At 39.4% G+C, this 288,358-nt stretch overlaps 1 long non-coding RNA gene across 1 annotated transcript; it reads right to left on the reverse strand.

Moving 5' to 3' along the window:
- Positions 1-20,850: 20,850 nt before the first annotated feature.
- Positions 20,851-234,525, reverse strand: LOC124153592. Its single transcript, XR_006863701.1, has 4 exons — positions 234,444-234,525; positions 172,798-172,886; positions 120,712-120,800; positions 20,851-20,910 (listed from the first exon to the last, which is right to left on the reverse strand). It is a non-coding gene; the product is annotated as an uncharacterized LOC124153592 (long non-coding RNA).
- Positions 234,526-288,358: the final 53,833 nt, after the last annotated feature.

The raw sequence follows: 288,358 nt of genomic DNA on the forward strand, positions 1-288,358 counted from the left end.
TGCGTTGTGATGTTTGCCAGGTGGAATTTGGGGGTCGTGCGAACGTCACCCTTGATCCCCTCCCAAGAATGCTTGCGCCCTTTTCTCTCAAACCTTTCGCAGGGCCACGAAGGGTCGCATAAAAATTTCAGGGCACGCGTGAACTTTGGGGGATTCATTCAGAGGATTTTGGGAAAATAAGGACCTGAGTCAGATTCGATGACTTGAGAATTTATCTTCTCTTCCTTGGAGAGACGTAGTGAAATCATAAAGAGCAGCAAAGAATCTGCATCCTAACAGGGCAAAGGTTTTCATGTTTTAACCTCAAGAGGTCTTCAGCGTTTGATCGAGGAGATAAATTAAATATTGATACATAAAGGAACTAATGACTTTGTACAAGGTTATATAACAGTTCCCAAACACCAGCCTAGACATCAGACTTAGCATTCATATGTAAGACTTAACTATAAGCAGGAAAATAATTAAAGAAGACATTAGCTATTTCATCTTCATTCCCTAATGGCAAAAAGCTCATTCACTGATAAAATAGATTCCCAAAGAAAGAAACCAAGTTGCCGTTTGTCTTGAGAATGACGCTATAGCCGTCAAAACTAGTCGACAGCAAATAAAGGTTTGTGGAACAGTACTGGGTTTTTTGATTCACCATGAAAATAAAATTTTAGTAACGATTACTAAAATAAAAAATAAAAACAAAGAAACATATAATCCCATTAAAAATAAATTAAAATATTCGCAATATTTCACACAACTTGATGTGCATTCATTGAGAGGGGAAATTTGGCATTAAACCGCTAAATGCCAATCTTAGAGAGAGAATAAAATGGGTATGGAATGTCCTAAATATGACGTTATCAATTGTAGTCACACAACAATTCAACTGCCCAAACTTATCGTCGATACAGTGATTCCTTCATCATTGCAACATACGTCAGAATTCAACAAAATAGCATTGCATAGTATTGCATTTCTAAACCACACTTACAATGTATTTTGCCAGCGTACAGATCATATATAGATTAAAACATCACGCCGAGGTACTTTCTGCATCAAAAATTACCATAGAGCGAACATCTGATGGAAATCCAATTTCCGGAAGTATAAAGTTCTTCCTTCACTAATATTATGGCTATCATTGCGAGATGACAAATGATAATCGTCTATAAGTGACAGAGGCTGTTTCCGGTCTGAGGTTATCACGGGAATAAAAAACCCCTGACCCACAACGGAAGCTAGGAGCAACGGCTACAAAAATATTCTATCTCTTGAATATTCACCGTCGCTTCGAGAGCCACATTTACATTACCCGAAAAGAAAGTTCTGAATGCCTTTGAGTGCATCTATAAAAATATCAAATAGAGTAGTTCTCACTGATTTGATCGCGATCGTGAAAATGCGGTCAATTTATAGCTCAGACTAGAATGGTACCATTAACATGTCCATTGAGATAATGGCTGGAATATCTCCACGCGATTAGACGGAGGACTAAAGACTGGTTCCTTCAGCGACCGGTTTTCTTCTTCGACATTAATTTCTAACGGCATTTAGTCATTAGAATAGAGATTTAGATAGAGGAAGAGAAAGTAGAAAAAGGGAAGGATCCATTGCGCCAGTTTATTAGGACAAGTACACTTCATTCATCGATAAAAAATTTCTATTCGCGAAAATTTTTTAATTTAACTTCATTACATTTTGACGAAAAGCAGCCCTCAGAATTCTATTAACCATCTGGGTTGGAGTCGATACTAAATTTAAAAAAACAAATATGGATGCACATTTAATAATATTTACGTGTCTGTAAACCTTGAAATTTGAGAAGATATTTCATTTTAAAAATTTAGGAAATCATAAGTAATTTTTAGAATGAAATTACCGTCTTCCATTTCACCGTAAACGTTCAACGCGTCAAGTTAGAATGAATTAGAATGTTAAAAGAAGAATTACTTTTTTGCTGCATCAACAGTTGCACTCGTGAAAGGGAAAGTTCACACAGAAAAGGGCACCACAAAGAGTTTTAACAGATGTTGAATATGAGCAGTAAAGACTGCAGTGGGTATGTGAAAGCCGGAAAGTGTATTATGATTGTTCAACGGTTATGGGTACAACTTGGAGCTAGATCCTGGCCAATTCTCCGTTAACTGATGCCATGGATTCCAAAAATCGGCACAGGTCTACTTGAAATGCATTATAGATGAATAGATTTTATGTATGATTACGGGGCTAATAGAGGCGTTTCCTTGATTTTTTCATGAAATGATATCATATTGAGTAGCTTTGTATTCATATCAATAGTCAAAGTTATGGCTTCGGAAGATGCACATAACAATAGTTTTTCTCAAAACTTTGCACTATTCCGAAAATTTACGGCATCGATTGTGCATCTCGCTTAGTACATATTATATATTTATTCTCACAAATGCACCTGATAACAGAAATTATTACAAGGGGAAAGATGTCTTGAAACTTTTACCAGAGCAAACGTAGGAAAATAGCTTAAGCTTCCAAATGGAAAAGAAACGACTTATTTTTTTATATTTTTCTTAAATATACGTAAAACATGACATGGGTATAACACTGGAGAATCAAATAAATTTAGTACAGACTGTCACGCATACAGAATGGAGGAACACAGAAAATACGGTAATATACTACACTTGGAAGGATTTACGACCATGTTTCCAAGAAGAGAATTATTCCAAGGGACTAGCATCTCTCCGCACATGAGAACTGATAAGATGCACGAGAAGATAGGCTAAAGATTGCCACGGCGGAGATGACTATCTGGAAAGGCGGACCGCTCGGACCATGGCGAAGGGAGGCCAAAGGGAAACGTCTCGGTAAAACTGTTTACAGCGCCAGGCGACGGCAGGATGGGAAAACCATCGTAATCAACTCGTGGAGACGACTTCGCGAACCACGAACGTCGAAGCTGAAGACAAACGACAACCGCAAAGAGAGTTATCGGCATGAATTCGGTTGCCAAGCTACCGATCTCCTTGGTAAGTACAGATGAATGGACGAATTTCCGGAGGCTCCAGTAAAAATCATATGTCCTCTCCATCATGACTCTCTTTGCCGAATGGTTTTTTGAGACAGCGGAATGAAATACATTACGAGATGACCCAAGCGAACGAAAAGGCCGCCTCGGGCAAAAGAAGTAATACAGCGGGAAAGGTGGTCGTTGGAAGTACGTGAAGACAGGTAGGGACAAGGGCACAGGCGGAAAAAATACAATATGTCATGATGACAACGACCGATTAATTATTTTTCGGCATCGGCAGGAGAGTATGGGAGTGAATCGACAGAGCGAGGAGCACGGTCCGAAAATAGAACTGGTTGAAAAAATAAACGGCCGATCAAAATTATCGATTCAAATAAATCCCTTTCCATTTCATTTTATCGCAACGACCCGCCCGAGGTTACGAACGTAGCACACGGAAACGACTGAATGAATAAGGACTGAAATTTGAATTTCAAAGCAAATATATCGAGAACTGATTTATATTTCTTCTTCTTTTAGATATCATTAATTTTTTCTTCCTCACGACATTGTCTATTTCTTCCCTTAATAATATAGTTAGGATACAACTCTCGAAGCAGAAAACTGGGAACACAGAGAAAAATCTCACTAAGCCATATAAATGCTTCATTCTGGCGCGCTATAAAATCAAAGAACTCTTCTCCTAATCCTCTTTCTTTGTCATCTAAATTCGCTTCATATACTATAGTAAAGGGAAAAACGACATGAAGATCAATCAACAAGTAAATAGAGTCATGGGAATTTACGCAACTCTTACGTAAGTGAAGTGAGGAGTAATATGATATGATCACGTTCTTCATCTTTTATGATGGCCAAGTCCTTTGCTACATGAAAGCTGGCAGATAAGGTAGGATGTGTGAGTTATAGAATCAACAGTAGGCTAAGAAGAGAGACCATTTATAAAAATAATTTAACGCAGACGACACATGAGACAATAACGCATGAGGGTGAAGATAATACCGACAAAGCAGCATATATATATTGCATCAGCACAAATGCGGAACATATAGGTGGATTTTGAGGAAGGAGAAAAAACGTGAACGGGCGCATAATCAAGGGAAAATTGAATTTTAAAACAGCAACGGGTGGCACGAGCCATTGCTTTCCATTGACACTTTGTCATCCAAGCATTTTTGTGACCAAAAGATAAATTATTTTGTCCCGTAACGCCCTATGAAAGGTTTTCAAGAGCATCAATTCTTCTCTTAATGCTAAAAAAAATATCAGGAAAGGACACCTGAAACCTTTATAGAACCTGACAATAATTACAGGCATTTTAAACAAGTGAACAAGTTCCTGCCTCAAAGGTAACATAAATTTCCGTTTATTAAACGTAAACTAAAGTTATGGTAAGGTATGCTTTTTTTCGGAGGTCACCATTTTTTAAGTTCACAGGTGGAAATTGAAGGATGAAGAGAAACCCGGAGTCGCCATTAGCCTGCTCTTGAAAAAAGACAAAAAGGGGACCACCTCTCTTAAACGGTACAAAGTACTTCTAAAAAAATGATAATAATGGGTTTGTTCAAATGGCATAAGTTCATCACAGGTTACGAAGAACATCTTAATCTAGACTTGACTCTCGCGGCCGTATTCATAGTTGCCTTAGTAAGCTACTAACGCCAAAGCAGCGTTATAAGTAGTAGCATACTAGTAAAACGGTATTAACAATAAGCTTAGTATGCTACTATCTTAGTAGCCGGCTCTTTGTTGCTCTCCGGCTTTGTCTAAGGGAGCTACTAAACATGACGGACCGTTGTGGATGATTGACTCCGGTTCTATTTGTATCCTCTTACAGATGTTTTACGCATTTGTGCTAAAATGGAACACGAAAAACCATTCTTCAAGTAAGGCGGTAAGTTTCAGCGGAAATCCATGAATACGGCCGTCGATGTTTAAGATTGGGCAACAAAGTGCAATTCGAAAATTTCCTCCACGCGAATCACGTATGAGCATACGGAAATATCTTTTTTGATACATCGACGCATGAACTTGGGCACGTGCATGACAAGCAGTGATCATTCTCGCCCATGTCTGCATCCGACCGAAAGACCTCGGACGCCGAATGAAAGATGACCACGGATGGCAGCGGGAGGGAAGAGGTGGCTTAGAGTGGGGGAGGGATTTATCTCCCATCCCCCTCCACAACTAGTCCCCATCGCATCTTCTAAGCCAGACGTTGCTAAATGAGCGAAGATTATTCACCACTGATGGGATAAGAAACACTCGACAATGGAGGATTTGACGAAAGAACATTTGGCGTGGCAGCATTTGACGAGGAGCCAACAGAGTTATTGCCGCACGTAAAGTTTAAGTGCATGATTATAACTCACGTCGACTAAGACAGAAATGGAAGCCGCATCAAACAGTATTGCGAAATACTCCGCTTTCTTCAATAAAACTCTACATAAAGATGAAGTAAGTTTCATCTTAATGAAAATCTCAAATATACGGACTTTATGGACTGAAAATAATTTTTTTTCTAATTTTTAACTTATGTTAGTATTATCTGGTAAACACCATGTAAACATCGACTTACCTTGGCGATTCTTACGTTGAAGCTTGTTGCTACTGATGGCAAATATAGAAACGGCTATTATACGAATCCCTTTTAAACGAAAACTTTACTACGACGATATTGATAAGGTGCGTCATCTTATAAAACCCTGAAAATGAAACTCGAGAAACCTCACCGCATAAATATCCTATTTATTAACACAAGAATATATCCTTTAATCAAAGTCAAAATACTTCAAAGGAGTGAGAATTGGAATGAAAAAAATTAAAAACAAATACATTTATAACTATTGAAAATTTTGCATAAAGAATATTTGCAAATCTGCGTACTAAATACCTGAATTTCAGTTTTTTTGACATAAACGGTCATCACGAATGAAATCAGTATATTTTACGAAAAGTACGAAACAAGTAAGCAAGTAAGTAACAAGTACAACTTGAAAAAAATTTGAAGTACTGAAGTCAAAATGCATCCGTGGAGTGAAAATCGAAATGAAAAATTACGTAAAAAACCTAGCCAATGAAAACTACTGGAAAACTTGCAAAAAAAGAAAATTTTTTACCGGAATACTATGAACACAAATTTCGATTTTGGTCGTCAGCGGACCTCACGCATAAAATCAATATATTTTAAAAACCTTGACGAAAAGTAAGAAACAAGCACTTGTTTTGAGTTCCACACTAATACCGGCACATATTTAAGTTCATGAGCATAACTCAAGATGACTGGGAAAAGGGATTGCCGTCTGACAGAGTGTTGCGAAAGCTTCATCTACCCTTCATAAAGAGGGAATCCGCAGAAGGAGCAGACACTTATTTGAAATGTGACGCCGATGCCTCGGAATTCCACCTTGGAGAAGGAGACGAACGCTATTCCTCATGTCCCTCGCGGTTCAATGCGGACTAATCAACTGATTGATAGTCGAGCACCACGGGAAAATTCTCAACGCGTGCCGTGCACAACGAGTGGAATCCCGGGATGAATACGAAAAAGAAGTCCCAATAATTAGGGGGAGAGGCTGGCAGCTGAAGTGATTCCTGTCGTTTCAGGGAAGGTCAATGGAGTAGCAAGAGGAGAATGGCTTGAGTGAAGAACGATGGACGGAGGAAAACGTGGCATTGGCTCTCTTTCTAGCCATTGCCTTATTTCAGAGATCGGTAACCCCTCCGAGTCGTGGGTTGCATGGGTTGCGGGTTAAAATTGGTACGGCCACTTATATTAGCGCATATGCGTGAATCGTTGCGATAAAAATATCAAATCTATGATTTATTCTCTAAATTCAAAGAACAAGCTTACTCCCGAAAAATATCATCCTCTTGAGTGCTAAAACCAGATAGTAAGAAGGTATACGGGCACTTAAAGCTTCAGCTGCCAGAAACCAGATGCGGTCCATGGGAGACTAATTTTTAACCGAATAGTCACGGCTCAGATGTACGGTGGAGCCTCCAGGGTATCAAAAGAAAAAATTTCGAAGTTCTCTAGAGAGGAGCTGTCCCTTCCCCCCAAACTGATTGTGCGTTATTCACAAGTTTATGACTATGTCTCTTATCTAACCGATACAAGCCTAACACTCAGTGATTGAATTATACGGCCCGAACTTGATCCAACTGATACTAATAAGAATGTATGAGTAAAATACAAAATTGATGCCAAAACATACTTTGACGAAATACTAATTACTTATATTAAAACAACGGAGCAGTAAATTCGAATGAATTTGGCTTGAAATTAAAGTAATAATTATCAAGTACACAGAAATTATGAGAGCCCAACACAACGCCGAAAAACATCGAAGAGAAAAGTAATGAGGTCACTACTTTAGAGCTCAGAAACAACTATGGGCATGTCGATAAGTGAAATGGTTTGCGATCAATAAATCTCCCACACGATTCTTGAATATTCATTCCCTCGACAGGCCAAGGAGAGACTTTCCGTCCAAGGCAAGCAAAAAAACAAGGAATCGTCTGCGAGGGCATTGAAGCGACGGCATGTAGACATCACACAACATTGAGACGGGAACCCAAGAGGGAGGGAATTGTCGATGAGGTGAAGTGTTCCATTCAGATTAATTAGGAAATCCCCTCACGTAGACACAAACAAATCTCAAATCCGTAGAACGCAATTTCAATAGTTTATAAAAAAATCCACAGAGGATCTCAGCTACCATCAGAATGCTGATTTAGAAGACAACGCGACGAAGCTGAGGGGAAAAGAAGAAAATGTATGCTTCTACTGAGCTGCCTGCTCTGAATGTGACACATTCTTTTTTTCTCTTCTTTTTATTGCCTTTGAATACCAATTTTATCAATTATTTTATATCTTTTGTTTTCAAATAAATTTTATCATTTTTGTATGTTAATTTTACAAAATTATCTCAGATGATTTAAATTTTCCAAATCATTGTTTTTTTTTATATCGTATCGAATTCAATAATTATTGTATCACATTTTAAGCAGATCGCTTTTAAATATAAATAAGCATTACCCATTCTATATTACATGTACTACCTATTGATTTAAAATTCCAATGCATAAGGTCTCTTTTCCATTTTCACCCAGTACCATAATTTTAAAGTTTTTAGTCATTTATTTATTTAGAAACTTATTAAATAACTTTGAGTTAAGGGGAAAAGGGGGCCGGATTGTGGCTTCACCTGGGCCTGGTTAAATAAAACCAAAGTAAGTAAGTGTTGAGGGATACTACCAGTAGTCCACGTATTTCACAGGAGGATTTAAAGCAATTTGGCCAGGAAGCGGAAGAATAGAAACTCATCGCAATCGTTATCGATTGGTCACTTCACTCTTGAACTTATCTGGAAGGTAACCGATGATCAACCGCACTTCAATGCGGGGCGGATAAAAGTCAGAACCCAAACACCCTTTGACGACACCGCGAACCATAGATACGGTTCTCTGAGGGTGGTGGCGTAAGAATAGAACTGCGAGAGGGAGGAAACTTGGCAAGCCAAATTCCTCGGCCCAAAAAATTAAACAAACACTGATCAACCAATTAAAGACATAAACTTGGATATTTTTTATTTGTAAGTTAATTACAGTAGGACTTCGGAGACACAATGTGACTCAGTAAAATTAAAAAAGTGAAAAGTATCAAAATAAGACAATATACGCAAGTTCACTGCAAAAAGAACTAGATAGATAGGTATAGGTACCATATTCATATCCTGTTCAGCTTGCTACTAATAAAATGAATCCAGAACATCAGTTTCGAATGTTTTTAGATTTCATCAATTCAAATGCTGAGGAAAGTCGCTTCATATTTTCAGCTGTACTTTTTTTACCTAATATTCATTGGATTTCGCGCATTTAAAAGAATATTAGCATAAAGCACATTCAATTACCTGCCACGATACAATCTCAATTAATGGAAAGTCATTTGCGGTGATCCCCAAAAAGTGAAAACGTGTACCTTTAGTAGATAGAATGTCAAGTCAAGATATCCTAGTCAGGCCAAAATAGAGCTTTCAAGTGAGTTTTCACGGAGCGTGGTGGCCTTGTAATTAGAGCGTTGAGCTTCGAATCGAAAAGCCCCGGGTTTAAAATTAAAACTCCAAATACGAGCTAAGTCTTAAAACTGCCACTACAAAAAACCTCGCGTTGCGAGGAGGTCCTACCAATGAATTGGTAGGAAAGGGGGCCTACCAATATGCCCTGAATAAGTTAAAATCACACGCCCACGTATTAGGACGGGGAGAACTCTACTCTTGTCTATTGTAACTAACGTTAAGGTAACAGCACTAAGTGATAGCGTGAAAGACATCACAATTTTCCGGGATAAGAAAGGATATTTTCCTCAATTTTTACTCAAACAATGGGTGTTTTGGCACTCAACCAAGTTCCCATAAAAGAGGCAAGACTGATACATGCTGAGGACAATTCAAACGCAGTCACCAGCATGTCAACGATAGAAGGAATCAATAATCATTTAGACTCAAATATAAATCAGTATTGTTTTATTTTGCGCGATATTGAAATAGGCTTTGATTCCGTATCAAAATGTGCTCGCAGCCGCATAACCTTCCATTCTACTTCTGATAACACTCTCAGGTCACACAAAGAGCACGAAGACGATTTATAAATGAGATTCATCAAGGACTTTTCAAGCTGAAGTTAACAGATTGCTTGAACTCCAAATATCTTTGCCTCCAAACAGGTTAATACCTCATTCGAATATTGTGCAAAGAATCGCAATGTTGAAACTACTTAGATATTTTGATCGCAAAGGGAGATTTCCTTGACTGAATGCACACTAAGGTAAACTTATTTTTCATTCACTTCTATCAGTATCACCTTCATCCAGACTTCAAGACGTAAAACCAGCCAGGCATTCTATATTTAAATTTATTACCTTATTTGATAATCAGCCATAAAGACGTAATATTTTGTTAAATGTAGAAAGCAACTGGGATTTTTCAATGGAAAAAGTACCACGGACGGTCTTTTAGGATTTTGTTCTAGATTACATGAAGGACTTAGTAATAATTTTAAAATAGCTAGTTAACTTATTGACACCACAAAACTTTTGTATAAAAATTGCACTTGTGAACTGCATAAAATATTTGGATTTATTTATTGTTGAAAATGTCAATTGGAAGCTTCACATTACTATGATAAAACAATATATGATTTCAATGTCAAAAAAATTCTTTCAATTAGGATATCTGCGTCTTTTATCCGTTGTTCGCTGAATTTATTTTGCCGCGGTACTCTCCAATCTGCAATATTGCTTCACTTTGTTGTAGCACACATTTTTCTAATATTCAGTCATCACATAATGTTCAAAAGAAAAGTGTTAGAATGGTTCTTCACAAAGGGAAATCAGAACTTAACTTTGCCCTTTTTAAAGTGCTTATTATATTAACCTTGATACATTTATTGTTCATAGGGTACTTAAGATTTTTTATAACATAGGGGAAGATGAAATTAAGCCAAATGAATATGCAAGTAAATCAAAAGATAAATTTGGCACTAGAATACCGAAGCCAAATGAACAAAACTTAAAACATTCATACAAATGCACGTCACGGTGAGGGCGCGAAAACTATTCATGCCCTCACCCTTTGATTCAATTGTTTCCTCTGAGAGCGCTTTCCTGCGAAGTGTAAAGATGAGGCTATTTTCTACTACCAGAGTTATTGAGTTACAAGGGCATTCTTTGATTTTACAGGCATTGGTTAAGTTTATTGTTATTGTTTTGTTTAAACTTTAGCACCAATTTTATTCATATACCTTATAAGCTTTTTTATAATTCTATAACTACTTGGACACATTCTTTTTTTTCTGTGAGAGTAATTTGAAGTGAAAATTTTACAAACTTATTACAAATGAAGGGATTCTTTCCCGGTTATTAATTGCGTGAAGCTTTCTCGGGATTTCCACCGATCTAATTCGATGTATATTATCAATCTCCACCCTGTGTATCGCTTATTACTTCACCCTGATGACAATGGGCGAATCGCTCATTGAAAGGGGGATACACAACGATTTACACCGGTGTAAAAACCGAAAACACTTCACGCTTTTAAGGTCGTTTTACACGGGGCACGGAATTTCGTAGGTTTGCAGCACTGCATTAATTTATAAAATGGTGTGGAATTGTAAGAATGCATGAACGAAATTAGAACAGGGACTATTTTGCCATCTCACGTCCACGCATTTTCGCATTGTGTTCTAGCAATTAACCGCTTTACACGACGAAATTTTGACTGCGCATTCGTACAAACATTAGATTGTGCAAGTACGTGCCCCGTGTAAAACGGCCTTTAATGAATTCTGCCTTCGCACTACAATGGATGGCCAACCGACAACATTATTCGGTGGACTAAATTCCTAATACAATACTGAGTAATATGTAGTATTATGTAAAACAGAGGAATGAAGTTTATATCACTGTAAAATAATAACTCATCTCAGAAGCAGACAAGGTGGAGGATTCCTTCGTGTCAGGGAAGTGCGTGCTATGGAGTGGCCTTGGGTGCGAAGAAGAGTTTAGTGGCGGTGGAGGCTGAAGGAGATGTGGGAAAAGGGGAGAGGGCACAGGAGATGCGACCACGGACGAAATGGAAGGAAATGAGGCGGAGATCTCCAGCGCATACAGATACGAGAAGCCCGGCTCAACATTAGCATTCTCGGAGGGGGATGTCGCCGAGCCGAGAAGACGACAAACTGCGCACTTCCGACGGGAAAACACGCAAAAACGCAAAAAAAAAGTCTCGTTCCTTTATGATTTCAGCCGTCAGAAAAACAAAGATAGGAAGTGGCAGCATTTCACACTACACATTTTATTTCTAATTGCACGCTACGCCGCCACTGTGTTGCTGTTGATGAGGCATATCTGTAACGAGGAGTGCTATTACAACAAGCGCGAGAACAATATGAGTGGATTTTAAAATGCTTAATATTAATGAGAGGGGGTTCGCTAACATGACCTATTGTGTTCCATCGTTGTTCTAGCATCATTTTCTTCTTCGAAAAATCACTAAATGAAGTAATTGATAAACTCTTGTACGAAAAAAATGAACATACCGGCAGCCTGAGAAATCATACTCAATTTTGTTTCCCATAGCGTTAATAGAACCGTATGAATGATAATCCCGAGCCAAAAATTAAAATTACGATGAAGACGTTCCGTTTATAATGCAAAATTACGTCTTAAAAAGCACACCGCTCATTCTAAGATTGAAACACACAATTTTTTAATTCGAAAAAGGTGACAAAGTCTTTCCTGCGGATGTTAAGCCAACAGAGCCTCAGATCCAAATTAACGAACTGGAATCTGAGTTCAATATTTTACACAGAAGAGAAATAGAAAATTTAATAGAAAAAAGAGGCACAGATAGAGAGACGGACATTGACTGGAGGTGTTAGCCAAACCCAACCTGGATTCATAGAGGAAAGGGGAATTAATTGATTCGTAAATAACTTAGGTCGCACCCGAAGTGCTCTTCCATTAAAAGAAGGTGAAGAAATCTTTAGTCTCCCACCTTATATATCGAAACCGATACTAAAATTTTATGAGACATTTTGTATCGATGCAATTTCTTGCTTTACTTCGTTTGTGTAAAGCTGTGCAAAATCATTTTGATCACTTTATATAACTAATAGCTTCATAGATGTTAAAATTGAATAAGCAAAAACACACGTATCCCTCTTATTCAAACTCGGCCTCGAAACTGAAAGGTTTCACCTCGGCCGCAACAAATACTCGTTTCCGCATTGAATGCTTTTTCACGCCAACAAACAATTGGATGGCGAGAAATCGTGGCTTCATATCGCACACCTTCAGGCCTTGGGTGGGAAGGAGAGTAGAAAATGCAGTTCCAATTCGTGAATGTGTTTGGCACCCCATACAAACGACGAAAGGTAAAATTAAATGAAGAATAAGATAGAAATTCATCCGGTAAATTAGGAAAATTCATTATTTTCCTCATATAAATTGATTGTTCTAGAATAACGGTATTTATCTATAAAAATCTGCGTCAGTACGATGAAAAATGAAAAGGGACACGCCGCATATGCTACAATATGGAACAGAAGTAACCAGGAAGAGAACTCGGGTATATTCACGTGAAATTTCATGAAATAATTTCAGGAGAATTTTCCTGCAAAAGCGATCACATTCTTTAAAAAGATACACAATAAAGAATAATAGGTTCATAAAACCTAAAGTAAAGACACAAATTTATGGCCGATTGATGTTTATAATTATTCATTCTTGAGCAATCTTTTCATTCTGGGGCAGGGATTCCACACACAAATTTGAAACAATAAAATAAAATCTTTTCCACCACGAGAGGAATAATTACATTGAGAATATTATATATATATTATTGAGGGGAGTATAGATAAATACCAAAATGGTTGAAATGAATTAATCAAATCCCAGAACTACAATCTCGCAATAACTAGGAAAATATCAGCAATGAATTAAGCCATGAGCGTTCGCTTGCTCAGTCCATACTAAAATCCTGCAGCTTTTGTCGACACTTTCTCAATCTCTCCACCACTTTTTGCAAAGAATGGTTGTCATTATTTGAAAAAAAAATTGCAACTTTTTAGCAAAGTGAAATGTTTTTTGATCAAATTCATCATCTGAATGTCCCCATTGGGGACAGTAACATTAAAAAATGGCAAAAATCACATTAAAAGGTGCATTTCAGACGTCTAAGGTGTTGGTTTACGCAATCAGTTTTCAGCCAAAATTAAATTGCATGGAAAGTTTTAAAAGCTTTGTTTTCAAATTTGACGGTGAGTGGACAAAACCTTACCCTAGCAACGCAAATTGCGTCCCTAATTTTATTTCGAAGGATTTATTGAAAAACTCGGAGCCAAAGAAATTAGCACACCCCGGACAATAATTTTCTCAACGCAATAAAAATGGTGATAAGGTTGAACGATCTTCACGGCTAACGCAGATTTTCGAACGCTATTTCTCGATGACAACTCGACTCAAGCGTGTCCAATTAGATGAATGTCACTGTCCAGCTCCGTCAGCGAATCGACTTCCCCGCCATGCCATTAGGATTCTTAAAGTGAGCTGAGCTTTAGCTTAGCAAAGCCCTTTCCAGGTCTCGCGATTTATATCGCGACGTCTGACCGAGTGCTCTGACGCTACGCCAAATGTAAGTTTTATTCAGCGATTCTTCACGGTGCTCGCATACGCTTCCCTCCGCATTTGTCCGCACCCCCTGCAGCTCGTCATTATTCTTCAACGGCGAAACATCGAGTCATTTGCAGAATGAAATTCCACTTCTGTACCCATTAGAATAGCGAGGGGCATTATTATAGCTAGAGAGCGGAGATCAAAGGAACACGACCTATACGCGACGCTTGCTGACGTACTCTCAAGAAATATTCGTACAGCTATGGAGAAAAACAAAGAGTATATTTATCTCCGGAATGCGGGTTGATTGCACAGCATAACACTGAGATCAGAGGAAACAATAAAAGTGGAAAAAAGTGCCTTCCTACTGGAATCACCTTCGAGGTGATACAGATGAGAAAATAGCTTATGTGATTCCCTTAATCGAAAGTTTAGGAGTGAAATCTCATTATAAAGTGGATATTGATTCCATTATGAAGTTTTCACATAATCTAGAATTATTAGGACGTCGTATAAACTTGCGCGGACTTCTAGGAACTAGCTCTTCTATCCCCGACCCTTTTATCTATGAGAGTGCTGCTAAGAAAAAATAATTGTTGTTGATATTCGTACAATCCTGGCGGATCATACATTTGATTACTAGAGTTAATAGGTATGTTCCATCATTACCTTTACCAGTTGGTTCCAAAATCAACAAGGGCCATTACAATTTTCACCAGAGGAGTTCATTAATGACATTGCTTTTAGCTGGTTTGTTCCGATTGCGCATACGCATCACGCCTCGTGAGGCGTGTTACCCTAGTGGACTAGAGCAAACTCCTAATGAACAGAATTTGATGCTGATATGAATATTTTTGCATATGATCGACCTAAATCCCAGATACAATCGATGGTCACGCCTAAATCCCAGATATTAAGAGAAAACCTCTAGTTTATCCCATGATGTGCCAAGGTGCTTTCCATAAATTATAGATGATTTTTCCCGCATTCAGTACTTTTTTCCGCACGTCCACTTTTTCAACGATCCAAAAGGTAGTCGCACCCGAAGAAAATCCTGAAGATGAAATGAACGATTCGATTGATCGAATTATCACTTCCAAAATGAGCTTGTTTCTATCGTGTGCATATTTTTCACGACTACAAATGCATCGATTTATGACGCTTCAGTATATAAATTGCTCAAAGAGCATACAGAAACTTTCATTCACAGCAAAACCCAAATGACTCTTGAATAAAACTCCAAGAAACACAAAATCGTGTTATTATATACACTATGACGTACGATTTTACAATAACTTGTTGAAAAAATATAAGCTGCGTCGTAAATATTAAATGGAATATGAATTAGAAAATGATCAACCAAAAGTTCTCCTACTCACTGAGTAACCGAGGGCAGAGGGACTGTAATATCTTCTCCTCATACCAACAAGTAGACATGACAAACACAGGGAAAGAAAAGGCATAAATTAGGAGAGAACAATGGTGGTTACAGAGCCTGTACCAAAAAAAACCTCTACTTCGCTAAGACTCCTGACGCAAGAATGTGAAGCACGGCGATTGAAAAAATAAAAAAAAAAATAGTCAAAGAAATCAGCGGGAAGTACGGCGTGATTGATTCTCTACCCATTCGCTGGGAAAGAATTTTTTTAACAATCCCTACCCTCCGATAAAGATTATTTTAAGGTATTACGGCTAGATATTGGAAAGTTGGAACTACGCAAAGACGCAGTAAAGATGACGATGTCTACCAAAGCAAGCGATGAGAGTGACAAGGAAAAAAACAATGAATGAACATAGGGGAAGAAATGTACATACTTCCTCATCCACCACAAAAATAATGTCGGAAAGATAAACACCCAATGACCAAGTAAGCTTCAAAAATAAAACAGCATTATCAGCTGTAATGAGGTAATGTGTTACGACACATAGAAAGGGCATAGCATAGGCTAAGCAGCTACGTACACAATCCAGAGTAAACATTAGGAAATGAGACAAATGACTTATCTCCTCACTCACTGCATATTGACGACAGAGAAGTAAACCACTCATAGCAGCAGCGAATGCATAAATCAATAGATAACGCAAGCTAAAGCAGCATAATGAATGAGTACAGAAATAAATAACAGTTGATATGGGGTATCGGAGAAGGAACCCGAACAGCTGCATCATTGAAGAGAGCAGTAAGGGATGGAGAGAAACCTGGCGCCCCGTTAGCATTAGCCTGTGTTCAAAAATGTCCTTAGGAGACTACCGTTTCAAGTCTCGTTGCGTCCGTTGAATGAAGTTGCAACAGAAAACAAGCAGAAATATAATTCCTCTAAAAAGTCTTTGCCGCTGCCAGGACTTCAACCCGAGCTCTAGAGTGAGTAAGCATAATATTAGCAGAAACGATTACACTGGCTATATAATTAGTAATTAAGGGCACACAAACAGGCGGAGACATATCTCAGGTTACATGTCATGCGTCTCAACGATAAGAGCCAAAGGTATTAAATGTAATCCACACAATTTTATTTTACCCTAAACAATAATAAAAAATGAAATACGCAAGACGTTCTTGAAAAGAAAAACAAATAACCCCGCAAATTCCTTGCTTTATACATATTATACACGCTAAATACATACTAAAATACCCTGGTTTACACTAGACACTGATGAATAGTTGATTCCACCTTCATAAGTCATGAGGAAAAGAAAGTTATAAACAAGCCAAGCTTAAAACGCCTCCTTAGTTTGATTTTACGCTCCGCTCATGTCCTCTTATATAACTTTTCATCAAATTTTTATACTTACAATTAACCCGAGTCCAGCTATACCTTTGTTTCATATGTTTTTAGCCTTTTACTACGAATAACAACATTAAAATTCCTCAACCAACAACAAAAGCCAAGGTAGCAAACCTGCTGCCTCTTCATCTAACGGCCAGCTGGGAGAAGGATGGCTGAACCCACAACACTCGCGATTGTTTGCACACCAGGAAAGTGAGAAAGAAGTAAATACAGATATATTCCCCACTCGTACGTCCCCCAACCCTTTCTTATCGCCATCTGGCCTCGTGAATGCGAACCCGCTGCGCAAGGTCACGGCCCTTGGCAAAACCGCACGCATATTCGCCCGACGCTCAGACTGACGGAATAATCCACCCCACTGACGGAGATGAAAAACTGCCCTTGATTTCCAGCGCACCGGGTCGGCGCTATCGGGTCTCCCGGGCCGAAAGCTCACTGTGCTGGTCCATGGGTCGATCTTTCCGCGATGGGAGATTGAGAGCATGCTTTTGGAGGAGGAGGCGGTTGGACGGAGGAAAGTGAGGACTGGACCGCGCACTGCCTAATTTATGACCCTCAGGAAAAGGCGCAATCTCTCCGCTTGGCCGAGTGGCTTGAGGTCAGTTATTATATTCAAGGTTGAGAGGCAAACTGCCAAGCTACGTATGCCTCCTGCACGATCGGTCTTTTGATTGGTGAATAATTACTCGCTAAACACTTGTGTTATCATTTTTTTATTTTCGGGGTGTATAAAGCAGACCGTTTTCAAAATTTGCATTTACCTCAAATTTTAAATTCTCACGTTTGAAGTACTACCTCAGATGATAAAAAAATTGAGACGCTCGTAACTGTTGAAAATATTTAATTGTATACTACCTGAAAATAAAAGATACCAAGTGTCCGGCGTGTACAAGATACAGCATAAAAAGTGTCCGGCGTGATACGGTGGAAATATTTGATATTCAGCTTAGTAAAACCTCTGGTCTCTTTCCAAACACTTTTATTTAAAACGACCATGCCATTATCAAGTCACGAGTTGCCGAAACCATGGTCGGTTTAAATAAAAGTGTGTGGAAACAGACAATTGGTTTTACTAAGCTGACTACCTGAAAATATTTAGATGATAGTAAAAGTCTTAGTAGACTAATCCTTCACCAAAAATGACCGATAGTACGGGAGCTATGCGTTCTGTTTAAGAAGTTGTGCCGCTCGTAAGTACATTTGATTAATAAATGGCCCTTTGCTTAGTTCTCCGCAGGCCCTGAGATCTTTCAAAATAGCCGAAAAACCTATCGTCTCATTTATTCCTATTTCAAATCCCTGGTGTTTCTTTCTTTCTCTTGAATCAGCATCTTCCAGGTACGCAATCAATCGGTACGGAATCAGTATCTTCCAGGTAAGGTATCAACGCAATGACGGCGCGAAATTCTGCCTCCCCAAACCTATCGAAACAATCCTCAACCTGAGGTATTTCTAGAGCTCATTACGTTGAGACCGCGCTTCCCTAATCACATCCCAAATTTCCAGCCCCTGCAGAAATGCAAGGTGAAATAGTCTGCATATCATGCTTCTGGAGAGTGATCCTAGGAGATCGAAGTTTATCGATCCTACCAATTAATTTATAACCCCCATGAAGACGCAATCCCTGCGTTTGAAGCCGGTTTTATATTCAAGGTTGAGGGGCAAAATACAAGGCTGGTAAATATTGCGTGTTCACTTCGCACACACTTCGTGGAGTTGCACATCACGAGCAAATTCCTGAGATACTGGCTGCCAAACAATAGACGCAACATAGAATTGGAGGTGATGCCAAAAATAATCGCGGAAACCCAATTGACCTGAGTGACATGTCCTATATATTTGGAAATTAAGGAACAAACGAGATACTAGCACAAATCTCTCCTGATGTACTTAAAATTTTATTTTTTACTCGGCACAGAAGGTCAATTGGTGGAAAAAATAGTTAAAATTAAATTATCGCACATTCCGTATTCAAACTACATTGAGTCGTTCCTTTGCAGCATAGATGTATTTTTTGGTGGCGTACTTCTTTATTATGTTGAAATTTATTAAAAATCCCGTCTTCTTTTTCTATGAATCTAATTGTAAGTTTAAGTATACAAAACGCGGAAGCAAAGCAAATGAAACAATGAATAAGATAAAGATAAAGAAATGCTTATTGTTCTTGGACCCTTGGTCCACAAATAACATATAAAAGTATACACTAGTATCAGAGTTCGAGTATTCAGAAAAATTGGATACATACAATAAATAATATAATAATGTTAACAGAAAATACAAGCATATTGGCAAAATTAATTTTTATCATGCAATAGAATTTTATTGGAAAGTATATTTTTGAAAGTCACGAGTGATTTGGATTTTTTAATTAGTTCTGGAGAACTATTCCAAAACCTTGTTCCAACAACAGAAAAGCATTTATGAAACGTAGTGGTTCGATGCTGTGGAACTATTAAAAAAATCTGTTGACATCGAGTTACAACATTTAGATTTTCCTCTTTAGACTGAAAAAATTGCATGATATGTTCAGGCTGTTTACAATTGAAGAGTTTATATATAAAGGAGACAAGCATGTATTCCCTCCCTGTTTTAGCTATAGGCTATTCTAACTTAGAAAAATAAGGTGATATATGTTCATCTTTTTTAAGGTCATAAATGAACCTGACACACATATTTAATGACGCTGCCAGCTACAAAAATTCATTCAAAATCGACCAACAATACGCTGCGCCACCTTTGGCAAAGGACATTGGAATGAAACGTCAAGCGCTCCCTACGGTTCATTTATAGCTTTTTTGTTAAGATCCAGCTTTAGAACCGATAAATACACGGCGGGGAATGAAAACTACATTTTCAAAGAGTACTGACACTTCCAAACAAATAGTTTCAGTTAATTATTGACTACCTAGATTTCGCGAGGGCTAATTTTGGAAGGGAAGCGGTCAGAGAAAGTCAGGAGGACAAAAAATTCTCAAAGCAATAAAAGAATTAATGATAAGCTTTGAACGAAGGAACACTGCACGCACCTGCTCAATTGCAGGACAAACAGCAAAGAAGTTAACTTATTGCAAGGGTTGACTCCACCGATGGGAGCCGAGGAAAGTAAACGCCTTGGTCAAACAACGCTAAAGGCTGATCAAATACACTGGAAGCACTCTAGAGGATCTCCTGACCCGAGATACGCCGCCCTCGGATGGCAAAAGCCTCGCAAAGAAACGACAGCATATATTGTGAATGAAATGGAAGACAAGGAACGGCCTTTGAACTATGCTTGAAGACAAGGAATAGAGCATATAAAATTCATGCAAGTGATTCTAAATTTTTGATTAGTTCAAAATGCTAATATAACCCTAAAAAAAAACAGAAAAATTGCATATTACTTTTAATATCCATAACACGTCACTTAAAAATACCCCAAAAGCCAGCCGAAAACTTAAGCATTTAAATTAGCAGTCAACTCAGAAAATAAGTTACTTTTAAAAGTGCTAACCATATCGACGGACCGGACGGAATTGAGATTTGAACATAAATCATGTTAAATCAAGGAAGAAGTTTTTGGTACGAAGAAATAATTGTCATATTGCAGCTTCTGTGACAAACCAATAGCGGAATGCAGATAAGGGAATGGCGCATCAGCACGTTATTTCTTACTGAATTTACCTAAGCAAAATTCCTGGGAACACGAGCTCTATGCGGCATAGGAAGTTTCTCGTCATAGAATTATTAAATTTTAAGCATTGCAGAAAAAGAATCAACTATCAGAAATATCAAAAATCAAAAATATCAACAAAATCAGAAATATCAACAAAACATGTGACTACGCCGTCAGTGCGAAGAGGGGCAGTAAAGTTTTCGAGCATGCATCGATGATCAAGGAACGGCGGAGGAAACTCACCCTATAGGGCGTTCCTCCGCGTTCTCCGCCGTCCTCAGGCGGATCGTAGCTGCACCTGTAAAGGAACAAAATCAATTATAATCAAAGAATAACGGAAGAAAACCAATGAAATAAACACAATAAAAATAAATATATTTTAACACATTTCAGGCATTATATGATGCACCAGCCTATTATTCAACGAAGGAGAGTCTTTATCAAAGATTAAAATATCAATCAGTGTAATACCACAGTGATATGGCTAGAATTAAATATTAGGGTGATATATGTATTCATCACTACGGCGAGAAAACATTTCATTAGAATCGACGAGTAACGAAAGGTTGAAATCGAAGCATTAAGTAATGAAATCACTCTTCGGTAACACAACGTAGAGAAATTGATTTCCCTCCCAATATAATTAATAACCGAAATTATTTCATTGTCATTTTATCCGAGTATTTTGTTATTTTCAGTTGAAAAGTATTTGATTCCTCGTAAAAGAAATCTCCACATAGTCGTGCCAACAAATAAAATAACTCCAGCTACAAATGTTTAGGCGTAGAATTTCTTGCGTACAAGTGCCTCTTCAAAGAATACTGTCTTTCTCTGGAAATGAAAAACAGAGTAACCATGGTAGGTCATATAAAAACTACGTCCCGTGAGTCATGAAACAGAAAAAATAGAAACCATACGAGCGTAGTAGATAGAAGAGTCGAAAGACCTCGATCAAGTCGAAGATGGTTGAGTTGCGAAGAGCAAAGAAGCGATGATGGCCTGGGGAATCGAATGAGGGGAGAAAGGAAATTCCCTAGAGGTGCAGAACGAGGGAGTGAGAACTTTCATCAGAATAGCCGGTGCAAAAGGAGGAGGGATGCGAGGGATGGAAGAAGAGAGGGGAGCAGTTTCGAGAGGCTATGATTAAATCATTCGCAGGCTCGCCGAGGAAAAGCGTGTTGATGGACGGTCTTCAAAGGCGGAGAGGGAGGGAGGGAAGAGGGTTTATTGACAGCCAATTGAGGAGGTGGCACTAAGGAGGACAAAGTGGAGGAGGAATGAGAATTGCAGAAATTACCGCGCTCATGCGCAAAGGATGACCCTCCACGATAGGAGCCGCTGGAAGAGTTGAGACAAGCTGAAAAACCAACAATGCTACGATTGATCCATGCTAATTTTCCCGATGCGATCAGAAAAGAAGTCCCGCTGTCTCTCATTTCCTTCTCATCAGAGGAGGAATCTAATAATCCATGAAAATATAATAATTTGATGCCCAAAATGTCATGAAGAAATATAGAAGAATTCATAACGTAGGTGATAGAAGTTGCCTTGAAGTAAATGGCCGGGATAGTAAACGGTTTCCTCAGCTCGATCATTTTTTCCTGTGCCTGGTTATAATTCTACACTGTCTTCACTATTGTATGCAATTTAAGTTAACGGAACCATGTCGTAACTGCTCAATCACCTTCATCCCTAAAAGAAAATAGGATAGCGACGGGTCCTTGCAGTGAATTATGAAATGATATACCTACATAGATTATACAACGAAAATGGAAACCGTATGCAATTACGTAATATATATGATGAATTGGATGGATGAGGCAGATACTTTGTGGAGATCCATTATGAGATATGAAGTGAAACACTTTGCACTTTCCACATAAAAAATTTATTACACTAGAGTCGACATGTTTCGCTGCACTGCAGCATTATCAAGACTCTAGACAAGACTGACAGAGAGTCTTGATAATGCTGCAGGGCAGCGAAACATGTCGACTCTAGTGCAATAATTTTTTTATGTGGAAAGTGCAAAGTGTTTCACTTCATATCTCTAATATAAATGAGCCTGATTTCAGCTCTCGAGGTTTTAAAGTCCTCAAAAGTTAAACCATAGAGTAAACTAAACTAAATTAATACATGAAACACACATCTAGCCATGAGTATTTCAATTTTTATTAATTAAAATAACGAGATAAGGCTGAGGCAGAAACATTGTAAACAACGAGGTTATCAAAGTTAAGTGGTATGACTCTATTGGACGAAAATGGAGTATATTTTGTTGGAAACCAGACCGTAAAAAAATATCTACCTCAAAAGAAAATTTCAAAATGAATATGCACCTATTGATAAAAATATTTTTTGAGGCAAATATTTAGTACGAGAGCTTTATTTATAGCTATTATCTAAGATGTGCTGTTAAGTTTCCTCCGATGCCAACGACAAGACTTGAGGTCCGGGAGCAATGCTGTTTTAGCGGTATCAGAGAAAAGGCGGAATTTCACTTAAACTATAACTATATAAGGAGAGTATCAACAGGGCGCAAACCACGGTAAAACCAAGGGATTAAGCTCTACCCTTTTCAGAACCCGGAAACGCCACAGAGTGGAATAGCCATAATGGGGCATCAACTCGCTGCAAGTGAACGCGACAGGCCACGCATTTCTCATCCTCAAGTCCACGCCTCGGCTATTAAGTTTTCCTTCTTTGAAAGCAGAAAGGGATGATGGCATATGCAACGGAACGCCAAAGTCGATGGCAGGAGATCTACGAAAGATCAGACATAATAAATATTGCCTAAAAAAACCAACGATCCATTGTTATGAGCAAATTTGAGGATCAGTTAGAAGGCAACGTTGCTTCTAAAGCGCTTCAATCACCATTACTTTAGCTTAAAATCTTTATCACTATTCGTGATTCACTTAAAATCCTGGATGACCCTTCGATTTAAAGGTGATTTAAGTTAGCCTGCATATGGGCACACAAGACGTACAGCGTCCATGTCCTCAATGCTGATTCCTTCCTTCCCCTTCAGTATAGTATCCCCATTGTAAGGTCGTTTAATTTTTCGAATTGATATATCATCGGAAGATTTCATCGCTAAAAGATAATTCTGATTTCATTTCACGTTTGCAAATTTTTGTGACTTTTTTCCTACACATAAGAAAGTGATGGATGAATTAATCCCTCAAAAAAACGGGGTACTCAGTAAAACAGTGAAGCACGCCGTTATGATAAGTAACTACCTAGTGAGTTTGACATATCGGAATGTAAAAATACATGGCGTATCCAGAATAGATCTCAACAGGATGTCCATCGATAATTATGAATTGAGATCACCACGAATGCCCTTCAAATGAAAATAATCTTTATTTTTTATGATTTTTTCTTTCGGATGAAATTACCTCTAAGTTCATTGGGACATTAATATACATTCTATTTTTGCGCAATGGAGACAGTATAGCGCGCAATACTTATGCTAAGCCTCTGATTGTAAATTAAGAATAGTTATAATAATTAGTTATCATCACTTTGAACCAAGACAAGTAAATGCTAAAATTTAATTAGGCGCTCTTGGGCTGGACACTTTGTCTTAGGAAACGAAAAATAATGAGGTAAATTACTGGCCAAGCACCACAAGTCAACAGTGTCTCACGAAATACGCTGTTCATTAGATTGTAAACTCATATCGATTACGATAAAATCATTCAATTTGAGAAAATATAAACGGTAGAGCAGGCCTTACTGTTGACCGGCATTAAGGTAAAGCTAACCTTTTTCCATTCAAGACTGTAAAATGCCGAGTTAAGGTCGCTTGAAGTTGCCTCAAAATAGAAAACTCTCAAAAACGTATCACCTCCAAAATACACTTAGGTAAACCGAGTGCACTGATTGTTAGTTAAAAAGCGATGATTGAGACTTCAGAGCATCATCAATCCGTACAATGTATGCACTTTAAAAAGTGAAGTCCAGGATAGAAAATACAAACTCTTATTTTGAGCAATGTATAGCTCATTGTTAGATTAGGAGAATAAATAAGCACCTCATAGCGGCCAATGAACTGTATTTGAGAACACAAAAAGCTACTATCCATGGGTCCACATGTTGGTAAATCACCTCCGGTAAAAGGCTTCCAGGTTTGAGATGGATCTTACGTGCAAACAGTAGCCTTGCAAACAACAGATATTTCATTGGAACGACTTCCGTTGAGGATGACATGTATACCTAGAGGCAATCACCTCCTCACCTGCCCCAGCAAATAAACCAAACGAGAAAAAGGTGCACTATTTCAACAGTGAGTGATAACTAGGTAAACCTAAAGATCAGTGATGAGGAAGAAAACGATGTGGGACCACCATATCAACGTCTCCACTAGAACTGCAACGCCCCACCGAAGCGTCAATCAATTATATCAACGAAAATTAGAGAAAAATTTATTTCGTCGGCATAAATACTCGGGTTTCAATTATTATTTTGTTATCTTCGTCTCATGCAATAGTCAAAATACAGGTTATTTTAAAATTTTTTGAAGAAAAAAGTTGTAACGGAGACCAAGGGTTCCACCTCAGCCCATCATGGAACCCAATCTGAAGACGCATCGACCAATCACATCAGAGTTTAGTCCCCGGGAAAACGTGTATATCTGAAAGCCTGGTTGTTTGATCCCTGCATCAGACTTCCCTGAAGACGATGAGCAACACACTCCTCAAAACTTTGGCGATGATTGAGTTTTTTTAACCCGAGAGAAAGCCCGAGAAACATTCAGTGCTGACGCTTATTGCCTTGGATGGACGGCGGTACCACACAAATGATGAAAGAGAGAAGATGAGTATACGTTTGCCGACCTCGGTGGCGGCGCGGCGGGGCAAAGTCCTCGCTTGCGAAACTGGAGGTCGCGGGTTCGAGCTCCTCCTGGATAGGTTGCCCTATTCAGGACATGGCTGTTTGCGATATTCCATCGTTCTTGATAGTATCCCTTGATATAAAGGTCTTAAACGTGCTGTTTTCAGGGAGGTGAATATAAATGAAATAAATAAATAAGCCAAAGCGTACAGACGAGAACTCAAAACCAATACAGAAGAGGAAAAAACAAATTAAATAACGACTACCTCCGGCGGCTGGCAATAAAAAAGGGCCTAAAAAGCCATTCGGTACTCTAGCGACCTGTAGATGACTGCTGAAATTTCCCTCGAAACTGTCATATACGCTTGTAGAACAACGAGATGAATACCCCGAAAATCGCCGTGAAATTTTCAACCATTTTCAGGCCGTAGTTTCATGACGAACATCCACGCAAAATTAGCTGGCTAAAATTATGAGTAGGCTTTACGGCCGTTGAATAAGAAGATAAAGCGACGCATGAAAAGGGGTAGTGAATTCATGAATTCTAAGGAAAATGGTAAACGCAAGATTTTGGACCCATGAAGCAATAGCTTTGATTTGATGCCACAACCATTCGGTCAGCGTAATATTCATGAAAGATAATGCTGAGCTAGAAGTCTAACCGCAAGGATAAAAATGGATGAGAAAATAGTTCGACATAGCAATACGATGAAGGAAACATAGTAGGAGGAGATTGACCCGCAATTTTGGATAAAATTCAATATGATATTAATAAATGGTCATAATTCATATTATCTAGCTTTTTGAAATACGATTAACTCTTACAAAGGCAGATAATTATTTCAGTTCAAATAAATCTCGAGTATAGAGCCCTCACAGGTGATTATCTTTTCGTTTAAACAGATAAAAAAATACTCATTTATTCCCTCCTCGACCTTTTTCAAGTCAGTAACGATCAAATAGAGAATACATTAGTCACTCATCTATATTGCTTTCACTAAATGGCAAGAAATGAATTGTTAATATTCAGGTCGTCAAAGGAGCTTGAAAAACAAAAAAAATAATATAGCCATTATATCGGCACAATGGTACAAGAATTGTAAGACCTTGTTTCTTTCTTCATACTCGACCTGATGCAATGAATCGTGATAGTTTAGCTGCGGCAAAAACTTTTTATACTGCTCACAGCAACCGTAATTCTACACTCTTTCCCCAATGCAAAGGCAAATTAAAACATGTCATTCGAAGGTCTTCAGTTAGTTACGTGGAGTTTCCTTTCACTTGCCCCGCTAACAGAATGACCTTTTTGGAATTCCAGGACAGCGATCATTTTCGTACGTGTACACATAATTGCTGTTGAATAGTGTAAAGTCATAACACTCATTTGCACAATAGATAGTTGCAGCCGCAGTGCACGACATTATTTCAAAATTTTAATAATCTGAATATACATATTCATTAAGACTAGATACGAATTTGAAAAAAAGCGGGATGCTTTCCTGTTCCAAGGCAATACTGGCATTTTAAGGCAAGTGGGATCCCCACCATTTTTTGGAATGCCCAATCACCACCAAGTTTCAGAATTAGGCAAAATTAACATGGGCAATTCATGTTACCGTGTTTACTATTCCACAACTTCTTTATCTGTGGACAACCGTAATTTTCACAGCAAAGAATATTTGGCATGTCTGTTGGCTCAGCTAATTAATAGAACAATGCTAATATGAGATAAATTATTCGTTGTTCACCTAAAAGTATTCCATGATATATGATACTGTTTGCCCCTCTGCAGTGAAAACCGTGGTGATACACAAATAAATATGAGCTACAGAACAAGAATCAGCATGATCATTTGTTATGAAGCATGACATTATAACGTGAAAATTCCACGAAATGATGCCTCTTGTGGTTGAGTATATCCTGTTGTTCTTAGTATGTGGCCTCAAAATTTTAGAAATTTCTTTAAAAAAATGTTTTACTGATGGTACTAATTACATTTTATCGGCAGGAAACCTTTCCTACCCACAAAATAAGAATAGATTCGAAATGTTTAACATCGGGTATTCCTCTCTATTACTGAATTCCACATATTCACACTCCTTTAATTGGTTAAATCAAGGCGTATCAAATGCGCTGGTAAGACATTCTCAGCTATCAACCCATTGTGTTCCAGGCCACAACACAAAAGTTCTTGACACGACGAAGGGGAGGAAGTACTCGTATTTTCCCCATTCCTCCCTTCCCCTCATCGGTGACACCACCAGGCTCTCTTGAAAGAAGCGAAAAAAACGGACAAGATCCATATTAGGTCGTCTCTCGAGGATCTGGGGTGGAAAAAATTGAATTCCCTCCATAAAACTAACTCCATTCTGTAACCGTTCCCCTAGATGGCCATGCAATAGTTGCAGTGAGTACACGCAATGCCCATTTTTCCCGCCAGATCCATCCGTCCCCCGCCTCCGCCGTAGAATGAGGACGAGTGTACGATACGTTTTTCTCACGGATCTATCGAAGGGCGGGACGAAGGACGACGGACGCATCATACGCCGACGGTGACCGCCGTCACTGACCACCCCGCTCTTTTAAAGCCTCCACCCGACATGTAGCTTGTCTGTCATACGCTCTCTCTCTCTCTCCTCCCCCTATCGCCCAACTCCTTTCCCACACTACGTCACCGACTATCCCATGAACCCCTTCTCAGACACTACCAGACGAGAAAACTACACCGTATAGGCCTGGTTACACGGTGCATTAATCCTTTAATGACCGAACTAAATTACCGACTGATTTTTATCATTTATTTGCATATACTATTTATTTTGCAACTAATTAAAATATACTATGAAAGAAAACCCGGACAAAATTTTTAAAATGCGTTTTCAACCAAGTTGCGAAATGAAAGCACAACACAAAATTTTGCAATTGCTATTAAATATAAATATGCACTTACCTAGAAACTAAGTTTATCTACGTAGTGTATACTGATCTCTTGAATAAATGAGCATTTATCACTTTAGAGTGAGTGTAGGGGAAAAATATCGAATAAACTGCATACTCGCCACAGGGGTGACGAAAATAACCAATTTTGAAAAGGCTTAATTAACTACCAATGTGCACACAAGTCATGCGATTCACTTTCAAAAAATACGTCTATACTTTGTTTACATAACAAAAGCTATAAAAGTAATCACAGATAAGAAATATGTATAATTTTCATGAATTTTTATAAATCTGTTCCCAAATGGGAATATTTGACTGTAAAAGGTTAACATGTACGAGTTAATGAGTGATTGCATGAATGATTTTTATTTCCCGGAACGGAGCATGTACAAATGCATGAAACAAATTAGATCAGGCTCTATTTTCTGTACATGCATTAGCACAAGTTGGGTGGTTACACAGTGCATTTTCGTGCTCATTCACGCGTTCATGCATTTAGACATCTTCGTACGTGTTAATTCATCGTGTGATCAGGGCTTCTAATGAAGATAAAATGGATTGACAGATGCTTCCAAAAACTTTAGGGAGAAGGTGGGACGACTGAGTTGGCCGCATTATGAGGCATGATGGCCTGATGAAAACAATCGTAGAAGAACAGGTGGAAGAGAAGAGGGGCTCGTGCGTCACCGACTATCCCATGAACCTATTCGCAGACACCAAGAGCCAGGTGAGAAAACTACTACGTAACATGAAGATGAAGATAAAATAGATCAAATGAGCGAGAAATGACGAAGTGCTAAGAAGATTGGGAGAAAAGTGAAGCCTTCTAAAACCCTGAAGGAGAAGACGGGACAACTTAGTTGGCTGGGTCACGAGGCATGATGGCCAGACAATCGTAGAAGGACAGGTGTAAGGGAAGGCCCCAAATTAGTTATATGGGACCAGGGGCGCAGCGAGTAATTCAGGCTAGGGGGGGCGCAACTAATACTTAGAGGGGTGAGGGGGTGGAATACCCACCAGAATAAGCGGGAGGCGCGGGAGCCCTCCCCCAGAACAAATTTAAGATGAATGGTTCATAATGGGAAGTTTTGCGGCTTTCTGACAGATATTTTATCAACCCTTGCACTACCTACTCTATAAGTTATATAAATCCAATTAAGTTAAAAGGATTAAACTTAAAAATTTCTCTGAGCTCTGGGGGGAGTTTTATCCCCCAAAAACCCCCTCGCTGCGTCAATTCATGAGACAGGTTATATAGGACGTAGAAGAGAAGAAATACGTCACCATGAAAAGGCTAGCGGATAGGAGAGCGGAATGGAGGGCTGCGTCACATCAATCTTAGGACTGTTGACTTAAGATGATGTAACTGTAAAAAGATGACTGTTGACTTAAAAGTAATGTGGTTAGCCTGTCTGTAGTGAAGATACCGAGACGTAACGACAATTTCCAACCAACAAGGTAGTCGCTGCATTTCGCTCGACAAAAATTTCGGTCACTCCCGACAGATTCATGAAGGTATCTCTAAAGTTTGTACAATAATAATAAAGTCACTGTATCATTTAAATTAGACCCACCCACGCGGTCTTGTGGACACACGAGCAGAATACTAACGACTATTTCTCGAGCTTACCGAGAGGCCCAGGATACCAGCAATTTTACCGATACGTCTTGGGAAAAATAACTTACAGAATAGTAATATTCGTTAAGCAGCCGGTAAGGGAGTAGGAAAAAAATAAGCCGAGGGGCAGAATTTGAGTAGATAATGTGCAGGATCGGAAGAAGTCTTCTAGAGTCTTCTTAAGTCACAGCCATTCAAACGAAACCCATTACTAACAGTATAATGCTCAATCCGGAGGTTGGTATAGATGTGAGAGGGAAGCTAATCAATCGAAACTAAACCACAAGCATGTGAACATCACATAATCAGGGAAAGGTACTATTCCAATGAAATGGAATCGGCCTGCTGCCGCTCTTCCATGAACCTAGTGATTCTCCAGTTACTCTCAGTACGAAATTTGTATCCCGCTATCCTCTTCTCTGCATTAAATTTCCCATAGCACTTAGCTATTCGGCTAATTACCCTTCCTTCTATACAGAAGAGCCCAATTATTATCCATCAACGAATAAATTTTAGCAGTGAAATGATAACAAACAATGAGTTACATTATCAACTCCAAAAGTAAACTGTACTTAGATTACCGCGGAGATAAAATTAACAGCAAAAGATAATTTCTTATCACTATCAGGAATGGGATGAAAATGGTTAACAAATAGTCCCTTCTCATTAACATTTCTGTCTACAAGACACCGCAGAGTCGAGCGATAAATTACCGTGCCTACAAAAAAAACGACAATTAGCCTCGCTTTATACCTCGCTTTCAAAGGTCATTGAGATTTCCAAAAATAGCTTCGTCATAAAAAAATCCCAAACCCAACTTAGGTTCGAAAGGTACTAATAGAGGTTGAGCATTAAAACTAAAGAGCCCGTGAAATAGAAATGACTGTCTCGCGTTAACGAAATCCAAACGTTCTAAAAATAACACACACTTAAGCTAAGGGTAGGCGAAGTGTTCTTGGGAAAAAGGGCATTACTTCGCGCGTAACTGCGTTGTGAGAACGAATAATTCACGCCATTCCGATCCCTTGGGATGCTTTGCGAGCCATGTGGTCGTCCGCAGGGACGCGGAACAAATTTTAAGTGCTCGCGCGCGGCAAAGACGCTCTCGTAAAATACAAAAAAGAAGGAAAACAGTTGAACTCGCTTTCGTTCATATCCTCCCGCGTCGACGGAAAGCGAAAGGAACGAGATTCTCGAAGCGACCTCGGCCTGGTCTTGTTTCCTCTCAAGGGGTCGTTTACACCCATGATTGATCACTATCCCACACCAGAGGGGGAGGGGAGCGGGGAAGGGAAACGACCCTTTGACCGTTGACGAAACGTCTTGTGGCAAAGAAAAAAAATGTCGCGTTGTTAAAAGAAAAAAAACTCGTTTTATTTACGTTGCGAGAGTTTTCCCCTCCATTCTCCACTAGTGAGCTTAGGGGTTGAGTTTATAGGTTGGCATGGGGACGAAACGAGCGGAACACACATGCGAAGAAGACGCCGGAAGGTTCTTGTCGCCACTGCTCAAGCAAGGGACGGGGGAAGTCGCGTCGTTCGGAACAGAATTGCAAGGCATTCAACGTAAAAGCTGCATGGAAAAATGAAGAGGGCGGAATGCCTTGGGAAATTGTGTTCTCGCATTCACCAGGTTTTAAAATCCGCTCTTTACGAGAATGAAGGCACTGAAAACTCAGGCACAGTTACGTATCCGCAATAAGCTCAAGATAAATTCCTTTTGCATATTGTTTTGCGTATTCAACGCTCTCCATACATTCAAGCCCCACCAATTGAATTTGTAACAAAAATTTAAGAATATTCTCCCACATGAAAAGGAAGTAATTTCTAAGGAAAAGGATAAGTGAAAAGTTTTCCGACATTATACGTAACACTAACTTGGTTTTTCAATGACGATTGCAACGAGAAACCATAGGATTCTATAAACGTATTCAATGTCTTAGATATTAAATTCTGCGGGCCCCTCACTCCACTAAATATAGCGAATTGGTATGTTGTGAGTCAAATATTTTGGTGCGGAACAACTCAGGGAAGGGAAAATAAGGCAAGAGGAAATGGAATGGAATTCATTATAAAGAAAAGGATATTCAAACGTCATCTCATCTCACAATATATTTAATATTACAACACAATTTTATCGGAAATATCTTCGGATGGAACCATGGTTAAATAAGAGGGCGGGTTTTCAAGTATGGTAAATCGTGCCTTTCGCATTTCCATTCGACATAAGAGAATCAGAAAGAAGATACTTATCTCAGTCTTCTTAAGAAAATTTTATCCATTAAAAAGTAAATATATGCAAGAAAAATATAAATAGAGCCAATTTAAATGTGGATAAAATAAGTATTTTTACGGAGGTTAAAGGACATGAATTTTGGACTGTGTAAGACAAAAAAATGTATAAAAATTTTTTATATACTATATTATGCCTGTACTGCGATCGTGATTCAAAATTGAGTGATCGTAATTTCAATGATAAACATTAAAAAACATCAACATGGTTTAAACATTTGAATGATAAATAATCATAAAGTCTACTTCCTGGATAGAGCAACCATCACCAATGCAGGTCGACAAGATGCTTGTAAGTGATTAAAAAAATTAAAAACGTAACAAGAAGCTCCACGTCAATCGTTAGAAAACCCTTGTAATTATTCTCTTGGCAATTAAAGTAATTATACATAGAAAGAGACTCCAAATATCATTTTATTATAAACAGAACAGAAGCGCCGTAGACATTGGATCTCCTACATGCAAATTACTAGTGTAGTAACATGCGTCTGACATGAGAGATCCGTCATCATTGAATTTATAGCAAATTCCACGAATACAAAATTATAGTGAATAGGAGCATGGGTTTAGACACCATTTTCAGCCCAATTTGTGGTGGAGATTCAAAATAGACATCCTTGCTCCCTGCGGGGCCTTCCTCAAAGAACACTGAAGCATCCTGTGGTTAGGGCAAAACATTTGAGACTCGCTTGATTTACGTCACGCTCGTAATCGCCCGAAATACGAAGCCACAGCGATAAAACCGTAAGTGCACGTGTCTCTCCACTGAATTGAAATCAAGGAAGTGGTCGAGTCACTCATTCCAAGTTCCGTCTCGTGTGAGGTCTGACAGACAGACACTGTCGCGAGCTGTGATAACCAGAGGGCACCACCTACCACAGCGGAGATCAACTGGAGAACCGTGAAACTCTTAAAATGCCACTGCGTTTATGGCCGAAAGTAATGGAACACGCTAAGGTTAAAGAAGTAATTCCAACGTGAGGGACACGATATATATGAGCGTCATACCGTTTGCAACCGAAGGTCATGAGGGTGGTCACGACCATTAAAAATACCATTCAAAGTAGTACCTAGAGGAAATTTATGACAGAGAATAAAGGCAGGGTCGACAAAGAAAATAAAGAAGGTTTCAAGAAGTTAAGGAAGCAACAGGGACTAGCAGAAGAAATAATGTATTGGGGCAAAAGGATAAACTGAATTTGATATTGAAATTTGATCTTAGCAAAGATTGCATGTTAATCATTTGGACAAAAGTGCATCTCAACCTCACAACACACTATTGAGTCTATTTCAACGTGAATAACGTAAGCCAAAATTAAGTATTAATAGCTTGAGTTGCGGATAAGAAAAATGATAATATCACGGATGCCGCTGATGGCACAGAATTTTTCCTTACCAATCTATTTGCCCGTCATCCCTTCACTTCACCAAGCACATGCCTATTTCTTCATCGAGTGAATTAAACTCATGTTTATGATAAATGCAATGATATTACTCGGCTTCGGATACCTATTAACCTGATAGAAGCTGATTGCGAAGGAAAGTCTCGTAAACGTTAACTTCTCCACAATAATAAAGTCGCAAAAGCCTCTTGGCAAATATTCCACTGTCTAAATGTTTGAGCGCAACGCAAATGAGTAATAAAACTGCCGCAAGTAAATATTCTGATGATATATTATTAATGAAAAAAATGAACATGTCTCGAACTCATCTAGCAATTATTTATGATGGTATAGTAAAATATCTAACTGAAACTTTCAGAAAAAGCTGAAGACACAAACATAAAATCGAAGCAACCAATCAGAAAAAGCATGGAGTACTCTAAAAATATGTTCGTTATTTACCATATAATGACATATTCTTGAAGACAAGAATGCGACAAGATCTTATTTATAGCATCTACGTCCAATTAATTCATGACTAAACGGCCACCAATGCACAAAAAGAGATTTAAGGATGCTGATTGCGACAAAATATTCTGAGACAACCGCAGATTAAGCAAACCATAATATTACAACGACGCAGACTTAAAAATCCAGAAAAAGTGGCCTAGCAAGAAGCTAAAATATTTCGTTTCTATCTTGGGACAAGCTTGAGCCATTCATCTTCACTAATTCGAAATAAGGAAGAAAGCACAGTCACAACACCTTTCAAGTGGATTGATCGATGATCTTGTGATTGCTAACAGACGACGCGCACAAACTCGGAGACACAAATATGCATACACACATTACGAAAGCCTACAGATAAGAACAAAAACTCCGGAAAGAAACAAGGGACACTGCATTTTTTTTTAGAAGAAAGGATGGTTTCGCTCGGTAACCCCGAAACTCGAATTTTAAATCAATCAGGTAAACGTGTGACCCAAGAAAGCGTGGTTTGCTGCTCGCCCCTTGAGAATGTGCAAGTCACTGGGGCGGCCGGGCCAATCTGAACAAGGGCTCTTCTTCTCTTTCCGCAAAGGACGACGGAGAGAAAGTGATCCCACGAGTCAGGGACTCTGAGGCTCGCGCGCCTCTCAAAGGGCGGAAAAAAGAAAAGGGAACGGAGTTCTGCGTCCGTCGCCCCGCAGATGCGCGACCGAGATAAAAGGGATGGAACAAGGACCACCACCGGCGTGATGTTTGCCCATCATCCCCATCCCAAAGGCGCCGAGAAGAGGAGAGGAGCGGGAGGACAGGAGGTGATGTAGATGACCACTTGAAAATGCGGAAAAACAGGCGGGAGGGTGGACATAGTTATGGGAATCGCCCGAAACCAAGGTAACGTCTAGAGCTCGGCTGCGGCACTGTTGCGGAAAGGGCGTTTATGTGACCGACCAAAAAGTAACAATCTTACAAGCCCACTCCACTAAAGACTAGATTACTAACTCATATAGTGAGCTGAAACCTAGTACAACTGCCTCTTGCCTCCGAAATCATCACACATTTCCATTACTCTGGAGAAAAAGCCGTGATTCTGCATTTGGAAATTCTGTATTTTTCCACAGAATTATAATGGAAAACTTGGAAATACTCTCTCTACTTTTACTGTAGGCTTCTTCATTAAATCTTCACCAGTTTTTAGCAATCCATTCACATGTGAAATGAAACAGAAAGCGAATATTTGCCAGCGGTTTTCTAGTACCTAAGTCCGTGATATTGGCTAACAGGTAAAATTATTCATACCCGAAACATATTTTTCTCCAATTCAACTCCAATGTTCAGGAATGCATATGGCCCACTTCTCTGTGTGCCAAATAAAAAAAGTTGTTTTCTAAATTTTCAAATTGTAACCAAACATACAACACCCTACCACGGATTTCGGCATCATATGCAGGTGATATGCTAACATGAAGCTTTTTTACCTACGTAATATTTACGCCGCTAGTATTCCACAATGGCAAACAGAGTAAATCTTTTATACTTTCATTCATAATTCAACAACAGATTACAGAAGAAACAAGAGTCTTACGCACAAATCAATGATTTATACTAAACAAACCACTTACATTCAAGCATAAAAATGCATCCACAGACTGTTATTGCAGTTAGGTTAATAAGACGAGTAGGTTCTTTGAGTTCTACACTAGGGATTTCAGTGATCCAATTGTACCATGCGATTAACCTTCATAATGCTGCGCAGCATTATTATGATCGCGTGAAGCGGTAGGTTAATTTATACAGAAAAGTTTCCACATATGGCACTAAAGCTACATTACTGGGGAAAAATATGGTTAGCTCGGATAAAAAGAAAAGGCTTGGATGGTAGATGGCAAAATTACCCTTGCCCTGATTTTTCCCAGGCATGCTGGGCTGTCCGAACTACTGCGACGTATCACTGAGTATATTTAAATCCTCAACGCAAAAAGACTTTCATTATAGGGTGCTTGGCTGTGTGATGGGAGCAATCCGTTGCGAGGCTGACCCTGTACCGATGTGAGAAGAGGCAAGGTCAGGAATGTAGAGGACGGGCACTTGAGATGTAGTGGGGAGCCGCCCAAAAGGGAAACTTATCTGTTTTTACTTGGAACGGACAGTGTTAAATGTTCAAGGGCACACAGACGGAAGGAACGAAGGCAAAGATGGACTGATGCATGCGGCACTAAAGGGAAAAAAGGCAAATCCACCGTGAGATATAAAATGAAAAGAACTAAAAGGTATGTGCCAGTACGGATGAGCTTACTTGCGCCAAGTTCCTCTTTTTAGGGTGGCTTAGTTAGGCACTGGAAAAATAACGAAAACCCACCATGAATGAGCACACATAGCCGTTCAAACGGATAAGCTCCGTGACCGATGAAAATTCCTTAAATTCAATAAATCGGAATTGAGAGGGTATTTGTAAAATTTCTGCATGCAATAAACTGGTGTGGGTGTATTGGAAAAACACGGACAAAGTTCAAAATTCGACTTGCAGACAAAATAAGCAAAACATTTTCAAAAGAATTCATAGAATACCTATACCTCATACCTCATATAGAATACCCCACCGAATACCTATGACTACAACAGCCAAAGAGGATGGTTGTAAGAATAATATGCCACATCCAAGACGCCCAATTAAGTTAGACATTCAAAGAATACGGAGAAAAATTTAGTTTTACAAGCGCGGTTTTATGGATAGCAATTTTTATGTCAAGAGACAATATAATAAGCTGTCTTAACGGGACACAATGAACGAGGACACTATTCGGTAACTTCACGAGGAATTTTCGCGACAGAACTGTTTTCACACAGTCACTCGCTTTGAAACATAGTGCCTGATATTTTCGCGCCTGTTGAAGACTTTGGTTAAATTTTAGACACGAAAATGACGGATGTAAAATCGATTGACCAATATAAAAAACTCTCTCAAATTTTCATACGATATTCTTCCTATTATCACACGAAAACAGTGGCTACAAGCTCAGAATCGTCAAAAATTGGCAAAAAACGAAAAAAGTGACAGAGTGCGTTCACTAGTAGAAAATGATAGTTGTCGGTGGCTAGCTCCTACGCTGGCATACTTTGGCCAGGACCATTTTCTGCGTTTCTCAATCACCGAATTTGACGGCAGAAAAAACCATCGGGGGAAGGCGATAAAGAAATACAGTTTACTTGATGCAATTATGGATAAAGGGTGCTTGCCGTACGGAGTATTCGCGAGCACATGACACGTTCAGTCGCTTAGGACCAACCGCTCTGGTTGACAGGGCAATCAAAACAACAGACTCGACCATGGCAAGAGAAGGGAAAAATGGCTCATGCCCACAGTCCTCTGGCCTGCACGAGCGGCACGAGGGAGTTCGAAAGAGTGGGCTGACGGTTAAGGCTGGACGCGTGGAGGAGAGGTGGACTCCAAGCACAAGGGGCGCCCTTGTTCCAAGGAAAAGGGACGAGAAGTTGAGTGAACACGAGAAAGATACGCTTTCGACGGAATGAAATGCGAGTAACACCGAAGAGAAGCAGCTGTTACGGTATGCAATATTTATTTCTCATTTTCCATCTCAAAATAAATATTTTTGACAAGGTTTAAGGAAGGGTTTGATTGCCGTCCTCAAACCATACATATTTAGTGTGATCTCTCACATTCATATGACACTATGAAAAGCAATATTGAGAAAATGATATTACTGCATTAGTATTAATTTCAATAAAAAATCAGTAGGTCAGAGAACCCTGGACACTTCGCTTCGATACGTTCAGGGTTATGTGTTACTTGACGGAAAACAAATAGTCTTAAAGACCGTGGCCAATGGTTCTTAAGGCATTATAGATCGCAGAGATGTATGTACATAATCAAAATTAAGGCATAAAAAGAGACCCTTTTCAAGCAATTGTTACAGGTCCTCTACATGCTTCTTAAGCATTATCCTTCCACTACTACGACAGTATGATCCCGGATTACGATAACAAAAAGAGTTTTCTTTACATTGACCAATGAATGGGCGGTTATGCCAGTAAGTTCTGATGATGCCGCAGTGCACATACAAATGTAGTCTGCATAAACCACAGTATACTGTGTAATGTGCGCTAACATTCATTACCAATGCACAATTTATTAAACTAGAGTTTCCAAAGCACTAAATAAACAGTTTACAACTTACGAATGAATCGAAGGAAAAAACTCGCATATGTGAAACAGTTATCTTAAGTGATTACTTGACCGAACTGCAAAAATATCGTTAAAACAATGATAGCCAAAATAAAAACTACTGAGTAAGCAAAAGCAAGGTTATTTATACATTACGCCTGTGTGTACATCACCTGAACAGCAAGAGCACATTCTTTAAGAATTATACTTCTGAAATGAACGAAGTCTCCTTTTCGTTTTCGTATATTAATTTCCACATAGTTGAGCCTAATACAATTGAACGAATTATACTTCTGATTTTAGTACAATTACTTATAAGCATTTTTCTATATTTTCAGAGGAAGCGTACGCTAAAAAACCCTGAGACTCCGTTAAAGGAAAATAAGATAGATATACCGACACAACTTCTCAAAATTCTTATTGAAATATGGAAAATTCTTTCCTCTTACGCCAGAATTAAAAATAATAACTGATAGAATCAATATGATTTTCCTCAACATACATCTCCCTACTCATTTCCCCTTGCAGTTCCTGAGCAATTGTTTAGTCAAAGTTTCTATATTGAAAGTCGCACTCTTGAAGTCCATTACATGCGTAACTTATAGACTTATAACTAGCTGAAAATGGAAATCAAAGCGTTCGTTCAGGTCTCCATCTTTCTGGGAATAATAATCTAGCGTCAGCCAACTTTGCCTCACAATCAGACTCGGAGGCGCGGGGTCTGCCATAAAATAGAGATAAAGAAGGAGAAAATTCCGGCGAGGAAAAGCAGAAATCGCCTGGAATTCACTTCTCGGACCGACTAAACCCTCCTAAAATGCTCAAAGTTATTTATAGAGGGGCACTCGGAATTGCAGGATGTGGAGATTGAAAAAGGAGCGGCTCACCATATTACCGAGTTGGAGTCGGGTATGAATGGGGCAGTATATATTTAGCTCGTGAGGATGAGAGAGTTGGCTAAATCGGACTCCTTTAGCGGAAAGATTAAGCGGGCCCATTTAATGATATGAGGGTGCCTTCCTCCTCTAGAGAGAGTCGTTTTTTTTTCTTTTTTTTAACCAACCACACTTTCCACCACGCAGCCGGCGTTAAAGATCTTTTCTCGCACGCGCATATGTATATTTAAGCCCGAAGCTTCGCATGAAGAAGGATGGCACGGAAGGGTGGCATGGAGGGAGGAAGAGGCGCACTTCATGGCTAATATCTCTCAAGACGACGAACGAGACGGCCCTTCAGAAGATTCTCATCCTCGCGACGCATTCTTGAATATAGGTTGGCGGAGGCGCCTCCCGCCGTAATCCCTTCCTCCGAACCATCATCTATCTCGCGGCGAGGGATTTTTTCTGAGAAAATATGTTAATGGTCGACGGACGATCAACGAAAACGAGAATGGTCGCTCGCCTCTCGCTCGGTCACTAAAAAAATACGAGAAATACCGTCGAGCGTCGTTGGAGTCCCAGTGAAAGTCGCGAGGACTACTACTGTTTTTCCTATTTCATTATTTTCGTCTCCCTAATTCAACAACATAGGAAGAAGGACTGAAATTCTGTTTTCAATAGTGTATTTTCACTACCGATCACAAATACTAGCGGAAGAAATCCCATTAACATCCAATTCCTCGAAATTAACTGAATGATAAAGAGATGCCACTTTGCCACGAATTTATTGACTAACGTACGGTGTGTTTCGACCGTTAGGTCATTCTCAAGTACATTGAGAAAATTTCAAATCCTGCATGGAGATGCATTTTTACCGTTTGGATGAGCGGGGAGGGAAGTTCCCACTATTATTTAAGCATTATAAATACAACTCCTGAATTTGAAATTTTTAAAAGTGCACTGGAGAATGACCTACCGGTCGAAATGCGTCGTACACTATTCAATGCATTCGTGGAACAGTGTCATATTTTCATTATTAGTTCAATATGCCCTTCCACTACATCATGCCAGCCTCAGATACTTCAATTCTTCGAAGAAGAAACAACGATATGTACAAGTATTACTTTCACTAGAGATAAGACCTTCCTCTTAAGTGAAATGCTGAAAGAAATGCATAAAATACTGGCAGAGTTTACCAACAAAACAATTCCATTTTCATTAGAAAAAATGGAATATTTTTAAAATATAGTTTTGATCGTTTTTATCTTATATCTTTGATTACTAACGTTTTTGAAAGCGCACGTTTAATTTAAAGAATTAGATGGTTAATAGACCAGAAACAAATTTCATGCGAAATTAATTTTTTTTACTAATAAAGGGTAATCAATCAGCAATATATTCCATTCATTTTCACTGGTACGTACATATTTGCTCATGATTCTGGGAGATACGAGTGTGAGGAAATTTGAAAAATTTTCAAAGAAAGGGTACTCAATCAATGCTAATTTCCACTTATTTAACTTGTACATACATATTTGCTTATGAGTCTGGGAGACATGAGTCTGGAGAAATTTGAGGTCGAAAATTTTATTTTCTCTAGATTATCGAATTTCGGCAAATGGAACCAGATATTATGACCCATAAAGAAGGCTAAACAAGTTTGCAAAAAATGGGCTGGTATTCTGGAATTCTGAGAATTCGGCTTATGTACTTTGGAAGAAAAAATTCCATCAAATAAGTCACCAACCACCAAGATCGCCAGCACGATATAGCGCCGAAAAAATTCGGATACAAATTATTTTCATTAAAGTCAGCATACTCCTGGTGGACATGTCCCAAAAATATACAGGAGATGAAGCAAAGAATACCGCCAATGAAGTGAAACCAAAATTAAAAACTGCGAAATAATCTCCAGCTAGAACCCAGGTCACAACAAAAGCTGGGTAACGCCATGTCATCTTAGAGACAAAAAATATTAACAGTGAATTCACAGAAAAAACCTATTTCATTTCCTATTGCAATACAAGAAAAACTTGAAAGGTGATTTCACCGCATCAAGTGATACTATTAATATTTAAGAGAAAATATTTAATACGGTACTTAAATTGATTGAAGAGGAAAATGCCGGCGAAATTTGTTTCGTCCACTAAATTGACAATCGACAAACATTAAGTAAATAATTCCAATGGATTGTAATCAATAAGATTGTCCTCTTTGGGAAAACTCCGTTTTACTTGACATAATAAATCGTCCTTTTTAACGAAAAACACTGTCTCTAAAGATGCTTAAAAGGTACCCAAGTAAAAAATATTTGCATAAAAGTACATACTCTGGAAGAGAGTAATTTTCTTCTTATCAATTATTTATTCATCTCCCTAAAGATGATAACCACTAAGAACTACGGAGGAAATCTAAATCGAATCGAGGCAATGACACAAAAATTAAGCATGAAAATAGAATTAATACTCAATGGCGATGAAAAAGTTGGTAACAATAGATGCACCTGAGATAGTGATTACATCAACAAAATCGGATCACCAAACAGGACAAAGATATATTTTACAAATGCAGAATGAAAACTCACTGAATACTCAACGAAATAACTGTTCTGGAGACGGATAAGGCCATAATTTAAACGACCATCATAAATAAGAACAGTGAGATAAGGAGACTATAGCCGGCAGGATTTGAAACGACGAGATCTTTTCTTCCTTAAGTAACCGGTTCCAAGAAAGTGTTGCCCGCTTTAACCAACCGTCCGCGGGGGTTATTGGGTCCGTAAAAGCTATGAAGGCATTGCTTCGCACCTGAACCGTTAACATGTAGTTTTACGCCTCACGGTATCGCAAATGAAGACAGCAAGGTTGCTCTGTTAAATTCCAGCCGATTTCACTGTTCTAAACACCACGATCCTCGTTATCCTTATGTTATAATCTTCAGATAATTTGAAATGGAGTTGTTTTTTATATAAGATAACCTTGGCAACAATTGTTCCATAGTTCAGATGCTAAATCAAAAAAAAATACAGAAAACAGACGGCGCATGACCTATTTAAGGATCACATCTCCCTCAGTAATGTATTATTTTATATATGATCTGATAAAACTATTATTTATGTCGCAGGCATTAAATCTGATTGTAACAGTTAAATATAGGGACACTATTTGCAACATCTTTTCTCTCTTTCCAAGAGACAATAAATTTTTAACTCAAGTCCAACCGGGTAAACAGGGTACTGAAAAAACGCATAAATTTTCCTCCCGACAATATTTTTATGCTTCAAAGCCATGAAATTCAAAAAACTGATCAACAATAACAAAACCTGTCAAAATTATCTGCTCTATAATAGAGGGGTTAACAAGAAGGGAAAATTCATTTTCTAGATTATTATATAGAGATGTTGCTTCATACAAGCGACATGAATCCTCAGGATACTACTCATTCACGTACTCATGCAAACATAATATAAAAAAATAAACGAATATAAGGCATAAAATTATTACTTAAATAGGGAGGAAATAAGGAAGAGGCTAATTATTTTGAGCGTTATATGGAACAAACATTTACGATATAACTTGGAATCGGCGAAATGTAGAGCAAAAATAATTGTTGACTTACGCGCAGGATGTTAAAATATTTCTCATACATTTTAAAGTTTGCTAAAGGCCAATGTTTTTCGACATAAACCAGGGAAAAGTTGAATTGAAATACTATTCTTTTGAGAGCATACATTATTTCAAAGTCTTTATTCAAAGGTCACATAACTTACTTTATGGATTATTGTTTCTCAACCATTTTTATTACCTCAAATCGAGCGAACTAATTATGATGCAAACATTATAAGGTAAATACCTTAATAATAACTTTTTGCTAAATAATGCACATACAATGTTCATTATTTAGGAAAACAATTAGGGCACTGAAATTTTTCTCTCACGCGTATCTAACTGTTATCAGCCAATCTGAAGAACCAGGAATGAACAGCCTCCTATCAAGAGGGCATGGGTTGAAATCACTGGAGTGGTGGAGATTTTTACTCCTATGTACGAGGCGGAATGGATAAAAAATGAAGTGAGCGGTGATGCATAGTTAATTTCCATGAGAAATTAAATAACTATAATCTAATACTCAAGAATATAATTATGCTTTACGTAATGACGATCAGACGACGCAAGTGCGAGGCATTCATAAGGTTAGGCTCTAAAGATACTTACTCAAGAGCAAGGAACATAATTTTACGGACTTAACTTATTATTTTGACTGTTGGAAAATTAAAAAAATATAGTCGGTAAGTACAAAAGTCATCATTTAATCACTGATTTATGCAAAACGTTGCTGCATGATGCCCATTACGGATAAATCGCCTAGGCGCCGTCTATCCCCAGTTTATCTGATAGTTCCTTCCCCCACGCAGAGCAAGAGGATGGCGCAATTTGATTAACGCGGTGAGATCATCGACTAATTTCGCGTCTTTACCCGACAGTAGGCAGTTGCGACCAAGGAGGAGAGGGGAGGAGGGAAATTTTTGGCACGCTCCCAGCAAGGACCAACAGCGCGACAACCTGTTTGCGACTATAATCGAAGTGGCACCGGGGATACGACCACTGACAGGCAAAGTACATCGCCGGTAGCGATGAAAAATTATTAGCAGAAATCTGTTCTCATGTATATTTGTATAAAAACACCATGAAAAATTGCATTGACAAAATATTGATAGAATATGATATTGAATTGCATGAAAATTGTCCGCTTTCCCGCAAGACGACACAATGATTTTGAGTGCTATTGGACGAGCGCTGAAAGAGCTTTACTGAGGTCATTGGAGTAATTTATTTCATAAAACTTCTTTCCACATGGGGGATTATTATTTCAAGTAGATAAATATCGAATCGAATACATATTTTTAGGAGCTTTAACACCAAGGGAACATACGGAAAAAATCCAAAAAATTCGTTCACATGTCCTGTACTGCAGCCCCATGTTCATAAATGAAGCACCTCATTTTCCTATCATATGAGGATGACTAATTTATATGCACCTACATGTTATACAAAATACTTTTGTTGGCAAAAAAAAACTCGATAGCACTCTGAAAATGGGAAGGAACGAAGATTGGAATTAGTGTGCTTCTCCTAAAAATCAACAACCCGTTGTGCAATAATTCGTCAAGACTATACAAAACACATCCATTCTTTTCTTATAATTCACTGAAAAATTAAAGTGCATTAGTACTAACGATACACAACCTAAAGCGACATAGTGTCATGGTTGGGTTCAAACTACACAAAATGCCAGATGAAGATTTACTTTATTGGAACCATAAACGCTTACAGCACATAAAATTGTCTTGGAATCAAGTTTTTTCACAATTTTTATGTGTAATTAATTTCGTTTTAATCTTCATATCCATAAATTTTCCTTTATTTTCAACAGTTTAAATTCTTTTGTCTTGAAACTGCGATTAATGTTCGCGAAAGTTCATCGGTTTTTAATGAATACATCACCTGCAATATTTTACACTTGTCTCACCTCCTTAAAGAATAAATATTACTTTTTACAATACCAATACATGTGCATTTGTCTCGTTTCCCAATTGTATAGTTTGTTTCTATTAATACATGTAAATCGAAAATTCACGAAATTGATGTTAAGGAATCCTATGCCGGCCATTTTCTCTTGATCGGAGAGTCCCATGGATGCAATGCTTGTTTAATTAATTTATTCCCACACCACCCGAAACAGCACATTGGCCTTTTTATCGAGGTTTTCCACATTTTAACAATTACACGTGCACGAAAAAACCGTGCCCTGTGTAGGGGCAACCTACCTAAGCGGGATTCGAACCCGCTACCTTTTTTTGGCAGGCGAGGACTTTATCCCGCCCCTATCGAGGCCGGCAACTAAACAAAAAGTTCCAGGAGGAAAACCGTTGGGGAAAAGCACTAGGTACAATTTTCAAGAAAGGTTCTGATGGGATAAAAATTTGTAATATTCGTGGATATCAGCGAAAACTACGTAGCTCACGCACGAGCTCCAAGGCCACTGACAAGCGTAAGCACGGATAACTGTGAGGACCTCTCTCCGCGTCAACGCAGTGAGTGGGTCACGACGGCCGACGAAAGGTAAAGAGAGGGAGACAGACCTGTCAAACACTAGCACCGAGCCATAAAAAAGCTCATTCGGTAAGAAAATATGACAAAGTGGACCGACAAAAAGAAACGGACTACCTGGAGGAAAAAGTAGGCAAAAGCTCTTAGCAGTCGTCGGAAACAGACGCGGTGTCTTGCCATTGATGTTAAAAATACCGGAAAATTTCGGGACCTCTTCGCAAAAGAGGACTTAATTGCCTTTCTTGGCCACGTTACCTTTTCTGCATCTTAGTGTCAATCGCCTGAGTGGAGTACTAAGTCGTGTTTCCATGCTGAGAATGAAAACGAGAGGCCAACCGTAAACACTGCTTTGTCAAGCGAAAACATTCTATGCCCCTTCAAATCAGAGGAGGATAATAACTGATACCTTAAAGGCCGATTTTTACTTAAAGATTTCGTAAAACTATTTAGCACTCGCCGAAGTAAAAGAGATAAAGTTATGTAAAGTATATATAAAAAAGTATAAAGAATATACATTCAAGTAGGGCTTTGGCAAACCGAACGGCATAGACCGGTGAGGACTGTCCAATCGGATATAAAATTATAAATAAAACTCTTTCGCGTCTTCATCGGTTTAGAGATTCCATTGTCATCCCTGTAGCCAACTTTGACAATAAGGTACAATAAAAACGACCTTAACACGTGGAACTACTGAAAATATTTTATTCGTAAAAAGCACAGCGAGAGCATAGGCCATATCTACGAATTTTAAACGGCTAAGTGCTGCACAGAGTTTTCGGCCAAAAGTCACAGAAAAATAATAGTATTCAATGAACAATGGTAACCAACAATTGAGGCCGCTGGTTAACGACGTATTGAAAACAAATTATCGATGGCTAAGTTCTAACAACACGTATCTCTAAATTTGGCCGGTTTGAGTTAATACCGCTTACATGTGCTAATAAAGAATACAGTTCAAGCAAAAAACAACTCTTTGTTAGCAAATCTATGCTTCTTTTTCAGTTTTATGTATTTTTGGTTTTTAATTTCAATTTAAATTATATACAATTAAAAAATAAATCCTTTTTCTGCTCTCCTGAAAAGTTGGTATTTTTGAGATACGTGTTGTTAGAACTTAGCCATCGCTATACGATTAAAGAACTGGAAAAGTGAGACTTTTGAGAAAAAAAAATTACAGCGATATCTGTATTCTTCAGGATTTGAAATCTCTCATTACATGAATCTGTCAGCTAATTTATAATTTTATTAATGGCGACTACTTCTTGGAAAGCAATTATACCAGTTCATAATTACAATTCTTCAGTCAGATTCCACAGTATTAGAGCCCAGAGGGTAAAGAAATTTACGTACAAAATACAAGTTACCATACAGTGCTGTAATGCATGTACATGATGGGCATTTTTTAGGCACCAAATACTAATGATTTTGTGATTCAGTAATCTCTGAACACTTTAAATTTCACACAGACAATCGAAGCGATCAATTTCCAGAAAATATTCAGGCTCCAATTTTAGTGGGTCTTTCAGAGTGCCCTCATGAAGCTCAAGAGACTAAATGATTGCTGTGTTAAACAGCTTCCTGAGTATGTGAACAAATTACCGACACAAGAGGTTAAGAGGTATATTTTCACTGCATATTAAGAAAAACCATTACCTAACTAATTAGTAAGGAAGCAGTAGACACACGTCAAGAAGACCTCTAATAGGTAAACAACGACTACTTCTCACCTTAAGTCTCAAATATTATCGGGATCATTGAGAAAACCATTAGAAGGACATAGACACGACATAATAACCGAGGTCAATGCATTACAGTAGAAAATTATCCCTGAACTTGGGATAAATTAACACTAGGATCCAAGTCTCAATTTCATTTTAAAATACCTAGCAAAGCAAAGATGGTTACGATCTTTGAGGGGGCCCTGATAAGGAGTTATAATAATTCAGGTTGGTTAGATAACAATGACGATAACTCGTAGCACTTCTAACACGCATCTTGTATTTAGAATGAAGAGCGGGGCACAGAGCATCTAAGTTACGGCACGAACGGCAGCAATCAATATATGAGACCAACCTAAATCCATAGAATTACACTTAAGCTCTACACAGTGGACCAACAACTCATTACAGAAATCAGATAATAGTACAGTAGACTCAAAACAAAATAATTACTATGCAGTCGAAACTCTCAGAAGGGTTTTCTTTTCTTTCCCCGAGCACCTCTGGGTACTTGACAACCCACTGCATCCTACTTATTTATTTTAGAATATTTTATAATAAAAAATCCATTCATATGAATTGAAACTTTTAACAGGCGCCATTATTACTCCAGCTGACCGAAAGCAAAGAAATATTTAGCGAAACAACCAATGAAAAACTAGGAACAGAAAAAATTGAGTTCGATCGCAAAATTAAATGGGAATCAATCTAATGTAATACAATACAATGTGCTTGACTCGATTAACGTAATTATTAGCAGCAAATAAAATTAAACCGAAAAATATAATAAATAGATTTGATTAAGAATTTTCAGTAGGATAGATAGAGTGTAGCGGAATTTTTGGAACCAAGATACTCGGCATATGACGTAAATTCCTTGCCTCATAGATATCAAAATTTGAGAATTGAAATTGAAACATGCAATATTCCACGAACCTTATAAAATTTGGGTATATGGCATGATGTATAATGAAATTATACTAATCTTTTGTAATGCAGCACTCTGAAATAATTTCGGGACAAAGAAGGGAACGGATAGCCCCACAGCTTCAGCAAAGGCTGATAAGGATTTCATTCTACTGTCACGAAGGCTAGCTGGTTCCCAAATTAGCCTACCAGTATGAAAAAAAAGAATCAAATTTGGCAGCGCAGAAAGCTGTTAAAAAACACATAAAAGATATTTCTCGCAGGAATAGAGGAAATCGCGTGATCCAGGTAAGCTTCCGAAAACTAAGCGTACAGATGTCTGCGAAACATAAAACCTAAAGAGCGATAAAAAAAAGACTCGCCGAACGAACCTTACAATCCGCTGAGAGGAACTCATCTATCGCTCGAAATAAGACTGTCACGGTGGAATTCATGCGCATTTCAATACTCCATAAATTACATTAAAACCGGCAGTAATATTTTATATAGATTTCCAGCATCCCAAACAGATGCGGAGGACGAATCGAGAATGTGGGCTAAACAAACATCAGCGCTAGCATTTTTCCTCTTCGCCCGTTCCACGGAAGCCCATCCACGGATTCCATATACCTTTTTCTCACACTCACTCGTTATAACACCCCAAAATCCATGAAATATGGCAACGCTTAATCGTCGACATAAATTTTCACCGTCGGAGAGATCTGTTCCATTGTAACGAGCGATGCGCATCGCAGTCGTAGAAAGGATGCCTTCGCCGTATTTTATTGCGAAAGGGAAGGTTCCATTCACACGCGAGCATTAAAAAATCAGGAGGTGCTAAAAATCCACCGTAGAAAGGAGCAGCTTAAACTGGTAGTGAGATCGAAGACGGGAAGTTTGAATAAAGTTTGACCCATGCCACTATTAGCATGTACGTACAACCAAGACCGAATACGGGTTATTACTCGTTCACAGAAACGCAAATACATCAAGTAACTTCATCACATGGCATCAACATTGCTCGTGAAAAGGTCATGATTTTGAGGACAAGAATTACCCAAACGTCCTGTCTCCACAGATAGAATTCACATTGTAGTGATTCCCAAACCACGAAATGCTAGTCATAGAAACACATGAACTGCACTCCTGCGGTAACACATGTACCTAGTTTCGAATTAACGGCGAAAATATTCTGCCATCTTAACTATTGGGAGCTACTAGAGTGACCTGAATTCTATTGAAAGGAGGGTAGGTATTACGAAGCCAAAAGGTACGATACGTTTGCGATGCTAGTAAAGGCAACGTTGAATTAGAGACGCAGGAATCGTTTACATCCAGGTAAATACCCCTCCAGCCGCCTGAAAAGGTTTGTGGCGCTAGGTGTTAGATCATCAGCCTGTTACATGAAGAAAGTAAAAAAGAGAAAAAATTAGGTGCGCTTTGTGATTTCATTGCCCGAGCTCAGCTTACTCTAGCACTAACAATAATCGTAATTTTCTCGGGAAAAAACAAATGTCTATATAAATATATAAATTCGTTAAAATATATCTCTTATAAAATTGCTTCTGTCGGATCAGGGAATATAGCCTGGCTCTGAGATAATATTCTTTAACTCACTCAGAAAGTTACCTGTGCCGTGTGTGAAAGAAATCTGAAGGATATCTACGCGCTAGCTAGCACGTAACCAAGGCTCTAGCGGTACCCAGTGCAATTCATATAATAGCTGGATAACGTCCGCAGTGGTTTGACGAACCGTACAGTTTTCATTTACTTTTTATTCAGTTCAAGGGTTAAAATTTTCTGCGCCTACTCCAGCACCATTCTAGTCAAGAATTATCAAGGGTTTGATGGAATGGCGTTTTTTTTTTAGCCCGAACAGGCCAGCTGGTACGCGACGGTAGAACCCTACATCACGAAAGCATGCTACAACTATAGTTTCCCCACCACTGGAGTCTCCGCTTCGAAAATATTTATAGCGATAGGAAATGCTGTGTGGTGTAATTAGCCCCGTTTTCCTCGCTAGGATCCGCCCATGCGACGACAGAAAGGGGGTCGAAGTGCCTTGGCACCCCCGAGGGGAACGAGATAGGATACACCACCACTCTCTCGACTATTAGTCAGTCAGTCGGCCAGGGACGGCCTAAGGTAGGAGCGGTTTCTCTCTTTCGGGACTAATTGAACTGTCATGCGAGGGAAGGAAACGGTCGATTCGCGCTAAGCACACCCCCTCCCTCACCTTCAACGCGGTTCGGCTTTGTTTTTAGTTCTCCCCTTGAGCTAAACGCGACGCCAAGGAATGTTCTTAATCGGCAAGTCTACCCTCACCTGCGCGCCGTGCCACTCCGTACTACTACGGCCCTCCCCTGCGTATTGTGAGGGAGAAATGTGCCAATTTTAAGCGTTCATTTTTATTCTTATACCTGAATACTCTCATGAATCCTGAATACTAATGAGTACTGAATACTGATGAATATTGAATACTCATGACTACTGAATCGGATGACTGCTGAATCAGGTGAATACTGAATAATCTGACGAATAAATAAATGCTTGAGTAAATTTTATCGTATAAAGATATAGCCCAACGCACAATGGACTCCTAAACGAATTAATTAAAAGTCGATAACGTTGTACACCACAAAGTGATCCGTAAATCAAAAACATGTATAGAATGATAATGGCTAAATGTTCATCTAAAAGTAGATGGTTGATTTAAAAGCCAAACCAAAAATTATAAAAACAAAAAATTATAGATAGGTAGTTGATTTCTGGGATATAATTGCATGGCCAGACTCGTTTAAGCGATTTAAACTTTGATACAGGCATGGCCTCTCCATAGACTATTGACAGAACAGTTTGTCCACGACAACTATGTACGCATAATATCTATGAGACTCTTTCATGCACTCACTTGAATAGCAAGAAAACTTAATGATTGCAAATTAGTTTTTCAAATAAAAGCACATAAATTTACTTAGACAGTGATTTTGCTGATTTTTAGAATTAATTGCAATTAAAAACAGTAAAAAAATGTATACTTGACCAAACGGTAAGTGATAATACACTTAAACAGCCTGAAGTTATTACAAGACGCAATGCTTTACATTAATCGTGGATCAAAAAGAGATATTTCATCCGATTTTCAGCAACAGGGACAACAATACGCATGCATAATAAAAACTTGACGAATACCTTACACCAACAAATACATAAGTAACATGAAAACAAAGACTTTTATCGATTCTTCATAACATGCACTCAACCTATGTCGCACGATAAAATGGGTTTCAAAACTTCTTTTACACTTCAAATACACGTACGTACTGCCAACACTATTTACGCTTACTAATACAAGTGCTTCCAGTCGAATCAACTGTTGGAAGGGAAGACGGATACAAAAAATTCCCCTCAGGGCGTTTACGAGAGGATTTCAAGGTCTAAAGAAACTTCAACAGGCGAACTACATAAATATACAGAAGAGGAGCGCCCCGTAATGACGCCGTTAAGCTCTTCGACGCAGACAGCGGAGATATCCCTCGTCGCCACGCGTCTCCTCACGGCTTGGGTGCCAAGAAGCGCCATGCACAGGGCGGAGGAAGACTTGACGGAAACATAACCCGCCTTCTTGCGTTGAGAGGATTGCACACTTGAAATTTACTCTGAATGGAGAAAATTCTAGATTTATCATCATCCACAGCAATATACTATTCACAGGTTATTCTCCTTGCCACTAGTAAGGCGTTTTGCAGACTTTGTTACATATATTCCTACTGAGGTATCACTAGTCCGCCGAGGCTAATTCTCCTAATATGAAGACGTTATCTAGCCAATTATTGTGCTTTATCATAAAGGACGATGATAGGATTGTCGCAATTTTCGGCCCTCGGTGGAAAAAAGCTATAAATATTGAGAAAATAGGACAACGAAAATGATTAACGACGGAAAGAGATGATCATGGGATTTATAAAATTATAGCTTGATCTCTCATTTCCCGGTGTCTGAAATGCTATCGAAGACAGAGTTTCCTCAATGAGTTATAAAGCTATGTATCGTAAGAATCTAAATATGAGGTGATTTTATAGGAATCATTAAAAAAATTTAATGAGAATGTTAACTCTTCTTTGATTGTACAAAATAAAACAGTCTGACTTTCTAAACTTCATGCTGAAATAAAGAAATATTGACAGTGGTATGTATTTGGTAGAGGCGACCGACAGCTGAGTTAATTTGCGATACGAGGGAAGGGTAGAGAAGGAAGGATGTAGGGAAACCCGGCGCAGGCTTTCAGCTCTCAACGATAGGTACCAAGGGGACCACGGGTTAACGTCCCATCCGACGGACGGAGTGTTGCAATTGAAATGTCTACCACATAACATTCAAGCAGGCATCGGGCAGTCTCTGAAAATTCTCTGCGCCCGCCGGGATTTGAAACCGATTCCATGGGATGGGAAGCCAACACTTCAGCAGCTAGGCCAACCCGATCCCTTGGTATTGGCAATGACATAAAATAAAGAATAATTGGCCACACGATGCATTGAAGAAAGGAATTCAACGTATAAAGAGCAATAAATCGGGATTAATCGTCAAATGCTCCATGCAAAGATGCCTTCACCGGTATATTATCAATAAAAATTTTAATGATGGTATAATGAGCCAATATCTTGGCCGGTTAACTCTGTAATATTTGTAATGAAAGAAGTCGTTTTACCAACGTAGAGAAAACTTTATGGCATGGTTGAGCCTTAAGATTTCTAGCGAAGAAGTTTGTGAGGAAGGCTAAGTTTTTCCCGCCAAGGCGAAGCGAGTAGATAGAGCGGTGAGGGTGTGGAGGGGCGGGCGAGGGTGAAGAGCATGGGTTTGGCCATACGGAGCCAACATCCCCCTCTCCCCACCCTCCCCCCGTTCCCAGCCGTCGCGACAACACGGGGCGGGGATGTTGGCAAGAGAGGATGGCTCGGAAGGGGGTGCGGAAGTCAGTCCCCAACGCCACCCTTTCCCATTGTTTGTAAATTACCTCACCCCCTCCTCCTGCTGCCGCACACCCTCCGCAATGGGACAAGGGCCTCCCTCGTCTGCATCCCTCCGGACCCGCCTCATTTAAAAGGAGTCAACCCCGCGACGAGGATACATGAAGCCTATTTAACCTCCGCAGCCTCTCACTACCCTCTCTCTACACATCCTAACCTCTTGGCTCAGGTCTCCAGCCGCACCCTCTCCTTTGTGCTGCACACCGACGGCAGGGGGCGGATACACGACTCGCGGACCATTCGAACACATCTCCGGAGCACGGAGACGATGAGGAGAATTTTGTTCAAGACGTTCCAACTACTTGGATCACATCGCACCGCACCTAATCTCAATTTTGTGAGCAACCCAACATCCACTACCAGGAGTGGAACACAAGACCTTTGAAGTTTCACAGAGGGCAAATGAAAGACCTGAATTATCTATACTTCTAGCAATAGCCCACTTCATAAATTAAATACTTTTCTGAAGATCTTTGTCACAATTACAAAAAGAAATTAGCTATCTTTAGGGAAAACGATGCAAGGTTTGAGCTCCTTCAACAGCTTGCTATATAATTGGTAATATTATCGCTAAGCAGTTGAGTACATTTTGACAATAGCCCTTAACATGCTACAAATCCCCTTTATCTCTGTAAATAGTCCACCCAGAATCTAAGTCATAGATTTGCGCGTTATTATAGAACACGCGAAAAAATGAATTATTAAATGTGAAAATTTTTAGTTCTCGATTCTCTAGCGACTAAACGCAACTTTGGCTAATATTAGACACTGCACACAAATAATTGATTTTTCCCACAAATGCCTGTTGGTAAAAATATAACCAAAACCCTCTTTTTAAATTAGAGGATACATATCTACAATGCAATGATTCTAACGCCGATGGAACGCCATAGATTACGTTACCTAATTTAGATTTTGTAAGAGATTTTATGTGAAGAAAATGAAAACGAAGTAAGTAGCTATTATGGGCTGATAGGCATATGCAGCAAATAGTGAAATTATTTTTAAGCTATATCATGACATATGGATTTTCGAAAATACAGATGGAGTGAATAACCTTTCCCATGCCACACTCCGTCTTACACGACAATCGAGATAGATCACGTGCCAGCATGATAATGGGGAGTTCATGAATTATTTAGTATGAGACGGATTAAAATCAGGTAATAACTAACCAACAAGCTGTAGGTACAAATGAAAATTCTTGAGACGCAAAAACATATTACCAGAACACTGAAAAAGAGTCACAATCGAAGGCGATGGATAAATCTTCCTCACATTAATGTTTGGGATAAACGGAAAAGATAACTTAACTCTAATTCCAATGGAAACTGGTATATTGGATCTCCACACATAATTAATTATCAGAAGAGAAGAAAAAAATTACTATAGCTCGAACTTATGTAGCAAAGGTATGCGAAATTTCCATAGATCTGTAAATTATTCTCATTCCAAAAAACGTAATACATGGCATTCATGATTCCATAATTACGTGCGTAAGTTGCGGGCAAAGGCTATCGGAACTTCACCGATAAAATCTCGATACACTGTTAGAATGAACGGTTTACAAAATATTCACTACAAGATCGAGTTAGGCCGTTTCCGAATACGACAAAGATTCACAACGTAGAAAGACACTTCCTTCCGAGATAATAACACGTATCTACAATGCAATGATTCCTACGCCGATGGAGCGCCATAGCTTACGTTACCTAATTTAGATTTTGTAATAATAATATAATCGCGTTATCAGTAGCCACTCCAGTGCTTAAGTTGGTAATGGTTACGTGATTTGGACGAAATTAAAGAGTTAGTTAGAGAAGATATAGTATCGTAGTCGTAGTCATTATAGCCACTATCGGAAGCTACCATAGACTTGAGCAAGTTAATGAGAGACTTCAACGGCCGAAACTTTGTTGCTCACAAGTTCCGCCTTGTCAATTGCGACACTTGGCCTCCTACGTGCGCCGGGACGCGACCCCTTCCCTGCCGCCCTTTGCCCTACCCTCCGTCAACCTCTCCCATCGCCCACCGTCCCACGCCCTACCCCACTATACCGCGTGCAACCATGTTGCCTCCAACAGCCCACGCTTCCGCCGTCCTGCCATTGTGCACGCTGCCGTGAGGCGCGGAAGGGGCGTGGCGGGCGGGAGGCTAAGGGAGCACGACCCCCGAGTCACGGGGGAATGCGGTCCCCTCTTTGCCCTACCCGAGATGTGCACAACCTTCGATCATGTAAATTCATGGCTTACGTCTACCCACGTATTGAATCTCCACACATCAATACTTATCAGAACAGAAGGAAAAATTACTATAATTCGAACTTATACAGCGATGATATGCGATGGGTCCATAAGTCTGTAGGTCATTCTCAGCCCAGAATACATGGCATGTATGACTCCATCATTAGCTGCGTAAAATATGGGCGAAGTCTAAATGATCGGAACTTCACCGACACTATCTCAAGACACTACTTGAATGCACGGCATCGAAGCGGCCTGTAATACTGCAAGACATCAAAAATTTTCATGACTTTGTTACCAAATAACTTATGAAGAGAATGCATCGTGAAAACTCCGTACGTTGATGATTAATGTGCATGTATTAGCAATTCATAATAAAAATTGCGTTTGAGCTACACGTGACGAGGCATGTCAATTTGCTGACCCCGAATATGGGTGATTCGTGTTTTCATGAACTAATACGTGAAAATATTTGCTCCAAAAATCACTCCGAAAGTTATATTTTTTATAAGAAGCAAGGTCCGGGTTAGCAAGGAACCCTAGTTGATACATACGTGTTGATACGTAAAGAATAGAAAAGGGTCAAAGGACACAATATACTACTTTACCACAGGTAATTTCTTCAAGTACTACAAAGAGGTTACAAATATACCTATTATTAAAAAAGCAGTGGAGAAATTCCCTTTTTATGATAATTTTAATCAAGAATTTAATATTTTCTGCACTAGGCTTTTTCTTTAGTTTCAGAGCGAGTAAACATCTACTCAAATGGCTTCTTATAGAGAGGTTATTAATGTGGGATACTTCGGAACTGAGATAAATGAGTAGACACAATAAAAAATTAATTTTTGAAGCAAAAAGTTATGATTCAAAAAGATGGCAACTGCCACACATAGGAGGCAATTGTGCATCTCAATTGGTCCTAAGTGCGATTATAGTGAAGGAGATATACATGATACAGGCTTCGTACATGATCAAAGGCCATAGCATTCAAATTTGCGATCGTTGCTGGTTTTGAAATTAATAAACCTGTTTTTCCGCATGTATTCTTTGAGCGAATGAGAAAATATAAATTAAAATCTGGATAGGAAAATTATAAGTATTATTTCAGAAGCATAAATGACTACCATAAGTATACCTGATTCTTTCCTGGCAGCTAATGATGTATTTCGTCTCAATACAAGGGTAGGACTATAACGGAAGATTGTTTCGTGATGATTTTAATTCCGGATTTGCCTGTTTACATTTCCATGAAAAATAAAGCGCACTGGTAGCCAGTATTGACAGCAGTAGTTAGTGTTTAGTAGCGTTATTGTGGGGAGCGTAAAAATATCACAATACTGGCTTACGAAGTACACCGTATTTTATTGGATTCTTTTCTAGAGACGTAAGAACCTAGAGAGACACTAGTTACCCAACGGCCTATTTAATAGCATATAATGCTCTCCTAAGCACAAAATATGTCATTTTGACACTAAATTTTTCATAAAATCCTGTGTATAACTACGTAAAAATCGAAAAAACTCTGAACAAACAAATTGAAAACTCTGTCAAATGATTACATCAGGCATCGCCTTTCCCGCGCTTCGCATTTGACATCTAATTGTAAGTAAAAGAGAGGCTAAATGAGTTATGGCCTGGACCCAATTCCGTCCCCCCACATGCACCACTTCCTACAGAACCGACACAATACTTTAGTCGAGTTTCTACGATTCATCCCTCATCCACCGAACTTCATGGTCACCCGAACAATGAGGACATCCTTAGGCGTGACTGGCTTCCAAATTTGAGGAGGAATTTGAGGAGTTCATTGGCGTGACAAAAATTTCAGAGACACCGACGGCCCTTTGAAATTGAGAACTTCACTAGAGCGAGGATGAGTTTGAGGTTTTCTCGTGTACGGGTTGAGCTGAAATCATTTCCCTTCATAAGGGTATGCCCCAATTTACGCAGTTAAGACAATTTTTCGACAGTTCAAATAATGAGGAAATGGAAAATTCGTAAGAAAGTGAATCAGTAGGAAAAGGCCCTAAGCGAAGTACGAATAAAATACGGATGTAGTTATTTTTTTTTTAATTTGATATAATTATACGCACAGTACAATTTACAGCAAGTTACCAATTATGATGGAAAATTTCTATTACTTTATAATATATATATATATACATATATCTAAAATCTTGATGAAAGCGCACTAAGCGATAATATAAATATGTGGCCGATCGAGGCGAACGAACAAAAATTGTACTACTAAAACATAGACACACGTAAAAAAAGGGGAAATCCGCTGAAACGTCTGAACGTTTATTTGTGAGTGTCCCCTTTTTTTACGTGTGTCTATGTTTTAGTAGTACAATTTTTGTTCGTTCGCCTCGATCGGCCACATATTTATATACATATATCCATATATACGCATAACGCAGTAGAGATTGATCGTAAACCAACCAAGAAGTACATGAAACAGCCAGTTATGAGGTAATCCTATAAATTCGCTTGAGCAAGCGAATTTATAGGATTTACAGCACTGTTATAATGGAAGTCACTGCGACACATACTTCAGATGTGGATTAGCGGTTATGCTAAAACTCATGCCATATTCACTCTGTAATCATTGTAATACTCAATAAAAATTGGGCTCGCTGAAAAAAAAATGAATTGCAAACACCTTTGTGTACCCAATGTTCTACGGGCATCGTCTCATTTACCTATTTCTATACCTTGAAAGTCATACTTTCGATTTTCAAGACTGTAGTCACCCTCAAAGTATCCAATCACTCAGTAATTCAACTCGAAAGTTGGTTTGGATAGGTGAGGGTAGACATTACCCAATACTTAGCTAAAGGCGTGTCAATATCACAAATTCAGGGTGCTCCTTTCTCTTGGCTTTCACGCACTTCGAGGGTTTTGTTTGAGCGCATCCGAAGGTTTCACTGGAGAGTTGAACCCGGGGACCATCGGTCAGCAACGAAGCGCTCTACCAACTAGGTTACCACGTTCTCCTCTTAAAATGTTAACCCTCTGCGGTCCAATGTCCAGGATGGCTTGACTGGCCCAGGCATCGGATCCAACGTCGAGTTAAGCTCGACATCACATGGCGCTGCGATTATACTTGGGCAAATATTTCCGCAGATTTTCCACACATTGAAAAATTACAAAGAATAATTTCTTTGATTGAACTTACACAATATTACAACCAGTGGATTTTTACTTTTAAAAATAAAATAAGAACATTTGAAAGGTCAAAAATTATTCTTTTCCATTATTCCTTATTTCTAAAAATTAATTTGGACCAGAATACTTAAATCCATAAAAATTGGACCGCAAAGGGTTGAGTGATATAAACCACAAAACATACTACTAATAGCATGGCAGCAAGGCACAATTTCACATTATCATCCCAAGGTCACCTTGGTATTCCACTGACATATGAAAGGGAATCTCAATCGACAAGACTGACATTCCTGAGCAGTTTCGCGATATTGAGTGAAAGGATATTCGCGTCCTACATGTGGGCGGGTGGTAATGGGCAGTAAGAGGAGAAAGTTGAATGTGCCACCCACGAAGCATAGAGAGACAAGCATTGAAGCATAAATATTTGCTATGTGCTACATCACCACAAACATGATGCAATTTTCATTCCTGCTTTTATTTCAACTTCGTTTAGATGCACAGGTATGATCGCTGCAAGATCAAGAACACGGAAAAATTGAGGATAGCTTCCCGAGTGTGACTTTCATAGCAGTTTGTATATACAAATAAAAAATAAAAAATAAGATAGAAAGTTACAAGATAAGAGAGTTCAATGAGATACAGGAGACTCGGATACAGGACAATAAGAAAATCAAACACAGAATCAATACCACAAAAACAGCGACTGATATAAATACATCGGTGTTAACGAAGGTAAAGGAAGGAAGGAAATAAAATTAAATCCAAGACATTAGCGATATTCCATGATACGAGGAATGAAAATTTGTCGATATCCTCAAATACTTACACTTAATACTTACATTTAGTATATTCGGAGATTACACGACGACGTTCCACAGTTTTATAAAATAATAAGACCAACTTTGGTTTACCGCATAGATCACATAGATTGTTTTCCCACAAAATATATGCGGAAAAAATCTAAGATATATATGGAAAAACAATCGAAGGTCATTATTATTATAACTTGATATTGATAATCAAATTCCACGAAGATACGCCCGAGACAACAGAATATCACATATTTAGGATTGATCGTTAGAAAAATTGCAATTTTGACCACAATCACTGTCGCTGACTGGATTGAAGGGTTTACTGGGATCTCGAAACACGAAACAGTGCTCGACGAGGGTAAAGCATACGCTTTGCTTGGCACTGTCTACCGAACATCTCGAATGCGTTCCGCCTTAACAATCAGCAGACCGTGAAGCAAAGGGGGGGAATATAACGACCGAACGCCGAAATTGCACCAATCTGGGAAAATTTTACGCGATGGTATCTCACATGATTGCTAGGTTACCTCTAGACGCTAAGTGAATTACTTAGTTACTACATTAACAGCACAGTGGTTCTCTGTGAAGCAAAGCGGAGGCTGAGTCAGGAAAATATGACAAACGTTTATTTTATTGTTATTCAATATTAATAATAAACATATACCTACTTTCGTGGACCCTTATGGTCCTTAAGACTTTACAAAAATAAATATTTAGCTAGTATTGACAATTGAAAACTAAAAAAAATTTAATTCCGAAGAACTTGAATAGACACATTACATTCAAGAAAAAATAAACAGTACATTCCATATTTCAATAACAACTTCCAATCAATGCCTAACTAGACATGAAAGAAGAAATGGTATTTATCTGGAGCAAAATGGAATTAGAGAAAAATATAGTGGGAAAGTTTACAAAATATAACGTGTGCTACCTACGCATGACAAAAACATACACAATGCAGGTAAAATATATGGGCATATGAACAAAATTTAAACATGAAAACGTCGGATGGCCATTCGTCAGCAATCATGCAGTTCAAATGCATACACCTGAAAACCTTTTGAGGATTTTTGTATTGGGTGTCCAAAGGCTTCAACCGTGAACCACGAGGCAAGAGGTAACCCAGAGAAATAAACCTAATCTGGGGCGAGCTCTATATAAATTATCCAAAACAACCTTTGGGTTTAAACGTTAAATTGAACAGGGTGAGTCCAACTGAAAAGGAGTAAATAGTTACAATGGTCCATCAGAAAAGATCACTGATAGTAATAGTGCCAAAAAAGGTCAGGAAAACCTAAAATTTGAAGCAAAATTACTAAATGGTACCTTACAACTGCGCGTCTTTCTACTTTCACTTTTATTTCGATTGAGATTTGAAATTCTGCATGGATATTTATCTCACGTCCAAACAACGGCCAGACCATCACATCAGAAGTAAGATAGACCACCGAAATTACAGCAATTAATGAAGACTGTGTAAACACCTGCTCGTAAACACACAAAAGCTACAGCTGCATAGTAATTAAAGTATCCTTTCAAATTTATCTCATTTCGTTCACCGCGCAGCGGAGGCAATGAAAAATACGGGGTCGAATTATTTTCTTCAAAGTGGAAGTTAGGAGATTACGCTTCCATATCACCTTCATTTTAAAACCTCTGGAGATCTGTTTTTAAAACCTTTCCATGGTTGAGAGACAAATTGTCCTTAACAATCATTACACATAATAACAGCCTCCACGTATATGAAACCTTCCGATTATCAGAGCGTGCGCAAACACGTCACCTGATCCCAACAGACCGATTAAATTGCCCCACTTAAGGTTCTTCCGATCCTGACGCCTCGTTAATAGGCGTTCTATGTGCATCGGAGCCAGGAAAATGCTCCAATGTAAAAACCGTCTATAATTTTGACGTCCCTCCTCGCTAGGAGGTACCATAATCGCACCGGAAACTTCCAAGTCGAAAGCTCGAAATTCCCATCGCACAGGGAGCAGGTTCAAGAGGCGTAAGACTTAAATTGGCCACAGAGAAAACGCCCCCCGTAAAGCCTTCATGAACAGGATAAGTGGCGTCGGATGTGCTGCGCTCCAAGGAATGTCGCGCCATTACGAAAGATGACATTTAAATCAGTGAGCACGCAAAAAAGGAATAAAAAAGAGAGGTGAAGTATAAACCAGTGACATAAAGATAATAGTAATTCTAATTTCTCAAATTGCGCCCAAGGGATAAAAATAACATTTGGCGAGCCGAATTCTGTTTAATATTGAACTGAAAAGTTACATTAATGCAATGTTTAGGTTATTTATGTTTGCATATGAAAACTTGAGGAAGTACACTTGACAATAAAGTTTTTTAAATCACCCGATCACTGAAAACACGATTAAAAGAGATCTTAGACACCCTATAGTTAGTTGGGTAAGGAAAAGACGATTTGGGAACGTTTTAAAGTTTTTCTGCTGCTCAAAAATAAATAAGTAATTTAAATCCATTAAATTGTAGAAATATTCACAGATACCGTTGCGGCCAATTCACATGATGTCTTCTCGCGCTAGGTTACTAAGCGGAAGGTTCCGGTTTCAAATCAAGTTAAAAAATTTTAAGACTACTACGCTTAAAGATTCCCTCAGAAAGAAACTAACCCATTCATCCTTAATATCTATTCATGCGCCTGTGGCTTAGGATGGGGGAGGTTCTACCCTCGCTTATTCAGTTTGACTTCGGATTGAAGCGTGAGTGAACCATATCAACGCTATTTTAAAGATTACTTTTCGTAAAATCCCCGACTCTTTGATGCGATAGAAATTAAGGATGCTTCGTCACAGCGGAAATCCAAACACGGGTTGAGTAAATTTCAGCATCTAGAAAAGGAGGGTTTAGAAAATTGACTAGCACTTCCACATTGTCACAGATGTGAAGAATGAAAATGAGAAACACATTTACTCACAGAAATCTATACTATATATCCCACACGAGAGCCAGAGAAGCCTTCACTGACAACAGGCACCAAGAATGAATCAGATCGTTTCTCACTCAAGCTTGCTCAGTGAACATCGACCTCGCAACCACTAGGTTAACCGGTAAGTGGTAATCCCAGTGAGTAGGATTATTCTTTTTTTTTAAAGAGATCGAACGGCTCGGAGCATAAACTATCGGGGTTTCGAATGAACGATCACGATAGGCAGTCTACCACGATGCTAAGACTCACACCTTGTCGTGCAACCACCGCAAAATACAAGTGGTGGATAACTCCGCGCATATTTATTACGAATTTGGTTTTCTTTTCGTGCAGCGGCGATCGGAGTAAACGCGGAACGTATCCTGTGACAGTCGAAGACTGCGAAGACCAAGCGGGACTCACCGCAGAGTTACCTCAAATGGAAAATCTGCCTAATATTAGAAGCCGTATTCATTAACCTATTCGATTGCGATAAATTTCTTTTCCTAAGGGGTGATATTCGCTATCTTCAAATTAAATTCTTATTTTGCTGATGAATGGTACCACCACTATCAAATTTCATAGCAAGTCCCGCAATATGCACGACACGTTGACTAAATTTTAGGCCACGATTCTATCACCTCTCATAAATACCTTTTTTATTGAAAACACAGTTTTTAGACACCGGATTTTAAAATTAATCAAAATAAATTGTATGTATTACTCATAAATGTTTTTTTTGCATAATCGTCTTTTTCAATCGAGTATTTGAATTAACCAGCAGGGGAATTACACAGGAAATGAGTATTGCCGGAGACGTAGACGATATCAAATATCAAACTCACTTCAAGACGTTTTACACGGTAAATTTTTCCTGATACATGCGTCCGCAAATGTAGAACTAAAAAAAATATCATAGTAAAATTGTTGACACCAGTGCAAAGCTAAAGTAAAAAAAAATTATAAGTTAAAGTCCAAATATTAAGGCGTAATTATCTTGAACTTAAGTAAATAAGACAAATGAACAACAGAATGCCCAAATATAACTTTGCACGATAGTGGCTGAATATACTGCGACATTAAAATAAAATTGTCATCAAGTGGTTTTAATAGAAATTATTCAAAATAACTTCAATCCCATAAAATGGATAAATTCCACTACATCTCTAAGAATGCATATTCTTATAGCTCTCTCTCCCCATCCCTCATATTTGAATCACCACTTCGCTCCTCCAAGTTATTGGCGTAATATAATAGGCAATCAACTATTAGGTTAAAAAATATTGCAAAATTATTCAAATAATAGACGTCGGCTGTTTCTCCGGGCTCAGTGGAAGGTGGTGGCGCCGAGGAGATTCCGACGATCGGGAGGTTGCTAGGAGATGTGTTTGTCGGGTGGAGACGGCCCAGCGTCACGGCATCTTCCACGCCCTCCGCACGACACCAGCTCCACTCCACTCGTCGCGGGATTGCCCTCGGTCACGCGAAGTCGATAATCCGATCGGGAACAAGTGCGGGGCGCTCTTGTCACACTCGAGAGCAGACCACAAACACAGACCGCATCGGACACAGATCGACTACTTAATACGTGAACGAGCACGCGGAGAGCGAGAGGAAGGGGAGGGGGATACGGATGTAAGATGAGAAAGCTACTCTCTTTGTAGGTATCTCACCGACTATCACGCCGAACTCACGTAATACAGAAGCGTAAATTCAAACAGTTACCATAATTACCTTAAAGAGTTCTCAAAGGGTAGAAAATGGGAACACTTGAGGTAAATCTTATTTGAGTATTATTTCAACGCTGTATGGTATTTTGCATCATAATCAGCAGTTACCATGGAAACTTTACGCTCTCCTATGCTCTACAAGTGATAAGTATTGTTTTCTACTCATGTTACCTCTGTATTACCATCTCCTACAAGTACGCATACATAATAGCTGTAAATTCAACGCATTTTTCAGATTTTATCAATTCAAAATGAAACATATAAGGTACAAAAGTATAAGCAGAGGAGGTTTTCATACTTAAAATTCAATAATAAATTTAAAAGTGCACATTATATACCGAAATTGCGACCATGCTCAGGCAAAATGAAGATGAAACCGCGCCCTTTTCATTACAAATCGCTCGAAAATAAAAGATATCTTTCTCACAATTTATTACATTCAAGATAAATTAAACAATAAAAAGTAAAAACAAGACTTGTTCAGAGAAAAATACGCTGAATTCAAAATCAGCCTTAAATAACCTTTTATTAATTAAATTTCACAGAATAAGTGAAAACAATGATAAAAGCAGCGATCATCTCTTATTCAGCACTCTACGGTCCACCACTGATACCGCTTTGTAATTTTACTGCGTATCAACAAGCAAGCCGTCGCAAATGCGACTCTATCAGCACGAAATCAGAGCGAGAGATTTTTCTGCAATCGTATCTATTTAAAAATCACACATTAAACTCGCCCCTTTTCAACCAAAATACCACTGCAGAGCCCACAATTCGAAAAGAAACACGATGAATTTCTCATACGCATCCATCAGCTTCCAGGTTGGCTGATACGAGAGAAAAATCACACCTATAACACTCAAGAAAAATGGCACTCGTTAATATGGCACACGTTCCAAAGGTCTTAGGAATGTAATTCACAAGCTTGATATCGGCCTCACTTCCGACATCCACTGCCAGCTTCCATGCCTTTCGATTTGTTAATTCAACGTTCCGATACAAACTGGATGAGCAGGGCGTGTCCTTTTGATATCATCATCATTCTCTCTCGATATCGCATACCAAGAAACGATTCGGTCTGACATTCCACTGGAATTCCAGGAAACACACCCTAGCCATTCAGGCGAGAAAACTACAAGTATGCCTAGTTCTCGACATTGAGGCATACGCTCCATTATAGCACACTCGGAATTTACTACGCATGCGATTTACTACACATCTTAACGAGCACAAATTCTCTCGAGGCCTGTCGGTAAGGAAGAGATAGGGAAGATGATAAATATTAGGGTTCACAAATCAGGACGATCGAGATAGAATGAACCGACTAAAATCAAATAAACGGGAGGATTAATTGATTTAGACCGAAAAACTTAAAAAAGATAGATACTATAAAGTAATTAATGGATGCATTTCCTAAGTCTCGTATACCGCATAAAAACATGGATAAATATCAGAATGCAACGCTTTCCGTCAGGTAGCTTTGTGACTATAGTAAGAGGTATAATCTGCGAGTGGAGTTGAAAATTCAAACGTGAGTCTGAAAAAGAGAAGACATTAATGGCTCAAAGGCAAGAACTCGCAGTGAGTACGAAGAAACTACAGCGTAAATTTGAAGAAAGGTAATGAGGGACGTTCAAAAAAATAAGGGACTTATTCAGTAAACTGACTTTTGCATTACATCTACATCTACATAATACCCTGCGAGCCACCTCTAGGTTTTTTGGCAGGGGATGATCAATCACCAGCATGCAGAATGCAATTGGACTCCCACATGCACACCACACGGTCCAAAAAACGTTACGCATACTAACACATTATACTACTACATGCTGTTAGAAATAATAATAAAATTCAGAAACATGCATTGAGGTATACATAAGTTACGTTTCACAAGGAATAAAACAAAATTTAAATAAATTCCACTACACGAAAATAAAGGTAATTTCGGCTTAAGTTAAACGTAAACCTGAACTCAAGTCTAGACTTTAAAAATATCATTTGATACCTGCATCTATCACTATAGCAATACTACTGAACCGCTTCGATGCAGGATAAGTATAAAGATATTAATATTTAAATATTCCCTCCCTCTCACCTCAATAAATTTCACACCTACACGGCTGATGTCCTAATGCTTCACTACCGATGGAAGATGATGAGAACACAAGTATTTTCCGACTGAGGCTCATAAAACTCAAGTACCTCAACAGCAGAAGACCGGTAGCGGGTGGCTTCTGCCTTTATTGCACCTTATTCAAGTTGTATAACTTGTTGAATAAAGGATCAAGGAAATGACCAAGCAGAATACAGCCTCGTGAAAAGAGTCTGGTACCAAAATAGGCTGAATTGTTGGTACCCAAAGGACAACAACCTTTGAAGAGTTCGAGTAAACGGGTAAGGTTGTGTTCCGAAAGAGTAAAAAGATATTTTCATATACCTACACTCTTTCTCAAATGCAATAAAATATTTAGCCTAAGGCCAAAAGCTGGGTCTACTCGAGTAGGTACCACATACAAGTTTTAAGCCGAATCATACAAGTGCCATAAACATATCGCACTAGTATCGTTTACATCATGCCACAGCTAAGTATAAACCGTTTTCAGTCAACTAGTATATTGATGATGGCAGCATTGCAGGACAGAGCAAAATTTAAAATAAAGACATCTCGAGATTTATCATACATGAGCAAGAGGAGTGTTTTTGTCAGAAAACATAAGCAATTGGCTTGCAATGTACTCCACAAGGCAGATGAGCTTGAGCCATTTAATACCCCACAAATGTTTAGATATAAGGAAGATTTTGACATTTTTCTTCGCGGAGATTTGCTAGGTTTTAATACGCAGGAGTTTCCCTGGATTGGAAGCCCGGACTCTCAACTTAGAAATCGAACGCTCTACCAACTACGTAACCGATCGGCCAAAGTTGTAACTGAAGTGGTCAGGCAAAGTAAAAATAAGACAGCTTTTACTACCGTGAGCCCCATATGTATCCAGAGAAAAGGGTAACCACGTGGAAAGGATGCAATACTGGCGTGAACAGCAGCGAAGCAATAAAACTGAAAAATAAAAAATAATAAAAAAACGAAGAAATGAGACGGGGAGAAGCGTGTAACAGAATGGTTCGAACGCACGAAAAAATGACTTCCTCCGTTTCACCCATTTTTTCAAACGTCCTCCACTCTCCGCTGGCAGAGGGTTGACAGGAAGCTAGCCCATCTTACGGAAGCAAGGGGGATAGAAAAATTCTTTTTCGGAGACCTAAAAAGCCATCGGCCCCCTCAGGGGCTAGGAAAACGGCCCCAGCTACGTGAGAGATCGTAAAAAAATGCTGAGAAGGGAGGTAAGTGGGCGGATGGATCCAAAAGGGTTGCAGTAGGCTCCTGAAAACCCTTTACCCTGCAGGGAGGATTGATGGGGGATGGGAGAAGAAAGAAAAACAAACTGATGGGAGAAAGAGGACGGGCCTTCCGCATTGGCTCGCATCTGCGTGATACTGAGCTGAACTAGCCTCACTCAAGGCTTAGGCGGGAATGAATTTTCCCATTCGTTAGGAAAAATATTCACAATATTTTACTTCGAAAATTACGAGAACGATGTTCCAAAATTGATGAATTCTGTTAACTGACCACAGTTTCGAAAATTTTAAGCTCGGAGGAAGTGACATTCAACGTGAACCATTGAAAAAGTTGATTTTAAACGAATAGAAGCAAGCACTCGATGTTGGAAAGAAGGCTTCCGCGGAGTGGTGTCGATGATTGGCTGCTTTCAGATTCTCTCCCGCGTCTGTTCATCTCGGGCGACAACACGTTTCGCAAACGTTGCAGTTTGCTTCTTCAGGTCCGAAGTGTGGGATGTAGTTGGTGACTTCCTTATACATATAACTTTCCTTCAGCCGGGGGTCGGTTCGTTTTGGTGCGCTCTCTTGTTTTTGCTGAAAACTCGTTTCCAACAGCTGGGCAGTTTGTAGCCATCTTGTCTATTGAAATTATCCGCCGGAGATGAAAAGACGCGGGAGAGAACCTGAAAGCAGCCAATCATCGCAAGCACTCGTCACCTGGTGCTGGCGGCTAGTGCAGAAGATCAAATAGCCGGATAGGGTGGGAAATGAGAATGTGGGTGGGCCGAATAATAGGAGAGGGAGCGGAACTGTGGAGTAAATTTCACGAGAGGAGGATGAGACGGATAAGCATAACAATTATTACTTAAGGAATATACTTGCCAAACAAATTTAAATGGGATCGGGTTGGTGTGGTGGCCAGAGTGTTGGCTTCCCATCCGGTGGGCCCGAGATCAAATCCCGGTAGCGGCAGAGAATAATCAGAGACTGCCCGATCCCTGCTTGAATGCTGTGTGGAGGACAATTCAAGCGCAACACTCCGTCCGTCGGATGGGACGTTAATCCGTGGCAACTCCGCGGTGCCTTTCGTTAAGAGCAGGCTAATGCCGACGCCGGGTTTCTCTCCACCCTTCCTTATCTACCCTTCCCTCATGGCGCAAATGATCTCAGCTGTCGGTCGCCTCCTCCAAATACCATACCATACCTACAAATTGAAGGACGTCCCCGAGGAATGTCATGTGTTAAGTAATTTTGGCAGTTTAAGGAGGACACTAAAAAGAAGAACATCAGGGAGCTTCAGGAAGGAGCTGGGGAGTGGGAGAGATGGAGGGCTGCTGAATATCAACCTTAGAATTTGATCGCTGTGAGTGAGGTGCGATTGCAATAACCACTTGAAATTTCTACATACATAATTGGTCAGATTACGATGAACGTCCTCTGCTGCTCATCATATCATCACATGCACCGTTACTAAGAAAAAAACATAATGTCCATAGTAGGTCCCGGCTACACCGAAGCATACAATGACAAACAAAAAACACAACTAATGATAAAATTTACAAATTAGAAAATTCGATACTTAAAATGTCATGCAGTTTAGATAGATAGCAAACATCAGAAATATGCAGAAATGATGGATTTACAGGGAACTCATTCCTGAAGCATCAACTTTGAGAAGATCCGGCAATGAGTCTAAGCGCAATTAGTCTGACATTTGCTAAATTTTAATTTAGGCGTTGTAAATTGTGTTGCGCCTACATATTTCGGAAGATGTCGTAATGGAACCTTCAAAGAATGTACTTGAAAGTGTTTTAGGGATTGGTAAGGGAAAAGAATACTGAAGAGATCGAAGCACTGAAAAACGTCCCATACATGGCATAAACTTTCGCAGAAAGCAAGTCTCTCGTTGAAAACGTATCACGTTAGAGAATCCTAAGCAAAGGAGGGAGAAAGAGGCGTGGTTAGAACACGTTCTGCTTACTCGACATTTCCTTCGCACGTAAGAGAAATAGTCACACGGCTAAACGATCGCCACGCACGCAAGCGAGGGTCGAACCCGGAAATCGAACGAAAGATGAAAGACAGAAATGGATCAATCGATCCACACTTGCCCGGATTACAGAGCAGAGGCAACCAGGGAAATGGGATGCACTACTTCCAGACCTTACAGGGGCATCTTTGGAGCAAGGACGGACGTGGTAACCGTCTCTTAAGTGTCATCCTATGCCCATGAAACAAAAACATCCCTTGTCACAAAAAACATTCATTTTTCCTTAATTTACAATTGATGGACGAAACAGACCCGCCAGTAATAACAACGCGAGGTCAGTGAGGAAGGAGATTCCGCATTCGATGTATTCACCACATGGGATGTGCATATGGGTTATTTCGCATCAACTCAGCCCATAACTGAAGTAAAAGTAGCATTTTCACATCCTACTACCATCATGCGAGAAAGTATTTAACACCGTGGTTTTCAGTGGTCATACAGAAGGCAATGGATTTGAATGGCAGAATACTCGCTTCCCAAGAAAATTCTTACAAAATTCCACGCCTTTCTCTTCGATGCTTTTTTCCATTATATGACTACATAGCAAGAGAAAATAATATATTTTATTTATCAAGCCAGGACAACCTTCAACTCGCTTAATGTTCCCAATTAAAATGATTATTCTGCTGTCTTATGGTCTAAGCCAACATTTTTAGTCTCCTACACCTGGAAATATTTTTTATATGTCCCAACTATTTTCTGACCCTTCTCTGCAATATTGCTCAAGCAAAATGAATATTTTTTCCGCTCAATCTCTAATTATTGTACTATTCATATCCATGAAAAACAATCACTACTGTCAAAGGGCAACAGTTTCAACTATTGTCAAAAAAAGAATCTTAGGCAGCGTCAAAAAATATGTGGAAGTGGATTAGTACATTGTTTCACGGACAACTGACTCGAAATTCAAAACATATTATCAGGAAACAGAATACTGAGAATGTTTTTTTGAAGATGTAACTGACCTGAGATAAATCGAAAACCTGAGTTCAATGATCCTCAGCAAGATACTTTTTCGGATACCATTAGCATGCGACTAAGTCGTTAGAGGGAGCAGATAAGGTAGTTTTGGAAACAGAGACACAAATTTTAAATGTTTTTCCTGAGCACGACGATAGACCAACAAAATGGGCACCAAAATGTTTCTAGGATAAGAAGTAATATCAAGTTTGTTTTTTTATAATTTAACATAGATTGAATTTAAGTTTACGCTCACATTCTTATAAATAATAGATAATAAAAGTACATACAGCTTTTACTCGTTATGAGATCATGCAAAATGAGCATTAAAACCAGGATTCTCATAATTTTTACCACCTTCGTGAATATTATTTTTCTCTACTTTAATTCTTTTACTGTTTCAATGAGAGGATTGAACAGAGAATAGAAGAATAAACTATCTATTAACGTGAAAATAAGCTTAAGGAAATATTGTTATAATTGTAAATCATTCAAGAGAAAGTGGACACTGCTAATGATGCACTGGAGGGATTGAGGACCACTGTTACGAAGGTAAAAACGAGTACAGAGGACCAGTTCCCACCATCATGAAGACAAATTTTATGCGTAGAAAAGTTAAACGCTACATTAATGAAGAATATAAGTTCCTTTTTCGTTTGAAGGCGTTCTTTGCTCTCTTCGATCATATAAAAAGTGCCTTTTTATAACAATCCTTTCCGGGCTGGTCTTTAAAACATGCCTTCAAAAGTCACACAGTAAGATTCTTTTGGAGTCCAAAAATGCCGAGCTTGAATTATAACAGAAATCCTAATGCAAGATGTAGCATTCAATTTTATGCCACCTTCACAAAAATATCACCAAAATAAATGTAATCCCCAATTGATATTGTCGCAGATTTAAGTCCAAGGCCCTGACGCATTTTCAAATACAGCCGCAAGAATGATGTCATGAAGCATCCATTAAAACTTCTGTCATTCAATTGACGACAATAACGCCGAGAATCAGGGGAAATCGACACAACGCCTTGAATCAATGGACGTTTTTTTTTCAGGAAAGAGAGACAAAGGCGCCGTTGGGAAGAGAGAAAAAATAACCGCTCCAATAACAAGAGGGCATCAAAGCTACGATCTCGTGGATCGCTAATAAAGGAAACCACAGCACATTTTCGTAAAGGCGGCACAACGCTTGCTTCGATTCGTCTCCATGGTCGCACATATTCGCATGCAGAAGCTTCCTTATTAGGTACGTAGGCCTCTCACCCCATAGCCACGGTAGGATACGCAAGAGAGAGAAAGAGAGATATTTAACGGCAGAGATGAAGCAAACACGAGGAGACATCGGCGTAAATAAACCTCGACGACAAACAACAGTCATTCAATCTCTACGGGCGAGCGTGAACAGCCACCGGCAATTCGTTGACTGAACTGAGGCACAGGAAGACGATGAAAAATAAAATAAGAGAATGAAAACGTACAAAGGGATATCTTATAATCAGCAAAATGACCGGAAAAGAAATCGAAATCATGTGGATAAATTTTGAGATTAAAAAAAGACATTTCATCAACCGCACGTTTTAGCGGTGAAGATGAAGATATCGTATTTCACACGTCTCCCGCAAACATGCGCTTGTGTGTGAACGCCACAAAAAAGGAGAATTTTTAAATAGAAAAATTTCTCCACTTTAAGTATATAAAATTGCAAGAAATAACAACATAATAAACAATCAGAGGCTCCATGAGAAATTCCAACCGACAAATATTTAAAATAGGTAAAGAAGGAAATGAGGTGTGGAGAAAGTAATAGAGAAATGAGTTCAATGGTGTCCGGCTCAACTTTGTGGAAGTTGAAGCTCACAAATGACAAAACGAATTCTTTTTCTTCCACGGTTTTATTTTTTATGGCACAACATGTTTCAACCTCAAGAGGCCATTTTCAAGTACTTTGTAAATGGTACTTGTAAAGGGTACTTGAAAACGACCTCTTGGGGTTGGAACATGTTGTACCAAAAAAATAAATCCGTGGAAGAAAACGAAGTCGTATTGTCATTTGAGAAATGAGTTTTTCAAACTAAATTTTTATTGGTGAATATAAATAAGCAAGGATAAATTAAATTCAGTGTTTTTAGCCCTTTCTGAAAATCAATGCACTTCTAGTCTGTCCAGCACAAAGCCATCTCCTATTGCTTGCTCACTGAGTGATTCCTCCCGGAGGTTGGCTTGAATATATGAGGGAAGAGTATATCCCGAGGAATAATACATGGGTACGTAATGCTCACAAATTCCAGGTAAAAGGAAAAATTCCTTTCGCTGTGCCGCCACGCACTTCACAGGAATTTTGTTCAGTCCTATAGTTTCATTTGGGATACCACCATCAACGTTTAAGATCCTAAGATTAGTTTAACGCAGCTCTCCATTCTGCTCTCTTATATGAGATAAGGAACGGGAAAATATCAATGCATGATGCAATTGCTTTTTCAACAAGTGCGACACCACCCCACGGGAAGCAGCATTCTTCTCCCAATTCTCTTTTACGTAATGAATCAACGAGGCCAACAGTACGGAGAACAAGAAGGGGAAAAGGGGTCACTCCGATACATGCATCAGGGCGATAGTGTCTGAGAAGTACTGAATGAAAGGGGCGATGCACAAAGGAGCGGTGGGCGATGCACACTTGTGTATGCATGAGAAGGGAGGAGAGGCAATTGTTTGGAGGAGGGAGATTGCAAGGATTTCGCCACGGTCGGCAGAGAAAAAAATGAGCGAGAGAGCATACGGGGTTGCCACATTAACTGCAACATTATAGGGTTTAACATGGTATTCGGTTTATTCATTCTTAATATTGCAATCCTAAGATTGGTGCACTGATGCACTCCAATGCTCCCCTTCCCCAGCTAGTAGTTCCTTCAGTTCTTCTTCTGCCTTATGCCCTTCCCTATCTGCTTCAAGTACTAATCTCTTGCCCTTCTTCGGTAGACTTTTCGCTAATTTTTTTTTGCAGGATATTTCTCACGCAATCACACTGATGATTAGGACTATCCACCGGGCCCTTCCCAGGAGTATGGTGCTCAGCAGTTCCTCTTTAATACGCCGCATATATGGACTGCAAAATCCATAACTGCAAGGTTTGCAAAGGTGATTTTTTCGCAGAGCTGCGATTTATATTTCATTCTTATTAGTGTCATGTTAATAAATTTCAGACATGCGATTATAATACAATGGACTCATTAGCCTACAGCATAGAATACCTCTGATAGACGAATATTTGAAATTGAGATGTAAAAAACACAATTAGCCCCGGAGAAATGACATTGAGATTAAACCTACTGATGCACAAATCTAGTCATAAGATACAAGCGTTCATTGATAATGAGAAAAAATGGAATTTTCAGCGAGAACCTCTGTTTTTCAGAGACATACTCGCCAAAGGATAGGTTGCATTTTTTTAGATTAACGGACAGAAAGACGAAATGATTCGTCCTAACGAATATCTGGTGTTTGTAATTAGCAGCCAAAGGCATTAAAGAGGCAGAAATGAGTGGGATTTCCATCGTATTAAGAGTTTTAGGGAAGGGCACAGGGGAGAAAGCTGCCTTTTATCTGACAGGCATCAGTAATTTGAACATAACCAGCCATTCCGAATTAAGACACCAAAGTAAAATCTTCAACGTTAAAAATCTAAGTAAAATAGATAATTAATCTAACTGCCACCAACTAGACCTTACGGGATATTACGACAAAATTATTCCTAAGAATAATTATACACTATTCGAGGAACAGAATTTTCCACACAATATCAAATGGCTGGGAAGCTTTAATAGAATTACACTTGTTTTCCGTTTACAAAAAATTTTTCCCAGGACTCAAAGAATTGAACTGCTAATAAGTACATAAAAATCTGTTAAAATATGATAGTAAATTACCTTAACCGCTATTCACAATTTCGATCATAAAATTCCTAAATACCACAAGAAAATGTTTACACCATGCCTTATTAAACTTTTCATTGCCATTGCTCAACTACCGGGTCACTAACTTTTCTTCTCTGATTTAGTAACTATGACACCCCATTTAAAATCAAATTTTAAATAAAATAAAATCGTACGCAAACCATTAAATATGCCTCAGTCAAATGATACTTGTAATAGCAATTACTTCTGTAATTCGGAAAGCATCCTCCATGAAGATGAGATAGTTCCATCTACTGCAGGTATTGTGGTATCATGAATGATACTGCAAAAACTACCCACAGTTCTATTTCTAAATTTTAAGAGGCGGCCGTCAGAGAGGTACGCAATAAAAGCATGGTACACCTACTCTCACAGAATACAAATTAGCCACGGGCTATACGCACAATGAACAGAAAATCTCCATTCCGGACTCAATTTCCTTTCGACAATCGGATACGGCTTTAACACCCAGCCGTCCCCTCTCAGCTCCGCGCTAATCCAGGTGGAAGAAGCACAAGGAAACTGATAAAATAAACAGTAGGGGTCAATGGAGATCGGTTTCCCGAGATAAATACTATCGATACGCTCGAGGCGAAACCAACTGACGTAATTGAACGATCCATGTTTTTGTGTCCGCAGTCGGACAGGAGGTTGTGCGAGGATGGACACGCCCCCTGGGGGGTGTGGATTTAAAGAGGGATGAATGAGAGGGTGGGGAGATGTTTGGCGCGGGGATGGCGGAGCACCTGGAGGTAATCCGAACCGCATGTATGCCTGTCTGGCGCGTGTCCGATGGGAAAGAGCACGTGGTTACAATTGTTGAGGGAGGGTGAGGAGGGGAAATAGCCGGAGCAGATGCACAAACGCCGCCGGGGTGGAATGGCAGCTTGGCTCCATGGCCCGATACTGCCGGCTGCGGAATGCAAAGACGCCCTCTGGAAAATATTTCTCGTCCTATTTTCCACCTCAAGACGGAATGAAGTTCAGATGCCAGAAAGATTACGTATGTGTACTGTACCGGTCCCGGCCTCCGGGATATTTACGTCCGAGATAGTGCTTACATTTAACCCAAGCTACCTTCGCACCTTCCCTTTTCTAATTTTTAATCACAGACATTATGCGTCAGTAACATATCAGTCGAAAGTATGCCGTAAACTTAGTTCGTCGCAGACAAAATGGCTTAGGGGCAGGATATGGAGAGTAGGTATGCGTCAGGGGTCGATATATTAAAGGGAGGATACTCCTTGAATGAGTTAATGAACAGGAAAGTACAAGCTATATGCTCCATGTTAGAGGGAGCACGTTTTAATTGCCATTTTTACTTCCGTTATTTATTGTACGATTACGACACCGATTCTTGACGAGTGGAGGCTAACTTTCCAGTTTATTTTATTTTAAACTTTTGATAGAAAGGCAAGGTATGGAATATTTTATCATTAAAAGCTATTGCAAAGTATGCATTTACTACTGTGCTCAGAGACCTGTTATGGTAGAAATTCATCTCCCTACACTTTCCACTTGAGATGCAAGGGTCCGCTAGGAATAGGCAACGGCTGTGAAAACGGTTATATATTTATACTTCTTATTATTTCAGAAAATCATATCTTTAAATATTAAGAAGCAGGAATATTTCTTTTTTTAAAGTGTGATATTTTTATGACATAACTTATCGCATTGGCAAAATGTACATATTAGATTTAAAACGGCTACCTTCACCATCAATAATAAAAATATGCCAGTCTTCATATGGAATAAGTGGGTAGAAAGATGAGACGGGGCAGGGGAATGCACCGAAGCAGATGCACAAGTGCTGGAATCGCATTGCAGGCTGGCTCCATCCGACGCCGCCGCTGCCGGCTGCAGAATACCGAGACACCCTTCGAAAATGAGTTTCATCTCAGTTTCCACATGGAGACGGTCGGAGTGTACAGCTGACTGAGAGATGATGCATAATAGTGATATTAACTAAAAAATAAACAAAGAAACCTCATTTCGCTAATTGAAAAATAACAAATCTAGAAGCTATGGAGTAGAAATATGTTCTACACCTAGAAAAATCGAAACGTGACGCTGCACATCGAGAATCACACCGATATTTATCGTAAAATGATGCACATGAATTGTGGTACCTATAGGTATAAAAGTTATTTTCCTTCATAAAAGTACGGCATTACAATGATAATTTGGCATAAATAAAAAAATACGCATGAATACCTAAATTCTTTGTTAATATTAAGAAACTTCCTCAGTAATTTGAAAAACAGATGGATAATAAAAAATATAAATTAAATTCCACTAGATTGCCTGTAATTAGAAGCGTTTCGAACAAAACGGCAGTTCTTTCTCCATTTACTTTGTCAATAAAAAGCTCAGTGTGTAATAATGTAAGAGTGACGTAATGCTTGATGCAATACGTGGACGAGTTTGAATATTTACCGCGTGAAAGTAGAATGTTTACGCGCCCTTTCACTTAGCCATCAATGGAGTGCCCGAGAGACACTGTAGGCAAATGAATTGAAGACAGCAAATAAAGAATGGGAAACCCGTAACTTGAACGCACATTTCAATCTGAACTAGCCACGTCATAAAAATGCATGATATTTCAAGCAATCACATAGAAATTAGTTCGTTAAAAGGTTACCACAGCATTAATAATTAGAAAAAAATATACCAAGGAATGGAAATACGGTGTCACGCGCCTGAAAAAAATTTAAATAAGATCGAAATTCATGGTTATCAAAAAAGTTAAAAAGAACCTTAAACGCCATCTAACTAATAATAATATTATGACATTGGTAAAATGTTTTGCATAAAAATATTCTGACATTGGTAAAATGTGTATTCTACACCAAGGAAGAAAGATAAGCCAGACATGCCAGTGAAATGGTTGATCAATTAAAATACCTAAACCCATCTTCTTCAATCAAAAAATGCAACGGAATAATATAATCTCCAATGACACATAGTTCATACATGGCATGTATAGTATTACCACTCAAACGTAGATTCTCTTTGAAATTATTCAGAAGTGTAGATTACGAGAAGGATTTGAAATTGATACGGATCAGAAAGTGTGATACTTCGATGCATAGGGAAAGTTCAAATTTACGCACTACTTTCCATGCTAGAGATAAGCAGGTTTTAATTGCCATTTTTACGTCTATTATTTACTGTACGAATCGCAGCTCGTGAGGATAAAATTTTCCCTGATTCGTGAAACCGAATCTATGCATGATCGAAGAAGCCAATCATGGATGGAAAAACGGAACACCGTCGTCAGCATCTGCGATATTTTATATAAAACATTAGGCACGAAAATATGCCGTCACATTGGCACTCCTACTAGTCTCAGCGGAGCCCAAAAACTAATGAATGCGACCAAGGTCAATAACCCCATCGCAATTCCATTCCAGTGAGACAGCTGTAAAGAAAGGAAACTAATGTTTAAAAGAAAAAAATCTCTCTATAGAAAAAAATATACGTAGCCGTGTCATAAAGAAATGCAGATATTAAACTCACTGGTCTATAAATAACAAAGCGGGCTGAAAATATCAATTCAGTATATTTTTGGTCAGGCTAACAGATATTTCACTTCCTCAAATAAAGAAATTGTCAAAGGAACGCTAAACTTGGCTCGTGCTAACGTACTGATTAATATTAGCTAACGCAAATATGGGACTATTTTTTTCTTAACTACAGTATCCCAGGTCAGCAATTCTGTGAGAAAAAATAACCCAATCCAAACTCTTTTTCGTGTTCTGCAGACAATACTTGTACAAAATTGTACAAGTAGTTTTACTTACTTCTAGATTTGCCATAATTACCTCTATAACTATGAAAGCGTGACAAAATAATTAGCTAGAAATCAAAAATATAGAATTATGAAATGAAAAAAATCACAATGATTACCAATCAATTATTTTTTTAATGACCAGTGATCATGATAGTGTAGTTGAATCTTTGTTACTCACTGCAACGACTTGCAAGCAAAGGGCACAAATTAAGAACTTTGAGTTAGTCTTATCTGCTTATATATGACGCTAAACAAAAAAGACGTTGGGGGTCAAATTGATCCCTCCACAAAAATATTGTGGTCTTAAGTGTCAGACCTTCTAGTGTTTAAAGGACAAAGTACAATCAATCGACGGTTCGTATTTAACCTATTTTCTTCTCGTATCACGCGTATGTAGCGTATCTTGAAATTTTCGTGGCACCAACATATGTATGTTACTTTACAGCATTGACTTATACAAATTATGAAAATTGTACCTTACAGAAACATCGAAGTGGAACTCCTTCGCTCTCGTGGGTCACTGTTGCTGATGTTTTTATTTGTGTGTGCTCCGCGTACTAATTCAGTTTGTTGACCAACACTTCGTGGCATTGCTAGTCACTTTTTCTCGTTTATTTAGACTTCTTAGGGAAATACATGCAAGAAAACATCACCAACATCGAGGTGGAATCTTCGTACTTGAGATATAGGTAAATGCTGACCAGGGTGTACTATAGACATCCAGATAAATCCAGGATAACGTCCTTAGTTGCAAACAAACAATACGTGGTGCGTACTCTTATCGCATGTATCTATAAATACCTAGGCGGGCTAGGAGTGAGAATGTCCTCGCGATACCGAGAGGAATTAATCAATATTTGAACGCAGATACGTTCCCACTCGACAAATATGAGTAACGAACGAGATAGAATATAGAAATAGAGACCGCATACGTCGTAATACTGAATAATGTTAACGTTATCTTAAATGCCCACTTCACAATCGCCTTTTCCCTTTTTTTTATGATTTATGTTAAACAATACATTAAATCTTCAGTTTACAACTTAGGAAGCCATAAAAATTGAAACACTATGGATTCGCATTCGCCGGCCTCGGTGGGAGCTGGGTTCAGTCCTCACCTGCCACACTGAAGGTCACGGGATCGAATCCCGCCTGGATGGTTAACCCCTACCCAGGGCATAGTTTTTTATGTTATTGCCCTATATTAATTGTTGAAAACCCTCCGATGTAAAGGCCAAATAGTGCTGTTTTCGGGGTGATGGAAATAAATAAATAAAAATTAGTGGACAGGGTGTCGTGACGCGAGCATTTAAGATAACTTTTTCTATATTCAGTGGTACGACTGGATTTCATGATGTAGGTACAAATATAGACGTCGAAAAAGCGTTGAATCTAATCTTTTAGGTTGTAGTTAATTTAATAAAAGTGGAAATCTAACATAACATTTATACTATTTCCTATAGTAATACGTCAGTACGTTCTACAAAACGCACATGTCGTTGGACGCTGTGGATTTTTAGACGCACGCATCCAGGAATAACGAAGGGAGCTCATGGTGGAGAAGCGGGAGAGACGGAAAGGAATGCGTTGAGAGTCGATTGAGTAAGAGGCCAAGGAGGAGGACGCGCTCTTCGGAGAGTTCGCGAGCGAGCGAACGTTTTCAGATTCCGTCCGCGCGCACATTGGGTGACACAACGTCCCATCAATTATTGACCCAATTCCACGGCAGAGAGAGAGAAAAAAATAAAATAAAAATACTATCGTCGAGGCGTCACTTCATTAGCATACCAACCAGTTCCTTTCCTCTCTCCGTTCGAGTGAGCATGGCAATCACCGACAGTCCAAAGGCAATAAAATAATTCAGCGCACCGCGGGGACACGCAATGACAGTGGCTCTAGCTAAATCGCCACACATTGAAAGCACACACGAATGACCGCAATTATCAAAGGAAAGAAAACGAACATGTTCCATTCTTGGTAATAGGGTAAGGTGTCTCTGTAATAATTGCTCGTAGATGTACATCGTCTACATCTGTTTTATTTGCCGCGCGACAGAAAATCATCAATAAGTATTTTCACATAATTCGTTGCCTCGGGCGTGAATTCATGGAATCGACTTAACATAGTGAAAAGTAAAACTTTGTAACCCCACATAAATTTATTGAAGGACGAGCTTGGCTTCGAAGTGGCACGCCATCGTCTGGGGAGGGTGGCACATCATCACATGAACACATGCATGCTAATGAAGTGACGCCACGTCGGGAGTAAGACGTCATGTGATGACGTGTCACGTCGAAACTAAGGTCGTCCTTTAATTAATTTATGTGCAATTACAAATTTTTACTTTTCATTATGTAAACTACTTTCACCCCGAGAAAAACACGAGAAAAAATTTTTCATTCACAATCGCCGCAAGTTAATTTTGAATTGGTTACGCGGAGCCTTATAGAGAGCGAACCTTGTATAACCTTTATAGCCTTGATATAGAGCGGCCAAAAATATCAATTTTTATATGCAATACATGAAGATAATGCTAGAATTTTATCAAGTAGGTATACATTATTTAGCAGGTATATTATGTCGATAAATTCAAATTGGCAACAGATCCGATGTCTTCAAAAAAGCTGTTACAGAAGAGAAATAAACGATTCACCAGCACAGAATATCTTGTAATGCGCAAAATCTACATTCACCTTTTGAATTTTCAGCACACCGACTTTATATTCCACATACGAAAGCTGAGAAATGTAATAAAGTGCAGTCAAACACTTCCCCGATAGAATGCTCAGAGGCATTTATGAAAATATTCTCATGAAATCCACACAACTAAGATACGATATCACCAATCTAAAGACCCCTACCCCTATTGTCTAAAACCTAAAAGAATTATTTTCGGCGACTGAAAAAAGATAAGAATCTTGGAGCGAGTCCCAAACCATAAAAACTTATGTAGCTGCTTTGAAAATTCACACGACTTCGATGGGATATATAAGACTAAAGGGGGAATAGCTTTCACAGGTGCTAATTTTCCTGAATCCTCTCATGAAAGAAAGATATGTCCAGATGACAGTTAGTCCCTCACTACGATTGCTCTTCACAACGGATAATGACCACTCCGGGATGTCAGGTACTTCCAACGTACCCCAATGAATATGAATCATAGATCGAGGGGAAGTTACAATTGCACCATTCACCATGGCAGTAACTTTTACTTGCCATTTTCATCTTATTTCGAACTGAATAAAATGAATTAGAAAACAAGGGAAGAAAAATACCATCGATACCATCATATATTTGCACATAAGGTACCATATAATACAAATATGGAGGTATTACCAAGCTTAAAGTCGGACCATCGTCGATAAAATGGTGATGATGACCTTATCTCCTCAACGCTGGCCCTTTGCATCCTATTAAAACCGTTACAACGTACACGTTAACCGAGGGGACTGAATGGCTTTAACACCTCACGTTTTAGGTGTTTCTTTCCCGTCGTATCTGGCTATAGCATAGAGGGAAGGAAACACACTTCCGTAGGCATAAATCTTTCGCTCATTACCTCGCCATTACTATCACTTTACACCGTTGCGGCGGGAAAATGAAAAAAAATAAATACCACGGGAATTCAAATTCCCTATCAATAAAAGGAGCCATAAAAAATATCAAACATAATTTCGCATCGATAAAATCAAGTAAAAAGGGGTGAATGAGCATAAACATGACCTACTTCGATTGACTCCGCAAACGTACTCGCGACCATCAACGCACGAATAGCCCGTAAAGTACCCACCCACATGGAGCAGAAAGAGTAATAACTCCTAGACAATGAAATGACTCACCACAGGAGGGCGTTGCTCCGTGCTGAGGAGATTCCCGGGAAAGGAAATTGAACGACTTATACTGGAGTTCTAGGCAAAATGCACGTTTAAATGTAGGGTTTACAAATCAAAAGATGTAATAGTACTCAAAAAAGAAACATAAAAAAGATTCCAAAATGTACACCCAGCTTCATTCGTAGATAATGAAACTGATGCTTAAATCATTGGTTTGAAAACCAAAAAAGAAGAAAAACAGTGAATTTATTTTTCTACATACAAGGCATTTTATATTTAATCTAAATACAACGAAACCGGATGCATTTTCCTAAGTGGCTCCAAAAACGAAAGCTAAAACCCATTCGTTGCACAGTGAAGATGCTATGAAAATCAGTTGCGGTTCATGAGGTGACTGAAAATAAGACAAAAAATTCCAATTTTAACAGACAAAAAACAATAAGTAATTTACGAGGAATATATTTACGGAATGAAACGGTTCATTAACACATGATACCAGAAGGCGGTGCCGTGTAACGCATTCTGACATACCATAGCATAACAACATTACCTTTCTACCGTAACATGCCATAAAATCATGAAGATGTACGCCGCAAATACTATAAATTTTAAATAAATACAATAAATTTCCTGTAAAGTCCAGCCTTAAACAAGGATGCACATATGAATGAAAATTGAGTGGTAAAATTATCCACCTTATATCACTCGGGTATGCATATATCACTATACATAAGGGCGTGGTCGAGGTTAAAGCTACTCAGATAACTTCCAGACCGAGAGAGCAATATCATTCACGCACACTGCACAACGTTCAACGACAACTGGTGTTCAATGGGCAGATAAGACGACGTGAGATCGACCAATCTCGAATGCCTTAAGGATGGTAGAGTGCCCGAAGGCAGGATGAAAGGGGTGGGAGATGAAGGAAATGAGACTGCTTGGCTCCAAAGGGAGGGATTCTCTTTAAAAAAAATCGCGGTGGATGAGATAGGGGGGATTAGGGGGAAGGAAATCGGGGTGTGGTTGAGGAGAGACATGAATGCGCGAGTACAACGGCGCCCCCTTCTGGCCTCAACCGCTCCCGTTCGGCTCCGGTGGAGCGGCAAATGAGATTTGAGCAAAACATCTGCGGAAAAAGCTCCTGGAAGTGGCGAGAAACGAACTGCAGCAAAACGAATGAGGCCGCGATATCGGCACGAGATTCGCGCGGAAAACCGCGGCGTGTTCGTTGGAATTCGTCGAGAAGTATCCCTTTCATGACCTTGCGAACACCAACGGATACACAAGCAAAAATAAGAACATCAAGCCAAAGTCGCGACCGAATAAATCCGCGGCTTATCGCAATTCATAGCTAAAACCAAGTAAGAACGAGGAGTGTAACACAGAATTTGTTATGGCGGGGACGAATCTGTGTAAAAAGCGATGAAAATATTATGAAGCAATGCGTCGTGGAATCTTATCGGGACAATTTATTAATTAAACGTAATGGTATTCCAAATAAAAAATGTCAGATAACACGACCAATATTTCGGCTGTTCCACAACCACTAAAGAAAAAGGTATCTTGAATAGCGAATGCTAAATAGTCGAAAATTAATTTGGCAGGTTTTATTCATTGAACTTAGTTAAAATCTTATTATTTTTTTCATTTTCTCATCCATAATGGCTTTAGATCAAATACAGGGTACATACCTCTCTTTCACATCAATAACATAATAGCGTATTTGACCGGGATCAGGAATAAGGACAAAGAATTTCGTTGAAAATAGAGAGCTGTTCTGCTTCGGAGAATTAATGACGGATACCTCTATAATAGATGCAAGAGGTAAATAATAATTCAGTGTTGGAAGTAGGTAAGATCATTAAGATCGAAACTGTGGGTAAGGAGGAAAATGCGGAAGAGCAGTACCTGTTCAAGAGTAGGCAACGAGATAGATAGTTGGGCACGCTAGATTGAAATTGGAGAGTACGAGAGGGAGAATAATCAAGAATAGCGACGGAAAAAGAAGAGTAGGTAAAACGGGATTACAGGAAGAGGTTGATATACGTATTGCATAAAGTTAGCGGTCGGCGGTATCGAGGGAAGTTTTTACGAAGTTTAATTCAGTATATCAGTGATGCAACATGTATTCCCTTATAAGTACATATACTCTGAGGGTAGCTTTGCGAATGTCTAGTAAAAGTATTATAACGCAAGAATTTGCGCACAATGCGCAAATAGTACGTTGCAGCAAAGAGGAAGTTTTTAACTATCACTATTTAAAATTACACCAATACTTAATAAAATTGGTTTCACCAGGTAACAGTAACCTACCATCGCAATATTTTTTTCCATAGAGTACATTAAATATGATTTTATGAATTTCTGAAGACGAATGAAAATCAGCTCAAGGAATTTGGTACATCCAAGCACTATTAATTTAAAATATGAGCCCATGTTTACATTAAAGCCTTTCCAATTACGTACTACTTACAAAGATTTATGGCCTAATTTCAACTAATACTGAAATATTAAGCAGCCATCAATTCTTCAAAGGAGATCTTAAAATTCATTTATAGCCCGAATGATATCCCCGCCGATGCAACGGCGAGAATAAAAGTAATTTAGAGCGACAGTATACGAGCATAAAATTTAAATCTTCGATGTAATGAAAGATGGTGGCGATGCTGGTCTGAAGTGCGAGGGAAAAGACAGCAGACCTGACCAACGGCATTCCATCAAACACGCTACTTGCCAGCCAGCTGCCAATAATGCAGAAAACGTGAAATAAATGAATGGAGGACTCTTAAAAATATGAAAGGCAGAAAAATAAAATATCTCAAAATAAATCATTATGCGATTTACCCACTTACCTCTGTTCTCTCCTGCCCATATTATTACGCAAATTTATAATCAGTAAATTGCAATACAGAGGTAAAATACTAAGTAATCATCCGGAGTATAACGCAATATGTTCAAGAAACATCCATCGTGGACTAAGGAAGTAACCGTTCCCGTCTGCTATTTCCTCAACATCTACGGCTATTTATATCCAGTTCGCCATCGTAATGCCAGAATACCTAAAATCCTAAGTATAGCACGCACTCATTCATAACATTTGGCTGTTATCCGCTTGTCTCCTCATTTTAGAGTACGACGCGGACTCATACTACGCGCAGTAGGTACATCCGCAGAGCCTTAACTACTGAAATTCATACTCTCGAAACTTTTGTAATACGCCAGCAATACCATCAATTCATTGATTTAAAATTTGAACATTTAAGATATTTTTCAGTAAGTTCTTACCTAGTCATTCCCCAGCATAATGAGAAAACGTGTGCCTTACGTATAACACGCATCAAATAACTTCGTTAATTTTACAAAAATTGAACATTTATGAAATATTTAACTTTCCCCCGGCGAAAAGCTGACGTAAACACTTCTCGGGTATCCATTCGGGTTAGATTCTCCATCTCCATTCTTGTAAACATTTCGTTGAGTGACTTATTTATCATCATCACAGCCGTCATCATCACCACTGCAGTCGACGCCCCTGATGATGATGAATAAGTCATTCATCGAAACGTCGCACAATGGGCTAGAATGGAAAAAAATCTGTCCAAAACCTTAAAAACGATTTGAGTGTCTCATTACCTATTTAAATACCAGCCGACAACGGTCATTTTATAGCACTGTTGAAGTGCGGTGCCCTTCGACCTTGTTTTTGGCATGGTCTCCCGCTAGCTGTAGAAGTTTCGGAAGACATATGACTTGCATCGGAAAAATTATATTTTCAAAGAAATACAATTCATTTTTAATTTATGCCTTACCCTAAATTTAAAGTAATGAGCTCCTGAGTAAATATCATAGTTATTACCTTAATAAACTGCGCCTCTGACAAAAGAACTATTTCTACGCGTCGGCAAGGCTGGAGATGGAGCATCTAACTTGAATGGAAACACGAGAACTGTTAACGTTAAGCATTCGTATCGCTAAAGTTATACTTAAGAATTTAATGTACGTATGGTACAAAATTGCGGAGATGGCGATGGCACTTCCCGCTGGCGCCACCGTCACCAATCGCGTCGCGAATCCGTGATACTTCTTCCTCCCCTCTCCCACGACGGTGTGCGGGAATCAGAGATGGAGTGAGAGGGAGAAAGATGAGCCGTAAATTAAAAAGACTCGCGCCCTTCGTCGCGAAACTTTCCAAACGCTTTTTTATTTGCGCTCTCCGGAGAGATGAATGCGTGATTTACGGCGCGGAGGAATATACTCGCCTTCCTCTCGTTCGCACGGAGGAAAAGTGCGTCGGAACTCGAATAAAACGCAGATCCGCTACGGCGATGGGACCCCGCTACAACACTACTTACTATCAAGGAAGTTGGCCCGGGAAACGGAGCACACGTCACGTTGATGAATATTTCAACATATGATTTTTTAAACTGTACCTCATTTACAGATAGCCACAAAATGGCTTTCAGAGCTACATTTTCTACAAATTTCTTATGAAAACCAGCATTTTTATGCGGAATCTTCTTGCGATACATGCATGAGCACCACAAAGCAGTTAATCAATGCTAAAATGTATGCGTAGTTAATATAAAAACTGATATTATGAGCGTATTACTTAAAAGTGTATTATAAATATAAAACTTCGCAGTCATAAAGAAATCGCTTGCGGAAATTTATTTCAGCTCCAATCAAAATAAACTCTGTGATTGGCGTCAAATCACATTATTTCTATATAAATGGTACTCTGGTTAGTTCAAATAGGTGGAAAAACGTGCCGACTTAAAAATAAAGAAATTGAATTACCCACATTCTGTGTAGCCGTACTTTGCAATTTAACCTCGATGAATGCTGTCTAAAGAAAGTAATTATTTCGCTAACATTTGAGATAGGTATTTTCTAATCAAACAGTTCTGAACTTACTTCCTATGATTGGAACTTTTTTCTTACTTTTCCACCTAAAAACATCTTTCCCTACTCATTCCTTTTATCTCTCATCTTAACTCACCACAACCAAGCAAACATGCTACCCAAGCAATGGTACATTTTGGTAGAGACAGTGACTCATATTTGCATCTTTACTCTTATCTCATAAAGTGCGTCACTGCCACTGAGATGAAGCAAAAAGAAAAATTTACCTCACCGTCTTGAGAACACCTAGGGCTATCGATTAAGATGGTGTCAATGAAGTGAGGTGAAATTTTTTTAGCCTTGCTGACAAGTTTCTCAATAATTGTCAAAGAAAGTGTAAACTTTCTTCTGAACACTGTATAATAATATACTATACGTCACACCTTCGTGGATATTAAGAGTTTGTTCGTTCAAGCCTTGAGCCAGTATATAACTCTTATCAAGAAGCAGTGATTGCCTGATGCTATGTTATAGAAAAAAATAGTTAAAAGCCCTAATCGTGGTGCAATTGAGTTTGAATGCCTTTTATGCCCATCTCTCATAAATATTAATAAGTACGCATCAAATCCTTCGTGGAAACAGTGAAACAATGAAACGAGCCCATACTCCAAGAAAAAAATTCTCAAGTAAACCTTGAAGAGTTTTGCAGCTGTTAAAATGAGAAATAGAGAATGAGAGTAGCTGTAGAAATCCAAAATGAGCAAGCATTTTGGGAGCAGTATAAATATGTAAATTACATCAAATCCTCAGAGAAAAGAGTAAAACTCTATAACAGTGACTCTAAGTACACTTTCTAGATTTAGATCTATCATCTCGACAGTGAGGATGTATTTTGGGACCAACAGATGTTGATGTACACACGTGGTAATGTACAGTTTCATTTGCATCTATATAATACTCCGCAAGCCGCCTAAAAGGCGTGTGCCAGGGGGTGTTAGAACACCAATCGTTTAAAGATTTAAAAAAAAAAATGAAGTGCTCTCACGAAGTTGGAACTAGCTTTTATTAAAGTCTTTTATGGTTCGGGGGGAAAACGAATTCCCATATCTATCCCTTCGGTAAAAAATCCTTCTTAATTTATCGCTTCTATCGGACCTGGAAATATAGTGTGGCTTTGATATTATGTTCTCCGTGTCGCTCTTAAAGATATCCATTCTCAATTTTTCAAGCAATCTAAGCCTAGCGCGCATCCTCCGAGTCTCCAGCGGCTGCCAGACTAATTTGCTTAACATCTGGGGAACGCTGTCTGTACGCCCGTAGCGGTTTTTGACGAACCGCGCAGCCTTCCTATACATTTTGTTCAGTTCGCGCATTAAGTTCCGGAAAGGCTCGAGTGAAAGGTTCAACGATACCCGACCAACTGCGACTACAAGTATGACCAAGAGGAGAGAATGAATTGAGGAGACGAAGAGGAGGTCGGGTGGGTGGGTGGAGATGTCTCGTGGATGAAAGAAAAAGCAAAAACACCTCTAGACCAGAGAGAAAAACGACAGACTGTGCGCCAATGCATGTGCCTGCACAAGATGTCCCGTTACAAGCCTCCCACTCCGCCCTCGCCCAGACACTACGAAGGACTGGTCACTCCGTGGAAGGTCGCGCGCTCATGCACTCACAACACACGGACAAAGAGAGGAAAAAATGACGCCGCCTCTCGCGAACACAATCGGTGCAGTCAGTTCACGAGTTGGCGCGTGTTTGGGGTCGCGAGGACCCCCACGGTGTCTCCTCCTCATCCTGGCTTACTCCAAAGGCTTCAGAGGAGGGAAAAAAAGGATTCAAGTCCATTGTCACACCTTTCCCTGCCATATCTCTCTCTCTAACATAACAAAAAATAAATCCCGGAAGGGCCGTTTGAGCGAGGGACAGGAGGAGATAATGTGGGCAGAGGGCGACGCCCTTTCTCCACCTCGCAGCGCGACGGTCCCTTACCTCGGGCAACACGTTCACAGTATGAGCGGAGGCCCAGAGCCAGGGATAGAGACAGTAGGAGCGTGATGAAGGGAACATTCACAAAACTTAGAACGCGAGGAATAGATAAATACGAGATATGACCTATCAGATCAAAAATAAGGAATCAATGGGATTGTTAATCACTTGAAATGTTAAGAACCTTAGCTTAAATACATAGATTTTATTCACGAAACCAATAGATACATAATCTATTGAAATGCTAATTGATCCAGTGAAGTAACATTAAACCGTCAAACATAACAAATGACTTTTTCATCGAGAAAATGAAATTTCACTCGATGCAATCGATTGAAAAAGTAAGTCTGCGAATTGGAAGTTTTTTCTCGCTTTTCATTCGGGTATCCCACAGAATAACTCTCTATTACTATCTTCATCTCCTAGAATATTGACTCAGTTTTTTACATCTTGAGAAGAAAAGATCTACAGACAAATAAAAGCATTGAAGGCCTACTATGCCTCGTATAATCCACAACAAATAATACAATGAAATATATCATTAAAAAGGGTAGAGGTATTTAAATTGTACATAAAAATTCACTGACACTAATGCTATTAGTAGGCATGGAGTTTACAAGGTAATTTGTATTTATGACAAGGATTTAGACTTCCAGGCCAACAAATAAAGACACTAAGAGTAAAGCAGAAATACTGCACGAATGAAATGCAATCAGAAGTGCGAAATGGAAGATAGATTACGGCAGAACACCGATAACTCTCTCAAATATGAGTGCGATTCTTACAAAATGAAATAGTAACATAGCAAGCAAAAATGTCCACAACTTACGGATGAAAAAGGCGCGAGAAGCATCGAAGAACGATAAAATGAAAAAGTGAGTTTGCATAAGCATGCTTCAGTAGATCAGAGGAGACCGTCAACAATAACTTCATGTTGATAACCAAATCAAATCTAAAACCTAGCAAAGAAAAGAGTTTGAACACGAAAAAGACCTCTAATATGCTTTCAGCGGTTCCATTAGAACGAAATCGATGTAAAAATGCTAATACTGTGATTCAAAGCCTATCCAGGATATGAATCAACCAAATCACAAAATGAACGTACCTTTATTCTTTTGCTTCATTACCTAAGTCTCAAAAGATAGTTGTGATACCAGTGAATCCACAGGGAACTTAAAAAACTCACTTTGTACACAGTCATAGCACTTCCTGACGGCATACACTTGAAAACTTTTGTCGATGGAGCGACGGAGAGCCGTCTTACATCCCATGAATATCCTATCTGCAAACGCCGGGAATGCTAATCCCCTAGTACCTTGATGCCAGTTAGTCCAAAGGGAAATGAACTAAACTCACATTTTACACATTCATAGCACTACGTAACAACTTACTCTTGAAAACTTATGTCGATGGAGTGACGGAGAACCATTTTATAACCCCTTGAATATCCTATCGGCAAACGCCGGGAACACTTATAGCCTGGTCCCCTGAGGAACAGCAGGAGCAGAAGCTAGACACAAGAGCACATGGCACACTATACACACACACTAGAAACCACTCCGGATGCCACGACCTCACTCCCAGAAATAGCGCCAAGGCGAGACGGACGAAAGGCCCTGACGGCATAAGGGCCCGGCTGCCAAGGAAACGACCACGCCCCCAATACCGAGAACCCCTAGAATTCTTCCCCACCTCACGTTGGTCTGCCCTTTGCCGTCACTTCGCAGCACATGTTCTCCTGCCTAAACTCCACGGCGGAGAGGCAGCGACTCAACTCAATGGTCACAAAAAATGTATGTACGAGCTTAGCGCCCAAAAGAGATACCCCTGTACATTTCAGGCTCGCCAGTCCATTCCCCTTTTCCTAACATCCTTTCAAACTATACTTTCAAATTCAATGACAAACTTGACGAAGGGGCAAAAAGCAGTTTTTGCTTGACCTATATTCCAACTCATTCCCGCTCATTCCAACTCATTCCCGCAAGACGACATAGTATACTCACAGGCTCACGAAGTACATACGTTAGTATCTTTATTTTTTGAGAGATTACACCTCAAAATAAATGGTGCAAGTAACTTATTGCAAATGAAATCAAGACTTAATTTACTCTTTAACGAATGGTTGCTGACGATGCGGAAGTTTAAGGTGCTTTTCAAAAGGAACTTAATTAGCAAAGTATGTCACAGTTAATTTTTATAAAGTAAAATCGAACTTCAACTACCAATACAACTTCAATATAAGTACGAGAAAAACGGCGAGTAGCTCAAAAATGAAATCAGAAACTTAACTAGAAAATCCATTTTGCCTTTACTTCAACGATTTCTAAGAGTTCCCGAGGGGAGATAATTCCGACGAGCTATGACAAGAAGTCTTTTCATTATTGAACAATGAAAAGAAACTTTCCGTGGAGTTCCCCGTAGTTCTGTCATTTATTCGTACATTATTTTCTCCATTTACTTCTCTGTACTTAAAAAATGTTGGAAACACAGCTGCTTTCGCCAGAAGCACAGATAATCTCATGACTCAGTAATGAAAACATTTAAATAAATTATAGTTATTTAAAAACATATAACTCACGTGGAAACCAACTCAGAAAATATTGGTACTAAGGGAGATTAAGGTAAAACTTCGTTTTCATTCTTCGAATATAGTCCATTGCGGTCTACTTGTTCCAAAAATTTAAAATCTGAAAAGAAAGAAACACATATTTTAAAAATTAAATTATAATAAATAAAAATCACTATGGGTTAAAAAGGAACAAAATCAACTATTTGGAAATGCAATTATTGTGAACTCACTCACAAATGGCTACATACGTAAGTACCTCGCAAACAGGACAACCATGAAGTATATGCGAAATAGTCATAGTTGACACGGGAAAAGGTTACTAAAGGCATGGAGTAAGAAGAAAGAATACGTCGCAAGAAGATATAGACTTCACCCGTAGTTTTCAGTTTTTTGAAGCACTATAACCCGTAAAGCGATTAAGTTACATATTTAATCTACATAGCATAACAACCGAGTTGAATCGCTCTAGTCAATCAATCTCAGTTACGTCACGCACTAGTGACATTTATTCGCAACAGAGTTTGATCAGAGATGATTTAATAATACGTAGGTTAAATCTTAAAGGAAAAACGGAGAGTGGGTCAAATTAAAATGGATTTATGAACATGAATTTGTGGAGATAGAACGATAGCTCTTAAAAGCTAGAAAAACTAATGACAGGAGTATCATATGAGAAAAAAACAAGAAAGGAAATGCTAAAAAGATAAAATAGATACGAGGCATTTTGAGGTAGGAGGCGATACAAGTTGCGAAATCAAGTAATTAGGTGCCAGAAAAGTCAACTGTTGCTGTTGTAGGGAATATCCGATAAGCAATTATCCCGGTAAAGGAAATTTCATATGCCAATCATCAGGCATGGACGTGACTATGTCGCTGTAAAATAAATGCTGGCATGTATCTGAAATCAGACGCAAATAAATCATGGAATAATTACAACAGGTATTTTTTTTCCAAAACCACGACGCAAATCATTCCAAAACTCCAAGCCTTCAAAAAATATTTGCTTAAGCTTAATCACGAAATCTTTGCCTAATGCGGACGAGATGATTGATGCTTCTTGCGTTGAATGCATCCAGTATTTCTTCCGCTTATCTCTCCTTGTGTGATTCACTTAAATGGACGCGCACTTTCCGCAGCAATTACCATTAGCTTCCTCCGAATACGGATTCCATAATCAATCAATTGAACCGCACGCATGAAGAGAAAAGACGCTGATGATTTCACTCGGAGAAAGTCGTCGCCGTTTCCATGCGCTCATGCACTGAGATCATTTGCATCGTCTGGGTGGGTGGAGAATTATTTGGGCAAGTCGGATGGCAAAGTGGGATGGCGATGAAATCGCGGAGGGATACATATTAGCTGTGCCCAAATCGTGAGAGGGCACGTAGGCCACATATTTCAGCAAATACAAAAAAAACTCATAGCAAATAACCGGAGAATGAGAACTTGATAGAAAAAAAGAAAATTAAGAGTTAGTCTTATGTTATTACAGATGACGTTAAACAAGAAAATCTTAAGGGTCAAATGGTGGTCTTAAGTGTCAGACCTTCTAGCAGGGATGGCAAGTGAAACGAAACGAAAATGTTTCGTCTCGACACGGACCAAAACGAAAATACGAGGCCTGGGTTTAGTTTCGTTCCCGCAAGAAATTAAAATCACCAAGGAGTTTAGTTTCGATCTGGGACGAAAATGTACTCCCGGGAACGACACTAAATTAATTGAAACTCCGCTGCTCATGGTTAAGTTTTGATCCCAGAAGTTGAGCGAAGGGTGATAAGAGGGAATAGTTTCGACCCATTACGTTTGACATGCGTGTAAAGAGGTTAAAACATCGAGCTTAAAAATCCAATCGCCAGTTTGCGTTCACCGTTCTCCCGTAACTGGTAAAAATATGAGTGCCCCATGCATCTAATGGCGTTAGGCCGAACCTCTACTTCATTCAACCATATTTCGTACTCGGTGTGTGGGTCGAAACTAAACTGTCTGAAGGTTAAGCACGTGGTCCCTCTGGTGCGAAACATTATCGAGTTTCGTTTCGTCCCAAAGTTTTACTTTAGTTTCGACCCGAAGTAGTGTTGATTCCGATTTCGTTTCGACCGTAAGTTTAGCTCCCCAGGTTTAAATCCATTTCGTTTCATTTCGCTCCCGGGAACGAAACTATAGAAATTTTATTGGTTTTGACTTTCGTATTATTTCACTTGCCATCCCTGTCTTCCAGTGCTTAAAGGACACAGATCAGCTCCTTGAAAAGACAAAAGCGAAGTCATATTCGAATATTGAAAGACAAAAAAAATGAGAGAGAAAATGTTTGAGAGGAATGGGTATGAAAACGAAACAATCATATATTTGAATGCATAATATTCATTGGTTTCACAGTCCGTAATGGCAAAGAAAGCTCCTCATGAGTTAGTTCTATTTCCACGTGTTGAACACAAAAATCATTCGTTCAAACCAATATTTTTAATGTCTGATGCACGCTTACGGTGGAAACGTTAGGCAACACATAATGAAGCGTCAAAACAAGTTGTCCCGCAAGACACACTTCCTCGGGAAACAAAAGTAGGAGGAGCTACGGAACGGGATAATAGACACCTAAATATCTAGGGCGCCAACACACCTATTAGACCAACCGTCCCAGTCCCTCTCTTCTCCTTCGTACGAAATCACAACGAGCAGTGTTCTGAGCTAGGAGTACTATACTTCGGGGAAGATCGGCACTGAAAACCATTCCAAAATGCCTCTTCTATATCTAAATCCACATAAGGCGTGTATATAAATCTACATAAGGCTAGATTGTCAATAGGAAATTCTAAGCATGTTTTCGACGTATTCTCGGTAAAGATGTGAATAAGTAGGTGGTGAAAAAAGTCAACACATAGATTTATATATTCAGTATTGCTGATTTAAATTCATGGCCTTTGTAAATTATACAGTTTTCGTTCTAAGATAGTCTAGTTTTCTTAGTTCTTCTAGTTCTTCTAGTTTTTTCTTAGTTCTAGATAGTTCTTCTAGTTTTCGTCCGGGTCGGGCAGGGGGTTTTGGGACACCAGCCATTTACACATAAAAGGAAATGCTCCAAAGAAATTACGACTAGCATTTATTAAAGTCCTTCATGGCTCGGGGAAAAACGAATTCCCATACCTATCTGTTCGGCAAAACATCTCTCTTAATTTATCGCTTCCGTCGGACATGGAAATCTAGTGGGGCTCAAATATTATGTTCTCCGTGTCGCTCTTAAAGATATCTATTCTCAATTGTTCAAGCAATCTATTCCTGGCGCGCAGCCTCCGAGTATCCAGCAGCTCAAAGCCTAATTCGCTTAACATCTGGGTAACGCTGTCTGTACGCCCGTAGGAGTTTTTGACGAACCGCGCACCCTTTCTTCGTATTTTATTCAGTTCGCGGATTAATTCTTTTTGAACCGGATACCATACGCCCATTTTATCTTCGTACATTTAAGTACGGGATACTTAATTGCTTCTTGAAAATTTCATATTGCACTACAAAATATATCAATCATTATATATTTTAGCGATGATGTAGAGGAAACCTATTTCAATATGTTTTAATACGGTCTTGTTTGCCCTGAAAAGACGGATTACTTAACAAAAAAATAAGTTCTTTATCTTAGAACGAAAACTGTATAATTTACAAAGGCCATGAATGTAAATCAGCAATGCTGAATATATAAATCTATATGTTGAGTTTTTTCACTACCTACTTATTCACATCTTTACCGAGAAAACGTCGAAATCATGCTTAGAATTTCCTATTGACAATCTAGCCTCTGTGTCTTTCGGAGAATGGGATTCATCATCATCATTGGTCAACAATCCTAGGATTGGTTTGACGCAGCTCTCCACTCTATTCTCCTTTCAGCTAATCTTTTCACACCTACGTATTTCTTCTCTTTCACATCTCTCTTCACTTGTTCCATATATTTTGTTCGAGGTCTTCCTTTTCCATTCTTACCTTCCAATTGTCCTTCGACGATTGTCTTCATCAGGCCATCATGTCTCAGGATGTGGCCTATAAGGTTGTTCCGTCTTCTTATTAAGGTTTTCATGAGGCTTCTCTTCTCTCCTACTCTTCATGGGATTGGGATTAACACGGAAATATAAGGGGAATATTATGAAGGGAATTTTTATGGGAATGCAAGATTTCCCAATTCCCAACAAGAGGGCCAGGAAGTAAAGCCCCTCGTTGGCGGTGATTTCTCAGAGGAAGCCAGATCCCAGATTGCGTGCTTCGCAGAGGGCACGCCCAGTGCACCTGATCTGCACCCACTCTTTATTTATATTTTATTTTTTTACTTTTTAATGGCCATTTTTTAGTGTTTATGGAAAAGCGCTTTTAAAAATATTTTTTATTTTATTCTTATTTTCGACTTTTTGGTGGTGAATCATGTAATCAATAAAACCAGAGCTGCTGAAGATATTTCTGCCAAAAAATGTATAACTTACGCCATCCTATTGATAAACTTTATAACTATTTTCCAGTTAATTGATTTGAGCACAATGGAACAAAATTTCAAATGTCGGATTATTGAATATGGTACTGCCATCAGAAGTGGGCAAGTTTGCATGATTTCAAGCCGACCTGACAGTGGGAAGTAGTTTAAAAATCAATAACAAAATTCCATCGATGAAGCACACGAATCAAGTTAAGAAAAAGCGTGTAAAAAATTGAGGACGTCGAACAGCAGGGAAGCAACCATTGCACGTCCTCCCAGTCTGGTTCTCTGGAAGGCATCCACCATCCCACGAGTATTTTTCCACGGGGTCTTCCCTTTGTTTCCTGCCCAACCAATTTGTTACCCCGGCCGGACAACGGCTTGACCTCTGCCTTCTTCTACCCTCACCCCACCCCACACGCTCATCTTCCGCACTCTATTTTCGAGGGAAAGCGATAAGGGCGGGAAGAGTCCCGTGGTCTGCCGCTGCCGAAGCAGGAATAGAGGAGGTGATGGTCGAAGACTCCGCTCCAAATGAGGAGGTGTTCCCGGCCATTACCAGAGACAACACACTCTGCGGCCACTCAAGAGGGCGGCGGTCTGCGCGTGAAATTTCCCGCTAATGGCACATCCCTCCGATGTTACGTTTTAATGGTGCTTCTGACAAAGCACCTTGTTGAAAATAACGCACCGCAAGAAGGGAAACACATCAGCCGACCGCCCATGACGAGATGATTGGACCACCTCTAAAACAGGCAAAATATTCGCTCCCTCAGAACACTTGTAAGTAAATGAATGATTTCCAAAGCCCAACGAATATATGGAGTCACATCAAAGAGAAAATTATCATATGTAAACGCAAAATAATTACAAAATCTTTTTTCATTTTTGATAATCCCTTATTTGAAACCCATGGGTAAAGATTTGGGACGAAAACCTGTACACCAGAAAAAAAGGCTGACTTCAGGTATCAATCTCAGTAAAAAAAAATACATCAAGGGATACTCAAAAGCATGTCAACATGGCCAAAATTAGATCTATTAGTAATGGAAGAGGAGGAACTATCTTGACAGGAGACATTGGCACGTCTCTTCGTCGCTTATAAAAGATCGGAAGAATCCCATCCCATAAAATATTGCTAATAAATGAAATGTGGAAAAGGAAAGGAAAATTGTAGGGTCATGTAATAAGGGAGAAAAGTAAAATACATGTGGCGCTGAAGGGACCAGTTGAAGGATAGAAAAATAGAGGAAGGAGAAGGTTAAACTGACGGATCAGCTAAAGATCATCAGCTAAGAGGAAACAGAGAAGAAAGCTCGCAACAAAATCGGATGGAGACAGAATTGATACACGGAATCTATTTATTTATTTAATCCAGTCCAAAAATCGCACGAGGCCAATTACAGAGGACTCACAAAACAGGAGAAACATATTAATGATATTAAGCGACGTAACCAATAATGAACAAAAAATATTCAACAGTATTTACATATAATAGTACACTTCAACGGGTGGTGCGAGGAATAGGGGGGAAATTACAATAGTGATGGTGCAAGATGGATGAGGGATGAAAAAAAGGATCAAAATTTGGAACACACTTGGCATAGGAGTTAATGTAAGAAGGAAGTCTAAATAGAAAAGAACGTATAGAGACAGAAAGGCGGGGGATGATACAATGAAATAGGTCACTCGACCCCGTCGTGCGCGAAGGAACACGGAGCGGAAAAAAAGAAAGAAGGTCAGATGATCTGTATTTGCCATTAACGATATTTAAGAAGAGTCTGCGGTCATTGAGGATACGGCGATCATCTAAAGTTGTAATGCCCAGAGAGGATCTAATCTTTTGAGGGAGAAGTTACGAAAAGGCAAGTGGCGGTAGCGGACAATAGAAAGGAAAAAATTCAACGGGCGTTCTTGGAGCAGTAATGAAGAAGGTGGGGTAATGTCAAGTCAAGTATACAGAGCATCAGCTGAGGTTGGACTAAGAAAATCTTTGACCACGGGTCCAGTCGTTAGTAAGCCTAGGGGATAATGCGCTTTTTCTATTCTCCCTATAAGACAGCCGTTCAAACAGAAAAGCTGAAAATTATGAGAGGACAAAGAGCAGATGCACTCGAGGGGACGACCGCAGTGCAATGAAGCGATTCGCAGTTGACCCTGACCGTTTATCCTGGAATCTCAAGAAGACCTTTCACCCTCATCATTCACAGATGAGCAGAGGTGGGAAGAAAAATCTTTTCGGCGTCGGCGGCACCCACGACGAATTGAAAGAGAAAGGGAGGAAAAGAAAACAAGGGGCGGAGGAGAGGTGTGAGACAAGAGAGAAAGGAAAGGATGGGTCAAGTAAGGGCGGCTCACGGGAGAGAGAGGGAGGGACGAAAGGAGGACCCTTTGGGAGAGGGCACAGCGACGTCGGTCACATTCCACGAATTCCGAGGTGTCGAAGACCCTGCGGGCGAAAAACCGCACGGGAGAGGAGAAGCAGGAGAAGGAGAGGGTAGAAGCAGGAAGGAACAGGAAGTGTTCTATATATATATATATATACACAATGTTTTGCAGAAATGCGATGCACCGTAGCACATAATATGAATGTTCAAAAACACAGTCACTAAACATAGACACACAAAAAAAAAAAAAAGGAAAACACTCACACGAAAAATAAAACTGAAAGACTTTCGCGGTTGTAGCCGCTTCATCAGTCAAGGAGAGAATGAGTCAATGAGTCTCACTCATTCTCTCCTTGACTTCTCATCACACTGGGTAAGGTACTTACTCAATATCTCCTTCAGACGTTTCGATGTGCAACTCGCCCATCGTCCTCAGGGATTCTTGAATCCCAACTTTGCATTGAATTCATAAATCCCTGAGGACGATGGACGAGTTGCATATCGAAACGTCTGAAGGAGATGTTGAGGACCTTACCCAGTGTGAGACCTGAGAAGTCTTCACTGTCATTGTTCGCCGGGAAAAAATCAGACATTACATCATTGCACTCTCTAATAAAACTAAATTTGATAACTTCCACCGCATTCGTACCACATATCATGTAAGAAGATAAACCTGAATCACAAGATCATTTTTCACGCAGGAGTTCAGGGACGGCGGCAATGACAGCTCAAATGATGACTCTCGGATGCCATCATTATTTACCACATAATGCTAGAAAAAATAAACGCCGCATGGCAGAGATTTGCAAACCATACTATCGTACATCTGTCTACGCTAGGTCTTTCCATGCCATCGCTTGCAAAGTATAGACTTGTAAGACGACATAACAAAATCTGAGAATGCAAGTAATTTCAAAAAGACATACCATGAAATATTACTACAAGAGAACTAAATATTGCGCCACAATATATAAAATCAGATGTTATTATGAGCAGTCATACATTTTCCTGCCTTTTAAAATTTTTTTAAACATTATGTCGGATTCGATGATGTTGATGCATCAGATATATCTTTCTATTGTATTACTTACTGCTTGTTGACTTTATTGTAAGATATTAAAAATTATATCCGTTTCTGAGGAACACACTCGTCCGGAATAATAAATTTAATTTTCTATTTCTAGCATTTACAGGGACGGAAGTAATGATAGCTATTTCCATGATTTGTGGCCGTAGCGTTTTCAATCACTGAAGACGCACGTGAAATACAGCAACAGCCAATAAGCGCACAAAACAAATGCATATTGTGGCACACCATTGGACTTTATGAAAAAGAGTATAGTAAACACGGCAACCAACGAACGATGACATCAACGACGCGTCGCCTCAAATAACCGTGTGACATTGAAAATAATTTCTTATGCCACCATATTCCCAGTCATTGAAAAGTAAGTAGCTAATATGATCACTGTACTTGTACATACATGAAATACGATCTTGTGATTTTACGAAGGTTTAATGCAGTAATTTAAATGAGAAATGCAATTTCCTCAACAATTCTTCGACACCATCAAGCCATCTAGAGATGGCGACTGTGAATAAGAATCTAATAAACGCCCAATGCGTTTATTCCAGTAGTTTGCTCGCTAGGAGTGTGCTATATCTAACAGTTATTCAGCGCTGAGAAGAGAGAATAACAGTCACAGCATAACTGTGCGAATATCTCCAATATCTTGAGTTAAACACTGTAATCGCCCTCCCCCCCCCCCCCCCGCGTCTCACTCTTCCCTCATACCTACAAAGCTCTCCAGCTTTTTACATTAGGAATATGATGCGAGAATTGAAGCATACTCACGATATGTAGGTACATTGACATTTCAAATAATGCTCTTCTCATTGTATTTCCTCGAGTGATGGCTACAAATGTTACTATTTTCGTGTATACTTTCTAGAAATTGATTTTTTTTAAATCTGCATTGTCTAACTGGTTCCTATGGCTATAATTGTCAAAATGTATGAATAAAATTGATCGATGTCAGAATATAGTTGACCTTTCGAGAAAAAAAGCGATGAAATGTTCGTAAGACAGAAATTATACAGACTCCTCACGATCGTTTTTAGGCATTGATACTTTTCATAAAGGCGATTATCAACTTCACGACATTCACGGAAACTTATCCTTTCCACCGACGAGTTCCTTACTCCTTTATGCCAATTGAGCTAAATTTGCATGACGAATGGTACGTAGCGCCTTGAGCCTCGGAGTAAATGGGCGAAACTCGGAGACATCTGCAACAGGTTGAAAGGGATGGAGAATCAGCCTCTCACTTGCATCGTCCACTTCCGACATAGATCGAGTACATATTTTCATTTGTGAATGAAACACACTCGGCTGCAGGAGATCTTGAAAATACATGCATGAATTCCAAAACCGTAACGAATGCTTGAATGAGAAAAACATTCGGAGCAGATTCAGCGTCATCAATCAAACTCCACTGAATAAATCGCAAGCTTCGGGTCATGGGGACTACTTTCTCAGCTCAGAAAATGCTAAGCGTGGAAACGGAGTTAATTAATTGGCCGTCCTCGGCAGTCACTTCCATCCAACACCACGCGCAGGAGTTTATTTGTCACCTAGAGAGATGCTACAGTCATCATTTTAATTTTCCGGTTCTCCAGCGAGACGAGACTCGCTTCGTTTTAGAGAGAAACTAGAATTGTCGCTCAACACCAGAATAACGGAATATTCACCGGTGGCATCAGTTTACAGACCACCACCACGGGTATCTCCAGCGAATTTGGTTAGGTGCAAGACAAACATACAGATGAGGATTTAAAATATTCCAAAGCACCTAGTTCCCGGCCCGGAAGTCAACGTATAAATATTAGAGTTGTAATTTCTGTATTTTTAGCGTTTTTTCACATTCACCGAGTGATTAATTTTTATTCAATTCTCGCGCCTTAAACAGGTCGTTTTTGCCATTCACTTTAAATTAAGCCGATATTTATACATAAATCTGGTGATATGTTACACAATAAAATGTAAGCCCTCCCATCAGACGCTAAGGATGATGTATTTACATGCTTAAAAAAGAATATACCAACGGAATACACGCTCACACGTCGTACGCTCAACTCAGCGTAAAAGAAAATACTCACAGCAGGTACTATTAATTAAGGATTAAGAAAGGGTGATATTGTAAAAATGTCAAGGCATCAAATTCAAGGTCAATGTTTAATCCGCAATTTCATTTAATTTATCGATCAAATAAGAACATGGTTGAACTAGGAGTCGTCACACAGCACAAATGCCCTCCAAACGGAATAAAAGTGAGTTCGAAGATTTATTGACCGGCACCGGACCAACCAGCCGGCCATTATGTGCATGCATTTAGAGGGAAGCCTAATTCAAAAGTCATAAATTCAACGGTACTGCCCTTTTCTGGCAATAGAGAGTATAGATACACAAAAGAAAATATCCAGAGACCTAAGGAGTAGGATAAACACAGACGAATCCTTCAAATCGATAAATTAAAATTAAAATTCACTTTACCAATTTAGTGCCCACATTTCTGAAATAGGAATTAATCGGAATGACAATAAAAATGGTTGTGATATACATTTTTGTGGATGACAGAATACTACACAGAATATAATTTTCAACATTATCGTTACAAAGCATAAATTGGAAAAGTGGGGCGTTGATATAAATATGCAAGAATACGTCAATTTACTCGAGAAAGACCCAATCAAATAGGATTGATTAAAAAAAAACGCTATCGTAAATATGCTTGCTGCTCATGCTTGACTGGAACGACAGAAAAGATTCACCAACATATCTTCTCAAGCCCTTACCACAAAAAAATTAAATATTTAAGAAAAGGTTGCGGAAGTTGACGGGTATTCAGTTTTTGAATTGAATGGTTTGCGGCGTAACTTCGTGAAATTACCTCATATTAGAATGAAGAAACTTTGTAAATTTCACATTAATTTTATTAACACGACCAGTTTCATCGCTGCGCGACATCATTTAAGACTGTAATTTCCTGTATATGCACCTGATGATGTCGCGCAGCGATGAAACTGGTCGTGTTAATAAAAGTAATGTGAAATTTACAAAGTTTTTTCATTTTTATATTCAGTTTTTCTTTTGTTTTGACGTCATTGTTTTCTGCCAAAACCGGAATGTGTTCTCAATTGAAACCATCTCCTTAAAAATGGCAGTAAGATTATCTGGGACAATAAATTCAAGATGAAGCTATTAAATTTCTTACATTATATATTTTACTCAAGCCAGGCTATTCGTTTTTTCTAGGTGAGGTTGAAATAAAAATTAAGCAATGGAGAAATCCAATGCCAAATCTTTATACAGCATAGAATAAATTTTTAATGAAAATCTAACATGTAGAGAATTCCTCATGACACCATAAGAAGAATCTCCTTTACCTCTAGCCAAAAATAGTAATTCTATTTTGTGAAGAACGTTGTGTTTGTAACGGATGTAGCGTGGTCAGGGAAGCCGAACTACCGTACAATTAAATATTTGAAATAGAAAAATAAGGTCATATAAAACCGATAATGACGAAAAAAATCGAATATACTGGAAAAAAAACTCAATGAAAAAACTGAATAAACTACAAGGCATTATAATTTTTACTGGGTGACACATACTAGCAGCACAATGATATAAAAAGAAGCGACAATATTCATGGTGAATGGAAATACGAAATGCTCTGAAGAAATTACTAACAGAAACTACAATAACACTGGAAATTGAGTAATAAAAAAAAACGACAGGGCTGAAACACCATTGGCACGAATTTGATTTTAATGCAGATCAATGATGATTCGCAATTCTATTTAGTAGCATGCCAATCAACGGTATTAAATGAAGTAACCCGATCGACGGATATACAGGGTGTAAATAGTGTTACATTAGATCCTTTTCAACCGCCGCTATATCATAAATATTAACGTGAGCTATATTTACACGACAGAAAATTTATAACGGCTCCTGATAAAAAAATAAAATAAAATGAAAAACACACTTCCTCCACACTAATAATTTTCATGTGTCAAATCAGAAACTGGAATGAGTAACCACTGACGCTATCAGGTTGACACCACAAACTTGAAAACCGATACGCGCTTTTAACGACGGCAAAACGTTCAGCCTCAGAATAAATTGAAGCCCTGATATAAGAAAAAATAAGAAAATCGGTTTCTCAAAAAGCTTCATATCCGCGATCAAATCGAATATTCTATTTCAGCATAAAACTATCACGAGAATCATAAGAACTTTTTTTTCGTGTTCCAGAAACAGCAGGCTGCAGTAATAAATGTGTCATTCGAAGCTATCTGCTTTTGCGCCCACAAAAAAATAGAATAATAAGGCCTGGAATATAAATCAAAGGAAATAACGACGTGACCGAAAGGTTTTCCACGGAGATCAGCTTACAATGCTTTCTCCTCCGAGAATCGCCAGTGCCAAGTGGGGAAGATGGCCATCTCATACTTTTTTTGCGAAGTGATTCCCGAAAAAGAAATAAATTCTGCAGACGAATGCCCACGGAGCGCCATAGGGCGGGAAATCTAATTAACAACCTCGCCATTGCCGTTTACTATTACGATCCAGTCTCCCGCGAGGAAAACCCTTTGCATTAAACCGCCCGTCCATCTGGGCAAGACAGCTCCAGAAAGCACGTGTTTACCAGGAAGGCCGCAATAATCGCCAACACCCTGAGGCCGGCAATAATTCGGACGGCCAAGAGATGAGAGGGAGTCTGGCCTCTCATGAAAATTTCACCACTCCATATGCGTGGTGATGGTCATTCATATAAACTCAAGTAGATCTGACTATTCAGTAATTGATTTACCGATTTCCCTTGACGGTATTTCAAAGTAAGGTAACCTATTCTACAACTACATCGAAAAATATTATTTCAATTTCACTTAAAACTTGCATGAAATGTAATCACTGAAATAAACGCATTAAAGCCATCAGTACTCGTAAATCCCGATAAAAAGATACGCTAATGAATTAGATCTTCATTAATAAAATCATAATTGTATTTATGGATATAAAAGCATAAACTACCCTATCCCTATTAATACATATAAAATGACAGGAAAATAAAAAGCAGCAATTAGTTTTTCCTCATAAATTTACTTGAATTTTTGATAAATTAAAAAAAAATTCCTCATGATATGGCTTATGATTCCATTATTGCGGGATCGGATGGAAGTCGGCCAAAAGGTATTAGTTGCACAGTCCATGTTTTACATTACTTTCCTTGCTGTGGTTCAGCAGTATCCTGGCCGATGTTTTTACCCGATTCACAGCAATACCATAGATGCATAATATTCTAACCAATTTTGCCATCAGCACTATCCTATTGAAAAATGTCTCCTCCGCGAATTCCTCTCTTTATGGTGCCTTTATGTTTACCATTTACCTCTCACGTACTTCCCAACCCGTTTTTGCTCGTAATTGATATCTTGCCAAGATATTTAGCCTAATTTATTTTAAATGGCGAAATTCAAGTTAACCATGCATCTAAAACCATTAAATAAAGGAAAAATAAATTAATAATGAGCGGGCTAGTCGGTAATACTTTCTTGGCGTAGCTTAGAAGGACTCGAGTATTAGCCCCAGTTCTACTGAGCCACTTTTACTCTTCGAATTTCGCACTTAAAATTCCACCATATAATGGTTACTTAGCTCATTGGATTGAAAAAATATAGTAAACATTGCAGGAATATTTCTCGGGTTTCCCACCGGGTGTCGTATCGGGTTGTAGTTGAAACGTTTCCATGACTAAGTCCGTCATCGTCATCAGGGGTTAAAGGGGTCATCGTCATCAGGGGTCATTAACACCTGATGACGATGACGGACTTAGTCATGGAAACGTTGGGAACTACAACCCGATACGACACCCGGTGGGAAACCCGAGAAATATTCCTGCAGAGCATACGCCGGGAAAAACTCAGATCTACATGGTAAACATTCATTGAATATTATAATGATTTTGGCGAAATTTGAAATCCATTCTATCGAGGCTTAAAAAAATTGAGCCCCTTCACATTACTACACGTAAATACACCACTGTAGGGTTGAAGTCAGGTCAAAAAGCAAATTACAACAATGAGTGCAGGGATCAACCAACGGAGGGCACTGCAGAGAAGGTAGAAACCAAATCGCTCTCAAGAAATACAATTTACTATTTAGAGAGTTATTATTCGTTCTTCTTGTAATATATAGGCACTCAACAGACTCGTTTCATCATTTCAATGCATAAGCTACGGACCTAAATCAATATTTGATGACGAGGGTGGTCATCTTTCACGGATGACCCAAATGGAGCCTGAATGAGCAGAAGAAAAGCTCGCCATAAGAATTGAATGAGATTTACTTAAGGAGAGGTACGAAAAATATCCCTCTATGATTATGCCAAGAACCGGTCAAGAGCCTTTCTGCTTACTTGCCATTGGCCAGTTCGCATAAATAAATATATTTGAGTTCCTTCCCCGGACAGATATGGACATCGTATTTAATGACTTGCAGCTCGTTTTCTTCCACCGAAATGACACGAGATAACGATCAATTGGAAATAAAAATAGACGAGAGGAAAAGGAATAAAAAAGAGTTTATGTTACGATTGCCAAACGAAAATTCAACGCGCACACCTTTGGTTACGAAGAAATTGACTTATGGCAATCATTTGCTAAAGCGTGATGAAATTTTCACACATAGGCAGACACTGCTTTCACCGTAAACGCTATGAGTCCTGGAGACAGAAAAAAACCAGTTAAGAGAAATAGACGATATACCGACAAGGCTCTAGGGCATCCCATAAGTATTATTGTAAATATTTAAATTGACAGCCATGGCAAAGGATTTAAAAAAATCTAAATAGTAACAATCCCATACTCACAAAACGGCCAGCTTAATAACACCCGAAGAAATCCCCATAAAAACCCGCGACGGCATCTCAAAATGTTTCCACTTTCTATTTGCGGCGGTTCACATATTCGGCCTTTGCAGCATGTAGCGCAAAAGGTCCTGTTACCACCATAACGCACTTCACTTGATTTTGGGCCATCCCCATAAATTGCAATTCCTCGCAGTTTATTTCCATTACTTCCAATTTTTCGATGATATTTTCTAGGGATCATCTCAGTGCATGGTTCACCGTTGGGCCGTATTTCACACTACATAGCAGACATTTCATGCATTTCATTCATGATTATGGATATAAATAGCTGTGAATGATGGAAAACCTTTTTAATTACCACTAAGAAATATAAGCGAAACCATGTATGCACGGGTCTCATAAATGCATTCATATATGTGTTAATAGTTAATACATAATTATGCTTATTCATTGGTTGAAATGCAGTTGATATTTCGAATTTACTTGTCTAACTTGGGGTTTACATCCTTCGAAAGCCTTGATGAAGCAACAAGATACGGCGTAACATGGTTAAAATAAAATCCATGATATAATGGAAATGATAAAATTTGCGCATTTAACTTTTAAATTTAAGACATCATTTCCCTAAATGGAATGTAAAAAAATTGTAACTCCCCATAAATTTCAATTTTTTTAACATTTAATTACATTTAGTCGATTAGATGAAGCCAAGCCCGAAACAACGAATCATAACATTTATCAGTTACAATATGGATACATTTCACAACATTAGCCCTGAAACAGGACGTATTGCCAAAAGAGGTTGGTTGAATTTATTAAATATCAATGCCCAATTTAAAAAAAACTTATCGAAACATTTATATTTTTCAATTACCTGGTAGTAAATTTCAATTACCAAAAACCTTGAAACGAACGGGTAAGGCGGAGAAGAGGGCGCAAGGAAAAGAATGAAACAAAAAATTTCAAGAGGGAATAAAAATTCGAGGGACGTGAGGGTCCGCCTACTTTGAACTAATCCAAGGCCGGAGCATCATCCCCTCCCACGCAGCGACCGACAGCCCTCTCGCCCTGGGCTTCGTTCGGCTCCACCCCCACACGACCTCCCCGGCGGCAGCCGCTCGCTTCCTCGGCCGGCATCCTCCGCCGCCGCCGCCCAGAGGCTGGATCTCGGGCGAGGCTCCCGACCCGAATTTTATTCAGATTCCAGAGGGTCACGAGGAGCGATAGCAAAGGGAAAATAGGGAAGGAGAGGAGGAAAAGATGCGAGAAAAAGATAAGCAGAGTGATGGAAAGAGAACGCCCTCCTCACTCGGTGGTAGAATTTCGGAAAGCGCTCTATAAATTACCGCTTAAAATCACTTTCCGCCCACACAAAAGAGCATCCGTTTGACACTAATGGGTAACCTTTTGAAGAGCATAATTATTTTTGGGTATTTCGATTTGTAATAGACTCATTACTATCTTTTATAATAATTTCGAATTCGTCATTTAATCATGCCTCGCGCGATAAATACTATGATTTTAAAAATTCCAAGCATTCTAAAAATAATTCCAATTTCCGTAATAATTCCGAATGCATAATATATCTTGGAAACTCATAATCCAACGACCTGTAAGCAGTGGCGCCGACTCCATGGGGCATGAGGGGGCCCAAGCCCCCTCAAAAATTCGTTATGGGTGTGAGGAAAAAATGTGTCAGGCTTGTCGATTTTCCCCGGAGTGTCCTGATATCCAGATTCGAGTTATCGGGGTTCTAATGTTGATCATATAGTTCTTCTAAAATGCTTAAAAAACTTAAAACTCACTACTTATAAAATTTATCTGGGCAATATCCCCGGTTTGGGCCCCCCCAATAGTTTTTGTAAGTCGGCATCCCTACTTGTTAGTCAATTATTCACTGACAATACCTTTTTATTTTCTTTCCAAAATGACCTACCGAATCGCCCAACGACCGCTTTAAGGGAATAAATGGTATTTTTACTACGTTATCATATGCAATGTATTTGTTTCAACACGTTCGGCCAATTTATTTCCGGAATTTTCATTTCCACAAAAATTACGTGGGCCCTCATCATCCAGAAAACTTTCAATCATTCAGCTCTAAAGAAGAATGCAGAATATTTCTGCAGTCTAATCAAAAGTGTAGATTGAAAGACGGGAAACGTATTTGAGCTGCTCGTGGAATGCAGAGCGACTGTCGAGATTATATTATATATATTTTTGCTTTCTACACCTAACTTAAGAGAGGGCTCTCTTTTACGGTGGTTTTCCTGCTTTTAAATGTTATGTTTGCCTAAACCAATTTACTTTCAAGGGAAAAATAGTGAATACCGACACGGGATGGATTATTACTTCAAGATTGTAACGATCACGATGAGATATAGCATATGATCCCGAGTTTTAATCACTAGAACATTGGAAATAGTAAACTAACCACGAAATTATGTATATCTAATATTATATTAACTCTGAAAAATAATACGACTCCAGTGACACAAGAATCAAATTTTCTAAATATTCCCTTTCAAGTCAGTCTGATAGAAATGCTAATAACACGAAATGTACACAACATTTTGGCATAGCATTTTATTTCTAGGTACAACGGTTTCTTCGTTCAGATACATCGATAAAACCTACAGGAAGATCCTTATGGTCTATTAAATATACAAATAATACCGTTACGTTTCGGAAAGTCGAGCTATTTCTTTACTTATGCGTTGTGTTAACAAATTCATATAATTCTAAAAATACATTAAGAGAAAGATTAGCATAAGTGGAGAAGGGCTAAGAGGGCATAATTAAATCTACAAGGATATCTTCGCGTCACGAAGACACGTCAGTTAAATGAGATAAATGACTTAGAGAGGTGAAGGGAGCCTCAGGAGAACGCACCGGATCTTAATCCTTCTGGCTCTTGAGCTCGAAGGCCAGTGAGGTTACAGAATGTTACAGGCACACTGCACAGGTGCCACTGCCAAGTCCAATTCTTTGGAAGGCACACTTCAGCTCGTGCGCGTGACACAACGTCCGTGATTATGAGCCCATCTGCGAGAGCAAACATATTTATTGTGTACTGAGCGCGCACAGCTACCAGCTCATGATCCGTAGGCTATCCATTTTCATTCATTCCGAATCTTGAGTAAACACGGGGAGAAATAAGGACCGAGGGATACTAATCCAACAAGGAAAAAAGGCAATACGGGGAAACATTGATTAGATAACCTATGAATGATATTAAAAAAGTTATGACTAATGAAGGCATGGCAATGATATCAGAATACGCATTAGCGTAAGAAAAGACTAAGATACTTGGGTACTTGGTAAGAAAAATTACTTGGGTACATTTCAATCACTTGATAATCTTTAACTTACATATTGACTCCCTCAAGAGAGCATCGGTCAGACTAAGAAGAGACCGCCCATCAAGCAATGTTTCCAGCCATTTTTGGTGCTAGAGATTCCGTTTTTGCTTAATTAATGACACATTCAAGAGTCAAAATGTTTTCTGAAAACCTAAAACTGAAATTATAAATATAGTAAGCCATAAACGTAGTGAGAGACCGGTATACTTCAATAAAATTAAGGATATGGTAGGAATTGTCATATGCCTTCATTTTCACATGAAATTCCACAGTAAATAACTTCTTCGGATCCATTTTTAAGGTTTCATAATTAACCATTCTTATGAAAATCATCTTCCTATCATAATAATACTGAAGAAAGGATTTCATATTTATTTCATCAAATATAGTTTCCATTATTTGTATTCTGAAACAAATATATCCACAATCCTACCCAATTACCACAAGTAGCAGACTGCAATATCAGGCTCAAATATAATTAATGAATCACATAAAATAATTTTCTGTAATTTATAAAAAATATGACATCTATCCCGCTTTCAAAATATTCAGTAAAAATTCTATCCGCACTTAGAATGAACAGCAATATCTTCATTCATTGATCAGAAGCTGAAAAACGACAGAAGAATAACTAAAACTCCTTCGCAAAATGAATACATATCGTTAGCTTCTGCAATAGAACTAAGCTTGAAAGTGAAATAAATACCATTTTAAACAAAAGGAATTAAAAGATAAGCTACCCCAGAGCCTGAGAGAGCATGCATTTTCACACCAACAATAAATCCAAAACGTAAAACACGAACAAATCAAGACGAATTATTCAGGGCTCGTGCGTAGCTAAACATTTTATCACACTTCCACACATTGACTTCAGCTGCATTCAAATGAGAGTCAAACCTTTTGTGCTTCTTCGCAGACATTAAGACGACGGCCACTGGGTAAGTTGTACAGCTGCTTTTTTAACATAACAACGACCGAATCGAATGACGTTTCATGCCCATGATTCCAACGTACTCGATATGGAAGGGGGAGACTGCCAGGACATGGGGACTCGGAGCGCCTTTTATCAGCTATGCAAAATTATTCAAAATCATATTCGAAGCGGCCGCTTTGGAAGGAATGCATGCATCGTAAGTCAACTAACGATCTCAATGGAGGGAGTAAAGAATGCGTAGTGGATAATAAATATATGTTCAAGAGATAATCACAAGTCATGCAGGCAGGGAGTCAAGGCTACAGCTATCTGTATCCCGCCTTATTCTGCCTCGATGCGATAAACGACGCAGTCGTCAACGAGTTGCCTTATTGAAGACGCAATTAAACAGGATAACAGAGCTCTGAAAAAATGCCGGTAGGATCGACGGGTGATTCTAAATCAAACGAAGGAGTAATAAAAGTTAACAGAAAAACTGCTCAAATCCATTTATTTTTCTAACCGAGATTGGTATTTACATTTTTGAATTTCAGCCCTGGGAAATCAGTTTTTAGACTTGATATTCACGAAGGAATATGATTCAATTTTAAAATTTAAAATATAGCCCACTCCTCACAAATTTTATAAAACTTCTCCTTGAGAGATTATTCGCATCGATAGGCCGATTCGAAATAAATTTTCTACAAGAATAATCATCGAATAAAATACCGACATATACCATTTAAAATATCAAATGGTTAAAAAAAATAACAAGTCAAGTACACACAACTACGATGAATCATGAAAAATCAGAGCAAAATTTAATCAAGTACCTAAAGAGTCATGACCTTTGCGTTTCAAATAAAAGCGTTCATTCCTACAGTTACAAACAATTATTCTGAACAGCTAAATGGTTTTTATCATTGGCGAAGCGGAACGATGACCAGACTACCTGTGGGTCATAGTCATACCTTATTGGAATGCTTAACCAAAATACTAGTAATACTAAAAAGAATGGAAATCGATACTTCAAATTCAATTAAAGATGGCTGGCCATTAGGAAAAGCACATATTTTGGAGAGGTCCACCATTATTCCAAATTTATTGACGATTCATTAGAAGAAAGGGGCGAATGTCCATGAATGGGTAAAAGAAATATGATCCGGTAACCATCAGCTCTAGCAAAGAATCTTCATTGTAAGTCTCACTCAAACTAATTAACCCGTTACGCAAAATTATTCTCCTGGCAAAAAAATAGAATATTTTGGGGTCAAATTGGAAAAGGTCAAATTTTACTATGCATTAATTTTTATCAACGATCCAATGTGTACGGTCGCTAACTTTCCTTCATTCAAATGCGGACACTACTGAAATCGACCATTTATTCGATAGACCGTTTACACTTCACACGTTGTAGGCAGAGGATCGTAAAGCTGTTATGTGATCAACTTTTCTCTCCGAGATGTCACTCACGCTTCACACTTCGAACGAAGTTTATTTGAACGGCATTGAAATTCGAAAGGGTGAGTTTTATACGGTGCGATAGATCTGAAAAAAAGTGTGAAATGTCTCCGAAGAAAACCTTCCCGAGAGCCAGGAAAAGAAACAGGTAGACGAAATTTTGTGGTCCATGAAACGAAGTGTGTCTTCCAGATGCGATTGCATTCAAAGCCCTCGACATAGGGTTGTAAAGCAGACCTCTGAGAAATTAAGGGACTTTCTCAGTCATCAAAACAGAGAGAAGAGTTCTGTCATTTGAGGGAAGCTGATATTCGAGAAAGGAATGAACGCAAGCCAAAAGCAAACACTGGTCATTGTAAATCTGATATGGAAGAATAATGAGAGGAGTTTTGCTAGAAAGAAATAATTAAGAAGTTTTAAGAGATACGCAGTTCATACTCGCAGTACACAAAGACATAACAAAGACATTTACACAGACAAGACACACAGTGTCGGTGGAGGGATAATAGCAAAAAAAATTATTCGTGCAAATAAAATTTTGAAAGGCACACCGTTTTCGATGCCTTAAACTCCTGGAGGAGACCTATAACTAGAACTATCCTGGATAAAAATATACATTTCTTGAAATTTATTTTTCAAGTATGATCCCCGGCCGAGGTTTTCACAGCCAAAATGAGACGTTGAAGAAGCGAAATGACTTGTGAAAATAAACTGAGTAATTTTTGTTCCCATAATACCTTATAATCAAGTAAATTTTTGGTTTTAGGCCTCGCTAAATTGAATTGAACATATTTGAAAGAATGGAGTGATTTCCCCAATAAAATACAACGGCATACCGAGTTACGTCACTTAAAGATATTATTATGTTATGAACTAGTCGAGGGATTAATTTAGCTATTAGCAATGAAGTCATGCCAAGTTACGTCAAGTGAAAGTTTGGAATAAGCATGTAAATTTGTTTTCAGTGCCGCGCACGGATGCAAAGAGAAATGAGTCTTGAAAACATTCTTGTCATCTCGTGGACTTGAGATTAAAGCAACTTGTTCATTTGACCTTCTCAAAAAGTGTCCACCAAGACGGCTTTAAGGCGTCATTGGCAGAATACATGCCAGAAAATCGGAAGATTTGAGTCCAACTACCATGTCAAAGTCAAATGATTTTATTCGTGACGAATTTCTTCTTTTGGTGTTTATATAAAAAGATAGCAACATTTTTTTTCCAACAGTTTCAAGATCCAACGGATTATGGAAATATTTTGCCGAACGAATGGATATTCGATTTCCCCGCACGGTAATGGGCTATAGGAAATGCTAGACGATATTTCGTTGGAACATTTCGTTTTCGTATGTAGACGGCTGAGGTCCTGACACCCCCTTCCACACGCTCATTGAGAAGGCGTGCGAGGTAGCAAGCAGATGTAGATAGATATATTTTATTTTTTAGTAAACGAGGCTCAAAGCACCGATAAAATCCGCCACTCTCTCTGTTATGTCTCCAATAAGAGTAAAATAAACATATAGGTGGCATTTCAAAAATATTGATGACTCAATCCCCAATTCAAAACCGTCGTTATGCATGACGTATCGAAAATGCCACTATCGTGTTTTTACCACAAAAAACAGCAAAATCCGAGAGTCCACTCCTGGATATCTAGCGTTTCGTCATCAATAAAGCGAGTCTCTCTGGTGGAAGAGGGCAGAGAGAGATCTTCGAAAGGTGAGGATAGAGGCTTAAGGGGCAGGCGATTAGCGCTGAACCTCTTCAGACTCTCCGGCTATAAAACATCGGCAAGAAGCGCTAATCATAGTAGCGCAGCTCGTTCATATTTTGTCTTCTACTCTCGGCTCGCGCATTCCGATCCAATGACGACGTCGTTGGAGTTCGCAACCGACGGAATAAAGTTCCCCCAGTAAGTTGCAAGGCGAGAGGAGGCTCAAAAGGCAACTCCATCCCATGATAGAGAAGAGGAATAGATAGTGTTGAAGCAAAAATGCCTTTAGTGATAGATTTATAATATAGGGTGGGGAGTGGCGTAATTAAAATTCCAATTCGAATAATATATCATAACACATCTCGTAAGCGTCAGTCATAGATAATTATAATCGGAACCTGAAGGACAAATATTTAAATGAATGAGGTTTTCAATAAAAATTTCCAATTTTTTTTTTAATATTTCCATACAATTGGCTCACTGACATCATGTCATCAACTGGTTCACCCTTGTAAGTAGTAAATGGAAGAGCTTCGAGGTATTTAAAGAAATATGTAAGGTTGATTGATTTAAATCACAATGTTATCTATATGGTTAATTTAAAAAAAGAAACCATGAGCGAATAATTTTGAAATTTAATTCTTTGCCAATAAATGGAACGCCATTTTCCATAATGGTGACTCTCAACTAACAAAGATGCTGAAGGTGAATAAATACAGCATGAAGTTAAAAATAATCTTAGTTCTGTTTTTTCATTGAAAATACAGTCATCATCAATAAAATCATTATAAAAATAGGTAGCTATTATGTTAGACCACATATTTTTATTCATGATTACAATGCATGAGTCACTACGAACAAGCTATTGAAATAAATTATTAGAAACATTCTATGAGCCAAGTCAATTTTTACTGCTGGAAGTGAGTAGCCAGTCTGTAAGCTCAAAATATATGTCTTAGCACTATGCACAGAACTATCCCACGCCAACATGATGTGTAATATTTACAATTCAAAACACATAATCAACAGAACACACCTGCGATGCTAGCTGCCCCACGCAACCCCTTTATCTCATCACCTTCTCACGTGTTCTACGCATTATTCACTTCCCGAGAGAAATCTTTTCGACAAAAGTGGGGAAGGAATGCAGTTCTCCAGATAGCTCCGAGACGAAATAAGGCATTAAATGTATCTCCGCCTTAAAGCAGAGGAAAGGGATGGACTGTATAGCGGCAAACATCACATCATCAACCTGAATTACTCAAAGAAATGCACAGAAGCCGCCGTAGACTAACGTTTACACGATATAAAAGAGTCAATGATTCGTAAATTGATAATACTTACACAGGCTGACTTTAGACCCTGAGAGTTTCGGAAGCCAGGGGACATTATATAAATTCAAAAATTGTAAATTATAGTTATAAATATTTCATTTTGGACAAAGAAAATCATCTTCTCGGTCGAAATTTTGGTTATGCTGGGATTGAAAATAATTTGTTCACCTAGTTGTATTCCTTTATGCTACGCTATTAAAATATATTTCTTTAATATGTCATCCTGAAATATTTCTCACAATTTTTCTCTTTTCCATGAAAATCCCTTCTTGTTATTATCTTCGATCGCTCCACAAAAATCAATATTTTTTTCACACGAACGCATACTTAAGGGCCAAAAAAAATTCCCTCCTCTTCTCTTCAATCTCTCTTTCACCGTGCCAACAACTATTTCAAACAGTACAACGCCTAATATTATCTATTCAAAACACACAATCGACAGAACAAGACCGCAATGCAAGATGTGGCTACACACCCTCTCACGTCGCCTTCGCATTCTTCATTTCCTGCACTGGGCTGGGATACTATCCATTCTTTAATCGCCGAGTCATCGCGCTCCTTTGATGAAGAAGATAAGTGGAAGAGAGGGTAAAGAGAGGGAGAGGGAAGGACGAGGCAGGGGAAACTCCGACGAAGGGGAAAATGAAAACAAACACGTCCACTGACTCTTCTCCCCTTTTCTCACAAATAATACCCTCTCCCTTGGCGCGGCGAATGCCTCCAGAGAGGAGAGCCTAACAGCTAGGATAAAACAAAAGGGCGTGTTTTTTTCTCCCCCATCCAAGTCACGTCCGATCACTGGCGGCGATGATGACGTTCCGTCTTCTTAAGACACCAAAGTGACTTATTATTATTACCATTGTGGTCTTCGAAGCCGATGCACAGACATACACACAATCTTGCTTGCAGCCACGCCCCATTTCGAAGGACCTTAGAGGAGGCGTCAGAGTCCCACTTTCCCACCACCCAACCCGACGAAAGCGTTATTCCCTTTGTTTCAGGACGACGAAGCCGACAGCCAGTCTTCGATCCATCACTGAGTGTCCCAAGCCTCTTCCCGCGATAAAGCTACCTATCAATGATCAAAAATGCATCAAAACGGTCTTCAATCTTCCAAGCAGCCGCCAACTCAAAGATCACCCCATTAGAGACAAAACATACAGTAGGAAGTACCATTTATTAACCTAACGTGTAGGTCTTTCCCAGCGTATGCTATCAGGACTTTTCCACCACGTCAAATTGTCCATTTCGGCCATAATTTCATCTGTGGCGATAATATAACCATTGAAACGTCAGCAGAAATGAACCTATTAACTACGTGAAGACCCCGAATATAATAATCTGAGACCATTTGATAAAATTTCCTTTGGATGTAAAACGGTGTATAGTAGCATCAAAAATGCTTTTTGGAAGCATTTAAAATATTTCCATCAATTTTATAAAAATCATCATCTCTTGAACAGCAGGAAAGAACGAAAACAGTTCTACAAATATCACTGAAACAGTGAAAAATGAAGCAGTGGCAGAGATGGTGGCCAAGCACATGGGAAATACATCCAAAGGTAACGATTGCTTTGAAAACTTCTGAGCAATATATAAGAGTTGATATTGACAGCCACAAGGCGGCATCAGATATGCAAAATACATAAACTAGAAGGACAAAATATTAATTATTGCCTTTAATAATCTCATCCCCAGAAGACGGTGCGCCGTTACCCACTCCAACTAAGCGGCAGCAAGACTAAATATAACACTCAAAATGAGCAACCAATATGAAAAGGTTGAACTTATATTCATACAAAAATAATTCCATTCATGCAGAGCAGGAAAACACAAATATCTATAAAATAACTTCATTATTTATGAAAAGAAAAAATAAAATAGTAAAATAACGATAGATTTCAGATATTACTTTTTACCTATTTTATTCACTTCACTTTTCCTAAATAATGCGACTGAAGAAAAAATGAATTAAAACAAGCTATTTAAGAGCAAAATCCTCAATCAATGTGCACAACACGAGAGTAAAAGACTTGGTAAACAAACAGATACCTGTATTCATATGAAGAGCACAAAGGTATCCTTTTGAATCAGTAGGCCTTCACCTGCTGGTTACAAGGGTTAACGCCCATCCAGGACTCAGAATATTTTAAGTTCGTGCTTTAGCTATGAATATAGGAATTATGAAGCATAAAATCACAATTTGAAATTGAAACGGAATAACTAAAAGATATAAGGCTCGAAGAAATACGACCGCGATAAGAAAACATCATCAAAATCTCAGTGTATTAAAGCTGTAAATTGAATAAAAAACGTGACTTTTCCTTGGCCCTCGCGCGCCTTGACGCAGACGGCTTGATGCCCCCAAGTCGTATGCAGACGATGTAGAGCGATGAAAGGGGAGGGCCACAGACTTAAGTGATAACGAGTTCAAGTTCACGCGTCAACGAAAATAATCGGAAACCGACGGCCCGTGGAGGTTAAAAGAAATTCCCTCTTTCCCCGCTTGCGTAGGCGGGCGGTTCATAGGACCCACCCCATGCCAGGCTTCCCATAACTTCCATCACCTCCCTAGTGAAACATCTGAGAGGAGCCTCACCGACATTTGAGGATGGTCTATCAGAACCCTGCCCACCAGGTACTACCTCTTTTATCTTGAGATTTCAATCGAAAGGGTCGGAGGTGTTTTCCTTTCTCGAGGAGGAAATAGGAAATTGGATGGGTAGTGCTGCTCTTTGAATGTCTATGGAATGGGTTTTACTGGACAGCCCTTCCAAAATCGTTTGTCACGACGCGCTACGCACCCCTTCAGTCTCTAAGAAGCATATTCTTCCTCCCTATACTACTCTCTCACAGTTCCATATCCCTCTTAATTGAAGAAAACTAAATATGAAATAACTTGGGCAGGCACGTATGCATTGGATGTTCTTCAAGAGCTTCAGAATGCTATGTAATGTTTCTAGGTTCTCTTGACAGAGAAATACGAATAAACTTTAACCTAAATTGAAAAAATATATCTATACATTATGATTAAATTTTAAATTTAAACGCATTTTCGAATCTATACATCACAAAACTTGTATAGATGTATGATACAGGGGAGGCCCATGATTAACCGGTTTCATGTTGATTTTATATGATGCTTCTTCTCAGTGCTACATCTCCTGCATTGAGTTTGTGTACCAGTTCAAGTCTATCAGGGATTTCTCGCGGGTAATATTGATCCGGCAATCTTCTGAATAGTATGAGCTCTTCATTCTAGGTAAAGCCAACATTCAGAGGTACTAGTTCCAACTTGAATTCTTGCTTTCATCAATGAGTGAAAACTCTAAAAGTGCGTTTAAAGAGCCCTTCACATAGACTTTTGATAAATTTTTCGGTTGAAAACTTGAGATTCATCGTGAAAGAAGAGAAACTAAAGAAGTTTATGAATACTACCAATGATGGTTTTGCGAGATATAAAATATGAAATCGAAGAAAGGAGCCCGACGTTATGCAGACAAGATGATCGAGGTACTTCGGTGTTAGCAAAGTGACTTTCACCTAATTGGACACATCAAATCACATCCTAATATTCAAGTAAAATATGGAGGAAAACCTTCAAAAGTAATAAATAATATTGATAAAATATGTGATCCAAAGATAGAAAAATTCCTCGCAATGGCTAATGTATACTTATAACGACAAAAAACACACTAATTTGTAGGTAAGTCCCAAGAGAAGCGAAAAAAAGCCTTCTAAAGCCCTAAAGAAGAGGTATTTTAAAATATTCGGTCACATCACTAAACGTCGTGTGACAGTCTAATGAAGATATTCGTTGAAGAACAATCAGAAGAGAAAAAGAATGTCACGTGAGCGTTGATTGTAACAGGGGATAATATACATAAAAAGAGTAAGGTAGTAGGTAGGTATGAAAAGATCGGCTGACAGGAAAATCGAGCGTAGAGCTACCATACAACAATCCCATGACCGTAGACTAATGATAATGATAAAGACAAGACAAGAAACATGAAAAGAAAGCAGCCGCGAGAATTATCCATCGGTTTGTACAGCAGTAGCACACATAGCCAATTGATCAATTTCCAAGGCAGAGAAGAAATAAAATAACTGGAATGTAGACTCATTGAAAGTTGGAAAGGCAGTTTCCACGGATGGCAATGAAAAATTTAGCTTGGCGCTCACAATTTTAAGCGCCTAACTTTATCGAAAAAAGTTTATTCTCACAAAGTTCAGCAAATTTACAAATATTACTCTCGCGTTCGGAAACAGGTAATCAAACGTAATGAAACGTATTATTCACGAACGGTATGTACTTAAATTAAAAATATTTCAGTTAAGCATTTTAATATTTAGCAATGTACCCAAATCGCTGTATTTTAGCGTAAATCTCGGCTTGGAATTGGAAAATCGATTCTACATACAATCTATGAGTTCTTGGAGAACATATTTCGAAATTTTGTATTACCTTGTCAATTCTCGTAATAAAAATCGACCGATTCAGGACTGAAATTGATCAATACCAAACATAAATAGAGATTAATATTGACTGATGAGAAGACCAGTATTCATAATCCAACTAAATCGTTCAGAAGTTGTGTCGATATGGTGCTAGCATTCCTATAGGAGATATAACAGTCACTCAAGTCTCCACACGATAAGATGAATTATGAGGACATCTGTCACACGGATTTATAGGGGTCGGCTAGGATGGTGAAAATATTTAACCTTATCATTTATATAATCGAGTAGTTAAAAAAAATTAATCGGATGAGTTACCGCCACTATATTTTTGTGTCACAGAAATAGCACCTCAACCTCGGCGCTGAAGAACGCCACCCGCCTCAGCAAGGGGCATCATTTGACTTGACATTCTGGCGCGGAATTGAGAGGGTGGTCATAAAACCTTTGACCCCCCCCCGGATGGCCAGCATCAAAATGAAACCAAAACATTGACACGCGCATTAAAGGAATAGATTTCACATCCATATAACCGACGCTCATGCCTCCAGCGAATGAAAACGTTCAAAAGTCGGGAATATTAAAATAAAATGCATCCGAGGAAAGAACATGATTTTGTACGAACAATGGTCATTAGTAAAGATTAACAGCGACCAAATAACTCTAAGCGAATATTTTTCGACTCAAATTCAAAGATGCGGAAAATTTTAAGTAATGAAAATATGAATGAAAAATAGCTGTTTACAAATACCCAGACTTCACGAAAAAGTTTTCATACGACCATATATATGCACCACCACCTCTCACCAATTAAAGGGTTGATAATGGTGTCCTGTCCTAAAGTTAATATCTTGAAGCGATTAAAGAAGAATGAAGCTGAATTTCTTTAAGCAATTTCGAAATTCAAAGCACGAGTGCCTGCAGAACATGAGAGTCACATTTGAAATCAATTGATGAAGGGGTGGTATTATTTTAGAAATATTACTGATAATACTATTTATATATTATTGCTCATGCCAATCATGAAATGTAAAGTTGTCGGACGAGATAATTCAATCCGTATTGCAAAATTTTATTATCGCCATCAAGCACCTAATTGTCAGCGTATTTTTTATTCATTTCACACAAGCAAGTGCCTGCGATTAGAAGCATGGGGAAAAGATGTGAAAAATAGATTAACGCCTCATTCCGAAATTCTATTATCAATGACGAAGACCAACAGGATCAATTAAAAAAAAGTTGTTTCTTGAGGTAATGCAACATGCCTTAAACTAGAGGAATGCAATAGCGTCGAATTCAATGGATTTTTATAGCTTGATTTCATAATTATAACCGAATAGAAATCGTAAAACTGATTTTAGGAATCTAGCCACCAAAGATTTCAGTTCACCAGGATATTCTTTTCCAAGTGAAATCATGTTTGCATCCATTCTATACTGGAGAAAAGTGCACATATTCCTCAATCAAAAGATAAATATATAAATTTAAACATACCTTACCGTCCTCGCCCGCGTTGTCTAGCGATGGTTAATATCCAAGGATCAGAATACGTCATGCGTCACGTAATCATACTCATGCACTGGAGCCCCTGAAGGAAGAGTGAAAATGCTAACGTTAGATACAACATATTATAGCGATCGCACAAAACTATTTAGCAGAAATCTGACCAATTTTATAATAAAAACACACCGCGATGGAAACACGGGCTTCCCGTCAGTTCTGAAGTCAAAAAGTAAATTGCTCGCCCAGTATCGAGTAAAAAAAATGTTTAATTTATGGGCCGAGTGCCATTTGCTCTGACAGAACTATTCACGTAGAATACTATAAATCACCACAACCAAATGAGTGTAGGATCTAGAAAAGACCTATAATATTCATAGGAATATTATATAGTATACTCTATACTAGCCTATGAATGAATTTGAAGTAGGCAGTCTAGCTATTTATAATGGTAATTATTGGTGAGCGGACAGTACACCCGGTTACGACCGCCCACCAATGACAGGATAAAAATAATTCACCTGCATATTCGGAAATGCAATTGGGACATGAAAACGAAAAGTATTCAGTGAGACTAACGTCGAGCGATACGCGTGAAAGTTCTACCGCAGTGCAAACGTCATTTCGTTGGCGTTAGGGTTCCTACATCCACAACACCCGTAAAACTACGTATATTCAGAGGTGACTAGCTGAGGTTATCTTAACATGCGCTATCCTACACAACGTGACAACATTACCAAGGTCGTTATTTTACCCTTCTCATTCCGCGATTATTTAAAAACCATTAAATCGCAAAGCTGACAATATATTTGGTAGTAGGAAAGCCAGCCATTTTCCCATCACGTCACGGGATGTAAAGCGCTAATATTGACCGTTATCTCGTGCTATGGAAGGAGGAGAGCTAGATATAAACATCAGCCTTGGATAATAATTCAACGTTAGGAATTTTTTGCCCACTTCATGACAGAAATGTATCTTGTCGGACAAGCCTTGATACCACTACGGTACCCTGTAGCATAGGTGGAATGCCTATGCTACAGGGTACCGTAGTGCAGCCTTATTTAAGTGATATAAATATCCATCAATACTAAATTAGCCTTTCGCTTTATCTTTTATCACCATGGAAAAATTAATAACTTAACTTTCAACGGCAACAAAGAAATTCCGGAACGCTCTGCTTTCGATAAAAGTTACTTCAGATAATTTCAAAAATAAACTTTCGGAGAATAAATTTATAAAATCTATGGCATACGCAGAAAACAAACCGGTGTACTATGAAATAAAATTTGGCTTCAATCAGCGAGATTATAAGGAAACTAATTTCAAACTTGAACGTTTTAATAGCATTCCAAAAAAGGTGGCACGTTTTCCGGTCTTTCATTGCCCAAAAAACATCAATAAGTATCATTTTTTTAAGAATATTTGCACACAAGATAAACTAAATAAAATTTTTAAGTCATTACGTTTCATGAAAAACGTGTGTTACAATGTTACAAAGCATTTAACTAGAATGCACATAGTGTTCTGCCTCACTGTATGTGTGGGAGGAATATAATAAAGAGCGCCAACGCTTTATAACGGCAATAACGCTAATGGATTTTTAGTTCTGCAGCACAGCGCGGCATGAAAAGAGAGAGAGATGCAGGCGGAGGCCACACCCGTGACCCCTGACGCCCCCAATACCTCAACTCCACCACTGCCGATCACGGAAGACAGAAGAAACGACGAAATTCCTTCACGCGCCCAACTAGAAGGAACGGCCTCGAGAGAAGACAGAGGCGGACCGGCCAGCGGCGGACTCTTCAAGGAGAGGAGTAGCACAGGGGGTAGTGGGGTCGAAATAAAGGGTTGGTCACCTGCCAACGAGGAAGACGCAAAATCCCAAGCTACAAGCGCCAACAATGGCCCACCCGACTTAACATCTGCATGCCACACACATTGACGGCGTAGACCAATCAATGATTCCAATGGCAATTCACAACGGCACAGAAAACTACTCCGTGACCTGAATAGCAAGGATTGAGTAAAATATTCGGGGATCCGAATAGTTCATGGACATCTACACATTACCACGCAAGCCGCCTCAGTCGGCGAACGGATGGTGGTGCCAGAACACCAGACATAATAATAATAATAATAAATTCGTCTTCATTTAAAAACAGAATTTAAGTCTATAGTTCCATAAAGTTGATTGACACGCACGTACATACATGCCCTGGATGAGAGAAAATCCACCTAGGCGGGATTCGAACCCGCGACCCCTTGATTAGCAGGCGAGCCGCGCCGCCACCACGAGAACACTAAATTTTTAGCCGTTTGTTTTGAAAGAAATGACTGGTAAATTTCGACCCAGCATTTATTACGTCCTTCACTGCTCGAAAGAAAAACGAATTCAGACACCTATCCTATATGGGCAAAACACCTCACTGCTTCATTGTCCGTGCTGAATCTGGAAATAAAGCGCGGTTATGAAATGCTGGGATTCCGATCCTTCTCCTCTCCCTCCACTTCACCTTCTCCATTCTTCTCCACGCCCACATTTCGAATACTTCCAGTCCTCTATCGTCCTTCTTTATAAGTTTTCATGTTTCCGCACTGGAAAGTACTGCACTCCATATCAGACTCTTCTGTAACCTTTCATTTAAACTCTTACATAACAATCCCCTCATGACCATGAGTGATTAAAGTGGCATTGTGGGTGAGGAGAGACAGCTTTTAGATGACATACGAAGGAGACAGAAGGAATGGATGGAGCGAGTACTTAGCGGGGTTAGGATGTTGAAAACAGCGCTGGAGGGTAGAATATTAGGTAAAGGAGGGAGAGGAAGAAAGAGAATAGGATTTTTCAATCAAAGGAAGTAGGCCTTGCTTTGAATTGAAGAGGGAAGTCCATGAAGAAAGGGGATGTTGCCAGAATACTTCTTGAATAATTCATGGAAACCTACGGTAATCGGTAGAATAATTTGATAAGATGATGCTAACGCTACGCCAGGTTTCTCTCCATTCGTTATTGGCCCATTAAATGGCGCAGTTGCTCGGGTGCCTTCACCGATAACAAATAACAATGGTTATTTATTTCTGTGCTCATTCATTATTCTGTTTTAGCTTGCGTTATCTATTGATTTATGCATCCGCTACGGCAATGAGTGGTGTACTTCTTAGCCGTCAATATGAAGTGAGTGGGGAGATAATTCATTTGTCTCATTTCCTAATGTTTACTCTGGATTTTGTGCTTAGCTACTTAGCCTATGCTGTGCGTTATTTACATGCTATAATATACTACCTTATTACAGCTTTCAATGCTGTTTTATTTAGACGCTCAATTGGTTATTGTGCGTTTATCTTCCCGATACTATTCTTTTGATAGATGAGGAAATATGTGCATTTTTCTCCCTAAGTTCACTTATTGATTTTCTTATTGTTCCAATACTTTAATAACGTTGCAAATGGGAGATTACGAAATTCATTGAAAAAACATGGGAACGGTATTTCTGTGCGGCAGGATGTGATCTTCGGGACGTGGAGCGGCTCCCAACGATAGGACGTACTTCGCAGCGCCTAACACGACTAACTGCCGCTCCAGTGCCCCACATAAGTAATCAGAGGTCTGCACGACCGCTCCCTCGCGTGCAGAGAAAGACAAAGGGAGCGAATCAAGTTCGGAGAAGAGCCACTAACGACTTCCCTAATGGAGACCTCCTCTTCAAGAAGCGGCGACTTAAAACGCTGGGAACTTACCCTCCCCCGATCACCTGCTTCCCACGAAGAGAGTCAGCAGCATCGAATAATTGCAGTGGCTTTGAGTCACGGAAGTCATTTTATAATTATTTAGCAGAGGTAAGGATAGGTCCATATATCACGCGGGTAACACGGAGTGGGTAGGCGATCGATGAAAAGTCAGAAACAGAGGCATAACGACAGGCTATTAACCACTATTTCAGCATTCACTCCTATTCTACATTTCCTTGTACATATTTCCCATATGAATGGTAAATTATCCACCAGGACATATACGTTCAATTACCTAGCGAGTTAACTACACTATATTGTATGATCTTAGGTTTTCCCGGCGTATCAGTTGCAGAAAAGTTTCTCGGGTTTTCCACCGGTTGATGTCGTCCATGTCTCCCTCGGAATGCATTCGGAAGATCCCCTGAGGATGATCAGCAAGTCGCGGATCGAAACGTCGGGAGACATGGACGACATCAACCGGTGGAAAACCCGAGAAACTTTTCTACTCTATATTGCTTAACACTCACTCAGTTTTTTAACCTGAAGGATGGTTGGATAGGTTAGGGTAAACTTCAGCCCATGATAGGTCACAGGCGTATGAATACCAAATATTTAGGGTGAGGAGGTCAGTTCCTTTCCCTGGGCCATCTTGCACTTACAGGTTTTTTTGCTTCGGGTGGTCTTCGTTTGATTTGATGATTTAAACGAAAGATTCAATAATCAGAGGTCAAGCGCTCTACTCCGAAAGCTAGACGCACGCTGAACATACACAAGCAACATTTTTGTATATTAATTACCTTCTACAAGCGATTTCTGAAGTCAACGACAGAAAATACCGCTATTGGTAACTATGTCAAAGGCATTATATAGATTGCTGCTTTGCTGGTATTAAACAGCAACCAATCATTATTTAACTTCCGATATATTTGGCCAATATGAATTCTTCATTTAAATCTTTATAAATTAATGCGTTCAAAAATGTCGTATGTGATTGTAGTGACCCGGAAATGGAAGATTTCCATTTCCAAAATATGTATAAATATGTTATTGTGTGACGTCTCAGAATAGCCAGCTATGACAAACTATGCCTCGGGATTTGCACCTTTTCACTTTCTAGAACGCCTAACCTTCCTCTTCCCCTTCCTTTCCCCTTCCTCTTGGACGAAAACTTCCTGGTTCCACTTCCCTATATAATGGCACGGTGTAGATGCAATTGGCACTCAGGACTCAGGCACTCCGGGACTCAGGAACACACAGGGCAGTCAGTAATGTAGCCGTCAGTTGGAGTCGAAGCACGGGCCTTATGGCCCGTGCGACCGAAGCGCCTCGCTATCCACCCGTGCCATCACCAGCAGCTCTTCTCCTTCCCGAAACATTGGTAAAATCTTCACTGTTGGTTATTCGGGACACACAAATTCATTATTTCTTCATGCATTGAATTGATTAAGTAATTGGGATTTTCAATGGGAAATAAACTTTGGGTTAAAACTTCAAATACTTGTGTGTGATTATTCGCTTCCCGACACCAAGGGCAAGAACCCGAACGCATTACATGATCAAGATTTTAATTACGCATCTATTAACAGCTTATTAATATTCATGAACGCGTCTTGCATACCTGAATATTCCGCTAACGGATGCGAACGGAAAAACATGAAGACAGGGATTTATTTTCGGTGGACTCGTAATTTTCGCCGTGGACACGAGAAAATTAAAGGCACTTTTCCACCAATAATTAACTCATATTTCCTGACTGATTTTATTACATTCTGAATTATAATCAGGTGGAACTATGTGATATTATAAAATGCATCGAAACAGCTCGCGAAAATAATAAAATATAATAAAAAAAACTCCAAGCCAATACCTATAGCATTCTGCCCGTTTTTTGAAGGCCTGGTCTGAAGGGTAAACAGCTGCTCAATTTTACCATCACATACGGTGATTTTAAATAAATTATATATAAATAATAAAATTTTTAAGCACATATGTTTTAGCATTATCAGTCACTTTTACCAAATGTATAGCTCAAACTATCAGTCAAGCCAGTGCACCCGCAGTTCAGCTAATCTACATGGGCAGGAGTGGTGGTACGGGAGCGTCTTTTACGATTTTACAAAACCTCAGTTGTGTCCCAGAGTAAAAGTTACACAAGACGGCTCAGCAGTAACAAAAAGCCTAGGCACACACTGAAGTTCCGATCACGGTATTAAGAAAAATGGTAAAAGTTAGCGAGTGAAATGGGTATGAAAAGATTTATCAAAATCCAGATACTTCTCCCTCCTTGTGAGAACTAGGTTTAGGTATTCATAAGTAGGTAGAATTCATTCAGGGTGAATATGTTGCAATTATAAAATTTTAGCAAATTAAAAGAAAGTGGAAAATTTCCACAAATACTTTAATTTTAATTTACGACCGGCTTTAATTAATTTTGCATTATCTTCAGGTGCCACCTTAACGCATCACAAAATGTATTGAAATCGGTGACAAAATAGAAATTATATTTCATGTGGAATTTTTCCAGTTGCTCTTATTGTTTGTACTCTTATGTTTTATACTCTTATATTATTGCATTAATTAAATAATATTATAATAATTGCAAAATGTTAAATGGAGCACTAAAATGGAAACAAAGCGGTGTAAAAACGCTGTTGCGGTATTCAGCCTACAAGACCCACCACATGATTTCGGATTATGCAATTTCAATCTTGGCCGCAGCCACAAAAGCCAAAAATTCCTCTTGTTTATGCGTAGCTCCTTTGAGAGGCGTCCAGAAAAATGTTGCTACCGTCAAAATATGAAGGGATCACCCCGCTCCCCTTATTACGATCAATCTCTTCACGGGACCACGAGACAAGGGGGCATATCCGGCAGCCGCAATTTCACCCCCTTCAACTAATTTCCCAAGTGGCCACTTGCACTTAACAAGGCATTAGTCTCGCTCTTCACGTGAGAGAGATTGCGAGCAAGTCAGGAGCAATTCTTGCCGGGCCCTCCCACGTCAAACAGATTCGCAACATCAGTCTCATTAAAACGAGCACCGAGTTGGCTTTGGGACGGATGCAAGCGGAAAAGCATGAAGACAGGGCTTTACAGTCGACGGACTCTCGTATCCCTCGCCGCGAACACGAGCGTTCGTGACTCACGGTTCCCATCGGAAGGAAGAAGGGTGCATATACACCACCACGGACCAAAGAGACCGATGGGAAAACATAGAAGGGATCCGTCCGAGAGCGTGACCTCGCAATGCTGAATGCAGTTCAGGAAAGTGCTGAATATATTTTCACCAAAGGGCGTCTGACAGTCCGAATAAAAGGATTAAGAAACTGAATAAATTTCACGGATAACAATTTGCCACGAACACTAGAATCCAATTCCACCATAAAACTACGAATTAATCCAATAAATGCTACCGTATTGGCTCGTTTTCTCTTTTGTTAATAAAAGCTGGTAGCACTTTTCCACAATATTTTAATGCGTACGACACGTTTCGACTCACAGAGCCATACTCTGGTAGAAAATCGGTACAAGTCTTGTACCGGAGGATGGCTCTGTGAGCCGAAACGCGTCGTACGCATAAACCTTCCGTCAGTCGCGACACATTTTGGAACGACATATTTGTCGCGCGACGTCTCACAGACACCATTTTAGAATGGTGAAACAAAATGCATGCAAGTAGAAATAACTGTTTTCACTAAATTAAATCATTCATGAATACTTAATTTCATAAATGGAGAACATTAATGGATAATAATGATGGAGATATTGGTATTAATAAAAGACTAAATACCACTCATTTTGACGTTTCTTACAGTTTTTCTTTCTTGGAAATTATATCAACATATTAAATTTGGTCAGTAAATGAAAACATATTTTTCACAGCTTCACAGTACGAATTGGGGGAATTATGGAGACATTTTATGTTGCCTGTTCAGTTGAACTTGAACCATAAATATCCTGTTGGAAAGTTATTATTCGATGCAACAACAACATTGTTAAGTGTATGTTTACGGCTCATGTTATGCATCTACATCAATGTGATAAACCACCATGAACGTATGTAACAAGGGGAAAACGGTGTAATATACGCCAAAGTTCACTAAAATTATATGAGAACCATAGTAAATTCTATGTAATAATAGTTTTTTTCCGGTGTTAAATTCGTCAAATAAAAAATGTGTAGCAATAAGACACATATCTAAAATTTAGGGCTTTAAATAGTTGTTAGTTTGAATTATAAGCGTATTTTAAAAAAATTGCGATGAATATCACGAAGCTATTAGCATGTAACGCATTGTAACCCAAGTTGTCGTCGGCCGTCTGCCAGACTCCAAAAACAAGAAAATATCAAAATTTGTTCCATAAATGTGACAAAACACGTAACCATATTGGTGTCTATTTCAGAATCATAAAATCATAAGATACAAGGAATATGGGTTTCCAAACTATAAAAATACGATGTGGGCAAAGGAAAGAAAATGGCCCGGCGTCTGATAGACGCCAAGTGACCACCGGAGGGTTAAAATATTGCCGAGACGTGCAACCAGCTTTTATTTAAATAGGTATGTCGAACTTCCACCACATAACGCCTGAATCTATTAAACGTATTAGCTCGTAGTCTTCCGTGGCGTTCTATATTCGTGGATCCCTCCATCTTCCGTGTTTTTGCCGCGTTGTTTGCCATACGTTGACGACAGTTTCGCCGGAATTCCACCAGGCATCTGCAAGTCGAAGTACTGGTATCGCAGTTATAAACGCGATAACGGTAATATCAATGCAAATGGCCGTAATATAAAGGTCTCGATAATCCACAAAAACCGATATCGGTACCTACTTCGACCAGAAGACGACTGGTAGAATCCCAGCAAAACTGTCGTAACCACATGACAAAAAACGCGGCGAAAACCCGAAAAATGGAAATATCCACGTAATGTCACCGTACACTATAAAAGGTCTATTTTGATAACCAATCGCTGCAATTTTTGCATGTGTGTGAGACACCGAGCTCATTTCAACTGTGGAAACACAATTACATTGAAGTCTTAAAAAAAACTTGTCCATGAGAGTTTCTGTAGCTGATACAAACCCTGAAGGAGGGAACTTGAGTGAGAAATTTTCTCCAACTACACTCCTCACAACTACAACTGAAGACTTGGAATGTTCTCCACAACAATTAATAATAAATACCACGCCCAAACTCAGAGTTGATGTTGATGTTCTTGAAGTCAACCATTGCAGGAGCACATCAAATTTATTAAATACGCTCAGATTTCCATTCGCCATCCCAAAAAAATTGCTGAATAAGCTCCTCGTTTCATTTAACACTACCGAGTGAATAATGAACAGGTTGAACTGGCATGATTACTGAGTTCCTATAAGTTTTAAGTAAAAATATCCTTTCATATGGTTGTTAAAAACTTCAGGTGAATTTTTATGGAATGAAAGGAAGATGGAAAAATAAATACCTTATCGGGTGGCCTTCGAATTTATTGAAAAGGCAAATGACAGATATATGTGCCAAGAAATATTGAATTGTGCGCTCTAAGGGAAGAAATGATTTTTGATCTCAATCAAAGCCATTCTCCAAGAAAAATTTCAAAAATGGTGATATAAAGGCTAATGTATGCTATTAGAATTGAACTGAGTAATAGCATGCTTTTGACAGAATAAAAACCTAGTACTTTGAGCAAGCAAAGGCGTGAATAGGTGGTATCATACCTTTGAATGACACAAAAGAACATTGTAATGAATTAAAGGCGGGGAGAAATCTACAGCTGGAAAACCATAGTAAAACTGACAATGGACAGAGGGAAAATTTTATCGTTCGATTTGGCAGACAAAATTTTTCATTATTTCACAACTTCCACGGACCTCTTATGTTATTTATTTTTAAGGACCAGATTTCTCATAAAATCAAGTTCATTTCTGAGATTTGAAGTCAAATCTTTCATATAAGAAAATATATTTAGACGTAATGGTAAATGCATCACCTATCTCTGAGAATTAATGTCTTTTCTACAAATAATCCTCATGGAAAATTCATTAAAGGTATTCTATTTTAAACAATTTCTGGTTTTTGTATTCCATTTTGAACAATTTTTCGAATTGTATTTAGATAAATGCATATGATTAATCGCTAATAATAACGGATACAACAATAAGCTTATAAACTGATAGATCTTGCTCTATAAATTTGAACTGATGCAGTAATCGCTAAAAATGGTGTCTACTAAACGGGTTTATCACCCGAATACTACACCCTCATTCCAAAATTTAAAAAAGTTTTCCAAGTTGACCAAAATAATTCAACTACTAGTATATGACTTGGAGAAGGGGATAGGATCACTAGCAATATATTTCGTCAACTATTATTGAGAACTTTTTATGCTCACGTGAACCTCAGAGTATCCTGACCTCGGGGAGCAATAAAACGATGCGACAGAGAACATTACCTTGCCAACCAGAAGACGATGAGAGTAAGAAGGCATCCTCACATGATTAAGACAGCAACAGCTAGCAAAATGAAGACATTAATGAATCCCGAGATAATAACCGCCCTCTCGTAATTACCCCGCAGTTATTCAATCAGGCGGCTGAAATTAATTCCCAACAAGGCACAACCAGCTCGCAATTAGCCACCAGCAGTACTTTAAATCGGAGGAACTTAATAGATTTTGCACCGTGCGCTTCACAGGTCCATTAGGGAGGATGAGTGCTGAACAACGAGAGAAAGCAAAGAGTCCCTTATAAGGGAACGTTCGGTACGGCTATCTTTGAAACAAATGACTCCTTTGAGTCTCTTTCGGCGCTGCGATGCCGACGAGCATCGTTACGGTGCGTTTTTGGGGTCGGTAAAACCCACGAGACTCGAAGATGGAAGGGCGATTTGCGGATTAAGCATGTTCACTCAAACTATTGTAAACTGTGCGACTACGTCCGGCATTCGATAACTATAACCATATTCTATGCGGCGTTGCAGCAAGAAACAGCAATATGCGTACATTTTAATCAGCTGATAGGATTAAGAAAACGCCAAAGAGAAGCTGTCAGTGCTCCACGCAATGAACTGAGGAAGATTAGGCAAACAGTGAGAAGATACTGTCCGCGCAATAACCCCGACTCTCAACTAGTGGATGAACATAGATACGAGAGGAAGAGTAGTTGCAAAGCCGCATTTTCAAAGAAAATTGTAATTGTTTTTTTGTGAAATACTAGTTAGAATATAAAAAAGATGGCTCATCTCCAATAAAATAGTGTAAAATAGACTTTTGCAGGCAGTTTTAAGAATAATTTTCAGGGAGTAGAGATATGTAACAGCTAGTACAGCATCCAATGACGAAGAAAAAATAAAATGCTCGAAGGAAATAAGGAAATATTTGAATTTTAAATGAAGGATAGGACAAAAAGTTTCCGATTAATCAAATTCAATCTGATAAAATGCGTATGCTATCTTAAGTATGGGGAAAGTTTAACAGGAACCCCATCAATTTATATTCAAATGATGCATGATTCTTCTCTTGACTCTTCAATAAAATATGTAATTTAGCTAAATAATTTTCCAATGTTTATAAAACTTTCTATAAAATATCGTAAAAATCACATATTTATCATTTAAAGTATAATTTGAGATAAAATAGTATAAAATTTGAGATATATAAAGATCACAGCAAAGAAATTAAAATTTGAAGGGCACATTCGTAAACGCGAGCCCACAAGAAAAAAGGCATAATCTCCACTAAAATGACACAGAATTTACATGAAAAGACACTTTTTAGAATGAAGTTAATCCAGGATCCCACCACAATCGGGAGAATTTCACACTTTCAAGGAAGTCGGGTCAATTATTTGTACTTGGACACATACACAACACATTTTAACTTTGAATACGCGCACGATAAATGGAATACAAAGGGGTCCAATTTTCGACACATTTTACAAGATGAACTGGAACGAAAAAGATATAAAATCCCGTTAAAATGTTTGTAACTTTATGACAAAAAAGATATCATTAAAAGGTCTTTGATTCACCTGGTTTCCGGATTCGTAAACGCGAGCCCACAAGAAAAAAGGCATAATCTCCACTGAAATGACACAGAATTTACATGAAAAGACACTTTTTAGAATGAAGTTAATCCAGGATCCCACCACAATCGGGAGAATTTCACACTTTCAAGGAAGTCGGGTCAATTATTTGTACTTGGACACTACACAACACATTTTAACTTTGAATACGCGCACGATAAATGGAATACAAAGGGGTCCAATTTTCGACACATTTTACAAGATGAATTGGAACGAAAAAGATATAAAATCCCGTTAAAATGTTTGTAACTTTATGACAAAAAAGATATCATTAAAAGGTCTTTGATTCACCTGGTTTCCGGATGCCACAGATGGAGACCTGCGGTCAATGTGGACAATCCGACGCGATTGACCTAAACCCATAATCAGCGCGCAAAAAAGAAGGATCTATGGAGTGCTAGAGATGCCCTTCGCCTAAAGGAACGGAACGTGAAAGAGTTCTGCTCTTTAGTACGGAGGGAAGCAATGCGTCTTCATTAACCACCGACCGACATAGCTCACGACGCGTCATTAACGGACGCCTCCGGCGGCGCCTCCTTCTCTCCCGCGCCGAGTCCATGAGAATGGGATCCCAGGTGTGCGAGTTCCGGTCTGCCGCCGCCGCCACCGCGAAGGAGTCCAAAGCAAGCGGGATTCGCACCCACAGTTCGCTCCCCACGACCCCCACTGTCAGCGCCAAAGGAAGCAAGGGATATTTAAAATTATGAACTACGCATCATTCCACATCATATATTAGACGCATAATTGGTCATTTTAGCCTATAAAATAATAAAAAAGTGTATAAACCGGTCCAGTTTCCTTCTAACAGCGTAAAAATGACGATGTACAGTCCGTGAATTCAAAAGATTATCAGTATTTCATTATTGACGGAAACATCATCGAGCACAAAAATAAGATATTGTGCACGCAAGGGAGGCGTACAAGCAAATGGAAAATCCATTAAGAGGATGGCAACAAAAGAGTTTGAACAAAAAGTTAATAAAGAGTCGGAGTGACACACACTATGCGACTATTTGCGGTGCGGAAAGGTACACCTTGAGGAAGAACGACGAGGAAAGACTGGAAGCGTCTGAGATATGAGTATAGAGGAGAATGGATAAAATGAAGTAGACAGAGAGGAAGAGCAACGACCAAGTCCCACACATGTGGGCGAGAATTGAAAATTTCTATATGAAATACAGAGTTTATGGATGGAGCGAATACTGAGCGAGTAGGGCATGTTCAAAATTGTGTTGGACGGAAGAATGCTAGGCATGCGGGTGAGGAGGAGGAAGAGAATTGGATTCATACCTCAAATAAAAGGGAGGAGGCCATGAAATGAATTCAAAACGGAAGGAAGAACGGAGGGGAAAAAGGGCGACGTAATTAGCAAAATTCTCCATGTAAACTTGCTTTTACCGTAGATTACTTCAAAAAACTTTAACGATTCTTTAAATAAAAAATATAGCACTAATTGTTTCACACTGTGGCCTAGCGAACGTTACAGGTCAGTGTACGCTAAAATATGTCAAGAAGTTGCCACAAACGGTGGGGTTACCAATCAACAGAGTGTTATAATGCATACTTTTTTAATGCGATACGTCATCGTAATTCGTATGCTTACTGCCGCACTCTAATTAAGTTGTAAGCAAGGAACAAGCAAAGGTTCTTTAAGGTGTCTCTCCGAACAAGGGATGTTATTTCCCACCGTCATGACGCGTCACCTCTAGGACATCGGCCTTCCCGTAAAATGATAGTCTAAACTAATAACAGCAGGGTAATGTCATTGTAATAATGAAATTCTCAATATTTTGACGATGGAGTGCCTCCAAGATACTGCCCTGCCGCTTGAATAACAACCTGATCTAATGATTTCAGTGAATTAACATTGGATCTGGAAAGTCTAGCATTTGGCTATGGAGCGCCAAAACGTCAGACGTAATAGAATGGACTCTTGATTTCTTTCTACAAAGCCAGTGACTAAGGCATAGCTAATTTTATTAAATCACCAAAGGGATTGGTTTGCTTTATGCTGTAAAAGCAAAGTATACTACTATAACGCCATTATAATGGCAATATCATAATTAGTCACTCCCGAACGCAGAGCTTTAATCAGATGATTGGTTTGCATAAAACGTACAATGGAATGAACCACAGAAATCTTAATTCCGCGTGTTCACGGTAGGGGGTGAGGACATCACATTTCCTTATCGTGAGGTCATTTCGCGCTGTGAAGATTTTTACTGAATAAGCCACTGATTTCATACACATGTGAACCCGGAGCAATACAGTGGACGGACCAACGCTCTACCCAATACCAGAATCACAACGCTCCATCCAGTGTAAAACTATGCCAGGATTTCCGACTCTAAAATTGATAGGCACAAAAACTTAAACCAACAATCGCTCTGGCAAAAAAGAGTCGTGTATTTTTTACAACTTGAACCCCGAAACTCGGAAAATCTTGAAACTTCAAAGATGAGTTCCACACACAGGTGTTCACATGAATAATGCATTCCGTATTTTACTTTATAATTAGAGTTAACCGCATCGTCTTGGGATTATTTTCATTTCGGAAATTTAGCGACGGGACCCTATATCAAACTGGAACACGTGCACTAGCCGTGTAAAAATAATAAGACGAAAATAAGAATAAAAAATAAGACCTCAGGATAATAAGACGAAATACTAATTATCCCTACAGAGGATATTTTTTACGTCCCCACGAGAGGAAAACACCCCGCATCAAGCCCTGAATATGACCATGAAATCATTTTGCTAGGAAACTGAAGCTTAGAGCATCGCAACTTCAATGTGAACGAAATTTTAGACTTAAAATGACTGAGCACTGTTCTGCGGCATCATCACAAAGTAAATGCAATAGAAATAATTTTTTTCCCGATACATGCCGACGGTAAATTTGTTTTTTTTTTCTGGAACACTCACACCATACATTACACATCATATCATAAAAAGAGGAATATTGGTTAAACCTTAAATATACAGCTATATTTAGTATGCTAAATAAGCCTAACACGGTCGTGAATATGAAATAAGTTGGCTAATAGCATTTGTTTTCACTTTTAAACCAGGATGTCGCAGTTTAAAACACTTTCGCGAAGCTATGAGATATTAGACAAACTTTCCAGTCTTCTTAAACCTAAACACCAAATCATAGCTATTACCATAGATTCAATGCTAACTCCACTCCTAGCTTGGTTAAACCTGTGCCTCACGGCCAAGCTTCTCCATTAATAATGACATAAACAGTGACTGCCTTGCGGCAATCTTATTCCAGCTCTTGGCATGGCAACGTCTCTGCTGCAAAATGGATGGCCATTACTGCATTGAGACGACGATGGAACGTAATAGTAGTGACCTTGATTTGTCAATCAGAACCCTAGCGCGATTGCTTTGAGAATGCTACAAGGGCAAGACCCCTCGTTCAGAGTGGATTAACGATTTTGGCAAGTTCGCACGGAACACAATCGATCGCTAAGAAGCTTGTGGGAGGGCCTTCAGCCACGCAGCGGGGCCCGAAATTCCGAGTAGGGGATTAGGTGGGAGGAAAAGAGGCCGGACGGAGGTAGGAGTGAATGAACTGGTGTGAAGGCCTCTTCGCTTCACGATAAGAAGCTGCTTTGCATGGCGTGCGATGGAGATTCCGGCAAACATGCGCGTTCGGCATGGCATCTTTGGCGATGAAAATTGTTAGTACGATCACAACTTAAAGTATATACTCTGGGTGTTTACTGCGGTAAATGGAAAATTTTATAAATACCTACTCGCGAATCTATTTTTTAATCGCATTACCTATAATGGACTAAATCTTCATGGACTGATGGAATGTAAAGGCAAGAAGGAAAGCAATGAGTGTGGTATAAGCGAGATAATTTACAATTGTGAATGATTTTTACGATTGTGATTTGTGAGTGGCATGTTTTTACTCCAATCGAGCATGAAAAGAGCCTTTTAAAGAATCTGCTTTATTTGAAGATTTTTTGAAAACAGAGAACACCAAAACATAATTAAATATCATTTAGGGCTATCATAAACTCATGAATACCAAAATTTTGGTTTTCTAAGATCATTGGTCAAAACCAGAATTAATACACATTCATTACATCCATAAATATCATATCAGGTACAAAACAAGTCTACATCACAAGGCGTATCATGGGAATAAAATCTAACGACTCTCCAACCGAAGACCGACAAATTTTTCCCTAACAGTTTAATTACGATTTTTAGGCGAAAAAAATTATTGATAACAGCGCACTCTATTTTCGGCAGGCTCTGACAGAAAATCAATAATATGAGATAGGAATCTTTATTAAATTATGATTCTTCCTCAGGTGAACTTAAAATAATTTTCATTTATCTATACTTTGTAATAGTAAATAGTGGGCCAAGGAATCGCTGGAATCTCCCACAAAAATTTACGTGTCCACGCTGAAATTAAAATAACTAGTTACTTTTTCACACAAAATAATTATTAACTTATAACATTACCATGGTTATAGCACTTTGCGCCCCTTTCTATTACACCCTTCCAGAAGACGCTTCCAGAGAGACTTCCAGAAAGTATCTTCGGCAAAGAAGCAACTACAGCCGGCGATATATAGTGGAAAGACTTCATAATGCCAATGAAAAGAAGTTTGCATTTTTCCACAGATTTGTTTAGAACGACGTATATTACAACAGTGACAATGACTTAAGTTGAATCCCCTTGAATGCAAGTCAGAATTCGTGAAAAGGTGTTATCTTGTTTGAATTAAAAAGTTTTCTAAAGCACAATAACAAATGAAGTTTTCTGTGTTTTGTTTCAAATGTGGCAACATAAAGTAGTACCGAGTGACATCCACACAGTAGGGTATCGTAATTAGTCGATGCCGTAAATAGTGCTCTTCTGCTCAATGAACTCCCCCTATGCAATACATAACTAAGGAGTAGATAGAGAGAGAGGGAATAATCGTCGAGCCAGTTGGACTGAGAGACCGAGAGGAAGGAAGAGAAGGGACCTTGACGGCCCCAACAGATTCGCACGGAACCAGCTTCGCCCACGTGCGTGCTCGGGAGGGAGAGGGGGAGGAGAAGCTATGCTCAGTCTTCAAGACCGCTGGCTAGCTCACCACAATCGGCTCTTCCACCCCACGAACAATATTCAGGTTGACTTTTCTCAATGGCTCGCCTAAGCTTGCTAAAAAATAGAAATTCAATGAAGTAGAGCCGCATGGATCCGCACCAAGAAGTTAAATGTAATTTACGTGGAAACTTCAAAATGTACCTACTTTTTTCTAACTCGACCGACAAAAATCCTTGGAAAAAAATATTCACTCAGTTACTACGAAATTATTACCACAAGTGGTATTAAAATGGCACCTTAATATCCTATAAAAAACGTATTCAAAATATGCATTCAGGAAAGTAACTGCACCTTTTGCATCATAATTAGGCAATATAAAATCAAAGGGTGCCATCTGCGCATCATTCATCATTCCAATGCATAGTTTTTGTATAATGAATCGATGCGAATCATTTTGAATGATGATAACTCTATCGGCAAGAGAAATACCAAAGGTGCGAGTCTGAGCATAATGCCTTGAAATTTCTAAGGATCCTATGGTTACTTAGCTGGAGGTTCCAGTGTTGGATCAATACATTTTCAAAGGGTAAGTAAGAGCATTCATCAACTCTAGTAATTCCATGTGGTCTTTTCATTGTATTTATATTGCGTATATAATAATTATTGGTTACATTTTCCTCCATTCATGTTTTTTTTGAGATATCAACGGTGAAGAATCCCGAAAACATGCCCATTATGAAAGCAAGCCTTATCCTCCATCCACACATCGAATATCAAACGGCTCTCTCCGCTGTTTCCACCAACCATCCATCTCGCCTCTTTTTTCTCTGTCTCTCCATCTTTCTTCTTTCATAACCATCCCCTAAAATGAACGATTCTTTTGTGAGCGATTAAGCCTGTCCGTCCGTAATTTCGCATCCGAGAGAGGTGGTCTTTCGCCTTTGAAGTCGGGGCCGACGAAAAATTGTGAAAACAAAGAGTTCTTTCTCGCACGAAGAGCTACAGAAATTTTTAACAGCATGTTCCGAGGCGAGGAAAAGAGGTGCTTTTTGAGACACCACGCGGGAAGACCTGGGCCTTTTCTTCGCTGAAAGAGAGGCGAGGATCGGAGTTAGAAGGTAACAATACATCGTTGCGGTACCAAAAGACCGTGATGGTAAATATTTTTAACGACAAGGCATTCGTCAAAAAGCAAAAAGACACATTTTTACAGAAAGGAATATTAATATTTCAGCTATGCGGTTGATTATTGTTCAGTAATTATCTAACAATACTGAATATTCATACTGTGATTTTGGATACACTATGATCACAAATTCGTTCAAATAAAATGTCTGCAAACAGTCTCTAGTTGTTCGAGATGCAGCGGAGAGTAGACAAGGTTGAGTAATTAGCGAGGAAAGGGATCGGGGAAATGTAGGATATGCTGACAGAGAGGCGGATGAGGAATAGAGGACGGTGAGAGAGTGCTTGAAAAAAGGATTTACAGCTAGAAAAAATAAAAATCTGCTGTACTTAGATTTTAACAAGAGCGGTAGAGATCTGATCATGGGTGTGATATCAAAAATTAGCATGAACCGAAGATGAAAAGAAAACCGGATAATAGACGCCAGCAGCTACGAACGTGCTGACTTTACCTACTTGCAAACTCAGCTGAAAAAACACGATTTACCTCACTTAACGGGTAGCTTAAGCTTCCTAGTACCTACACCTACCCTGCGGGATTAATTACCTATTTCAAATGAGGACCATAGAAGCTCAGGGGCGCAAGAGAAATTCTTATAATTTTGGAGATTAATGCAGATGATGGTTGGTGGGGTACACACTATTGCTTTGGCAAAGGGATGAAAGTGAATCATTGAATCTATATACACAAACTCAGCGATTCATTTGAATCCCTTTACCAAAACAATATTCTGTATCCCACAAACCATTAACTATACCTATCCGCAAAATTATAAAAATTGGACTTCGCATCTAGTGTCTTCAAATAACGTCTCCAAGGTCCAAAACACTTTACTGAAAGTATAATGTCTTTTTTTCGGCTGATTTTGCAGGTTACTTTCTTCATCTACTTGTCATCTGATTGGGAACGTTCAGAATCATTGATGGACTGGAGTCAAAAAACCGGAGTCAAGGCTCTTCTATTGAAGAGGTTCACGCCCTCATCTCAAAAAAAAAAACCCAGCAAGTGGAAAAAAAGACGGTGCGGTCGGCGCAAGGAATGTCCACAACGCACAGGTGGCACTCTTCGAGAGGGCGAGTTTGATCCCCGCAAAGGAATTTTTGCAGAAGTCTCGGGTCGGAAAAAAGCAGCGGCCGCCCAGTCTCATACGAAGTAGGGGAACGAGACACAAAAAAGATGCTTTTGGGTGGGTCCACGGAGTGAACACTTGTGTGTGCTCCTGATCATCATTAGGACGATGCTGGCGAGAAGGGAAGGAGAAGTTGCGGTCGGTTTCCGTTTTTTTTTCAACTCGTTCCTTTCCTACCACGTGCAGAGGAGGCAGTACAAGATGCCCATTTCTCGGAAAGAGACGATAGATTATGGATTTAAATTCGAATAACAAAATAGTTCAAATCAAGAATAGGAAGTCAGAATTTTTAAGGACGTTACTCAAGGAAATGGTGGACAAAGTTTTTTTTAAAGTATCTAATCGTTGAAGGAAGAGATGAATACAGTTGGAGAAAACGGCTCTGCAGGTATCGAACACTAAGCACTTAAGATTTCCTATCTCCAATGTGAGCCTCCATTCACAAATGAATATATGTTAGCTTATTTATAGTTCACTTTAGCGATACCTGTTCAATGGAAGATTCTGATTGTCCATATTTGATAGTTTTATAAATTAAGGAATTCATTTTCGATAGTGGACTGTAAAAATTGTCAACTTTTGACGGATCTCAGTGCAATTCGATATTCAATGATGGACTACATTTCGACAGTATACCCTTTTCTATTGGCATTCACAAAACCAGAAAACCTCACATAAGCAGGAGAGGAAGAGTGCTAATTAAGTAGACTGAAATCGGGACTTAAACGAGGGAAATATCTAAAGGGCATGCAGGCAAAAAATTACAGCACAACAAAAATCGATATGTTATGCAACCTATGTAAAAATAAATAAAGAACTTTGCATAAAAATAAGTGAGAGAAAAGTACTAGATTTATTCTCATACGGTTTTTAGCATCTCTTCCCCTATCATGCCGGCCTCGGTGGCGCCGGGGTAAAGTCCCCGACTACTAACCTAGAGGTCGCGGGTTCGAATCCCGCCTGGGTGGTTTGACCACCATCCAGAGCATGGATGTATGTGATTGTCAAACAAGTCAATTGTAAGAGAGGACTATCTAGTCCTAAATTCTCTTGTGAAATAAAGACGACATTATTATTATTATTTATATTATTATTATCATTACCGGCTCCATCCAAACCTTATTTATCCTTTGCTTAACCATGAGTTTGCATCTGCTCCCCCAGATGCCTCCCTCCCTAAGACTTTGTTATTCCTCTGAATGTCACTCCACTTCACTTCCACACCCATATCTTGAACAACTATTTCTACACCAGGCTTCTACTGTACTACTACATCTTACACGCTACCACATTGTAAAGCGGGTTATACTTTAAATCAGATTCTTCACCAGTCATTTCCGAACAATCGTACGTAAATATCATCTCATTTCTCCGCTCTAATAAATGTATTCCTCCGTTTATTGCAAAATTCCCTTCCTGATATCCTTTAATTCGATAAAAATATGATCCTTAAATAAAACCACAGCAAGCTTTATCGTTCCCGAGAGCAACACGGAAAGTTAAATATAGTTGCACTTAAGAGGCTTGAACCAGTTTTTCCCATCCGCCTCATTTTCCACCCTCATTGCCAAGGAGGGTCCGATGGCGCAGGCAGACACTTCCATTGCTTCAGCTTACATGCCTCGACATGAAGGCCTGTCCAATCCATGAATACAAGTATTTCCTGATTAGTGACTCTGACCTGTTTGCTTTAAAGAAGAATGCAGGCGCCATCGCATCCCACGATAACTCCTGGACCCAAACCTTTTTTGCCAAATCTTAAGTGAATATTTGTCCCCTCGAATTAAGAGATGATGAATAGGTTGGATTCGCAGCATACATCTCTGGAATTCCACTCCAGCAGTAGGTACCTACCCAGCACTTGCGAAAAGCTGCACCTTTCGATAAACGTCAATATTTATGCTAAAAAAAATAAAAATAACATTTTTCCCTAAATCTTCCACTTCTTTCCACACTCGAAACCGTTCTAAGACACGATCTCTCGGATGCTCTTAACGGGATTTTTTTAAATGTCTTCTTCGCTCGTAAAACGAACACCCTGTAAGGTTATTTACTTTTGTTAATAGGAAAAAATCACATGGAGGCAATTCCGGCAAATATGTAACCTTGGGAATCGTTACAGCATTGTTTTTGGTTAAACATTCACGAACAAGCGATGAAATGTGAGCCGGAAAAACCGAGGTCACAAAAAAACGACTGACCTTAGCGGCTGCGATAGACAAAGTAAACAATAAATACGACTGGAAAGTATACGATACTTCAGGGGGATGTAAACCATCACAATAAGATAAATTGAAAATCGGACTCTTCCAACCCACGAGATATTAAAAAATAAAATCCCCAATATTTTCTGAACACACCTCGTGTACTTATTGGGCCGTGAAAACAGCAAAATTGATATAGACTGAAATTTACCTTGCTTCAAACTCAAAGGGATCTTTCCAAGAGAGTGCATGCAAATTATCAGGATTTGGAGATGCTATATTGTGCATAAACAGCATAACAGAATAACGACGTTTTCACTGATCATTTTGACCAAGCATAAGAAATTTAATTCACAAAATTAACTAAATTAACTCCTATTTAAGTTAAAGTCTACCAAGGGAACTTAAAGGATCTTCACCATACATTGGGAAATATCCACATGATTCCACCGCCTGGAATACATATTTTTTCGTCCGCTGCCACCTGTATCGCACTATTTTCATTCTCCTCGATGTCGACGTTTATAACGCCTGCAGTGCACATCAATTCTTTTAAATAACGCGTCGTACGAGAAGAGTTCCCACGATATCTCATCTCAAATGAGCATCCAACGCCTGTACCACATCGTTTAAAATGGCTTGACTACCCCTCACGAGATATAAACAAATGACTTGATGACAAGTAAAAATGGGCACTACATTACCTGCTAGTATATCCCTCGGGGATGCATAATTGATTGAGCCAGAGGGGCTTTGAGTACAGGAGAATCCAAATCCTTTGCCATCAACGAGGTATATATGTATCTCTAAACACATTTTACAGTCTGCCTTAAGAGAGAAAGCTAGTAGCCATTGTTTAATGCAGAGATTTATGGAAATGGAGAGAGTAAAAACTTAACGAGCTCGCCACGTCAAACCAATGGAAAGCGCCACAACCAGTTTCTCACGAAGCTCAAAGGACCCATAAATTTGACGTAAATAGGCGGTATCTCACGAGTTGGACCGAAGAACTGTTTCCGTAACTGGTCAAGTCGATTGATGCTGTTCTCCTCCATATTTTTTGCTCGAACGGGAGGCAAAAAATAAAAATAAAAATTCGAGTTCTGAACACGCAACGGAAAAAAATCAACATCGTTATGGCATCGCGAAATTTTATCCTTCATCGAAGCCTCCGCTATAACCTTTATAGTCACAAAAACCAGCCGAAAATGAAGTGATACATGCCCACTTATTCCACGCCGTTTTTCCCAACCGACGAGAGAGAGTGGGAGGATGGGAAGAGATACGAGATCTGGATTCGTATCCGTGAGTCGGTCGAGTGGGTTGGTCTCCTCCTACTCCTCACCAACACTCCCGGAGTACACCTCTTTTCCTCATATTGGAGAGTGCCAAATGTATGCTAGCATGCGCATTTGAGTACCTTTAATGCACCCGGTTAGTCGGATAGGTATACGACGAATACCAAGGTGGGTGGTAGGGTACATCTGATAAGTATTCAGCAATACAAAGCGCCTGCTGGGGTAACAGATTAAGCAACGCACTTGTTTATATTTTCATAGAAAAGAAATTAAAAATTTAGGTAATTTAATTTAATTATTTTAAAAATAAATAGGTAATGAAATTTTTTTAAAACCCTCATATATTAGTATATTTTTTAATTTATTTCTAACACACATGTTTAGCTTCAACCGCCTCTAAAATGTGTTTTTCAATAAAATATATTGATTTCCTCTTGAATCCAAGCCTTTCTTTGGTCATAGCTAATCTAAAAATGATTTTAAGCGGGTAAAATTACCCTGGCCCAAATTAACCGAATCTCAAGGATAACATTAGCCCAAATAAAAATATTTTCTTTTAATAAAATTTAAAAAAGGAGTTTAAACTATTCAGAATCTGTGCTAACGACAGTTCATAGGGGTTTTAATTTTTTAAAGGCCTGAGAATTAAAATATAAAAAATGAGAAATGAATCTAAAAAAAGGTTTGTAAGTGGGCTAAAGTAGCCCGTGTTTACGGTATCTATAACGGCATTTGCAACAGGGGTGGATTAAGGTCGTTTTTTGTGGGGTAAGTGGGGGGTAGTGGTAGCACGGAAAAAGTACAATGCAGATGGCAGCGGATGAGCAAATAAGTGTTCCGTACGGTGGAAATAATGAGGATATTCCCCGATTTATAGTGAAGATCCATTAAGCTCCTTTGGTGGGCTTGCAAGAGCAGCGAGACTAAGTAACGACAGTTAATTTTGTGAATGAAATCTCGAATGTTTGGTGAAAATTCAAAACTTGCATCGTCGCTTTGGCGGTATGCAACACATTTCAGCAATAATGCTTCTGAGGTGTGATATACGTAGACGAGCTGTTTTTATTTGTAAATATTGCTTTTTAAGGTGGTGAAGTAATAATAACCGTTGGAGAACCACCTTCAAGATTGCCATATTTTCAATATTTCCACAAATTACGGGGGGGCCGGAGGCCCCCTCCCACCCTTCTCTTTTAATCTACTTGTGATTCGTTTCGGGAAGGTATTTAAGCCCCCAGATAGGTATTCGAGTACTCAGCTAAGTGTTCGAGTATCCATATAATAGCTATCTTTGAGCATACAGGAGAGCAGTATAGTATCCAGGTAGGATTTGAGTACCCATACAGGTATTAAGGCCGTTTTACACGGGGCACGGAATGGCGCAGGTTAGAACTGTATTAATTTCTAAAATGGCGTGGAATTGCGCGAATGCATGAACGAAATGAAAACAGGGGCCATCTCACGTCCACGCATTCTCGCATGTGTTCTAGCAATTCACCGCTTTACACGACGTAATTTTGACTGCGCCTCCGTACACACGTCATATTGTGCAAGTACGTGCCCCGTGTAAAACGGCTATTAGGGCTCCCATACAGGAGTTAGTTCAATGTTTCACATGAAGTTCCTATTCAACCACCATGCTTGTATCGAGAATTTCTTCTTTCGCCTCATTATGGGATGACGGCGGATAAAATCGACAGAGAATTGGTTGAAACAAAGCGGCTATGAAGGGCGAACTGACAGACAGTAATGGTTCAAGAGAATATACGAGTATAATAAACGGTACCCAAAAGTTTGAGAGCAGACTAAAATATGGGCAAAATATGACGCCTTTACGTGAAATTTTCCTCTTTTGCCAACACGATTTCACAATTTAAAACTTAATAATTGGAAATGATTTTGATTCCATCGCGTGGTGAAAAGCTAGGGGAAATGGTGTTATTAATTGCCATGACACACCGCTTATAATCAATATTCCTCACCCAAGTATTGATAAATTTCTTTGAAATTCCTGGCAGAAGCATAGATAAGGTAACATTTAAATTTTAACGTGATCCGTGGGTTTCATTCTTCAGAGATTCACAATCATAAGGTACTGTAGCAACTTAGAACACCTTGGTTAGTAAAACCGGTTGGACCATTACGAATTTTATAATTCTTTGCATGAAAAAAAATCCGTATTTGTTTCATGACATACCCTTACCCTAAGAATCAAAGCTTTTTACCTAATTATAACATGATGAGATGGGTCCAATCTCCATAAATTATGCAGAAACAAAGCGAAAATTATTCTCCCCGGCAACTGGCCAGCATCCAGGGATTGACCTTAGCCGTGGATGCTGGATACAGATTCAAGGCACCTCAGCTGGTCTCCCACTACATTAACTCCTCTTACCCCGAGATACTCACCTTTTTTGTTTCCTCTTTTGTTTGCGTTCGCACGCAGTTCTTCCCCCTCCCCTATTCGCTATTCCCACACGTTCCCTCCCCTCCACACCTGGACCGCCCCGCCCACACCCTTGTCCACCCGCTCTCCCTCCTACCATCCCCCCGAAGACTGCCTCAACTCCAAACGGATCTCTCGCTCTGAAGCCGAAGTCACACAATCCACTTTTTCGTTCCTATTGAAGAATAGCTCAAATTATTGTTCAATTATCATGACTTCTGATTGAAGATATAAATTGAGTGTAGAAATAAGATGCGTAATGATTTATGGGTTTTCAAGATAGATCCATTTAAAAATTGCTAGATGAGTTACGTTGAGAGTCCTAATTTCAGACAAAAATAATGCATAGATTCAACTAACTTTGGGAGAGAGTTTCCAAGACACGTGAACAGTACTCCACGCTAACCGTCCTAATATGTACAGTAGACAGATTCACGAGAGAGAGAGAGAGGAAATAGATACGAAAAGACTAGATGATAGGGATGGGTCCAGTGGCAGGGAATCGTGTAGCTTTTACTATCACCGAGAAGGCTATAGATCGCAAGGCCACAGAGAAATTAATGATAATTGCAATTTTTGAAAAATAAAGACGGCACAGATAACATTGTGGAAAAACAACGATGAAAAAGACAATTTGATTCAAGCATCAGAGGCATTGATACTCTCCAAAAACTACCATTACCACCCATTTCTCTTTTATTTTACAATTAACTCTCCCACCACGTCAACCTCGGTAAATCTACATGATAAAAAAATAACAGAAGATGTGCGTATTATCGAATAGTATACTCCCTGTGAAGTAAAACATTTCACCAAATTATCTTATAAATTTTTTTCGCCAACGAAGATAATAGGAAGGGGAGAGATATTCCAGCCAATAAACAAATCTATTTTTTGGGGAACTGACAGAGATACAATTGCGAGCTACAAACATCGAAACATGCAATATGTAGGATTTTTTCTTCTATTAAACAAAATTATTTTTCGGTTTCTTTTTTTTTCAATTATTTTTCTAATAATTGATCTCTTTTGAAATTTTCAGCCAAATAAAATAATGTGTCGTCAGTAAGAGAAATGTTCTCCATTCACCCATCTCTCTCTGTATTAAGTTCAAAACAGCATTATTGTTGCAAAACGGATCATCGATTCTAAAAACTCAAATATTTGCGTTTCCATTTCGGAGATTACATTTATTCCTAATTCACAAGGTGGCCGCGAATAAAAGATGAGAACTAGTAGACTATTCAAGAATGGCGTGATAGGAAAACAGGTCTATGGGCGTTGTTCCTAACGGGAGGCTTTGCGAAGGTCGAAGACCCAATTTGGGCAGAATTGAATGTCTCTAGCTGTCACGACTTCTTCCTCTGAACTTTCGGAAATGAACATGACAGCGCTATGCATATTTTCTCTCCGGGGCTGAGCGGAAACGAAGTGGGTCACGTTCTTGGTAATCGGAAGGTTATGAAAAAAGAATGTCAAGACTCGCTAGACAGTCATTGGGATGTATGTCAATTAACTGTGGACATTAATTAATAAAGTTTTGCGAAGGAGAGGAAAATTAGATTTAAGACTGATACATTAAATTTTATCACATCTACCATTTACCATAGGAAAGGTCGAGGAACAATTGCAACTACTTATATTAGCCTAAAGCAAATGCCGAAAAAAGCGAAGAGGTATAAGTTATTTTTTATGCTCCCGCATTAATTTAACGCTAAAATTACTCTAATTTATGGGAATATTTAGATTAGAATCTATCTTACTAGTAAAGGTATTCTTCCGGCTTAGGTCCATGGAACAGTTAATGAATCAGCCGTGCCTGTTCTGTGTCCTCTCCACCACATAGAAATCCCTTTATAAGCCGACGCAGGGATTGTTTCCCTTTTTTCTCCATAAATAAACACTATACCCAACCTTCTCTTCCCTCGCTAACCTAACATTCTTCCCTACAGCATTTTAGAAAGAACCCTTCACTTGCTCCATGAATACTCTCCTGTTCTAGATAAGGGAAATAATTATGCACAAAATGTACATAGGAAATAATAATGAAATGGCGTAGTAAGTTAAGAGTAATAGGAGTTTATGCCTCCATGGGTCATTATGGGTGAAAATTAGATAAAGCACATACTTAAAACTCTCATAGTAACAAACGTAAAATTATGCTCCACCTTATTCAAATGTGTACAAAGTTTTCACAAAAATAATTATAATGCACCGAGCAGAACATATTTTCAAGTATTCGCGGACGCCTGTTTTCAAAGTTTTAAGCAAAAAATGAAAAAAAGCCGTTATCTGCTGTTTTTTCGATGCGTTGGAAAAAGCGCAGGGGTGAGGATGACGGAAACCCAGGCTTATCATTCTCAAACCATCCTAAATACCGTATAAAAAATCAGGACTACCTGATAGAGAGTAGGGCTCTCTGGCGACTGGACAAATTACGCTATTTAATGCAGCTTAATTTATTGGGGGAACTTTGGTATCTATTGTCCTTATGGGAGGCTCTGCTGTACAACCCATTTCAAGAATAATTTTCGCGCATATTGATATTAACTAAGAGTAGCTTTCCAAGATAACATCCTTCCATACAAATAAAGTAGGATCAGGGTTGGTCTATGAAGAAAATATTTCCTGAATTATTTCTCTAGATTTTTATCAAATCAAAATATAAAAAATCATCACAACCGCCTTTAGAAATTTTCCAAGTTCCAAATTTAAATAGTTTACAGAAAATATAACGAGCAGAGGCCAATAAGTTTTTAAAGTAAAAAGCAGAGCATTGTAAAAAAGGTAAAATTAAAAATTCACCTCCAGAGTCAATCATTATGTTTCACGGTTGAAACTTCATGGGAGATTGATGCTGCATTAAAGGCAGCACAGAGATTCCATTGGGTAAGGGGGGGATGGGTCAGGCTCTGCCTCGAAGGATCGCGACGCCTCAGCTGACGCGGTTGAAGAATGCAGGTGGGAGGGGGGATTCCATTCACCCAAGAGGAAGGGGGAGGTAAACGAACCCAGGAGGACTTCATATGCGCGCGACGATAACAAGGGTGGATTCTCGCGGCAGAGCGCCAACTGGAGATGTTGTCATGACGACGACGAATGTACTCCACTGCAATACGCAAGTGGAATGATTCCTTCGACTATTAGTACGGGACAGAAATCATAATATTCACCCAGATCGGGAATTAAATAATTTTACAGACTTTATTCGACCAATATGTTCACATACCTGCATTGTCGACGTGAAACATTTACTCACTAGATTAAAAGTGGGAAAACCTATATACCTAGGAATCCTCAGGTGGTTCGTGGACTTAATGTTGATTTGGATAAAAGGGATTGAATGCGAAGGTATTTCTTTATTTTGTTTTCAGGGTTCCTCCAATTTATTTTTTTACTTCAACGGTCAACGTAGGTCTACATGGAGCATTTTACGAATCAACCTGACTTATCCCCTTCGCTTATTGGACTTCCTTCGTCAATTCATTATGAAACCTATCATCTTTCATTCTATATATATCCTGTTATCTTCCATCCTCTGTCCCACTTGTTACCCGCTCATCCTTAGCCTCTGTCTTCAACATATCTTTTATAGAAGTTTTCTCTCCTTGCCCCTTATGTACAATAATTCAACATTCCTTTTCCGTACTCCCCGTAATCTTCAATGCGTGACATTCACAATTCCGAGCAGCAGAGAGTATCTTAATGTGGTTTGAGCTTTACCCTGACCATTACGACTTATCCAACCTAACCTTTGAGCGGATCGAGCGAGTGCTTGACATAATAAAACATAACTGATTCAGCAGCACTACGCCAAGCTGTTATCACGAGACCAGTTACATGTAAATACAGTATGGCTGTGGTTGTGAAAATTCTAGGTAGTTGTGAGATTTCTATTGGTTCAACGATAATAGGCATAATGTAACAGGTGAAGCTCTTGGTGAAATCAGCCATACATATGAACTTGTAGCAAGTATTATTTATATATCAGCTACATGATCTTCAGCGTTCCTATGCTTTAGAATATAAGGTTTTCAATATCATAGGCAAATGAAAACTGTTTTAGCTCCGCCCACGTGAATTTCAAAACTATCCCCGCTTTAAACGTAATTTCCCGAAGGATTTCCGCTGAAATCTAATTATAAAATGCAACAACGTCTTCAGCATGCAGAATTCCTAGAGGAGATGGGTATGAACTGCGCGTTAAATTGCTGTAACAGAAACACCAAACAAGATTTTTTCAAAAGTTGCAAAGGACTTTGATACGATCAAGACTGGCAAATCCATCAATGCCAAAAAAGGCAGTGGGAAATGCACAAAAACGATTTAGAACAGTAAGTGTAGCCATTACCAGCATATATCACTCACTCACCTAATCCAACTTCCAGCATAGGGGCAGAGCCTTTTATTGCGAATTCAATCTTAATCGCACAATCTAGGCGAGGGCGAATACAGATCTGCGATAACCAAACACCTGCAACCATACGGCAATGACTCACAATTCCCAGAGATATATTCCGTTTCGGAGAACGGCAACCGAAGAACAATTTTTGAAAGGTGCGCGGAAGAATTTTAATAGAAAATATTCCGGAGATAAGTAGTTCAAGCAACGTGGGATGGATATAAAATTTCTCGCAGGGCATAAACAAGTCGAGAAATGACTGCTTTGCGCTATTTAAACTCGCCTTCTGGCAAGTGAATGCCTCCAGGCCGGAAATGAATAGAATATTAATGTCACAAGCATACCTATCTAGAGTAAAATGTAATCCTGACAACATCACATCAGTGGGAAAAGATAATAACACCAAAGAGCAAAAAGTTAAACACACTGATACAAAGACCAAGAATATAAACGCGAATAAATAGTCTAAAAGCACAGCTGTCAGTAGTGAAAATTGAATTTTTTATTGTCACTAATTATATCTTACTTTAATGTTGCAGCAATCCACACAATCACGGGGCTATAAATTTCAGCGGCATTTGAAAAAACAAACGAAAGCAAAAGTTGTAAAAAATAACTGACGTACCCTGAGATGGGTGTCCACATAAATAAATCGGTCTGAATCATTACCACATATTAAGGAATTGTACACATTAAAGAGAGAAAGTTAATGCTAAATAAAACATTGAATACCATCTAATCACTTAAGAAAAAATTATATTGGCTAAAGTGATTGCCACGCAATAAATCAAAAGCATGACAAAAGATTGCTCTGTTTTTGAAACCTTGAGTGTTAACACATCGATAATCGCTTCGTAAATAAAAATACTCGGAAATTTTGTTTCTTCAATTAGATATCTAAGCATATCACTAAAAAAATGTTATGTGAAAAAAATCTTCTGATTGAAAATCGCACTAATGTTTTAGTTATCTGCGCAGCATTACGGAAATCCTAAGACCTAATGTTAAACTTGCGGCCCTAAGGCGAATTCCTTGCCAATATCTGTTATTTTCGTTAACATTGACTTGACAGAAGTCAATGTTACATCGATCACAAAGAAAATATAGAAGTGTTGTGATGTTGATAAGGAAAATTATAGCCAACGATATGGTTAAAACCTCTTTACCCGACTTTTATAACTACGCACGCTTGTGGCTGAGTGAAGGGAAATTGGAATATGAGAGAGAATGATCGAAGAGCATTGTAGAATTTAACTGAATTCTGATAAAAACAAATGAAAATAATTTTAAAAAATTGTCACGGTGAAAAGGGGCAAATTCACAATACTTAAGACTTTCGAATGATCACAAATGCGTGCGAGCTTCCTCTGGAGACGTCAGGGATTTTTTCTATATGAATATCAGACGCATTTTTCAAAATTCCGAAAACCGCCGCCAGGGTCAACCACCTTGCTGGCTAATAGGGGTCCAGCAGACATGTTCATGACGCTTTCCATTCATCTCCTCCTATCCGCCTGCTGAATGTCCCACAAAGCCCCCCACGTATCCTTCCAAACTTCCACCCTACGCGTTGGCGACAAAAAAAATGAAAAGCCACTTACCCAAACCCACCAACACCCGAAGCGAACCTGAATCTTCGCATCAAAAGAGGTAAGACTGCGCAATGCGCATGGAGACAGCTACGCCGTGAACATGCCACTTAAAACCGATGGAATTATGAAGAACCATCGCTACTCCTCAAAATGTAGTCTTTCAGGGATGTATTAATGGTTTCAGGCGGGCTACATTGAAAAATTCTAAGGGCATTGAGAGTACAGATTACTTGTGAATTACATATGAAATGTTACACCTGAGAGAATACTGAGGTTAAATTTCCGAATTTGAGATTCAACTGGGATTGAAATCTCAGGTTCTTATTCAGTGCCACAAAAAAAACTCCCGAAGCGGAAGATATAAAAACAACTTCCAAACTTTTCAGGCAAAAACGCATAGTGAATGGACTATCTACTCAACTGAGTTATGCTACTGTCGGCGTCGGTGCCGCAGTACTTTGCAAATTTATATTTGGACTTCAGTGCGTGTCATAATAATGCGTAATACGTCATTTTTAAGGAAATTTTATTTTTAATTCCGATTTATTTTTTGTTTTATGAAAACTCAAAAATGTAGACAGGCCAGTGCAATAAATGACCACGCGCACCGCAAAATTAACCACTTTGTCAACATCATGAATTTTGTAACTCAACCTAGGGAAAACTACAACGTCTACAATATTAATCTTCCACAATAAGTTGCAAACATTAATTCATATGAATACAATGGCTTTTGCGTATTTGCGTATTTTTATAATGCATATTTTGTTGTTAAATAACGAAAATGTTTAAACAAAAAATAAATCAGAATTGAGAATAAACTTTCCTTTTAAATGACGTATTTTTCATAATTATGGCATGCACTGAAACCCAGATATAAATTTGCAAATTACATCGGAAAATGATTCTGACGCCGACAGTAGTAACTTAGAGTCAGGGTGGAAATCGTTAATAAGCGCACGAAGCGTTTCCACTAAGCAGTTTCTAAATATGGTTTCATTATTTTCGATTTGCTTTTCGAAAAGGATTCTTTATCACGGTTTCGTGTGGCATCATCACTCGGCCATGTATGGGTATTATAATACCGCAATTATGCGGAGACAGCCAGATTGGATTAAATTCAAACGCTAAACATTCTATTAACGAAAGAATTTTAACAAATGGGGTACGTTTTCGATGGGGAGTAGCTGGTATAGAGTCGTCTCCATGAGGTGGAAGTTAATGCGTCATCCACTGACATGCAGCCGTATATCTTAACAAGAAGCCCAAGTATTAAATATGAGCCTACACCAAACTACCCGCGGAGATAGATAACCAACATAATTAACTAATAATGACTAAAAGTCTTGTGGAAAAAATCGACAGGTATTCTAAGGCTTCCGGATTATTCCAATTATTGATTAGGTCTTTAATGATTTAATTTAAAACCAGGTATGGATTTTCAAGTCACTTTCGACTTCCAGAATTAATTTTTTGCGATGAATTTTTATGAAATTAATGAAAAAACTGCCTTCATTTAACCGTTCATTAAAGAGTTAGAGAAAAAAGTTGAACATTTGCTGCGCATACCCTACAGTGCACGAAGATGACCATGTAGATGCCGGTAAAATCGATGAAATTTCTCTAGAAATGTGGCCACTTGAAGACCAAAACCCAAATGACAATATCGACATTTTCGTCAAAATTTCGAAAGTAGGAAGTCGATTAATTTTAGAAGACACTATGAAGTTATTCGGAAAAATATTACGTCTATCGTATGGATTAAGAGATAGATTCAGACTAATTTTACCGGAATTCGCAATCTATTCCGCAGAGGAAGTGGAAAAGTTGACACTCTGACCACAAAGCTGACGAAGGAACGTCTCTAAAACTTTGACCAGCTGGTAACCAACCGTCTTTGACCACGTTTGGAGATGCTCAATCTTTACTCAGACACCCACACTGATGCCCACTCGCCAGATGTACCGCCCCCGACGGAGAACACCCGAAGCAATCACACAGACGGCAGAGTACCGGCTGACGTTCATTGCCAGGCGTCTCGGAAGTCGATGGGGGTTGTCTTCATTTTTGGAAGAGGTGTCGTGTGAAGGTGGCAGCAGTCACGGTCGGTCGTGAAATACCCGAGAATGGGGCATTATGGAAGAAGGAAGACCCACGCAACACATGGCCCGCTCGCGTCCCACGCCATCTGTGAGTGGTCAAAGAACTCACACTTTTCGCGAGGGGCCTTTGAACGAATCATAAGCACATTCATTTCTCCTCCCGATTCGGATTTTGTATTGAGGCCTGATGCTACACACCACGACTACTAGAAACTAGCTGGCCACCCGGCGTTGGTCGGGAAGGATAGTACCCAAAGAATTGGGAAACTTAAAACTTGGAATTCAGGGTCACACGGCAGGATTTTTAGGTGAATAAACAAATCAGGTATGATGATGGTGTACATATGTAACAGCAAAGAATACAAAAACCGTACACCGCGCACGGGATCAGCTTATACCCCGCTCCCCAACAATGATCACATTATGTATGTCCGTACGTGCGTGGACCATAACGTCGTGTGAACGCGTACCCCAGCAAAAAGGTTTGCACCAAGAGAATTATTGGCTAAGTGAAGAATCCTTCGAGTTATAATTTCGCGTTGGGCGTGCCAAGAGGTGTGCTTACCCGAAAGGATGTCCCACCACACAAATTGTATGACGTAACGTTACAGACGGTAATGAGACAACGACGCAAACGCCGCGTCGGACACAACCAGAAGTAATAATACTAATAATGTCGTTTATTTTCGTAGGCACTGGGGCCCATGAGAAAATAAAAGTACAGCTTTCTACATTTCCATCTTGGTAGATAAATAGAAGTAAAAAAGTTATTAAATATAATTACAGACAAATGCAATCAGTGCAGATCGCTAAGAGCATGAAAAAACAATACAATATTTTCTACAAAAAAATAAATAATCGCACTTAGATATAACATACTAAATACAAGAATTTAAGGTGACTATACATTATGACAATTATGACAAACAAACATTTTTTAAAGAAGCCATAACATTAGGATAACACTGTGATTTAGCACAATTCTAATTTTAGTTGACCATTTATTCACATATGTATAAAAAAATAACAATTACAATAATAATATGAATTAGGCTCAACATGAATATAAACAAAAGATATTCAACTTGAGGTTAAGGAGGCATTCTTCAGAAACCCATATGTGCTATGTTTAAACCTATTGATATTTGTACTGCTTCTTATTTGGGCTGGGAGAGAGTTCCATATTCGTGAGACGGTTACTATGAATGATTTGTTCATATGAGGCGTGTGATGTTTTGGAATATGGAGGTCAATGGTATGACTACGGGTAGGTATATTATGTACTTCAGATTTTCTAACGAATTTCTCGTACATGTATGGCGGGTAACCGGTCGTTAAGACACTAAGGCTAGAGTTATTATCAGAAGGGTGCGACGCTCTTTATACTTAAGCCTGTTAAGGCGGTTGTAAGAGTTACTAATATGGTCCCATTTTTTTAAATCGTAAATAAATCTTACAGCTGAATTCATGGCCTCTTGGAGTCTATTATTGTTTTCATCGTCTAGACTAATGAATAAGGCTTCACAATAATCCAGGTGAGGGAAGACTAATGTTTTTACTGAAGAAATTCGCATGTCGGGTGTAAGTATTTCTCTGGCTCTGAAAAGTTGATGCAGTGATCCCAAAAATTTACGCCGCGCATAATGGGTTTGAGGCTTCCAGCTAAGGGTTCGATCAAATAAAACTCCGAGGTTTTTTACCGTTTCCTCATAAGGTATATTGTGGCTGCCGATCCTAATTTTTGGTAGATTTTCATGGTCTAATCGGGAGAAGAGGTATTTGCTCCCGATAATTATTGCTTTTGTTTTCTTGTCATTAAGAAGTAGCAGTAAAGGCTTTGATTGCATAAGGTGCACCTAAACATTAAATTTGGTTGCAATGCGTGCAGTTGTATGGAAATGCATAGAGGACAGACAAACAGACATCTTCTTTTCTATATATACAGAAGACGATCCCCAAAACGGCCTCTAGATATGTTGCCGACTGCGGAGAGTTAACCATTCATAACCCAGAGATACTTCTGGGAGAAATCAAATTTCCATATTTTTCATTTTGAAAACTTGAAAATTTTGCACTCAATTATAATTATCGTGGGAGCTAAATATTTCGTCATTACAATTTGCACTGCAAGATAATGCATAGTTAACACATTTCCTAAATAGAAAAGGAAATTTATACATTTTTGATGTTGTTTAGAAGCAACATTGGGTTATAATGGGTTAAATGGGTTTATAGGAATCGCCACTCGCGTCGCTGACGTGAAAAGCGATCCGAATTTCCCGGGGAAATAAACTACAGTTTGGGTCGTCAACCGATATTTATATATATTCGCGTTGATGTGGTCCATCAAATTCCTAATTTTTCAATGCTACTCCTCGTGATTGAAAATGCTATATTGCAAAATACTGTGGAAAAAAAGGTGGATTGCTCAGTACTAATCGCCCCGCGGCGGACATTTTTGAAAATGGATTTAAAGGCGACCGAAGTGGCAAGAGAAATAAACTTACTATAGAATGCAATGGGGCCTCCTCTATGCAGTCCCCTTGCTACACACTTGCGTCATTCCATAGTGCCAAAAATTACTTATTAGATGATTGAAATTCGTTAACCCGGTTTACAACAACTAGGTGATGCTTGAATTATTAGGAATCAGACCAATCAATCAGATATTTCTTCAATCATATCATAAAACGGTCGAGGAAAGTAAAGTTTAAAGAAACATCCACAGATTAAAAAAAAGCATTCGCCTTGACCGGGATTCGAACCCGGATACCCCGATTTCCGGTCGAGTGCTTTAGCAGGCGTCATTTCTCCCTGTGGATATTTGTGCTCACTACTAAACAAGTTGGTAAAGACTGTTGAGCATATGATGCCACAAGCAGTCTAAATCGTGCGCACAGCGCCACAGCCGGAGAGCAAGGCCTGGACTTAAAACACACAGAGGTGCTCGCACTTCATTAGTTTTAAGTAAACCGGGACGCTGAGGAGCTGCAAGCACGATTTGGACTGCTTGTGGCATCATACGCTCAGCAGTCTTTACCAGGTTTGTCAGGTATAGTCCTCAAATATACACAGGGAAGAATGACGCCTCAGTATCCTCACAAAGCACTTGACCGGAAATCGGGGGATCCGGGTTCGCTTCCCGGTCAAGGCGAATGATTTTTTCTCTGCGGATTTTTCGCACCTTTTGTGCACTACAGATGACTCCCGTAATAGTTATCGCCGTGGATAGTTCTGGTGTACGTAAAACCCGTAAAAATTTCACTTGAAACGAACCAGTACCACGGACAAGTGTTTCCAAACCAGAGGCCTTAGAACTATGCTAAGTTTTCTAAATCACCATCACAATTTTTATAATCGAGGGTTAAACGACATAGATTAAAACCTCAGTCAAGACACTACCATATGGAATCCGACGCAATGTGATTGCATTCTTACGGGAAGTCTACAAAGCACCTATTTGAAACGCACAAAATACTAGAGATAGCTGAATTATTAATAAATCAATCAAAGTAAGACGTCAAAATTCGGGCAATTTTGATATTTGTTAGTACTTACGATAGATAAGACAAGATAACAAATTTTGATAATTTCCCATCTTACGAGAAACCGAAAGACATTGAACTAGCTGGGGTGCACTGATAAAAAAACATCACCAGCCAAGCCTAAATCATTCCTGGCTCAGGTATTCATTATTTGCATATGATTAGAGTGTTGGCATGTGATTGTGTGAAGTTAAAAATGGCTAAAAAGAGAGTAGATATCTTAGGACAAGCGATGCAGTTATGAAAAAGTGTCTTCTAGGACGATAATACACAAGAGGGAAGGACGAAGATAGTAAGAGGCACGGCGGATATTGACCAATGTGACAAGGGGCCATATATCAAAAAAAGGTAAAGGAAGAAGCTTTGAACTAAGGATTTTCAAGTCTTAAAAGAGCAAACTGATAGGAGTAGGATATTTACGGTTATCGTTACCAAAATTAAAAAAAAAACGGGCGAGAACTCCGGCACAAAAATCAAAGCCTAAAAATAATTAGAAAACCTAACTCCCATATACTTGAGGGTAAAGTAATGCAAATAATACGATAAGGTTAAATGAGCATCTGGTCAATTTGGTACTTAATGATGTAGAGTTTAACTTTGCACCAGAACTGAAGATGTCAGCTTAAATCTAATCGAGACATTAAAAAATGTAGCATGGGCCACTTAAACGAAAATATAACTTAATGAGATAAATGCCTGCAAAAGGAAATTCGTGCATTGAATCAATTATAGAAATGCAAAAAAAATGGTTAGGCACCAATGTCGGAATTAACTTCCATGATAGGTAGCTCTGCTCCCTTAGCAGCCGACAATTGATGCGATAATCACCATTATCATTTTCCCCAAACGATGCGTTTATTACACCATTAAATTTCTTATACCCCAAATAAATGCAGTTTAAGTGACATGCGGTACAGCTTGCGGTGCGGACTTGGAGAAAATTTAATGCCGTAAACACCTATGAACAAGGACGTACAAGTTCAGGGTTCTCGGGTAAAATGATAAACCGCAAGCAAAATAAATCCTTAAAGGATTCAATATTTATAAGGAATTCCTATAACTCCGACAGGAATTTACACAAGTTTCTCTTGGCCTTAGAAAGTTTCGTAAACTGTGTGTGAAAGAGGGAACTGCTTCTACAAAAGTTCGGAAGAATACCATCGACTTAGATCATTCGACTTAACTTATTCAGAAAGAGTACGCTTTATCTGCATTCCACAGAGAAAACATTACACATACACATATTTATTTAAATTCTTCATTCAATCTTCACGACGCTAAGGAATTACAAGAGTAAAACATTGCAATGCTTTTTGAATTAATGAATTTTTGGGTGAGTAGGGCTCATATTTAGAGCCCTATCCTGAAATGCAGAGGAAACCTGTATCCACGAACACAGTTTCCGTCACCAACGTCCAAATCGCGCCCAAGGCCACAGACGTTGAAATATACCAAACAACCCCAGGTGGTGAAATCGGAAAACAAGCAAGCTCTGCTATGTTCCATTAAATACGTTTAGCTTCGGTAAAACGATTTAAAAAAATACCCTGTAGTCAGTACTAACATTTCTGAAAATATTAAAATTCTGCTTTCGAAAGTGAAAATATTGACGCTACGCTGAAAAGCACAATTAGGCTTAAAACTTGAAAACACGAATTGGCCTTTGGTAATGCTATTCAATCAATACTTTTTATTAAGGCCTGAATCAAGTGGTGATCCAGTTTCATTACACTGACGCATATTGCGTCCAATTATAACATTCATTTGTCAACCCTGAAATTAGAAGGATGATGCGCCAGCGTTTCGAATAAATTATGAACCTCATGTCATAATATATCATATACAGTTTAGTCTTCTGCCAAAGCTGCTTCACTGGGTAATCTCACTATGCTTTTTTAAGAGTACATGCAATTGTATGTAGTTGTCATAATTCCCACAGAAATACGTAGAGGAGCTTTTGTTGATATTCCAATTCGAGCATCATAATTTCCCACAAGAATATTTTACCACAAATAGTATAGAAAATTGAAATAAAATGTAAATACACTTTTTCACAACAATTTCCAAAATAATTTCGCAAAAATGCAATGACATTTTATTCCACACTTGCACAGTTACAATTTCACTTTTCCACAATCATTTTGGAAATAAATTAGAACATCGTTGTAATATTAAAGAGAAATGCAGTAAATATTTTCTTCGATTGCAAATATTAAGCCAAATTGGCCACTTTTAAGTAAGCTATGAAAATACAAATATAATAAAGTAAAAAAATGTAGCGCAGAGAGCCAAATCTTTCGAGCGACACGTAACGACGCGCAGTTTTAAAATCACGCATATTACAAAAGAGGATCCTCAAGTCGGCCTCACAATGTGTTGCCACCCACCGCTCATTTAAGAGGGTTTACACAAGTTTGACGGACAAATTGATACAATTTTCACGGGATAATAAGGTATAATTAGGGGTATTAACCGAAATTTGTCCGCATGGTGACGTGATCGATGAAATTGATTACTTTTTATTGCTATTCCTATTAACATTATATTGCAAATTATCGGAAAAAAGTGGATCGCACTGCACTCATCACAGCGCCGCGGACATTTTTGAAAACCGATTAAAATGCGACCGAAAAAGGCAACAGAAATCAGCCTTAAATGGGATGGAATTGGGCCTCCTCTACGCAGTCCCCTTGCTTAAAACGTTGGGTTCGCAAATGTCTCTACAGCAAGCGGAGGAGGAGGAGGATAGTGCGCACGTTTTGAAATATCCACGAAAACGACATTTTCTTCGTTTTGCCGTGGAAACTCGCAGTGAGCGGCACGTTTTCCACTCCCTTGGAAGATGTGAAGGTCAGGACGGAGCGGAGATAAGAGCGTCAAAGCGATAAAAACGGGCGAAGGCGAGTGTTTGCAAATGCTGCGACGGTAGGGCAAACTCGCTTCTTCTCTCGTGAAGATCCTAAGAAGAGTGCTCCAAAAGAGCCCCCGGGGATAAATACGGATCCCTTTCACCCACTCTCCAAATGCGCCAGAGGGAAAACAACAAAACGCTAGTGCCACTCAACGGAGAAAGAACAACATCCAATCGTCGGTTGAAAGGTAGGCTATTTGAGGGAGACGATTAAGAAATGGGAAGATCAACGAAAAACAGTAGGTACACTACGCACTAAAATGCCAATTCATTTCACATTGTTTTCTCCAATAATTTTTGAAATGACGTAAAGAAATTTCACATATTTTAATACAATTACTGATACCTATCAGTATTTATTTTTCATAAAATTTATTCAAATATGTAACCAAAAAAATTCAACACTCTCGCATCAATACCACTTCTTTCCTCAAGAGCGTATAGAAGATTCTTTCAAACGTATAACTTAAATAAACAACCACACACATTGACGTCTTCAATGGTGAATATATCCTCCAGTCCGGTATCTAACCACACACTCGGGGTTGGCACGAAATTAGCAGGAATTTTAATAGTAATTCATTTTCAGTAAGAGTAATAGTTATTTTCATACGTTGGGTAAAGTTAGCACTATACGAATAATATCTGCTAAAAGCTTCCATAGCGAAAATTCTTTTTATGGCACCTCTAATCTACTGGACAAATACTGATGTTTTCCAAATATTTCGTTTTTATCACCAGCAACTTGGGCTGTGCTCCGGATGAATCACGGTTATAAGTACTAATAGTTCTGCGGTTTTTTTACGTACCCTGAACTCCATTTTTCGTCATTCATAAACAACTAGGCTGCTTGAAAAAGTTTTAGTTGCAAACATTTACGACGTGAGAGGGGCAGGATAGTTCTTCGTAAAGCTTCTAAGTGAAAGCTCCGGATGTATCTTTAAAGGCCGTTTTACACGGTACACGGAATTGCGCAATCTGACGTACGTTCGAAGGCGCAATCAAAATTGCTCGTGTAAAGCGGTGAATTGATAGAACACATGCGAGAATGCGTGGATGCGAGACGGCAAAATAGCCCCTGTTCTAATTTCGTTCATGCATTCGCGTAATTCCACGCCATTTTAGAAATAAATGCAGCTCTAACCTGCGCAATTCCATGCCCCGTGTGAAACGGCCTTAAGGCCAATACGGTAAAAGGAAAATAGATGCGGTCAAAGCCGAAAATATAAACCAAGTTAAAGAAAGTTGTTTTCCATAAAAAAATCGATTGTAAATACTTTATGAACGTCATATTAACATCAAATGCATCCGAGACTAACGTTCAAATGTCGACCCCTACCCCACTGCGAGCTTGCGAATGTTTTTGAGAATTTAAGACGCCTTTAAATTTTTCTTCGATTCGAGGAATTTTTCGTGCTCACATGAAGAATGATTATTTCTACGAAAATTCTATTGCTTAGCTATTTGCAAAGTGTTGTGCAGGTAATTATGATAAGTAAAGATTGTGTGTGACGAAAAATAATTGAATTACCGCGATGATTAGTATATCAATGGATGCATTTGAATTAGGAATATTTACATACTAAACGGTAGAGCACTGATCCTTGGCACTAAGACACATAATGGTACGTACATAAAACATCTATACAGGATGAGCCTGTGAAAAGTTTATAAAAATTCTGGTTCGTTAAGTAAAAATGAAATTCGCGCAAAGCTATATAGATGTTTTATGTACGTATCATTATGTGTCTTAGTGCCATGGATATTTCTCATAAGGAACATCAGCCCTGGGCGAACGAAAATTACTACCACATGTGGTCTCCGTGATGAAGAAATAGATTCAAGAAGCATTTATCAGAAACTAGCTGAGTAACACATTGGAAACGAAACGGGATCATAAAAATAAGCAAATATGACCCCGCAGAATATAGCGACATGACAGCCGTCAAATCACATCATGTCACGAGGCAATAAATTACACATTACAGCAACATTTCTTTGATTTCTAAAAGAAATAAAATAAAAACAGCGAGACGGCATGAAAGGAAACCGATGAATGAAAATAAGCAAGGGAGTTTGTTAAAGATAGAGAGCGAGCTGGTTGCCATGACTAACGATAAAATAGAATCGATGAATGAATTATGAGGCCGGATAAATATGCTCCAATGTATGTACCAACACGGGCAGATAGATGCGTTTATGAGTGGTCCATAAGGCTATGAGATAGCTCGTGGCTGCAATAAACGAGGCGATAATCGCTACTTAAAAGCCCCTTAAGGAATTCCGTCGAGTCACGCCCAAAGGCCAATGCCACGTCATGCCCGGTGATCGGCTCACTGCAACTGTGAGAAGTCCGGCGACGAATAGCCAGTGCTTATTTTAATACTAATGATAATAATTGTACTTCTTCCTTAAGCAACAAAAACACAATTTTAATATTCGAAAAAAAACGTAAGAAGCTATATTACCCCAAAGGTCATTACTTCGGAGGGGGTAGGAAGAGGTGTTTGGGATGTGGGAGTAAAGATAAATAACGTTAATAAGTTACTAAATTGAACACCACGGAATTAAAATTTTTAAGAATATGTGAAACCAATATTTACGTTTGAAAAACTTTCCATATCCTGGCAGGAGGATATACTTCTTAAATTGTCTTCCTCAGGCATAATTTCATGGAAATACGTGAAAAATGCCACCAAATATACTTTAAAGAAGCCTTACTTTTCATATACTGACCAAAAATATATTCAAATCAAAAATAAACAAATTAACCAAAACCAAAACTACATAATTCATTATACACGCAATCTTACATAATTTCATGGATATTAAAAAAAATATCTAATGTTATCATACTTCTGCAGCGAATTTGTACTACATTAAAATGTATAAATTTTAATCGCTTACGGATAGTATTTCAATTGGAAACATATTTTTAAGTTAAAAATAAACGAAACTTCTCCGAGTAAATCAAAGCTTCGCCTCGGAAGTAGAAAATGAATTGAATGCGAGGGCTTCGCTTTCGATTCCTCGAAAATTTTCCCTTCGAGTGCCCACAACGAAAGAAAATTTTTTTAAACACTTTATAAACATAAAATCACCTAAAATGGAGAATTTTACGGCACGAAAAAGTGGTTGTGTGCGATTATTTCTATTTGTTGGGAAAATCGTTTACATTCTACGCATACGGAATAGTCCAGTGAGCGTCTTAAAATTGCGTCATCAGTATAGAAGTGTCACTCGTGATGCGACCCGAAGTTAATTCTGACTACAAATTCCTTTATCTGTAAAAGGGGGTTACGAAAACTCGAACGAATATGATCGGCGACCAGCTGACATTGACCGTCGCCTCCAGAGCCATAAAACGGACCGCGAGTAAAAAAAATTTCACTCAATAAAAAGGTCGCCCTATCGCGTGGGGTCTTCGTATGAGTGAATCAAAGGGAATTTATCGCCAAGCGGAGCTACACGCAATCATTCACAAGAGCTAATCAACTCAGCACGACTGAAGCTTAAGGCGAAATGAATCCGACAGAACTATTAACAGTTTAAAATACAGGGCGATGACCCAACACGTTGTGTGATTCTACACCAAGGGTGCTGTGCATATCCCAATTAATATTCCTATCTAAATGATTCATCAAAATGTTAAATTGGACGAATGTATTGATATGACAAGGCCGCAAGCCAGATGATGGCAATGAAGCCGAGCAATTTTTTTGGAACTATCAAAAATGCTTCTCAAACACTGTGACAATATTTTAAGAAAATAATCCGGAACACTGGTTCAAAGCGACTATCCTCAGAAATGGCAAAGGTGATCAATGATGTTAAGTGATTCAATAAAAAACACTTGAAAGAAAATAAATTCCCTACGCGGAAATTTTTTCCTTAGAGCAAATCCGCAAGGTGCGTGAGAGTGAGCGTGATTTTCCGAGTTGTATATTTTTTGTCTATTTTTTTGGTGTGAGTAGGTCACTGGCGTAAGAGGAAGCTTCGCAAACCTGAGTGTGCGTGTGATTGAGACCTACGCGGAAATTTGTTCCTTAGAGCAAATCTGTTTGGTGATTAGTGAGCTTGCGCGATTGTTTGTTGTTTCAGTGTTTCAGCTTAATTCTGTGTATCATCCCACTGTCATCCTTCTAACTTCCCACCCCACCACCTCTTTGCTCAGCAAAGAGTAAGGCCTTGGGGAGTTTATTTTCCTTCAACTCTTAAACGGCCATACATCATTCAATAACCTAAACAATATAAACAGTTTTACCAGCAAAAAAAGGAGCTTCCTCTGAGAAAAGACTGAAGCCAACAGCTTATCATTATTTACAACACATTCGAGAAAGTAAACGCTCAAGTAACTACACAATATATCACAGAGCATATTGCACCTTTTTCAAATAAATTAATGCTCTGCTTCTAAAAAATGCACCATGATCCTCACATTAAAAACAAAATAAGTTAACTTACAAAAACTTTACTGTGAGGGTATCTAGTGGGTACTACCCACCAAATGAGAGGTCAAAAGTAATGCCTCGAGAATTCACAGCTAAATGGTGTAAACAATAAAAATCTAGGTAGTTAATAACAAATAGCACATCGAAAAAGCTCTATCAAAATAGTGAAGAAGACCAAATAGTCAACCAAATGACAAAGAAAACAAAAGAGAAAAGAAATAATAAGAAAAAAATCGATTTTTTGGCGCGTAAATATTTTATGTTTGCTTTAGCATAAGCCGGAGCAAGACGAAAGCCCGTCGGACACTTAAAAAAACTGAAACCGGTCGTCTGAATTCCCTCATGAATTCAATTCCCAACTCAAGGGGGATAATGCGCAAAGGATTTTGATGCATGAATTAATATCGGAAAAGAGGGAAAAAAATAAGGGAAGGGAAGGTCATCGGAATCGCATTTCGTCGACGGAACTAATTTTGGCTTCAAGTAACAACTGGTCGTTAAAAACAATAGACCACCCAAGGACAGGATTTCGAAGGGAAAGGAGGAAGGAGTGGGAGGGGATAGAGGGAGAGGAGTCTGAGAGGAAGGAGAAGTAGAGGTAAGGAAAATTGAGGGGATTTTTTTCGGAAAGATAAAGATGGAAGAATGAATTATAGAGTAAATAGAAATCGTGATCGTACAAATAAGGATATTACACATCGATAACTTGATGGAAGGAACTTCAATATGCTCTAGATTTAAAGCAACATTAATAACGACTGCAAGTAGAATTTTTTAAAGAATCAATATAAACATTGGAATACTTTCGAATCACCTGAATATTTGGCTACTTTTTATGGATTACGTTCATCTCTTTCTATTTTGCTCATGGTGCTGCGTCAAGCTCATGCTGTCGTCTTCCAGACCTCTTCGAAACCAATCCTATACTGTATAATTTTATAACGTTTCCGGCGCTATACATGATGCAGCAACACGATATAGGGAAATGAAATTCATCTTTCACGTACCGTACAGAATATTTATTAACACGGACCATAGTTTCGTTACTGCCATATCACTATCACCTTGATTATTGATTACTGTAATATCATCAACAACTTAACTATGATACAGCATTATAGAAACAATTGTTTAGTTTATTTTAGCATGAAAATGAATTAATAAAATCTATATGTGTACTATAAAAACGAGGCAAAGTAACTGGACGAATTCTGGAAAAAGCTTACGCAGGTTCTAGAATTCTATATAAATTAGCGGGTTTCAGAGGCAAAGGCACCCACCCACTTGCGGGGAAGTATGTTTGTACAAATACGCGAGAGAAACAGCAAGCAGAGCAACATGCAGACGTATAGATATTCAAGCGCTATGCGTTGGCACAAAATACGCAAGAGGAAGTTGAAAATGAATAGACGATGATGAGGAAGAGGAACAGGGCGCTGACATGACAGGAGGGGGCAGGCGGTTAGCAACTTCCCTCCCATTGAGTCTCCCCACACTTGGAAGGTGTTATGACCTTGAAGGTTTGGGGAGAATCATAAACAAACGTATTCATTAGCCACACACGACGTCGCTGGCGGAGGAGAGTGAGGCCGCGAGGAGATTCGGACGGAAAGAGAAGGGATGCGAAGCTTCTTGGGAAGCGCGATCTCGCAGACGGGAGCACTGATCCATGCCAGGAAAGAAGATGCAGGAGCACAGATAATTACATGAACATCCAGATGAGAGTACTAATACCTTCCCGAACGGAGACTTCCCTGAACATTAGATTATTCCCAGCGCTCTTTCTATTTACGTATATGAAAGAGAATGCCTGTTTGTCTGTCCGCAATGCATTTCCGTAAGGCGGCAACCAAACCAAACCGTGGCAACCAAAGTTAGCACGTAGGAGCATCTAATTCTCCCAAAGCCCGTAGTGTTACTTCTGGCTAAGTCAGACGCGTCCTTTTTGTCGTTTTCTCACTACGCTTTGTTACGTAACGTCGGACATCCTGCCGAGTAGGCGAACCGCTTAGCATTCTAGAAGGGTACAACACTAAGGATTCTACACTTAACTATTAATCCTCTTGGTGCAAACCTTTTCGTTGGAGCATGCGTTCACACGAGGTTTTTGGTCTACGCACGTACGAACACAATTTATAGGCGATATTGAGGAGGGGGGTATAAGTTGATACTGTGCGCGGTATACGGAAATCGTTTTCTTCCATTGTTTGATGTTATATATGTATGCAATCATCATCATACCTTTTTTGTTTCTTTACCTAATAATCCTGCCATATGACATTGGATTCCAAGTTTCTCACTTCTCTGGGTACTATCTTTTCCGAGCAACGGCGAGTGGCTAGCTTGTTTAGTGATAAATACACAGTATTGTAATCCTCAGACTGGTGTACTACTGCTCTCCATTTCTCCAGCTATTTCTTTTTACCTCCCTGGGCTTCTCCTTCCCTGTATCCTTCCTGATTTGTCCAAGTAACTCGACCCTTTGGGCCGTATTCTAGAAATAAGCTCAAGTATTGATTCTGACCTAAACTAGACTCGGTTGCCACGTTGATATTACGATATCTCACTCGATTCCTATCTCAAATTATCATTTCCATTATGCCAGCCGCCATCGTCTCACCTTTTTGAAATGAAATATATCTCTCGTGAAAAAACTTCCACGTGCGATGTTGCACTCCATTGATGCTAGTTGTTGATGAGCACGAAATCAGGAATCAAATATATTATTTTGTATACTTTACCACAACCACTCTGGGTGAAGAGAGTCGAGTTGAGGTTAGTTTCCAAAATACGAACTCCAACTCAAACTCATCTACAATTTGAGAGCGAGTATAGTGAGCCAGTGAGTCAGGTTCTGAAATACGGCCCTTGGTCTTGCTCTGGGGGCTTTGGCATCAATTATTCCTTCCATTACGTTTCCCATTACTGATACTACCGATTAAAAGAAAGAAGTGTACTATTTGCAGTGCGCCAAATTTACTCAAAAACAGATATCCGAGTGCCCAGATGTTACTCAAGTAACCAGATCAGTACCCCGGAACCCAAATAGATACTCGATTACCCTGACTGGTTTTCGAGTACCAAGACTACCCTGACGAGTAGCATGACTACCCTGATGAGAATGCAAATAACTTCTGACCTACAGCGGATACCTGAATGTCTCTTTGAGTAATGGATAAGTACCTCAGCGAATGCAACACCCGTATCTGGGTAAATGTCGCTGCTTACTCACCAATTCGTTTGAGTGACCAATTTGCCAACCAAATATTTTGCCACTAGAGAATCTATCTGGGTAGGATATTAGGTTGCGATAGATACTCGAGTAGATATGGGCATTGGAGAATAACCTGGTTACAATAGTAATATTTAAGGAGTGGAAACTATTTAATCGAGTACCACTGGCACACTGCCAGCACAGACACTCACTTATGAAGACGGAAGCAGAGATCCTGCCAGGAAAAACACGGACTTCCCAGCAAAGCAAGCTCAGTGCACTCGCATGGACCCGCCAGATCTGATATTGTGACGCTGATCCACCACGGAGAGAATAAGGAAGAAGGCCCAATGCCAGGATAGAAAACGACCGGGAATTTACAGAGTACTGACCGCTCAAGAAACTAGCGACTGGAGCCGGTGAAATCTCCTCTCGTCGAAATCAGGAAGGAGCAGCTTCCCTCTGGCTCCCACAACGGCGTTAACTGGAACGTACAAAGCTGGTGTCTGAACAGGAGTGTCCCAAGTTCAGATCTGAGTGTAACCTTAAAACCTATACCTAAACTAAAATCCTCGCAGTGTTTTACAGTAAGGAAAATCTTTGAAGGAAGTTATAGGAGGTTTTGATAAAAAGCAAGCCAATCCCTAACACTTACAATGCTTTTGAAACGATCAAACTGATAAGGTCTATTTACACGATACATTAACACGTACGAGTTAATGTCTGTTTGCATGAATGATTTTTGTGGACCGGAACGGAACATGTGCGAATGCATGAACCAAATTAGAACACGTTCTATTTCCTGTGCATACATTTGCACAAGTTAGGTAGTTACACGGTGCATTTTGGCGTTCATTTTCGCATTTATACATTTAGACATTAACCCGTACGCGTTAATGTACCGTATAAAAAGGCCTATAGACAATATAATACTACAACGACTCAATAATGATGAGGATACTCCCAATGGTTCTGAGAGTAATGCTCCAACTACAAGTACTGCAGCTAAGCAGCTAACTGCAAAATATTTTCGTAAATATTATTTACGGAATGAAAAGCAATTTACAAATAATCTCCCATGGCTATAAGAAGGTATTTCCGTGGGAATTTGGTACTAAAGTGAGTAGGAAGTTTCGTGCACGTATTGGTATTCGTAATTCTGGTAATATTCACCAATTCTCACCGAAAGGGGAGAGAAGGAGGGAAGGTAATGAAAAAAATACAAAAAGGGGGAGGATAAAAGAGTAGCTTGTTCTCATGAAGCAGCATACTAATACGTCATTATTATTTTTATAATGATTAATTGCAGCCATGAAGAAAATAGACGCCCAGGGAAAAGAGCCGCTCCGTGAAAACTGCGAATCAAATTCTGAATACAGATTGGAATGAAGTTAATAGGCTTCACTTACAAGAACGCACCTCTTACGTTTTTTTTCGCGACGAATTACTACCTCAAAACTTACCTACGCCATAACATTGAAATGCTCATGATTCACCGACGAAATTTTTCAGCATTTGCCTGTATCTCAAATGCGCACATTTTGCCTCAGTATTTCCCTCCGATCTTAAATTTTGAATCTTAGATACATGTAAATGTTGACGAAGTTCTACTATAGAACCTCAGAATATTTCAAGATCATAACGAAATGCGAATAATCCACAGAGAAAAAAATCATTAGCCTTGACCGGGAGTCGAACCCGGATCCGGTGTAGTCCACAAATTTCCACAGGGAAGAATGACGCCTTGGTAGCTTAACTGGCTATAGCACTCAGCCGGAAATCGAGGTATCCAGGTTCGAATCCCGGTCAAGGGGAATGATTTCTTTCTCTGTGGATTTTTCGAACAATTAATGCATTGCGGGTGACTCCGTAAAAGTTATCACCGTGGCTGGTCCCGGTATACTTAAATTCATCACAACGAAGGTTATTCATAACTAATTCGCAGCGGAAAAAACAAAATGCGACCGATTGAGAGTGATTTATCCCTCTTGAAACAGAAATGATCACGGATAAATACAGCACTGAGCAGGGGGTCTACCAGCGTAGTGCGGGAGTGGCGACACGGGAGGAGGTACTCTCTCTCCCTTCAGTTGTGACCTTATCTCGTGGCCTCTCTCCCTCCCCCCTTTCACAGCTTGTGAGTAAGGGGGGAAGGGGTCAGTGCGCCTCGCTTCCATTAACGTTTGCGCAATGCCCCCCGAGAGAGTCTTGAAGACGACGGTGGTTTGTTTCCATATGGAGCAGGCAAGAGCGGTCATAAGAGCGAGAGTGGACGGGGGATGAGGTGGACGGCTGGAGTGGACACGGCGACCGACAGACAGGTAATGCCCCATGCGCCCCATGAAGTGTTTCCCAACCGCCTTCGCTCTCTCGGATACAGCGAGGGAGTGAGGATCGCGAAAAATGCAAAACAAACACAGATGACATCGAAAATACGCAGCGAGGTCGATGTAAATGGCCCCACAGCAGTTTCAAACTCTGTTAAATGAAGTACCAGTTTTCAGTTATCTCCATTATCTCCGAAAACAACACGTGTGGGCCTTTCGCGTCCGGGGTTATCAACAAACAAAAATGGACGGTCAAAAGCAACACCCATGCCTTGGGTTGGGGCCACCTACTCAGGCGGGACTCGAAACTCTTGACTATAGCTCTGACTTTACCCCACCGCCAACGAGGTCGGCAATATTTCTGATATATATTACTTTCAGAATCCAAGTGCATGCAAGCAGAATGGGGCACGTCCTAAATAGCAATCAGATAACAGTAATTTAATATTAAATTCACCGGGAAAAGACGTGAATGTATAAGAATTGGAATTTCAATACTGTTACTCAGCAAATTACATTTTAAAATCTAAATAATATGATGCAACCAAAAGCTATATTATGCTACGCGTGGCATTAATGCGGTCTATCTACAAATATATTATAAATTTCTACAAAAAATTATACAGGTTACATCAAAACGTAAAATTTTTAATTAAAATATAACGATTGTGCTAAAAGATTAGTGCACTTTCAGGCATATTGGAGTAGCACTGCTGTAGCTGAATTCAAAACACGCTAGTCAAATTAAAATAGCGTCACACTAATCTTAAAAAAATGGGAATATGGTTGATACAAATCAGATGGACTTTCATCAGAAACAGCTGAATAAATGGGGAGTCATAAAAAGTAACCGCAGTGTTAACATATACCAGTATTTTCGGCAATCTCCCTCGTTTCATCCTCTTAGTATGGCGTTCACTTACAGTGTAGCATCACAATTCTTCCCTCCGTCACTTTCCCGTCATTACAATGAAAAAAGGTGGTTTGTAGAGAGAGAATTTCATTGCTACACGGCTACATTGTCCGATTCAATTACTTGCTTCGGTTGAGTAGATGTCCAAGCTCTCGCCGTTCCATTCATAAAGGCTATTCATTCCCTCTGCCGTACTCTCAACAATCCTACACTGCTATCACTGACTTCATCTGCTCCTGCCACCAGCCCCGCCCTGCTCCACACATGCTCCCCCTTTCATTATCTTTCCCAACAGTCTCCACCACTCACCATCCAGAACACCTCCTCACCACCATCCATAGTTGCTACACTCTACAGCCTAAGGCCGTTTTCCTATCCACGTAATATGCACTCATTCCCTCGTTCCCTTCCTCCCTTGCACCCTGCTCCCTTACTGATGCTCTACTGACGCCATAAAGTGTGAACGGAAATAATGCGAACTATTGACAGTAACGAAATGTGAAGCGCAGGGCACTGTTAGGACATCTGGTGGTGATATAAGAATCAATTTCATCTTTATACTTATATTTTTGCAGGTGAAGAGCAAGAGTTCACAATGCCGATATAATATTACGTAAAAGAGCTTACATGATAAGCACAAAATTACTTAAAACTCCAGTTCAAGAATTCTGAGTTTTCCATTGCCGCAATTTTCACGTCCACTTCCTACGAGGGAGCATCCGCGTTCCCTTGATCACTTACCCTTCGTTCCTCTGCGCTCTCGCCGATTGAATCCACCCTTGCTGTCGTCACATCCGTAAGTTGATGATTGAAAAGTTCATGAAGGGTGAATAATTGCGAATTGGAAAACAGCCTAAGTTCTTCATACCCTCAGTTCATTAATCCAATTTCACCCTATTTACCTTCCTAATGGTTCTACCTTTGAAATCACCCTTCGAGCTAGATTATTTACGGAGACTTTTTTTTTACAATTTTGCTTTTAAAAATTGTAGAAAACTATCAACAATTACGGAAAAACTCATCAATATTCTGAAAACGATATAACCACTACGTCTCTTTCTTACCGCAAAATCGAAAAAACATATTTTATCCTCAAATTGGTTTGCGGTGTTACGTTTTGAAATTGTACCTTGGTGTAAATGAAAATATTATGGATTAAGCAAAAGAAAAATTTTCTATGACATAATTGGACTTCTCATAGATGAAGCATCTCTGTCGGATATAACGCTAAAGACTGCGACTTACAGAAAAATTGGTAGTATTCAAATACAATATAGGGAAAATTAAAATTACTGGCAGGCAGTGATTTAGAATTTCTTAATAGATATTATTTGACTAGTGGAGCAAAATCTTTAGACCTATTAAATATTTTAATAAATTAATAGCATCAAGAACCGAAAGAAAATCATGCATTATTTAACGAAGCGAATTCATTGTTTCAAAATTAAATGAAAATGAAAAAATAGCCTATCCCTCTGCTACTCACCAACATTTGTAAAGATGGAAAACATATTCAGGGGGCATCGCCAACTGTTTCTATTTCATGGAGTTGAGCATTTCCCAGGACAGCGGCAACTGGAAAGAGGGAATAAAGTTAAACTCCTCTCACCTTCATAAAGAGCATTCATTAGTCTCATTGACCTTCAAATTAAAGAAAACAGCCACATAAATAAATTTCCCTTACGTTAACAAAGTCTAGAAATAAAACAGCTGTGAAAAACAATGTCAGAGACACGTATGAAATAAAGATAAGAAGGATCGCACTTAAGGAGGATAAAAAATCTGACGCAAGTACCGACGCGTCGGTACGTTTGCATTTGATAAGGCGAAAAAATCTAACCTTGATGTACTGCCGTTTAAAAAGGTCGCAGAAGGTGTTTTTTAATGCCATTTTAACCAATGGGTTTGACGGCATTATTCTCTTTGATAACAATCCTCTGGACTTAATTGCTTTTAAAAGATTTTTTCTAAAATTTGAATTCTTTTTTTTCACCGTATTCTTACAGGACGAAAATGTATTTGTCAGCGATCATTTTCATGCAACGCACAAACACCAGTGGAAAAACCATGTACTGATTCATATCACTATTGAAAAATAATTAGTCGCTCTTGCAAGCCCACGTCGAAATTTCATAAATTTCCTCCAATTTACAATTATTTGAATACAAGAATAACAAAAGTTATTGCGGAAATAATTTTCCGCCAGAATGGAAATTAGCGATGCAAATACATCTGTCTGAAATACCTCAGCTGAGTTAAAATTCCCTCTGACAGCAAAACAAAGAATGCATCTTACAAATTCCAAGGAAATTAGAAATCAACAAATTCCTTTCTCAAGGCTACGATGGAATATATGATGTAATAATTTTAAGTTCAGTTCCTCTTTATACATCAGGATTATTTGACGGATCGATGAAATGTGAAGACTTAAGGGTGAGAGAAGCTCATAATTAAACGGAGGCCTGTCGAAAAAAATTCCATTTGACTTACAAAAATAGAAATCGCATGAAACTAGTGAAAATAAGAAATGATAAATAAAATGTGAAACAGGACATTATGTCGTGGGAGAATCGGAATGAACTTTTAATGACCTTTTTATAATTATTTTTAAGCAGAGAAGTCATTTGCCAATGTAACATTTTGCGCCCGTACACTTATTTTTATGTGGACCATTATATGTTTCCAGAAAATTTTACTGAGGCGCATGAATTTCATTTGAATTTTATTTTTTTCTCTCAAATGCAGTCGTGAATCAGATCTACCTGTCAAATCTTCGCCTCAAATTCGAATAAACAAAAAAAATTAGAATATGAGCCTCACTTTTTCCAACTGAGGATTCCTTGTAGGATTGATCTAGAATACAAACAAATTGATAATCCGATTTCCTTAAAAGAAGAATTGACAAATGTATCCTCAATAGGAAGCACAAGTAGCAGTCATAGTTAGTAGTAGCATTCCTAGCAACATTCATAGTTAAGTCTACAAATAAGAAGGTATAGGTCCGCAGATTTGTAGAAGGCACGGGTTAAAAAACCGTTTGGAGGCGAAATGGAGGAAGGAAATATTTGGGAACGGCACCAAACTCGGGATAACTCAAAAGCAGAAGCAATAGGAAGAGGGGTGAGTAGGCCTAAAAAAAACAGCTGAAGAGTGTGAGACGGGAGAGCCCACTTCATCCCTTAATGCATCCGCCTTTTTTCGACTCGGATGCGAAGATCAAGAGGGAGTGGAAGGAAACGGAAGAGATCGCCCCGTGAAGATGTCTCCGAGACATGCAAATCACAAAAAAAAGAAATTCCCTCTCTCCAACAACACTGTCCCGGAGAATGAACTCACGCATGCAATCAAGTTGGGAGGAGAGTAGAGGTCCATTGTCGGTGCCACACTTTCACATTTCCCACAGAGGAAAAAGCGAGAGAGAAAGATAAACGGTGTAGTCTTCAAATCTCTTCGCATGTGACCGCTCGGGAGTCAGCTTCGTGACCAAAGGTTCAGTTTTCAATCACTTTATTACATGGGACTCGCGCGGCGGAGAAATTTAATTTAATCAAGAGAACCGTGAAAGTGCCTCGCCATAAACGGCACCGATTCATTACTTGTGCTAACTTAAAGTCAGCAGAAAACATCTCTCGATTCCGCCGTATTTCATGTCGGTCGCTTTGGCTACGCTTATAGATGACTGTCCCTCATGATTTTCCTCAATTATTCATCGAGTTGCCCAGTTAGACTACATTTTAACGTAAGGAAAGTGGTTAAACTAAATAGTGAAGCTACATAGACAGCTTTTTTGGTCTTGATGCCATATCGCAGATAAGATTCGATGAGAAATTAATGTCTTTCACTGCCATCAGTTTCACTGAATTGACAAGTCTAGGGAAGCAATAATAAATTTCGTACAGTTAATTTATAGCATTTAAAAGTAGCGGACATTGTAAGCTCCGGGAAATATCTCGGTAGGGAGAAATATCACAAGAAATCTATATTCAAAGTAGCCAAACGATTATGAAATCTGAACGGCAAAATATAGCCGTTAACGAAAAACCGAGCCTGAATATGATTTAAGTTTGATAAAAAATATTTAAAGAAAACAGTTATTTTTTCACTAATTAAATCACTCGTTAAAGCCTTTTCTCCGGTATTTATAGGGTAGTCACTATTCAAATTTCACAAACACTATGCTTGGACTGAAATTAATACATTATCTGCCAGCACATGAGCTTCGGACAACACGGTAGTATTCTAAGGGCCGTATTCTTAGTCGACCCTACATATCCGTCCCTACATAACAAAAGGCCCCTACATGCGTTTCTCAGTCGACCCTACATAAGTGGTGGGGGGTGATTCCGTCGTCAACTTCTCTGAGATGACGTAGATGATGGCGCAGCGCCAATTTTCCATACTGGTGGCGTAATGGGAACTAACTATGAAAGTAAGAAAAGACGTCCTATAATTTTTCGGGCGCATTGTTAGGGCGGTTAGGGCAACAGCTCAAGGTAAATAAACAATCGGTGTCGTCCGTCAGGTCGTGTCGGTACCTTAATTATCGCTACAAATACACTCATATCGAACCAAAAGTAGAACCTTATTGTCTTCAAATTACTTCAAAAGCGGTCTGTACAAGATAGTAATAAGTACGGAGCAAATATGATCATTGTCGTGGGAACTTACGTTGCATCATTAAGGTTCGTCGTTCGCTTTTACCTTCCGTAGTTAAGTTTATTATGTGGCAAATAGTGGCATGAAAATACGTTTTCTATGGTTGTACGTAAACGAAGTATTGGCTTCCCAAAAGTATACCAAGTGCCAAACGTGAAAAATATTATATATTCGTAGAAACCAGACGCTTGTATACCGCTATATTCTTCTTATTAGTTTGTAGCAGGCGTAGGAATTGTCTGCTAGCAATGATAAGGCACTGTAATGGTTTGGACGATGTTTATTAATCCGTTCCATATTTCAGACTGATTTGCCGGCCAATTCAAATTCAAAATTCAACGGCCGAAAGGCCGCAGTATTAATTCTATTGGTGCGCTTCCAGAATGTTCTATGTTACTGTTCTTGAACTTTAAAGTAATTTCTAGAAAGGAATTCTAGAAGGCAAGAAAAAATAAAATAATTACAATTTCCGACACGGGGAATCGAATCCGGGACGTCCGCTTGGGAGGCGGCCGCTGTACCGCTGGGCTAGCCGGCCTATTGAGGAGAATCGATGATGGAGCGCCATTTATGTTGCCTCCGGGCAAGCGGTGTGGCGGCGAGGCAGGACGTGCGGCCGCCACAAGTTCAGTTAATTTTATAATTAATTTAACTTGGTGGCTATAAAGTGGTAGTATTATTACTTTTCCGCTGTGTTACTGTACATTTTAAAATGGTTTGTGCGAGCTCGTCAACCCTAAATATGCATTACAACGTAAATTATTTAATCGAGGTGATCAGCAGACGATATTTGGCCGCCATGTTTTTGTAGGGTGTAGGGTTGGTTCGGGTACCCTACATCAAGTAGGGCCCGTTTAGTTCCAAAAACGGCCATATGTAGGGCTTGATGTGGCGTATGTAGGGTGAGATCGGTTTATGTAGGGGCTGATGACGTATCCAGGGTCGGTTGGCCCTACAGGGTCGACTAAGAATACAGCCCTAAGAGAGCAAGGACCCGTAAGTCCCTGAAAATTAGTTCGCCAGCCAGTTTGTCGGTTAGTTAAGGGACTAATTTCATGAGATTACCAGAGGAAACAATGAGGGAGGTAATGAAGGGCAAAGTGATGATAATCAGGTTAGTGCTGAATATTAGAGGAAATTGATTAAGATGTTTAAACTAAGGGCAAAGGAAATGAAAATTTAAAAGCCCGGACCCAATGCAAAAATCTTTTAAAAACAATAAAGTAAAATACACTGAACAGTGGAAAAATCAGGACCCTTAATTCTCCAAGATGATTAATATAGCATTATTTTTCATCGAGCGGCTGATCGATGGAAGGACATTCGGGCATTCCAACCGAGAGGACACAGGCTCTGTCCTGACACCATTTGTCAGAAGCTAATAATCAGGTACGACGTCGCAGGGAATATTCCACTCGACAAAAATAAGTAGTGAATATTTTAATCAATTTGCCTACAAAAGGCTTCCTACTTACTGCCTTAAAATTGTGAATCACTTGTCATTAAGATTATACATAGGAATAATTATTTTCTGCGAATTAATATCTTTTCGCCGTGGATATCGATAAAGAGCATTTTATTGTCAGCGGATTCACATTTGAATGATAATCAACCCAAATACAGCCAAGAAACAAAAAGATTAAAAAAAAACAATTTCCATGCGTTGTAAAATTATTATTTTTTACATATTAGAGGACTTTCAAACCAACTGTTCCGTAGATGTTAGTAAGGTTGATATTTAAAGGAAAATGCAATTTATGGAAGGTTGAATCTAGACCTCCACAAATATTTTTGTTAAATAAATACATGCACAAAATTTAGCAGTGTAGCTATCATATGACTAGATAAAATGTGATAAGCAATTTCTATGCCGTGAAATAAGTGACAAATAGTACCACAATTTTTCCAAAAAAGGTACCAAGATGCCAAAAAATGTAGCAAGAAACTTAATAACCGCAGTAAAATTTCCACAATTTCCGCAGAATTAATCGAAAAAAGAATTTTGCCCATATGAATTTTAAAAAAATCACGCAGGTAGCCTCGCATGGCTAAAAGAATTTAGATTATACTAAAGCATGCTGTAATTGCGTCCCTCCTCATCCTCATCATATTGAAATATATAATGCCTACAAAATTAACTAGAAATATTCCATATTTTTTTCAACCAGGTAATACTCTTAATTAATGAGTTCAATTGATTCAGGAGTGATATAGTGGATGTTCAACATATTGAAATGAAAGGTAGTTGCACTTTTCCACAGTAATTTAATCCGTAAGACGCGTGTCGGCTCACAGGGCAATCCATCATCTGGTACAAGAGTCTTGCTACACGGAGCCATCACCTGGTACAATACAAGGCCTCTGAAAAAGCAAATACTTTTCATTTCAACTCCTAATTAAAGTCCTGGACAGATAATTTTAGGGAGATTCCCTCTTTAAGCCACTCTTTTGGGCCAATCTATGGGATGGCCAAGGAAATTTACGACATAATGAGAATCGATGTGCATCAATATTGAATTTTTATCATTTTTTTTACTTCAACCATGATCGAGGCACCCATCTCCTAAACCCGACTGGCCCGAATTCTTCTCCAGACCGGTCGACTACCTCCATCACTAGCGAACTGGGTTGAAGCATTAGAAGGGAACCACAGGCGGAATTTCAGGCTGACACGGCAGGGATCCCATTTTTCTCAAACCTAACACCAGCGACCTAATACCCGCTCTATAAGACTCCGATCCGAAGCCAGCTGAGCCGACGGGCAACCAACCAACTCCTCCTCGTGTCTATCTCTATAAGACGTGGACCCCCCGCCCGGGGTCGGCCGAATAGCCACCCCGGGAGCCAACGGCTGCGGGTGCCGATAGTCATTCTCCAGCCTCACACGAGAGATACGAATCGCTCACATATATATACAGCCTCTTTTTCCCACTCCCTCATCTAGCATTCCCACCTGTCCATCACACGAGAGCCCAGAACTCGCTCAGCTCCTAGATACAAGCGGACCACGTACACATAATACATAATATCTTCCTGCATCGCTGAGATGGTCTCAGACAGCTTTCCTCGGCACTTTTCGTGTTACCGGATCCCCTGCCCCCCACCCAAGGATAATCCATGGTGGCATAATCGCGTTTTGCTTTAGAAAGAGCCTAAAGAAAATAGATATTCATGAGCAAAACGATGACTTTTTTAGCGATTATGATAGGCATTTAGTTGTGTCTTGAAGTGTTTGGGACGAAATTTGAACGTGCTAACAATAAGCCTGCCAAGCCCTCCCAAGAAGATTAAGTTTAGTCATAGCCAGCTAAATGATAGGTCGCGGGTTCGAATCTCATATGGAAGGGTATATTTCATCACTTAGGATATGGGTCTTTTCATTTTCTACCTATTTAAATGGTACACAGGCAATATTTTGTTTCGCGAGGCTAAAGAAGTCAAAAATTAAAAAATAATACTTTGCAGGCATTGATTGACGAAAGAGCCAAGTGGTTAACTTGACATCAAACTGAGTTAATGTCTGTGCCCATAGGATCGAACGAAAGTTTAATTAAATAGCTATCCGAATTGCTATATAAATCCGAAATGCTAGGAAAACGAAATCCATTCATTAAAAAGAGATTCACTTGACAACGGCTAGTGCAAAGGGATTGCAAAGGCAGAATTTCACGCGCGTTTTCAATTATTAAATTCCTCATCACATATTAGCATGAAGAGGATGGAAGACGGTGAAGGGGAAGAAAGGAAATATATTTTCCCATGGCTGAAACGAGCTTGGACATATGGCACAGTGATAAATGATAACCGCTGATAATGTAGGGATACATACGTCATAACTTACCGTTGAGAAACTAATAAGACCCGGCTCGAATATCATGATGTTCTCCACGATTACACGGTTGATATTTCGCCATTTCAGCACGAAAATTCACGAGTAAAGTGAAGAAATAAGAACGAAACCCAAGCGAAACTGTTAGAGCCTTCGCGGAGGACACCTCGAAAATCGAACTGAGCCCCTTGCATTACCCTACGTAGGCCTATCTACCTAGTTTAACTATTATTTAAGCTTGGATCCATTGATACACATTTACTCAATTCGTTTAAAACTCACATGTAATCAATTAGCTGTAAGTGTTTCTCCAACACTCAAATACCCCCTAGAGCAGACAAATATTTCGGTTCGGGCGAAGGAAAGACAAATGAAAAACAACTGAAAGTAAACCATTAGTTCTCACTTCACAAAAATGAAAAACATTACCCATGCCACTGTCTTCTGTTTTCTTTGGTCGCAAAGGCATTTTGTACACATTTGAGCGCTCGCCGAGGGTAATTAAGATCATAAATCAACTGGTAGCCTTCAGATTTCCAAACGCGATCGCTTAAGCTAGATTTGCCAATTCGCTAGCTGTGCGCGAAAAGTTACCTCAGCCAAAGCAATTACCGAGGCACGATTCAATGAATCGCGCTCCACAAAAGAAAAGCAGTATCCTACAGTGCCAATCGCTTTGTCAAAGCTAGAAAAAATCTCAATCCCTCATTTTCCATCGCATCAACTAGCATGAAACTAAACATTACCACCACGAAAGAAACGTTTTCGTACTTAAATACTGAGTTTTTTATTATATGAAATGTACGCAACTAACTTATTAGGTTAACATGAATTTCAGTCGAACGATCAAATTGATATTCGTATTCACCGAGGCAATTAACGAGACAAAGGAATTGACCGCCTTCGACGATTACATTGATAGTTACATCGGTGAAAAGCTAAGTCTCGTTATTACAACTCAGAGGAGTTAGTAAGTGAACTCTTCTCCACAATACTACTATGAAGGCAAAAAATGAACATATTCAAGTTTATCAAGCATTCTCGCTATTTCATACAATGTTATACTACAGTCATGATTACTGCTATAAAATGTTGAGTGGACGTAAACAACCATAGTATGTCATAAGGTCACCTTGAAACATTTTCTGTTGACTTCGGCTCGACAATGAGGCAGGGGAGAGAGAAAGAAGTCAATCAATCTCAAAAATAACTCTAAAACATTTTGCAACACAGCAGCAGATTTAGCAGAAAAATTCAGAGACTACATATTATAAAAGCATAAAAACGAAGCTCTTTTTCCACCACACTTATGATCATAGGCGTTTCCATATTGAAATATTTCCACCGTAGATTTGGATTTCTTTAAGGTTTCTGGATAGGGAATAAAAACAGCGGCAATCAAAACGGAAAGACTTCAACGATGAAAGAGGCAACAGGAAGAAGAGAAAGGCGGAGCAGCATCTCCAATGGATCAATTCCATCCCTTGGGATTCAATGACAAGAAAACAGGGGATATAACAATACTCATACGAAATTTCACTTGAATAACTAGATTTGATAAAATAATAATACTACGTAATTCTTGAATAAAACCCAGTAGGCTCCTTTAAAGCGACAGCCTCAGAATATTTTTCTCTGCCGACGGTCACCTCCATTCTAATCCCAGCTTTAAGATGAAGAAATCTCATCAATTAGAGCTGAGATTATTTCCTACAGGAAGTCTCAGCAATGAGGCTTATTTTAAAACTTTGAGACTTTCCAATATTATCATACAGAAGTACTGAATGCAACTACTATTCCCCGGGCTGCTGTTATATAAACGCAAGCAATGTTTTGTATACTAGTTTCAAATATTGAAAAAAAGGGGATTATGAAGCACTTACTCCTTACAATGGTAACATAAGAAAAAAGAAACATTATTCGATATGATCGGTAAAGTATGAAAAAACGCAATTAAACCCGGTTTACTGAGTTCAGGAGGCTAGAAAATTTGATTTTTTTTAAAGGGTCAGAAGAGCCTATTAGCTTCGTGCAAACGAGACATCATGATTTTAAAAATTTAGCACTGGCACACAAGAAATATGTAAAAATTATCACCTTCAGAAATATTTTTTGTTCGGGCAAAGAATTATTCAGGCAAGCACACGTACGTAATTCCCGAATACAAATCTACTCAATGATGAGAGCCACTCTTATCATAAATATCAACACCATTTCCGACAGTTATTTGATGAAATTGATATAAAATGTTTCTCTAATTTTCCTGGGCGAGCAGAGGGTTTTTCACACATTATAATGTCTTCAGATTAACTTTTTCATTAGGTCATTACTTAAAAAAATTGAATTGCTTATGCAGAGGGAATTTTAACGCAACAACCGAATAATTAAACGAAGAGTTTGTGCCAAAACAAATATTCTTTTTATTTTATTCATCAAGCAAGCATTACGAAAAAGTTTGTTAATATTTAATTTTTACATTGCTTATGGTAACTTATATTTTATTTTTATAGTTCTTGCTAATATTTTTGGGTCGATAAAAAATGATTGGTCCCTTTTTTGAGCGAATTTGCCACGTTTTATTCTCATATCCTATAATAATCTCCCATCCATCACGACATTTAATCACTTAAGGCATGATTTTCGGAAAAGATGAAATGCTTCGAATCATGTTTTTATCAGGCACGAATCTAGGCCTATATAAATGTACGATCCAATTCTCAAGCCTCGATTCAAACCCCATCTTCATAAGAACCTCATTATTTGAGACTGGGGGAGCTAAACGAGGGAATAACCTGGGTGAAATCAGAGCACGATTTAAAAAACATCATGTCCTGGAGTTGTGGCCAAATATGTGCATACAATCAGATATAAGCTTGGAGCTTTGGCCTAAAAGAAAATACTTAAATAGCATGTAAACTGCAGGGATTGAAGGTAGTACGTACTTTCGATGTAAAAACCTAAATTACCCTTATATTGGGAGAACGTGATGATGCCGCACCGTTTCTGATGGACGGAGTTCATAATTTTACTTTTGTTTACATTCACTGTAGGTCTCACATATGTTAAGAATGAAAAATTAACGGGGCAAAGAAAGTTTCCAGTGAAATTATTAAATGAAATTTTTGGTTCTTCTATTAAGTCAGTCGTAACAATATGAGCGGAGTGACTCCACTTACTCTTCTACGTACAAAAGGTAGCGGAAATCTATGGGAATAAAATTTCCCCTTTAGAGCACTTGTTTGGAATGACTAATTATCCTTAGTGTCAACGCAATTCTTTCGTAATAAGGATACTACCGAAAGAGAGTTGCATGCACAGTGGATAATTAATTATTATGCGAATGAGCTGACGCGGAGAAGTTAATTTTCTATTTTGCCCACGTTCCATGGATTACCGCAATTGCTAGTGATGATCTAAGCCCTCGTGCATGCGAAAGATATCAACAGATTACGTTTTTTGCGCAGCGCAATGCCATACGCAAATTTCCGTAAACCATAAGAATTTACACTTACAACTTTAATTTCAATAAAGAATAATTTTAACCAAGTGATAAATAAATCCCAGGTGTGATGCTGCATGGAATGAACATTTAATACTTTATGCATCACCTGCTGGGAGCGCTGTCATGAGATCAATAGGGTTTACCTGTTTTAATCTGGACGAACCTTTGGAATGTCGAGCAATATTGTCTTGTAAACGCTGGGCATTAAAATTTGTTTCTACGTAGCAGTACAGGGAAAATTTCTTTACACCAGTGCATTGAATTAAAGCAAAAATCTTGAAATAAAATAATTTTAGCTTAGAATAATCCCATAGAAATATTACTCATTAATTATAAAAACAGGTATGGTATTTGGAGGAGGCGACCGACAGCTGAGGTCATTTGCGCGATGAAGGAAGGGTATGGCCGCAAGGGTGGAGAGAAACCCGGCGTCTGCGTTAGCCTGCTCTTAACGAAAGGCGCCAAGGAGACCACGGCTTAACGTCCCATCCTATGGACGGAGTGTTGCGCTTGAAATGTCCTCCACACAACATTGAAGCAGGGATCGGGCAGTCTCTGAAAATTCTCTGCCACTGCCGGGATTTGAACCCGAGCCCGCCGGGTGGAAAGCCAACACTCCAGCCACGACACCAACCCGATCCCCCAATTATAAAAACAGCTATGTAAAATAATTGGAAGGGTGGCACTGCATAACCTAACGCCGGATATTGGCGAAAAATATTTGAGCCGGTGGAATGGGAGGAGAAATAGTGTCAGGTGTGAGTGTAGCAGATGTCCCCAACTTTATTAACTATTTTGTGATAATATGGTTTATTTTCCTTTCACTTCCACGATATGAGTTTTAAAAATTGGAGCATAATCATTATTTTCCGAATGAATGAAAGACGATTAATGAAGAACTAAGCATTCCACTAAAATTGGTATTCTTTGCACTTGGTAATAGGCAATATTAGTAGTCCTTGCATTTTTACAAAAGAACAGTGAATAAATTGGTTAAAGTGCGTTTGGTGGGGACATGAAGCAGGTAGTCCCAGGTTGGGCGTGGCCACCCTCGGAAGGGTCGCTAATCCTCGACCCTTTCCTCGACGAACTCACCTTCGCTGGCCCACGTCTTCCACCCTACCAGCGGGGGGCCTCCCTCCCTAAAAGTGACCGTTCCCACTGCAATTTGAAAATCAATCAATCGATCCAATAATCAAAAAATAAATGTTTTCATCGTACTCCTGTCAAGCGTGCGATCAAGTACGTCTTTGAGCCGTGTTTCTGCGATGAAAAATAACGATTTTGTTAACTTTGCTGAAAACGTGGTTTCGGACCACCAGAAAATGGCAACAGCGGTTTGAAATGGGCAAGGTAGCGGGCTGTTTGAATGAGTTACGAGCGTGAGTTTGGCCATGTGGTACCGTTCAGTAGCACGCCAAGGCTTCAGTTAATTTACCAGAGTATTTTCTTACTCACCAGCTACTGATACTAAGTTCGCAGGCTTTCAAAATGTCAATCTTCCATCGTACTGCAAATGATAGCAACGGTATCTCAATAAGCAGATCATTACGTTACTCGCTATGATGACTACCCTAGAGGTGCCTAAGCTGTGTGAGTTTTAGACGGTGACTGCGAATATTTCGGAGTGCGTACATACCTCACGGTTCGTCTACGTCTACATAAAATCCCGCAAGCCGCCTAAAAGGCGTGTGGCAGGGGGCGTTAGGACACCCCCTTAAAGATATCCATTCTTAATTCTTTACGTTAGTCTTGTTAGTGCTAATACCTCATTGATGAACTCGAATGGAAATCTCTATCAGACCGCAGGCTGAAAAATAAACTGAACCTATTAGATAAATTCAAGAGGAGTGTATTTTCAGACGAAGGTAGACATATGTTACCAACCAACGCCATTATACCACGGTAGATCAAATCATATAAATAATATCAGAGAGATAGACTGTAGAACAGACAGATTCATTGTCTTTTTTCCCACGATTTATGAGACTGTACCGACAGCATTTCCACGATAGATCATTATTGAGGTTTCGCATGATCTACTTTTCCTGAATACATATTGTGCTCTCATTAACAAGTTTTGCGCGTCTAGGTGTTCTACATCTACATTTTAACAATACCCCGCGAGCAACCTCTAGGGACCTAGGGTGTTTGGCAGGGGGTGACAAATCACCAACATGCAGCATGCAAGAGGACCGCACGGTCCAACCAACATGCACACCGCACGGTCATATAAATATTACGCATACTAGTAAAATATACATGCTTGTTCATAAAAAAAACTTGCTAATGGTTATTTATTCGTAGAGAAAATACATACAAGGTTAGAACTATGAACAAAACATGCAATGAGTGATCCTAGCGAGCGACGCTATTAATCCTATCAATTGAGACGACGTTGCTATCCTTAATAGAACGAGGGAAGAATGACATTTTAAATCTCTCTGTTCTGCAGTTTATTTATTTTATTTTATTCTCATGATCACGTCTACTATAGTACGATGGTAAACGAAGGATATGATTCTCGTCGTCTGAGAAAATATCTTTTTTTTCCTATCCCTTTTCTAAATCCGTGCTGTTCTTTTACTGAAAGATTTTGGCAATCTAAGTAGAGGTTCGAGGTTATCGTAACTCCCAGGTAGTTCACTTAGTATGTTGCCTTTATGTTAATACCATCCACAAATTAAATATGGCTATAATTGGACGAATTTTGCAAGAAATGTACCGACATGCATTTGCTCAGATAAGATCGAGTCCCCACTCTTGGCTCCACAAATGAACGTTGTTTAACGCCGATGATAGAATTTCATAGTCAGAGTGGTCCATAATTTCGCGATAGATGACAGCGTTGTGACCAAATAAACGAATTTTACTGGTATGCGGGAGCAGAGATCATTAATGTATACAATGAACAACAGGGGGCCGATTACCGAATTCAATGAATCAAACAAGAATTTGGCTTCTACTTTCCCCTCAAGTCCCGTTTCATTACTGACCACACGCTTTCGATGTTTTGCGTGTGGGTGCTTCTATCTCCGGGACGAACAAAATTCTGAGAGTGGTTGACGGTATCATGGATGTACCCCAAACTCTCCAGACCGGCGTACCCTCGCCACATATCTGTTTTAATCGTCGTTCCCATTCTTACGTATTTTGTTATTGCCTCGTTGAGAGTGGCGGCATCCCTTTTCTCCACGACGCAGAGAAAGGTCTCCCTGGTCTCTCGGTCAACACCACCAAGGACCCACTTCGTTTGGCAGAGACGACCGCGGTTATATTTTCGACCCCCGAATGCGCTCTCGTCGATCTCGACCACGTGCCCCGGACCGCCGATTTCTACACTCGTTTCCTGGAGCCAGGTGAAGACCATCTCTTGGAAGGCCCCGATGATGCTGGATACCGTCCTCCGCTGGATGCCTATCTCCTTAGAAATTACACAGACTGGATAGCGATTAATCCAGCCTATGGCTACGGCAAGGACGTCCTCCGGTCTAGTGGCAAACCATTGAAAAATGGTTCCCACTGTGATGGAGGAACATCTCCGGCATGTAGCCAACGGGCATCTAAATACAGGCAGCCTCCCCTTCCCCTTCGAGAGGGTAGTTCTCATGCTCCCACAGACGCAGCTAATGGTGTCCGGAATGAAGCCCCAAAGCACCAAGAATTGCACTATACCCACCACCCTAATATGGGCCTTAAACGCAGATATGCTCTTACAGAACTCCATGTCACTGGTTTGGCAGTTCAGTAGAGAGTAAAACTTTGCACGCAAAACCCTCTTTTTATAAGGGGCCATGCGAGTGTGGGAAAGTGAACGCGAGCACCTTAACGTATTTTCGCAGTATTTTGTCAGTGCCATAGTTAACGTATTCTTAAAAAAAATTTCTTTCCTTTCTCTGGGGAGAATATATAAAGGGCCTCGCAATCACCGTCTAAAACTCACGCAGCCTAACCACCTCTAGGGTGTTTGGCAGGTGGTTTTCAACAATTATTTGCTATAGCGTTATTATTACAGCGCTATTTACCTGTACCACGAATACTCTTACGAATTCGTGGTACAGGTACCTCTTACCTCTTATTTCTTACCTCTTACGAATAATCAGAAAGCCTTAGGGCTAAAATAATGGCCATATTTACCCATTATTTTTCGTTTGAATTCATTCGATGCCCCCAGAAGAGTTTCCTTTGTATCATTTTTCGATTTTAATAACTGTCCCGCATTTATTTTATTTTCATACAAGAAAGATCTACACGTGTCTTTTTCATTTTTGCGAGAGAAATTAGCTACTTCTCCCTCATTATAATCCATTTAGAATACGCTGCCAGTGTTTGGGATCCTCGTGAAATAGGCTTAAAAAAACAGAGTTAGAACGCGTGCAAGGGGAGCTACCAGGTACGTAAAAAATCATTACGATAGTCTTGTGTGACTGTTGCATACTTCACATAGGATGTGGATATGGAAAAGAATGGAGAAGGTAAGATGGACGGAGAGTAAAAGGAACAACGAAGTGCTGGATATGGTTGGCGAGGAGAGACAGCTTTTAGATGAGGTACGGAGGAGTCAGAATGTATGGATGGAGCGAATACTTAGCGGGGATGTTGAAAATGGTGTTAGAAGGTAGAATGCTAGGGAAAGGAAAGGGGAAGGAAAAGAAAAGGATTTTTAGCTAGATTAAACGGGAGTAAGCCATACAGTGAATTGAAGAAGGTAGTGCTCGACGGAAAGTGAGGCTTCCAAATCACTTCTTTAGTACTCCATGGAAACCTACCTTAATCGGTAGAATACTATAATAATTTATGATAAATTAAAGAGCAGTGTATTTTCCGACGAAGTTAGCCATATATTACGAGCGCCAATATACTACAGGAAATCAGATTATATAAATAAATTAAGTGAGATAGGCTGTAGACCAGTCTGATTCAGAATATCTTCTTTTCCACGATCAAATAGAGACTATAACGGCAGTGTAAAAACTCACAAAATGATTAGATGACTTGTATTGTTGCTTATGCATATTTGAGCACTGTAGGTCTTTTTTAGAGTAGAGAGTAGGGCAGAGTGTAGATATATTAGTGGGTTGAAATATAAAGGGGTAAGTTCAAAACTTTTCACAGACAAAGATTCTTCCAGAAATGAGAATAGAGAAGTAGAGAGAAAAATCAGCGTTTCAGGTATTACATTTAAGCACGAGAAGCGTCAGTCGAGCAACACGTTCAAAGGCAGTCAAGGCTCAAGTCATTTTGATAGTGTGTCAATAAGCCATGCATTTCCATTTATCAGCGGTATAGAGCCTGTGAATAGTCTATTCGACAAAAGCAAATCAGAATTATTCCCGAATCGCAATAATACTAGTTCCGAAGTTTTAATCGTGGCTGTGGTTAATTGCCGTAGTTTAAGAAATAAGATTCCCGAATTCCACCATTTAATTCATAGTACGAAGTGTAACGTCATTTTTGGAACAGAAAGTTGGCTAACAGATGATGATTCAGACAATGAGATCTTCCCAAAATCGTTCACTGTTTATCGGAAAGATAGAATTAATCGAGTTGGGGGCGGAGTTTTTATAGCTGTAAAGAATTCAATCGTCAGCCAAGCGATAACCGTAACTGAGACCAGCGTTGAATCTGTGTGGTGTTTAATTAAATGTCCAAAATTCAAAACTATTTTATTATGTTCGTATTACAGACCACCTAACTCAGATATAACCAAATAAACAGCGTAGCATCCAAGTATCCTGAAAGAAACTTGATTGTGGGTGGAGATTTCAACGTACCTTCTATAGATTGGGAGACTTATAGCTTCATTCCTGGTGGGAGGGATAAAGTGATCTGCGAGGCTTTATTACACACCTTCACATCTAATTCATTGTTTCAAATAGCATCCGCACCGAACAGAGGAGAAAATATTCTTGATTTATTAGCGACAAATATACCACATCAGGTAATAAACGTTGGCACTGTCGAAGGAATAAGTGACCATAGGGTAGTAACTGCAAAGTTTTCTCTAAATACCGCTGTAAACTTTAAAAAAGAGCGTAAAGTTTTCATTTTTAAAAGAGCTAATTTTGATGGGTTTAAGAGTCATATGAAAAATGCTTTCCCCGAGTTTCAAGAATCAGTATTAAAGTTAAATGTAGAGAATACTTGGAAAGCTTTTCTTTCGCTCGTAACTTCGGGAATAAATAGCTACATCCCTAGTAAAATAGTAAAAGAAGGCAGCGAACCGAGATGGTACGACGCGGAAGTGAGAAAATCATTGAGGCGACAGAGAGCGTGTCATGCTAAAATGAAAAAAGTCAGCACGGATTTATCCGCTAATGAACGCGAGCTAATAATTAAAAAATATAGGATGACTAAAGCCGCCACGAAGGAAGCGTTCAGGAATGCGTTCACGAATTTTAAAAGAAAAACACTAGTAGAGCAGTTACAGGATAACCCAAAAGCATTTTGGTCATATGTTAGGGAAGTTCAAGGTAAACGATCTACCGTATGTTCGCTGAGAAACGACAATGGAGATGTGTTGACAAGCAGTTACGATAAAGCCAATTTATTAAATTCATACTTTAAGAGCGTGTTCACGGAGCCTTCCGAAAACTCACCCGGGACCGATGACAATCCCTGTATTCATAAGATGCCAGCTATTGACATTAGTACGCTCGGAATAGAAAATATATTGAAATCGCTTAGTCCAAATAAATCACCTGGTCCAGACGAAATCCCTTCTCGTGTATATAAAGAACTAGCCTCAGAACTTGCCCCCTACTTGCAGTTAATATTCAGTAAATCCATCAAGCAACACGAAGTACCTAATGACTGGAAAATCGCTAATGTAACGCCTATATTTAAAAGTGGAGACAAGGAACAGCCATCTAATTACAGGCCGATATCTTTAACGTCCATCTCTTGCAAAGTCATTGAACACATCGTAGTCAGCTCGGTAATGAAACACCTAGACGCGCAAAACTTATTAATGGGAACTCAACATGGATTCAGGAAAAGCAGATCGTGCGAAACTCAGTTAGCGCTTTTCGACCACGATATTTTAGTCTCCGGGGAAGACAACATTCCAGTAGACGCGATTTTTCTTGATTTCAAAAAGGCATTTGATAAAGTACCCCACGGAAAGTTAATAATAAAACTGAAATCTTATGGTCTAGACGAAGATGTCATTTCCTGGATTAGAGAATTTCTGAGCGACCGCGTCCAAAGAGTAGTATTAGACGGTGCAGTCTCCAATGAGGTTAGAGTCACTTCTGGCGTTCCTCAGGGTAGTGCCATTGGCCCACTCCTATTCCTTCTTTATATAAACGACATTGGCGAAGTAGTACACAGTAAGTTACGATTATTTGCAGACGACGCTGTAGTTTACAGAGAAATCCGTTCCAGCAAAGATATGGATGAACTAACGAATGACCTTGCTGCTATCCAAGCTTGGTGCGATGCTTGGCAGTTGGAATTAAATTTGGAAAAATGCGTCGTAATGAATTTCTGGAAGAAGAATAACTCCCTACAGCGTAACTATATCATTCGAGGCACCCAATTAAATGCAGTTGAATCCGTGAAATATCTAGGCGTTAGACTCAATAATGATCTATCGTGGAATAAACATATTCGAGAAATAACCGGTCAAGCTAATCGTAAAATGGGTTTTGTCAAAAGAATATTAGGAAAGTGCGACGACAAAGTGAGAGAAATTAGCTACTTTTCCCTCGTTAGACCACATTTGGAATACGCTGCCAGTGTTTGGGACCCTCATGAAAAAGGCTTAATAACAGAGTTAGAACGCGTGCAAAGAAGAGCTGCCAGGTATGTGAAAGGTCGTTACGATAGTCTTGTTAGTGTAACTGACCTCTTAGATAAACTCGGATGGGAATCTCTGTCGGACCGTAGATTGAAAAATAGACTAAACCTTTTAGATAAATTCAAGAGCAGTGTCTTTTCTGACGAAGTTAACCATATCTTGCGGACGCCAACGTACTACGGAAGATCAGATCATATAAATAAAATAAGAGAGATAGATTGCAGAACAGACAGATTCCGAATGTCATTTTTTCCACGATCAATAAGAGATTATAACGGCAGCAATAGAACGCGTAAATAGATTGCATGACTTGTAGTGTAGCCTACTAACCTATGTAAAACTTACTGCATGTTTCTGAATTTCTATTCTATATTCTATTTCTAACAGCATATAGTAGTATAGTTTGTTATTATACGGGACGTTTCTTGGACGGTGTGGTGTGCATGTGGGAGTCCAAATGCATGCTGCATGCTGGTGATTGATCACCCCCCTGCCAAACACCCTAGAGGTGGCTCGCAGGGTAATTTGTAGATGTAGATGTTATGTAGAGCGATGGCTAGGTTCTAAAAACAATTATCTCAAAAATTGCAACCTTTCAGGAGAGCAAAAGAAAGTATTCATATTTTTAATTGTACACTGAAATTCAATATCAAAAATACATTTATTAAATAATAAATTCAACAACGATTTCAGAAGGGAACTTAGGAAGCAGAGCAATTTATAGAACATGTACAGAAAGTCCATTACGTCATGTAATAAATTGAAGGAACTTGAAGCTAAAGAAAATTACGCTCCATAACGCTCAATAACTAAGGAGTTAGCACCACAAATCACTCCTTACAAAGAGATAATATCAAGAAGTCACTATCAGAAGGAAAGTTATCGCTAGACTGGAACATTGCAAGCGTTACACCCATATTTAAAAAGGGAAACAGACATGACCCAGGCAACTACCGTCCAATTTCAATAACATCGATCATAGGCAAGATACTTGAGCATATCGTCGTTAGCAATATCATGACTTTCTCGGACAGACGTAACTTCCTCCATGACTGTCAGCACGGATTCAGAAAAGGTAGATCATGCGAAACACAGCTCGCGCTATTTCATAACGATATTCTAAAATCTGGTGAATCGAAAAGATAAGTTGACGCATTTTTTCTAGATTTTAACTTAATCTGAACAAATGCATGTCGGTACATTTCTTGCGGAATTTGACCAACTATAACCATTTTTATTCTGTGCATGGTATTAACCTAGAGACAACAGACGAATTGAAGTACCTGCGTGTTACTATAACCTTGAACCTCTCGTGGGGAACACGTTTAAGGAATATCTGAGGCATGGCCCGGAAGACATTAGGATTCGTCAAGCGTATTGTGGGAATATTTTCGGATGAGCAAGTGAAAGAAAGGTGCTATTTCGCAATTGTACGTCCGCATCTTGAATATGCAGCGAGTGTATGGAATTCGGTACCGAAAGACTCAATGCGCGAACTGAATAAAATACAAAGGAAGGCTGCGCATTTCGTCAAAAACTGCTACGGGCGTACAGACAGCGTTTCGCAGATGTTAAGCGAATTAGGCTGGGAGCCGCTGGAGACTCGTGCGCTGCGCACTAAGCTTAGATTGCTTGAACAATTGAGAATAGATGTCTTTAAGGGCGACACGTAGAAAAAAATATCAAAGACAAACTATGTTTCCAGGCCCGATAGAAGCGATAAATTAAGAGAGATGTTTTGCCGAACGGATAGATATAGGAATTCGATTTTCTCCCGGACCATAAAAGACTTAAATAAATGCTAGTCACAACTTTGTAGAGCACTTCATTTTTTATACGTAGACGGCTGGTATCCTGACACCCCATTCCACACGCCTTTTAGGCAGCTTGCGGGGTATTATGTAGATGTAGATGAACCATGAGGTATGAAATATGTGCCTTGTGGTCAATAATAACAGCCTCAGTTCTAATTTCGAACTCGCTGCCAAGAGGTCAAGGTTGTTGTTACCCCTGGTAGGTGTATTTTGCATACTAATATAATACGTAAAGCGACTCGCAGTCACCGTCTAAAATTCACACAACCTATCCACCTTTCGGGTATTTTTCGACTTTTTGAAGTAGTTCGACTGCTCTAACCCTTCAATATGCGACTTAGGGAATAATTGACCCTTTATCTCGACGCAGGTTATCTAATCGGTAAATTAACTGAAGCCTTGGCGTGCTAATGAGCGGTACCAGATGGCCAAATCATGCTCGTAACTCATTCAAACAGCCCGCTACTTTGCCCATTCCAAAGCGCTGTTGCCATTTTCCGGTGGTCCACAGCCACGTGTTTAGCAAAGTTAACAAAATCGTTATTTTTCATCGCAGAATCACGCTTCAAAGACGTACTTGATCGCACGATTGACAGGAGTACTATGCAAACAGTCATTTTTTGATTATTGGATTGATTTATTGATTTCCAAATTGCAGTCATAGCGGTCACTTTTCGGGAGGGAGGCCCCCCGCTGGGAGGGTCCAAGACACGGGCCAGCGAGGGCGAACGCGTCGAGGAAAGGGTTGAGGATTAAGGACCTTAAGGAGGGTGTACCACGCCCATCTTCGGACTACCTGCTCCATGTCCCCACCAAACGCACCTTAACCAATAAATTATTGCTAAAGAATAATTTTTAATCAATAATTTTGCTCCATGATACAATAATTGCTCTTCAGATTCAGCTAGCGTAAGGAATGATGCATATATTTTGAGTCTCACATAAATGTCGATGAAAATTTTGATTCCTTTAGCATAAATGAATAGATATCTTTAAAAGTGACAAGGAGAACACCATCTTACCTCCAGGTCCGACAGAAGCGATGAATTAAGAGAGATATTTTGCAGAACGGATGAATATGAGAATTCTTTTTTCCACCTAACCATAAATGACTTTAATCAGTGCTAGTCGCAATTTTGCCTAAGCATTTGCTTTCTCTACGTAAACGGTCGGTGCCCTAACACGCCCCGCAAAACGCCTCTTCAGGGTAGTATGTAGAAGTAGATGTAGAAATGCATTCCATAATTTATTCCGTAATGACGTTAAAGAATTTTTCGAGTCAATTTTCCTTGCGTAAAATATTCCATTTTACAATTCAGCTCATCATACAGTCTTATCTTCCGCCATCTTTCTCACCGGCGTTGAATATTTAGGGTTGAGTCTCAAAGGCGGGGCAGGAATCTCTCTCTTTATCATATTTCGCTCCGCTTTCGTCCACTTCACAACCACTCCCGTCACAGGTGTTTTCCTCGCTCTCCTCCCCTCTTTTACCCCGTTAATTTCAACTCCACCACATCAATCGCATCAATCAACAATCGCATTCCCACTCATCTGTATTCAGTTTATTTCTTTCGTCTTCACCACACTTTTGCATTCTCCATACATAAAAAAAACATTCACCAATTTGCTTTTTTGGCCCAACCGACATTGTCGTGGATCCTCTCTTTTTTTTAATCTACACATCCAACGAGGGATTTGAGTCAATCAAAAGAAAGGTTTTGATATTCTTCATGAAAAACTGCTGCGCATAAGGTAGCGGATTTTTTATCGCCCTCAATACGTCGGTAAAGTTCAAAGAGATGTGGTTATATACAGCTCTTTTATGGCGGCCGTTTGGGTCTCGGAAAATATGGGAGCAAGTTCTTTCGTTTCATTCGCTTTTCTTTTTTCGAATTAACACATTTGGAATACGCTTTCATTCACTTCTCGAGGACCATCCGTTGTCCGCTCCCGGCAATGTGTATTCTTCTGTAGATGTGTTCAGATTTTTAACAAGAATGAATCCGTTTGGTTACTCCAGATAGTCATATTTCTTAGAAACTCTCTACGGAAGTAATATGTGATTCATTTCAAATAAAGACAAGTCATAGTAATTTAATTTTCTTCGATAATAATTTTCTTTTCATATTGAATAGAAAAGACTTGACCCACATTTTTAAGAATATTTTCGTACTGATTCAAAGATTCATAAGATTCAAAGATATGTCATAGAGGTATGAATAACATTAGAAGAGAATTGATATGAAAATATCGTTTAATAGAATATAAGATAATTACACGCCTATCTTTTATTTCATATTCGTCCATAAACAAGCAAGGAGTCAATGAATACTTGAAAATCAGACACTTTTCTTTAAACATACGGTTTGAAAACAATCTGAAACTGCATTTAGGAATATAAATTTGCAGAAATAGTTTAGGAGGACAATAAACTTCTGAATATTCAAAAATTATTTCTATGCTAAAATAAGTAAAAACATTCAAAATCGATCGCAGCATGGGTTTTGGTAAAAATTGTGACACTAAATTAAATTTATCGCTAAATATATATTTTTTCGTCGAATGATCATTCGATGATTTTTTTCAGGTAATTGTACATCGATACTCAAAACTAGGTTAGAATATGATAACCTTTGAGAACGTCCTTTGCTGAATTGAGGTGCAATGACCCAGATGGCTGTCTCAACAAACATCACACCGATACGCGAGCTCACTTAATCACCTCGCACGATCCTCATCCCCGTATCAGGCGACGGAAACATTCTTTTTTACAGAGGTGGGGTTTATCATTGATCATGAGGCGGAAATCTCGGAATTTTGCCTACTCCTCGGATGCTTCGATTGCCCACTTAGCCTTTTGAGGCGATCCATGAAATGCGCGGACCCCCCCACCCCCACAAAGATCGAGCGAGCCCTATTACGACCGACGCGGAAGGCATTGGTTACCTCCCTCAACCGACCTCGGCGAATACCTACACCTGTTTGCACCCAAGGGATTAGCGCCCGAAGAATAAAGATCGTCTACCCGCCCGGTATTCCGAGGTCTCTAGATCGGCGATAAACTCGATTCGGAGGCGCGTGAGGGGTTGAAACTGAGTTAAAGGAAAGAGAACTGGAACTCTATAGCTATGTCGGCTCCGCCCCAAGCGGGGATGGAATTCCAAAGCTTTATTTGGATGGTCCAGCGGTAGAGGTTTGCGTGGAAACGCATTTTTTTTAGGCCACGAGGTCAAGCAACTCTTCCAAATACGTGCATTCAGCACGGATCACACGTTTTCACGGTAATTTCCGTGCCTTTCACTCGAAAATGCCGCGTTTTTCTCGTCAAGTAATTATAAAATGGAAGCAGAACACGCGCTCATCTCACAGACTCCTTTTATGCAAGTAAGAAAACGTTCACTTATTTCAACAATGCAGCGTTTTCGATGTCTATCACCGGCCAGAGTAGACTGAGCCAGATGGCTGTTGAAATGCAAGCCGCCAAAATTGGAGCTGGCGTCCATATATTCTCATTTTAAATCAGAAACATGTATCGACCAACTCCACAGGTTAGACGAGTTAGTTTCATTCCGGGAATACACTTAAGCCTAGGGTAAGAATTTTCAAGCCTAATGATTTTCTTTTATCTTATGAAATTTTAAAAAGACTTATTAAAGAAAATATACTGCCGCCATTAAGTATATACCCATCGAAAGTAGGCAAGGACACGGTCATTACTAAGTTCTTCGCCTGATCATCACCTAAAACTTACAGCAACAGTATTTAACGATAAACAAAATCATTCTCGCAATGAGAGAATTCTATTATTTAGCGTTGGTTCGTGCCCTTTAAATGTGATATTTACACGCCAGCAGCTAATTTTGGTGTGAACTCTACTCTCACTTATCCAAACAAATTGCAAGCTTAAGCGCTGAGTGAAAAATAAGCATCATCATATTCACAACACCAGCTCTCTTAATTTGGGTATTTGCCCAGGTTAAGGAAGAACACTTTGAGTAATAACCTCACTCTTTAATACGCCATCGAACCAGTGTTTGACTACACTACATAGCTATAGTGCTATAGTGCCTCATCCGAAGAATTCCTTTCGCACAGCGCGGTTTTGCAGGCGCCGCGTCGTGCCAAAGGGAGAGGAGTTTAGGGTATATATCACACTATTCCGCAAAAGGCAAAAGTATTTTTCCTCCGCATACGGCGGTGGATTTACCAGCTTGTAATGACGACGAGGCTCCTCGTGGCAGCGTGCCTTCAACGGGGGCGGAGTATTGAGGCGCAGGGGAGTAGCGCTATGGGTGGGACGCGAGGGCTTGTTAAGAACACCATGTGGGCACATAAGCTCACTATGCGGGAGAGTTGCCAAACGACTTTCCGGGACCGATAATTAAGAGGATGAGGCAGCGATAAGTCAAAACGATGGATGCCTTGGCGATAAGCGAGCGAATTCGATAACTTTTTTTTAAATCCAGTACTATTTAGCCGGGAGAGGAATGCATGACGTGATCCAGCAAATTAATATCTTTATAAGCATAATTATATAGTTAAGTACCACGAAAAACGAAGACATTAAGCGGCTTATTGAGCACGAAACCGCTCAATAAAGGAATGATAAATGCAGTGGGATATCTCCCCGGGCCCATTCCTCGATGAACAAAAATATATGGCAGAAGGCCGCTGACCCGAGGAGGGAATCCGTTCCGACATTCCGATGGAAAAAGAGATCGATCAAAGATGTTGGATGAATCCATACGCCACGACGCAACAGATGGAAAAGAAAAGGCTTCACCAAATACATAGTCGGCCATTATGGCGTCATGAGAGTGGTTTACTCATAAAACTCTTGTTTAAAAATTTGGAGTTAAAATATTTAAGCACGTCAATGGAATTTATCCTGTGATAGCCCACTTGGGGTGACTTAATAATCCCCGTCGAAGAAAGAATCAACGATTGCAGTAGCTATACGAATCACTACGAAGCGGATACCAGACTCATTCAATCTATCAGACTTTTATCTATCGAGAAGCCAAGTATTACTTTTTACTTCTACAAATACTACTTAATTAAAAATTTAACAATGATTGCAACTATACGATCGTAAGAAAAGCAGTCATTTATGGAATTAGCTCTGGTGTATTTAAAAGCGACATGTGCCGTAAAGTCCGATGTGCCACAAAGCAGTGTAGTGGCCCCCCTTGTGTTCATCATTCATACAAAATAAATGACCTCAGATCTCGAGTTAGTAAAAATACGTTTACTTTAAGACAATGATGCCATCTAACGCAACAACGGTGAAAATTTTGTATTAGAAATCCTCTCACCAGGACTAAACAACGTTCAGTTAAAAATAAATACTTGGTGCCAAAAGTGGGGGCTAGAACCTCTAAGAGGTAAAGATAATATTCGTGAGTATAATAAAATTAAAAAACAATAACCGGTAACTTGTGCGTAGAGGCGTTAAATACGGGCATATCCTTTCATCCTTTGATTTAATACAATGAAATGGCATAATCCGTTCAACACACTAATCCAAAAGATACGGAAACGGACAGATGTCACATGGGCAACCATAAACGACGCGTGTAGATTTGTCTTTTATCTGGTAACCGTCATAAACACATGGAGCGAAACTCCGCAGCGTCCATCAATCGGTCTCGTGGCGCGAGGTACACAGAAGAAACAAGAGGGTGGGGGATGCGTTCGCTGGATACGAAGGAAACCGCTGCCATTAGCGTCGACTCACTGAGTTGTGCAAACCACCTTGGACCCGAGCGAGTCAACCTCCTTTTCTCAATTAGGAGATAAGGAGAGCGCCCATTACAATGAGCAAATGTACGAGCATACGAAAGCACTTCCCGCCTTTTCCCGCACAACACCATCATTCAAGCGGAAAGGCTTTGAGGCCAATGCGAGAATACGGTTCCATAAAGTAGATTTCACACGGCATGAGAATAGACCACCTAAAATAAGAGACCTCTGAGTTAGCATTAGTTAAGTAGGATATTATATAGCCCTTGATACTAAAGACGAGTAACATGAGAGGATTTTCAAATTATCAAAGCAAAACCACCGGCCTCAGTAGCGGTGGGGTAAAATCCTCGCCTGGCAAGCAAGATGTCCCGGGTTCGAGACTCGCGTACGTTGAATTGCTAGCTTGTTGAAAAACCCCTATGTCAAAGATCAATAGAGTGCTTTTCTCGGTGGCGTGGGGGGGAAAAACAAAAAAAATAATCGTGTATTACAACTCTAATTAAATGCGAAAACGCAAATTTCAACCTTAGGTTACTATAATAACGGAAGTACACTCCAAAAAGGAGACACAGCCTAAAACAGCATTTTTTTCATATTCGACAACGGTGGGGAATAGATACAGGCATTAATTAAACTTTTCTTAATGATGCTACTTACTAACTCTGTTCAAACTTCAACCCGAAGGTCGGTATGGATAGATTGAGGCGAAAAGTCCACAAATTTCCACAGACGGGATTGACGCCTCGTAAGCTTAATTGGCTTAACTATTCGGCGGGAAATCGAGGGATCCGAGTTAGAATGCCGGCCAAGGCGAATGATTTTTCCTCTGTGGAATTTCGCACATTTGTGCATTGCGGGTGATTCCGTAAGGTTAACACCGTGGCTAGTCCCGGTAAACTAGAATCCCAATCAATTACACTCCCGCGTTCCCAAATATTTTCCTGCAGAATACTAAAAAGTAAAGTCAGTTTGTTCAAGGCAAATATTTGATAGTAGAAATATTGAAAACTGTAATTTCATTTCGGTAACTTTTACCAACAAACAGACGTTACTTTCAGAGAGAGCATATGTTTTAGTTTTTCTCGCTTACTTCTCCCTATTTCATTAAACTAACGCCCCTAAAAAGTATTCCTTACCCTAAAAATCTATATTCTTCGGTCGAACATAGGTAAGCAAAATGGTGTTTTTTCAATTCCTCGTGGGAAAAAACAAAGGGCTTACATAAGGTTGTTGATGCGGTAAATTATAATGATGTGTCACTACGCCCTGTAAACTACGGTAAACTTTTCTGCAAAGCGATGAATAAAATCAAATAATTTTATATTAATTCTTTTTTTATAATAAATACGATACATAATTTTAAACCGTTTAATAAAACAGCCATTAATAGTAAACGCTCACCACTGCGAGGGTGCTAATTAGTTTTAATACAAATTAGTGTAGAAGAGCTTGACAGGTAATGGTAGCCTCGAATACGGAGAAAGCCCAGCAACGAAAAGTACTTCTGCATGGTTGAAATCCTATGCAATGTTGATAATCTTTTCTACTTTTCGGATAACAATTATAAAGTGAATAAATCACCAATTAACTAACCAACGCCAAAACTATAAGGATTAGAGCGCTTTTATCACATAAGGAGGAGGCAAAATTTCCTATAACAGCAGATAATATAAGTTCGGCATCTAAAATGGGTAGTAACTTATACCGTGAGCCGGCACGCATGTTTTACTCACGATAATATTTTCAAAATACAATTTCTTGACATAAATATTAGCGTTAACTGCTGACATAAGAATCCCAAGACTTAAATTCACTTTAAAAAATCGAGCAAGGTCCATGTCTGGCTTATGTGTGTGGGAGCCGGTGAATCATATGATCGGATCGGATGGGAGCATGTGAAAAAAAAAGGATCGCCTTCCTTACAAGGGCCGATACGCTTTCCCATGTTGGTGGAGGAGACCTAGGTATGTGGGGGGGAAGTGCTGGGGGGAATGTAACGAAAGCGGAAGCTGGGAACTCTGGATTGTGGGGAGGGAGGGGGATGGGTCAGTTGTGAAGGAAACGTCAGCCGACGTCACTCTAACACGTAAAAGCAACGACTTTATTGGCAGGCGATTGTCACGCGGAGTTCTTCCGACTAAGAAAACCTAAATTTTTGTATGTTACATTACGATACCTCCACTGCATAAGCGCTCAACAATCGCCCACCGAATCAAATCCGCTCATCTAGTGCTACTACGGCTATCTAGATGAGCGGATTTGATTATGTGGGTCATTGCTGAGCGTTTATGAAGTGGAGGTATCGATTGTTTTATACGGAAAATCCTTCACTAATACTTATCTCTAGCAAGAAAATCAGACGCAGGTGCATTTGTTCCAGTACTGAAATAATGGAAAATAACGCGTCTCTTTGATTTTCAAACTCATTATAATCGACAGCAAAAGAAAATAGATGAACCAGCCCAATATTCAAATAGGTTAGCTTACTTACAATAAAGCAAACATTCAAAACCATTAGGCGTCACTTAGCGGAAGAAACTTATATTGATGATAAAAGCTTGCATCTACTTTGCGGCAAATTCCTTTGAAAAACGTTCAACTGGAATAATAGATTTAAAAATATGACAGGACAAAAATAAATTGATTATTTATTGAGCGTTACTGATGAAATATTTTTTTTTTTTTTTTTTTTTAAGATGCCAGTCACAGTATAAATCCACGTCAGGGTTTCCCAGGATATTTTTATCCATTTTTCCCACAGTGTGTAATTTAAAACTTTGTTAGACTTTTTCGCAGCCCAATTCGTTTAACTATTCATTAACTATACTTTTAGAGAAAAAAACTGCGTATTTTGGGAGCTGGGTAAGAAAAATCACGTCGCGTCCGTATAAGAGAAAAATATCACGGAAATGGTACAAAGGTTCGTTAGTGGGAGTGGCTTATAGGTACGCTTCTTAAGCAAAAATTATATTCCTCTGCGGGGGAATAAAAATCTATACCTAAATCAGAGGTGTCCTTTAGTAAGAGTTGTTTATAACCAAAGGTTTCTCTGCAGATGTTATTGTTTATAGAACGTATGACTTCCGGTGTTGTGACTATATTTTGTCTTGATTTTCTGACGCATTGCTTGTTCGAAACTTACGTAATTCCCTTAAAGTTTTCAGAGTGAACAGAGTAGATTAATATAAAATTAAATTTAAATTTAAATATAGTGTCTCTTTTATGAAAATATAATCTATGAACCTTTAATACGGTAAAATTTTCATTTTTTGCGAGCGTCAGAATTTCCTGTTCAGAAGTGACCTGTGCTGTGGAAAATAACTCATATTTGATGCATAAGTAATTATTTTAAACACAGGCTCGACTTCAATGCCCGGAAAATTTCAAGATGATTGCTCAAGTTTGAAGATAGTAATATGTTAAGAAACTAAGGCCAATTACGATCAGTCGAAATGGAGGGATGCCTCATCTTCGCGTCGCATGCAACGGCTTCTTTTCCATCACTATCTAATTTCTGCATCTATACAAATAGGCCTAAATTCAACCGGTCAAATACGCGAAGTGCACGGGGAACGTTCCATTGGGAGCGGATGCTAATAAGTGGCAAGCACTGGGAGCTGCATTCGCGGGTGGGTGGAAAGAGGTCGAGGTTCCAGGGATGGCGCGCGTAGAGTCTAGCAACGCAAGAGAGGAAGGCTCAGGAGAAAAATATTATCACGCACCAGTTCAGAGTCCGCAATCGAAGACGAGACACGCTCCTACTCGGGTTACCGACATAGGCCCGGCGCAGATTCCCCGGCGACAAAATCCCCGCCGACAAAACCCCCCTGAGGACATAAGGCCCGGCTACAAAACCCCCTGAAGACATAAGGGCCGGCGACAAAATCCCCTCAACAAAATCGCCGCAAAATCGGCGAAAAAATCGCAGTGAGGTTTCGGGCGTTTTGTCTCGGGCCTTTTGTCGCCAGGGATTTTAGGAGCGGGCCATTTGACTGCGACCCCTCCTACTAGAGTAGTCAGCATCATGGCAGGCGCACAAACAGACGCAAGACTTGGAGGAGTCACCTTGCATTGGTCATTTGTTCATTTCTCCTCCCAAAAGCAGAAGAATCTATCGATGTATTTCTAGCAAGCTAGACCATTTTGCACGAATAGAGGTTTCAGTTTCCTTTCACCAATGCTTAGGGTTCCCTCCTTCCTGTCGCTTAATTGAAACGAATAAAACTGCATCTCTTCCAAATCTTTAGGGTATCTTGTTTCTAGTCTCTTTGGTGGGAGGGTCATTATTCCAGTGATCCCTCTGATTTTGAGATTCCACATAACTACCACAGCTTTAAAAACATTACAGGCAGTCAATACACTCCAGTATAAGCAAAAGTTGTCAATTTGCTCCAATGACTACCTCAATTTGCACGTCAAATTTTTAAATATTATTTATTTTTCTAATGGAAGAAAGGACCTTGGAAGCAATGATTAGCATATATTTTATTTCACGAATCGCCCAGCCTGTCCCCCACATCACAAAATTACTCACAAAAACATGCAATAAGACCAAATCGTTTTCTTACTATCCACAAGATCAGCTCTCTTCCTCCCAGTTCCTCGCTTGCCTCTATCACGATTTTTAACATTTTCTCCTCGCTTAGTGCCAGCTCCACCCACACTTTTCTCCTCCACTTCTCTCCTGGAGGTATTCCCTCCTTAAGTCCAACACTTCCACGTCCTTTTTCCTTTGCGTCCACCATTCACTAATTTAAATATAATTCACCTTACACACACAAACAATATACGCCAAGAAAAATCGCGCAAACATTGTTTAACAACATTTCCAGTTAAAATATGAATTCACACAAAATGGAAGCCACACACATAAACATAACTCACGACAAAATACATGTCCAGGTTTAACAACGCCGTCTATGAGAGGGGCACCCCGCGGTAAAAAGCATTTTGTGTGCAATCACTCTCACGCTTAACTAAACGGGCACGGAGAGAACGGGACGCGAAACAAAGATAAATACTTGCGTGCTTGATTTGTAGCATTACGAATACGAGGAGACGGCCTTCACCCTCTCACTTGAAGCATGAACTATGACCAAACACCAATTACGCTCGAGCATAAATAAATCTCCTAAGTTTCCCCAGGGGCACAATGCAGACGAATGCTTTAAGTGATTACGGCCTGCATTTTTTCTCCTGACCACCCGCTCGCCCGCTCTGACGGACTTTCACCCCTGGCGCAAATGGGACGCAAATGAATAATGTAATGCGGCATGTTTAAGGATGACCAACACGCAGATGGAGGAGGGAGAGAAAAAACTCTAGGGACTCCTAGGGGGACCGACCGAATCGAATTCGTTCTACGAGCATGATAATGAGTAACGGTCCTTCGAGGGGTGTAGGTACCCTAACGACTCCATAAGTGGACGGAGAGAGAAAGGGCTTGAAGATGAAGGAGGTACAGGGCATAGAAAAGGCGAGAAAGGTCAATCAAAACATGACCGATAGGCGAAATAACACATCACTCACACCAGCAAGAGTGCAATGAGCCGGCACCCTTTGAGGGTCAGCCATTAACCGAGAAGAAAAATGAATAATTCCTCGATTCACTAATCCCTGAATAAAAAATACGGTAGCGTCTCAACCAACTCAATGAGGAAGGAGTAGCTGTAACATACAGGCACTTTTCCGAACTACAATGACTAAGAAAACACCTTTTCACAATAGGATAACGTATTTTTCGTTATAAATAAAAAATAAATGGATTTTACCACTGATATTAAATTTCATAGAACTGTTCTGGATACTTTTGAGCAAATGGCGGACTTTTAATTAAATAAAACCTCTCTTTGGACACATTTTAAACTTAAATTAGGTTGTATTCGTGAGAATACAAATCCTAGAAAGTAAATAAATTCGTAGATGTGTTCAGACTAGGAAAAAAATAAATCGATAAATGAAGTGAAAAAATAGCCCCTAAATTCACTGAATGAGATAAGTCAAAGAAAACGTCAAAAAGACGACGGCAAGTAGAAAGAAAAATTCCTTGAAAAAATTTTTCCATCTGGCTCTCTTCCTAAAATCTTTGAAATATAAGACAATTTGGGTCGTAACTCGTAACCAATATTTTGCCGTAGTCTTGCGTCGACGTTTCACCTATTCAGCTGAGGCTCTTAATAGAGGGTAGAAAGAGGAATTTCACCGTCTTAAAAAATTACCGCAGGGCAATATTTAAAAAATCAATAATATTCACACGCCTATAAATGAACTAAGCACAAAAATCCAGAGAAAAGCTAGTAGTATATTTGAATATTTTTAATTCTCCATATTCTGTAACCGAGGATTAGAGAAATATTTTGAAAAAAAAAGGCTCTAAAAGCATCATAATTTATTTAAATATTCCACCTTCAGTAGACTCACGCTATTTACAAAGCCTACAGAGAGAAACAAAAGTAATTAATATTAAAAAAAACAGATATTTCCCACTCGGTCTAGTGGCAAAACAAATTCCTAGAAAAATAGCTTGAAAATTAACGGGAACTCATAAACGTCTCCATTTCCAATAGCTCTGAAAAATCGAAGAGAAAGTTATGTCCCCAGGATACCCATCGATGTGGAAAGATAGCGGCAGACAGAATGGAGATTTACACTCTCAAGAACGAATATAATATGGTCGCTAGAGACCGCCGCTCATTCCAATGAGTTAACGCGCAGAGCGTAAAAACGAAACGTTAGCTGACAATCGGTATTCAAGCGAAACGCTTTTCGAGAGAAAACTTTCAAATAGACCACCCACTCGTATAGCCTCAACAAGTTGCATGATGGATTAACTCTGGCGGCCTAGAACCGAAGTGACACAAGGTGGTCATTGCATCCAACTCACCAATAACCAGGAATATCATGGACCAAATCATGAGGAAAAAAATGTAATGACAATGGTCACTGCTATTTTCACGCGGATCGCGAAGTGAGAGAAATGAAATTCGTTCGAGAAAATATTTCCACCGAATAAAAGTGAAATTTTCCTAATTGACATGACTTCACCCACGAAAGGTTATTATGAAAAGGAATACCCAATGTGAATATCTAGCCTGAAAGCATTAATATTCTCAAGTGGCAGCTAAAAAGTATGTATTCAATAACTTGTTTGAATGTAAAGTTTGAATAAATAACAATACACTTTCTTTAACATTTTTTGTGATACGCATCCATACAGGTAGGATTCTGTGCCTTTCCTTAGTAAAAGCCCCATTGCCTAGCTTCTTTGCCATCAATTTATCCTCTGTTTATACCTCCAGTTTGCAATTGACCTGTTTCGTTGGATACGAAAGAGTACACTGAAGAAATTGATTATTTTAGGTGAACAATAAAACGGTATGTAATAATGGCAGGACATATTAGCAGATGTTTTACCCAACTAAAATTCTGCTATCAATATATTCCAATAGATTTAAAATTTTTCTTACCCAAACATTACCCATTCACCAGGATTAATAAAGATTGCCGAAAACAACAAACAATATTCCATGAAAGGCTCGTATATAAAGGTAGTACTTAGGGGTTACGATAGCTAAGATAAATCATACAATCGTTATTTGTATCATCATTAACACGGAACTTACGTATGTTGAAACCAAGATTCTATGGTAAGCAGCGATTTTTCTCCATTCAATTCACGCTGCTTATTCACAGAGAAATTAATATGCAACTAAATATACTGCTACATATAGCTCAGAGGGCAAACGGAAGAAGCAATGTTCCAATTTACCATTTGAAGTAACAATTGGTACGAAGAAATTCTATTGGAATTGTGAAATGCAATCGTGAAATCACCTCATATCGAAAAATTTAATTCAATGGAACTAGGCAGAGGTTTTCCCTTGCATCATATTAAGAATGCAAACAGAAGATGATTCTCAATAGCTCTATTTCTTATAAGCACTACACAAACATATACTTCGATTTTTCTCGAATTTTCAGATTTGATTGCATTCAATACACATATTATACCGCTGCATGAGTCCCACAAAACATTACTTGAAGAGTGCGATACCACAATAACTCCATTACTCTCCTTTACCCCTTCAGAAGAGTAAAACTGAGAAAATGGCGAAAAAAACAGTAAGTCTTATTTGTTTCGGCAAATGAAATTAATCACCACCCAACCGTTCAGTTATGCGATGGCAGTACGAGTAAAAAAAATGCGGTTACGCCACAAATAAACATGGACGGGAAAATTGGTGAAAATCACCTCCGCATGACATTAAAAGATTTTGAAAATAAATCCTCACCGAACTTTCCCATAAGAGTATGATTGCGAGGAAATTTCATATTTGTATCTGGGACATGGATATCGAGCAAAGTTGCAGCACCGAAGTTTTCGTAACCCACCACAATTCGCGTTGATACATCGCGTATAAAAACTGGACAGAAACGAATAGGCGAAATCTCCATAAACACGATATCGTGATGATGCTTAACTGAGAGAGATTTATTTTTTTAACCCCTGACTAACCCTGTCTAACTTACAACAATATAAAAATTTGTCCCTTTGTAAAGTTTTACAGAGAAACCATTTTCTACTACAGAAAAACCACAGATGTCACGATATTCATTTCATAAGCGCATTTGCCGCAATAGAACTTCAATTGGCTGCAAATTCCCGTTCATTCGCTTTAATTCATTGTAATGATTTTATCCTGTTTTTTTCCCAGTATTTTTTTATCCACACATGACTGAATTAATTCTTTTCTTCATAATGTTAGTTTTTTTTAGGTTTTCTTACTTTGGTATCATTAGGTTAAATTTTATTGCTATTCATTTTTTATGATGACTTGAACAAAATTAGACCATTTCAGGAATTTTCTCCTGGGAGATCAAGAGCATTAACAAAGAAAAAAATTAAATACTTATTTGGGCAGGTCTGCGGAGAGGGGTATTTGTTATTGGGGGAGCTTGAGGTATTTCTTCAATCATGACAACTGTAATCCCAGGAATTATTACTCATAAAAACTATATAATGAGATTTAGATAACTAATACCATATAGTACATGTTACTCTACGCTAATATTTAGTAAAGAGTCATGAACATATTTTTCATCATGTTTTTTTTTCGACAAGAGGTTCGGCATTTTCCCCCAGTGAACCTCAATTTAATAAAAACTATATCTACTTCTAAATACTACGCTGCAAGCCACCTACAGAGGTGTTTGGCAGGGGGTTAACCATCACCAAGATACACCACAGGATTAAAATTTACCTCCACGAATGTGCACTACGCAACATGTACGCTACATATGACACATAAGCACAAACTAACACAGTTGGAATCCCATTTCAGCTCCTGAGCTGAAATCTGCTCAGGAGCTTTTCAGCTCCTGAGCTGAGGGTGTCTGAAGCTTAAACACCCCTATCACTAGTGTATTACTGGCAGGGCGTAGAGGAAATAAAATAAAGCGAATTCTACCCGGATACAAAAAATTATGAAACTCGATCGAGAGGGAAAGTTCGTCACACTCTCTCCCACGAGAAGCAAAGAGATGCGAATGGTCATTACCAAACGGGCGATGGGATACTAGTCGAACCAGCCAGCTGGTCGGTCGGATATGGGCGTAGGTTATGGACGTGGGCGAAGGATAAGTGGAGTGGGAGGCAAGTATCTCTGTAAAGGCAGGCAAGGGGGTGGGAGGGGCACGGGCGGCGCGCCGCGGCGTGGGCAGGCATGAGCCTCGCGAGGGCGATCCCCGCTCCATCTGTCGTCACAACAAACGGGACGAGGAGGTGAGCGACGGATGACGCAACGCATCGGAAAGAGAAGAGTCGAGGATGGATGGACAGGCGCACCACCGCATTCCTTCCCGGAACAAATCGTCCATGCGAAAGTAAAACTTCCAGACGAGAGGAAAAGTAAAAGAAACACTGCAAGAGGGGAAGAAAGCAACTGAGAAACTAATGCCTCCCGAAAGAATTTATAAAAAAAACGATCCATGTGCCATCCATCCATCGCTCCAAACTAGATACAGTACATAGAGAGCTGTTAAAATCTGGGTCAATTTTTCATAAGAACATACATTGAGTGGGTTGTTATTAATTTCAGCTAATGCAATTCCACTGAGTAAAGCAGGAGCTAATAACTTGTATGACTATTAGACCCTTAATGCGGCAATTTGCTATTAATTCTAAGCTAATAGAATTCTAGACTATTATAAAGTTCATGAGAAAAAATTATTTTCGCGAATACGTCAGTAAGTTGATTACGATTTATTAGACGAGGTTAAAAATTAATGTATATACATAGTAGAATATAATATTACGTATAATAGTATAGTATTAATAGTAGAATGGATAAAATATAATGGTAGAAATAGTACAATAAGAGATAAATAACCGATAAAAGGTTAAAAATTTCAATTGCATATCATCAAGATAACAGAGAAGGCCAGCCTTTTATAAAAAAAGCTAGAATACCTTTTACTACCACACCACAATGTAAAAGAAAATTAAAGGTAAATGTATTGGAAGCAACATATTACTTCTTCTTGCAGGGCAACTTCGAGTTTTAGAGAAGTTTTCAGCAATCGATACAGGCATACTATATTATACAGCAAAGGAATACTTCAAAAGCCTGAGGTGGATGATATTTATGTTAAGACAAAAGCAATCAGTATGGTAATGAAGTCTATTTGGGGGAGTAGTGATACAAAAGGGTGTAATCTCTTCCGTATTCATCAAACACGCATATCAGGAGTGAGAATAAAGCCATTGTTTTGGGATTCGCCTAAGTTTCCGATCTAAATATGTTTGCGCGCTCGTGTTTTCCTCGAGTCGTAGCGCAACAGACCGCGAGTCGCATGTGAACCTTAAAACACAGCAAACAACTCCTCCAAGTTTAGATCACTCTTTCAAGCGCCTGCCAAAATGCTGCTTCACTCTTGCCCTCCCCCAAGATCAAACTGCCGCCCGCCCGCATGATTCAAGCCCGGTGACTAACCACCCTCCCTCCGTTGCATCACCCCTCAGTTTCCTAACGACCGCGATGACGTCCGAAGTTCAGACGATGGTGGGGGTGCGAAAATTGCGGATTCACCTAGGAGTACACGAAAATACAGGTCCCCGGTCGACTCCTTTGGAAGATATCCCAAGTAAATGATTACCAAGCCAAAGCGTTAAGTACATCAAGGCGCTCTTCAAGGCCTAGCGCAGTTATAATATTATCTTGAAGTAAGTCAAAGAAAATGTATAATTTGTATTTGTAATTTATTACCTAATTAGGTTAGGTTTATATTTAAGAGACAAAATTTTTCTAAGCCAAGGTTTCAGGAACTAACAATTTCTATATTGCGATTTTCCAATAAATAATCACTTTTTAAGGGTCACTCGGGAGATAGCATGCCATGCCGGGTTTCACTGATGGAAAAATCAACCTTTTTGCAATAACACCACAATTTATGAGAAACAGCATGGTATACTATAATGTCACCAGTGAAGAGGCAGATAATTTAAAAAAAATACTGAATGTAGAATCCTAATGCGGGATTCAGCCACCTAAACTTAATTACTGATAAACTTTCATTAAAAAATTATATACGAAGTATGGCACTAGGAAGTGGAATAAGCACATTATTTCTTAATCAGCGGGAGGACACATTAAATACCTAGGTTAACGTTCAAAAGTAACACTGAACGCATTAATTGTAAGTTCTTACGAATTGGTGAATACTTAGGCCCTGAGCCCCAATTTTCCCAGCCCCTCTAAAATTACGCTTTCTCTCAAGCACCAATATTCATTTTCAGGTCTCACCATCAGGCTGTGAAAATATTTAACTTATAAGGAAAAAAGATAATTGTTTAAGGAAGCTCACTTTCCTAACTCACAAAGTTATCTTTCTTATTCACAGAAATAAAAGTACGCCTCATGTGATAATTTTTACTTCTCTTTTTTATAACTCTTTCAGTGAAGAAAGAACGCCGAAAGTAAGTAATTAAGAGAAGTTACTTCACTACAAGTAATCCTAATAATCACTCGGTCACAGCCAAAAATATCCAATCCATGTGGAGAGGCAAATAATAGCTAACACTATCAGTAGAGATAATGCGTATTCCCTCAGTTTTCGATTAGATTCATGAATGTCCTCCATATAAATTAATAGACGTGAAGGAACTGTAGGCAGAAGGTCCAATCAATGGAAATCGTGATGTATGGCGCCTCACGTTCTTCTTAAAACATGCGGCGGAATTTTATTCGCTGCTTCTTAGTGTGAAAGCTACGAATCAATCGATCAAGTGTCAAAAAACCTCACCTCTTTAAAAGCTCCATTCCGTTCTTCCTCGTGGGGCAAACCCTGTTGCACAATTGAAAGAAGGAGACGCCCAAATAGCACCGTGGGAAAGAAACGAGAAGGGATTTATTTCATTCTTTTCCATCCCCAGTGTACTCTACCAGACAACATCCTATGTGGCTAAAATACTTGCGCTGTAGGACTACTGCATGACACCGATGATGTTGAACCTCAACTTGTGCCTCTGCCGTACTCTCGATCCTAAGTTTGCTCGGATAACATAGTACTAATAACAAATATATTTATTTCACTACCCAAAATTTACACCAATTTACACAAAAAACGTCAAATTAGGTACCTACACATGTATATCATGCATAGGTTGTCATTATTCAATGTAAATACGGCAATGCTCATCAGTAAGAAATTATCTCAAATAGAAATTCAACATCTTTGCGAATAAAAAACCAACCTCTCAATTAATTTATTAATTCGGCTTGACAATTGCATCAATATGATTCTTGCCATATTTTATACAATTTCGGAGCTAAATAATTAAAAAAAATTTTTTACGCTTCAAGTTTTGGTTTAGGAATATAATTACTTTGGTGGAATCCTATGATATTCGTGATGGGGCATGGCTTATTTTTATCCACTGCGGTTGTAAAAAAATCTTAAGGTTTTATAACCGAACAAATGCCTAATTGGGAGGATTTTTATCATTATCAACAGCGGGAAGGATGATTCAATCCTGGAAGTTCAAATCATTCCGTTTCAAATCGGAGGTTTTGAGTGGCATCTATCCGTTTCCAGGCACAGGTGATATTTCAAAGAGTTACGGGATAAATATCTTTGCGCCCTGGGTTCTGTTACGGTCGAGTTTTTCGAGCTCCTCGTTCTTATCGGGTTATTCGGATCCAAATCGGTTAGAGTTCGACAGCGGGTTGGGGGGAGCGGGTGGGGTCCCTCATCCCTTGCGGCGTCTCGCCCTTCGGAGATGAATGGTCGTCCTGTGTCCGTCTCTGATCCCCACTTAATTCATCTCCGTCGCCAAAAAGGGTCCTGACTTGCGAATGAATCAATCAAGCGGCAAAACCCGCCCCATCAGCTCATAACATCTCAATTTCCTCCGACGTGCGCTTCGGCGGCCCCTTTTAAGAATTCGCGCGAGGAATGCGGCTCGCCAATCTTCACCGCGCCAGTGGTCGGAAGAATATTTTTTATCCGAAATATACTTTTTCCAGAGTTCAAGGTCTTCATTTTCGCATTTGATGGATCTTTCTTGGCTGACTTTTCAAAAGCTGTTTCCATATAGCTTCCTTCTCGAGTATGTGAAAATTTTAAATGCATCGGGAGAATCTAAGATGAACTAGGTTGATCTTGATCGAAATTTCGGAATAATTTAATTATTCCTCGCTTTCGTAGAGAGATGATTATTTTGAGGGAGAACTAGTACTGTGATCTTCTGTACTATCACCAATACATTACTTTTGGCGCAAATGACCCCAAGCTAAAGAAAACATTTTAAAAACAAATGTAATTATCAATTGCGCTTTCAAGGTCAGAATTACTTAAAGAGTAAAGACTTACAGTATCTATTTAAGAGGCATGAAAACCCACGTAATTAAATAAGGCAATAAAACTGAGCGAGAATGCACGCAATGCCAACGGCTAAAAATAAGCATTGATTATTTTCACTTCTGCCCATAATTAGCTTTTTGCCCACTCTCTGGTCCGTGAGGGTCCAGAACTACGAAATAAGTAAGATAGAGATCGTGAATGGAAATAAATTGGCGTGTATTGAGAAATTTTCAATAAATATGATAAATCTGAAGCGATCAAATGAATTTCGACGGCAAACATTATAATAAATAAAGCCTATTTTTAGAGCAAATGGCATTTGAGAACCATTAGAAGGCTGATATCCATATTTAAATAAGCTCACTTCTTTTTTTAATTATTTTTATTGAAGAAGAGCCTTAATAATTACAATATTATACTTAGAAAAGTCAAAGTAATTTACGCTGTACCATTCCATCTTGAATTTTACTCTTAACTAATGCTTTGGCCAAGATTTCAACAATGAAACTACTGTCGATAAATCGAAGAGCGTGGGAATGACGAACTACTAAAACGAATCACCATACAACGTTGCTGTGGTTCAAATAAAAGTATGTGAAATGGTATATATTTAAAGAATCGTATTTAACTAATAAAGTGGTAGTTTATAACTGAATTAATACGTGCTCAGCTGTCGGCATTAATATGGAGTCCCTTATTAATACTGCATTAAAAGTACACATTTGAGGCAGCCAACTGACTTAAGGAATAGAGTACGCGACTGAACAATTCCAAACAAATTTCTTTCGTGAAAAAATGCTGCCATCCTGCAGGATGGAAACACCACATCAACGTAATGAATAAAACAATGATAATGAAATATCTATTACTCAATTCCTTTTTATGTATTTAAGTTAATCATTTTTCTCAATATCAATGCAGACAATAGCATGTGTTTGTGTAAAAAAAGTGATTTGACTTCCATTACAGCATTTATTTGCGATTAACTCGAACATTAGTACACAGGCTAGTATTGAAACAATGCATATCTCGCCTCTCTAACCAACCTCCTTAAGCCGATAGATTATTATAAGTGATAGCCATACTTGCACCATGGTGCACAGAGTTTGAGGGTTCAAGGCGAACCCTTCGAAGGATACAACACACCGGGGCCGGGAACCGCGCCAGTGGCTTATACGCCCGATCACCCGGGGAGGGGCTGGAGAGGAAGGAAAAAGGATAGAGGCGCCGCCGCGATGGGAGCCCGCCGACGCCTCTGGGAAAGGATAGGAAGGGAGGGACGGGGAAAAACACCTTAACGCTATAGAAGCGAAGGGGGCCTTACTAACAGCGAAACCAAGCGAAACGCAATTAATATTCTACCAATCCTAGTGGATTTTCCTATGAGGAAGAAAAATCCATCGATCGAATCGGTAGATTATTATATATCTACCATGGTACACAATAATAAAGCGCGATACGTGGTGTATGGTGACAGCCATAAAAGTAATAGGTCCTTCAGTTACCTCCTCCAGTGGCTAACATGAGGGCCACGAGCTACACAGTCGACGACCGACGAAAACTTCAACTAGGCAGGAGTTTCCCCTAAAAGCCAAGAAGGGATGACCCCGTCCCCACGGCCCCCTGTCCGTAGGTGCGACCTCTGTGGTGTTCTTGTTCCTTAGAGCTTAACGAAGACGGTTTAACTCCCTACCCAGGGGAAACACGAGGAAGCTTGGGTGTACGACTCAGGAAAACCTCAGAGCACCCTTGAAGCATCGAGTTCGGGGGCAGTGTCGGCATCAAGTGACACCGTTACGCAAAGCTGAGGAGGAGGAGGGTATATTTTCGAGATTTTATCAACGAGCAAAGTTACTGGAATGTCTGGATCAAGATGGAAGAAAATATGCTCTCAATGCTCAAGAAGGGGAAATATCAGTCACGGAAATGAAATCAAATTATAGCCAAGAAGGAAATGTCTGTCCAATAAAAAAAAACTTTTAAAAAATCACCCTGAAAATGTCCCGATCATGTGGGCGAACTCTTAGTACTGGAATCTCAGAAAATGGATTCGCTTAAGCTTTTAAACATTCGAAACCTAATTTATGCTTATTGGAAATATTTACAGACCGTAATTGATTTTAACCGGGAATATATGACAAGAAATTACAACAGAAAAAGTAATGAGCCTCACACAAGTTGCTTCGTAAAGTTGGGTATTAGAGCCGTGTATTTGAGATATTTGTTTGCCGAGATAGATTTCAATATGAATGAAAATAGCCCATAATGATCTCATAAACATTCTGCGAGTAAATTCATAGCAAGTCGAATATGATTGCCGTTTGTGTAATAGGAAAGAGGACATCGTTAGACAAAAAGCGACGATAAACCATACCAAATGTAAGCTGATTCTTTTTAATAACGAGGAATTAATTCAATTACAAGAGGGAGGTTAGATGCTGGTCAATCAAAATTGCAATGCCGCAACTAATAATACTCATTATGTGTCCCCTGCCTTGCTTGAATAATGGCCACCATCGTAGCGGAAGAACAGAATAATCGACATCTATCCTGGAAATAAGGTGTTTTACATCATTGTGCATTATTGACAGAAAGGCAAGGGAATGAAAACAAAACTTCTTTCAAAGAGAAAATTTCACACGCAAAGAGAAAAATGCAGCCTCAAGAGAAATGCTAAATTACCAGCTAACAAAAATCAAGACTTAATTATTTAAAAACATTAATGGATGGAATGTGGTGTTCTCAAAAAGGAGGTCAAGATGAAATGCTGATCCATCGGGAAATATCTCTGGACAAGGGAGATTTTACTTTCGCTAAAAAAAAGGTGGAAAGTAAATGCCCCTAAAGAGCAGATCCACACTAAAAATATTTTTGATAACCCAAAAAAAATCGAGAAGAAAGGATGCAAGGACATTGTCCAATACTAACGAAAACCTCACGTTAGAATGGCAATATCTTGCTCAATAACACCAATTCCAATATCGCCCCGAATGCCAATGAAAAACTCAAGTTAGAATCGCAATATCTTGCTCAATATCGCAAATTGATGCATTAATTTTACGTCAAACCAGTATTGCAATTACGATTTTTTTGCTTTCCTTTCTTGTGACGCAGAGGATTTAAAGATCAAAAAAATTGTTTATTTTTCTCTTCTATAGAAATGGAATGAAATCACGTGAAAAAGGAAGTAACCATGAACCTAAATGGCTAAGATGTGACAATAGCTAGGACAGCTAGGGAAGCGAAGTAGGTAACTAAAATAAAAAAAAACACGAACGCCGTGACGCTCAACAGGGAAAAACAAGGTGCGTTCACAGCTGATTGGTGGAAAGCTGCATTCCATTGACGCGACACGCAAGTGTGGAGAGATCCGCGGACAGAGATGGCGTCATGTACTATATCCACCGTGATCATGTGGGCATGCGTTATAAGGTACTTTTACGGAGAGGGCAGCAGAAGAAAGGGGAGAATAATAAAAAAATAAGAATAACACGAATGGAGAAATGTGGGAGGGTGGACACGGAGGCGTACGAGTGGGAAGAATACAAGGGAGGGCAGAGAAAGATATAAAAAAAAAGGTAGAAGGAAGGTCAGATGTTTTTACTTCAAACACAACAAGTCCCCACTTGATTTAGGATTCCATTCAGCTACTTCTAAAAGGAAACAACATGGTTTTCAGCCAATCTAAACACAGAATTCGCGAATTCATCCAATATTTTTCCACCAAAATTTTCAGGTTGCAAAACTTTTTTCGCCAACGGATTAAGATAAAACTGATCAAAGCAAAATATAACCTTTTCCTTTAAACACATCAAACCAAACTAAATTTAGTACTTTATTCATGCTACTTTACTACGATGGCATAACTTTGACACCATTCAATCGATACGCAGAATTCGTGAACACATCGTACATCGATGTGTTTATCTTTCCAAAACTTCACATTGCAAAATTTCCTCGGTCGCCCATTTAAGCAGAAGGGTGTAAGGAAGGTCAAATTTTCCTTCGAACATTAGTCCTAACAGGTTAAAGTTTTTATTAAGTTTTTTTATTTGGCGACGACAACATGGTTTCCCTTCAATCCAAAGGTAAAAATCGTGAATATATGGAATATTTTTCATCCTTAACCATCAAATTGCATAATTCTCAAGATCACCAAATTCAGAACGTGAAAATGATACGAGGTAAAAATTTTCCTTAAAGTAAAACAATTTAAAATATGCAAGAGTTTATTTAGGCTTATTTATTACGAAAGCATACAAAAAATTTGGTTTGGTTTATTGAACGTCTGAATTTTTCCAAAAAATTCGAACGGTGAAAAAATTTATGGTCACTCAAGTCAAGAGGTAGAGTAAGTGGGTGGTAGAGAAGAGAGATAAGGAGCGGAAAAGAGAGAAATATTGTTGACGGTGCGTAACCAGTGTTTCCATAGAAATATCAAATTAAAAATATTTTCGTTGTAAACTATACTTTCCATTTAACGGATAGGTGAATAGGTAAAGCAACAAGCACGAATATATATGGAATCCTCATCAGCACCAATTGAAGGAAAATATCTTTCGCGACTCGATAAATCGAAATAAAATCGATATTTTCAGCCACCGACTACGCATTGATGATTTCCGATAAGTGGTAGATACGAATGAATAAAAATAGTTGCTAAATGATCAAAAAATGTCAACCAAATCGTGGTAGCGAAATACTTTCGCTGCCACGATTTGTTTTGGCTAGGTTATTTTCCAACACCTAATTTCCGCATTAGCCTAATTATAATACCTAATATAAAATCAACTCAAACTAATTAAATTTCATCATAAGGAACATATTGACACGAAGGCCAACATATACGGCACAAGAGCACCAATGCACTATCTCATATACCACGGGGACAAAGGCGTCACAGAGAGAGAAATACACACGGGGATATCCCGGATCCTTTACGTGTGGAAACACGCGTAAAACACGGGGTTCGAATGCACTCGTTAAGAGAGAGGGGAGAGACACACACGCATAGTAGGCACGCTTCTTTTTTGTTTCCTTCCTCCACCACTGCGAACACGGGACAAGTGACAGGCGGAGGGTGGCAGACGGCGAATTATTGACGCGCTCGGCGTGTTTCTCGTTTTTTTTTTTTTTTTTTGCACCTCCCCCTCACGTTTCGCTCTCTCTCTCTTGCGCAAAAGAGCCGCTCCGGGTTTCGAACGGTCGACCCACTCGTTCACGGCTTACAACTAGCTAGCAGGGTTTGATCGAAGGGAGAAGGAAAGTGAGGTTGGAACATGGGAGTTGAGAGCAATGGTGCGGAAACGAGATGTCTTTTTCGAATGACGAATGACTCCATTACGAATAGAAGCCCACTTCCCTCTCCAAGGCATTCATTAAAGGGCAGGCTGAGTTGGAAGCAATGAGTATGCTGCTACAATGGGGAATGTCTGGCCTATTAAAATTCGCAACTAACCTCGTTTCTTACCACAGAAATACGGCAGAGTGCAAAAAATAATGAAACGTTAGAGGCTTGACGGTATCTCGATGAATAATCAACAAGCATGTAGCATATACGAAACAGAACTATGCACCAAGAATTTTCAATGGACAACTTATCTATCTAGATCTTCAAACCTCACAAAGAAATGCCTTATTCGTTCGTGGTTAGGGTTGTTATATCACCTTTCGTGAGAAGAAAAAAGGGATATTATTATTATTACATAAATTGTTACAAGTCGACCATAATGTCGGGTGGTAACATAGAATCAGGAAGTATATAATAATAAGAAACAGAAACAAATAGATATCCATGGTAAAAATAATACACAAATTCTAATCTCATACAACTAAGAATTTAACATTGTCCCAATAAACAATTTAAAACAATCCATTAAACACATTAATTCTAATATAACACAACTAAAAAATGAGCATTGACCCAACTTCACACTCTTTTTAAACCACTATGCAATTAATCAATAGGTAAGTGATTCACACTTCTTCCTAAAACTTTTGGCATTTGAAGGGAAGATCTTAAAAATCACTTCAGGTAAGTCATTCCACTCCTTTATTCCTCCATGTAAGAAGGATTTCCTCAAAATGTCTGGATATGAAATAGCAAGACATAAATTTGGATGGTAAATGTGAGAAATCGAAACTTTATCATGAATTCTAATTACGTAAATAGAGAGCATTGAAACGCTCAACCAATCCATAAATGAATCCTTCTTCCTTGTGATATAGTTCCTGTCGTACAAATAAGAGCAGAGGGTAGTTAGGAGGACGGTATTTACCAAAAGATCTTCGCTTTTTTTCTTCAGGGCTCTATCAGTAATTAGTCCAACTGTCACGTTTGGATCAAAACATATACTGAGTGGCATTTTTCATGTGTGAAGTTTATTAGATTCTTCGAGATGGCAATGACACACAAAAATAACAAAAAAGTGTCAAAAGGTTTCATGATGTTTTTGAAACATTTGATTTTCCAACCTAGATCACAGATCTCAAACATAAGGCACGGAGGTACGAACCAGCTCTATATTATCAGCAAAAAGAAGGCTATAAGGAGAAAAAATTTTATAAACTGAGAACTTGATATTGACGATTTAACATCCATTTACACATTACAGTGAGAGAATACTTACATCATTCATAAATAAATTTCGATTTTGTTTAAAAGTGACGACTAGAGAATAAGAAAGACGTTTTTCATTGTAACGACTTATAAGGTCATGGCGAAATGCAAATCAGCATCATGCATACCTATGCATACATGCTTGTATATGTACGTAAATGCTTGCTGACTAACAGTAACATTTATTGCTGCCATTTCATAGCTATGGATTATAACATGCACGTTTCCGATTGTTTGAGCAGCCACACACTCTGTTCGAAAATCACCGATTATTTTCAAGAGCCAAGTAGTAGAGAACCAAGGCAGGAGAAAATATAGAAATGATATGATCTAAACGAGTATCGCAATGAATTATGAAATAACGTCTGGCTATTCCGGCTTCTGGCTAATTCTGCGAAAGCTGTTCCATTGAACAGCTTGTAAAGGATTTCCACAGAATTATCCATCATTTTCCTAAATATATATCGTTATTATCTCCCCAGTTTCAGATACGATAGCAAATAGATACAGAGGTAGCGAATAGGAAGCCCTTACATCGCCATGAAAACGTATGTATTTGCGACTCACACTTGCAGTAACTTCGCCCGTTTGCAGAACCAAAATCAACAGCAGGAGTATAGAGAGAGGGAGAAGAAATAAAGAAAGGTACTTGACGCACCCGCGGAGTCACCTTTGCCCACACCTCTCGTTCGTTTGAAGAGTGAGAGGGAGAGAGATACGTAGATGAAAGACGAATGTAAGACGAGGGTGGAGTGAAGGGGTGAGTGAGTGAACCACCCCTACCCCACTCCCACCCTTACAGAAACTCCTCTCCGCCCCCGCGCTCGTTGGGTAAGCATTGGGGCCGGCGAGAGAGAGAGAGAGAGCGCCGCAAAATACATTATTGCTTCACGGAAAGAGGCGTTGGTACGCCCACGCAATGAATAGTACCGACTCCTCCCGCGTGGCGTGACGTGGTTGCCCTGGGAACCGAAAGGGCGGGGTGTGCACAGCCGGGGTTATTAACATCCAAGGTTTCCTTCCTACTCCTTCTCCCCGCCCTGCCCCATTCCGAATCCCATCCCTGATGAATCCAGCATCCCTCCGTCAGGGGTATTTATTGGGGAGAGACCCACACGACAGAGTTGACGATCGAAAAGGGGAAAGTTTAGCCCCACTCACCCAGTGCTTCCACCAGAATATTGGCTTGGATAGGCAAGGGGAAAGCTAACCTTGGACTAAGCTGTAAGCGTGCACACTTCGCATATTTATTGCAGGCAGATCTTCTTCACGGGCCCCTAGACTGCAACAATCTTTGTCGGGAGTGTCCAAAGGCTCGCTTGGGTTTTAACGGTTAGGACTACATATTTCCAAGAGATAAGTAATCAACATTGGTGTTCCACTCTCACACTCTAAAAAATAATAGTAGGTACTTGTTTAAGTAAGAACTGCGACTGAAATATAAATACTAAATTTTCAAAAATTAATGGTAAAAAAGCTGAAAAATACGGAAAATTATGATGTTCACTTTTCTGTTTTTTTTCCATTATTTTGTTTCCACAATCGAATTGACGAGACACAGCCCGCAGAACTATCCTACTGACCTCGTGAAATTTACCTCCGAAACAAAGGGAATGGTACCTCGGGGGCGACAATGGGCCAAGGATTCCTCCCAATAAACCCCCCAGTGCTCCGTGCACCCTCTCTCCAGATGGGAATACGGGTGTGGAGGCAACAATGGGGCGGAACTGTGGAATGACCACGCGAGGACGAACCGCTTAATGGAGTGATGGCACAAGGCAAAAGGGAGGGGGGTTCAAAGGTTATCTGAAGGGGGATTAGGCGGGAAATAGAAGGAATTTCAGGGCGTCGGCGACGCGGAGGGTGTAAGCCAACCAACCAACGGGACCGCAACGGTGAAACTAATCCCCAAAAGTCATCAATCCAAAGATTTGTGGTTCGACGCAGCTAGACACTCGATTCTGATTCCATTCGATAGATCAAATCCCTTCACAAAGAGAAAAGCCTGAATTTATTGCAACGCGTTCTTTGTTTGAGGATATAAAAGCTCTTCAAAACGTGCGATTGGAATGCATGCGTAAGGAAGATGAAATGGACGGATCGGATTAGACATGTGGACATGTGCGCAGAGGAATACAGAAGAGAAAACAAGATATATGTTTACTAGAAGGAATAGGCCCACACGCAAGTACCAAACCACTGAGAATAAAAAAGTTCTTAGGGAAAGCAACAGAAGGGAAATCCCAAAAAAATGATACAAACATACTTTAGATAACGGTATTCCCATCATCTTACATGTGCCATTTTCTTAACTGGAGGAACCACAAAATTAATGCACATTATTGTCGTCATTTATTTAAGCAATATCCCATCCCAACCGGCGGTAAGCCTAGAGAAAAAAAATCAATGGAACCTGTGAGCCAGAATTTCCCTAGCAGCACCCTATAAGAGTGTATCTTGTCCACTGATCATCTTCGTATTGTAGAAATAACTGATACACTGAGTCATACTGAGTCCATACTGAGATAACGATAGTTCCAATTATAACGTTGATCTTGAACACTATGAGCGGCTTTCTTAAATAACTATGAAAATTGAATTGAATTTATCTTCATTTCATTGATAATTACCCCACCTAAACAGTAAGACAAAATTTAAATACATAAGCCACTTATAAATTCACTGAGGCTCCTACAAACTACTTGGATTAATGCGAGCACAGTGAATTCAGATAATTTTATGTCGACATAAGTAATTCAAGGATTCAAGAGGAAAACTCATCCCAATTTTGAGGCACGAATTCGATTTTGAAACATTCAGGATGCATCAACGCTACAGGGTGATGTGTTGAATCTAAAATTGAAATGGAGATATGATTTTGCTCACAAGGCAATCGTGAAAGAACTCCCCAAACACAATCTTTCTTCCTTTCCAGAGATACTTCGAACGAATGTTTTTTTCTGGCGGGAAGAACCGGAATCTCCATTACTAACGAACACCTTTCAGACATTTCGAATCATTTAGGGACATTCCTTTTTTACGTCCGTCGCGTATTTATCACCAAAGAAATAACAGAAACCATCATCTTCTCAACTGAGAGGATAGCGACATTAGTATGCAAATAAGCTAACCAGCACTCATAACTCAACGTCCTTTTTTGTCAACACTTAGCCCACAGGCAGAGAAAATAGAATGCATTCACACCTTCGGAGGGAGTGACGCTAATTAATCCAACGAAAGATTTTGAACGCGAAGGAAAGTGGGCATAAAAACGTTTTAGGGTAGTCTATCTGTTGATGAGAAGTCTTCAATCATTATAACTCGTTTAATCGTTCATTCCAACGAATGACATTCGAAATCGAAAAAAAAAAAAACAAATTAATTACAGTTCCGTGCATTTGAAGACCGGATTTAAGGAGACAGGCTTTTCGGAATGTCCGTAAGAGGAAATTTCGTCCAAGATTTGGATAGAGAGTATAGAGGCGCTGAAATGATTCTAAAAGGAAAGCATTCCGAGCTTAAGAAATCAGTAGGCTTTTTAGACAGATAGGAAAGTAGAAATCAGGGAATAATCTAAATAAAACACTCGATTAGGAGAATATGAATCAAATTTACAATAAGCAAGTGCATTTCGTGCTGGGTGAGTTAAGAGTGGGGTACGTCCATACTAATTGAGCGTGTTGAGCATTTTAAATAATACGCCCTAATTTCAAATTGCCAAATTTTTAAGAAAAAGGCTGCATATAACACATGCCAGTACCAGACGCAAATATTAAATTGGTCGAGGTTTAAAAACATTAATATTAATGATATGATACTCATATCAGCATTAACCGAAAAATTATTTAGACTTTTACAAAGGAATCTAGAGTTCTGAAACTTTCTGTTTCATATAACACTCATTCATTCTTAGCGACTTCTATTGAAGATGATGGCGGCTAACTAGCTTAGAAATATTGGAGATTGAAAAATTGTTCATAGGTCTTAAAAGATTTATTAAGGCAATCGACTAAAAAAACTACCAAGAATTAGACTGCGTGAGGGGATTTTCAACACCAACTTAAATACCTTGAAGTTGGAAATATGTACACGAAGATATTTCCAACAGGGGCATCAATGAGCAGAAACTTCATTTACGAGCAAGGAATAAAATGGAAAGTGTAGAACAGACTTTTGCAAAAAGAGGGAGAATACTGGAACAAAATGAGAGTGGGAATGGAATACATGAGAGAAGGGTACAACTTTACCTCGAAGGAATTTAAAATTCAAAAGAGCCGAGAGGAGTAGGATAAAATGGTGTGCCAAGAGAAACTATGTGCAATTTTACTCCAGAATTACAAATTTATTAGGTTTGTAAAAATATTATTTTTCAATTTCTTCGTCTGGGTAAAGGTAAAGAAATTAATTAAAATATCATTCAATTATACTATGTCCCAAGTATTCCAATTTTTTTTAGGAAAAATGCGTTTCTGAATGCCTTTTATATTTAAAACCTTATTCAGCATACTTAAATTATTAAACAAGGATAATATAAAGTATATATAATAAATAGCTTATATTAAAAAAGGATAATAAAAACAATAAATAATAATAGAATAAAAATTCCGCACGAATCTTATCATATTTCAATCGCTCGAGCTACCTAGATAAGGAGATGAGTTTTCAAAAAATAAGGTGAATACAAATAATAATAATTCGTCTTTATTGGGCGAGATTGGGACTAGAAAGTCACATCTTCCATCTAACCCCTACAGAAGAGAAAAGAGAAGCATGGGAAGAGGGCGGCTGTAACAGGGAACGAATCTGAAAGATGGAGACGGAATTCGTTTATATAAAGATGGAAAAATGCATAGAAGATAAGAGGAGAGAAGAAAGTGAAGAACAGAGAGAAGAAATAACACGAGAAAGACACCGCCGGGACACCGCGGGTGGTGGTATTAAGCGGAGGCGGAACATGCATGCGTGCCGCGAAGCATTTCGTGATGAATACGCTTAACAGGCATTTCCTTCGGAACGGAGAAAGAGGAGATCGGAACAGGTGAAAATGGGGGAAGTTTCTATGGGAAAGGAAATAGATTAACGCTTTCCCCGGGCGGGCGCGCGCTCAGTCGCACTGCTTCTAAGCATCCTTGGCCTGCCTATTGGGAGGAGGCGACGAAAGCAGCTCCGGGTTGATTCAATAATTCAAAGGCGACGACAGGCCTAGACGGAGATAGGTAAGATTCGAAGACTTCAACACATTACCCTATCAGCATCCGCCTCTCTCTCTCTTTTTCCCTAGCCGCCCATGCTCCAGGGGCTACGAAGGGCCTGCTTCTCCTCCTTAACAACCGATGACCACGCCAGCCCATCCTCTCACGGAATTTTAGGAAAATTGTTCTCCCACAACAACGCCGGACACTACAAGGGTGAAGAACGGTATAGGTCCCGTTATTATTTTTTGAGGCACCAAGGCCAAATGGATCTGAAAAGTCGATCGTCTGAAAAACTTTACGGGTGGATACCTAGTAATGCATTCAATCAACACTTTTCAAGAAATTATTGTGCCGAAAACAATTTTAAGATGATTATTTCATTCATAAGCTGATAATTCGGTAGTATTTATTTTAGCGAAAAAGCAATAGATTAATTGAACTTAAATATCGAGAGAAAAAACGAGCAGAGCTGAAAATAAGGTTGAGACACCGCTAAAATTCTGCCCAAAACGTCACCAATCCCAACGAGACCTCCAATCCAATCCAGCTCAAAAACAAAAATTGCCTTTTAAATAACAATGTAGCTGTATGAAATGGAATACCTACAAGCACACCTAATCATTATCTTAAAATTAGGGATACGTTCAAAGGTCGTAAAGTACACCTAATATTTGTGCAAAAAATTTAGCTCTTCCATTGAACCCTGTTTCACGGCGGCTCTTCCACTTATAATGGCTCTTTTTCCAATATGTGTATTGAACCACTGATCTATCTCTTGGTCTTCCTCGGGAGGATTTCCCTTCAATTTTTTTCCTCCCGTCTAGCTTACCACTTAACTATCGTGTTAGTTGCTTTTTAACATGATTTAGCCATCATATTGAACAAATTTTTAATTTCATCACGTGATTATTTGGTCAAATATTCTTTTCCGGATACAAATTGTTATAAAAATTCTGTACATCAATATTTAATAACATCAACGATTTCATCTCGATCAAACCTCAATTATAAAATATCTCGATTGAAAACTTATTCTGGTATGTTATGTATTGAATTGTCATAAATTTTCTCTCTATCATGCTGAAGTCATAAACTCATTAGGTCTGAAAAAAACAATTATTAACAAATTATGATAGCATGGAACTTCTGAAGCTGCAAAATAAATGAAAAATTACCACTACAACTTTAACCGCAGCATCTAACTAGAATGATATAAAAATACACTATAAGTTCCTAAGTTTATTTAGTATGTTATGAAGTAATTTATCACATACCTTAGCGCAGGACGGGGACAACTCACTCGCGACCCGAAAGTGGGAAGGTGAGTATGTAAGTGTGGTTGAACTACCAACCTCTTAAAGATACGGACAATTTTGAGCTAGCCCAGCAGCTGATTCACAACGAATTTACCACTGCGGAAAAATTTCGACTTGTATTTATAAAAGAGTATAGAAAAGAGCATAAATTTATTGTCCTTAGACGTCTTCGTACATTAAGAACATACAACGAAGTACATATAGATTCGAGCTTGACATCACATTGATTCGCAAAGCAGTCACATTATTAAGAGCAATACCAACAATCCTGCATTGAGGAATTGCATATTTATTTAATTAAGACCCTTCTTGTTTTTTTTTCAAGATTTTTTAATGTCGTTATGAATACTATTCCACAAACTGTCCTCAGCAACACAGAAAGATTTTTGGGATTAGTACAGTGTAGAGGAGGAATCAAATAATCATAATATTAGAAAAAAACATACAATATTTACTACAGTATCGTAGAAACGACGAATGGTAAATGATGGTACATGAGTCTCCGGAGGGCATTGCATAATTTGTAACGGGAAGTAGCTATCCGGTAGAGAAGAATTATCGACTAGAGGAAAAAGAATATTCTCCAGGAAACCGTATATCACGTTACGCATGGCGTTGCACCATTTTTCGAAGTTCTGATGAGCATCGTTTATGGGTGAGCCTTCGAAAAACTGCACTCGGACCGATGGCGTGCCACCCGGCATTCCAAGAGCTCATGGGCGGCGATGTCACGTGATCGAAAGTGTGTGTGTGAGAGAGAGAGAGAGAGACTGGCAAGTTTTGAAAGCAGGGCAGTGATTCGGGTAAAATATAGGGTTTTTGATCTCAGGTGGACAAGCCCCGAGGGGGATGATAGGCATGAGGGGGAAAAGTATATGGGGGGAGGCAAGGAAAATGAAATAGACCTTGAATTTCTCTAGGAGAGGATAATTTTAGATCAAACTCTCCAGAGTGTCCGTAGAGGGTGAGTGAAGGAGGTGAGAATGGACAGACATCTGGTGGACAGGAGGAGGAAGTAAAAGGGACGATAAAAAAAGGTAAATTAGAATGAAAGCGTGTGGAAAAAGAGCGTTACCTAATAGGGGGAAGAAAGTAAGGATCGAAAAGGAAGGGATGCATCCCTGAGATTCATGGGAATCGGATGCAAACGTAATTACTCGACCCTTACCCGAGAAATTAACAATATTTGGAAGGTGTCAGAATAGACAAACCACTAAGGTTCGCCCTAAACTACAAAGATGAACCACAGCGTGTGAGAATTAATAAATATAAAAGAGTTCCTGGATAAATTAACAAGATGAAAGGAAATTAAGAGTTGATTCGTGACGCGTCGTTGCCTTCGCAGTTCATGCAACTGAGAAGAATCCCCAGAAAACCCTAAAAGACTCGGAGGACAGGTAAATTAAGAGCAGAACACAGACGAGGATGTTCAAAACGGCTATAATACGATAAAAAGTGGAAAATATCAAGTTAATATGATACAGACTATTCACTCGGAGGACTGCATGGATGAGCATAAGCTAAAGAATTAACAAAAAAGTAAAACGATATTTTCAACTTACTTAAAGCCACAATGCCCATTTTGCTATATTTCGGAGAGTGTACTAGGATAAAAAAGTGTGATTTGTATTTAATTTGTAATGTAATTGTATTTATTTTTGTAATGGAAGAGCTAAAAATTTATTTGCAAGAACTATTTAATACCAAAAATCCTTGTTTAAAGCGATTTAATTATTCTGCATTCACCGCCGATCACTATATTCATCCCTCGCAGATTAATACCATACTTAAATTATCAGCAAAAATGATAGGATAATTCTCAATGAATAAAGGTATGTTCGATGTTCCCAAATTTCTATAGCTTCGCAGCCAACTAGTAACTTTCACAAATGTCTACGTGATAGACAAAATTAAAAGAATGCACCCGGATTAATTGCGGAAAAGTGCAACTACCTTTTATTTCCAAACGATATATTTCGCTTTCACCATAAATTCATGATACCTCCCGACACTTTTGCCACCTGAGCCAAACTAAACGATATTCATTGTTAAAAGCGCTATTTTCCATTATATTTCACCGGCCATTTCTACACAATAACTCCTGAAACCATCAAAATCGGAGTTGCATACCAGCAGATAAGTAGCCATCATTCCTTATTTTGTTAGCACGGTAACTCTCCGAATTCTCTAGATTCTTCTCAGAATATCCCAAATACTACGGCTTGGGGTTTGTTTGGGGGAAAGGCCAACGACAAAGAGAGAGGAAGTGCCATACGTCATTGCGTGAGAAGACCTCAAGGAAACGATAAGGCGTTCCGGAGGTATGCGGCGTGAGTGATGGCTGAAAGTGAGAAGAGTAGGGTTGGGAGGGGATTGAATGAAAAGGCGTAATGGGGATGATAATACGGGGGTTGAATGGGCGAGTGACGGCAAGAGGGTGGGGGAGGGTGAGTAGGTAGTATTGTAAGGGTGGAGTGGGCGGGGCTCATTTTGAGGGATGAAGTCAATGAAAGGAAGGGGGAGAAGAGATAGGAGACCAGGTAAAGGAGACGGATGGAGAGGAATAACCATTCGCTGGTCTCTCCATGAGAACAAGTACAAAAAGGAAGAGGGAAAAAGGGAATGTACCATCGTTTCCCATAACATGTAGGCACCCATAAGTCACATTTTACTGATGAGGCCGGGTCGGTGAAAATTTCGAAGGTTGGCACGTGAAGTAATTTGCACCCTTTGTCTTTTCGCCACCAAGAGCCGGCGAGGACGTACGCGAATGCGATTGAGATACCGATAGTCATAATTCAGGGGCAAAAGCCCTAGTAGATGACATGCACTGAGGAAATTCACGTCCACGCACACGTTGGGCCATCGGAGTATTTTCTTTCGGGCTCCGCGGCGAGGTTTCTCCTCTCTTAAGATTCTTAACATACTTGGACTCTCCGTTTATGTCTCGTGAAGAGGCGGCCCCATAGCCGAATGGATTTATTCTATGCGCGGTAATTGCGGAGAAGTTCTGGTAGGGTTCCAATCCATTATAGTTATTTTTTCCATTTTGTAGAAGATGTATTCACAACATCAACAGAATTCATACATATCACTCAAGAAAAAGTAAATAAATACTGAATTATAATTTTTTTTTAAATGATGACTCTGCGTACGTAAATAAATTTATTTCTAAACAGATTCATTCACTGTATTCATTCGCCACGTTCGCACTCGCGTCCGTCCTTGTGGCGTAAAAGTTAAGGATTGCGGCTATCCTCAATTGCCAACCTCACCCCCCTCCCCATAAGACTAGCTGACATTAAAGAAAATATTTTTATAACTATTGTTGTGAACAAAATCGATTAGCTATTGTCAATAAACGTAGCAACCCGTTCTGCTTCGGAACATATTTTCATACATGAGGAACGAGCAAATTCAAAAATATTTCTCTCCTTATTACCCCCTCCTTCGTTAACAGCGAGGCGATGACGATTTTAAGGTGATGATCACATGGGTTCAGGTTTTTTTTTAACCAACTGAAAAAAAGTGCCTAACGCGCCATAAGAAGTTTTCACTTCAAAAATATCCTGGATCCGCCACAGCTCTCCACTACCCGAGGATGAAGGATAGCACAGAGAGGTTCAAAATAAACGAAAGAGAAGGATAAGAAAGAGTAAAATACATGTGGGATGGTATCCACAGAAAACGGGGAAGACTTGGAAGTAAATGTGAAGAGGGACGGGGGTGCGACGATCAGATTTATGGCTATCGTCGACGTAGGTGGCTTGGAAGGAAAATATTTTTTCGTGGAGGGCGGGGGTTGCATTCGGGGGGGAAAGAAAGAAAGGAAGGAAGGGAGTGCGGGAGGGTGGTTTGTCTCGAATGTTTTGGGGGTTGGGGGAAGTGAGTGAAAGAGGCGTGGGTCGGGTAGGATTCCGGAAATAACGACTCGGTTGCATTCGTCACGGTTTCGGGTCTCGAGGAGGAAAATTCGAAGCCCAAAAGTGCATCAGGGTCAGGAAAGAGAGTTCAGGGATTTTTTTTTCCTTCGAGTCGATGAGAGGAAAAATACGGAATGATGCCCAAAAAATGCCTATTAAAGAACCATTGAGAATATTGAGGGCGAAGGGTAAGATGAGAGAAGAAGAGGGATGAGAATGATATATCACACGGAGAGGAAGCTAGGGTATATTCTAGGTAAATGACGTAAATTGACACTAATAAAGGACAGGTTATAAATATGGTAAATATAAACGCACACCGCGCGGAGAGAAAAGGTATATAAAAAAAGTAAGTAGTTTTGAAAAACCTAGGTGTTCAATATTTACATCATTTCATAACAATAATACACAAAATCGAGGTAAAAAATAGAAAGCAGCAATAAAAACAAACATTTGGAAAGCTAAGCAGCTAGAATAAAGGAAACCAGTTAACTTCATAATGCTTCATTTTTTTCGATAGGTATGCTTGAGAGCAATGCTGAGAAAGACTCAAAAACAAATAAAAATCAGGCAACTACAGAGCATAGTAAAACATTAAAAGATAGAATTAATTTCAAATTGTTGCAAAATAAAATTGAGAAACAATTGAAACCATTAAACTGAGAAAAAAATATCGACAAAAATTCTGTTTCAATTGCGGCCAAATGAAATAGTAAGGAGTTATAGGTTTGCCCTCTAAGTTCGGTTCAAACTGAAGTCATATCAGTCATAGTGTTCAACCCGAGGCTAGGCTCGGATTTGAAAGGAAAGAGCTCTCCTAAGATCGTCAGTGAATGCTTCAAACATTCCCTGTGGATGGGTCAGTATTTTTGCCTGGTCTAACAGCAAAGATTTTTCTGGTGTTCAAAGCCTTCATCCGGGATGAGAACCCTGAATGCTTCGGCTCAAAAGCAGAAATCTCCACCTGGTAGACCACGACGCTCCCAAAAGCATAGGATGCGATAGTTTTTTTTTTCAATCAGTCCTTTATCATTATTAATTATGCAATATATTGTACACTAGCATTGAGTATTTAGAGGGAGATAAACAGCCTGGCCGCATTTATTTATTAAAAATCGATGTTACCAAAAATAGATTTCTTGGAAGCATTCATAGAAAAACAACTAAGTACAAAGACAATCCCATCACGATATCACATGGTTCTTAGCTAACAATGTTATTTAGTATTCCTATTTAATGCCCAGCGCTCTCTTCCGTAAACGCACACGATCTATCAAAATACGGGGAATTTAGGCACTACGTTCTGTCAAATTTACGTCGACATTCAGCTTGGACAAAGCCACGCGAAAATTTACTTCGACACCAACTGTGGAAAAATTATGCGACCGCGATAAACGCTCATGAGCACTCGAGAACACCAACAACAAATAATGGCGTGGGTGGAGTTGAGGGTCCTCACGGTTGAGGAAGGCGTAAGAAGGATGGAAGGGTGGTCACAGGGTGAAGGACTGTGTCATGCTCACTTCGCGGTCATGAGCCAAGGACGCTTCGCCAACAAAAGGAAGGACTCCAGACACGACGACCCAAGGGCGGACCGGTAAAGGGTCACAGGAGGCAGACAGCCAGACGCATATGATGCCTCGTTTTGAGTGGGACTGATGGGCAGATGATGACTGTGAAGGCGGAGAGCATGATATGCCTTTTGAAAATCATTCCCCAGTCCCCCTCCTCTCCCTCCCGCACCGAATGACTCCAACTCCGTCAAAAGTAAACGAGGAGACAAATATATATTCACGTGCTCAACGTGCGAGGCTGTCGGCGGTGTATTTTATTATTCTCGAAAGCGGAAGAAATTGAAAGAGCATTAATTTTTCCCGTCAAATAGGAGAAGAAAAATTTTCTTGTGACAAGGTCGGAAGCCGAAATCGAGTAAGGATGAGGTAGGAGAGAGGGGAGCTACAAAGTCGCCTCGTTTAATGCATTCCATAGATGTCATTTCTCACGTCTAATTTTACACGGACTCTCACAAGAGTCGGCAACAACAGAGGAAAGGAATGCCGATGCAAAAAAGCCGTATGCGGACCGACCAACCTTTTTATTTATTCCTTGCTCCCGACGATGCATATGCAACTCAAAATGACGAACCGCGACAAATCCACCTCATAACGAACGGGGATATTGCGAGAGAAAATGTGAGCGTGGAATTTTGAATTGTTAAGATCCAGAAATACATTCGAACTCATCACAGGTGAATTTTTTAACTGATGTGCATCGTCAGGCGCAGCAATGTGAAACACTCAATTTAAAACATGTATTGCGTCGCCGCATGTTAACAAAATTAAGCACTTCGAAAGTTAGGTCAAGAAATAATAGGCCAAATTGCAACGCAATTGACCGTGTGATATTAGGGCTTAAGCTACTATTTTAAAAGCACCATTTTTCGCGACATAAATGTTGCTCTATTAATGCGTACTTCAAGGACTATAGCGCTTGGAATTCATATTTTTTTAACCTAGACGTAATTGCAACTATCGGGAAATTATTGGCGTACCGCAGTGGTTGCAACAGAATCGGAATCGGAGTAACGGAATAAAAAAAAACTGTAGCGAATTCTGACTCGTTAATCCCGAATCATTTCAGAGGCGACATGACGTACTGATATTGGAAGAGAGATTATATCGGTTCAAATCATCCTAACATGAAAAGCATTTTCAGACAGAGATGAGGTTTCTGGTCGAGTGACAGATAGGATAGGATGAACAGATATGAAAGAAAAATGCATTCCAATCGAAAGGAAATGTGATATCCTATAAATAACTAAATATCGCAAATAAAAACTGCTCATGGCAAAAAGCTCTTGCTTGACCGACGTTGCTTCGCAATTGGTACATCGGAATACATAATGGGAAAGAAATAGCAATGTAATTCCCTAGACAAACAATTCAAGAATTCCAGACGCAAGTTGTGCATGCGATACGAATGCTGAAGAGATGGTCTCCAACATTTCACTCAAGACTCAATCGCAATGCCTAAAAATTATCTCGGGCATTTGGACTATTCAGGTCTAAGTAAGACATATCCTAACTATTGAATTACGTATTCTAAAAAAATAATGAAAATAATATTCATCCAAACACACACTAAAAATATTTCGATATTGAAAACTTCTCTGGTTAAACCAATAACAAATTTACATGTTTTTTTTTCTGCCGGCATTAATTCAAATGCATCGCGTTTTGAGGTACCTATGATAAAAACGTAATCAAGTGGAAAATATAAAACAAATAGTTATTAAAATCTTCGGCAACCAAATTAACTACGCACTATGATACAAAGTAATGAAGAGTATAAAGCAATACATGAGCACAGACGTTATAAATTATATTTTCGTTAAAACTGATACGTAACAAATATAAACTTCGTTTATATCGTCGCTGCCCTTACTGAGACGATAAGGAACTTACAAGTGTCCCTTCCCGTAAATACGATAACGCCACACTATCAGGGATGCCGACTCACAAAAAATATTGGCGGGACCCAAACCGGGGATCTTGCCCCGGGAAATTTTATAAGTAGTGAGTTTTAGTTTTTTAAGCATTTTAGAAAAGTCATACGATCGACATTAGAACACTGATTACTCGGATCTCAATATCTGGACATTCCGAGAAAAATCGACAAGCCTGACACACTTTTTCCACATACATCGTCAAAAAAACACATCGGCTAAAAATAACGACCACAAATCCAAGGCATGATCCAGGAGCATCGTAATTAAAAATCTTCTCGACTGGCGTGCGGCATGAAATGGCGCGGTTCAAGACCTTCGCTTACTCACATCCACAAAGCAAGGTTTCTCTAGGGGGATGAGACGAGGCCATCAAAATCGACAGCCCGTGACTGCTGGGGATGTACTCGGCTCTTCGCAGTCGATCAGATAGTTAGTGTTTTTTTCATATGAAGAAGGGAAGTGACCACGGCATGAAGAAAGTCCTTTCAACACGATTCGGCGCAAAAAAAATTGCGTGCGAAATAAATGGAAGCTACTGAGGAATTCAAAACTCACGGCAAGGACTGACACTGAACCTCGGATTCATTGAAACCATATCAAACAAATCAATCGTTGAAGAAAAAAATATTGATTAATCACATCGTATACCGAAATATCTCAAAATTTGCAATGCCTAGTAATTTTCCACTCAATATGGATGGAAAGGAAAGTAACATTTTTCATGCACCACCACAAACACATTCCGTAACTCTGAAGAAGTATAGCTTAAATGAAAAGAGAAGAAAGAGGGTTAAAATATAACAAATTCTTTCCCCGGCTTGGAAATATATATGCGTTCCTGAAAAATTCGATTCTCTCAATGGAGACAATCATCATCATTATCATTTGTCAACAATCCTAATATTGGTTTGACGCAGCTCTCCAATCAATTCTCCCATCAGCTAATTGAGACAATATCTATACTTATATAACTTATCTGCCAGAAAAATACATAGAAAAACTTTAGAAAAGATAAATTTTATGTCGGTGATAGTTGCTTAAATTATATGTACATTATACGAATGTAAAACAACAAAATAATGCAACATAAGTCTAAAGTAAAGTTGAATGTAAAAGTCGTAACCGATGGAATTACAATAGCGGCAATCCAATTTATGTATTAAAATGAAATAAGAGGAACAGTTTTTGAACCATTGTAATTTAGAAGCATCACTACATAAAAACTAGTTGAAAAACAACTAAGGGGTGTTAGTCCAATAATTTCATTTAGGGGGTGGAAAAAAATATCCTGCAAGCAGATCGCAAAATCTTTAAGCCGGTTTCGACCATAAGGAACTCATATTGAGCTATTGCATCTCACTTACCGAGAAGGGGCATTCCAGTGAATGGAAGATACGGTCCTTCACTTTCATTAACACTTTGGAGAACCCTCTCAGAGGAATGAACTGCAAAAGAAGGAAGATAATATTTAGATTTAGAGCATGGAAATTATTTATCGCATATTCACCTCCAGATACATAGGCTAGGCTTTTATAGTAAATAGAATAAGACTAGGTTGCTTTTCATTTTGAGGAGAGAGAAGATAAATTGATTGATAATTCAATGCGAGTAGGCAAATAAGTTCAGCGAGCAAAATTGGAGGAACATTTATCTTCCTTACTGATATAATGCTTATGAACATCCAGTCCGACATTATCATTATGACTTTTACCAGGAACTAAAATTTGGTTACTAACTGCTAAAATAGCTAGATAATAATGAGTTTCAAATGACTCAACAATTTAATTTATGGCTTTTACACTATTAATTTGTATCAGTTAAAGTTTGTTAATAAAATGATTGCCAGTGATAAGAATTCAATTAAAGAGGCTCACAAACCAGCTTCTATAATCATACATGATGAACATATTACATTATTATGGGGAAAAGGCACACATTTCTCCAAGGAAATTCGGGATTTCCTCTGTTGAAATCCCCCGAAGACTGAACTTATGTACAACGCAACACGGACCGAGCTCATAGAAAACAGCCGCTCAAAGCCGTTAAGCAAAGACATGGCAATGCATTAGCTATGAAACTATCGTAATCAAAGGCAACTCAGGAACAGACTAATACTTTTTTACGGAAACGTCACCTTACTGATGCGTCACCTGTACCAGAGCCGATAAATAATCTTTTGTGAAAATCTCATCACATAACAACGAATAATGTGCAAGAATATCAAAAAACACAGACCGTTAACAATGAACTAGTTATTATCAGACGATGATGTTACCATATTATGAAATGAAACCCCATAAACGAATTACCACCTCCCACCGTTTCTCTTCCTGGACAGCGCAGTAAACTTTATTTTTTCTGGAGACTGGAATTTCTGGGTTGAAAAATACATCTTCCTGACGCAAGACGTTCACTTTGGTAGTTTACCTTGGACGCCGATCCAGCAGCTCATTATATGAATTAGGTGAGATTAAATATTCATAAACGCCCGAAATGGTACGTTTCCGAAGGATAAAAATGGAAGGAACGAGGCAAGACGTCACACAAATCAGGAGGCCACCCACCTAGCTGGTCGGCGCGGTCTATACTCGCCGCCCGTAACTCATCCTCGAGACCTACTGGTCCACTCTCGAGGATCACAGCCGGCAGTTCCGCCCAAGGTGGTGTACCGGTCGCATCGATTATAATAACAATAATCCGAACAGCTTTGGACTCCACACAAATACAGATGATGGGGATCGTGTTATTCGGGTAGCTGGTTTCGCGACCCGAAGTTTCAGAATCGACTTGCAGCCGATACCAAAAGTTCACTTGGGTTTTAAGAGGCAGAACTATGTCGAATATGTAACGATTTCTTCCCGCTGCATGTTTTTTTAGAGTTCGGATTGCTCGACAGCGTGGCAGCTCCAAACCCACGAAGTCAGTCCCCCCACGGTGCTATGAGTTTGTACTATCTTTCTTTTATTGGTAAGGTCTCCGGTTAAATATGACATTTTTTGCTATTACCACTTTTTACTCTATTACATCACAAAAAAAATTTTAATGACAAAAAATATTTTTAAAAATTCAGGAACTCTTCAGAGAATTTCCTCAAACATGGCAATTCGCTTAAAATTCAGGTTGGAGATCTTTCCCAGAAAATAGCCAATTTAAAAATTATACCTACAATTACATTAATTTCTCCATGAGAAAATGTAGAAGACGATTACGTAATAGGTATAGCATAAATTCTAAAATCTTGACTGTGGTTGGTAAGATAATTTATACTTTACTGCAGCTGGAACGATCATTTTTATAAGGAACTCCATCAGTTACTATGAATGATTAATTTTAGTCATTAATAGGAATAATCGATAAAATAAACTGATACGAGGTACAGATTAAAAAATAAAAATGGATGGGAAACATTTACGCAGTAACAGTGCTCCTATCCCTAAGCTCGGATCACAATGAGCTTATCAAAAGAATTAAATAAGGTCACGGAGTGGTTTACGAAACTATGAGAACCTTGTGCACTCGAAATGCTATAACACAACAGTAAATAGCGGTAGATTAGCGGCCAGACAAGTCATTAAATAAAAGTAACAAAAACAAACCTCGCAGGAAAGAGCTTCATCTCCAATTTTAGGCACATATTCGCGAGGATTGGCAGGAGAAATATTTTTTCTTCGGACAAGGTCAAGCGCATGAATGAAGGACAAGGGTGCAAAAAAGAGGGAGAGATGAAAGTGGAGAACCCCTCAGGGGAAAAAAATTATCAAGCGCTTATTAAATGTTTCTTCCTTTTTTTTTAATTAGAAAAGGAAGGGAAAAATACGACCTTTCCACCCGACCTTCGCGCTTCCAAGCTGAGGGTGAGTATTAAGGGGGTGAGTATATGAGGAAGAGCTGTTTAGGCGAGAGTAAGAGAGAGATATGCGTTGGGAAAATAACTTTATAAAAAACCTGAGCGTCCTTCGGGACTTATCCGGAGCGGAACACCCAAGAAGAAGTAAAAGAGAAGGAAGAGGCGGCCGATTAACTGACAAGGCGGCCTCAGTGGAGTTCCAGAAAGGAGTCTGCGAAAAGATGGGACATTTGGAGAGACAAGGAGGGAATATTTTTGAGGCACATCCCACCGAGGGAAAAAAGCGAGTAAGGCTACGGTATATGGGCAAAAGGAAGAGTCCTCGTAAAAACAGGGAAACCACCTAAATATTTCGCTGCACTGCCCTGACTTCTTCAGACCTTCAAAATTAAAGTTCATCATTAATATCAAAGACGTGTAACTCCAACGGATTTCAGAAAAAGTATTTTGGGGGTAGATGACAACCCCGTTAAATCCGAATTTTCCAGTAACCAAACGGGTTTTGGATCCAATCATCCATTTTTAAATTCTGTCCCCCGAGTTAGCAGTAAAAATATCGTTCACGTCCCGCATTCGGTTTTAAAACAAAGTACCTACGTAATATAAATCTTTTTTTTCGTTTCCTGAGGCAAGGACGCTATTTTGATGTAAATAATAATTTAATTTTTCGCTCAAAAACGTAAGTCAGCGCAATTTCTCCTTTCTCATTAGTGATGAGCGATATATCGCTAACTGTGATTGAATCACCGTTACTGAAAAGTAGCAATCACCGTCGGTGATTGAATACTCAAAATCACTGTGACAGCGATTCGGTGAAGTTAGCCCTGCTGGTGATAGGCTGCTACCTAGTGATCAGCGATGTATCGCTACCTGTGATGGAAGAGAAGTAGCCGATCACTGTCGGTGACTAAATCACCGAATGCTCGAAATCACTGCGACTGTGGATACGGTGAAGTTAGTCCTGCTGGTGATAGGCTGCTACCGCTGCTACCTAGTGATCAGCGATGTATCGCTACCTGTGATGGAAGAGAAGTAGCCGATCACTGTCGGTGACTAAATCACCGAATGCTCGAAATCACTGCGACAGTGGATACGGTGAATATAGCTTCGTCTGCTACCACTGCTACCAACAGTATAGTAAAGGATGTCTTATTCATCTTTTATGATGAATAAGATATTCTTTACGAAATATACAGCTAACGGTTTGAATCATGATGGTTTGAATATATATAATATGTTAAAAAAATGCCGACGGGATTTTAATGATTGGCCATTATCAATTCCTTTGCCATATCAACTTTACTTAATTATCGTAATATGAACTAAGAATCAGACATTTCCTCTCAAAAAAATATTTGGCCTAATTTTCCAATTTTCAATAAGTTTATTCGCTTAATTTGCGGAAAACTCATTCATTGGAATTGGACAAAGTAGCAGGAATAGCAGCCCCACAAATCACCGATGACGTTTAAGAGTGATTCTTCTCGGTGATTGCAATCACAGTTAAGAACCACCGTTACTGATGAGTAGCAGTCACAGGTAACGAAGTGATTGGAGAATCACAGTTCCCCTCATCAATGTTTCTCATATCAAATAAACCTAGCTAATTTATTCGGGAATCAAAGCCTATGTTTAACTTACTTTTGCGTAATATTATCTACGTATCAAATGTAAAACTTTTTACAGCCAAAATAACTTCTGGTTACATAACAAACGTTGTCATTCCAAGCATCTTCATAACATTTTTCGTTATAGAAGTTATTAAAATTATGATTATGTTTATTAACATCCAGTCCGATATTATCATTATGACTTTTACATGGGACTAAAACTTGGAGTTTCAAATGACTAAATAATTTATTTTCTGGCGTTTAAGCTCAGAATTCGAATTAAGTAAAGTGTGTTCATAAAATTATTGCCAGTACTAAGAATTCAATTTAAGAGGCTCGCAAACTGGCTTCTATAATCATACATGACGAATATATTATATTATTATGGATAAAAAGCACACATTTCTCCGAGAAAATTCAGGATTTCCTCAATTGAAATACACCAAAAACTAAACTTATGTACAACGCAAGACGGATCTAGCCCTTAGTTAAACAGCCGCTCAAAACCGCTCAAAGCAAAGAAATTCTAATATTTAACTGAAAAGGTAAACATCATTATATTGACATCACAGCAAATATTTTTCAAATAACCATTCAAAGAATTTTGTGATAAGAGAAAAACCCCAGAAAGAAACGATGATGCTATTTTTATGAGACAATTGACACTGATATATCAATGCGTTAGCCCAAAGAGAACGTGAACACAGAGACATGACGAAATGATCAGAAAAATTTGGGATGTCTAGAGGTCGCTGATGTAAATACCTATTGGCATGAGGGTGTAGAGCATAAACATATGACTATTACCTCACATATTAGAGTTTTGTATTTTCATTTTCCATGATGTTGTATGACTATCAAGGCATGAAAAAATTCTCCGACCTTCCCTACTTTAAAATATTAAATAGAAATAAGGCCACTAGGAATGTGCGATATTTTCATAAAATTGTATAATATAGCACAAAGCAAAAGTGGTATATTAGCAGTAAAGTTTTATATTTAGAAACTGATGTTGATGTTCAACGGATACTTTTATTGAATGTTGTTAGAGAGTTTTTGATGAAAGGATTTTTGAGGAGAAAAGGTAAAGTTCCTTGAAGAACAACAAAAGAAAACTTTTATTTGAAGAAGATAAAGCTTTTTTTTAAGCAATCGTCTGACGATACATAACCCTAAATAAACCAGTATTATATAATAGTAAAATATGCATTGTCACACAGGTAGCTACAATTTCAACGATTTAACTACAGTCCCATGGGTGTTTTTAACAATACATCGGTTTTCGATTTACCGCACATCCACGTTCGCCACCCTCAACAAAAAAACGAAAAAAGAGGGAAGAAGAGATGCAGCCACTGGCCCGTTTGGGCGGGTGCCTTCAAGGACGCCAAAAAGTCGTGAATTACCCGAGCCCGTCATCTTTCGAGAGTGGGCTGGACCCCAGAAGACGTGCAACAGAGAAATACCGCCCCAACCGATGTTAAGGCAGGGAACGTAGGCGTGAAAGGGGGCGTCCGGAAAACGTCAAGCGGTCAAGAGAGAGGGAAGAAGAGGCGGGTGGGGAAGAACTAGTTCAACGCCGCACGGAATCTCGAAGAGATTGGGAAAGAAAGTGGGAAGTGGGGGGGATGACATAGTATTGACTGCACACCTACGGAAAAGCAAGTAAGTAGTAATAAAAGGATGGAATGAGGAGAGGAGATAGCGACGAGGCCATTTTTGGCAGGGTGACGCCTGAAGAGGGCGGGAGTGGATGATGCCTAGCTGCTTTATGATCTCTCGGCGTATCATCTAGATCACGAATCGGAAACCTTTTTACTCCCACGGGTCTCATTGTCACCATGACAAATTAACAAAATATTTTTCATTTTATGGATGGAGCGAGTACTGAGCGGGGTGGGGAAGTTAAACACAGTGTTAGATGATAGAAGTTTAGGTAAACGAGAGAGAAGAAGGAATAGAATAGCTAAAATGAAAGGGGGTAGGCCTTACTGTGAATAGAAGAGGGAAGGACATAAAGGAAGAGCAGGCTCCCACAATGCTTCTAAAGTACTCCGTGGAGATATTCTTTAATCGGTGGAGTACCTAAGTAATTATAAATTCATATGTTTGCCATTGTGACCGATTAATGTAATAACCTTATTTAATTCGACTATGCAAAAGCCGTTGAATTCATATTACAGACTGATTTTTTTACGGTGGACCCAGTATCAATACCTTGAAATAGATGAAGTTCAGTTGAATAAGAAGTAGCTTACATCCTTAAGAAAAACCATTGGCCTCACAGTAAAATACTAATAATTCAAATGTAACTTTTAAAGAATGTAAAATATAAAATTTTCGATAGATTAATGAAGGAAAAATTATGTTCAAAATATCTGTACGATAAAGAAACTCATGAAAAAATAATAAGTTATAGAAATAAGCGACGATTCTACTGAACTTGTTCTATAAGAAAACAACCCACTGCATGACAACATAGTAGCAATAAATGAAAATAATAATAACGGCTATAAGAATAAGGATTTTTCTAGGTCTTAAAGAAGAGAGAACACCGATGGACAACGTCCTATTTAGTTCCATGTTGCTGGTGCTGAACCCCTGTTCCGTCTCGATGTTATTTATTATTATTTTTTTATTTATTATTATTACTATTAAATAATTGGTTACAAGTCGACCATGAAGTCGGGTGGTAACGTAAAGTTATTACACTATAATATACATAAACCAAAATGCAAAACAAAATACTTAGTACCACAAAATTTTTAAAAAGCCCAAAAAAAAAACATTTTTACACAATACATGTCCCCGTATACATAGCACCAAATCAGCAAAAATACAATACATATCTACATTTACATTGCCCTCAAAATCCATTTTTACACAATAATATACTAAGACCAAAGAAAAAAAGACAAGAAACACAATATTTAAAAAATATACAATTACAAAGCCCTCAAAATTCAATTTTATCTATCCTTTTGGTAAATATAGAGGCGTGAGTTGGAAATGGCTCAGAAAACATTTCTTCTGGTAAGCCATTCCAATCCTCTATCCCCCGATGTAAGAAGGAAAATTTTAGTCTATCTGTCAGCTGCCTTGGGGCCTTAATCTTATAATTATGATCCCTCCTCCCTACATAACTTGGTCCTTTTAAGCGCTTCGTTAGCTCCCTCCACGCAGGATCACCACTGTATGTTTTATTCCGGCGGGCAGCGAAGAAAGGAAATAATACGAAAGGATTCGGTCACGAAGGGGAATAAGATGGATAATGAATAAAAGGATGATAGGAAACAGAAAGCTTTCAAAGGATTGGCGGTCAAGGACGACAAAAACATCTCCCAAGGAATTTCTGCCAGAACATAATGCGACGAAGAGGCTTTCTGAATCAAATGTCGAATGAAGACGTCATTTGAGAGACTACAAGGTGCGCTGTCAAGTTATAAAGTTCGGTGAAATCTCGAGAATGACTTTTATTCCCCACGGAATGTGACGAAGGATATTCAAAGTCTATGTATCGGAAGATAAATCAACAATCGTGCCCTTAACGGCAGAGGATTTGACCTGTAGTGTAATAAATGATTAAAAGTAAATATCCATGTTTCAAATGAAATGCTGAAATCAGCTGACAGTACGTATGCACCGACTTGTCTTCCTAACATGAGAGAATGTCTCGAAATAAAATAAGAGCTCATATGAGAGAGCGCTGGAGGTAGAAGATCGTAGCATAAAATAAAACAGCCGAAGTATAGACGAGAATCGACGTCTTGGAAACGTCATCATTGACCTATAAATGTATTGATCTAAATTGAAAAATGCCTTGCAATAACTAGAACTAACCACGCTCCAAAATAAATTTAAATAATCAAGCCTCTCATTCAATACATTTCAGACACATTTTTCCCCCAAAATCATCCGAATTAAAAAAAAATATTTCCTATGGAATGGGACAACTCTTCATTACAATGTCAACATTATAAAAATCACATTTTCCGCGCCCAAAATTAATAGCTTCAAAAATATAGCCGTGCTGGCCGCAGTATCATATTACATGGCAGTGGCCTGACTGTCTCCAAATTATCTTACTGATTGAATCGAAACTTATTTTACGATAAAAAATAGCACCTATACCATTAAAATCTTCGGAATTAATATGAGTCTTTTTTGTAAATAAAAGTTTAAGGGTCCTCTAAATTGGAATACTTTTTTATCGAGAATATTTTTTTCTTGAAAATATCCCATCCCGCATATAATAAATTGGTGGGGAACTGGTTGAGTTCGACCTCATATATATTCTCAGTAGTATTTTCTCACGCTCTTATTAGAAGGGAAAACGCCCCAAAATCTTCCTCCTCCGTTCCTTCCTCTCCTCTTGAGGCTTCTAGTCGATTCCCAGCGCATCGAATGATCAATTTCATCCCTTTGGACTATCACCGTGGGATCGCTGATCCCCCGGATCACCTCGGTCTCTCCCTCGCGGGCGGAGAGATAAAAAGGTGCGAGCAACAACAACACGCCGGGACGAGCGCTCTCCTCACGGGAGGGCGACGAGCTAATTGATTCCGACTGAACGGAGGCGATGCGATAGGGGGCGTGCCAAGGAGGAACAGGGGCAGCAGCCACCCTCGGTCAGGCGCGACCACCGCGTTCACGATTCACGCCGAGGAAATAGGTTTCAGACCTGACACAGCGATTATTATACAAATCGATTAGCCTAACGATACAGTTGAAAAATATTAGAAATAAATAATCACCAATGGGACAAGGATGAATTTAAAAATCACTCATAATGTATATATTCCAATTAAACTATGTGATGTACATTGTTTAATTGGAATTGAGTTTAATTGGAAATGTCTATAAGAGAAAAGATGGTCGGACTGCGTGACTTTTTTCAAATACCATAAGTGACAACGGAGATTTTCTGTGTTTGCGTTGACGTACTTAATTTCCGATTACTGCCGCGTCGGTTGCTATAATAAGACAGTTTCGCTGGCATTACTGCCTGACCTTAAGACGCAGGCAGTATTTCCAGCGAGACTGTTGGCATCGCCACGGCAACCAATGCGGCAGTAACCAGAAATTAAGAACCTCAGTACATAAGAATATCTCCCAACAAAACGAGGTCATTTTAATGAAAAAACGCCTAAGCATCATTTTATGTGGTGGGCGAATTCATTAAACCCTTTCAACTGGGGTGTAAATTATCCGTGAATACTAGCAGTGTGAATGAAACTTTTAATGAACGTATCTTCCTTGAACTAACAGACTTCACATTGGAATATTCCACACCGTAGGCATAGTTCGTGGACTTAGCCTAACTCCGCCACCAGTATTAAACTAATAGCATTCATTGCTTCAGCGGTGAAATGAAAAATCTACGTGGTCAGCAAATTAACTAAAGTGATCCATGTATCTATAAACACTGAAGTAAAAAATAATGGAAAAGAGTTCACATAAGAGTAAAAATTCAAAACTTTGAAGTTGAACGTAAGGAATAGTGCCCCAAAAATGTACCATGCAACCTAAAAAAACAAGCCATCTAAAACTTAAAGTGTAATTTTTTAAAATTATTTCCAGAAACTTACAGACGTAGAATATATCTTTCTACATATATATAAATAAAAATAATGCTTAGAGAAAATGATCCTCGTTCCACAGCTTAAGTAATAACTTCTACCCATAAGCTTATTGTTAGTAGCAGGATTTACGAAAGTTATAGGATGGGTACTCAAACTAAGTTAGTTACAAAAATATAAATAATCACGCATAGAAGACATATGTCTAGTGACGAGGTGAAAATTAAAAGAAAGTGGAAAAATCTCACACACCCTGTGTATCGGTATTTTTAGGTAACACCAATTTCTTTCCGTCGTCTAATTTAAAAAGAGAATCGATTGGTTCCCATTTCGCTGATCGACCCCGCCCACGTCTTTCTCACGGAGGAAATCAACGGCTTCAAGAGGATGATATACCGTCGTCATCATCATCATCATAATCCTCGCCTCCCATACTTTCCTCCTCGCCGCTCGCGAAAAAAAAATGAAGGCGATCCTTTCCCCGATCATCATCTATCTATCTCGCACGCCCCGCCGATTCCGGAAAGATATCCATCGCTAATTTGAGAAGGAGGAGGCGGCGTTGACGTAGGTCATTCTTCGGCCGAGAAGCCGAACGGTTAGGGCGAAGGAAGATGGAGGTGGGATACGGGAGGAAAAGGAGGAAGAGAAAGGAATAGCTGCATGGGTGCTTGATGGAGACGTGGGAGTTGATTGGCTAGCGGCAGCGTGGGCATAAATAGACCTTAAAAGCTTTTAGCACGCATTTTATTCCCACGCGCGCTCTAAAAAAAATCACTCTTTTCACTCTGCACCAATGACTGACATTGGAAATCCATCGACGCGACGCCATTTTCAGAGAGTCGTCGACTGCAACCTATAGATAACAATCAAGATAATTGGCGAACTGATGTAACATGGGTGTAAAAAAATGAATAATTCTTGTCTAAAGTTCAGGAAAAATTGGAGAATAAAATATTTAGGAGACAGACTATGTTGGGTATGAAATGGGTTTGTTTTCAGTCTTTTGGGGGTGCCCACACTTTTGTTCGTTAGTATTTAAAATAATAATAGAGGAGCATTTTTGACATTTTCATGGAAGTAGGATTTAACTCATTTCTCGGTAGGATCACTGATATTGGACACATTCACTCCCGCTAGACCACTCTTTTTTTCGTAGCATAGTTGAGTAGTTCAGCTGTTATTTTAAATTTGCAGGGTATATGGAGATTCTTGTCAGTGCATGTATGCATGAATCTCATATTTGAAAATTATATTCCAACAATTTCTCTTAAGATTAAATTTATATAATTGACACACAGGAAAATGTTGACTAGGGCCTACTTTGTATAACCATCTTAAATATCGTGAGACAAGCAAAATTCATAGACGACGTTAGTATCTCAAAAAAAAGTTTTACTGACCGACCCAGGTATCGACGCACATTCATTTTCAAGCACCCTTGAAAACGGAATAGTTTAACGAAACCTGGGGGTTATTCCGTAATTCTGAGTGAAAAAGTTTACATTCGGAGAGTTGTTGGTTCTCTAAAGGAACCGTCTCAATGATCCATTCATTGCTATTGGGTAAAAACGACGACATGATGGAAATGGATTATTCCTGTCAAAGTGAGTTCTTTCACTGAGTCATTACACGCGCGCTGCCGCCGGTCGTTTACTGGACTTCCTTGCATTTCTAATTTGTTTTGTTCTAATTGTTTGAAATTCGGAAATACTGAATGACTCTCCTCAGTGAGTTAATAAAACTTATGGACCACGCAAACGATTGTCGATGATTATGTCACCTTCTACGCAGTATATAGGGCGGAGATAAATAATGTCACGAAATATTAACCCTTGACAGCTAATGCCACAAAAAAAAACAAAAGTAGTGCAGTTTCGGTGGAAAACGCACAGCGGTTTTTAAAGTACGGAAACTTTGAGTCATGCGCTCCGATTGGCCGCGAGTTTTCCCTGTTGCCGGATGCTCTGGACAAAGGGTTTGGGTTCTTGGGTTCCCCCCTTGGGTTCTCGTTTTCTGGCATAAGCTGTTCAGGATTAAAATTTCGTGGCACAATTTTTCTCCACCCTGTAGTATGCCCTAAATTTATAATATAATTTCATGATTTTTTCAACTAGTAATACGTCACAGTTAAGGTGAAATACGCCGGTCAAGCGGGATCGATGGGAAGAAGGAAATAATGACTATATTACCTTCCAATGAGGCCCACGTTTTTTGCCGACGATTGCTCAACCCATTATAATTCCATACTGCTTCTAAGCAAACATCAAAATTGCATAAATTTTCTGCTCTATTCAGGAAATATCTAAACTACACATAATTTTGTGGAGTGAATTGTAATGACAATATATTTAGCTGCCACGATTAATATGATTGAGAGCAAAACTTTCAAGTTTACAACATGAAAAATCTTGAAAATTGATTTCTCCCAGAAGCAGCTCTGGGTTAGAAAGGGTTAAGAATGAAAAACGACTATTTCCCCAAACTGTTATATAATAATCTATTTTATGAACCGGTGGAAGGCCCAAGAAACTTTCAAGACCTGTAATGTCTCTCTCTCTCTCTCCCCCCCTTGTCCCCTCCTTAAAGGCCGTCGTAACCGCGAGGGGGAAAAGGGACGCCGCCGCTGCAAAAGGTGTTATTCGCCATCTCGGACCGTAATGCGAACGGATATAACGCGGGTCTGGATTGACCGATGACCCCGCCAGCGATCTCCTCCGCTCCGGCCGCAGATCTCATCTCCCCGATAAGGCGGCGGCAGCATGCGCCTCTCTCTTGAAAAAATAAAAAGAAAAAGGGCCGTGGTAATGAAAATCAAACGCCGGAACGCACTTAGGGGACGTCCGGGATTATCTGAGCCGCTGAGGGAGGGTGGGTGGGTGGGATGATGGGCGAAGGCGGGCACTTCAAAAGACCCGCCGCCATTCCGATCTCGATCCCATGATAGAAAAGATTAAAAACCGCAATCCCTCGGCGAAAATTAAATTTATACTTATCCCGCATTCATACGATTCCGGAATTACATTACTGGAATTACATGGAGTGTTGCAATGAAAATAAATGGTTAGAATAGATTCATCACGTTCCCATGCAAGTTGTGTGGAACAAGAAAAAAATACATGCTAGGAAGCGAAACAGAGCAATGAAAACATTTAAATAAAACTTCGCCTTCAAACAAATCAATACTAACATGGTGCTCATGGTTGAACAAAATTAAGTACTAAGTACTTTTTCACCAACTTTTTTTTAATGTAAAGAAAGATTTGGTGCTTTCTCGGTGAATGCTGCTGATAAAGAAGACGATGGCAGAGAAGGCCATTGAAACCTTGGCAGCAATGTCCATCCTTATCCGGCTGCTTTCCCGTGAAGATTTTTTTAAATGTTTTCGACTAGTTTCAACGACTACAGTGTCACAATCGAGACAAACAGGAATTGGAGTTTTTTCATAATGTTTTATTTAAAATTGAGTCTTTTTCGCATATTTAATAGATTGTAACATTTAGATCCCTGACCCACTTATTAAACTAATTTTCGGCTGGAAGCATAATGAATTTCCTAAGGTACGGATCACGATAAACCATTAACTATAGGTGGAATTATTTCAACAGTAATTGTAAGAGCAATTCTATGTGGTCATTCATATATCAAATCGGAATTCCCTAAAATTTCCTAGCTACTTTCCTAGCAATAGTAACTGTAAGAACAATTCCATGTGGCCATTCATATATCAAATCGGAATTCCCTGAAATTTCCTAGCTATTTTCGAAAATCTTCAGTTTCATAATATCTATCTGGGCAAATGTCCGTCTCGAGAGGAGATAATCATGCGATTAAGTGTCGTGAAACATTAACCTCACCTCCAAGAAAGGAAAATCACGATGATAAAATATATTTTAGATGTTAATTAGCACCACTTAAATCGCACAATATGGATAGGATTCTCAAATATCGAACATAAGTTAGACGATGATGAAAAATCATCGTTTGAATTTGGTAGCAAAAATTATTTTTTCCACACTTCGGTAATTTTCCCACGCACTCTATGACCTTCAAGACTCAATGATATTCGTTGACTAATCAAAGTTTTCCGGGAGAGTGACCACCCAGGAGTTTATATGATAACCCGTTCCACAGGTGGAGACACCCGGGCCACGAATCTAGTCACCCGGTCTACTAAGCGCTCGCTCTGCAGGAAACTGACTGAGCGCTAGGTCGTTTCCGCGTGCACCCGCCACTGCGGCAGCTGAAAGAAGGCTGTGCAAATGGTCCTCGCCGTATCTCGCCGCACCGGCTGATAAAAGCAGAAGGGCACCCACTATCGCACTGCCGTCTCCATGGATGCGGCTGGCTGACGAGCCTACCTTCCGCCCTCAAGAAGTAACAGTGCACTCCGAGCAACATAAGGCACCGTGCTTATTTGCAGAGGGTAGGGAGACGGAAAAGCCTCCACGAAACACTGAAAAGAGAAACACGAACGCAAGGCAAAGATTTTGCAGCCACGAGGAGTTCTCCCCCGAACAAGGAAACGCGAATTTTCATTATCTAAAGGCCGTTTTACACGGGGCACGCACTTGCACAAGGTGACGTGTGGACGAAGGCGCAGTCAAAATCGTGTCGTGTAAAGCGGTGAATTGTTAGAACACATGCGAGAATGCGTGTACGTGAGATGACGAAATAGCCCCTGTCCTAATTTCGTTCACGCATTCGCGCATTTCCACGTCCTTTTAGAAATTAATGCAATGCTAACCTTCGCAATTCCGTGCCCCGTGTAAAACGGCCTTAATACAGCGAAACTTTATTACTCGGCTAAAATAGTTCGATATAAAAGAAGAGAGAATTTTAAATCCATACGAATGCAACATGTATTAGGGTTGCGTCAGGTACAAGTCATGATGACTAAATGAAGGGGATACTGGCTATGTTGACCATTTTGATGCCATAATAACTCAAGGATCATTTAGGTACATACTTGATTGGCTAATTCGAAAGCAACTCAAATAAAATCACCCCAGCGTGCCCCTATTCCCGCTTTACATTTGCATTTTTCGTTTGGCATAAGTGGGATTCCTTTTTGACCATACTTACAACCCAAAACTTCAGAGTCCCAAGGGGTGGCAGTTATTTGAGTTGAGCTCAGAGGAATACGGGGAATTTTGTACAAAGACGAGACCATGGAAAATCTTTATCAATTCAATTCAGGAAATGGATAAATGTAGCGAAGGAAATACTTATAAATGCATACATGATTCTAATATCCTCATTCTTTCGTGTTTCCCTTCCTTACTGAATAAATTATATAACAAAATAAGTTTGCTAAATGAACGAAACACTGGGTACACAAAGAGTCTCGTCGGATTCAGATATTCAGACTCATTATACTAATCGAATGATCAGGGAATTTTTCCATTTGAATCTAAATCGCATGTGTGGAAGCCAAAATCGCTCGTTAACATTTACTGCGAAGCAAATGATTAACCAGCTAAGGTGGCTCCATTAAAATGCGGCACACTAATAATTAGAGTCACCTTCACCTGTTCCCAATCACACATTGATATACGCAGTTTTATTCGTCCGAAGTCAAATTACTATTATTGCTTCCACGAACCCTTTCACCTTTTCCCGCTCACTCTGCATCTCAAGCATCGCCCCCGAACAAAGACAAATTTCCTGATTTTAGGTGACTTTGAAACACGGCATTGAGCAACTGATCTACATCTACGAGGTAACGCGCAAGTCACGAGGTGATTCCACAACAGGCATGTAGCATTGCAGCACTCATCATAGTCTTAATCAGAAAACCCTCTCGCTTGCGGGACACAGGAATACCTAAAAAAATAGCTGCAGTTTTTCTTGCAAGAGAACATTCCATTGAAATATATTTGGATTAGCAGTTTGCAATCATTTTTTTTTCTGAACCACACATAATACTATCTCGTCATTCGCCGCTTCATCCTTTTCTTATTGGTTTATGTTTGTTAGGAAGTTGAATGAATTCTTCTCGGGTCTCCCACCGAGTTAGGGTCTGAACGTCTCGTTGAGAGACTTTCCCAATATTTTTAAGGCTATCTTGTATGATGTGAGGTACGTTGCGGTGGAAGTTCTTAATATTAGTAAAATTTGACGTTGTAACATTTCCACTGATTGTGAGTTTTATTTTGACACAACACATTTCGTTGTCATAAACAATATGTTGTCATAAACAACGGACACTTGAAAATGTTGTTTGTAGCAACGAAAAGCGTAGTGTCAAAATAAAACTCAGTGGAAATATTGCAATGTCCAATTTTACTAACATTTTCAAGGCTGATGATGGCTCTGAGGAAGTTCTCTCCATTCATCTTCCCTACGTAATTATGAGAGTATATACTAGCAAGAATACTCACTCCTTATGAGTCGGGAACAATTAAAAAAATTTACTCCTCGGAGAACCTCTTCCTGCGAAAAAAATGTCTAGCTAGGCCCCCGAGTGGTGTCACAGGTACGTTTCATACAAACAGCTACATTATTCACTAACACTACAAAAGGGATCGAATAATTTCATTTCCCACACAAAATGTGCGCAATGCATTCTCAGTCATCATAAAACCATGCAATTCTTTAAATAAAACTTTGTGCTTAGTCAAAATTATCTTGGATGTTATATTCATCATTGATTATTATAGATGTAACGAGCTTCGTTGAGGTGATTTATTTCGACAGGTGTGTGCCTCGAAATTCAGCCTGAATTTTTGCAAAATATTCAACTTTATGGTTCGGGCGGCAGTGGTTAATATTATGCAATTTCGAAAAAATTTGGATCTGAGACCCTGACATAAGTGAACAACTTTCCTGCAAAGGGCAAATTTTATCCTGAAAATAGTCATTTTTCGGCGTACACAAGTGTGCATCACCCTCTCGAATGCCGAAAAAAAATTATTTTACCAGGCAGGTGGATATAGACACTGACATTAATAACTATCAATATTGCACGAGACAATGAGCTTACACATTTTTGACTATTTATAGACATTTACACGGTTTTTTTTAATGCTGGTCATTACGCAAAAATCAAGAGCGAGTATATTCTGGTAAACGGCCAGATGAAGACGTTCAAGATCGCTATAACTTACTGAGATGATATTTAAAAGGGAAAAAAGAGGCAGGGAAATGCACGAAACAAATGCATGTGGAGTTGCCAGAGCAGATCCTACTAAAGGATCGGTTAAAAGGAATGCTTTTGGAGCTAACACTCGAAAATTCGAGCCCTCGAGAAACAGAGTCGTTAAAGACGAAATGGAGGGAGAGAGCGAAAGTGAGAGAGAGAGCCCAAGGGGGCGCTCGTGACGCATTAAATGGAAGTAGACCTCCGAATGCGTCAGCGAAACGAGAGGAGATATATATTAATGTATAGTAAGGAGCGGAGTGAGGAGTGTAAAGGAAAAAACTTCGACTCGAGAGAACAAGAAAAGTGCATTTGGCTCTCCGAGAATTTTGTATGGCATCTAATGGAAAAATTTTAAATTGAAAATTTTCACCCCTGTATTTCACTGTAAAATGTTTTATAAAAGATGATGGTACATTCATTATAAACGATTTAAAGACTGAATCTTACATAAAATATTTTCCTTGCGCTACACCACGTATTGCATCTATGTCAAATAAGGTTCTTTTTATTGTTGAACTCAATAACATTTCATCGTTTCAGAGCCAAATTAAGATGGATGGCGGAGAATTCTTTACCTGTGTAACTACACTTAGAGCTGTCATTTTCTTATCACTTCGTAATCATCTTGTTTGGGCTAGACCCGAGATTTCAAGATGTAATTATTAAGGAATTCATCAATAATTACATCCAATACAGAATACATCATCAAATTCTTATATAAAAGGTAATGCCAACCTATTAAATTTTATAAAGTAAATATTATTAAAGACATGCATCGTAAACGATGACCTAAACTATCAAAGATCTTTGTCAAAGAATTTTAATAAAAGGTCTTATGCTTATAAAATATTTTATAGAGAAATACGGGCCCCGATTGCATTTTCCTAACTTCCCCGCCCTCATCATTGTCCTCACATTCCACGTCCCTTCATTTATACCCTTCTTCTCCATCTCCTTGGTCTTCTTTTCTTCTCTCTTCATTGCTGCTGCTGCTGGTGATAATGCTGGTGGTCTCTGCAAGGATTTCACATGTTGACGACCCCGAGGACCTTGCCGACTACGCTGCCGTGACCGACACCAGCCCTTTGCGGACGGGTCCCGGTGGATGAGATTCCGAGGCTCATTTGGTTGCACTCCATGTTTTCAGGGAAGAGTTAGTTGGCAGGATTTCCCACTTCCATTCCAACAGTGTTTTTCACGTGACACCATCAAGTGGACCACCCTTCGTCTGGTTCCTGCCCTTCGACCTATCTGGGAGGCCCAGCCGGGAATAATTTAGAATTAATCCTGACAGTGCAGCTCTAGGGGTCGTAGGAACACGCAAGCCTTTCCACCGCGACAAGGTTGTAGGCCAAGGGAAAGGAAACAGAGGGTTCTTGCTAATAAAAATGTCATTGCTGTTTTTCCCATTAAAATTCACGCATCTAACCAAAATTAATGTATGGATACGTACAGAAGAGTATATGGATCGTTAAAACCGAAAGTAAAACGAAAGTAGGACGGCAGCAAAGATCGTGCGGAGAGGAAAGTTAGAAATATTGCAATCGGAAAGTACCAAAAGGTTAGCGGGGTCTGGAGGTGTCAGGGGAGTGAGGAGAGCGGAAAATTTTCAGGAGGCTAAACGACGTGAACCCGAAAATCTAGCAGGCACATGTGCAACACAGGAAGGAAGATGGGGAAGAGAAGTTGCCGCCTTTGGAACCCTAAATAGAGTTTTCACGAGGGCCGGCTCGAGAGTTTCTATTCCTATCTGCTTGGAATCGCGGAACACTACCCATCTCTTGAAAAGCAATAAAACTCTTGAATACTACAGCGAATGACGTATCTCTATTCCAAATAGTTAGCTGTATTCAAAATACAAATAGCCAAAGTAAAGACAAAGATTTAGTTATGATCAGTATCCACTTTGCATAATAACAACCAAACTTTGTGAGTAAATAATGTAAATTTCATAGGCGACTTATCTATTGATGTAACTACGTGACCGTCAATTAAATTGAAGAAAGGAGACAAAAGGCCCTCTAATGAAGATTGACGCCTATGAAGTGGCTTTAATATATCTGACCCGCTGGCTAAAGACCCAAGGAAAATTATAAGTTGGAGTGGTAAGCGGCAACTTCAGTTAAAAAATGCGTTATAAGGAATTTCTGGAAAAGGAAGGGCTGACCTCAATAAACTTAAACTTTAGGGCGTTTCAGTAACTGATGATCTTACCGTGGAAACATATCTCGGAGAAGTAATGGACAATGATAATTGCAAATGCACGCTATGAGTATTTTTGGACCCTCCCAAAGGTTTAGTTTGTAAACTAGTAGGCTGAAGAAAACTGTAAGTAAGAAACGAGCACATTCAATTAAGAGATACATTCAACGTTAGGTAACTGTGCCACTAGGCACTCTGAATTGATGTCAACAAATATTTTCATGAAAATAAACACCACACTTTTTGCGACCAGTTTGAAGGAGTTTCATCATGTTACGCCAACCACCATCGCATTTACCACACTTTTTCTTCTCTGAGAAAATGTACGACATATCAATGAGAACGACTCCATAATGATTTGTTAAGTGTATCGAGGATGATGTTTTATACGTTTCAGTGAAATATATCGGAACAAAGCGTAGGCTCACACCGGCTTTCTAAAGTATTTAAGGATGTTTGTTTCCCTTTCCTGGCGTCGGCAATAATTTTATCCAAATTCGCGAACACTAAAACACATGACTACATTCAAACTAAAAATCCAATACGAATAATTGGCTGTCTTCAGAATTCAAATCCCTAAAAGTAAAAAAGATTTCGCTATCGTCAAAATCCAATTAACAATTGCATAAACTTACGTTATAAAAACCAATCCCTCAGAGTCAATCTGTTCAGATGTAACAAAGGAAAGTCTCTTCGAAAAATGAGTAACATAATTTTTAGTCAACAAGCAGAAGGAGCATTCCCCATAAAAATATGCTACTATTTTCATTTTCATTTCAAAATGAGGAAGCAGGAGGATTCCTCAAAGAGAGCTAAGTCGATCCAAGCTATCAGGAGATGGAAAGAAGACCATTCCTGAAGAACGGAAGACATGAGATCCGCTTAGGAAGTTGCCCGTATTCTCTCCCGCCGGCCTCAGCGGGAGGCTCAGCTGGGAAGATGCATAAGCAAGGGAGGGGTGGGGAGAACAGGGTGGAGCAGTAAAAAGAGACAGGAAGGGGAGGAAGAAGCGCTCGCTGTTTCAGGCAAACTCTACGCTCATAAAAGGCTGTAATGACGCGCGTGATTACGCTCATAGGACCAACACATCGTTTTTCGTGAACTATGCGATAAACAGATTCGGATAGAAATATAATAGCAGAATAAACCCTTAAATGAGGGGCAGAAACATCCTCTGTAATGTCTGCAATATTTTTGCAAAGGCCAAAACGCAACAACAACATTATCACCTTCGGTTCAAATGTAATACATAGCGGGGATGATTTTTAATTTAATGTTAGTCAATTGTTCCACCTGAACGTAAAGATCAGCAATCCAATGATTTGCGAACTAAAGCTCTCAAATCCATTTTGATTCAAACACAAAAATATTTTGGGTTGCAACGCATGCAGCACCAATGATCAAGATTGAGAGAGTCATGTGAAACTTTAGTGGTGTAAAATTTAAGACTCAAACTGAAGAGGTTGTATTAAAATTCAATAAACGTGTAAATTTTTTCCCCATTTTCCCCAATGAATTTTAGGAAGTAAAATTAACACTGAACGTGTCAGAGCTGTACTACTAACTGGTACCAGCCGGATCTCGTCGTCTGAAACTTAGCAGCTGCTGAGACGCTCAGAGAAAAAACTATGATTATCGAGCTGCTCATGACGTCAGTCGTACACAATTTCGTTCGCATGGCAATGGCACAGCAGAGATAAATTACTTTCGCTGACTTCATAAGCTTAGATTCGGCTAAATTTCAAACTTTTTCGGGTGCCCATAATAATGATGGCAGTCATCTCGGAATCATTTTCTTTCAGGCATCGTCACAGCTTTCTGCTAATGCGCAGTCACATTGAGTCTTGTTTATCTTCCTTTTGAGGGGCGAACGCAAGTTGGGAAGTCTAAATAAGATTTTCTTGGGTTTACAGCCGGATGAGGTTCCTCATGTTTCCTTCTAACATTTCGATGTGCAACTCGCCCAACATCTTCAGGGATTCAGGAATCCAATGCCATTCCGTTCGCAACTCGGGTTCACATAAATTATTTTTATAAGAATACAAATTGTCGCGGTTAAAAGTAGTTGCCCTCTCAGCGTCTCCTGATTGGCCATCAGTCCCCTCAGATTTTCAGTAGGTGGTCCCATTTATAGCTAATGTTGTAGCCGTAGACTCTGTTGATCGTGTTGTCGGATTTGAATAGATTCTTTCACTAAACGACCCTAATATCCATGGGATCGGCACAGGAGTTTCGTTTCTTCCCAGTGAATAATGTGGTATTCATGGTTTCTGAGCCTGGCCAATGCTTATTTTTCCGGTAGCCCTATTCGGAGGGGCCTACGGTGTTCTTTCAGCATGTTTTCCATTCCTGAATCCCTGAGAAAGATGGGCGAGTTGCACATCAAAACTTTCGAAGACGATATGGAGGATGTTATCCGGTATGAAACCCGAGAAATCTTCACTGTCATTATTCGCCGGGAAAAAAATGAGGCATTACATCAGGTTACGCATCCCTTTGTGAAAGAGGTAGCGTAGAAACGAAAAGGAAAGTGGCGGAGGGAGATTCTTGGATACGAAGGCGTTTGCTCCACAGCTACAGTGCGGACGTCACTCTTGCTCTTTTATAAGGCAGCATTTCATTCACTCCGTTCGTGGGGCTGTCTTTTGGAAGCGGCGAAAAGAATGGGACGGTTAAAGGAGGCGTGACCCGCTGAGACTCGTCGCTTGAGATCGCCCAAACTAGATTCTTTCGGGGTCCCAGCGCTCCGCCGCGCCGAGAGGAAAGACAGAGACAGTCGCAGAGAGACACGCACACGCACGCGAGAGAGCGCAAACAATGGAAGAACGAGGCGCAGTTCATCTCGAGTCGCAGTTGACAAGCAGCGGAGATGAGAGAACGAACAAACTGTTTCGCCATTAGCGTTTTCCACGAGTTAACGCGAGACTGAGAGAGTTTGCCCGACGATGAAAGAATACTTTTTGTCCGTGAGGCAAGAGGTAGGCATGAAATTAAGTTTATAATAGAGCGTAAAAAGCAGGGAAGTACAGGCGGACGGGAGTTGGGTTGGCATTATTCACGAGATATTTACGATGAGCTGCACGCCTTATGGGCAATTCGTAAACGGTGGCAAAAGACATAGCAGAATGGATCCACGATATTTGTCTGAGGATATGACAATGGAATAAGTCACGAGTGATTCTTTTTAGTCCTTTTTTGGTTCACATTTGAGGGTAAAAAACGGTTGAAACAAATTGATTTCTCGATTTTCATTGAGTGAATCTTCCACCAAGGATATTCTTTAACAAAAAAACTTCAATACGACATGAAAAAGTTCAGAAAATTATTTGACTGCAACAGTTGGGTTCGACTAAATAATACTTCAAGAGCGATACCAAAGAAAAAACGGAATATGGGCTGGAGGGAAGGGGGGCCGCTTCTCCACGCCAAAAACCGGCAAGGTCACTGCACTGGGGACTCTTCCTACATCTTCAAGATCTAACCAGATAGCCAAATATTCGGTCTTTGGCAGCGGATGAGTATTATTCAGCATGACATTCGGTATGTATTTCAATTGATTTATGGTGCTTCAACGCGCACACGGAGTAATGCTAAATGTAACCCTGGCTTCATCACTACACAAATACGAAAAGACGACTTAGCTCTACTGCCATTCAGAAAACTCGATGGCCTGGTACAACAAGAAAAACGTCCGTTCAACTCGAAAAAGCGGTCCAGCCATCAGACGTACAATAATGTGGATGGAATTTTCGTGAACCGCGATTACGAGCCAGAGGAGTTCACCGATTTTTATTGCCAAACTAACACGGAATATGCACACTAGACATAGAATTTATATGCATATATTGCATTAAAGTAGTGGGAATACAAGTATTTGAACTGTACTCAGTTCACCATCGAAGTTCAAGGAAATTCGGGGGCTTTAATCTAAGGGTACGGCGCGAAAACTTCAATGCAGACTTCATCACATTAATACTACTTAGCCACAACTGACCATTTAAGTAATCGATAAGTGTGAACACTTCAACGCGATGTTGTCTCCCTAAAAAAAACTAAGGCCGATGACCTGGGGGAAAATGTTATTCCCCCTGCCGAAGGCATCCAGCTCGCTAAGTACATAACGAGATGGAGAAAGACTCAATTCGACTCAACTCGCTGTCAACAACGTGACTCACACTTTCTACAGAGTGTCAAAGCTTAACGAGGTCCTCTTCACGAGTCGTTTCCATTTCAGAAAAAAAAATACCTTAAATGATTTATGATCGTGAAAACACCCATAACACTTTATAGAGTTGAAGCCAGACTGGTATACTGGGTAATTGAGTTATCTGCACAATTTTATAATGGTAAAAAATAATATTTCACTATAGAAGTGCCAAATTTCAAGACATTCAGGATACATATTCACACATAATTAAATGAAATCATTAGTTTCAAGGCTCACTCCACGAACGATAGCGAGGTGGCCTAACACTGAATAAACTTCAACACGATTTCGTTTCCATGATACGTACCTAAAAATCTTTAGGAAGCAGCAACGCTTACTCATTGAAAGAACACACTTTGGTCTGACTTCTAACCATCAGGTTTTCCTTCTAACTGCTCAGGCTACACATAAGGCGCTAAAAATTGTACGCCATTGTAATTTAGTTACAGCCGCCTTTAGGAGTAATGAACAACCGAGATTCCAATGGATAGGCATCGGTTCCAAAACTGAAAATTGTATATTTTTCTACAACGATTTATACTAATTGCAACGGAGTAAAAAATAAAAGATCATAACCCTGGTCAAGCCACGTTAACGAAATTGCCATAATTGGCTACAGTGAAAGGAAGCACGCCTATAAAAAAAATATTTTAAGTTAAGAGTGGTGATTTTTTTGGTGGCCTGAAGCGTTGCTGGACATGAAGCGAACGTTAACTATTATCTTGTTCACTCATTTCGCGAATATGTAGATGAATATTACAATAATATTCCGCTGAAAGCGTTGCGATGAAAAAATAATAAATAGACGAGTATGATAAATTGGAAAAAAGAATTTTCAATAGAAATTTGCGATGAAGACTATATAGCCAGGGCGGCGACGCGAGTTCCAAAAATTAACTGTAACTTTAGTCGCTAACTACGGAAGTTTTAATTTTTCTTATGATATTTATTAATAAATTCTCATTGTGGGAAAACTCTTTTAGGGGTTCTCACCGGGTAAATGTATCCAATATAGCCGACGTCTCAAGCTCCGACTCGGGGCTCATCCTCAGGGCTGCTAAATGTTGTTTTCAACCTGTTGATATGAAATTTATTACCAAAATGACGATATTTAAGATTGTCACTTTTTCGTACAGGAGAAGAATACACGTTTCAAGGAGAAAAAAAACAACATTAAGCAACCCTGAGGATGAGCCAAGAGACGAAGCTTGAAACGTTGTCTATTATGGGTAAATAAACCCGGTGGGAATCCCGAGAAGATTTTACCCACACCAATCGCTGGGAAACCATCATATCATATTTCACAAATCCACCATGCCCTGTTTTGTCTGCCATTTGACGGACACATTCATGAAACACTGGTTTTATGTCATTCAAGGCAAAAAATCATGAGGAACTTACAGTCTACATTATGAAACGTACTAATTGCATTAAAATTTACCTGAAAATATATTGAACAAAAATGAGTTAAGAAAACATTTAATATGAATATAAGTTACAATTTTACCCCATAATTTAGCTATTCCAATAGCGTATTCCAATATACTTAACTGTTGAGACTTTTAAAGCAAACTTAATATAACCGTTTCTTCAGAACTTTCTTTTCGCATTTAGGTGTCCGCATCAGCAAAATGACGAATGATTATTCATGTTCATAAGTTCAAAAGCTTTCGTGAAAAAAATCCGTTATAGAATTTTGCAGAGCGTATTTGGTTCCAGTCCACCATACACCAGCGGAAAAGATTCCTGGTAGTGGTTGTTAACGATTATGGTTCTGGTGTCTTAAAACTCACTGTTCAGTGTGTAAGGATCCGCCTACTTCTCATGAATGAAAAAGAACAGTACGTGTCTAGGGAGAATCCCCTGAGGAACCTGAAACCAAACAACTCTTACAGAGGCTTGAAGGCAAAAGAAAAGAGCACTCACAAAAACAAAAGAAGCGCCACGGGCGAGGTTTCCCCGACCGTTTGTTTAGTCTCGCGTGAAAACGGGAAACTACGGAAACATAGCCCCCTAGAAAGTAACTATAAATTTGTAGTTCAACCTAAAAAAGAAACCTATCCGAAATCGTAAATTCTCGTAGTTACGAAAGAGAAGCTAAAGCGCTTCACAAAAGATGCTAAATTAGCGTCTCAGGCAAAAGGATTAGGATCTAAGCTCACTCAGATACATGGTCCTTGAATTATGCACGATTTCCAACAAAGAGATAGCTACGAAGACTAGCGAGATAGAATTTCATGAGGTGAACAATTCAGAACTCGTTTCGAGTGAAATCGAGCATAAATCAAGTCTAGTGAATTTCACCCAAACATTTATGCATTACATAGGTTAAGACCTGATTCATTAGCTTCACTAGTTAGAAAACTGGAAATATATTTTTTTCAATAATTTTGAGATATTATCAAGCATTAAATTATTTAATTTCCGATATTCCTATTCAGAATTAGCTCATTCGAATTCGAGGTTACTATTCGAATAAGGATCCTAATAGTTTTTGATTTATAGTTTTTCTACAATATTCTTACATCATCAGTCTAAGTAACAGTAGAAATGCCTCCTTCTACCTAATCAATTAAGTTATATCCCATAAAAAATGGAGGAATTTATGTACATTACATTTGAATATGATTAGTCTTGAATTGAAGTTAAATTATTATAAGATACATGGGAAAAAGGATGAAAATAATGCAGTTAAGCCATTAATCTACACCGTATTTTTTATTGAAAATGACAAAATACGGAAAATTAAGTGACATTATTGCTAGTGAATACCTTGCAGCTGCCAAAAATTCTCAGCCAGGATGAAATAAAGCATCTTCTCATCAGCCAAGGACAAGAAGAAAGAAGAGGCAAAACGCCATACTGTCCCTATATGCATTGATAACGTAAAGAATTTCGCACAGTAAACTTAAATATATAAAATAAATTTCCAAGATTCTAAAAATATAATGAACGGTTACAAAATTATGTTTTTAAACTTTAAACAATTAAGTCAGACGTAGAACATTTATGATAAAATAATAAACGTACATACATGTTTTGTTTCCGTTAATTACTGTTGTGCTTAAATATTGGAATTCGGAATGAGAAAATTTGTAGAAACATTTGCAATTTCTTGTTTAAAAACAATGTAAAGGTTTCTTACGAATACGGATATGCAACTCGATTGGCAGAATGCTCAAATGCAATTAATAATTAAGTATTCGTCATAAACGAGGAAGAAATCAACAAGTTGTCGCGAACATAGAGCTTTGAAATTTTAGAGGTATTATTTGCTAATTTGGTCATTTTTTATATTGACACAAAAATTTATCCATATTATCTGAAAAGTTTGAATTACTCAAACTCCCGTTTGTGAGTAAATTTACAAAAAATAAATTTAATACTATGAAGCGCATTGTTTTAGTAAATTTCAATTGTTAATTTTACAGGAAATCGAGTTTTCAAACACCGTCTACAACGACTCTAATTAGACAGATGAGTGAAAAGACCTGATTCATTAGCTTCACTAGTTAGAAAACTGGAAATATATTTTTTTCAATAATTTTGAGATATTATCAAGCATTAAATTATTTAATTTCCGATATTCCTTTTCAGAATTAGCTCATTCGAATTCGAGGTTACTATTCGAATAAGGAACAAAATATTCGACCCATCTCCACTTAGTACAAATAGAATATCCTACGACTGTTAAAGTCACATTTCATTGAGAGCTAAAAATATCACATTATACTCCCTCAAAGGAATAAACTTTTCACTAACCGTGCAACCCATTATCATCATTCTCCATTCACGTCCCAACGAGGGGCACTCTCGCTTTCTGATCTTCTCTCACGAAACCATCGCATCAAAAGTGGAACTCTCGACCGGGCAATCAGCTGATGCGAGAGAGATGGAGAGTCGAGGGAGAAATACGAGAGGGGGGGGGAATAATTTGTGGTCACTGATTGCTCGACCTCGTCCGAACCCGGTCACATTCACATTTTTTTATTCAAGGAAAAATCCCTCACGGCGGTGGCTCGAGAACGGACTACGCAAAGAGATCTTCTCCACCTTTTGTATAACATTCATTCAACTACATTTTTTTAATTACTTATCTTTATCTTTATTCATCCACGGCGAGGATTGGCCCTCGCGGATGTTGTATACAACACATTTATAAAAACATTCGATACAACGAAACATACAAAACATGTACATTGGATCAAAACATTAGAAACACATACATTACAAAGATTACATTTAAAATAAAAGAGAAGAAAAGTCCAGCTCAAAATATTCATGAATTGAGTACAGTGGATAATTGCACAGCCACTTTTCCAGCACATTTTTCAGTCTAGTGATGCTCACTGATCTGGCTTTGCTGGGTAATTTATTAAATAATTTTACTCCCAAATTGTCAGACTGGTTGTTGGTCTTAAACAGCCTACAGTAATTAATATTTAGGCTATTTTTAGCTAGTGTTTTTAGTGTCATCTTAAAAAACTTCAGTAACAAAAATCATGTAGGACTGCGTCGCAAGGGTATTATCTAATGAAAGTATACTTTAATCAGCCTTTCCAGTTAATCAACTTAAATCGATTATTAAAGGAGGCTTCCGCGGTGATTAAACTGATGATTGGTTTGCGGGTTAATTCCGCGTCGACTTATTTTTGGCGTACGACAGTTTCGGGCGCGTTCCCGTACCCGTCTTCCGTTGCAAATCCCGACCAATTCATTCGTAGTCCAACCATTTGAATTTCATGCAGCGCCACTTTCATCGAACATACATAATTAGACATCGTGAACAGCATTTAAAAATAACCTGAAATCCCCGGAAGTGGGTGGGGCACCGACGTTACATCTTGATTCTTACGACATAACGCACATTGTGTCAGTTTACTATGAAATCGAAGCTTACCTATAGTCGAGAAGAACAATCAATACTTTTCTACGCATGGATTAGAGTCATCATTGAATTCGATACAAAAATGAGAATGTTACGATATAAATTTCAATATATATTAGAGCACGGGAAATACATTCTTAAAAAAGTTGGCTCAGCATTGATAAGTGGAAGAGCATTTCTAAAGATTTTCATGAAAATGATGTTTACAACGTTTATAGGAGGAACCCCTATGAATGACTATCCTATTTTCAAATAAGGTCCCACAGCCATTCAAAATGGAAAACTATTCTCACTTCCTAAATAAAAAATAAATTTTATTTTCGGTAACGGATAGCATGAATCTATGACAATGTAAGTTTTGGCTTACAAATAGGGGCTAATTCATTATCCTTTAGGGGTTTCATACTTTTAATTATCAATTTTAGGAGGCATTGACGCTTGCAATTATTTTTAAGATTCCCCAGTGCCGTTTTAGAATTTTTTTACTTCAGAGCACAAAAATAGAATGAGTGAATATGCTTTTTCTTGAATTGGTCTCAGCTATTTTCGTATTCGTTAAAATATTTTCAAGCATCAATTTCGGTTAGTAGGAGATTAAATGTAATGGATGATTTTTCAGCGGTTCATCAAAGTTTTCATCTCTGCGATTACATCAAAATCTTTCTATAACTCACAATCATTTCTTTCAGTGTTGCTCCTTTCTTATTTTGTAAAGAGATTTTGAAGCATTTAAATTTTGAATTATGAGCGAACTTCATTTTTCTATTTCTTCATCCATACTTTTTTAACTTTCCTTTCGCCTAAAGATATTTTCATAGCCTCAACACACGCTTTGAGGAGTTTTATAACCAGAGCTAACAAATAATATCAATATAATTGGTATGCAGATCTCTGCTGGACCCGTCTACGATTGGTCTTCCAACACCAGCCATTCCCCGAGTCTGAGTAGAGTGGAGACTGACTCCTGAGTCGACTCGTGAAGTGAAAGTTCTACCTCCGCTCATCTCCCTCCCTCCCCATTATCGTCTGATTTCCACCCCGCCTCTGTTCACCTCCCCTCCTTCCGGCTTCCTCATCCCAACCTCCACATACTACAGCTCCACCCTCTCATATACCGAGCATTTATCGCCGGGAGAAGACACCGCGTAAGAGACGACTGCAGAAAGGATGACGAAACAAGACCATCTTCAAGTCATTACTCCTTATAGGGAGTAGTACAGGATTTAGACTTGCCAAAAAAAATTGTGTAGGATTTTTTATAAAATGGTGGTGGTTTCCAGAGACATCATTCCAATGATTTTTTATTTCTATTATTATATCTATTCCACTTACTATTAGCGTTTGAGGATTTAGCCAAATAAGAAGCAGCAATAATGGTTTCCCCATAGAACAAATTCTATGGTAAATCCCTATCGTAAATTGCATCGATTTCGTCGAATAAGCTATGAAATGTCGGTGTTGTACCCTCATAAGATGCTTTCCATGTATCCCTGAATCTGGAATTCTATACAATATGAAACATAAGCAAAGAATAACTTTTTTAATATCCAAACCGAAGACCTGCACTCGATATTTTTTATGGATATATAAATCAAGAGATCGAAAAGAAAGATACTCTGTAATGCAAGGAGGTTGAGAGGTCTAATCACTATCAACGAAACTGCAAGGTCTCTGTTGAGTTTTTTTTTTCAAGAATTTCAACGTATTCGCGCATTCAACTCATGAAAAATCTAGATCTAAAACAAGCATATTGCACGGGATTTGGGAGGAAAAATTATGAAGAGGAGAAAGTATATCGTACCATCAGGAGGGAAAGGCTGTCATTCACAGACCCAGAGGGAGGTTTGGGTTACATAACAAAAGGTGAAGCACCACATTCGGACGAACACAGCGTTCAAGTGAGCCGAGATACGATGGGAACAGCTGTAGGTATACAAATAAAAATTAGAGCACAGCTAATGTTTGAGTCAAGCAATTTCAAGATTCGAAAGATCAATATTCTAACCGCAATATTTCATAGGAATGTCAAACCGGAGCGAATATCGGACTTTCTACCGATAAATTTCTCATTGCCTCCCAGTGAAGTTTCGAAATCGAAGACTAAGTCCGAATATTTTTCTTTATTTGGATCTGAAAAGCCATAAAATAGCCTCATTCCGATCCAGTCCACTTTAAGACCCGACAAAAAGGTCCACATAAGCTTTCAACAGGTGAAGAACAGGTAAAGGATCACAAACCAAATCTGACGAAATGAAGTACTGACTTTCAATTTTCGGATTTGCTCTGTAAGTACAATAAGGAAAAGAGGGAATAGAGAAAAGACCATGCACTGATTTTCTTATAAACTAACCCCTTTTATTTCAGCGAATATTTCCATTATGCCAATATTTTTTAAATTTCTATTTATCGCATTTCGCTTTGACAGACATGATTTACCTTTTCCATTACTCGTTTTTACCTTCACAAAAACCTTTGCACTGGGGTGGACAATTCATCAACGCGAGATTCGAAAATAGAATCTTCATTGCGATGGCCACTGCCACTGAAGCCTAGATGCGTTCATGAAATGGAGCATAAGAGAAAATAACTTCACGACATTTATCGAGGAGAAACATGATAGAAATATGTAACACATCTCGTCAAAATAAATAGGGCTGTTGGCAAGAAATACATTGAGTAGATTTAGCGATTCGGTCTCTTTACAAGCAAAGTAATAGCTGACACATCGTCTAGTTTTAATTCTAAAATACTAAAAAAATTAATTCAGAACCTGACACCATACTTGCTATTTTCTTTTCACTCAACCCTCAGGTAAGGTGAAATATTAAATAATTCATCAAAATGTTAGTCAGCTTTGATTATGATAAGTCGAAGGAAATTTTGGTTGACATTAGCTTTGGGTATTGCATAGTTTTAATATTCATCAGCCATAATGGTCATAAAATATTTTTTCCGCAGACAGCCAAACATAATTGCAAAAATTAAAGTCAGAAAACTGATTCTAGTTCATTCTCGTATCACAGGGCATTGATTGAAAACTTCAACACGAGAAAGTAATAATTTTCAAAATCCATCAATAGTTTGCACAGCCCACCACAAATTTTGATAACGAACATATCATTTAACTTCATACTGGATGACTCTCAAAGACAACTACATAGATTATGGAAAATCTTACGACTTCAAAACAGTTAACTACCGAAAATAACACAGGGAATAGATGCTCTAACAGAGATGAGAAGAGAGAGTGTGAGAAGGTGAAAACCTCCGAAAGAAAGAAAAAAAACTAGGTAGGTATATCGTATTCCTCACGATCCACACGGCCGGGAGCCTCTTTTGTGTGATCCCGGCGTTAAAGGGACAAAAATGAGACGACATAAGCGATTTGGGCCGAGGAGGATGAAAGGGAGAGAGAGAAATTTCACATCATCGTTCAAATATGGCATTCACCTGTCTCATAGGAAGATGGGGGGGGGGTTTAAAGCTTTGGGTGGACACCATTGGGGGAGCCTTCCTACACGCCCCGCTTCAGATCGGAGACATCATAAGAAAAGGAGGAAGCAGAGAGAAAAAAGGAGGATCTTCTTATCTGGAAACCTGAGGACGCAGGAGAAGAAGGGATTATATTTTTTGACAAAAAAAGAAAGGGAATGAATAGTGAGGAATAAGCGGGGTGGACCACCCTTTTCGGATGGGTGGTGGGGAGTGAGAAATGGTGCTGGGTTTTTGGAGATACTCAATCCTCAGACACGACCCCTTTCGAAACCCTTTACTTTTTCCTCATGGCCGATTCTTTTCACAACCTCTGAGGGGAAAACGGGAGGAGACGGAGGAGGAGATTGTAAAGAAACAGTGAGAAAATTTATTTTTTTCCTGTGCTACCGAAAATAGCTCCATTGGCCTTTTACATCGGGGTTTTTAACTTAACAATCAAACGTACACGAACATCCTTGCCCTGGATATGGACAACCTATCCAGGCGGGACTCGTACCCGTGACCTCTTGCGTGGCAGGCAAGGCATTCACCCCGCCGCCACCAAGGATGTTTATCAAATATATTCTCTTCCAAATTTTTCGTGCATTCTCCAACTGCATTCGTATTTTTTCTTGAAGTAAAAGAGACGTAAGTACCTATAAGAGATATCTCATACCCAACATCCATGAAGAGCAAAAAAATGCTTCCGTAGTAATGTATTTTTGTACTTCATCCTTGCGAAAGAAAAACTTTTTGTTGTTGGTTAAATATTTATGTATAGGTATGATCGATTTTCAAGTATAGCACTAGCAACAAAATAAACAGGAATAAAACCACAAAATACTAAGGAACAAGGGATCCTGATACGTAATAAACCTTGTATTTATAAAGAAAATCTCAATATGTATCGTATCACAATGGAGTACAGGTGAAAACCAATCTTAAATGGCTTATCTCTGTATGGTTGATGAATGGGATGGAGGAAAAACTGAAGGGATTGGATGGCGGAGATAAGAGCGGCTTGAAGAGAAGGAGGAGAGAGATGATAGAGAAAGGTGATAGGGGTGGGGGAGAAAAACACGACTTTTTCATTTATTCACATGTGAGGAGGAGACGAGGGAACGGAGTGTAGGGACTGCGACACCGAGGCGGTGGGGACGGTATGGGCGTAGCGGAAAGACGGAGGTATCACAAAGGACGTTGGACGAAGGACACTTTCCAGTCCCATTCACATACGGATGACCGAAGACACTCCTCGTGACAAATGAGCACGGAGCACAAAGGAGGTTAGGGGGAGGTTTGAACACGGGGAGATTCAACGGAGCTATCGGCAAAGAGGATGTGATCAGTCCGAATAGGCTGTTGTGCTGCATTGGAACATGGGCAAAACCCACTTGAAACACGCGCCCCCGGTGAAGAACGCGGTACCACGTGACCCTCCCCACTCCACCGGAACGCTCTCCTCATCTCCTCACCTCCCCACTCCAGCCGGCTGCCTTCCCCTCACACCACGTGGTTTTCCCCACTCCCGCAGAAAAACTCACACCTGCTCTCACACCACGAACCTCCCCATCCCACCTCTCTCTCATCGAACGCGTCACCTCGTGACCCAGCAGAGCGCCCTCATTGGACCCCTCACCCCACGCGAGTTTCCCCACTCCCACACCTGGTCTCACACCTGCCCTCACACCACGAACCTTCCCATCCCATTCTGATCGAAAGCGTCACCTCGTGACCCAGCGAAGCACCCTCATTGGACGGAGGGAGGCCAGGGTTGGATATAAAAGACGCTGCCCGGACCATGGAAGGCAGTCGGGGTTGAGGAGGCCGAAGCTAGGACTAAGAGCGAGCATATCCTCATAGTTCCTACCACAGGCCCTCAATCGGCCGGATGCCCCGTAAAATGCGGGTGGACCGGCGCCGCACTCTGCCGGATGCCCCGTAAACTGCGGGTGGACCGGCGACGCACTCTGCCGGATGCCCCGTAAACTGCGGGTGGACCGGCGCCGCACTCGCACCCTCCGCGAGGAGCGCGCACGCTGTCCCAGAGGGTCCTCTCCCCGGACACCGCCGCCCGCCTGAGGTCATCACCCGCGGAAGCAGACGGAGGACGAGGCCCATGACCCCGCCGTAGCGCCTGGACCCGCCGCCAACGCCGGAACTCCGCCAGAGCTGTCGCGGATCCACGGAGATTCCCAGAGAGGCAGTTCCGGACAGAGCCGGACCCAGCCACGCGGAAGCAGCAGCCGCGGACCTCGCTTGTCCTTACAGACCCCCCCCTGTAACTTTCTGATACTAATAAACGCACCTCCGGGTGTTTTAAAAATTCCTATCCCGGCCTTTCCTTTACTAAACGCCATGATCACCCGATCCCAGGTCTCCCTCGCAACCGAGAGTGTCGCTGGAGCCGCGACAATTGGCGCCCAACTTACGGGGACATCGACCGGCAGCATGGATAGCAGCCGGGACCCACAGGATCCCCCGACTGACAACGCCTGGCAAATCAACGCCTCCACCATGGATGTACAACCCATCGATGGAGCGCCCGTTACACCTACCATAGCTCTTCCGAGAGAGCTGCAACAAAACTCGGTGGCGCCCAACCCATCTCGCACCCGCACAAGGGATCAATGCGAGGCTTCATCATGCACCAGAGTAGGGGAGCACCTGATTTCCTGTGCCAGCTGCCAACGATGGTTTCATCACCTCTGCCTTGGCTGGAGGGACGAAGCGAGGGACATTGAAGGGCTGCAGTTCATATGCGGAAGATGCAGTCAACGCCAACCGCAGAACAGCACTCCTCGGGCTGTGCCGGAGCCATCCTACCGTCCCCCGTGGCCGGAGTTCTTCGGAGGAGAAGCAGAAGATCCGGAGACGTTCCTGCGAGGCATGGAGACAAGGTTCCACGAGGACCAGATACCCACATCATGGTGGGTCTGGAGAGCGGAGCAACAACTCCAAGAGGATGCAAGAAGGTGGTGGACACCGTACCGGGAATTCGCTTTCACTTGGCACGAATTCAAGCAAAGGCTGAAGGGAAGGTTTGACACAGCAGCACGGAGGGCCCAGATACAGGCGAAATTATTTGGAAGCATGCAGACACCGAAGGAAAGCGCAGAGATTTTTATCCTTCGAAAGATCCAGTTGTTTCGGAGGCTGTTCCCAGATGGAGATAAGGAAACTTTCTTACCCACCTTGACGGAACAACTCCTCCCAAGGATCAAGCAGATGTTCCGAGCCTGCCCACCGCAGAGCACTGAAGAGCTCATACGGCTAGCCAGCGCCATTGAAGCCGACCAGGCCGAAGATGTCACCTACACACAACCTTCTAGGCCACCAAAATGCAAGCACTGTCCAGGATACCACCTGCACCGAGACTGTCACAGCAAACCAGGCGGAAATTCAGAAAATCTCTTCCGGCCCACCCACCCGTCTATAGGGGCCACACAACCTGATGGGGCAGCTATAAATACCCCCAGAATCCAGGTGGAACTTGCCGGCGAAGTACTCCACGCCCTCATCGATTCAGGAGCCGGGGTGAATCTAATAGCTGAACGTTGCCTGCCAGTGGAATTCCAGAAACGAGTCCAAGGAGAACCCACAACACTACGAACGGTAAAGGGAGATACGTTCCTAACAACGGGGGACCTGCAGACCATAGTCACCGTCCAAAAATTGCATCTACCAGTAACGTTGCACATTATACGGGACATGGAGGAGGATCTCATCCTGGGACACCCCTGGCTTCGAGTCGCCGACGCCGTCATAGACTACTCACAAGGTATAATCTCCTTCGGCACTACGGGCCGAGTCACTGCAGCCTGGACGCAACAATCAAAAGACGCTCTGACTCCGGATATGGACAGGATGGTCCCACCATCTATCCGTGTCGTGACACAGCACGCGGATTTATACGAAAGAGTCCAGCAAGCGCAACAAGATGATCCAGAGATCGCAGACATCAGGGAGAAGCTACTGAATGCCCAGCAGACACCCTCAAGGACAAAAACACAGAAACGATTCCTTAAGAAATATAAGGACGACATCGATCATCTGTGGTCCCGGCCTGGCCAAAAAGGACCTTGGAGGCTATGGGTCCCGCTAGCTTTGCGAAAGGAAGTTCTCCAACGCTACCACGATACGCCATTTGAAGGACACTCTGGAATCAAGGCGACCTACACGGCCCTAACTCAAAAGTATCATTGGCGAGCAGCACTCTCCGACGTCCGCAAACACGTACAGAGCTGCATGAATCGGGCCTGCAAGAAAGGAGGACAGCGAGGGAATACAAGCTCACTCCACGTCCACAACCCACAGAAGTCATTGGAGGATGTCGCTGAAGACCTCATGGATGCTTACCCACGCACTGCAGAAGGAAAAGTCAGCCCATTAGTGACTACAGGCCTCGTTCAACATGGACGGGAGCATTCCCCATGGGCGACGCCAAAGGTCCATACCGAAGACCTTCTAGCAGCATCCCCACGATCCCCACAGAGCCCACCACATCCACCCAGGAAGAAACCTTCCCCCGGCAGCGATGCCAAGTGCACAGTGCCAACCAAGGATATTCTATGGACCGACAACATACGGCCACAATGCCCCCACAGTGTTTCTTCTCGCGGGTTTTACGCCATCAGGGGAGGGGTGGATTGTTGTGCTGCATTGGAACATGGGCAAAACCCACTTGAAACACGCGCCCCCGGTGAAGAACGCGGTACCACGTGACCCTCCCCACTCCACCGGAACGCTCTCCTCATCTCCTCACCTCCCCACTCCAGCCGGCTGCCTTCCCCTCACACCACGTGGTTTTCCCCACTCCCGCAGAAAAACTCACACCTGCTCTCACACCACGAACCTCCCCATCCCACCTCTCTCTCATCGAACGCGTCACCTCGTGACCCAGCAGAGCGCCCTCATTGGACCCCTCACCCCACGCGAGTTTCCCCACTCCCACACCTGGTCTCACACCTGCCCTCACACCACGAACCTTCCCATCCCATTCTGATCGAAAGCGTCACCTCGTGACCCAGCGAAGCACCCTCATTGGACGGAGGGAGGCCAGGGTTGGATATAAAAGACGCTGCCCGGACCATGGAAGGCAGTCGGGGTTGAGGAGGCCGAAGCTAGGACTAAGAGCGAGCATATCCTCATAGTTCCTACCACAGGCCCTCAATCGGCCGGATGCCCCGTAAAATGCGGGTGGACCGGCGCCGCACTCTGCCGGATGCCCCGTAAACTGCGGGTGGACCGGCGACGCACTCTGCCGGATGCCCCGTAAACTGCGGGTGGACCGGCGCCGCACTCGCACCCTCCGCGAGGAGCGCGCACGCTGTCCCAGAGGGTCCTCTCCCCGGACACCGCCGCCCGCCTGAGGTCATCACCCGCGGAAGCAGACGGAGGACGAGGCCCATGACCCCGCCGTAGCGCCTGGACCCGCCGCCAACGCCGGAACTCCGCCAGAGCTGTCGCGGATCCACGGAGATTCCCAGAGAGGCAGTTCCGGACAGAGCCGGACCCAGCCACGCGGAAGCAGCAGCCGCGGACCTCGCTTGTCCTTACAGACCCCCCCCTGTAACTTTCTGATACTAATAAACGCACCTCCGGGTGTTTTAAAAATTCCTATCCCGGCCTTTCCTTTACTAAACGCCATGATCACCCGATCCCAGGTCTCCCTCGCAACCGAGAGTGTCGCTGGAGCCGCGACAAGGCATACCAAGAATACGACACCAGATCTTCGACGACGGCTCATATGTGACCCAAAAACTTCGATTTCAATAATTTAGAGGCAATTATGCCATGGCGTCGCAACAATTCCAATGCAGTGCTAACTAATACCGTCGTCGTGGTTCTTCATGCTTCACCTGAAGACGTTAATAAATACGGCAACCATTATAGTTGATTATTTTTCATCACAGGAGTTCTTTTATCCTTACACAGAAAAATCAAAGCTTGTTTCGACGAATAATGTAAAGAGCGTGGTGAATGGAAGTAGTCGAAGATAATATAATATATGTATATCTTCGGTGGCAGTGTAACCTTGATGTGATTTAAATACACACATAGCCTTTTAAATTCACATAATCCAGAATAATCTTCAACACTACCGAATCCAGGAAATTACCGAATCCAGGAAATAATTTCTTCGGTTATACTTGCTCCTAAAAACTGGCCCACCTAAAATTTCCGGGGGAGTGGTCGAGGGCGTATAGAACGCCTACGTCTACCCCGCACGCTAAAGCCTTCATAAAAGCTGTAATTGCAAACTCAAGATGAAAGGCTGAAATTAGACATTCTCTTTCCCGAATGAGCGGTAGGAGTAGACTAAAGTGCTTACGCACATATATCACAAGGTGATAAAATTTCCGCCCCAACACCGGAGCGATCTCGAAGAAAATGACGAGTCAGATACTGAGGCGACGACGGACGAAAAGAGTGGTCCAGATTAATGAGTCGCCTGCCTTGACTACTCGCCCACGCGCTCATACAGTGCCGACACAATTGCATCGCAGACATGGAAGGTCTTCCAGATGGTAACGCGAGCCCAATTAGGAGTGTTCCGCTGCAGATAAATATTAAACAATTACAACGAAAGCCCACGGTAGTCGAAAGTGGGTCAGCCAACACCTGGTGAGACCCATTCGATTTAACAGAAACAACATTTCACGCACCGATGTGAAGATAATTCTCTCCACAAAATGTAGAAATTTAAGAGGACATATTATTTAAGCATCCACTTCATTTTAGCATTCAATTATTTGCTTGATATTTAGTGTATTTGGAATGAGACTATGATAGTACAGCAAGATTGAAATTAAATGGAAAATCACAGGGATATACGCATAGTTTCCCAAATATTTGTGGCAAATGCATGGCAAATAGAACAACACAAAATACTCTGATTGGCATTACATAAAATTCATTATGAAAGGAAATAATACTACGGAAATCAGGTAATTAATGTCGAGCCAATATTGAGAAGCGAGCTCCATAGTCAACAGCGACTGTACTAACCCTTCCACTCTCTCTGAAGTGTATATACTAACATTTGTTTAACAACATTTTTACAACATTTAACAACAATCAAATTCAACATTTAGCTAAAAAGACAATATCATTGGGTAGCAATATTTTTCGCAGGAATAGAAGAAATTAAAACTTGACTATTTCCCTATGGTAATTTATTGTGTCCGGCCATGGTTTCGTTACACCGTAAGATTTTAAGGTGACTCACGATAAAGGATTTCAATAAAGTTACGCCCGCTACTATTAATTATAAATCAATATTTTTGTCTTTAAATTTGTCAGGACATTACAATAAAGATTCAAACATACAATAAGCTCGCAACAATACGGTTTCCTTTGGTATAAAAAATATATAAACTCATTTTCATTCTAAAGAAAATGGTACACTTACAGCAAAATTTACAATATAAAGTGCACTTATAATAATTAAAATGGAACAAAGGAGTATTTAAAATTACAAATCTAACTGTAGCAAAACCAAACAAAACCAACGGAGGAGCATTTACTGAATACTTAACCCGGTAACGCCTGAATTAAAAAGTTTCTGCGATTTTTGTGGTAATCATTTTTTTTAATACGAATAAAATTCTGAGTCATTCAGTGCAAATTTTATTCTTTTATATGTAATAGTTACCGAGATACAGCCTGGTACCATATGGTACCACTAGGCGTTTAAGGGGTCAAAAAATCGAAAATTGAAAAACTTTTCGGAAATCACATTTTTAAGCCAAAAACGTTAAATATTTATTATTTTCCGGAAAATACATTCATTTTCATCCAAAATTACGCTCAAATATCGATAATATTCAATTAATTATTACATATTATTGTATATAAAATAGAAGTTATATATAATTGACGAAGAAATCAAGAATAACATGATTTAAGTGTTTCACTCAGTCGTTGCCGCTCATGGAAATGAACAAAGCAGTCACTGCATTGCATTTCAAGCATTCTGTTCTTATTCTACTGGTTCAGTTTTCAGTAGCACACCATCCCCGCTTGGGCTTGGAGTTTATTTGTTGGTTGTGCCCGTCGAACCTATCAGGGGCATTGGAAAGAAGATAGGCCGCTTTCAGTTGAATGCAATCTTTGAAATATGATTCAATTATAAATCTATTTCTTTAGCCAAATACTCCATTCCAGTCGCACTTCTAGTAAATTGAGCACATCCTTGATATTTTAGGGGATCCTTATATCCAGCAGTGATTATACTACTGGCCATCGGAACTCAAGCTGAGCTATGTTTTTTCACGATTTCTGCATCAGCATCCATTCGTTGGGCGTCATTGCATCCAGAATCCAAGTAAAATGGGCCACGAACATTTTGTCGACCCCCACACTATCTTTCCAAATTCCTTTTTCGTAGGCTTTCACATTCCTGAGTTTTACGGAGTAGCTATCTGAGCTATTGATGCACCACACTTTCTAGCCAAACCTAATTAGCCTCCCCCGCATGAATTGCTAACAGCCATGTTTTCCAAAAGAGAACATTATCGACTCATTGAAACTCAAGGACTGCTTTTCTCTGAAATATTCGCCGAATATTTCTTTTGCCATGCCCATAAAAGGGCGCATTTTCCATATCTTATATGATTTATCCATAGCGGTGTAATCACCGCAATGAATAAACCTACGAAGTTGTAGAAATCTGTTACGTCTCATTGTGTAATAAACAAGATTATTTCTGGCGTTTAGTGCTGCCTCACAATAGTGCCTTTTACTGGGAGTCGTTTTATGCCAACTTATAAAAAGAATTGCAACAAATATTTTCAGTACCTCATGTGTTATATTTGGGTCATAACAGTTGCAGAATTGTACACACCTATTCGACTGTAACACTTAGTGTGTAAGGACATTTTCGTCAAAGAACAGTTCAAATATTTCAGTTGAGGATGCCTCATGAAACAGTGAGTTGGTAATCAGGATTACGAGAAATCCTTTCGTGCTTTACGATCTCTTCATCGTCAAAAACGCGTCCTTCCTCCCTATTTTTATACCTTTTGGGTGCTTTACGGCTCTGTTCAGTTCCACTGCACTTTTGAAAAATGTTCAGACATTTCTTGAGATAAACTCAGCTGGCTGTCCACCTTTTCGAACAACAACTTCAAATTCGAGCAAAATTGGCGTCCACTCAATATTCCATTTTCCTAAGTCAGAAGGAAGGTATTCATCCTCTCTTTGCAGCAGCACATGCTATATTATAAGCAGTATGTGTAAGTTATTTCGGTTTTACTAGCACATGAAAGTGTGAAAAGTATCTGAGTGTGATTGAGATACGTTAGACAAAAATTAGGATTACGCTGCTCTTGTCGAAGTGATGCCTGTCGCGTGGTCGTCTCTCGCCGCCAGCCGTCATTGAATTTTCCCCTTAGCAAGCCCGCTTATTCCCCATCATACCCCCTTCCTAATTGAGTACACAAATACTCTTCCTATTCATGTTTTTCTAAATAGGATTCAGGTATGCAATTATACCTCCCACTCCTTGAGCCCTCGTGAGGGTACGAGATTCTGAAAAAATGCGGACAATTTAGGGCCTTATGTACTTGGATGACGTCCTTATAACAAAAAAATTAATTTATGTACACATTTAATATGCTGTTATAACATTTAAATAAGGCAAAATTTATAATATCAATGATGAAAAATAAATAATTGTAAAATAAATAACTGTTAGAAAACGAAAAGAACAGAAATATTCGTATTCACGCTTTCCGCCAAAACATGGTAGTGCAAGCGCCTAGCGGTACCATATGGTACCACCAAAATGTTTTGCATCATAACATTCCAAATATTAGGCTCACATACAAAAACCATGCTTAATATGAAATGTACATGTTATAACAATCATAATTACGTAAAAACATCTTCGTATTATGAGTACATAAGACGCAAGTAAAGAAAATCGAAATGCTTGCACTAAAAATTCCGTTTTTTTCGCATAGCTGAAAATTCTCTATTTTCAAACGGCTCTAAATACGTTAATTTCAGCTTTAAAAAAGCAAACTTTTCGGGAAAATGTAAATACAAACATTCTTATTATTTTTAAGCTCTCAAAAACCCAAATAAATTACAATAAGTGACAAAAAGTGTACGTTTAGCATTGCGCTACCGGCTGGTACCATATGGTACCGCTAGGCGTTAACGGGTTAACATGTTCTTTGGTTGTTTCACATTAAATGAGATGATGCCAAGTCAGTAATTTTTTTAATTGATAAGGAAAGGGATAAGGATTGATAATTTAAGATATCTGTCGTAAGAGGAGAATATATTAAGGGCGGAAAGGTGGTTGAAAAGAGAACGCTTAATTACCGTTAGCCTGGGTATTGGTATGCGGAGTAGGGATTACGAACAAGTGTAGCGGGAAATTACTCAAATGTTGATGAAGGAGACAATATCAGGACAGTCAAAGTGGGCATTTAGGGCGTCGTGAATGAGTTTTATACCTGATATAATGCGTAGACGGGAGAGACTGGTGAGTAACAAAAAGGATAAAACTGCATTTGTGGGTGCATCTCGGGGATTTGGATCTCCATATTTCACAATTTTAGGAAAAAAAGTCGTAGCACTTTTTCTTGATTGAAGCTTTCGCGGCTGATGGTAATTAAAAGAGAGAAACATACGGGTGTAGTAATGGAGATTGCCCCAACGTTTCGTGACCGACTGCTGGTCACTTCTTCGAGGGAATGAAGTTGGGATTTGGTTTTTGCTGCCTTTTTATTTCAGGTGGGAGGGGTGTGAGGAGTGAGGACTGAAGGGGGAAGATGACGAAATGTTGCGGATGACTGGGTTCCATGTACTGCTGATTCTCAATCCGGTGTCTCTGTTATAATTATTAAACCAAATCCCAGCATCATTCCCTTGAAGAAGTGACCAGCAGTCGGTCGCGAAAAGTCGGTGCAATCTCCACTACGTCACGCAGCATACACCCGTATGTCTCTCTATTATAGACGTAACACTGTTTGGCAAGATTAGTGGGAGCAGACATTCACCATACTCGGGAGCATAACTGATTACAGGAAGAACGATGGTTGTAACATATGATTCGAATGGCTCTATTCTGGTGACACCAATGAACCAATTGAGTGACAAGGCTTGCGATTCAAAACCAATCCTAATTGATTAAAATAACATTTTAGCAACACTTCACAGGAGAAGATTGGGTAAATAACTACCACTTTCCACGGTAGTAAATTCCTGAGCGTGGCACTCTTTGTATTCGGTGATTACTCCCCCACAACGTAACGGCAGCTTTCTGGGAGCATGTAGTCGTGGGGGAGGGGTGGATGAAAGTAAGAGCGAAGAAATACATCCGGGGAGAGGTTACGAGGAGTGAAAGAGACGGAAGTGGAGATAGAAATGGCGCGAAGAGGATGGCAACCGCTTGGGCGGTGAAAGAAGGCCAATGTGCGTGTTTGTGTGAGCGGAGAAGAGTGTGGGTGGAGAAGAGGGAGGAGTCTACTCGCTTCACACCACGTGTGAAAGCAATGTGAGGAGGGAGCAATGCACCAGATGTGTTCCCTAATTCCAGCACGAGGTCGCGGGAGGAGATGCAAGAAAGGCTCCCAAGCTTCATGCACAAGCCGCTTGGGCTCGAAGCATTTTAGAATGCGTAGGTAATTTTAAGCTCTAAAATTTTCAAGCACTGCAAGAAACGAGTGACTCTGAACGCAGTTAAGAGCACGGGTTTTTCACTTTATTTTTCAAAAGACTATTAATTTCGATGAAAGCAGGAAAAAACCTTAAAGGAATATAATTAAATTTTCTGTCCAAGCAACAGGAATGCAATGCAACGAATAATATAGGAGAGGGATTTTGGGTAATAGCTAAGGGAGAGGCTAATAGGAGAAACCTCGAAATAAACACATGCAAGAGAAAATTTCGGCTTCTGCTTACGGGACCTAGATCGAAAAGGCAACATCCGAGATAACGTGACTGATGAGATGGATCTGATTGGCTGACTACAACGATATCGTTTGTTTTCATGCCACTTACTTGATTCGTTATTTCCACTAATTAACTGTTTACAATAAAAGAGAATTTTCAAGATCAAAATAAAATCTACCTTAAAGTATTAAATTTTCTCACTTTTTTCATTTCACATCATGTTAATAAAGGTGAGAAATCAAAGTAGACCTTTGTTTCTGGTACTGCGTAGTGCAGTAGGTATATATGTACTCTGAGGGTGGAACAAGGATGAATGCGCAGGGAACAATGATGGGATGGCAGGAGGATCAGAATGAACCGTTTCCGATCGGACACTGGAGCGAGGGAGAGAGATAGAGACAGAGAAAGCTTGTTTTGGGTTTTGAATAAGATGAGGAAAGAAAGAGGTTATCATAACATTCCCGCGAGGAGAAGACCCCAGAAAAGTCACGGCTGCTGCATTCTCGATTCAGGAGCATAGAATGACATCCATATCACGCCATCGACAGCATCATCCCATAAAAGTATTAATCCCATTTCTCCCTAGATGATTTGTAGGTTCATAAAAATATATAGTGATATGGTGCACGCATTTTACACAATTGCCAGCGCAATCTTCAAAAATGCAGATCTTCAAATCCAACGCAGCCCATGAAGTCGGGAGCAGAAAAACGACGGACAAATGGTAATTTACATAATTAGCGAAAGGTTTTCCTAGAGATGCATGGGAATCTCGTTGAGTTTCTCCCCCTGCTCTCCGATGAAGAGAAATTGTAAATATCAGATCTTCAAGCAAACGATATGCCAAGTTGATTTAACTTGACGAGCTATTCATAATTTCTAAAATTCTTCTGCAGGTATCAGTGGAAAAATACATAAACGGTCATTTCAGTTTAACTTGATGAGGCAATCACAATTTCTTAAATTCTTCTCCAGGTATCACTGGAAATATATTAAATAACCATTATAGCATCAGTTTTATGTGAGTCCACATTATAAGAAAAGAAAGAAAGAAAGAAAGAGGTTATCTGATAGGTTTGTATCTGATTTCCGCGGTTAGGTACTCCAGGTATTAAAGTAGACCTGATCTTTTCAACCCAAGTGTTCGCTGAGAAGCGAGTAAATCAAAACCATCCATTAATGCGTAAAAAAACGTGCATTTAAATAATGGTAAGATGTAAGGCCTACCCGAGCTGAGCGTCACAACAGAAGATAAGACATTCCCATTATAATTGTTCATCGCCATTACCAATTTTACGGCGCAGAGATCAACACGAAAGACGAGGTGGCGGCGAGTGGGCAAAGGAGAAACATGAGATCGCAGCGTGAGCATACGCAAATGCAAATCAAAGGAGCGCAAAATTTCCATAATTACTGAACAGCAACCGGTTTCAGAAGGTCGCAATCATCACCACGCCACCGTGTGGCAAAGAAATCAACTTAAGACACAGCGATATTATCAACAAACTCATCAAGAGAGCACATTGTTCATACGCTTCAGTTACAGAGGGCAGATTCTTAAACAAAAATAGCAAGCAAAAAATATTTCCAAGCAAATATTTTTCGCGTAATTAAAGGTTAAATTGCACGGTAGAGTCGGCAAGGGAACATGATTGAATCCATTTTTAAGCTGAATGATGGCGGTGAATCATCTATACACCTTTAATTACTTGAGGTAATCCCTTGGATTCAGCCAGGCTATGAACTAGGGACCCTTTGTTCAATAGCCAGTCGCTCCCATCGCCAAGTTCTATTTCGCTGCACCTCCTCTACCACCATTTCTACAACCATCCACATATCAAAAATACGTAGTAAATATTCCTAAACTTCTCGGGCAACCGCGGTATTACACGCGAAGCTCAGTATTTTATCACAAAAGAAGACATACATCAGTCGAAAAAACACGATTTTTTTTTGTTGAGAACTTGGCGTCGAACATGAGCGATGAAGAAATGACATAAAACAAGTAAAACTCAGCCATTGCGGCTGGGAGGGCGGAGCAGTTATGGTTGCGCGAGCGAAAGCGAGCAGTCAGGAGCGAATTACATTTTGCAGTTATTGACGGACGAGGTTGAAGACGAAACAGCCAACGAACTGCTGATTGAGATTTGAAATTGAATTCGTAGAAGACTTTTCAATAATATATAAAATTAAAATAGGATGGAATAGCAATACGAGTGTTGAAATAAATACTTGAAAATTGCTCAAGTATACAACAATTACATATATTCGTGGAAAATAGCAAGCATTTATTGCAATATGGAAAAATTCCGCTCCCATATGCTTCAGTCCTCGGGTTTTTTATGCACTAAGAGTGAATGTAAATTCAACTATTTCCCAACATTAAGAGAAAAGCTGAAATAATTGAATAAGTATGGCTTCTTTAGTGAATATTCCTTCATATGGGTTTTTGAGAATTTTAGAATAACTCCAACCGTTACATCAAAATTTATCAGTTTAGTAGCACTAGGTTACCACTTACTCGATGTTTCAACGCAAAGACTGGTTTTCATAGGTGAGGTAGAGCTCATCCCGAAATACGCTACAGGCAGGTGCATTACACACATACAGAGTAGGGGGCATTAGCCGATTATTACCTTTCCCTGGGCCTGCTCCCGCCTCGAGGATTTCTCTTTAGGGGTGCCCGAAAGCTTTACCCAGGATTTGAATTCGTGGTTCTTAGGTCAATGACATAACGTTTTATTCCCCACGCTCTGGCGCCCTCGACGGCTCATCAATCGGCGTTTTAGTTCATTTTTAAACTTATTTTAGAAGCCCCATTTTAAAAATCAAATACAATAATTTGATTGCTAATCACTAATAACCATTCAAGAAATATAGTAAAAATATTTTCCCAATCTTTCATTATCAAAACTACGCCAACAAAAAATAACCTCTGCATGTTAGCAAATATAAATCAAATCTCTATACCAATATTCGCCGCTCTTTGATATGAAGCAAATGCCGCAATGTCATGCAACAATGTTGAGCATGCCGCAAAGCTTAACTTTTCAAGAAAGTGAATATATTAGAGAAGCTGTGATGCAATTTTAATCATTTCCACAAGACAAGACATGATTGCAGAGTTTAAAGCCTTGAAATCTGTTCAACGAGAAAGCAAAGAAGAAATGAAGGGCTAGCATTGAGTCGGATCATAGACGCACCTCGGTCCAAGTCCAAGATCCTGGAGAGGATTATTCTAACTCCCGGCTAAGGAGAACGATTAACTCGCCTCGGAATAAAATCATCTCAACTTGGATGTCTACGTTGAAATGACAAACAACGCAGTAAAACCAGGGATATCAATGGAAGAGACAGATTTGATGAAATAGGATATTCTAAGAATTCCATTGCAACGAATACAACATCCACTCCTGAATGGAGAAATAATCTGAATAATTAATCTTATTCTGAAAGTGGACTGCCTTGAGGAAATCGAAGGTTGAGGGCACGACATTATCCCTTAGGGTCACGTGAACCATTAATAGCATCGAGAAAAATCCTATATTCTCGCGAAAGCGATAAGAGTCGACTTCCCCGGAGTGTTCAGCTCAACCTCGCCTCCAGATGGAATAGGGTATCAGACGATTCGAGGATAAGGAGAAACAGAAAATGAATAAGGAGCGGTCCTTCATGAGTACTTGTTTTGAATACTCTTAAATGAAGGACGGACGGAAAAAGCAATCAGAAAATCTTAAAGGACGCCTCTTCAAAATTGAACTCGTCAATCACTACGTGGGAGGATTAGAGTGTAAGTTTCCCCGATCTAATAACTGAACCTCGCGTACCATACTTCCTTGACAAATAAATAGTATAATCAAGAACTGACCAAGGGTAAGTTATGAAAGAAAAAAATCATGATCAATCAAAAGAATGAAATATTGGGATAGAAACCTTTGCTAGCGCATTTTAGAACTCAAAATTTCCTTAACCTCCTCAGAGTAGAGATGCGTGAAAAACGCAAATGCGATAAATGCGATATAGATGCGACATTTATGCGATGACAGGACTTTTATGATATTTTTACGCAAATTTGCCTTTTCGACGTCAAAATTCGTACATTTTGTGCCTAGCGCAGTTTAAACGCTCCGCCGCTGAAAGCATTTTAGCGACTGGCCACTGGCCAGCTGCTAGTTGGCTGGGTCTCTACGTGGCCGCGAACTAAGCTTACCAAGTCAAGCTAATAACTTGTACTCGGCTGCTGGTGCACTTTTCAACCCTGCTATTGCTGACCCAACGTTGCAGGTAGGCCTCTATGGTAGAGTTAGAAATACTTAAAATTTATTAAGTTATGCAACATACACTCCTGAATTGTGTGCACTTATATTTCAGGCAGTTGAACAAGACGCCTTAGCTTTAAAAGCAAAGCTATGCTTCCGAGACTTTGGGCCTGACTGCTACATAGATGGCTAAATATATTTTTATCGGCAGGTTGTAAAAGAATCCTGGTAGTTTATTTGCGATGTTAATAAAATTTCTTGCCATCTGCCAGGAAAAACCTGATTTTGGAAATGCTGCACTCCACACAATCTGGGCACCAGTGTGCAGCGTGGATGCCGAGAGGTTTTTCAGCCACTATAATTCAGTTGTGACTGACAGACGTAACCTGCTGAAAGAAGAAAGTGTTGAAACTTGTTCCAGGTTGATGTTCAACTAGTACAAGTGATATTCTGGCTTTTAGTCTCTTATTCTCTAGTATATTTAATTATTTACTATATGTCTTATTCCTTACTTTATTATTTTCATACAACATAATTATTTAAAATATTATGTATTTCGTCATATAACTGTGTTTCACTACATTTTATCGTCATCTACCTCATTATGAAATAAAAAATACAAACAACAGAAAATAAAAAAAACAGACGCTACAATATGCGATGAACTGTTATTGAAAGTGCGATTTTCACGTATCTCCACCCATGAGTCACTTAGCTGTTTTATTCATGTTTTAGGCTACTTTCATAATAAGGGTGGATGGAAAAAATTACATCACCGTGAAACTTGAAAGAAATACTTATTTTAAAAATAAAAATACTTCTTACTTGTTATATTCCACACTTAAATTCAAATGGCATGAACCGGGTTTCTGCATATCATGCCATCACCAGGTAACCTACAGACACCCGGGTCGTACCATTTGAACTTTTAGTTAAGGAGTGCCGATACTTCCCAAGACTAATCAGGGAAGCAATAGAAATTCAAAAAGCACCGTTGAATTTCAATAGAGAAGATGGAAACTTGCTTCAAAGCGCCTGGAAAAGAGTCATCAAAGGGAGAGCCAATCAGAGAGAAGCGCCCAGTCAGACAGCCAATCACAGAGCAGCTCCCATCCAGCCTACGGTATACAATCGAGGCAGAAACCAACAGCCTACACCTTCGACCTGAAGATGCTGGCAGGATAGCCAGCGAAACTGTTGTCTACAAACAAGCTGACGCGGAAGAAAACCCTGAAGAAATGCAGAGATCAAACCATCGCCGCGGAAACCTACGTTCTAAAATTTGAAATAAAGTGTGGAATATAACAAAGTATTTTTATTTTTAACACGAAACAGTTGCACAAAGTAATGTCGGAGACTGTGTCTTACATTGAAATATTTATTAAAAAATATTTTGCAGTATGGTACACATATGGGATTTTAAGGCAATATTTTTATGCACTACGATAGTACAAAAAATATTCTCATCAAGAATATTTTATTATTATACATTATTTTAAATTGATATAATCTTTGTAAAGATTATTCATTAGATTTGAACCACTGAATACATATCTTAACGAAAACACTTGATGACGCACACTCATCTTGCTTGCCGTTGTGTCATCCATCTTGTTTTACGAAAGCAAAACAAAACACATGTGGCATAATCGTGTACTACAAGGTACAAAGAAGTGCAGCGGAGGGTTCAAACGACAAAAATTCACACGTGAAGGATTATAATGATAAAAACGTGGAGGTGCACGAGTGTGAACCTTGGGTCTGAAGAGGATAAGGAAGCTTCAAGTCCACTTCAACTCTCATTCCATGACATAAGCACACGGAATATTTTTTCGGCCAAACGACGACAGAGCATACGAGTTTACTTTTCTTCGCCAAATCCTTCACTGAATGATAAAAACAGTAACGCAAACAAAATTTCACACATTTAAGCGCCTTGAAATTAAATAATAAAAGTTAAGCAGAAAGATCCCACTTAGTACTGTTAACCACACACGCCATAATCAGCAGAGAAAACAGAAAACGCTTATTGTTAGAGCTCCTTACCGGATTGTAGGAGATATTTCACACTTGAACGAGGATAGAAACTAGGATACGTTGGATACATGCCTCAGATCCGTGGAGCAAACCATCATTTTTCAAATCGCCACTCACCTAGAAAGAAACAAAAGATGGAGAATTACAACGAGCATAAAAAAAGTGAAGTTGCAAAAGAAAAAAGAAAAAGAAATGTTTTTCTGCATAAAATTCTATAATTAAATATTTTCCCGACGCATCTGTAACCTTTTGTGACTTTTTCATCACCTATTCGACTTGATAAAAAGAAAAAAAACTTGGATAGAAAAAATAAACTCTGCTGGATTTGTTTTGTAGTTCCACGAGGGACGAGTGAATCTTGAATCATAATTTTCAAGACGATAAACTGTTTTTACAACTTTTTAAGGCAGATACCTATTACCTACGAGCGATGTCTATCAGAAAAAAATCAATTTAACGGGAGGGAACAAAGCAAATGAAGCGAAAACACGGGCAATTCAAGAAGAAGGAGTTGGATCAAAAGCGACACCAAGTCCAAAAGGAGAATCTTCAATGACAGCATTAAGATGATGGAGAAAAAATAAAGGCGCGAATTCGCGGCCGGGCAGCAGTGGCAATATTTTCACCAAGACGCAGCTGTGCTGACGGGAAAGAACCACGACTGGGTGAATAGAATGAGAGAAATGAACGGGAAAAAAAACCTTGGATGGAAGTGAGACGCTTGCGGGCGGTGTTTGGTATTTATTCGTAAAAGAAAGCCGCAAGCGATGCACGTGATCGTGGTGGGGGAAGTTTTAAGCCAGCGCGTATGAAATGGAATAAAGGATTCCAAAGCTCTCGGGGCCAATGAGAGATTAACTCTGGGACTAGAGAGAGGCTTAGGAGATCGAGAATGTTATCCAGTGGTGGGAAAACAGTATACGAAGCCGTCAACGACGCGCGTCAAAGTCATTAAAGGACTCAACTCGACGAAGCTATCGCGTTGCGATGCTCTCATTTTCGGCGCCGTGGCAACAATTGAAGTCGCAGACGGCTCAATGAACGGCGGGAACGAGCAAGGGGAGAAATGTGAGAAAATACAGAGTAGTTAAATCGCAATGACTTCACTGAGCCTAGGACTTGATCTCCACTTTCGGGGTCAAACGTTAAGTAAGTTAAGTTAAGCCAACTTAGAGGGTAGATATGGAGTCCTTAAAATCCTACGACAGATTAAGATAAGAAAGAGGTTGCATGACTCTAAGAAATTCCACTGTCAAAATCAGAAACTGAGGGATAAGATCACAATGCAACGGCTAGTTTGAAAAATTTATGGATCCTTTTCTAGGTTGGCTACTTTATTAAACTTGCTCACATAACAAAATCACTAAAATTAAAAAAAAATATTTTCGAATTTAATTTTCATCTTTAGAGACACCGTCGCAAATTGAAGAGGTTAGAGCGGTCATAAAATATTCTATGGTTGTCAAAGGCGGGTAGAGGGAGTGATGGACCACCTGTAACGGCTATACAGTTGAATACTCGTAATTCATTAGGGTACAATTGCCATTTAATTTGATTTTAATTGCTAGCTTAAATAGGATGTATAAGCCAATCCCATTGACAGCAAAAAGGATTTATGTACAGATTTACAACCTGTTGGTTCGTGGAGTCCCCGATGGATGGTATAGGGACTAAAACCAGTATATAGCTACCGGAAAAAGAAATTATTGTGAAAGAAAACGGCAAATTAATCAAATAAAGACAAAACTTTTTTGTCCAATTTGACTAAACTAATAAAAAATTGAAACTTATACGCCAATAATTCGATGCAAGTAACCTCAATTTGATATGCTGAGGATGAGTTTTCACCAGCAAACTACCCTTTCAGTTACTAGTTATGAAAATAACTGTCACACAAAGTAAGTTATTGTACTCATATATATGAGCTTCCAATAGCATTAAGAAAGCATCTTGCATCGCATAGAAATACCTAACACAGTTTTTCAAAGAAAACTAAAATAAAATTAATAGAAGAGCTTTGCTAAGAGACTATCAGTCAGAAAACGGGAATAATATTTTTAATTCTCATAAAATCAGTCAAATATATTTCTTCGTCATTGATAGTAATTATAATGATAATATGCTCCAGCAGAAATGTAGTTATCTGAGTACTTCATTAATGGACGACTACCGGTAGGCATTTTTGACAGCGTAAAAATATGTAAAGTCGAAGTGCCTTTTTCTAAAGAAAGTTAAAAAACATTTCATCTTAATAATTCAAAATCCATACGAAGACATACCTTTTCAGTGTACGAACGACATATAAGGGTATCCCAATGTCCGTGTATCCCAAGCATCTAGTGCATAAAAAACAAGACAAAATACAACAGGACTACCGGTGTGGTTTAACTCGATGTCTGTTAAATAGTGCCGGTTTATTAATCTAATGATCTAAGAATATTAGGGATTCCACTCATGAATAGATAGTTACATTAAAGTCATTTTGGATAATTTGAATGTATCATTTTAACCTATGTATAAAATCATTTCAAAACTGTAAAAGTCAACAGAACTGTCATGGCTGTAATCTTGTTTACTGACACAAGTCAGTCATTAAAATCACTTGTTTATATTCCACAATTTTTATTCTAATCTCACCAAGCAAAGCATTTAAATTCCATTCACAAGAGAATTAATTTGGAACATAACCCTTTCCCCTGAGGAAGACACTCGGTTATTGAAACCTGTAGCATAAAAATGAAATTTACGGAACACTACCAGGTAAGTTTTCACGAGTGAAATTGAGCGGTTTTCCGTTGAATTACTCAAAATCCTCGCTACGAAATACAATAAATATTTCAAATCGCTGTTATAAACATAAGAAAGGAAAGTCTTAGAAAGGTTACCTCTAGGAAAAAAAAACGTGTACTTTTTTTGCTACAGGTTAAAAGTTTTAATAATACTAAGTTATTTTTTACTATTCCAATATCTGGGCTTTAAATTCCCTCCAAGGAAATGCAGAAAAACTACACACGGAGGGCATACGTTCATTCATCACTATAAGTTCCCTCAAAAATATTCTCTCCATCCACCATCAAATTATTGTGAATTTTAAGTATCACTTTACGTCAAGAGGATGGAAAACCGGGTCAGTTAGGTCTCTATAAGTGACATTTATGAGGTCAAAGCGAACATAGTATTGTCTTGTTTTATGACGTGTGAACAGGTTGACACTTCCTCACCATCTTTTTGACTCAGAAAAGTTTTGCGGTGTCGGTCTGGAACGACAAGAGAAAACCTCAGACCAGAGACAAGGGGATAACCTCACGACCAGAGAAAGCACGCGTTAATGTCTCCTGGGTTTCCACTGCATGGACCCCACGCCTCGCTTTGTCTGTCTCCTCCTAGTGATCACGCAGCGAATAATAATAATAATGTGGCAGTCAAGGGATTAGCCGAGAGATGTGGAATATTTACGAGAGTGGTTCAATAAGTCTTTGGAAAAAAGTAGAAAAACAAATTATATTGGGTAAATTCTCATATATTATGGATTTTGTCAATCATTTTGGGGGTAGACACTTCCACACGGAATCCGGATGTTCATTTTTTTTATATACGGCCAAGTTTAACCTTATATATCCAACTTTAAATAGTTGCAACACAAAATCAGATTTGTCATGCAACTCAGTTTTGTTTTACGCACGCCTTCAACGCACAAAATCCACTTTTATCCATTTCTAAAAACAGTTAAAGGTTGACTTCTAGCGAGCGTAAACACAACCCACCAAGACGTAGGCGGTCTCACGATTTGATGCGCTCGTAACCCAAGGGGTTGGGATGAAGGAAGGGTCGAAAAAGGGGATGCGAGCGAAGGACACATAGATAGAAGAAATAGAGAGAGAGACGAAACACGCACAGCACCCAACGTCGCCGTCGTCTAAATCGCGTGTCCGGAGAGGAAAAACGTAATGTCACGGCGGCGGCGACCGCAAGGAAACACTTCCCGGACCACTCGACGATTCAACAGAAGAAGAAAGAGAAAAACAACGAAAAGGAGAACGAGCGAAAAGAAGCCGAGACGAAACAAATGAGTGGCACGAGCGAGCTATAACCTCTCCAACCCCCCCCCCCCCCCCTTTACCC

Source organism: Ischnura elegans, chromosome 1 (assembly GCF_921293095.1).
Source record: "Ischnura elegans chromosome 1, ioIscEleg1.1, whole genome shotgun sequence".
In the NCBI taxonomy this organism is placed as follows: Eukaryota; Metazoa; Arthropoda; class Insecta; order Odonata; family Coenagrionidae; genus Ischnura; species Ischnura elegans.